This window comes from Ptychodera flava, chromosome 17 (assembly GCF_041260155.1).
Source record: "Ptychodera flava strain L36383 chromosome 17, AS_Pfla_20210202, whole genome shotgun sequence".
Classification (NCBI taxonomy): Eukaryota; Metazoa; Hemichordata; class Enteropneusta; family Ptychoderidae; genus Ptychodera; species Ptychodera flava.
The window spans coordinates 830,448-1,100,680 of NC_091944.1; the positions used below are offsets into that span (position 1 = coordinate 830,448).

Below are 270,233 nucleotides of genomic sequence, written 5' to 3' on the forward strand. Positions count from 1 at the left end.
ACCATTTAAGGTCGTCGCGTCTGTCTCAAATACCTATGTCACGTGCCTCGCAGTGTTCGGCGCCTTTGGGAAATAATTGATCTGAGCTGAGAGACTGACTATCGTCTGATGACAAGTCAGAATTTCTAAATACCATGAGTATGGTACGAACCAGTGAACAATGATAACGTCACAATGATAAATTATTCACATAGCAGACATTTCCATCCACAAAATAGCCTCAATAAAATAATAAACATCAAAGATATAGCATGCAACAGTTTCTTGTCTGTCTTATTCAGGGTTAACAACATCGACTTTGATCAAGTCTACTGTTCTGCCTTCGAATTGTTGGATTGTCGCCATGAAATTAAAATACAGAATTAAGAAATAAGCTTTTAATATATCTCTGAAATTTTACATTTCGCAGTTTACCTGTGCTGTACACTTTAGTACAATTCTTCGTTAATATTCCTGTGATCCCGAACTGTGGCAGTTTAAGGTCATCGTCCTTTTGTATTGGTTTATCTCGTTTCCATTCAAACTTCAAGTCTTTTGTTGTGTAACCGTCTGCACGGAAACGAAAGGAAAATTAGTTCAGTTAAATACAGGGAAGTATGTTTGTTTACTTTGAGATTGATTTATCGCGATGCAAATGACAGACGGAGCTACACATCACGATGATATGGTTGGCAAAATGGCTGAAATGATTACTGACATGATGGTCTACACCTGTGGTGGCGTCTGTCAGATGGATTTTTGTTTTTTACGCTCCACCAAAGTCGTCGAAGTTAAAATCAGCACGTGAAAATACTGACACCTGTCACAGCTATAGCCCCCACAGCTATAGCCCCCACATCTATGTGTATGATATCCAAACCACCAGCACAGCTATAGCCCCCACAGCTATGTGTATAATACCAAAACCACCAGCACAGCTATAGCCCCCACAGCTATAGCCCCCACAGCTGTGTGTATGATACCAAACCCCCAGCACAGCTATAGCCCCACAGCTGTGTATGCATTGTTACAAGTATAAGATTTCCATGTCAAGTTACGCAGTAAACCTATAGCATGATGATGATGATATCTTTCACTCTGATTAATCAGCCTTATCATGACCTGTAACGTATCGAAGTAAATTTATTCACTGGTTGTTTGCTGTAATACATTTCACAATTTCTTGACTGATGATCTGATATAATTTAACAACAGAGCTGATGAATATAATATGTTATGACGTAATAGATTTGTCTTTTACAAAAATCGAGAAACAATACATTGTGTAAGAGAGAAAGTCTCCATCTTTAAAGTTTAAAGCTCTCTTCCATCGAAACATAAATCAACCAAAGAATCCAAATTTAATTGCATTTCGGATCAACATAACACTACTGAATTACACTATTCATTCCTTTGGTAAGGTACAGTTTTTACAGAAATCAGACAATTTCTTCTTTTAAGTCACAGAAGGAAATGTTGTACTGGTCGGTTTTGTCTGAGCAGCCTGTAACTTTTATGTGCAGCAAAGTCTGAAGGTAGCAAATTTTGGATTGATAGTATATCATGATACGATAAATGAAATATTCATTTTACTCACAACTTTCCAATTTGATTCGGCATGTCTGACTGTCCATAGGGAAACTATGCAGTGACATATAACAGGATAGCTTTAAACTGTACCTGTTAACGGAGAAGGAACGGAAAAAAACAATGAAATGACGAGTTTGAGTGACAGTGTCTTGATAATAATAATGTATATTCGAAACAGTACCTAAATTCTTTTCGAGTTCGGATCAGATTAATAAATTATTAACTTCTTAACATCTTGCTGGCTTGTGTATAAGTTTTGGAATATAGTATACTATGAACAGATTCATTCACTATGTATTGACAATTTCAGACTTGAAAAATTGGCATACCACAATGACAGATACTTATGAAGTTGTGTCTTAATCTGTACAGTCTTTAACCCTGAAAATCATGGTATATTTAATATAAGGTCATATCAAATGACACTCATGTTTACGGTAACCAGACTACAGAAAAACCTGCCGACCCTACACATTGTTTTCGTGTTTTCAAAACATCTCGAGGAAATTCTCTAACTTTTACCTTCGTTTATGGGTCTGCAAATAGAAATGAAAATAAAAATATCCATCGACCTACCTACCCTAATTTTCGGACGCATGTTACGGGAAACGCGATTATTTTATTTCTTTGGCCTGAGCGTTTTGCAAATTCGGTTTCATCGTCAATATTTAGGTAGGTAGTCGCCTAAAATGTCATAAAGTCAACAAATATAGCATGAAAAATTGTGCTTTTGGACTAAATATTATTAAATTTATGAGCATATCAGACGCTTTTAATAAAATATGGATCTCATCATTTAAGGGAGAAATTTCTGTAAGCTACATAATTAGCATAATTGAATCTCCAATCAGTGTGTCATCAGTTTTAATGACGTCACACCTGCCAAGACTCAAGAGGAAAGGGTTTTGAGATGAAAATCACAGAGATACCTGGTACTGTAGAGTAGCTGTCCATCAGAATGGATTCTTGCCATTTGATTTTCGACTGTCACTGTGTGTAAATGACCGTCTTTTTCGTTTGGAAAAAATGCATCTGGCGTCCAAATTCGATGAATTTCATGCAAGAAGATCGGTTCTGTGTCGTTATGACGAAGTCTGTTATCGATCCAATGTTGGCGCATAAATATGGAAACACTGTAGTCCTGCAAAGCAATCAGTTAATCTTTATATTTTTATCGATGATAAATGGTGACATACGAATATAATTAGGTTGTGATTCAGCATATATGAGTGCAGCGTGTTTTCTCAATTCTACTTCATTGCAACTACGTGAGACAAGGTATATGTACATCAGCAAAATAGATTATTTTCTTAATTGAGTATTACGACGAAATCAAGCCGAGTGTCACATGATGGTGAACATGTCAAATGTTGATGTCGCCTTTCTTCGAGTAATGCTACAAACAATTTCATGTGCAATATTTCACAGAAAGCATTATTTCAATGACTAAAAAACTTGAAAACAAAACATCATTCTCATAATAGGAAATTTTAACACGGTTATCGATTTAAATGTCCTTTTAACAGATGGATTTTCTCAAAATATTATCCCCTTTCCAAACATTTACCATCCAGTGATTTCGAAATTGCCTGGAAAATCATTTCAACCGAATCTATCAGAGCAGATATTTTTTTCCACAGAGACGTGAAAGTAAACGAAGCGACGTAAAGGTAATTATTGTTTGGATATTGCTTAATTTTAGTTTCGTCAGGAGATACAGATAATTTGAAAGAATATAAACAAACAAGTAAAGACTAATTTTTCACGATAGCATCAATTTATTAATCCTCACGTATTATTACGTTATCGTAATTGGCTGAGAATACAAAGTGATCTACATTGACTGAAGTGCCTTGTCGTGTGCACTGATATTACGTGTTATAACACGCCTCATGCTCATCAAGTTCCGGGTCGCGATTCGCCAGAATACGTCACGTGACGAGATAAAAGATACGTCTAGTCCCCACTGAATCGACAAAAGTGACATCAGAGGGTATTTTTTTAAAACTATTTCCCTAGGGAAATAGTTTCGACCAAATTTGGAAAAGTGCCCGGTCACGTGACCGTAGTGTCGTCTGCAACTTTCATATATGGCGGGTGACTAGAATGTGATGTGCGCCCGGATTGAGCGACGAGCCTCTCTCTAAAACAGAAAGACATTCAATTCCAACAACGTAGGAACTTGAGCAGCTCATCGACGAAAAAGATTCGAGTGCAACCAAGGATGTTGATAGTAAACACCTATTGCCTGGTCGTGAGAGCTATAGCGCCCGTCTATTACCCCGAGAGGCTATGTGTTACCAGAAACTCACCGCTATTCCCCGAGGCCGTAGGCCGAGGGGTATTAGCGATGTGTTTCTGGTAACACACGGCCACGAGGGGTAATAGACGAGCGCTATAGCCCGAATAAAGACCAGGCTATAGGTGTTTTATAACACACCACATGCTCATGTTGTATTGTTATATAATTTTTAATGTGTTTTAATATTTTGCACCGCAACAATCCATTGTGACAAGTTTACTGGGCGATGTCTCCACAGCGGTTTCAGTTATACGTGGTACCACTTTCTTTTAAAAATATTCTAAGCATACCTAGCGACATCCTTAGTTGCACTTTAATCTTTTCCGTCGATGTGCTGTTCAAGTTCCTACGCTGTTGGAATGTTGGAAAATGTTGGAAAATCTGTTTTAGAGAATGTGTCGTTACCTATCCCGGACGCACATCACGTTCCACTCACCCGCCATTGTTGCAAAGCTGCAGACCACACTACGGTCACGTGACTGGGCACTTTTCCAAATTTGGGCAAAACTATTTCCCTAGGGAAATAGCTTTTCAAAAAATACCCTCTGACGTCACTTTTGTCGATCCGATGGGGACTAGACGTATCTATTTTCTCGTCACGTGACGTATTCTGGCGAATCGCGACACGGAATGAGCATGTGGCGTGTTATAGATACGCTTATAATATACTTTTGGAAGAAAGTGGTACTATTTACTACTGTACCACTGTGGATTGTTGCGGTGCAAAATATGAAAACACATCAAAAACTATAACATATTACAGCATGAGCGTGCGGTGTGTTATAAAACACCAATGACCTGGTCTTTATTTGGGCTATAGCGCCCGTTTATTACCCCTAGGCTCATGGCCGTATGCTACTAGGAAAAACATCGCTATACCCCTCGGCCTACGGCCTCGGGGAATAGCGATGTGTTTCTGGTAACACACGGCCCCTCGGAGTAATAGACGGGCGCTATAGCCCTCATGACCAGGTAATAGGTGTATACTATTCCACGCAAAAATTTGGAAACAAAGTGTTGGGTGTAAAAAATTTAATAACACATGATAACACGATTTGTTGCCCGCCCAAGGGATGGTGCTCGTGACGGTAATATTGGTGATGCCCGAGCCGAAGGCGATCTTGCCTGTGCTATCATGACTTATTTTTTAAATATTATACATTTAATATTCACTGAGTAATTAGCATATGTTTGTTTAGAGATTCGGGTATGTGACCTGAGAGTTAATGGCAAAGTTTCAGAGGTAAATTAATGACAGCGCCTGAGGGTCTGAAAAAACTAATTATATTTAGGAACTAATTGATTATCATGGAGAGTAATTGATGTTAATGACGTTTTAGAGCTACTTGCGCTCATTACAATCGTATGCTAAATTCGTCACGTTTCAAGCTAATGAAAGTTGAATGTCCTTGATTGAATTCTGTCTCAAAATCAATGTATTTCTTGCATCTCGAATAGTAACAAGTCATTGTCTCAATGGCATTCACGTAACTTTGTTGCTATAGCGACGACATCGCACGACCTACATCATCATTTATACTCGTTCGATATCAAAGCTTGAAGCGTTGAAAGTGTAATCATGTAAAGACACTGCAGGTGATATTTTCAGGGATCACTTCTGTGACAAGGATTAAGGTTTAATCCCGATTAAGGAAGATTCTGCTGAGTATACCACTGAGGATAATACCATCAGGAAATCCTCCGCTGTCATCAGAGTCAGGTCGAGAAGAGCCGGGTCGCCTCTATCATCCATCACACCATTTGCAACGCTCAGATAGTATTGCTGATAGGATAACACTCGTTAAATATCAACATACCATACGTAAAGGTCGTCATACGCAACGTCATCTATTTATACGTACCGATGTTCTCAAATCATTCGTCGTCGTCAAAGGATCATGCTATAGATACACGTCAAATCGTATATTAAAGTCATCGAACTGTATGCCGACGCCTTTTCAGTCAATTTCAGGCCGATGTGACAGAAAATATTAGCCATCTCATGAATTAAACGCCTTGATAATTTGCCAATGAATCTTCCATGCATCCTGGCAATTTAACCAACAAATAATTCTGTTCTGCTTTGGAACGGTATGCGATTGTAGAGGTCAAAGTGTGCATCAAGACCCAAAGTGGCTTGGTGGTACAAGATGTAGCATGGCCTGACTGAGCTGCTTAATTAGGCCACCATTTCCCACAATACCTTGATGACGAAGTCAACTTGACCTGAACATTTTGACATTTCATGATTCAATCCATGCGTTGATATCACACACACACACACACACACACAGAATAGCGAGTGTCAAATTTACAAGTCTTCTCTTATGTACACGGTGATGCGTCATTCCGAATGTCAGAACAATTTTGCCGAAGTAATCCTTTCCACAATTTAGAAGTATCAAGAAGTTGTGTTTTTTTTGTGATACCGTTGCTAAGTGTGTTTTACTCTTCTTGTAAATCGGATAATTTTCTAAAAACAGTAAGGGGACATATTGATCCAAAATGCATATATGCTTTTAAGTAACCTTATCTCTGGTATGATGTGTTATCAGTAAGTACAATCATCTGGTCATGATTGACGGTATCAATGACGGCGTTCTTCCTTCATAACAGCTGAGATAATGTAAGTGGCGAACAGATGATGACGTCAGCGCGGTTTCCATGGCGATTGACTCATATTGCTGCAACTACTGACAAACAACGATACTAGGACCGGACAGCGATTGATGGCGTAAAGGCAAAGTTTGGAGCAATTTTTGAAACGTATTTTTACATTGAATAATTTTCAACAATATGATCACATTGTTAATATCAAAATGATTCTGACCTCTACCAATAGGACACCACATTCTAAATCAAAATTAGAATATTGATCGGAAACATTTCTGAATATATTTTTAATTTCTTACCATTGTTGTTTCTGTAATCGAATCAAAACTATTGATGAAAATATCACAGGCGACCTCTACTGGCGGCCCTGGAAGGAAAACGCTGACATGGTGTTGGTTTTTGTTGCAAATAGTTGGTTATGTTCATTTAATGTAATAGTCAATACTTTGATACTACAATGTCTTGATCTACAAATAAAATTATACTACAAACTGAGCGAATCGTGCAAGTGAGATTTCCATGGAAACCAACAGGCGACATTTTCTATAGTTACCAATACGGATGACAATATATTCCTCACAGTCAAATCACTTTATATATGTAAATATCCGGTAAACAACATACGGCATATATTTTCGCAATAAGATTTAATTTCAGTCGTTTTCAAAATTTACAAAGTGTGATAGTTAAACGTAACTTACCCTTGGACATTGGCCGGAAACGCTTGTCATAGCGAGTTGGACTCAAAAGATAATTTAACATGTGTGAGGTCTGGTCTCTCTCTGTAAAGTTGCCTGTGGTATTGTCGAATTGCCTGTAAGCAGATCAAATGCAATAGAAATGGTTAATGGTTTCACGTCTACAGATAAAGCGTATTGATTTTCGTTCACTGTGAATGTCAACAGAAGAATCGTTTGTCTGTCACAGTGACATGTTCAGTAAATTCTACTTGCACATTCAACGATGTAATTTGAAATGTTCCTGCGTCGATGGGCAGGCTCCAACTTATATACTACCAATACGTCTGAAATTTTCACGAAGAGAAAGCAAACAAGGGAGGCGACAGAATGATTGATATATTCATCCAGTTCTTCATTTTTTACAACTTAGAATATAACTATGACAACGACATGTCCCATTTTCATCACAATGTTCTAAAAATAATTTTGCTCTAATCAGACTACCAATCATAATTTCAACAAACTTGAAGTAAACTTTATAACATGAACTCGACATGATTATTGACAAACTTTATAAAACATGTAAATTTGAAGACGAGCTCCATGAGGTTAATTAAGGTAGAATACACCTCGGGGACAGATATTTGGACTCTCGGTTTTTACAATTCTTTTTTCGATTACCACTTATGGGGCCTTACGTTTGAGCTCATGAAGTATCTAAAGTTTTCACTGATTTATTTTGGATAAATCGAAAATTTAATTTTTCATTATAGAGTGAGGACAGGGATAGCGCCCATTTAGAATTTAAAGTGTCGGTAAATATTAGATTACCTTTGTACTGTGACCCCTTTGATTTCGAAAGGGAATCATTTAAAGTTTCCATACCAATATTTGAGCAAAAAGTTCAAGTCTTTTGATGTTGAAGTGCGTACTACCTAAACTACATCTAGACTTGAAGAACACTTCATTGCATTTGCTGCACTAAATAATTGATCACGTGTTAGTGTGCTGACATAACCCTGGTAATGTGTGTTTGCCCTAAGCTGACAGCAAAACCATACGGTCATATAAAATGAGCACAAGACTTCAGACTCAATAGGTTTTTTTCTCTCACTAATTAACGCAACCAGTTTTAAAATTAATTTGCCTGTTACATCATTATAATTAAGGGACAAAGATGGTACGCTACGATCAATGCTTAAAAAGGAACCACCAAACTCCGATCAATTCTCCTAACAGAAACCACAGTGCTATGACTAATTCTCCTTACAGAAACTGAACAACCATGGTAAGATCAATTCTGCGAGAGGAAACCACAGTGCAATGACCAATTCTCCTCGCAAAAACTGCAATGTTATAACTAATTCTTCTGACAGAAGCCACCATGATATGATCAATTCTCCTAACAGAACCCAAAGTGCTGTGACCAATTCTCCTCACAGAAACCATCATGATATGACAAAGTCTCCCGGAGGAAACCATGATGTTTTGATCAATTCTTACCAAGCTTCCAGGCACCAAAACTGATTAAGCATGGAGGGGTCTGCATGGAGGCCTGCGCATATTGAACAACAAAAAAGCTGACATATGACACCTTTGAGAATCAGTATACACACGCAAAATGTGTTCTATTTGACCATTGTGCTTCTCACAAAATAACGGTAAATTTATTGATGGCGGGGAAAAGTTGCTTTGTCAGAATTTTTATCGGAAACAATTATCAGTGAAATTTCTCCCGAGATCGAGCACCATTACATCATAATTTATTAACTTGACTGAACAAAAACTCTATCACGATAGCTTTCAGTGGAAAGCGATAGAAATATATCGATTTGTTCTTGGCAATGGCGTTATCCATTTGAGAAGAACCACCAGCTGTTTCTTAATTTATAGTTTCCGTTGGGATTAGTATAGCATGCGCATTTTGAACAACAGTTGGGTATCAAATAACGGCAGCTTTAAGTGACGTCAGTCTGACTGTGAATGTCAAAACCAACGAATTTTAAAATTTAAAATGTCCAAAACTGAGAAGCTACTTGTTTTACAAAACGGTGAATTCAAAAGAAGAAATGTTAAGGTACGTTTTGCTGACATTTAATCCACTGATTTTGTTATATTTGTAGACACATAAATTCAGAACTAAAAGTGACATGCGAATTGATTAATCATCGAGGCCGTCTGCCTTGTTAAATCCGTCTAGCTTGATATTAACTGTGGATAAAAATGATGTACATAAATCAAAATGATGTGAAGCATTGTTTATAGGTGGAGTCAAGTTTGATAAAGCAAAATTGTGGGGGAAGAGATGGTCTAAAGGTTGTCATTACGATTGATTGGTTCAACAGCAAGGAGATACGATATTTGTCAAACGTTATCTTAACAATAAATACGGGGCGTTTACAACATCAACGAATGAAACGGGATGCTGACAATTTTCATAATGGAATTGTTAAAAGGTTGAGAATCAGTATTGCTATAGAATTGCTATATGTAAGTCATACATCAGTCAGAGACTGTTGCCATATTATCATCGTAAAGCAAAGAAATAAAACTTGTGGAGAAAACGTTATTGCGGTATCAATGACTACGTTCAACTCAATTGACAAGGTAATATCTTCTTGCGCCACAGTCACCGGTACACACGCAATTTGCATTTCTGCAGGGCCACTTGAGTACGGACACAGGCTAGGCGATTCTGCGGGTGAGGGGGTGCTACTCCGACGCGCGCATCACGCATTTCTGCAGGGTTAAATCACGCGATTCTTGAAGGTTATGAAGAAACGTCCTCACGCTACTTGTTTTACTAAATTCATGCTTATAACAAGCCACTTTCTCTCTCAAGTTCATAGCTATCCGGGATGCGAAGTGAGCCTCTAACTTTGTATGCAGTATGTGATTCGTCCCTGTTTCAGTTACCCTTCCTAAATAACGATGAATTTAAATCAATAATACGCCATGATGGGACGATAAAACACAATGAGAGTTTTAAGAATCGTCGAATGCTGTAAACTGTGTAACAGTATGATGACTATTAGCATCCGAGTAAGACATATCTATAAACAGTACTTTACCAAATTCCTCCATTGAAACAGCTTTTTGGGAGACGGGAACATTAAATTATCCATTCGATAGAAAGAAGCGTTTAATTTACAGTAAATATAGATACTAGCCACTATTCATTTATTGATCGGCGATATATGTAGATATGCAAATTGTCATTGGAATTGAATCGTTGCCTATTAAGCGTCACTATGAATAATTTTAACCTTTGGATGTGTGTTTGTGTATAGGAACCTAAGTATGTTGCACAAGGAACTGATTGGTTATTGCTGGGTGGATTATTCACATCGATTTAAATCAAAGACAATACAGTGACGTGGCGGAGACACCCTCTACTGTCTATGTTTAAACCAACTTTGTGATTACGTTATCTCTAACAAATTAACCGGAATGGGACTTGTAAAACCTTTTTAATTTTTCAAAATACTTCGATAATGTCATACGTTTATTTTATGCATTTTCAAAAACAATAAACAATCCCAATTCGGCTAAATTCGGCTAGTGTTATCTTACAGAAATGAAAATGTAATAATGGTTGAAAACAAAAGCAAATAAAAAATGAATGAACTCAGTTTCGGTTGGTCATACGAGTTTGACTGTAAGTAGCTATCTGAACCAGATATTGGGTAATGAGGTCGGGAGCAGGTGGCCGTTTGTCGATGTCAGAAGGATAAATTATCTCCTGCCGCCACGGTAAATAGTTCCATATTCATTCTTCGATGTATTTATTTCGTGCTTGACGCAAAAATTGCTAAATACCGGGAAATGATCAGTTTATCATTACCAGTTGACATCTGAATATTTAAGAGTTAATTCATGTGAAGAACATGCCGGGTATACAAAGCGAAGAAATTATACGATGACATAGCTTATCACGATTGTCACACGACTGAAATCTGTTTTTATGATTAGCAAAACATCATTTCGTAGATTTAGACGCTACTGTAGTGTTGTACGCCATACATTTATGACACAAAGTTACAGTAATTTGTCACAAAGTCGTTTTCCTTTCTTCAGGGAATTCTTTCCATGTGACCTACTTCTATTTCAGGGTTTACATTAATTTCAAATCATATTTAACACATCAAGCAGGAAAATGAAATATATAAAAAGACTTTAATAGTTGAACAACACTGCATGAGCTAATATTGACTCGATATGAAATAAAACGAATCAATAGTGAGGTATTATGACGTTAACAAATCGTAAAAGTAAATTTGACAATTTTTGACGAATAATTCAGGATAAAACGTTTAAACGCCTGTTTAAGGATTGTATAATTGTTTTACAACTTTGTTAATTCTGGTTGTTATAGATCTATGTCACGTGAACGAAAATACTGCAACGATCATTTACATTTATTACAACATAACATGAAAATTGATGACTGTTTTTGGAAGTCGTCGGTCATTTGACCAAACGTTACGGACTGAAGATAGCATGGACTTCATGAATACTCTGTTTCTGAAACATTAATGTCTGTGTGTGGAAATTTGAATGTTTCACATCACTCAGAAAATTCGACTTGTGGTTAACTATACGACCTTGAATACGAAAATGTCGAACAAACTTGTCTAATTTTCCCTTACTCGAAACTAACCAAAATCTCAACTGAGGTAGTATGTCGAATTAAACGATATGAAACAACTGTCGTAGGAATCACTGTTCCAATCGTCCAATCATTCTGATTCGTTTATACCAGACAATAATTGAAGTAATGCATCGCTATTATTTAACTTTCACTGGCTTCAAGGCTCGACAAATTACGATTAGTTAATTATTTTCGATGTTTTGTCATGTTTTACACGTCAACAAAAGGTTGAAACCAATCTTAGCATGACATTGTAAAATAAAAACGATGTTAAAATGATTTCATAATGTTTTGGATCAGGTCGTCTGTCCCTTATCAAGCAGTATAAAGTTCACTTACAAGGCCAGCTTTACTTTCGCCGTTTTTCTCTTACGTGAATGTGTATCTATTCTCTGCAGCTACTTGTCTGCCAGTATATACTTTATGTTCTCGCCATTTTGATTTCCCGATTTCTGTCGAATCAGCGATCACATCATTCAGAATGAATGCCATCTGTTTTATATTCATTTTTATTTTTCCTCTTATAAATTTATGCAATCAAAACGAAGGTGATAAAACACAGACGCCTCAGGACAGCGCCATCCCATGTGAGTCTTATTCATTTTTTATTGATATTATTTATTTTTAATTTTATCTCTCTCAAGAGGGTCGATTTCGAATCTCTCATTGCTATTCTATTATCGCAGGCAAAAGCCACACACATGAAAACCATTCCGCCGTCTAAATTATCGTTCAAACATGAAACTAGAAGAAAGACAGCATATGAAATATGTTCTCCTTCCAATATTTATTTGTCGCGCGTACAGAAATACAGCCGCGCCTTATGACAATTCAGATTTCAGTAAAAATGAAGATTAGCATGATTTGTCCAGACAAACCTTTAAAAACAAACAAAAAGGGATTTTCTAGGAGGCCTCGAGCTATGCACGCCATCCATAACCCTTACGACACCCTAGGTTACTAGTTAATAATAAATAACCCTGCCTGCATTTACTGCTTTCCTTCTTCATTTCCCATAATGACGATACTGGAACTCAGGGAAAACCCAGGCAAGCAAAGGTCATAGACATGCCGTCCAAGAAATCAGCTAGTGATATCACGTGACACTTTCAATGACCGATAACGGAAAGGTTAATTGACATTGTCTTTCCATGCAAGATGATTTCAATTGATATTGAAGTTACAGATTTGTCTACTTTGATAAGGACTGAAATGTATCCAGTTCATATATTCTTTACGAATATCTAGACTTCGTAAAGCTGTCACAACTAAATCCATGCTTTCCCGGCTTTCTTTGAACGTTTTTATGTTGCTCAGAGCAAAACGGTGTAAAGGGAGCGGTTCTGCTCAAACATACACTTTTCTTCATTATGTCACAAAATTCAGAGTTTAAAGCGCTGTCGAAAGAAGATCAAAAGTTTTCGAGAGTTTTTTGAAAGGTTTTTGTGTTGCCCACAGCGGTCACGACTTATAACTGAACCGTTCTGCTTAAAGATGCATTTTTCTTCATTACATCACGATATGCGAGGTTACATGATATGCAAGGTTTCATGTTGTTTAATTTGACTCCGTAACAAATTCCAAGAACTCTGAATTTTCAGCATTTATTTAACGCGTTAAAGAGGACAGCTGGTACAACATGAACCTGAAATATCTGATTTACCAGATTTAATTGGTATTCACTTATTTTGAAGTTCTTCATCTTGTGAGAATGTCACCCCTGTATGTGACCTCAAAAAAATTGCGAGAAGAGAAACGATGATGTTACAATGTACGGTAGAACGCGCATCGGGGACAGATATTCGGACTCCGAATTTCCACAATTCTTTTCTAAACTACACTTTTGGGGGCTAATTTTAAAGCTCTTGGAAAAAGAAGACATTTCACCATCTTAGTTTTTCGAAAATCCCAAATTTAATTTTCCAATAGAGTTATCATGGGGATGGCGGCCATTTTGAATTTCAAATATCTCAAAAATGTTGGGTAATTTGTTTCTCTAGTTCAAAACTTTGCACGGTGACCCCTGATATTTAGTCTTTAATTGGTTAAAGAAAGGCTGAGGGGTTTCACTGAGGAAAGTTTAAGCACAAGTTTAAGTCTTTCACTTTCGAGGCGCACACGACCTTAACTAAGCAAGTTTGTTAAAATATATTTACGTAGTTGTCTGTTCGCATCGCTGATACAAAAAAATACGACATGGTCGATCTCCTATGATGGAATACTGAAACCAGCTTGATGGTGATAACTTGTGATTGCGTTTAAAAAGAACCTTCAAAAGAATTTTCAATCCAAAAAAATATTCTTTTTTGAAAACGGATACTATCTCAAGTATGTTCAGTGATATCAAGAGTAAAATCAACTATAAATTTATGCTGAGAGTGACGTAGGCGAGGCCCAAGCAAATTCATCCATTACTGCTAATTAATGGTTCAAAGTGCTTGAAATATAATAATAAGGTGTATTTTGCTGTGTGGGAAATAACGAGCACAGTGGCTGATATCCTGATATGTGTGACTAGTTGCTGGAAAAAGTGAGAGTTGGTGAAAGATCCCATAAAAAAGTTTGGTTATCATACAGACCTTTGAGCTGCCAAACACTACTATTATATGCCTTTCAACAAACCGATAGTATGAGGTACGAGTATCAACTAATTACCTGTGAGTTGAATGCTTCCCTCGTTTAATTGTTTTAGCTGAATACAATGTCATCACAACAAATAGATACTGAGATAATATAAAATCCCATAGATATTTTCCGTCAAATATTTGGGCAATTACAGCTGAAATAGTCGGTTCTTGAGATGAGTTTACGGATTAAATGGGAATTTTCAGGAAAAAAAATCCAATATCGCAGCCATGGTTACGGTCCACTAACGATTTTATGTAAATTTTAAGAGCAACTCGGATGCAACATGAAAACACGTAAAATTCAAAGTTGATGATCCCTTTAATGCCCAGAAAAAGCTGTTTTCATACATTTTTAGAAATTCAAGATGGCCACCATGCAGGTCACGTGAATTTTAAAGGGACAGATGTAACGATACTCAGTCACCCCGCTAGCCCTGTAAGTTTGAGAAGTTTACATCAAGCGGTTTTAGAAGAAGAAGAAGAGGAGGAGGAGGAGGAAGAAAAAGAAGGATTCTAACAGTAATTAGCAACAGCATACTGCCGCACGAAATGTTCGTATTCAAGATAAAATACACTACGTTAAAAAGAAATGTCTTTTCACATACAATAGGTCGCACAGTTTTATCTCTGGCGATACTGGATATTACGAAGTGATGTGACGCAAGAATAAGATGCTGTGACGTGATGTGTTTTAATCTGATGTGATACAATCTCATGTGATGTGACGTTACAAATATTTTATTTTACAGTAACTACAATTGATCCGTACACACACTGAATCTGAAAACGATAAAAATAGGAGCTGTGAGATTATCTTCTGCGCTAAGATGTACAGAAAGTAGCTTGTGGGGAGCAGTGAGCCGTGAAATCCCCCAACTCTCGTTCTGATTAAAGTTACTGTGTAGATTGAAGCAGCACACGGGAAATCTCTAGGTTAATGACTATCAAATTGATGTTGCAGATAGCTAAGGTGCGTAACTCCACAGAGTAAATCATCGCAAAAAGTTCACCCAGAATGCATCAATTTTAGATTTGATTCTAAATTATTGATATCAATGTATCAAATCATTTTCCTCGTGCCAAAACAACATCATTTATTTCATTTGTATTCCTTACTAGATACTCATTCCCATAATTCATTCAAATATTTCTCCTAAAAGACAATTGGCTTTCCGATTCTTCACGGTTCTTGTGTCTACATGTATATACTTTGGGTATCTCGTCGAGTGTCATTTTCGCGTACTCCTGTCTTCTACGCGCATTTTTTGAATCTCTCTCCCGATACCTCGTCGCATCCTGGCGTTATGTGCCTACCTCCCATTGTGTCCACACCCGTATACCTTCTCGTGTCTCCCTTCCATTCTAATATATTGACAGAAACTTGAATTTTAAGACGGATGCGGAAAATGAAATGTCACAGACGCGCCAAAAGATCATTTGCACAGACTGTTTGGTATGATATTGCAAGTTTGCGATACATATATAATCTAAGAAATTAAACTTCTATGCATTAGCACATTCAGAATTGGCAACGTGACACTCCTCTCTAATGAATAACAAGATCTGTTGGTAAGTCTATATCGACGCATAATACTTGAAGGAATAGGTATGGACAGACACGAAACAGGAATATTAAATAATAATAATAATAAATATTTTGCGTTTTAGATTTTCACTTTCTCTAAAAGAATTCCAGAAGTTTTTTCACTGTCTTGTCTATTTATACTGAAGAGGTAAGCAGTCAATTGTTGGTATAATTTGTTATGCTTTGAATTGTGACTGTAAAACTAATCTTTTTTAATTGATTCAACTCTTCACGATACAATACGATCGTATACGCAGAGAAATGCCGACGTCGTGATTTCAGTGTTGCCGCCATTCTCCGCCGTAATATCAATCTCTATCCAACGTATACGTTGTTTTCCTGTGTAAATTTGCAAAGTTTTCAAATATCGAAATTCATCATGTCACTGTCATTTGCACGACTTGCAGACTTGCAACCCTTTCCCGTCGCAGTTCATCAAGAAATAGCTCGGATCATGGTGCTTTAATAATTATAAGTTGTACATCATCATCGTCAACATCATCATTGTGATATTTTGTCTTCGTTGTCTCCTGAATTTTTGAAGTATGTCTGGTTTGTACAGAGTCAATGCCATATTGTTAAGAAGATGGGGAAACAAGGCTTCGTGAAAGAGTAGAATAATCCTTAATATTGATTACAGGGGTTTCAGAAGGAATAGGGAATATTAATGAAGAAAGGAAAAATTGTTGACACTCGTAGTTCAAAAAGAGACAGTACAAAACAAAGCTAATTCAATATTTGATTTCCAAATCAAAAACAAATTTTTGCTGGCTGTAAAATATTGTTCTAAAACGTCACTAGATAATATCGACTTTGTGTGAATTTCCCATGGTACCCTTGTTTAATCATATAATCTCTCAGTTTTCATTCGTTGATTTGTCCTACCTATGTTATTCATCAAATAGATTGTATCTTTAGAATTAGAATTCTACTAATAGAACAAGAATAATGATATAAGATGAGAATCCCTATACGACTGCTATATCTGCACTGCAATCAAAATTAGATGGCAAGTTTTGCTGTTCTTCTCAGACAAAAGTTCAGGTTTCTAGTTTCTGTGACTGTTCAACGAATTGATTGACCTTTGCGAGAACATAAATATCTGCTCAACTGCTTTGATCGAATGCACAACTTGATTTCTCGCCACTCTCACTCCTATGTATTTATCACAGATGCGAGTCAGAATATTTGTTCAACTGTCAGCTGGCACGTACTGAGGAAACAGCAACGATGTACAATGAAAGTCACATTAGGGTCATTGCTAAGGTCTGAGTATAGGTCACATCAGGGTCACTGCTGCTTAAGTGAACATAGCCAACGTCTCACACTTAGTCAGGAGTCAGGAGTTATACTGTTCGATGACGTCATCGAACACTCAGAGAAATAATGCGCAATTCTTCACATCAATACCATGATATCCGATGAATATGGTTTAAAAATGTGGCGTTCATGCTGAAAATTTTCAAAGAACAAGAGCCGTCTTCGTGTGTCAGTGAAAACAAAAGTTGATCGCGCCCGACTCGTCAGGAACGTCCAATTTTCATATAAGCGGCACTGTGGAGGAATATGTAAAGAAGAGTATGAAGTCTTCAGCGATCACACATCAACACATGCAGGTAGCTGTATGTCTCGTTTTTATTACTATTATTATCTTCATGTATATATTTCAAAAGCATTAAAACACGAATTATGCGTGACTCTTCTAAAACGAGCCTAAAAGGATGACAAGTATAAAGATCAGATCTACGGATCTGAGAACTCTGACTTGCTCTCAATAAGACGAAGACTAAAGCTAAATAGTGCCTTAAGCAAAATTTAAAATATGCCTTTGTACACAGGTATTACTATTAATATAGGCACATTTCAGTTGCATAAAAATTTGCATTTTAGTGTTATAGCCCACCCTCAATGCAATCATTTGCTTTACACTAAACTTACGCCAAATGTTTAAACAATAAACACTTTACATGAAAGATCGAAAGAGATTATGTTTGATGTGAGAACAGTTGTTAAAATTACGAATAATAAAATTCTTCCTATTACATACACCTCAACTGTCGTTGTATATCTGCGTCATTCTCTCCAGAAGCTGACATCATATATGACAAAATACCTTATCGCAATTCTTAATTTAAGAGATTTTGCTGTATAAGTACCACTTTTTAAGATTTTTGAAATTTCCTCAAGTTCCGTAAGAAATACAAAGATTCAGTTTTATCAGTGTGGTATTGAATATCATGATCATTTTCGTAGAGTTCACATGAGTGAAGTGACTGATAGACAAATCAGTACTTTGTCATCGGTATATAAGACGTGGTTTATGAGTGCATCTGCTATCTGACGTGATAGCCACTTTTCGTTTTCGCTAGAATACAAGTAAGATCGTCAACATAAATTTGAAGAAATAATAGTTGGTTACCTTACCCCATGATAACATGAAACGACGATGAAATAGAGTGGCTAATCCCACATAGAATGTTTGACTGCGATACAAAAATAAAAAAAACGCACAACAGAGGGTGCTTTGCCCTAGGCTATTATTTTTAACATGGTTCAATAATTCACCTCATCGAACGCCTTTCTAGCTTCAAGGAAACACGTGAAAACTGAAGCATGTGTCTTTTATAAAAGTCAACAATCTCTTTCTGGATGTAAATGCACATGTCGGCAGAGTGCTTCCTCTTGAAACCAACTTGAGAATCATTTGTGCTGATTTGTGATCGATTCATGACAACACACAGAGTTCAAAGACTTTTGCTATATTGATAATACAGACGTATTTATATCGTTTAAACCTTGTTTAACTGTTGGTACGATCATATCTTGCATAAAGTTGTCAGGGAAGTACCCATGCATAAAATGAATTTCATACTTGTTGGCAGTCACCATGTCTCTGATATTTCGGTGTTTTTAGTCTTGGAGAGTGATTTAACCTCCGTGATAGATTCAGACGCTTGATGACGATGTTGGACCACGATACTACTGTTAGACCATACAGATCCAAGCTACCAATGCATTGTAACCAACGAAATGCGTCAATAATTTAATCTGGTTGTTGTACAGTCCGTTCTCCTGGTTCTGATAACTTTCAGAGTTTACACATCGGCTTGAACTGAAAGTTAACTGATTGCCAGATTTCGGACAGAATTCAACAAAAAACGTGAAAATTCATTAAATCAGTGTAAGGTAAGACTGGAAATGCTTTGAAAGATCGTTTGCGCCGTGAAAGGTCAGATTACAAATTTTATTGAACTGGAAGGGAACTGAAAACGAAGATGTCTGTATGAGACGGAAATACTATCAACGGTATTATCAACACATTTATGGAAACACTACCTATTTCTTGTAGTAGCCCCGTGTGTCACATTTCGATGGTAAGATACAGTGTAGGGTTTGCCAATTCTCTAGGGAGTATTTACGACTCAGCAATTACAGAATACATTAATGCTTATAGCATGGTATTAGCTCGGGAAAACTTTAATTATTGCTTACATTTGATAATCAGCATTTTGAAGCAATCCTTACATGCAATTTAGTCGATTTCACAGAGCTGTACAAGTGAAATGTGTGCAGCATGTGTGCCCGATGTTTTGACTTTCAATATCAGAAGAAAACATGAAATAAGCAATACTATGTTATCTCCATGCTCTGCGTTGAAACAAACATAACTATTCATCTAACATAACTTGGAACGAGATCCTTCGTTGAATAGAAACTTCGTCTCCGCTGTTCATGTACATGTAATCGTTTAATATGCCAATGTCATGCATGACTAGCCATTAAACGACCGAGGACAATTTCGGGTCGAAGTGTTTTTCAGCATTTTGGACTTATGTACGCCGTGCCATTTTTATTGTGAAATAATTATTATGAAATAAGTTTAGAAATTATAGCTATGTGTTTTCATCGCTTGACAAGTAAGTGAAGTAGTTTAAATTGGTAAATACATATGGTGAAGGGGAGCTTTTATATTCAATACGCAGTTAAAATTGTTGATATTGGGAACAGAATTTCACACTCACTGCCGCTCTGGTATTCCAAAGGGAAAACAAAACAAATATCGATGATATGTTTTCCTCCATATTGAAGTGCATATTAGGCTCCACACAAATTTCAAAAACATGTTTGCAGGTGAAAATCTTTACGGGTCATTTACTCGTTTAATGCCATGTTAATATAACATTTTGTGTTTAAAATAAAAGGGCAGACATCGCATATATGCATATCTACGACCTCTGCTGAGGCCCACCCCTACATTCGAAAGCATACATTTGGAAAACTGGACTTCAAATAAAAATATAATGACATATGTGCAATGATGGAATTTTGCATTTAATATTTTGCCCAGGCAGTTATTACAGTGCTGCATGATGACAGTGTATGGCAATATAAAATGTTGATACAGACTACAGTATTGAGCAGTAGTAATAACAGAGTCTAAAGACTGATAAAGATCATAATATCCAACATGATTTCTTTACATCAGCAATAATGTATACATCATTGTGATCAAACAAACACACGGCTTTTACAATTTAAAGCTTAAATAAGCAATCCTTAGAAATAAGTCAGCATTACAGAACTTCGATCGTCGATTAGATCAAATTATAAACATGAAATGCGCATTGATAACGTTTAATTCTCTTTTCAAATCATAATGTAACTGCATTATGGTATTTTAAATGTGCCAACGCAAGGGACTTTGCAAGCTTTATCTGAGACTGCAAACAGCATCGCATGTATTTTCTAAATTGCCAAACTCAATGTACACAATGCATACATATAGAGAAGATGGGATAAGAACGTAGTTCAAACATTTTCAATCATACATAATGCCATGTTACTGCAAGTAGGTTTATTTGTCTCTGCCAGTTTTTGAAATTCCAAATCCACCGCTGCATCAACCACGATATCCAATTATCCTACACGTTTTTGAATTACCAACTCTTTATCACCAAATCTTTATGCACATAACCAATGTTATTCCAAAAGTACCTTGCTAAAGTCTGACCGAATAACGTACATAATGAAATGCTACTTCCTAAATAAAGACAATCTGTCCTTGAAGAATGACATTTCGAAAGCCATCTCGACCTCGAAATATCGAATATAATAGCCGCTATATTCAACGACCATCTAAGTGAGTTTGATACCACTGAAATCGAGGTCAACATTCCCCCACTCAGTAGTGCCACAGTCTGATTAAGACTGTCAGTACAGTGACCTCAGATAGGTCACGCTAGGTGGAGAATTGTTGACACAGTTCTGTACGCCATGAGCTCCTGAAAGCGATAGTTAAATTTGTCTCACCAAAATTTGAAAGCATGAACGATTGTGAGTTGTCTTTTCAGCAGTGCGCTGTTGTTGACATAAGCCCTGCCACAAGGGGTCAAGCCTTGATGCACTAAATGACGTCATCTTTTCACCGGCAAGCTCGTTTGACGCTTTGGCAACGATTGTTAAAGCTGCATATATGCGAACAGACGTACATCAGGAATTCATAGTGCGTGAAAGCGTTGACGAGGCCAAACCACGCCAAGTAATTGAGTCGCCATACTCTAATGTACAGTCAATATCTTGTATTTCCGTACCACACAATGGCTTGTTCCATGTCAAACTTCGTCTGATTTTACATGTCTCGAAATGTTCACAACATACCGAGAATTCGAAATAATGAAACGCTAGTAATTGTCATACCAATGTATGTGGCAGATTTGACGTGGGAATATTAAGGGAAACAACCTTGGTTTTTGAGAGCATTGTTTCTTTTTAAGAGTAATGCCTGGATTAATGTTACAGTTTATGCAGAAAACTTACATCTACACAAGATCTTGTTGCGTAAATGTTTAGTTTTGTTCCTTTTTTGAATTCTACGGGAAATTCTTAAATTTATCTGCAGTATTATGTAAACCATTAAGGACCTGGCATGGTTTAAATATACTAGACATGATTGCAAGGCAAGGTATACAACTGAGGCATGCCCATGCTCAGCTATATGAAAGAAATGAAGCTTAGTCCACGACCTTACTTGAGTGAGCTGAGAGCGCTATCTGATTGACAAGTAGTTTTCTTTACTGACAGGGAAACTCAACATGTCTGTGCTGTAGTCGGAAATTCTACACATATTAAGTTTATACACAGTACACTCACAGTCACTCAAAAACTTGACATCACCGTGGTTTGATAGAAAATGATCGATTTGACGTTACTTACCCATTAGTTGACGCTAGTTGTAAGGGCAACACCAGACCGAATAGGCTGAAAATCATGGCAAACAGAATAACATACATTTGTGAACGCATCTGCATGGCGGTGCTGCCAAAGGACATATTCGCACAGCTCGTGATTATTTGCTCTGGAGAGAACCGTGGTCTTGATCAGACAGTGAACTTGTTGGATACACTATCGATGACTTACATATTCAGAAGACATCCTTCAAGTGAGCAGCGGAGTTGATGTCTAATACCGCAACGATCTGCATACACGTACGCATACGTTGTCAGGTAGCCACTGCAATGTGCACTGTTATATGCCGAAAGTAAACTCCCTAGCTTCGTGTAAATATTTCCTCTGACAATAATAGCCTTGTTTTAACTCTATAGTAGACTATAGATTCGACCGACAATGCCTTTCAGACTTGCTTTGGAAGTTTATGTAATTGAAAAATAAGAAGTGTTTTAGATCACGTGTTCCCCTACCGAATCTCAATGATAATAAATGATTATTAAAAATATATGACGTTAAGTCTGCAGTCGAAGAAATAAGAAAGAGTTTTATTGCCTGAAATGAAATGGTTTGCGATAGGTATAATGTAACCCTTTGACCATATAAAGCATCGTGGAATAAGCTACTATTCACCCAGAAATTGAATTACACAAATATGAATAATAATCACCATTATGATTGTATTAAAATCTACCTTTGATACTTCATGCCATGTGTTTGTGCATTAATTCATTTATTTTTCCAAAATTCAAAGGTTTCAATCCCTTCCTGGATGAAAAGCTACAAAAATACTTCCCGCTATTCCAGCTCCACAAATATCGATATAGTTTGTCAGTGTGTTGATAAGGCTCTTGTTTTTACACATATTAAATAATATAAGGACAAGGTCAAGAGTAATTTATTTGTTTAATTTATTTCAATTAAACTGATAAATATTGTGACATGATATGTAATTGCTTAAATTATTCAAGTCACTGGGGACAGACTTAATTAACTGTAAAATGCATTTCAACCACGGAAGGCAGGAGTTCAGATAAATTCATGGTTTAAAATTACTTCAGACAGCCACAGTGCAGCCACAGCCTGATAAACGAAATGTCGTACAACTAACAATATTCACCTTTTTCGGTTTGATACAAAAGTTTAATATATATCATCCTGTGAAAAATGATCATTCAAGTCTTTTTATTGCTGCCTACAAAAGATTTTATGATTCCAGTTGTATATGTAGGTTTTCTGTTCAAACAGCAGACATAAATACCTGTAAAATACCAAATCATCTATTTCCATGTCTCTAAATATAGCAAAGCTTCTGTTTGTCGGGTATTCTCCTGGCATTACTCGTTACATTTTGAAATGTTTATTTGCATAGATGATCACGTGTACAGGCAAAACGAGATAACGATCATCCATTGGTAGATTACCAGATATCCAGCTTTTCAGAGAAATATCTGATTTATCATCACTCATCATCAGTCACGTGTTTTCATTCAAAAGGAGAATTCAATATCTGATTTATGAATAACATCTAGCTTACATCCATGACGGCCATGGTCTTATCCGACACATTTTGTATTCGGCTACAGTGATGGTCTTATCCGACACATTTTGTATTCGGCTACATTGATGGTCTTATCCGACACATTTTGTATTCGGCTACAGTGATGGTCTTATCCGACACATTTTGTATTCGGCTACATTGATGGTCTTATCCGACACATTTTGTATTCGGCTACATTGATGGTCTTATCCGACACATTTTGTATTCGGCTACAGCGATTCTCACTGCTATAACATTCATAGCACGTCTTAGTTCATCATTTGTCGTGTTTCTCTTTAATTACCTTTGACAAACTCTTTGAAAATTACATCAAGTTAATTATGTTTGTCCTCAGCTAGTGTTGTCTAATGACGCTATCAATCATGGAAAAACGTCGAATTTCCCCTTCGACTCAAAGAAATGATTTCAAACGAATGGTAACAGATCTGTAAAGTGTGGAATTGCAGCTACGATTCGCTGTTCTTTGTCAAATTTGCTAGCTTTATTTAGATCTTTTCTTGAAGTACATGCAAAATACTGTTTCGTCAGCGCAGTATTACTAATCGTTAAGGGAATGCTAAAATAAAAACTTCGAAGTATTAAACGAAGTGACACAGTATTTGAGCAAACAAATCACCTGAATATATTATTACAGTACGATAACACACGTGATAAAGTCAATAATTTTTAACGGCTGGCATCGACAAGTATTTATGATCGAGTCGTGTTCGTTCATAAATAATTTTTCTTTTTACGGTCGAAAACGTCTACAATAACTTTCAATTTCTATTTTCGAATTCAGTTCGTGTTGTGTTGCTGAGTATTGTAGTTGCATTTGTGGCTACCCTTGATAAACGATTGTGATGTCCGCCCACGGCGGTTTGCATCAATATAACGGTAATTGTGTCGATAGATACGGCCATGTTAATCGACTTTGTTAGCATCGGCAGGGAATTTTCATGATTGAAAAAAATAGTCATGGGCATACAGAAAAACCGTGACGGGGACAAATACGGGTACGAAACATATTGACTACAGAATTGCCAAAAAAGGACTATAAAAATCGACAATACCTTAAAATACCAGACAAATATTGAAAAGAATTGAACTGAGAAAAAACAGTAAATAAATAAGTTTTGATCTGACTGTAGAAACCACTCGTATTTTATTTTCAAGGGAAATGCGGTCTAGAGACTACATCTCAGGCAAGATCAGTATGTGTTCGACCTCTTAGATAGGAACTGAGTTATTGTATAACGATTCCAGAAATGCCATAACCCAATTGCAGTCTTGCAGAAAAATGTCATGACATATTGTGAGACTTGAAGAGAGATCTATTTATACAATCGAAAAGAAATCTTTGTGTTTATCAAGAGATGACAACACATAATTCTAAACTCTAGGCAAAATATTTTCTGAACCGTAACCAGCTCTATATGTTAATGGAATTTCAGCACAGAGATCATGCAGATATGAGAATGCATAGAATGGACTAAAATGACATGTTAAATAAGCTTTGGACGAAAAAACCAATTCTGTCTGTAAAAATATGATTTCTGTGAAAAATCTGACTTACGGTAATCCCCATTCCAATCAGGTATGTTCCAATTGTTTTCTGGGCCTAAAGGAAGTATTTCTAAGTGGGCAAATGTGATAATGGTTGGTAAGTTTAGGATTTTAGGCCAGTTTTTTAGGGGGAAAACGTCACATGACGCTATAAATAAGAAAACAAATTGCCATGATTTGAAAAGTAGCAGAAACAACCTGTTTACAACGTTTTACATTACGTGTTTATGAATTTACAATATCGAGTACGCTAGGGCGATATTAAAAGACTTTCCACGTAAAACACTGATGTATTTTGAAACATAATCGATCGTGAACGGTGTGAGGCAGGGAAATGAATAACTTATGGGTTGGATGATCGACAGGTGTGCGATATGGTATTTTTCACGCTTGTTTTCGATTTGGACAGGAAATTTGGTCAAACAATTGATGAATTATTAAAGTATCGATATCCGGTAATGTTCGCCTTATGGCTTTTTCTATTTCCGATGATATTATCTATCGCGTTGAACCCTGTCCTGTTTTGAAAACATTGCTTCCATTAGGTAGTCACAGATGCAGTTATTCTCATACTTTTTATTGTGTTTGTTAAATGTCTACTTTTATGGTGACTGTATTGGCTACGAAATTTGTATGATTAGAAAAACAAGTCATCGTTGATGACACAGTCCCCACTTGTTAATGGGTATTTTGATTACAGGTCCTCAGAGAGGATAGAGTCCTCTTCATTAGGTCTGTGATAAAAATACTTTTGAATGAATTCGCTTGATACATGTCTGAGTTATGGTTCAGGACATGAAAAATATCGTAACTAAATGGTCGTACAGTGGCCATATTGGATCGCATCACAAAACAAATTGATGTGCATAGCTATGACATTGGTCGATGTCCTTGTACCAACTTTGAATAAAATTGGTCGAAACATGCGGATATGCCTGAGAAATGGCTCTGTACATGAAAAAATCGTAATAAAATGGCCGCCTGGCGGCCATATTGGATCGTATCACAAAACAGATTGACGTGCATATGTATGACATAGGTCAATGTCCTTGTACCAACTTTGAATAAAATCGGTTGAGATATGCCTGACTTATGGCTCTGTACATGAAAAAATCGTAATAAAATGGCCGCACAGCGGCCATATTGGATCGTATCACAAAACAAATTGCCGTGCACAGCTATGACATTTGTCAATAAGCTTGTACCAACTTTGAATAAAATCGGTTGAAACGTGCCTGAGTAATGGCTCTGTACATGAAAAAATCGTAATAAAATGGCCACCTGGCGGCCATATTGGATCGTATCACAAAACAAATTGATGTGCATATCTATGACATTGGTCAATGTCCTTGTACCAACTTTGAATAAAATCGTTTGGAACATGCCTGAGTTATGGCTCTGTACATGAAAAAATCGCAATAAAATGGCCGCCTGGCGGCCATGTTGGATCGTATCACAAAACAAATTGACGTGCATCTGTATGACATATGAAGTAATCCTTGTACCAAGTTTGAATGAAATCGCTCTAGGCATCTCAGAGATATCTGCGTGAACGGACGCACGCACGCACGCACGCACGCACGCACGGACGCACGCACGCACGCACGGACGCACGCACGGACATGACCAAACCTATAAGTCCCCCCGGACGGTGTCCGTGGGGACTAATAATTATGACCGTACTATCGCATTGGCTTTTAATTAATATTACTAAATAAATCATTTGACTTACTGTATGGTTAATCAGACTCTTCTCTGATCTAAGAAATCTATTTCATAACAGCGCGTAAATCAATTCTATTTTAGTTTAATACATCCAGATTTTGTTTGACAAGGGGCCAACTCTGTATCTGGAATTTCACGTATGGCAAAAATGAAAAATTCAATGATTTGAAGCAATTGCGATCTTGTAACTCTTGACGTCTTTCCCCTCTGTTTTATCCATGTTGGAGAGTAACACTGATATTTCCCAAATGGACGTCACTGCGGTCTAATCATGGATGTCATCATGGATGTCATCATGGATGTCATCATGGATGTCATCATGGATGTCATCATGGATGTCATCATTCCGTCGTAAAGGTTAATGGGAGTAGGAAAAGAAGGTTGTTAACCCTGAGTTCATCTGTGAATTCAAAAAAGGTATTTGGGAAAGAGTGTTCAATCCTGTCATAGAAACGTGTATAGTTAATGCACGACAAAGCCACACAGGCTTGTGTGGTGTTTTCCAGATAAATAATGGATAAATTCACCCAGATTACGACCCATCGACAAGTTCAGGACATCAAATGAGTTTTTATTTTCACAGTTGATGGAATCATTGTTCCTTAGTAAGTGTTTGAAATATACCAAACACCCACGTGAGCCACGTGATGCTGTCGTAGTGCTTAATTGCAATATGACATCAAAACAAACCCGATCATCCAAATGACAGAAACCAGTAATAAAATCACCTGGTCCTGTGGCTAAAAATATTTACAATGTCGGTAAGGGCCATCTTTAACCACAAATTAAATTAATGAGTGGTGGTACCAGGTGTCCGGAATGGGTAAGCATACCCTGCTAGCATGACACAACTGTCAATAATGGTCCAAGTTGCAAGCTGTGTGCAATTACGTTCACATATTCTGGTCGTTTGATACGCTACGGCTGATTGATAATGATTCAATTTAGAAAAATATACACACAGTCTCTTGAAGGAGACTAAGAGATCCATAAATTGTTTTCATTGTTGTGTCGCACATGTCTTTTCTCCCTGGACCATAGTGAATGCACCAGCTGCAAAGATCAATGCCATAGACGGACAGTCAATGTGAATTACGCTTGAAAGTGTCAACGGGACAGTGAGCAGCGACAGACCCTGGCAACATGGGAATTGCATCGACGACGAAAAATTTCTAAAATTTGAGTTTCTGGTCAAGCCCGTAAAGTTTACATCACTATAGAATTTAGAATATCTCGCCGATTGAATTCATGTTTGTCCATACCTGCACATAATGCACATTAAATACAATGTATTATATCTCACGTAGGATCGATATTTAGGTGTAAGGTAGAGCTAATTTCCATGGATGACTTTATCGATGAACGAATAAAAATGTGATTGTGTGAAAGTTGATCAATGAGACGAACTGAATATTAAACCAGAAAATCCACAGACAGGTAAATGCATGAGAATTATCGAGTTACATTTAATCCATCAAGTATAATTATTGTCTTTGTCGGCGAAGATTATGTGTGTAGCAGCTGCGACGTGTTGGAAACGCGAAGGTCGTGTACGGCATAACAATGAATTAATTTATCATCGGCTCGCGCTCTATAATTCACAAATACCGCTGATTGTAAATTAATGCTGGACAGATGGAAGAATGCACATTGGTCAGAAAACAACATGTTGTGTAATATGTATAAACCAGTTTAGGTTGAACTTGAAACAATACATAATGTCAAATTTTAATGTCACGATTTTGAATCATAAACACACGCACAATGTATGTATGTATGTATGTATGTATGTATGTATGTATGTATGTATGTATGTATGTATGTATGTATGTATGTATGTATGTATGTATGTATGTATGTTATGTACGAAACAAGTACATGCATGCATGCATCCATGCATGCATCCATGCATCCATCCATCCATGCATTCATACATACATAGGGCCTACATACATACATACATACATACATACATACATACATACATACATACATACATACATACATACATACATACATACATACATACATACGTGTATGGACATGTTTCGTTGAGACCTGTTTCATGCTGTAGCACGATCATCTCTGGTGTTTATTTCAGTTCCATAAATTCACACGGTATGTCGGTATGCCATCGAATACCACCTGAGCGACTTACCGTAAGTTGTGATGGCAGAAACACGCCAGTTGTTCGATGATCGTGTTACAGCGTGGAAAGCAGAGTCACTACCAAACAACTTTTAACATTCGTTACTTTAACGACAGCTTAGCTGAACTCTAAATCACCCAGAGCGTAAGAAATGTGAGTGAATGACAATGTATCTGAACCTTATGTGGACAGAAGCGTAAGTTTGTGACATGCATTGTTGAAATTGTAAGATGAAATTTCTAGAGTCAAGTGAGTTAACACGGGAATTTAAAACCTGCTCGTGTGATTCCCATACGGAAACATTCACACGAAACCAAAGATTAAATACTTTTCTGACAAATGCATGGTAAACATTGATCGGTCTTAAAATTCTTTAATGAAGTTCAGACATTGTGGTGTCACTTTATGCTTGAGGTGTCAGTGTCGGCATGACGTGACGGTAGCGTGATATGTCACTGTCAACATAATGTATTCTGTCACCTTGATGTGTAACCGTCACAGCGAGGTTACACTGCAAGATGATATGACAGGAACGTGATGTGATGATGTGTCACTGTCACCATGATATGTCACTGTCACCATGATATGTCACTGTCACCATGATGTGTCACTGTCACCATGATATGTCACTGTCACCATGATATGTCACTGTCACCATGATATGTCGCTGTCACCATGATGTGTCGCTGTCACCATGATATGTCACTGTCACCATGATGTGTCACTGTCACCATGATGTGTCACTGTCACCATGATATGTCACTGTCACCATGATATGTCACTGTCACCATGATATGTCACTGTCACCATGATATGTCGCTGTCACCATGATATGTCACTGTCACCATGATATGTCACTGTCACCATGATGTGTCGCTGTCACCATGATATGTCGCTGTCAGCATTGAAGTCGAGAAGCCATTAATTTACAGATATGTGAAAGACGATGGACACACAGTCCGCGGAACTTTTACAATAGCCATCGAACAAATCCATTCCATTGTAAGAGTATTATGTTTCTCGTATAAATCTCAATACACAAAGCAATTTTATCAGTATGAGAAATTATTGTCACAGCGATACATTAGTTGGAACATTCAAGCGGACGACATTTATAGAGAATAAGTACTGTAGGCACGATTTCATAGATGGTTTACTTCCATGTACTTGATGAGACAATGCTGGTTTCTCCGATAAATGACTGGAGTTAGTATGGTCCTTTGGTAAGATATCAAAATTCCACAATTGAATTGGTTCAAATTTTCTCACACAGTGTACAAATTTGATTATTGTTTTGGTCGAAGTCGGTGATTCTCGCCGTGTAGCGTTTTGATCTTAGCAAAGTCGGTTTTCAACTATACAACTTTGACTACTTCGATATAAATTCCATCAGCTGAGCTGAGGAGGCAAAATGCCACTTTTTGATCTTTTGTGGAGTTCACTATGTACTGCAAACCTATTTCACTCGTCAACCATTTGAAATTCAGGAAAGGATTTGGCAAGTTTTGGGGGACTTAGTTATCGAATTTTCAATTTTTTGTGAGTGTATTATTGTTAAGGGATCGTAAGAGAACGACCTCTTCATGCAATGTGCAGTAGTCACTCTCTAGAGCCGTGTGCAAACGAAGCCACATTGGAATTCGCATCATATTCTCATCAATGTGTTCCCAATTAATTGAACACCCAAGATGGTAGTTTTGTCGTTTTGTAAAGTCAAATGCGATACTTCACATAAAAAGAGAGATAAAGGTGGCATTTCGGAATTGATATATGGAAAGACAAGCTAACAGACTGAAAGTATCAGACAGACAGACGGACAGACAGGAAGACAGACAGGCAGACAGATAGACAGACACAGATTGATAAACAGAAGACAGGCAGACAGAGAGAGTTGCAGACAGGCGGGCAGACAGATAGACCGATTGATAAACAGAAGACAGGCAGACAGAGAGAGATGCAGACAGACGGGCAGACAGATAGACAGATTGATAAACAGAAGACAGGCAGACAGAGAGAGATGCAGACAGACGGGCAGACAGATAGACAGGCAGACTGATGATAGGCAAATAGACAGGCAAATAGACACGCAGGTAGAAAGGTTCCAGGCTGTTAAAAACTAACCCCCACCTCTTAGTCCAGCTGCTTTAAGATTTCTGAAGAGCTGTTAGAGCCTGTCATTTCTTGGACTAAGTGTTGTCATTTCCTCAGATAGCAGGCAAAAACAACACCAACAATAAAGTATATTTTAAAGAACTTGCAATTTTATGTTGGCTCTTTCAAAGTAATGCTTCACCGAGTTCGATATTGGCGCTGCTGCATTTATAATTACCGGACGTAGAGGGCGTACACGTTACGGCTCATATCATTCAGCTCACCTGACAGCGAGTCCAACGTAATACTTCAGGTAAAAGTAAACTGCTACAGAATTTGTTGATTATTTCGAAAACATGAAAACGATATAAAGCTGACTTTCAAAGCAATTTCGAGGACAAGACAATATAAAATACACAAGACAAAATTAATATTTAAAGACAATGTCAGTTGTAGAGGCGGTGTTGAAGTTCAGAATTTCCAAGCAGAAGTACAATCTACCGATTGCAACACGCATATCATTGATCGATATAGGTACTTACGATGCATTGGTCTTTTTTCTGCGTGGCTACGATTCCTATAACTTTAGTTGCCATATGGGAAATTTTGCCATCTAGCATGGTCACAAAATATGCTGTGGTGGAAGCCCACAGTTGTGTGTAGAATCATGTACCGAACTGACCTGAACGCCTCTCTTGTGGCGCAGAATAGTTGAACCATTTGTAACATGTCACTTTTACTGTCTTCTTGCAAACGGGGCTCAAGAATGTATGAAACCGATGGCAAGGACAGTGAAAATCCTTCATCTGGTGTCAAACTTCAACTTGAAAGTGAAGACTGACTTTAATTTGAAAGAGACACGCGGGTACGGGGCCGCAACAGTGTCAGCGCCCTAGGAATCATTTGTTCGCGTCCGCGTGCTGAGTGTGTCTTCATAAAATTTAGTGTGGAAACTATATACAGTTGCGAACGCAACACTGTATTGAGTTTACAACCACTGATTTTAAGTATGTCGGCCTAACGACGTTGAAGGGCAGCAATAGATATGTGCAAAAATCCGAAGATGTTTTTGCAACAAACTGTGTGCTTTTACAACCATGTCATCACAATAAAATGTCGGATAAATTGCTTATCCCGTAGAATTAGAAATAAGGTGCTGTCAGAATCGAAACACATTTACTTTCAAGTAAACAAAGGGTATCAATAAAATAATGGTGATATAAATAAGTCGACACGAGATTCCATGGTTCAGATTTTGTCTGAAAAATATTTAACTAATCAAATGGTTTGTTTTATTTTGTGGCAAGTCATTTTAAAAGATGCTGAAAGCAATCTTATTATAACAAAGGGCGAGCTTTTAAATAAAAACGCGAAATGCAATTGAGGATCGATTGAAAGAACATAATTTTCGACGTAGTTAATGAAGGTGTCTCCGTTTCGCCACTGGGGGCGCTTCTCGACGACAATTGAATCTGAAGGTGATAAAACAACAGGGAACCTAGAAATCTGGTTGTTGTTGTTGTTGTTGTTGTTGTTGTTGTTGTTGTTGTTGTTTGTTCTCTCTGAACGTACGTTGGGAGAGAGCTGCATGTGTCCTTGTGAGTGCACGTGCTTCTTATGACATATACAGTATGTTTGAAACAACAACAACAACAACACAATAGTTCTGTTAGTTGATATAAACATAAACAACAATGCAAAAATAAAAAAGAGATTTATAGGTTCCTTGTGGTATAACTTGCGTTATTATCCTGAGTGCAGAAATAACTTGAGGGCATACAATGCAAGAATAGATGCCAATTTACAGCGTTATGAAAGCTTTACATACAACAAAGCATTTAACTTTTGAAAATGGTCTTAGAAAACCGCAAAAAATTGAAATTAGTCAACTATACAATATATACATAACACCAACAATATACTTTGATATCGGGCATGGCAAACAGGCAAACTGTTAGATTTGTGTAGGGAACGATCCACGCTATAGTATTTTCTGCAAACCTGACACTTTACACCAACTCTTTTTCAAAATACAAACCAACTAACAAAAAACCTGGAAAATGGTCATCAGTCTGCAAAAAGTAATTATAAAACACCAAAATCTCTAATGTACTGTACATGTGTATTCAATCGTGTTTTGACTAGAATGCATAAGGTTACAACTTATCACAAGGAGACAATTGATAGGAAAGCAGAGTGATGTAGAACAGAAACGCGCGATAATTAAGTATAAGAAACTCTAATTTGGGAGGATTGGATCTTCATATTTTTCAAATTTCTCAAAAGTGTTAGGTTCCCTAAAGCTGAATGTTGCAATATTATAAATTACTAATAAAAACAAGTGTATGAGTTGAAAAGAAAAGCAGATGAGCTTACATTTGCAGATTTAACAGACATTACTTCACCATCAAATTATCCCAAACTAGTTCCTTGAAAGATTGAAATTTGGTCCTTTTTTAATGTCAATTATCACGTGAACTGACTAATTTGCCTACCCTTTGATTCAGGGTGAAAATTGATTGGCGGAATAATGTTACGATTCATACCGCGCCAATCCGTGATACATTGACGTCAGTCGATACAGTGCTGACAAAGCACATTCAATATTGAAATTTGGTCCAATTTTAATATAAACTCAGATACGAACAGATATTAATAATGAAATTTGCACATCGTACATCTCAACTGTCATTGTTTGATTTCAGAGTGAAAAATTGGTTGGTCGAATAATGTCACGAATTTAGCGTATTCATACGAATTGCACAGACTAAATTTACTTTAACATTCCATATCCCCCACTCCTCTCCAAACTCGGGCCACTCATCGATCGAGCCAGTGGAACACGAACCAAATACATTGCCGACAGAGGGCGCCCACACTTACCCCCACAAATGTCGCACATTGCCCAGCATTCTGGAGTTTACTTGCGGTTCTATACATGGCGAAGGCCCCTGTAATGCATCAGAAAGATTTGCTTACACGGGTTTCGCTGTGTATAGAACCACAAGCGACTGTGATCTCAATCCTAACTGAAGAACGATAATCTACTAAGGGGTAAGCCATTTGATATCGGGGAGGGGGGCTAGACAGAATTTTGAAAAAATAGATTCAAAGAGGCTGCCTCGGGATCGAAAAAATCTGGCCAAGGATGGCAGAGAAAATAAACAAATATTGCAAGCAGAAATGAATCAAAAATACACACAGATATGTACTTTCAGCCATTACCTTCATTTTTGGTGCGTCCGTCGGGTGCTTCATTTTGTAACATCTTTCATTTTCGGCGCTCACTTTTTATAACATCTTTCATTTCGGGGCGCTCCATATTCAGAATATCTTTCATTTTCGGCACATCCTTTGGTCACAACAATTTCATAACACTTGATTTCATTTCATTGATACCTAATTGTGATTATAACTTTAACTCACATCTGGCTGTTGTTTAGCATGTGTCCGTTTTTCAATTTGACACACCAAGTAACTTATACTTCTGCTACAGTTTCTCATCCTTGCTCCTGAAAACACCTGGAGTACTCAATTTAGCTTCTCCGTGATCCATGTAACCTACATTTGATATCCGATGTCTATTTTAATTCTTGTCAACAAAATTAAATTCGAGGTGGTTCCCGCACCCGTCGCCAAAATTAAATGTTTCTTGAACTTCTCTTTTTTCAATATCCAACAACTTTTGGCACAACTCCGGGAGGGGTACTCCTGATATTTTGTTACGGTGTTTGCCGCCCAAGTCGACGTCGAAAACATCTACCCATGTATAGTCAAAGAATATGACCCATTGTTAGGGATTTGCTGACAAATTTGGCGGAATTTTCACTTTTATTTTGTTGCTTTGCTTTGTTATTGACCTATGCTCAGGGTTTTTTTCGATGAGAAATCGACCCATGTTTAGGGATTTTTTCGTGAAAAGGTGACTCATTCGGGCAGCACATACCCGTACACCTTTTGTATGGGAGTACACCTCCCCCAGCACAACATTTGCAATGCAAGCTGAAGAGTGTTAGACAAAGTCGCGATGTCTTAAAATAAATGTCTTAATATGCATATTTTAATAATTTATTTTATCTTTCAAAGCATGTTACAGAATTCACCAGTTAATATCCAAATAGAAGTTGTAGTCCAATATTAATACCATTACCCTGAATTTGAACTTGTATATCACATAAACTTTTGCAACATTAGAAATTTTATGAACTTATGTTGGCCATACATTTGCAGGATCTCCATTTTGATTTCCTTGCATTAACAATGAATGCTGAAAAAGTTTCGATATTTAACTTACAGTGTCAAATAGTGGATTTTTCCTATTTGGATACACACTCATCTGCGTTGACAAGATAATAATGGGAGATCTTTCTGTTCATGAAAATTCTGAGAATAAAACTCCCCAAATTGCCACAAAATGACTCCGTTTCAACGTTTAATGTTCAAAGTTTACTGTATCATGATAAGAGGGGGACACCCACTCATACTATAGTAACCCCCTGAGTAACTGGAGTGATGCTGTCACTTCACATTAGATAATTCCACTCTCTATATACATTGTATATTCTTCCAAATGCTTAGTTGATTTGTACCACATGATTTAGCCTACTACACAGAACAAACTTAATCTGTAACAATGGTAGTGGTTATTTTACATATTGAGTCCACCATGGTTTTTTTCAATCTATAATATTGCAGTAGTGCGGTTAGTTTCTATTCTCTTCCCAGCAGCGTTCCAGCTTTCTAAAGCAGATGCTGTATGCCTTCAGTTCCATGTGAACTTGTGCTGCTGTACATTTCTCTCCCAATCCATTGTTTACATTTCATCTGAAGAAAAGATTCCTCTGAGGGAATTTGCACAGCTGTAAAAAACTGAGTGAGGTAGGGAAGAAAATAACAATGCTCCCAAATCAATCTTCAAAGACCCTGGAATTAAAATGGTTCAACCTAATTTGATTTTACGATGCTGCACCTTTAATACTAGATCACCGGGTACTTGCAACTGGGCTAGCCAATAACTGCTGAGTACGTAAGAGTACAGCTAAACGGAACCAAACAAAAATAAACAAACGAACAAAATCAAAATCAAATCAATGATATGTTGAAAAATACTTTGCAATCTAACCGTTGGGCACCAACATAGATGTCACGTTGTATCGTGTGATGTCATACATTTTACCACAGAGTAATATCAGACAGAGTGGCAACAGCTATTGTTTAAGGCGTGAAGCGGTTACGTAAGCAATCCATGTTTGCCTCGCCTCACGAAGCTCTTGGCTCTCTTTTCCGAAGAGTGCCGACCATGCACCCTTCGGTAATTTTCGGATTTTCACCAATTGTTAAGCGAAAGTATGTTCGACAAAGCTTGTGTTGTTGTTGTCGTGTGGTGCTGATCGGAATTGATGTGCTGACGAAAACGGGAGTGTTTTGAGCTTCAGGAAAGTGGGTGTTACCGTTTTAAAAATTCCTCTCATATTTTTATGAATATATAATGAGTGTGTTTGAACCAAATTTGAAAGTCTTTTATCGATACTGTCTGGTTTTACTCAATGGTTTACGGTCAGTCATACCGTCTTTTACACGTGCGCCAAGAAAGGACATGTTTATGAAACTGCTGGCGTGTTATGTTTTGATTGGCGTGAGGCAGTGTTTCTGGCCTGAGAGCTCACAAAGTAACTATGGTTGCTACGCGACTGGCAGTACGATGCCATCTCGTCGTATGTTTCGCATAATCTCGTGTAATTATAAACCACAAACCAAGCCTCCAAAAAGTTTAACACCTTTTAAGCTCATTTTAATATGAAAAGCCAATAGTCTACCGAGACGACCATGGAACAAAAGGCATGCAAGTGTTGCCACTCTGTCTATGATATTACTCTGTGATTTTACCTATAAGCTTTTCAAAACCCGCGAAATGCATATATATGTATTACTATGCCTTGCACTTTTTCTTTAGTTTTTTGTTTAATTTTGTTACTTTTGTATTTTTTGTTGATTTAATCATCCGTCTTTATCTTTAACTACAAATGAAATCTGTAAAGTGAAGCTTTGGTTGACTTTTCCATAGTTCATGGAATATGGAAGAACATTGCTGATCGATAGATTGCGATGACAGCACAAAGCTAGAATTTCAATTTGTTGTAGCGCTTTAGTGTGTCAGAAAATGCAAGACTAATTTGACTGATTGAGTTAAATGCAAAAAAGAAAAAGAAAAAACTGAAAGGGATTAGGTAAAGATACACAGGACATGGGGTCGCTGACAAGTGGAGAAAAGAATAATTTGCAATCAAACAAACCGGAAGAGAATTTGTTTTCATCATGTGAACAGTACACAATATTACACTGACATATCCTCATTAGCAGAGCCAGACGGATTCTCGATGTGGCGCAAAACTTCCGAGTCCAGATAGAATTTCATATAAACACTTTCCACTTGGCAGACCTTTTAAACATTTTGCTGAATCGATTCCGATGGGATATTTCAATATCAAGTGAGAGTGTAACTGTAAGGTATTTATGCTCGAGGATTAATAATATTATGTAAGTTAATACAAACTTAGCTGTGGGTCTATACATAGGGTCTATACATCGCGCCTTTTTCTAACACTCTTCAACTTGTCAGAGTATATTGTCATGTTTTCAGATTTTTGCATGTGTTGTGCTTTGATCAGAAAAATGGGTCACCATCCTGGTTTTTGTGTCAGAGGTCCTGAAGTACCCCTAGTACCTCACGCTTTTTCAATATGCTTACTGTTTCTTAATTTTCTTTCATAATTTCAGCAAAACACATGGCTCAAAGTTGCTAGCAAATATTATTAATTAAAAAAAAACTTTTTTATTGCACCATTGCTCATCATTTCTTTCTGCTTTCTTCACAGTCAGCTGTAGACCTGAAGTACAATGTACATCATATCTTAGAAATACAAAGAGTTTATTATCTTGCAACCAGAACCAGATTGGCAATATTTCAAATCTTATTCAAATTTCAGTTTGAACTACAATGGTACAGTAGCCTGTCACTTATTGTAATACTTTCACAGTTTTTGTGCTAGGTAACAAGTACATTGTTCTCATTCCTCTCCCTAAAGTATGTTTACAATACAAATCATACATCCTGCCATCATGATGGATTGTATACAGTACTGGTGTATGTCCTGTCATTGTTGACAAATAAATTCCAGTCTGGACTGGAGTTCAGTTGTCATTGTTGACAAATAAATTTCAGTCTGGACTGGAGTTCAGTTGTCATTGTTGACAAATAAATTCCAGTCTGGACTGGAGTTCAGTTGTCATTGTTGACAAATAAATTCCAGTCTGGACTGGAGTTGAGTTGTCATTGTTGACAAATAAATTCCAGTCTGGACTGGAGTTCAGTTGTCATTGTTGACAAATAAATTTCAGTCTGGACTGGAGTTCAGTTGTCATTGTTGACAAATAAATTCCAGTCTGGACTGGAGTTGAGTTGTCATTGTTGACAAATAAATTCCAGTCTGGACTGGAGTTCAGTTGTCATTGTTGACAAATCATTCCAGTCTGGACTGGAGTTCAGTTGTCATTGTTGACAAATAAATTCCAGTCTGGACTGGAGTTCAGTTGTCATTGTTGACAAATAAATTCCAGTCTGCTGGAGTTCAGTTGTCATTGTTGACAAATAAATTCCAGTCTGGACTAGAGTTCAGTTGTCATTGTTGACAAATAAATTCCAGTCTGGACTGGAGTTCAGTTGTCATTGTTGACAAATAAATTCCAGTCTGGACTGAGTTCAGTTGTCATTGTTGACAAATAAATTCCAGTCTGCATTGGAGTTCAGTTGTCATTGTGGACAAATAAACTCCAGTCTGGACTGGAGTTCAGTTGTCATTGTTGACAAATAAATTCCAGTCTGGACTGGAGCTCAGTTGTCATTGTTGACAAATAAATTCCAGTCTGGACTGGAATTCAGTTATCATTGTTGACAATTAAATTCCAGTCTGGACTGGAGTTCAGTTGTCATTGTTGACAAATAAATTCCAGTCTTGACTGGAGTTCAGTTTGTTATGTAGGTCATTTCCCCCCACACTCATCATGACCTGAGTTCAATTAGTCTAGAACATTCTCAAGGTCACTGCCCTTAATGACCTCACAACCTTGAATTCAATTAGTCATGTTTTGAATGTTCTAGAAATTTAGTTAGTTGTGTAAGAGAGATAATTTTAGAACAGTAATTAGCATGTCAATAAAAGTTCTAGATTGTTCTTATATGCTTATGTAAGCACATGAGTATAAATACTGGGACAGCAGGCTTGCAGTCAGACTTTTGGGATCGTGTCTCTTGTGTGTTACTAAACTCCAGCAGTAGTCATTCTCAAGACTTTTCAAGACCTTCACTGCCAACGCTGGATTTATACTGTGGACTTTGTGCAGCTTCAAGCCTGCAAGCCAAAGGACTGTTCATTCATCCGACTGACTGTTAAAACTCTGAGACTGGAGCTTTGCCGTCCCAGCTGAGATAAGTAGTCTGTACACTTTTAAGCTTGTATTCTATCCCTGACTTAGCAATTAGTTTTATTTTCGTAATAAGTTTTGTTTAAACGTTAACTGCTGAGTTCACCCTTTTGTTCACTTTCTCTGCACGAAACAAGTTGTCATTATTGTCATTGTTGACAAATAAATTCCAGTCTGGACTGGAGTTCAGTTGTCATTGTTGACAAATAAATTCCAGTCTGGACTGGAGTTCAGTTGTCATTGTTGACAAATAAATTCCAGTCTGGACTGGAGTTCAGTTGTCATTGTTGACAAATAAATTCCAGTTTGGACTGGAGTTCAGTTGTCATTGTTGACAAATAAATTCCAGTCTGGACTGGAGTTCAGTTTGTTATGTAGGTCATTTCCCCCCACACTCATCATGACCTGAGTTCAATTAGTCTAGAACATTCTCAAGGTCACTGCCCTTACTGACCTCACAACCTTGAATTCAATTAGTCATGTTTTAAATGTTCTTGAAATTTAGTTAGTTGTGTAAGAGAGATAATTTTAGAACAGTAATTAGCATGTCAATAAAAGTTCTAGATTGTTCTCATATGCTTATGTAAGCACATGAGTATAAATACTGGGACAGCAGGCTTGCAGTCAGACTTTTGGGATCGTGTCTCTTGTGTGTTACTAAACTCCACCAGTAGTCATTCTCCAGACTTTCCAAGACCTTCACTGCCAACGACGGATTTATACTGTGGACTTTGTGCAGTTTCAAGCCTGCAAGCCAAAGGAGTGTTCATTCATCCGACTGACTGTTACAACTCTGAGACTGGAGCTTTGCCGTCCCAGCTGAGATAAGTAGTCTGTACACTTTTAAAGCTTGTATTCTATCCCTGACTTAGCAATTAGTTTTATTTTCGTAATAATTTGTTTAAACGTTAACTGCTGAGTTCACCCTTTTGTTCATTTTCTCTGCACGTAACAAGTTGTCATTATTGTCATTGTTGACAAATAAATTCCAGTCTGGACTGGAGTTCAGTTGTCATTGTTGACAAATAAATTCCAGTCTGGACTGGAGTTCAGTTGTCATTGTTGACAAATAAATTCCAGTCTGGACTGGAGTTCAGTTTGTTATGTAGGTCATTTCCCCCCATACTCATCATGACCTGAGTTCAATTAGTCTAGAACATTCTCAAGGTCACTGCCCTTAATGACCTCACAACCTTGAATTCAATTAGTCATGTTTTGAATGTACTAGAAATATAGTTAGTTGTGTAAGAGAGATAATTTTAGAACAGTAATTAGCATGTCAATAAAAGTTCTAGATTTTTCTTATATGCTTATATAAGCACATGAGTATAAATACTGGGACAGCAGGCTTGCAGTCAGACTTTTGGGATCGTGTCTCTTGTGTGTTACTAAACTCCAGCAGTAGTCATTCTCAAGACTTTTCAAGACCTTCACTGCCAACGCTGGATTTATACTGTGGACTTTGTGCAGTTTCAAGCCTGCAAGCCAAAGGACTGTTCATTCATCCGACTGACTGTTACAACTCTGAGACTGGAGCTTTGCCGTCCCAGCTGAGATAAGTAGTCTGTACACTTTTAAAGTTTGTATTCTATCCCTGACTTAGCAATTAGTTTTATTTTCATAATAAATTTTGTTTAAACGTTAACTGCTGAGTTCACCCTTTTGTTCGTTTTCTCTGCACGTAACAAAATTGGGGGCTCGTCCGGGATACGAATATTTTGAGCCGTTTGACAACATTTTGACAGCCTTTTCAAAACTACTGTACACTGTGAACTCAGCGAAATTCAATCATGGCGGAATTCAAGCCAGACGAATTTATGGATGACCTTGATCAGGACACATTTAATTCCCTCAGAAAAGACAACCTCATAGCACTGGCAAATTTCCTTAAAGTAGATGTCAAAAGATCTATGCGCAAGCGAGAAATACAGTTCAAGATTGCAAAACATTTAGTTAATTCTGGCCATTTTGAGGAGTGTGCCTTAAACGATTATGAGCCTGAGTCTTCCTTCGAACTCAAAAAATTAGAATTAGAAATACAGGCAGATTTGGAGCTTAAGAAATTGGAATTAGAAAAGGAAAAATTACAAATGGAAGAAAGGGAAAGGCAGGAAAGATTACAAATGAAAGAAAAAGAATTGCAAATGGAAGAAAGACAGAAAAAAAAGGCAGGAAAGATTAGAAATGGAAGAAAGAGAGAGAAAAAGAATTGCGATTAGAAGAACAGCGATTACAGGTAGAAATAAAACGTTTAGAGCTTGGACAGTCAGGAAAATTCTTCCCTTCAGACAAGTTTGACATCACTAAGCATTTCAGGTTAGTTCCCCCTTTCCAAGAAAAGGATGTTGATAAATATTTCCTTCATTTTGAGAAAATTGCTCAGAGTCTGAATTGGCCTAGGGAGTCCTGGTCTATGCTTTTGTAGAGTGCTTTGGTGGGTAAAGCCAGAGAAATTTACATTCAGTTGTCAGTAGAGCAGGCTTCAGATAATGATTCTGTGAAGGAATTAATTCTCAAGGGCTATGAGTTGGTGCCTGAAGCTTACCGTCAGAAATTTAGGGATTGTGAGAAGGTGAAGGATCAAACTTATGTTGAATTTGCTCGAACAAAAGAACAACTGTTTGATCGTTGGTGTTCTTCGGAAAAGGTCAGTCAGAATTATGACAAATTACGACAGCTTGTTTTGATTGAGGAATTTAAAAGGTGCATTCGGAGTGACATCAAGACGTTTATCAATGAACAAAAGGCAGATACATTGGACGTTGCTGCACGTTTGGCCGATGATTATTCATTGACCCTCAAATCTTCATTTCTAAGCAAACGATCCAGTCCTTTTCATACAGAAACAATGCAGGTTAATTTAACTCCTCCTTTTCATCCAAGAATTTTTCAAAGGACAGTAGAAAATCAAATGACAACAGTTCATAGAGTTCAAGTAACACTCCCACATCATCAGATCCCAAGTCTCAATCTCCTTCTGACAAACAGTTCGTACACTTTCTTGTAATTATTGTAAGAAAGATGGCCATTTGATGTCAGAGTGTTTCAAATTGAAAAGAAAACGTGAAGGTCAAAGTGGTCAAAGTGGATCTAAGCCCACCGGCTTTATTTCTTCATCAACTCTATTAGAGTCTAATAATGTGTGTAACACATTTTCTGAGGTTAAACCCCTCTCATCCCCAATTAATGAGGTCAAGGTCAATTCTTCTCAGATAGCATTATGGGTATTTTCGAAGCATTTTTTCATGGTGGTTTTATATCACTTTCTAGTGATTTCTCTTCCGCTACCCCTGTCAAAATTTTAAGAGATACCGGGGCTTCCCAGTCTCTTTTGTTGGCAGATACCCTGCCGTTTTCTGAAAGTCATTTTCAGGTTCTAAAGTTCTTATTAAGGGGGTAGATTGTAATGACTACATTTCTGTTCCTCTCCATAATGTCTATTTGTCTTCGGACTTTGTTTCTGGACCTGTGACTTTAGGTACTAGGCCTTTTTTGCCTTTTGAAGGGATTCATCTTCTTCTTGGAAACGACCTTGCCGGGGACAAGGTCATCACTAATCCACTTGTGACTGATAATCCTAGTTTAGATCAGAATCCAGAGCCGATAGAAGAGGAAATTCCCGGTCTTTTCCGTTCATGTGCTATTACTCGAGCCATGTCAAAGAAAACTTCCGAGAATCAAAATACTCTCAAAAATACTGTCACAGAAGTTGACTTAAATGACACCTTTCTCAGTCAGGTGTTTGACGGATCATTTCTTTATCCCTCGTGGATTTGAAACTTCCAGTAAAACTTCTGCTGACCAAAGTCAGACATTTTCTAGATCAAATCTCATTGCAGAACAACACAAAGACCCAGATATTTTGACTTTGTTTGACAGGGTAGATGATGAAGGTAAAACTTCAGATAGCTCTGTTTCCTATTATACAAAATCTGGTATTCTCATGCGTAAATGGAGACCTCCAGACGTTTTGGTTGATGACGATTGGGCTATAAAACATCAAATTGTGGTTCCAAAGTCCTATCGTGCTGAAATATTGCGCCTGGCCCATGAAACCCCCTGGGCTGGTCACTTAGGTGTAAGGAAAACTTATCATAAAATTCTCAGTCACTTTTATTGGCCTAATCTCAGGCAGGATGTAGCACATTTCTGTAAAACTTGTCACACATGTCAAATGGTAGGAAAGCCAAATCAGACCATTCCAAAGGCCCCTTTAACCATTTAGTAGGATACTAATAGACTGTGTTGGGCCCCTACCAAAAACAAGATCAGGAAATGAGTACATGTTGACAATAATGTGTACATCTACTCGGTTCCCTGAAGCCATACCACTGAGAAACATAAAGACAAAGACTATAGTGAGGGCTTTAGTCAAATTTTTCACTTTATTCGGTCTCCCTAAATGTGTCAAGTCCGATCAAGGCTCAAACTTTATATCTGGTATTTTTCAACAAGTAATGGATCAGCTAGGCATTAAACAGTATAGGTCATCCGCCTATCATCCAGAAAGTCTGGGTGCTCTTGAGCGATTTCATCAAACTTTGAAAAACATGGTTAGGACCTACTGTTTTGACACAGAGAAGCAGTGGGATGAAGGAATTCATTTTCTGCTCTTTGCTGTTAGAGAGTCAATTCAGGAGTCTCTTGGTTTTAGCCCATTTGAGCTTGTATTTGGACATACAGTCCGTGGCCCACTTAATCTTGTTAAAGAGAAATTCTTATCGGACGATGATGATTGTCTGAGTATTTTGCAATATGTGTCAGATTTTCGTACAAAACTCTCTAAAGCATGTGAATTAGCCAGAGAAAATCTTGAGTCATCTCAGCAGTCAATGAAAATCAAATGTGATAAAAGCACCTCAAAACGGAAGTTTGAACCAGGTCAAAAGGTTCTTGTTCTACTTCCAATTCCTGGCAAACCACTCCATGCTCGTTACTTTGGGCCATATCTAATTGATAAGAAATGGAGTGATTTAAATTACATCATAATAACACCTGACAGGCGAAAACAAAAACAGCTGTGTCACATAAATATGCTTAAGCCATATTTGGATAGGGATAATCCTACTATAACTCAGCCTGTCAGTACAGTCAGTTCTGGCCATTATGAAGATAGTGATACTGAAACTGACTTGAGTGAAAATACTCTAAACTCAAAGCTGGGCTCGGTCAAGCTTCAGAACTCAGAAATCTGGAGAAGCTGGAGTCTACAAAGTTGGCACACCTCCAGCCAGAACAACAACAACAGGTGAAAGAACTGCTCCATGAATATAAACACCTGTTTCAAGATGTTTCAACGAGGACAAACATCATCTATCACGACGTTGATGTTTGGGACAGTAAGCCTGTAAAACAACATCCATACAGACTGAATCCAACAAAAGCGAAATATCTCCAGGAATAAGTCAAATACCTGCTGGACAACGACTTTATTGAACCCAGTAAAAGTAACTGGAGTTCGCCGTGCATACTTGTTCCAAATCAGATCACAGTTATCGTATGTGCACGGACTTTAGGAAGGTCAACACTTTAACAAAGACAGACACTTTCCCAATCCCGAGGATTGATGACTGCATCGACCGAGTGGGAAAAGCCAAGTATGTGACGAAATTCGACCTACTGAAGGGATTTTGGCAAGTCCCTCTGACAGATCGTGTTCATGAAATATCCGCCTTTGTTACACCAGACAGATTGTTCCAGTACAAGGTGATGCCATTCGGAATGAAGAACTCTCCGGCAACGTTCCAACGGATGATCAACGATGTCATATCCGGGCTAGACGGATGTGCAGCTTACGTTGACGACGTCGTCCTGTATAGTGACACCTGGGAGGAACACATCAAGCTCATGCGGAAGTTCTTTGAGAGACTGAGCAAAGCAATGTTGACTATTAACCTTGCCAAATCTGAGTTTGGTTGGGCGAGGGTGACTTACCTCGGACATACTGTAGGACAGGGTGAGGTAAAACCTGTTGGTGCCAAAATCAGTGCCATTTCAATTTTTCCTATACCAAATTGCAAACGACAACTGATGCGCTTTCTCGGTATGGCTGGTTTCTACAAGAAATTCTGTCCAAATTTCTCCACAATTACTGAGCCTTTGACTAACTTACTTAAAAGAAAGTAAAGTTTGTTTGGTCAGAGCAATGCCAACAGGCATTTGATACACTGAAAGCCATACTGCTAAGTGCCCCAGTGTTGTCTGCACCAGATTTCACTTTGCCATTCAAATTAGCTGTAGATGCTAGTGATACGGCTGCTGGTGCTGTTTTATTGCAAGAGGATAGTCATGGTATAGATCATCCTGTTTGCTATTTTTCACGCAAATTTAACAAATCCCAGAGAAACTACTCTACAATGAAAAAGAGTGTTTATCTTTGATATTAGCTTTACAGCATTTTGAAGTTTATGTTACTTCTTCAAATCAGCCAATAGTGGTTTATATTGATCACAACCCTCTTGTTTTTCTGCAGAAATTTAAAGGCAAAAATCAGAGATTGCTAAGATGGAGTTTAATGTTACAGGAGTTTAATCTTGACATTAGACATATCAAAGGCAGAGACAATTTAATTGCAGACTGTCTCTCTCGTATTTAGAGCTTATTGTTGTTCACACTTTTAAGATTACATTTGTAAAAGAAAGATTTTTCTTTGAAAAATTTTCTTTTTTTTGAAGAGGGGGTGTGTTATGTAGGTCATTTCCCCCCACTCATCATGACCTGAGTTCAATTAGTCTAGAACATTCTCAAGGTCACTGCCCTTAATGACCTCACAACCTTGAATTCAATTAGTCATGTTTTGAATGTTCTAGAAATTTAGTTAGTTGTGTAAGAGAGATAATTTTAGAACAGTAATTAGCATGTCAATAAAAGTTCTAGATTGTTCTTATATGCTTATGTAAGCACATGAGTATAAATACTGGGACAGCAGGCTTGCAGTCAGACTTTTGGGATCGTGTCTCTTGTGTGTTACTAAACTCCAGCAGTAGTCATTCTCAAGACTTTTCAAGACCTTCACTGCCAACTCTGGATTTATACTGTGGACTTTGTGCAGCTTCAAGCCTGCAAGCCAAAGGACTGGTATTCATCCGACTGACTGTTACAACTCTGAGACTGGAGCTTTGCCGTCCCAGCTGAGATAAGTAGTCTGTACACTTTTAAAGCTTGTATTCTATCCCTGACTTAGCAATTAGTTTTATTTTCGTAATAAATTTTGTTTGTTTAAACGTTAACTGCTGAGTTCACCCTTTTGTTTATTTTCTCTGCACGTAACAAGTTGTCATTCTTGTCATTGTTGACAAATAAATTCCAGTCTGGACTGGAGTTCAGTTGTCATTGTTGACAAATAAATTCAAGTCTGGACTGGAGTTCAGTTTGTCATTGTTGATAAATAAATTTCAGTCTGGACTGGAGTTTAGTTGTCATTGTTGACAAATAAATTCCAGTCTGGACTGGAATTCAGTTGTCATTGTTGACAAATAAATTCCAGTCTGGACTGGAGTTTAGTTGTCATTGTTGACAAATAAATTCTAGCCTCGACTGGAGTTCAGTTGTCATTGTTGACAAATAAATTCAAGTCTGGACTGGAGTTCAGTTGTCATTGTTGACAAATAAATTCCAGTCGCTGGACTGGAGTTCAGTTGTCATTGTTGACAAATAAATTCCAGTCTGGACTGGAGTTCAGTTGTCATTGTTGACAAATAAATTCCAGTCTGGACTGGAGTTCAGTTGTCATTGTTGACAAATAAATTCCAGTCTGGACTGGAGTTCAGTTGTCATTGTTGACAAATAAATTCCAGTCTGGACTGGAGTTCAGTTGTCATTGTTGACAAATAAATTCCAGTCTGGACTGGAGTTCAGTTGTCATTGTTGACAAATAAATTCCAGTCTGGACTGGAGTTCAGTTGTCATTGTTGACAAATAAATTCCAGTCTGGACTGGAGTTCAGTTGTCATTGTTGACAAATAAATTCCAGTCTGGACTGGAGTTCAGTTGTCATTGTTGACAAATAAATTCCAGTCTGGACTGGAGTTCAGTTGTCAACAATAACACTGTACATGACACACAGACAGGATGTATTTACAGGTTGAACACAAGGCATTGCAACATCATTTGTAGTAGATGTAGTAAAGATATTTTACAAGCAGCAAAGAAAATACAGAATGTACATCTAAAGTTGCAGATGACAGGGCAGTTATGGTACTTTCAAGTATCTTTTGAACTTGTCACACTGGAAATAATCATACTATTGATTTGTATATTGCAAAGACTTTTGTTGAAATATATTTAGAGAGAAATGGGATTTAAATTCACTGAAGATGCTATGAGGTTTGCTAATGCATAAGAACAGAGGTGATTGTGTGATTTCATTCACAGGGAATATTATTATTATTGCTATGGGGAACTCAGTAAGGATCAATGACACTTCTTAAAATGATTTAAACAGGAAATGTACCCGTCACAAAATCAAAAATACCTGAGTTCATTCACCCTCAACAATTCCATCATCATTGATCAATGTCTGCACTCTGTGCTGCCAACTCCCAGTGCATCATGGGAGAGGTGCCTCTTTCCAGCAATTTTCAACTGCTCCATGGACAGTCATTGCATATAACATACATTTAAGTGATGTTAATAGACAAAACATGCTATAAATGATTACGGAATTAATGCACAACATTATGACTCCATAATATTCGATTATGTTCAACATACAATAACTTTCCATAGAAAAAATATTGAAATACATCTCTGATATACAGAATTTTTAACATATAAAAATATACATTGTACATCCAATACTTTATATACAGAAAAATGATTGCATTGCAAGTTATAAAAATGTAAATTAATGACAACAATAATAATAGAAGTAATGATAAGATAATTACGAATATATATTCTATACCAGACATTCTGCATTCTATACAAATGGAAACTTTCTACTGTTCTATATTTACATAGCATTAGAAGAATGCTCAGAGGTGTAGCGTATGAGATGATAGTGATACTCTGAATAAACTGATGGATAAACTTGATGATACCAATTGTCTGGTTTTTCCTGCTTTGATACTATTGACTGTAATTCAGTACATGCAGAGTGAGTGAGTGCCCTTAGTGTGATTGAATCCAGAGTAACCTGATTTGTTTCTATTTCTTTGCTGACAGGTATTAGTAGATTGTTCATAGCACTCCATGCATCGTCATCATACAGGGTTTCAATGTTCAAGTGTTTCAGAACCTTGTTTTCCCTCAGAGCTGCTGCTATGCTCTGACACATCTCATCAGTAAAACCATAGATGTAGTAGTCATAAATTGTCATTGACTTGGCATACTTGTTCTGTTTTATAACACTGCAAACTGATTCAGCTGTTCCACTGCTGATCTCCATACCTATATCATTCAATGTCATGTTAGCTGACAAAGCGTTGTACAATTCAGAATAAGGATGCAATAAGTGCAGTGATTTCAAGCTGGGGCTTATTTCCATCACTGCTGTTTTAATTTTTGGAGTTAAATCTGATCTCATCAAATTAAGGTACAATTTAAATGACTCTGTAGTATCACAATTTTCAAGGAAGGAGCATAAAGCATTGACTGATGCATCTGTCAAAGAAGAGTCACCACAATGCAAACAATTTCTTGTGTACCATTGTGTGTCATTGTCTGCAGTATGTCATCACATTGATCTGCTTTAAATTTGAAACATTTCACTGATGTGTTTTCTTTAATTCTTTCAATTACATTTTTTAACCCAGAGTTATTTCCTCCATTTCCTGCATCAACATTTAATGATAAGGTGATACTTTCTCCCCTGAAATTCTCTATTATAGCAGCCAAATTATCAGTATCTGTCAGTGTCCAACAAGTTTGTGAATAAATAGTGAGAGATTTCACATGAATTGGATTTTCTTTTAGTATTTCTAAACATCTATTGATCTTTTTGTCTTTAAATCCTAGCACGCATAGTGTGTCAAGAGTCATTCTGTTTTTCCCAATGAGTTGCAACAAGTGTAGGAAATTTTGAAAGCTGAACTGTTTTTTATCTAAATTGATTAAAGTTGAATATTTACAATGCTGTAAGTAAAGGTCACTATTTTTAAGTTCTCTATTCTGTCCATGTGTGTAAACTATGGATCCCTGGTGTACTACATCAAAGCAGGTAATTAAGGCTTCAGAATACTTTGATTCAAACAAAAATTTTATAAAATCACCATAACGGTTTTGAAGAGATGTTAACGCTTTTCTCATGTTCTCACAATTAGTGTTCAATGACTGCAGCTTTCCATGCATTTTCTGCAGTTTCTTGTTTAATTCCGTGAAAAACAAACTTCCTGTCTCTTTGGTGACATTACCAGCAATAAATTTTAGTATTTGGAAGCTTTTGTGGGGTGTCTTGATAAATTCCTGAAGAATTTTGCTGTTTTTTGATTTCAGTTGAGATGACACATGCAATGCTGTGAAGTATTCAAGCCATGTCATGTGATAGAAAAAATAAATTTCCTTGAATTTTCGTAAAGCATGTCCTAGATCTTTCACTAATAATCCAAAGTTGAGAGATGCTTCAGAGGAGATATCTGACTTATCAAACGTTGTTTTTTTATTTCTGTAAGCGGTATAGGAATCTAAGGCTAGGGCATCTATTTCACTAATAATATCCCTAGGTACATCACTATCTATTAAATCAATGTTATTCTTAGCACAGTATCTCTTTAGGATACATTCAAGTATCTCAGAGTACAGTTCGGTTAGTGTCTCTGGGAAAGAGTAACCCTGTAACTTATGATATTCCCAAAGAATGCATAGAAATGAGACATGTAATGGATTCTCCAGAAGATCTGTTATAAAATCTGTCCCAACCTTCTGTTTTTCAATTTGTTGGATCAATAAATCACCTTTATTGGTATCATCCTTGAAATACTTTAAAATGTATTCATTTGTGCGGTCTGATGTGAAACCCTTCACTAGTAAAAACAAATCATATGTTTTCAAGTATTCGTCACAAAGATGAGGTCTTGTGGTGGTAACTACTGTACACTGGTAATAGAGGTCACCTGAAAGGAGTCGTGGAATTTCAGTATCTGGCAAATGACCGTCATCTACTTCATCTAGCCCATCACACAAGAAGATCACAGATGTTTCGTACTTTAAAATTAACTCTGAGAGCTCTTGCTTTGAAAGGTCAAAGTCATCTGGTATCAGCTGATTGCATATTTCGGCAATCATATCGTGCTCTACTACATGTCTCATTTCCAGAAAGAAAAGCAGGGTGTACTGCTGTAACTCACCACAAGACCAATCGTAAGCTAACTTTCTACAGAGAGTTGACTTTCCCATAGCTGGTGCGCCCTCTATCCTTATACGCCAGGTATCAGATGATTCAGACGATTTAAACATATCATGAAGATTTTCTAGAGCTTTACCCATTTTAAGAGTCACTCCCTTTACTTTTTTCACTTCCAGTGTTGTGTACACTTCATGAAGATTGAGATGAATGTCATCATTCCAAGGAATTGGTAGGAGTTTAGAGTAGTGATGTTTGTACTTGTTCTTTAGTAGTCCAACTAATGCCGATAGTTTAACAGACAGCGCACCTAGTAAAAATCAAATATTTTCGACAGTTAATCTGCAACAAGAATTATCATTTGTCACACTCAAATACATGAATAATAAATGAATTGCATACTCAATAATCTGAGTGCTACAACAGTAAATTGTGTCAAAATATACAAAACCGATAGGATCTTAACTTCTATAAACGATCGTTGTATTGTGTATTGTCTCTGGTATGACATGGCTATGGGATAACTCGTGTCAAAACACGGAAGAATTTGTCATACGTGCGATCCATGTCTTTTTATAGTCTGCAATGTGACAAAGTACACAATAATCGAGCAGAACACCAAGATCTTTAAATGTGATGGACGAGGTAACATCGAACATGCCGATCTTGAGACTGTCAAGTTTAGTCACATCTCTTTTAAAACGCGATGAAAAGTGAACTACCTCAGTTTTTTCATCGTTTAGGATCAGCATGTTTGACCTCATCCATTGACGCACATTATCAATGCATAATTCAAGATCCAACTTAACATCGCCTGGACTATTACAAACAACATAAATCTGAGAATCATCAGTGTAAAGCATGTAATCAAGGTCATTGCAAGAAATAATATCATCAAGAGGAGATGTGTGAAGAGTAAAAAGTAAAGGTCCTAGGACAGAACATTGTTGGACACCAAATGGTAGAACAGCATCTTGTGATGTTGTGGAATTAATACAAACACGTTAAAACACGGCCTAATAAGTAGGAACGAAACCACTGTGAGGCTGAACCTGTTATTCCAAAACGACACTGCAATCTATTGAGAAGAATTTCATGGTCCAGAGTATCAAAAGCAGCTGATAAATCCAGCATAACCAAAATGACATCCTTTCGTGAATCTAATGCTGTCATGATATCATTATGAACCCTAAGCAATGCAGTTTCAGTACTGTGATTTGCACGAAACACGATTGGAACTAATTTGGGATAATTGGATTTTCATATTTTGCAAATTTCTCAAAAATGTTAGGTGCCATATAGCTGAATGTTGCAATATCGAAAATTACTCATAAAAAACAAGTGTGTAATATAAAAAGAAAAGCAGATGAGATAACATTTGTAGATTCAATCGACATTACTTCACCATCCAATCATCCCAAATTAATTCCAATCGTGTTACGATAAGCTGACTGGCATAGTGCATACAATTAATATTTTCTGATAAATAGATTTTCAATCGATCCGCGACAATACGCTCTAAACATTTGGACAGAAAACTTAAATTTGAAACTGGCCTGTAATTTTAAGAATATTGTTATCAAGACTAGGTTTCTTTATCAAAGCAGTTTAAAAACGTTCGGAACAGTACCTGATAAAAGCGAGCTGTTAAAAAGGTGAGTTAAAAATGGAGCGATTTCATAAATACAATCTTTAAAAACTTAAGTGAGTAAAATATCTAAAATATACGATCTAGAAGTTGATTTTAAAAATGATTTTAAAACATTATGTTCACTGACAGGACTAAAAGATGGCAACGAACAGTTGAGAAACGGATAAAACGCATTGTCAATAACTGGAACTAGGCCTTTTCTGTATTTCTCTACTTTCTGCCAGAAGAATTTCAAATTATGTCATTAAGTTCATTAGGAGGGACATTTGTCGGCTGAATCTTTGCACTGGTCTTCTTCGATCCAGTCAGCTCATCAACGATCGCGAAAAGTCCTTTAGAGTCTGCAGTGTTTATTCGATCCCGGTAGTAATCAGACTTCACTTCATCAGCTCGTCGATTATACTGTAACCGCGAGGAAACGAATATTTCACGATGAACGATGAGACGAGAACACAACCACTTTCGCTCATGTTGACGGACCTTCCTCCTCATAGTCATCAATTCTTCATTATACCATGGTGCCCTTGGCTTGTCAGTGAATGTTTAAGACCAGATCATCGAGAATTGCAGAAACAGCCACATTATATCCCGCACAAAGATCGTCCACATCCATAGTTTGATTGTTACAGTAGGTTGACAATGCCATAGATATCTTCGACTTCAACTGTTCGCGATTAATAGATCGAAAATTTCGTCTTGACCAAGTCACTTTTACATTTGGTTATCGAGAAACAGTCATCTTGAAATGAACCAGACTGTGGTCCGACGTAAGTATGTCCGAAACACCAACTTCGTCCAATAATCGATCAGATGAGGGTGTTATCAGCAGATCAAGAATGTGTCCAGACACATGGGTTGGTTGATTTACATGCTGCTGAAGATTCTTTGAATTCAGTAGATCAATGAGTTTACTTGTGTCTGATGACTCTGGGTCATTCATATGAAAATTGAAATCTCCAGCAATCAAATGGAACGACGATTTCCAGTAGAGTTGAAAATTCTGATAGGAAATCGTTCTTTCTAAGGCGAAGGTTGTTAAACAGTTATGATTATCAGGTAAGATCGTTTCTTATTCATCGAAAATGACTGAGTGAAAACGAACGACGAGCCGATAAAGTCTGTCACAGGTTGTTTGCGTTTACAATACGTCTTGCTGATGTGTTGATACGATTGCTGATGTGTTGTCTATGTCGTCCCGACGAGATCGATGCTTTCGATGCGTAGAAATGTCAATCAATATATCAAGGACAGCAGAGATATTTGATGGCTCATTTGCTGAAATTCTCATTCAGCAGTTGGTCTATTATTCGGAGGTATGTAAAAAAATCCTAATTAATAGATGATTCGGTATTATTCGGTATTTATTAATAGATTGATTGATTGCTTACTTATCGATCGGTTGATTGATTGGTTTTTTGTAGTGTGTAATATGTATCGTTCCTGTTCGGAGAGTTTTGTAAACTACATGTACAAACAAGCTGCGATCGATGAGCACAAAGAGTAGAGGTTAAAGGTTTCCCTCGGCGACGATACGCAGTGTGTACTACACGAGGAAACTCCTCCAAGCGATAGGCGTCTAGCCGCCTGGCCTCCGGTGGCCAACTCTGTCAGTTACAGAATGTCTGCGTATATGAATTTTTATGCACATTATCTTACCATCTGTTACTTGTTGTGACGAATAACTTGTGCTTTCAAAATTGGACGGAGTCGTGTTTGGACGATAATATTGCCCAGTTTCAGTTGCCCTTGTATGAGGCGAGACTTCTGTAACAGTAAAAATGATCAAAACAAAACTATATTTACTGCAAAGTTTTATTTTTATGCAAGATGAAAGAATATAAAAAGGGATTGCGTGAAGTGCTTCCCACGTACGCAAAGAAATGATCCAGATCCTGTAACAAACACTTTTCTCCAACAACTATTTAGAGCAACATGGAACATTTCATAAAAGGATGTATCAATAGATATCTGATCGATATTCCAGCTAAATCAGAATATGCATTGTTAATGCCTTAAATTTTTTTTGTTGCAAAGTTTTCTTATTAGCATAATTACATAGTCTTTTATCGTCCTACAAGGAAAGGCAGCATAAATTGTATTTACGAAACTGAAGGAGTGTTTAAAGAAAAGTTTTATAGTATAGACTAAAATCTTAAAGGACAAATATAGAGAATTACCATAACCATCCCTACTGTTTATGCATTAAAATATATATTATTGCTGCACTACAGGTTTCCCGGTCACCGGTGAGGGCGCACTGTACTACATGTAGTTATACAAAGAAGTGGGAAGTTCGCGTTTGGGTAAGAGGTCAATGTTAAAATGTAAAAAGAAAATTGTGAGTTACGGGAAAAATGAGATGTAAAGTGAAAGAAATTATACACAAATATATTTGTCAACACCGTCATGAACACTTTAAACGTCAAATTACCTTGAGTCGCTGACGGTTTCAAATATTCTTCCACCATAGCATTCAGGCCAATTCTACAAAACAGAGTCTCCAGCATTGTTGTGTTTGATTCACGAATAAAACCTTTCTGACGTAAAGCATCGAATAAATCACAGGGATCTTTCATTGACTCAAGTTCTCGTTTGGGCAGCATCTCCTTACAGAGATGTTTTAAGTTCTTGAACTTATCTGTCGGAAAGAGGAGATGAAAATAACACCTTTTTTACTAAGAAAAGCCATTTGCCGTCACCTCAGCTCAAGAGTTAAATTACAATAAACTGTCAGAAAATTCTTGAAGGTTTGGTGCATCAGAGGGCAGTATTATGCTTATATATAGCAGAAACAATATTAGTGTTGTGCTGACAGACACGACCTCTAATCTGTGATAATATTTTCATTTTCATAGATCGAGTTTTGTTTTATTGGTCTGCAAACCACGTGTCGATAAATGAAATACTAACCCTGCAAACATAAGACAAAGATGCAGTATTATTATTGATTGAATAAGTTTTCGTCTTCGGGAAAGACTCTGACATTACAGATGTATCCAGCTCTGTAAACAGATTGAACACTAAGCATTTCGATATTATTTACATGACAAGAAACTTTATGAACACAACAAAAATACTTTAAAGTTTAAAAGTTTAAAAAATTACAGTATGTAGACCTTGAACGGCAACAGTGACGTTAATTATAAATTTAAAACTTACAAAGTAATTGAACAGATTTGCCTAAAGAGAATTTAATAGTGAAAAGGAGCAATTTTACATATTTGAAGAACTTCCAGTTATTTTCAGAGACATTAAGATGGTTGTTTTGGTATTTTTAACTCACTCGCGCTTGGACGCCACGATGCAACAGTAAAACTAAAATCAGAACCTAACTCGCAATTTCCTCAGAGAATATTTACAATATCGAACAACACGTATTACAGATATTTATTTGTGTTCGCCTCTTAGCGTTTTTTCTAATACTTCTAATATACCATTGATTAAAAGCTTAACTTGTTTTCTCTCATTGAAATCCAGTACATGAAAGTTATGGCGGAACGTGGAAGAGACTTGACAATGATTTTCGGATAATTTATTTTCGATGTCGAATAAATTGACCAGCCGGTGACTAGAACTCCCCTGATAACACTACTGTCTACATTTGTCTTACCGTCTGTAATTTCCTGCGATAAATTAAAAAGGGTTATACTGAATAAATCATCCCGGCCTTCACTGCGTTCTGGAAGTTGTATTTGTTCAGGATTATGCCGCATGTCATCTTGTGCACCTTCATTACCACTTGTCATGGGGTTTGATAAAATTCCTGTAAAAAGTAAAGTTACCTTAAAGCCTTAGTCGAATTTGGAAATAATGAAAATGAGGCCTGGGTATTTTCATACCCATACCTGACCACGTGCACTTATATTACATTTATCATAAACAGGCAGATAAGGTCGCGGACACGTGAGCGGAGAGTATCTTTGTTATGGACTTAATATGGTAGAGTAGAGAGTGGAAGATGTCTGTGCAAGATTGGAAAGAGGTCATGACCTTACACCAGCTGTCTATTGTCATATTTCCTAACTATTGTTTGTTGATGGACAAGGAAGAAGTGAGTAACTTCAGAATTTCGTTGACGTAATCACGGAGATCTTTTATCGGTGTTATTTCCTCAATCACTTGTGCAACCAATACAAGGATATCATCAGGTCCGGCGTAACCCTCACTACCTTTCACCGCATGACGACGAATAAGAAATTGATAGGCACATGTAACACACGGAGCTGAAGTAAGTAATATCTGGTGTGAACTATGGAAGAATAGAAGAAACGATCTAATGATGGTGAGCAAACCACCCTAGCCTCGCTGTGAATATCTTACCATACGTAGCTTGTGGCAGCACATTAGTTTGTTGTGTATCACGTACAATCTGACTTTCACAGACTGAAGTACTCGTTTTGGTTAAAGATGAAGGTCGTCTGTTATACTCGTGCCTATCTTGAATTCCTCTTTGATGGGAAGGAGAAACTCCTGTAGGAAATTTAGAGTAACATTTCAAGGGAATGTAAGTTAGTGTATCGCGACATTCAAGTCAACATTGGTCATCTTTATTGATGTTTGAGAACAAGTGACTATCAAAAGGAACATTGGAGTTACATTTTAAACAAAAAAAGTTAGGCCAGAAACAGCCTTTTTAAGAATACGCGTTCTTTTCCAATAATTTATGGAAAAGTTGAGCGGGTGTTGTTTAATTCAATCGAATTGCACACGGTATAGATGATGTATGAATTTTATTTCCCGGAGCGATCAAGCATTTCACTGTTGCTTTGCTCTTAGGTTGACTGAACATTTTCAACAAAGCGATGGTTTGTAATGTTGTAATGTTGCACAAATTTCCTCTCCGAACTCTTCTTTCCCTTTTTAATTAAACCTTTCTGATGTCTCTTGATTGATTAAAAGAAGGATATTTCAGCACACTTATATAGACTGGTCATGAAAGAAGTTATAAAGGCATACGTTAGTTTCCTCTCAGACCGGACAGTGGCCGAAAACTTTAGCTGTTTCAGGAGGCGGTAGGCCAAAGGAAATGGGAGTGAGCACAAGATAAAGAATAAATTATGTTCTGACAATGCCATTAACATAATTATATTGGTATTATTAAAACTTTATCAAGGGCCGGTCTCAACTGTTTAGGCATAGGCTGAGGTCCCGAATTTTAAATATATGGTATTCAATATAAAAAGAGAGGCGGCGGCTTATAGGGGTGGAACACCCGGAGTCGTAAACTGCATCACATATCTGTATTTCATTTTCTAATATCATAGTAACTCACTACATTGTATATATACATCTCTGTACTATTCGCCATAATGAGGAGAATAAGTGTAAACCGGTTGTTAGTATTAAGTGCATCACTCACTCAACTGTCATTCACTCATTCATTCATTCATTCACATGTCATTTGAAAGCTAATGCAGTGACAGTATAACTAAAGATAATGTAAGTATTACTTCAATTTTCTTACCCGCTGTAGTATGTTCCGGCAGGTTAGGCTGTTCTGTATCGATCGCATCACTCCGACATTCATAACTTCCACGTGGATCTGTCTGGATTGTAGGATAGTGCTGTTTTTGATAACTTTGTCCAGTTGTAATTACTCTCATCGTCGGACCCGATGAGATTCCTATCAAGATTTACAAGAGAGTTAGCATCTCGGGTTTGTTTGCAATTGGCGTACGAACACGATAGAAACTAATTTGGGATAATTGGATTTTCATAGTTTTCAAATTTCTTAAAAGTGTTAGGTGGCCTATAGCTGAATGTTGCAATATTGCAAACTATTCATAAACACAAGTGTGTAATGTTAAAAAAGAAAAACAGGTTAATTTGTAGGTTAACATACTCGACAAGTTGTTTACCCATGGAGATCCCCATTTTGAATCTCGCTGCAGAGACCCCAGTTATCTCCACAGACCGTTGCAGGGCTGTGGTGGAGGCCGTATACGCCAGGAACACACAGACCTGTACTCAGGACTACGTACTTTTGTTGCTGCTCTAGAGAGGTTAACGCCAGTCTCGGACTTGTTGGCCCTGCTAGAGAAATAAATTTGGCTGAGCTTCGGTCGGTTATTATTCTGCCGTCTCGAAACATCGGTTACACAAGCAACATTTCGGTGAAATTCCAAAGTCAATTTTGTTCTCCATAACTCAATACAAACCTTTGTAAAATTTAACCCCCCCTTCAATCATTGATTGTAAAATTTGACCCCCCTAAAAAGCGGTTTTGTAAAAGTCAACCCCCCTGATTTCCACCAACCCCCCCCTCCCCGTAAATAACGAATGGCTCCCTTAAAACAATACATTCACTAAAGACGGATGAACGGTTACATCAAAGGTCACGAAAATAAACAAGGGAATCGTTCTCACGATGCACCACGTGCAGAAGGGGTTACTATAGGTCACTGTCGGTCATTCATTTGTCAGTCATACCAACTAAATTCAAGTCATAAAATATCATATAGTATTAACTATCGAGTGGCTACATCACACCTCCCAACCAAGATCGAAAGGCGTCCTCGCTCGATCTACAAATAAAAAAAAACTAATCAAATCATATCAGATACCATACTGAAAATTCTATGAAAAAGAAAATCACGAAAAGTTCTAAATTCACTAGTCTAGAGTTCATTCATGTCCGAGATTCGTATTCAGTAATCAGTCCTTTGTCCAGTATATTATCAGGTGGTTCCCACGTGTCATCTTTAGGGCGGTAACCTTTCCATCTGACACGATAGCGGGTTTCATGACGACCGTCCGAATTAGTTACAGTTCGGTGATCGACAATTCTCAAGGCCTGATACACATCATCAGTTTCGTTGTCATCGCCATTACTTCCGGTAGTATCAAGTATGGGATTCTCATTAACATTATCGCGGTCAATAATGTCATTAGTGTCTATTACAGTGTCATTATTTTCCGTAGGGTCAATTACAGAGTCAGTATCGGTGTTTCCATTGTCAGTGTCTGGCAATTCATGTGATCTATTGTTAGGGTCCGTGTATGGTTTCATTCGATTCACATGCACAACTTGTTGCTTGCGTCGCGGATCACACGTGGCGAGGCGATAGTTCACAGGTGTTACTTTTTCCACAACACGATAGGGACCATGCCATGGGTGAAGTAACTTCGGTGATAATCCTCGTTTCCTAACAGGTGTATACAACCATATTTTATCTCCAATGTCATAGTAAATGTCCTTAGCGCGCTTGTCATACTGCATCTTCTGCTTTTGCTGCGCTAACTGAATATTATCGTGGACAAGTGGCTGAATTTCACACAATCGTTGAACCACTGTCTCACCATAGTCCTTAGGGTCAGTGAAGGTCGTTGTCGGCTTTGTGAGGGTAACATCAATTGGTAATCTCGGTTCTCTTCCGTACAATGTATAGAAAGGCGACTCCTTAGTCGATTCCTGCTTACATGTCCGGTACGAAAACAATGCCATTGGCAAATATAGATCCCAGTCAGTCTGATTATGATTGACGTACATACTTAATATTGTTAATAATAGTCCATTAAATTTTTCCCCTAATCCGTCACATTCCGGGTGATAAGCCGATGTGTTAACCTTTCTCGTACTCATTAATTCACAAGTCTTTTGCACCAATGTCGACAGGAAGTTTCTACCACGATCAGACAACAATGTCCGAGGCGCAGAATGTCGGGCAATAATCTCATCGACTAACAGTCGGGCAACAACATCCGCAGTTGTCTTTTTAACGGCAAAGGCTTCAGGCCAACGTGTAAGATAATCGGAAAACACAATAATAAGCAATTACCTTGTTCAGTAGTTGGAAGTGGTCCTAATACGTCAACAGCTACACGATCAAAGGGGCCATCAACAAGTATAGGCTGTAACGGTGCAACTGGTAAATTCTTTGGAGTCTTTTTCGTAGAGCAGTCAACACACGATTTACACCAGTGTTCAATATCTTTAAACATTCCCAACCAATAGAATCGTTCTTGTATCTTACTGTACGTCTTGTGGAACCCTAGATGACCTGAGGTGACCTCGTCATGGCATGACGTCATCACTTCGTCCTGCAGGGCGCGAGGAATGACAAGCTGTTTACGCACGTCTCTTCGCCGTCTCCCTGGGGCGGGCATCCACAGATGATACAGTACACCATCGTCGATAACATACTGGTCAGCATATAAATAACTTTCCTAGCTGTCTTTGTATCGGTGGGAAGTTCATCATCGATCAAGTACGATATAAGCGGTTGCAAAGTCAAATCACGTCGTTGCAATTCTCTAACTCGGTCTAATTGAAGTCCAGGGCTGTCTGTCGCTGCGATGATGAAGTCACATGCACTTTTGTCTTCATCATCGTCTTGCGGTCGTCTGGAAAGTCCATCTGCATTTCCATGTTTTGTCCCTGGGCAGTGTTGAATTTCAAAGTCATATTCTTGCAAGGTCAATGACCAGCGGGCGAGTCGTCCTGTAGGCTCCTTAATAGTCATTAACCATTTCAGTGGGTTGTGGTCAGTAATAACAGTGAAGCGTCTACCATATAAGTATGGTCGGAAATGCTTAATCGACCAAATTATGGCTAGAGCTTCTTTCTCAATCGTCGAATAGTGTTTCTCATGTTTTGTCAAAGTTCGGCTAGCATAAGAAATAACAACTTCTTTCTTATCACGTACCTGTACTAAGCAAGATCCAATGCCAGAGTCATACGCATCTGTATGCAGAACAAAGGGTTCATCAAAATCAGGGTATCCGAGTATTGGTGTTGAAATAAGCGCTAACTTCAAAGTGCAGAAAGCGTCTTCACATTCGGTACTCCAATTAAACACATTGTCCTTCATCAACAGTTTGTTTAGCGGTGACGTCACTTTGGCAAAGTTCTGCACAAATCGTCGATAATATGATGCTAATCCAAGGAAACTTCGTAGTTCGACACTGCGAACATCCTTTGGGCGCGGATAGTTCTTTACTGCATCAATCTTCTTAGGATTCGGTTTAATTCCATCTCGGGTCACAACATGTCCCAAGTACTCGATTTCAGTCTTACAGAAGTGACATTTCCTACGTTTCAATTTCAGTCCGGCTTTTCGAAATCGATCAAAGACCTCACGCAAATGGCGGAGATGCTCATCGAATGTTTTCGAAAACACAATGACGTCATCAAGGTAAATCAGGCATATTTCCCATTGAGTCCAGCAAGTATTAATTCCATTAAGCGTTGAAAGGTGCTTGGCGCGTTACACAATCCAAAGGGCATAACATTAAATTCATAGAGTCCGTTGTATGAATTTGCCAATATCCTGATGCTAAATCCATAGTCGAAAAATAACGTGCTTGCCCGAGGGCATCCAGACTATCGTCGATGCGCGGCAGCGGGTAAACATCCTTCTTCGTAACATTGTTAATTTTCCTAAAATCAACGCAGAAACATTGCGATTGGTCCACCTTGGAAACAAGAAGAATCGGGGCCAACCATGGGCTTGTCGAAGGTCGAATAATGTCATTGTCCAACATAGACTGTATATGTTCTCGTACAACAGGTCGTTGACTGGCGGGAACGCGATATGGGCGTTGCTTAATCGGAGGATGCTCACCAGTGTCAATACGATGTTGTACAATATTTGTCTTTCCCAAATCGTTGTCATTCTTCGCAAATACATCGTCATATTCCAATAACAGCTCGTCCAGCTGTCTTGTCTGTTCGGCAGACAAATCCGTCGTCTCGCACAGATTCACGCGGCTCCTCAAATTACCACCTTCGGGCAACACCTCATCCGGGCCGGTTGCCGGTAATTCGCCTGGGTCGCAATTTCCTCGGTCCTCGTCAAGGCACGTCTGCCTAGAACCGGCATTCACTGGGTGATCATCATTATTACACACGTCGTCATTTTCAGCACCCATATTTGCTATACACGCAATAACATTATCGTCGTCAGCAGTTTCAAACACACCAAGGTTCGTACATCTGTATATCTTCACAGGCTTATCTCTTGAGTTTACAACTAGAACAGGGGCACGCCCATTGTTTACAGTCACGAAGGCCCTTGCCAAGCCAACGCCCAACTTAACATGATCACGTGGGCGCGCTTCCACAAGGCCACAATGTCCATCGTCTACATCTATGGCTGCCATGAACCTCTTTTGTGAACGGGCAGGAACTACTAAAGTTTCTAAGGCGACTACCGAACAGTCTTTCACACAACTTTTACTACGGCCACCATTAACTTCCAGCGGGGTATCACATCCCTCTACGGTGGCTTGTTGTTTAGTGAACATGATGTCAAGTCCGATATCATTCATTAAATCAGCTCCGATCAAACAGTCATACATGGAATTGGCAATAACATAAGCAGGATAGGGAAATTTCTTATCGGCAATCTCGAAGTCGACTTCTATTCTTCCCACGATGTATAGTTTGTTTCCTTCCAATGTTTTCACAAAAATTCCAGATGTCTGCAACAGCGGTTTATTCCTTAAACTAGGCAAAGTTTGACGTAACTTTTCACTTACTATCGTCATTCCGGATCCAGTGTCCGTTAACATCTTGACATCATCATCACCATCTTTCCGTCAATACTACAGCTATGATTAATTGTTCCAATAACATAAGGGACTGGTCAGTTTCTTCAGCCTGGGGGGCGGTGGATTCATGGGGGGGTCACCCTGTTTTTGACTTTGGTGATAGGGGGGGTCACCATGTTTTTGAAATGCCCAAGGGGGGGGGGGGTCAGTGTGTTTTTGAATTTTGAAACAGGCTCATCATTGCCTAAAATGCTAGTGTCAGCCACAAATTTCATCATTGAGTTGTATTTTTCGGCGCGCCCTTCGGGCGCGTACCTTTAATAATCAGTCATATTTTTCAGCACGCCCAACTTTAACATATCAAGCATACATACATCAGAGATCGATATATGTATGTTCAATATTTTTCAGCGTGCTCTTCAAGCTCATTACTTTAATATATCAGACATTTTTCAGCATGCCCTTCAGGTGCATGACTTTAATATCAAGGCATATATATCAGAGATATCAGGATGTTTCATATTTTTTCGGCGCGCCCTTCCGGCGCAATACTTTAATAAATCAGAGATATCTTGATGTTTGCTTAGTGAAAGTGTACCATTATGAAATCTGCATTTCATATGAAAAGGATGACAAATTCCTGATACTTTTCTGTTCTCTCTATGAGAATTCAGTATGAGAAAGCAACATGCACAATATTTCACAATATATATTTGATACAGTGACTTATTTTAGGGATAGAAAAATGACAAGATATATTTCCTTCTCATTGATGCAATTATTTTCCTTTGTGACACAGGTTTTCTGTAGAAAGATGCTTTTTTATGAACAAAATAACAGTTAAAAAAGGCAGTTTTTGTCATTATTAGCTGTGCTTTTATGGTTTCAATGTTACAAGAGAAGGTCCTCTCAGACACTGTACACATCAGATTTGGCTAAAAGAGCTCTATGGCTCGTCAGGAGATTTAATTGGATAGTTGGCAAGTCTTAACACCCATCAAAGTTTTTGATTCATTGCTTTTTCCTCTTTGATATTAATGATTGTCATCCATTTCTGTACAACAATTCAGGACATCTGGTTAAGCATAGAAAGTGAGAAATACATTCACAGCTCATTCAAAATACAACTCATTCAAAATGAACTGTATTCAAACTTTAAGACTGACACTTTGAAATTCCTATCTTACAACTGACATGTCAACAATTTCATTAAAACATAGAATGACTATTTAAAATATGAATATATGTAAAATGTAAAATATAGTTTATATATACGTATATATATATGATATATATATATATAATATATATATATATATATATATATATATATATATATATATATATATATATAATTTATGTCCACCTTTTGTTTTACCTATGTCGGCGCCGGGGGGTCACCCTTTTTTTGAAATTTGGAATAGGGGGGATCACCCTGTTTTCAAAATTTGGAATAGGGGGGATCAGCCACTTTTTGACGTCGGCAAAAAATAAACCACCCCCCAGGCCGAAGAAACTGACCAGTCCCTAAGTCCGTATTTAGTTCTCATTATCGTCATCGGTGTCTACTTCCTTTGTATCTATTAATCCGGGGACATCATCAAATTTAACGTCTGCCATCCGGGTATCCCCTCGTCCGACGGCAGTTTCTAGTTTGACGAATTCTGCTGTTGTCGTGGTTGAAATTGACTTGCTTGCTGCTGCTGTTGTGGCGGGAACCAAGTCGGTGGATTGAATTGTGCAGGCTGCTGTGGCTGAATAAATGGATATCCAGCGGTCGGCTGCATTTGCTGGGACATTTGCGGCTGTTGTCGCTGATTTTGGCGATCAGGACAATGACGCTGCACGTGCCCAACACGGTGACAAATATTACAGATCGGCAACCCATCGGTGGTTCGCTGGTTTCTGCCGGGCGCACCTCTATTACGTTGAAAACGTCTATCTCGATTGGCTGTGCGGTTGGCTGGGGCAGCTTTATCAGCAGAGTCAGAATTCTTTTCTAACGGGGCATTAATTTTCTCCATCTTTTCGTCTATCATTGTCTCCATTCTCTTCATCAAAGTCTCTAACATCGATTGCATTATATTATCGGAAGTGGGCGGTTGTACAGCAGCCACAGTCTTGTCTTCTTGGCTGGCTGATTTAGCACTGAAGGGGTCTAATGTGGAGAATAATGAAACATCACTCTTACCGTTGACAAGCTCTTCATTGCACTCTTCGGCTTTTGCAACACGTACGGCCTCTTCAACATAACAGGGTCTTTTGACATCACCATTCGCTTCAGAGACGAGCGCAATCCACGGATGAAATGTTCTCTCATGAGCTCAGACTGAAACTCACGGGGCATATCCATGTGAGCACGCAGAGTCAGTCGCTGTATAATTCTAGCGAATTCCTCCACTGGCTCACCTGGCTTCTGATTGCGATTATACAGTTCGTTGTAGAAAAGTCTCTGAGTTTCTTTTGGTAGGAATTTTCTCTCAGGCCGCAGTAACTTGGTCATAGTCGTACTTGGTATGATCGTTCAAGTCATTCCAAAAGTCGGCTGCAAATTCTCGTAGATAGGCGGGCAAAATCTCGGCTTTTCTCTCGTCTGTCCACCTATTAGCTCTGGCAGCTCGATCAAACTCTTTAAGAAAAGTTTCAACGTCGTCACCAAGTCTTCCATAAAATCTTGATGGAGTTACAACAGTTCGGGCTTCGGTATATCCGGCCATATCAGGATATCTTGCAGCAGGGGTGTCGATTGATCGTTGTCTACGGCCTGGCATAATAATACAAGCAATGTTCGAGCAACACAAATGTACGTACCAATCCTTTGAACGATGAGCGGCACCAAAATATCACGTCGAGCAGAAGGCGCTGGCTTGAGTCGATCCAAACCGCTGCACACCAAATATGTCACGTAGCGTGGTTGTGATGTAGCTATTATCGGGTGCGTACACTGTGAACGTCGGGGCAGTAGACACGGCAACGGGTACACAAAATACACTTTAAGTCGTAGCACTTTATTCAGCTGAGTAACGTAAGGTTACACGGTAAAACTTCTATGTCTCACACTAGTCTAGTACTTAGGCGTCTGTCTCGGTCAACGTCGTCTCGAGCGTCGCAACAGGTTCTGAACGGCTTCTACTTTAACACACTAAAATGCAGAGTTTATATTGGGTGAATATCTGGCTTTGTCATGACTTTGGTATGCGTCTATCATTATCTAAAGAATTAACTAAAGACAGTCGGCATACGTGCAAACACAGTCCCTCTATCCACGTGGATAGAGGGACTGTGGTGCAAAGGACAGGAAGGTCGCTCCCATCAGTAATCTGTCAACATAACGCAGGAGGTCCTGCTTAAGCGTCCGGTCGGTGTTTAATGACTTAAGCTGTTGTTAAACAATACATTCACTAAAGACGGATGAACGGTTACATCAAAGGTCACGAAAATAAACAAGGGAATCGTTCTCACGATGCACCACGTGCAGAAGGGGTTACTATAGGTCACTGTCGGTCATTCATTTGTCAGTCATGCCAACTAAATTCAAGTCATAAAATATCATATAATATTAACTATCGAGTGGCTACATCACAATATTGTTAACACTAGTGTTCATATTATTAACAGTGGTGTTCTAAACCTGAACACGAAGTGTTAACAACCATCTCCTTCAAGTGTTCAAAAACTCAGCATCACTGAAATTTTACAGTACTACAAAACAATTGACAATCTTTAGTGTTTTTCACTTTACTTTGGCAATATTAAATTTACTACTGCATTGTTGTCCGGCAAACGTACTCCCACTAAACAATTGTACAGGTCGAATTAATAAAGGACAATTTCGAAAATTCCCAAAGACATGATTGTCGTGTTGAGATGGCTGCACGGGCATGTTTGATGGTTAACATTGGGCCTGGACAGAAATAACAGGGGGAGGGGGGGGGGGATCATCGGCGCGATTCAAAAAACTGGGCGCCTGAAAAATGGAGACTCTCCCGCAAACTTTTGCATAAGATATGGTTACCTTCCCCAGATCCATGTAAGAAAAATCATGACCCTCTCCGTCTCTATTTTAATGCCAGTACATAAATAAAAGTATAATTATTATTTTCCAACAATTATTAACAAGTCAATATATACGCAATAATGTACCCCGTCCCAGGCTATATACTGGACGAAAGAAAAATTTGCAAAACATTATGTACGATGCGAAGCGGAGAACATTGTGTGGTACAAAGTTTGCCTAGTCCATTATGAGCCTTTGGGGCACATTCCTGCTATTACTGCATAGTTTTGGCAATGTCTGATGTAGAAAACATCTAGGGCCACGATGCTGGATAATCGAATACGTTATCAGTAATAATCTGGGGATGCACTGTACAGTGTAACAGCAATAAGCTTAAAGAGAATGTAAAATTACAATATCAACTTTTCTGCAATACTGAAAAAAGGATAACCTGGAGTGGTCATGTTTAGGGTGGTCATGCCTTCTGTAGAAACTTGAAAATTGGCTGTTGAAACAGTGTCATTGTGGGTGAAAATTAGACACGTGCCAGCCATAAATATGACATTGCAAGATGAACTGTTCTGCAACGCAAAAAAAGGATGGATATTTTGTGGCAGATAGTGGTGCAATGAAACCATGCAGTGTTAATGTTGGAGAGTTCAAAGGGGTTATCTTCCTCTTGTTGAATAAAGTTTTGAAATTAAGCTATTGAAGCGGTGTGTCATTTGGTGACATTACGGGTAAACATTTAGAATTGTCATGTCTACTCTACTGTCAACTTAAGTGCGTTAAAATCCAACACTTGCAAAATCATTGCAAAATCAATCGTTTTGCAAAATCATCGCCCGAATTGTCTGTCTTGATGTACAATACATAGGCCTGGCATGTCTGTCTGTGTGTGTTGGCCGAACACGTCACAAGAGGTGTGACAGTGATCGGGAAAATTAGGATAGGAATTAGGAATGAAATAATTTTGATTAAATATCGAACACAATTAGAAAGACAATACATTTTATATTTCTTCAATGTAAAGGGCAAAAAATACTTATATCACGATCACGTTGCAAGGCTCGAGCATTAAATTATCAGTAAGTGAATTCACACCAGAAATTAATGCATATTTCTAAGGTGAAGGTTGTTAAACAGTTATGAATTTTAGGTAAGGTCGTCCCCTGTTCATCGAAAATCACTTTGTGAAAACGAACTACGAGCGGATAAGTCTATCACAGATGTTTGCGTTTACACTATGACTTTCGTCGGGCTGATATGTTGTCTATGTCGTCCCGACGTGATCGATGCTTTCGATGCATAGAAATATCAGTCCATATATCGAAAAAACAATATATTTTGATGGCTCATTTGCTGAAATTCTCATTCAGCAGTTGGTCTATTATTCAGAGGTATGTAAAAAAGTCCTAATTTTCCGAAGAAGTAGAATTTCTAGAGGATTCGATATTATTCGGTATTTATTGATAGATTGATTGATTTGCTTACTTATCGGTTGATTGATTGGTTTTTTGTAGTGTGTAATATGTATCGTTCCTGTTCGGAGAGTTTTGTAAACTACATGTACAAACAAGCTGCGATCGATGAGCACAAAGAGTAGAGGTTAAAGGTTTCCCTCGGCGACGATACGCAGTGTGTACTACACGAGGAAACTCCTCCAAGCGATAGGCGACTAGCCGCCTGGCCTCCGGTGGCCAACTCTGTCAGTTACAGAATGTCTGCGTATATGAATTTTTATGCACATTATCTTACCATCAGTTACTTGTTGTGACGAATAACTTTGGCTTTCAAAATTGGACGGAGTCGTGTTTGGAGGATGATATTGCCCAGTTTCAGTTGCCCTTGTATGAGGCGAGACTTCTGTAACAGTAAAGAGATCAAAACAAAACTATTTTTACTGCAAAGTTATATTTTTATGTAAGGTGATAGGATATAAAAATGGATTGCGTGAAGTGCTTCCCACGTACGCAAAGAAATGATCCAGATCCTGTAACAAACACTTTTCTCCAACAACTATTTAGAGCAACATGGAACATTTCATAAAAGGATGTATCAACAGATATCTGATCGATATTCCAGCTAAATCAGAATATGCATTTAATGCCTTCAACTTGGTTTTGTTGCAAAGTTTTCTTGTTAGCATAATTACAGAGTCTTTTATCGTCCTACAAGGAAAGGCAGCATAAATTGTATTTACGAAACTGAAGGAGTGTTTAAAGAAAAGTTTTATAGTATAGACTAAAATCTTAAAGGACAAATATAGAGAATTACCATAACCATCCCTACTGTTTATGCATTAAAATATATATTATTGCTGCACTACAATTGCCTGGGTTTCCAGGTCACCGGCGAGGGCGCACTGTACTACATGTAGTTATACAAAGGAGTGGGAAGTTCGCGTTTGGGTAAGAGGTCAATGTTAAAATGTAAAAAGAAAATTGTGAGTTACGGGAAAAATGAGCAGTAAAGTGAAAGAAATAATATACAAATATATTTGTCAACACCGTCATGAACACTTTAAACGTCAAATTACCTTGAGTCGCTGACGGTTTCAAATATTTTTCCACCATAGCATTCAGGCCAATTCTACACAACAGAGTCTCCAGCATTGCTGTGTTTGATTCACGAATTAAACCTTTCTGACGTAAAGCATCGAATAAATCACAGGGATCTTTCATTGACTCAAGTTCTCGTCTGGGCAGCTTCTCCTTACAGAGATGTTTTAAGTTCTTGAACTTATCTGTCGGAAAGAGGAGATGAAAAATAACACCTTTATTTACTAAGAAAAGCCATTTGCCGTCACCTCAGCTCAAGAGTTAAATTACAATAAACTGTCAGAAAATTCTTGAAGGTTTGGTGCATCAGAGGGTAGTATTATGCTTATATATAGCAGAAACAATATTAGTGTTGTGCTGACAGACACGACCTCTAATCTGTGATAATATATTAATTTTCCTTTATCGAGTTTTTGTTTCATTGGTCTGCAAACCACGTGTCGATAAATGAAATGCTAACCCTGCAAACATAAGACAAAGATGCAGTATTATTATTGATTCAATAAGTTTTCGTCTCCGGGAAAGATTCGGACATTACACATATACCAGCTCTGTAAACAGATTCAACACTAAGCATTTCGATATTGTTTACTCGTGACGAAAAACTTTATGAACACAACAAAAATACTTGGAAGTTTAAAAATTACAGTATATAGACCTTGAACGGCAACAGTGACGTAATTATAAATTTAAAACTTACAAAGTAATTGAACAGATTTGCCTAAAGAGACTTTAATAGTGAAAAGGAGCAATTTTACATATTTGAAGAACTTCCAGTTATTTTCAGAGACATTAAGATGGTTGTTTTGGTATTTTTAACTCACTCGCGCTTGGACGCCACGGTGCAACAGTAAAACTAAAATCAGTATTCGTTACCATCCATGAACCTAACTCGCAATTTCCTCAGAGAATATTTACAATATCGAACAACACGTATTACAGATATTTATTTGTGTTCGCCTCTTAGCGTTTTTTCTAATACTTCTAACAGGCCATTGATTTAAAGTTACAAATGACCTCAAAAGAGGGATAAAACTGCAGCAAGTGACTGCGCTACTGGAACATCATCATGTGGCCGTCGAGTGTGTAACACCTGCCCGCATACTTTTACAACCAATTTCATTCAGGGCCCGCGTGGTAGAGTCAATGTTTCCGGCGTGTTCATATGCACGTCGGCTAATATCATCTATGCATCAAATGCAGACGCTGCAGCATGCTACATATTGGCGAAACAAAGCGTCGCCTAGGCGATCGCTTTGCTGAACATCTTCGCACTGTGACCGACAACAAGCTCGCATACCCGGTGGCGAAGCATTTTTGTACACCACCCCACCGCGGCCGGTCTGACATGGCAGTGTCTGCTATAATTTCTAAAGACTTACGTCCCATAGCTTTGACACCTGTATTGTGTATAAAGTACTTGAGTCATTTATTGGTAGATGGCTTCTTGAAGTGGTTGAAGACAAAATTGACCCAAAGCAATTTGGTGCAGTTAAGGGCACTTCAACAACACATTGCTTGATAGATATGTTCCATCAGTGGTACCTAGCTGCTGAACAAGGCAAAACAACACATGTTGTTCTCTTAGACTACTCAAAAGCTTTCGATCTTATTGATCACAATATCTTGATCAAAAAAATAGAAGATATGCATGTCCCTGCAATTTTGGTTCAGTGGATCGCTGCTTTCCTTTGTGATAGGCAACAACGTGTTATACTTGGAAGGGAGGTCTCTGACTGGATCAAAATTCATGGAGCTGTACCACAGGGGTCGTGGCTGGGTCCCTTATTATTTATCATAATGATAAGCGATTTGAAACCACAAGCCCTGACTTACAAATTTATGGATGATACTAGTATGTCAGAGTCATTTCTTTATCAAAGCTCCATGCAGGAGGCTGTAAATTATACAACTAAATGGTCTAAGGAAAACAATATGAAACTGAACCCTGATAAAACAAAAGATTTGTTAATCTGCTTTAAGAAGAACAAACCAGACATTCCCCAAATTTTAATAAATGGTACAATCATAGAAAGAGTAAGGGTCCAAAACCTTCTTGGGGTTATGATAAATAATACACTTTCATGGTCTGACCACATTGATTACATCTACAGCAAAGCGTCCAAACGCTTGTACTTTCTCACCCTTCTTAAAAGATCTGGTTGAGCACCAAACACCTGTTAACATACATACCTCAATTATACGTCCTGTAGTTGAATATGCATGTCCATTATGGCACAATGGTCTTACATTAGACCAGTCAAATGTTCTTGAATCAATACAAAAGAGAGCACTTAGAATTATATTTCCACAGAAGTCTTATCAAGAATCTGTTCAAACTAGTGTCAACACTCTTCAGCACAGAAGAGACATGTTATGTAAATCTTTCTTTCAGAAAATTTGTACTGATGGTGATAGATTGAACTACTTGATGAACCCTGGTACTACCAGAAGGACTCGCCACTCAAAACAATATGCTACTTTTAGATGCCGCACACAAAGATTTCAAAATAGTTTTATTCCATATGCTCTCTGTAACTATCAGAAATATTTTTTTTGTCAGCTCGTAGTTTTGGTGTTACCACTTTCTTCCTCATCACACATATTTGCAAAGTGTTGCAATTTTTAATTAACCATGAGTAAATGACCAACAAGTGATTTTTTATGCTTATGGTTCGCTAGTTTTACAATTTTTATAATGCTCACATATTTTAACTTTCTTAATCGAGTTTTATAGTGTAGTTTTTTTGTGATTTTATGATTTATTTTATATCATGTAACAATTCAACCTGTCTGTACTTGTTATGGTATTTTGGTAGCAAAGTCTAATAAATAATAATAATCATAATAATATATAAACCAAATTTAATTTCCACCACAGACTCTACCCGCCATAAACTCGAACAGGCCACTATTTTTAAACTCAGTACTCTGGCACCAGCCGGTATGAATGCATATTTTAACGCGTTTGATCGTTCCCTTGTTTGATTGGCTGTTTTTCTTTCTTGTGTTTTCACGTTTCTCTAGCGATTTTAGTACTGACGAAGGGTTGCACCCGAAACGTCTGCGCAGTTAAGTCTCTGCTTTGCAAGTGTTTTATTCCCGCTGGTTCGGTTAGTATTTTACTGTATTTGTTTTAACTTTGCTCTTTATTTTAACGAGTACTGTATTTCCCGCTAGTCGGCCAATTTTTTACTGCATTGATTTAAAAGCTTAAATTATTTTCTCTCATTGAAATCAGTACTGGAAAGTTATGGCGGAACGTGGAAGAGACTTGATAATGATTTTCGGATACATTTATTTTCGATGTCGAATAAATTGACCAGCCGTTGACTAGAACGCCCCTGATAACACTACTGTCTACATTTGTCTTACCATCTGTAATCTCTTGCGATAAATTAAACAGGGTTTTACTGAATGAATCATTCCGGCCTTCACTGCGTACTGGAAGTTGTATTTGTTCAGGATTATGCCGCATGACATCTTGTGCACCTTCATTGCCACTTCTCATGGGATTTGAGAAAATTCCTGTAAAACATGAAAGTTACCGTAAAGCCTTAGTCGAATTTGGAAATAATGAAAATCAGACCCGTGTATATTCGTACCTATACCTGACCACGTGCACTTACATTTATCATAAACAGGCAGATTCAGGCCACGGACAGGTGAGTGCAACGTATCTTTGTTATGGACTTAATACGGTAGAGTAGAGTGGAAGATGTCTGTGCAAAGTGGGAAAGAGGTCATGACCTTTCACCTGCTGTCTATTGTCATATTTCCTAATTATTCTTAGTTGATGGGCGAGGAAGGAGTGAATATAATCTCGGACTTTCGTTTACGTAAGCACGGACATCTTTCATTAGTGTTATTTCCCCAACCACTTGTGCAACCAATACAAGGATATCATTCTCAGGTCCGGCGTAACCCCCACTACCTTTCAATAAAAAATTGATTGGCATATGTAACACACGGAGCTGAAGTAAGTAATATCTGGTGTGAACTATGGAAGAATAGAAGAAACGATCTGAAGATGGTGAGCAAACCACCCTAGCCACCCTAGCCTCGCTGTGAATATCTTACCATGTGTAGCTTGTGGCAGCAAATTAGTTTGTTGTGTATCAGGTCCACTCCGAGTTTCACAGACTGAAGTACTCGTTTGGGTTAAAGATGAAGGTTGTTCGTTATACTCTTGCCTAGCTTGAATACCTCTTTGATGGGAAGACGAAACCTCTGTAAGAAATTTAGTGTCAAAGTTCAAAGGAATGTACATAAGTGTATCGTGACATTCACGTCAATATCGGTCATCTTTACTTTATGTTTGACAACAAATAACTATCAAACGGAACATTGGAGTTACATTTTAAACAAAAAAGTTAGGCCAGAACAGCTTTTTAAGAATACGCTTTCTTTTTCAATAGTTTGCGGAAAAGGTGAGCGGGTGCTGTTTAAGTCAATCGAATTGCACACGGTATTGATGATGTATGAATTTTATTTCCCGGAGCGATCAAGCATTTCACTGTTGCTTTGCTCTTAGATTGACTGAACATTTTCAACAAAGCGATGGGTTGTAATGTTGTAATGTTGCTCAAATTTCCTCTCCGAACTCTTCTTTCCCTTTTTAATTAAACCTTTCTGATGTCTCTTGATTGATTAAAAGAAGGATATTTCAGCACACTTATATAGACTGGTCATGAAAGAAGTTATAAAGGCATACGTTAGTTTCCTCTCAGACCGGACAGTGGCCGAAAACTTTAGCTGTTTCAGGAGGCGGTAGGCCAAAGGAAATGGGAGTGAGCACAAGATAAAGAATAAATTATGTTCTGACAATGCCATTAACATAATTATATTGGTATTATTAAAACTTTATCAAGGGCCGGTCTCAACTGTTTAGGCATAGGCTGAGGTCCCGAATTTTAAATATATGGTATTCAATATAAAAGGGAGCTCGCGGCCAAAAGGGGTGAACACCCGGAGTCGTAAACCGCATCACATATCTGTATTTCATTTTTCTAATATCATAGTAACTCACTATATATACATCTCTGCACTATTAGCCATAATGGGCAGTATCAATGTAAACTGTTTTTAGTATTAAGCGCATCACTCATTCAACTGTCATTCACTCATTCATTCATTTAAATATCATTTAAAAGCTAACGCTGTGATAGTATAACTATAAAGACACTCTAAGTCTTATTTCCATTTTCATACCGGCTGTAGTTTGTTCCAGCAAGTTAGGCTGCTCTTTATTGAACGCATCATTCCGACTTTCATAACTTCCACGTGGATCTGTCTGGATTGTAGGATAGTGTCGTCTTTGATAACTTTGTCCAGTTTTGATTACTTTCATCGTCGGACCGATGAGACTCCTATCAAGATTTACAAGAGAGTAAGCATCTTGGGTTTGTTTGCAATTGGCGTACGAACACGATTGAAACTAATTTGGGATAATTGGATTTTCATAGTTTTCAAATTTCTTAAAAGTGTTAGGTGGCCTATAGCTGAATGTTGCAATATTGCAAACTATTCGTAAAAACAAGTATGTAATGTAAAAAGAAAAACAGGTGAGATTACATTTGCAGGTTAAATCGACATTACTTTGCCATACAAATTATCCCAAATTAGTTCCAATCTTGTTTACGGCAATTCATGACTTTCTGCTTGTACGTTACATGGAACAATGAAGACTAAGCCTCTAGTCACTGGCCATTTCTCGGACAAACGCATTACTTTCGCGTTTCCATCTACGCGACAGTCTGCCAAAGTATATTGCTTCAATTTCGCAATCTAAAGTTTATTTGTTTCAAGTAATCCATAATTATAATGATATTCGTAAGCCCGCACATTTGAAGCAAGTCACGAGTCACTGCTGAATATGATTAATCTTGTCTACAACATTGTTAAATACACAATCCACATGTTTTATAAGAATTGAGCAGAGAATTATTCAGTTGAGGAACTTATTGTCGAGTTTACATAATTCTTCTCTGGGTACATCGTGACCACCTATCAATATTGAATTTCTCAAACAATGACCTGACTGTATTATGTAAGACCGGCAGTTATACTGTTACTAGTTCGGCAACTACGTCATATCTGAGCATCATGGTTTTTATTATGTACACCATCTTACCTTGTGTAATTTGTGGCAAGCTGAGCTGTTGTGTGTTGGATGGATCACTTTGAACTTCAGAACTGGATGGAAGCCTTTGACTCTCAGGATTGTGCTGTCTTGGATAATCTTGTCCAGCTTGAATTCCTCTTCCCAATCGATCAGATGAAACTTCTGTAAAAAGTAAATAAATAAATTAAGTTCTATAGTTTCTACGCCATTGGCGGTGGACCAGACGATTTACAATTTTATCTTTGTACATACGACACTGCTCCCAAAAGAATGTAATATATATATCAACGTACAGTCCAAAATGCCAATTCAATTATTTCAAATGCTCCTGAAATACCGTTCAATCATATAGTCTCAACATTTATGATTCTAAGTTTAAACAAGGCAATCGAGAATCCCAAAAATCAAAAACAGACTGAAAATATACTATTTTCCAAAGAAAATGAAAATTCTACAAAAAATTTAATCTATTTGTATTTTTCGTTCAAAGATTAAGATCTTAAACCATTACTCTCTCCATTTTAAGTCAGTTAATAAAACTATCACTTAGATACATTTTGTTCATCAATGATATGCAAACTGAAATGACAGAACATGCGATAATTATGATTTACACTATCTACAGTATCCTACCTTGAGTAATTTGTGGTGACAAGTTAGACTGTCTTGTATTAGGTGAATCAATGTTACTTTCAGAAATCGATGAATTTGTCTGGAGTACAGAAAGTTGTTGTCCTTGATGACCATGCACTGCTTGAATTTCTCTTCCAGTTGGATGTGATGAGATTCCTAATATACAATGATTGTATATACATTTATAGGACTGTACTATCTGAGCATTGAATTTGCTGTTTCATCTTCCTTCAAGGACAGTGCCCAAAATGATGAAATTCGCCATTGATACATGTTCATCTTACAACATTGACATCTTTAGCTACTACAATACTGTTTCTAGTCCAGTCTCGATTTGTAAGATTTTTACCAGGTAATTTAAAGTTTCAAATGAAGAAGGTTATGGGTCCAACCCTTTTGGGAATTCGCAAAGTCGAGAAATGATCATGATGTTTGAATACAATGTTTTACGTCACGTGTAACAGATAATTCTCAACAATAGGGGGACTGAGGTTTTGAACCATCACCAATAAAACCTACATACTTAAAGTATTCCGTCATTTATACAAGTTCATTGACAAACTTGTGCTGTGACTAGAGATTCAACGACGGAATACCTGAATTATATCGTGTACAGTATCGTACCGTATGTAATTTGTGGTGGAAAATTAGTCCTCTGTGCAGCGTACGGAGGATTCTGACTTTCATGATAGGATGGAAACCCTTGTGTTGTAGGGTATCGTAGTCTCTGATCTTGCAAAGCGTGAATACCTCCTTTCGTCGGATTAGATGAGACCCCTGTATGTGTATATCAAAAACAGGCATTAGAACAAGTATGCTTATTTCTCGATGTAAATTTGTAGAATTCTGCTTGACAAACAGACAATAACGCTAATATTTTATTATGATCAGTACGAACAACCATACTCTTTGTACGCCTGTAAATTTACCGTGTCAAATTTCCTTCACCATCAATTACTGTGACTACAATTGCAAATTGCAAATTGTTTTTCATATTACTCAATTCACATTTTAACGCTCTTTGGATGGCAGTGCATCGTCTAGTATCAACTTTCAAGGTGTATATGAAAGTAATGTCATCGTAACAACTAGCATTTCCATAAAAAAATTAATTCAGGGCTGGTCTAATCCTGTGGTGAATTCAAAATTGCGAAGACTGTTTGCTAAGTTTACATTCGAGGTGTCATTCACTGTTTTGGTTTTTCAAAATAAAGCTGATTAAATATCATTTTTTGTGTGAAAAAAGCTTTACTGGTTTTTTTACCAAACAGAAATTAATACCCTGAACACCAGAAACTTTGCACTAATATTTATTCAAAAAAATTCAAAATCGAGTATTGTGACTGATATTGCTAATTGCAATATTGGTATACTAATGATTAGGCACATCACCTCACCTTGTGCAATTTGTGGCTGCTGGTTATACCTTATTGCAATCTCATGTTCATAACTAAATGTTTGACTTGGGGTTGCTGGATAGCGTTGTCTTTGATAATATTGCTCAGCGGAATGCCTCTTCCTGTTGGATCAGATGAGAATCCTTTCATCAATGCATAATAAAGGAGTTTTCAAATCAATCGGCGGACGGCACAATATGACTAATGTAAAGCAGTCATCAACGTCGTTCAAATTACACAAATTACATTTAACAAGTCTTAATTTTTATTGTTCTAAAGCTATGTGATGCTGTTATACTTGACTCTCAATACGAAAGAGAACTTGGGTCCAAGCATGTGGAGAACCCTTATAATTGAAAAACCAATTGTCGAGTTTACACATAAGTTTTCCATATTACTTGCAAGTCATTCATCAACTATCTAATACGACCTCTTTTTGAAGAGTCTGCAGAAACAACATTAGCCATGAAGCTCCTTAATGCAACAATCGTCTATACAATTTTAATGAGTAAACCAGCACTGTGACAAGTGTGGCAAATCGCGATGACGTCATATCTGAATATCATAGGCCTTATGACATCGTTGTGCATTATCTTACCATGTGTCATTTGTTGAGTCAAGTAAGGCTGTCGTACACGTGCATTGAAGGGACAACTCTGACTTTCATAGTTAAATGGAGGTCGGAGGGTTGCAGGATAGTGCTGTCTTTGATAATCTTGCCAAGCTGGGATTTCTGTTCTCCAGGGTTCAGCTGAATCTACTGGCAAAATATATGATAACAGAATGCATTCTAAGTTTTATGCAACTGCATGGCGAACTAGAGGGACGAGCAATTCCTACGAAAAGGCTGACATTTGATTATTTTGCAAAGAAGAAGATAAATATTTCGTAACGATCAACAGTTCAACCTTGGACGCTAACAAGCTAACCCAGATTGAGTTCCTAAGTATACATCGTCAATTACCTTTAAACCTTATTCACCAGGCAGTTTCATGACATTTAATGAAATATTAAATGATAGGACAGCTTAAGTATCATGACTTATGTACTATGTACATTATCTTACCATGAGGCTCTTGTCCCGACTGTTGTGTATTGAAGGAATTACCCAGTAGGCTTTCATAATGCAATGGAGTCATTTGGGTTTCAACTTGTCTGGAGTGATCTGGCCAAGATTGAAGTCCACTTCTGATTGGATTGTGTAAATACTCTTTTAATGTATAAACAACGATTTCAAGTATATCACTGATTTGTTATGATCCTTAATTGCATCTCAAAATGAAACATTGAAGTCGCCCTCCCATTGGAAGAAGACGTAATCAGTCACACAAAACCCACTTATATTGACAGTTGTTGAGGAAAATTCGACATACATAAGAGATGGGTCATTCCATTTTGAAAGAGGAGGTCTGCATATATTTTTTTTTTATTTCCCTTGAAAGCCATTTGCTTTTACTATGGTGAGTACTTCTTGTCACTTTGAGGTCAAATGAATATTTTACAGCTTTTTAATTTATTCACTCCTTACATTGTAATTCAACTGTAATTTATGCAAATTATATTCACCACTGAATGTTGTAACTAGTAACAGCACATCGTAGTATCACTATTTGTATTGACATGCGTACATTATTTTTACCTTGTGTTATTTGTGATGGCAAGTTAGACTGTAGTACATTGAAGGAATCACTCTGATTTTCGTAATTGGATGGAACACTTTGGTATGCTGGATAGTGTAGTCTTTGATAATCTTGCCTTGCAGCAGCTTGACTTCCTGTTTCCATTAGATCAGGTGAAACCGCTGTTGAAAACGTAAAATGGAGGATGTATATTCCTAGCTTGTATCAACTTGTGAATTTAAAAATATGACCAGTGGATTTGTACTTTTATTTTCATGTATAAGACACTGCCGAACGTGATGAAATCAAAAGTCGGCTTTGAAAATGGTAATCCCCAATTCATTGGTGTTCGCGTAAGTATTTGTTAATATTGATTATGAAAGTGATTTTACTTCTTCTTTTCCTTTTAAAGGTGTGTTAATCATTTTTTTGTATAGCGAACTGAGAAATACTATCTTATTAACATATTGTTCTAATGATCTTGTCGACATTTATGACGGCTTTTCAACGTCCGCGCTTATCCCTAAATGATTTGAATTCCAATCATGGTATTAAAATCTATGATTTTCAATACTTAAGAGGATTTAACTTTCGCCAGAGTGTTTCAGACATTTTAAAAAGTAAACAAACGATCAAAAAAGCAAAACGATTCCCTACTGCTTTCTAAACATTGGCTGATTAGTTTCAAGTAGCAATAAAATTATTTTTTGAATAACAAGCCGTATAGGAACGTCAACGCTAACTCCAGTCCCTATATAATACTATCTTTTCTACAGGTGATATCAGCCGATCAGTTCGATGAGTTTCATTAATTGCACTTTGAAGTGACAACATGTCATAACTTACCATGAGTATGTTGTTGTGGAAAGTATGTCTGTCTTGTAGGCATATTGAACGTATCACTCCAACTGTCATAATTTGATGAAATCGTATGGGTTGGAGAATATTGTTGTCTTTGGTAACCTCGCCCAGCTAGAATTTCGCTTCCTGTCAGATCAGGTGAAACCCCTGTCAAATATATACAATAAACACGATTGGAACTAATTTGGGATAATTGGATCTTTATATTTTTCAAATTTCTCAAAAGTTTTAGGTGCCCTATAGCTAAATGTTGCGATATTACAAATTACTCATAGAAACAAGTGTTTAACTTAAAACGAAATGCAGATGAGGTTACATTAAATCGGCACTACTTCACCATCCAATTATCCCAAATTAGTTCCAATCTTCTTAATAAATGACAGGTGCTAAGTCTTCATAAAATTGGCGGATTGCTAGTGATCCAAGAAATCGAAAAAACCAACAAAACATTCTCTTATAGGGTCTATGAACTGCACTTCCTTTTGACGTTCTTGCCGCTTTATTTCTTTCAAAATTTTTGTGGCCAGTTGGTGCTCGAAAGAAATTCGGTCTTTGCGAAAAGGGGGCGCTGTTTCAGTGTGCGACAAGTTTCGAAGAGTTACTCAGGGCTTCACAATTCATACTCACAAACAGAGTTAAAACGACATGGTGATACACAGATCACACAATTTAGTTCTTGAAGTGATCGGACATTGTCGTGGTAATTCGTACGGCAGTGTTGACGTCATATTTTCAGTAACATAACAACAAATAGCCGCCTCTGAAGTCGGTATCGTATAATTCGTTTTTGTCAACAAATTGCAAGGTAGCCAGTGCAAGTATTTGATATTTTCCTGTGCTATATGAGAAAATTTACCTACTGCCATTATGCTACATTTGTAAAAGTCGTCATTTGAATGAGATGTTTTCTTGTGGCAAACAACTTCAGCCAACTAAACTAAGCTTGACTAGATAAATCTACATTTTAATATTTCAGTGGCTTTGAGACATACAATAACCTGACCAATATGGCGGACACAGTTTGCTGAACGACAGATTTAGGTCGAACGACAACACATAAAAACGGCTTTCCAACTTAAAAATTGGCCTTCTATAGAGTGTCCATGAAATAGATATTTCGATTAAGAAGCATTTTAATGTTGAATCATGGAACAGAAAATATTGAATTTTGTCAGATTTTGTTTCATAATGACCGTGACGAGTCAATCAGCAAACGTCCATTTTGAATCAGTTCAAATTTTACGGCTTTTGCATAGGTCTGACAAAGTTACATTCTCATATACATCACGATTACTTGGACAGGAATAGCCTCCCCATTACGTACCGGCATTGGTTTCTCCTGATAATGTGTGATAGTCTCTGTCACGTGTGTCAACTCTCCGTTTCTTGCGCTCAGCTTCTCCTGCATGGCCCTCCGACGACTGACCAGACGCCATGACTGCTCGACTGGAGCAAAAACGGCTGATCAAATATTAACTATTGTCACTCATTCTTCATGTCATAAACTCTTAACCCCGTGACAGAGCACAAAGCTGGCGAAGCACAACAAGCACGGCTATCAATTGGTAACATGTAACAGAATTACAGTTACCGTTTCTATCAAAGTAGCCTTCGATAGCGAAAGAGGCACAGTTAATCTTACGTTAAAGATATCGCAACTGCAACGTTGAATGAGTCAAAACCACTGTATCGGTATCGTGCGTGTGAATATTTCAGAAACTTTCAGAAATTCACTTCAGTATGCGGTTCAGTAGCTGTTGCAAATATCTAAATTGAAGCATCGAACAAATTGTTTTTGGCGATTAAAATGTTTAATCCGCTCATCCATACTTACAGATTCCATAACACATATTCCGTAACCATATTTTACTCATTAAATTTCGCTATGAATGCAAATAAAATTGTACTATTTGCCTTACGAATTTACCCACTGTAAATCTTCATAGAGTATATTTTGAGTTACTTAAACAGTTAAATATCGGTGTGTTGGATAGTAACGAAAGACAGAAATTAAACCAAAAGAAATATGCCTGTGACAGATAGAGTGCAGCGACTTTTCATACGAATCAAGAGGTATAGCTTATTAGAAATGACAATTCATAACTTAAAGAATGTCATGTTGCTGGGATCAAATAGTGTCTTGACCCCTTGACTTGATACGGAATGGCGATTCCATCGCAGAGGCTATATGGTCTCAGTATTTTACAACTCCTTTGACGGTAGAGGCGTTGTGATGGATGCCATCGCAACTCTGAGATAGTTCTGAAGCTTGCATGTGTACAGCAAAAAGTTGATTTATAACTTTGCTCCAAAATATTGTTTGTAATTCTTTTTCTGTGTCAAGAACATCAACTTAAGCAATACACAGTTTTTTCACAGCAACATTTCTTATCAAAGATGACATGGAAAAATTCTAACATATTTTCCAAAATTCCCAGAGAATGCTAAGTTTAGTATGATGGCAATAGTGTACTCGAAGGATGAAAGGCTTACATATTTAGGGTAAAACACCTAAATTTTGTTTTTAATGATAAAAATGAATTTCGCTCATGATCTGTAAACTACTTTCCGAAATTAATATCTAATTTTAAACTTGAGTATTTGTAAAACAACAACAAGGTTTTTATGCATTATCTATCCATCCTCATCCTTAAATGGCAGGGGTTGAAAGATTGACATTCAAAATGTGTTTAAAATCGTGATAAGCACTGTTTTTGAAATGTTGATAACGGGAATGAAAAGAAGCCAGGATATTCGATACTTTGCATAATCTCCACACAGAAATTGAAACGCAGTGGGTCAGCAGTGCGGCTTGGATAATTCGAACCAAGCTAGAGCCTCTCCGAGTCGTTGACAGCACGCCCCCACCATTTAGTGTGGCTACTGCTGAGACTCACAAGTTAGGTTATGATTACCCACACCACTACAATCTCTGTACGGAGTGAAACACCATTTTTATTGTCGACAAGTGGAATTTAATATGCACTAATATGCCCTGGTCAACAATACCTTAACAGTTGCGATTTGTTTACGATTGCAAGGCTAGTATGATGTCGTAAATATGAGAGTGGGTGTATCAAGCAAATGTTCATGTTTTATAGAAGAAAGATAGAGCAAATGTTATCAAGAATTACATTTATTGTTATTTCAATATTTTATAGGATCATAGCAAGTATATCATCAGTCGCCCACATATGTGACACAACTGAAGTTATATAAGTATCACCAATACAATTTAAGTATATATGAATAGCTAGATAAACCCTCACCTTCAACTTTAGCGCCACTGGAGCTGACAAATTCCAAACTCATAACCGCAAATGATACATCTGAGATTTGTTCTCCGTCTCCCCAGGAATTCTCGGGAAACTATTTCATCAGTGACAATATAATTATCATTTCAATGGCGGTAAAGCGTTACATATAGAAGAGAAGTCTGCAGTTATTTACCGCAAAAAATGGATGTATTTGCCATCTGACAGGTTAATAATAAGTTACCCTATTTGATATATACAGTTATTTTCATCGTCTACAAATTAATAACCATATGGCCTCCATTATGTTTATTCACATTACGGGAAAGCTCCATTAACTTAGGAATACCCTACTTCCCTATGAGGATCATTTTCACAGACCTGCCTTTTCTACAATGGCACTACAATGGCACCAGCTGGATAAGATAAATCTAACAATGGAACATTCACACCTTGGGGGATTAAAAGTCTTCTGTTTGTCACCCGAGTTGGTCAGCAAGGACCCGGGTTTCAGGTACCATGCAAGTTAATGCAGTCTTTCCCTAATGATAATTTTGAATTTGATGAAATTTTGAAAGTAATTTCATTCTCGTATCTGAATTTTGCAAAGGTAGATTATGATTTCTTTTCGTTCATGAAAGAGAAAAGTTTAAGGTATTATCCGCCTCGAAAGTTAAATACTTAAATTTTTGCTCAAACTTTCCTCACTAAAACCTTCTACCATTCTCTTATCAAATGAAGAATGAAGAAACAGGGGACTCTGTGCAAAGATTGGTGCAAAAAATTACCTTACATTCATCGATATTAGAAAGTCAAAATGGTCGTCATCCCTATGTTAACTCAACGGGAACAACTGTTTGATTTTAACATCCCAAGATGGTGAAAATTAGTCCGAATATCAGTCCTCGGGACGCTGTATACCTTAAACGACTCCCTGATGAAAGTATAGGCAAACATGATTATAGAAAGTAATTTTCGAGTAACCATATATTTAAGCTTTTAAAATGATTACTGATACCAAATCTGTTAGTGGTAGATGCATGGAGAATAGTTGGCTACATACAGGTCACACTGTACTCTGGTCGTTTGATACACTATACGGATGATTTATAATGATTCAATTTAGAAAAATATACACACACTAGACACTATTGGATTCAAGAGGAATTGAGTAATCATATTTATGAATACTGAGTTATTGTGAGTGTGTTACTGTTAAAAGATCGTGAGAGAACGATCGCTTCATTCAAAGTTCAGTAGTCACTCTTTAGGGTCGTGTGCAAACGAAGCCACATTGGAATTCGCATTGTATTTTCATCAATATGTTCCTAATTAATAAGAACACCAAAGATGGTAGTTTTGTCGTTTTGTAAAGTCAAATGCGATGAGAGATAAAAGTGGCATTTCGAAATTGATATATGGAAAGACAAGCTGGCAGACTGAAAGTATAAATTAAACAGAGTGAGACAGAAGACAGACAGACAGACCGACCGATAATAGGCAAATAGACATACAGGTAGAACGGTATGCAGGTATTTTTATTCTGTAGTCATGTTTTAAAATTGAAAGACTGACATTTATTGATTTGAAGAGATCAGAAGAGAAGGGCAGACAGACTAGAACCTATAACTATGAATGTTATTTTACAAGACCTAAGGATCTATGTCATTTAAAACCAATGTCGATGTCGACTCTACGAATCATTGCCGATATTGACTGAAATGTCTAAAATTATCTAGCTTGACTTGATCAGATACAGACATTCAGAAAAGAGTCCAACCAAGCAAATGACGTCATTATGCCTTGGTACATCTACGCTATCACACCGTACGATGAACTTTACACAGGTAGATCATCGACGCGGGGGAGATCATCGAAGCGAAGCTTAAACGTAAAGGAATTCGTATTTGATGCAATTTTGCTAATTGCTCCATAAAACAAAATATCGGCCCAATATCCAGTAGTTAAAAAAATAAAACTCGGAAGGGTGGCAGTTACCAAGACATAAATAGATTTGTAAATTGATAAGAACGCGACATGTACAGTCTATATTACAAATGTACTTGTTACTTGCAATGTCATAAGCTCATGCAGCAACATTTTACGAAGGCAATACTTTTAAAACGTATTCTAGATCTTTCACAACTTTCAAGCAAGTGATTCTCCATTGGACATTATTCCGGTCATGGAAATGGGAACCATTGTATGCTGATTTGATTTTCGGGCCGGAATGTAGAAAGCGCCACCAGGGTTGTTGGAACTTGTGGCTGTGTTCAAAACTCGGCCATCAACCGACACGGCTGGAATCATGTAGATCTGTAACAGAGACAGATAACGAAGATATATAAAAACAGGAGAATAATATAAAACTGATCGCATAGTGGCATCCTTTCTATAAACTGTTACGTTGCAGCCCATCGTGAAATATCAAATGCCATTTTCAAGGAATCTGCACACTGACACGTTAGATGGTAAAGCAGCGTGCCCCCGACAGCGTGCCATAGTATTTACAGAATGTATTTAAATTATTATTGTCAAATGATTACGATCAATCCTTGATGACTTTGCATAAATATAAAAGCAACGCTCAAAACGTCTTCTTCTTACCGGAGCCCTCTGTGGGTGTTTCGGTATCAGCGGCTGTTGAAGTGCCTTGGCACAGCTGGTAGTCGATGCGATTGCAATAATGAACTCCATCACTGCTAAGGCAGTTACAACGCCATCAACGGCTTTACGTGATTGGATACTGGATGGTATATAGCCATAGTCATCCTGCGTGAAAAAAACATCATCAATTTATTGTTGGAGTATCAAACACATACCCTTTTCTTCATCTTCGCTACTTGATTGGTTGATTTCAGATCACATGACAGATAGTACAGCACAATCTCACTTTGCGAGAAACACTCGACGAAAGATGATTAAACTCTGTGTTTACGACTTCATCAATTTCAAAAATTCACGGCTAGGGCTTAGCAATGCAGTAGATATTCAGTTGCTGTCGGAACTATATATCAACTATTGACTATTCTGCCCCAAAACTTGTAAAACTAGTATTTTTTTCTGACCTCATCTCCGTAAGCTGGCAGATTTTCTTCCTTCATGAAAGCATAGGCTCCATGTACGAACACGATCAATGCCCCAGCAATTGATAGGGCTGACGTCACTAGGTATCCGATCACCTTGATCATGGGAAATAAAGAATAGAATTGGTCAATGTATTCACTGCTTCTCAACAATACAGCAAAACACTGGCGAAAAGAACACAGTTTGACTAGTTTGAATTGCAAAGTTGACGAATCAGATGGCGTAAAAGCCGATCTTTTACATAAGCCTTAGGTCTTTCGTTTCAAGTTGTTCAAAACTAATGCCCACCTGTTAGTCCAGCTACTTTAATTTCAAAATAGCTGTGAGCCTGTACCACGTGGAGCCTGTCATTTCTTTGAATAAGTGTTGTCATTTCCTCAGATAGCAGGCAAAAACAACAACAACAACAACAACAACAACAACAACAACAACAAATTATATTTTAAAGAACTTTTAAATATTTCTATGGAAGCCTACAGAACCAATATCGCGGTCATTTGCAATTTTATGCTGGTTCTTTCTTTGTGTTAAATTCTTCACAGAGTTCGATATTGGCGAGTCTGCATTTATAATTGCTTGACGTAGAGGGCGTAAACATGATGGCTCATTCAGCTCGCCTGACAGCGATAATGCTACAGAATTTGTTGACTATTTCGAAAACATGAAAACGATATAAACCTGACCTTCAAAAGCAATTTCGAGGACAAGAAAATGTAAAATAATCAAGACAAAATTAATATTTAACGACAATGTCAGTTGTAGAGGCTTTGTTGAAGTTCAGAATTGCCAAGCAGATGTACATTCTACCGATTGCAACAAGCATATCATTGATCGATATAGGTACTTACGATGCATTGGTCCTTTTTCTGCGTGGCTACGATTCCTATAACTCCGGTTGCCATAAACTAAAAAAATAATAATACGAAAATAAAATTGTAAGAAAACGATTCCATCGTACCACCTTGTTCCGAAAAAAGCAAGATAAAAATCTTAAGTGGATTTTATCTTACTGTCGGTGTTTCATAAGATGATTTCAGCACAAAATATTGGATGGCATATAGCTATGACTCACATAGACCGTGAAATTGTTGCTTCTTGGTTTCATTTCAATCTTATCAACATTGTGACAAATTATCATCAGAACAACTTCCCATGTAAACAATTTTTAATCGAAGATTAAGGTATTCGGGTAAATTTAAAGTACCGCTGCTCCTTTGAATTGTGTATTTTAATGTTTCTTTGTAAGTGTTGTCAATATTCGAAGTAAATATAAGAGTTGCAATCCTGATCAACATAACAAAGGGCGGGAAAATTCGAAATAAATATCACTGGTTTAACATTTCTAATTGTCTTTACTTTTCTTTTGAGCAAAAATGTGTACTGAATTTATCTCAGTGTTTGGTGTGGTAACATAGACAGTCTCTAATGTCTTCGAGTTTCATGAAAATTGCCATATCAAGTGCTATTGCAATTATTCGTATGGGATAAATCATGGAAAGGTGAAAATGCAAAAGTCATGTACAGCCATGATAAAGTAGTAAGTTGACAAGTTCGGGCACTCTGAGCTCATTAAAGTGATTTACATTAACTTTGTTGGCACTACTCGCAAATTTTCAAATTATACTGAATAAATCAGAGTAACAACGATAGTGTCACTTCGTCTGATGAATGCTTTTCTCGCTTATTATGGCTGAGTAGAGCATTGTTTGTTCGAAAAATTACAGTTTTTTAGTTTGTTTTTATCACTCTAGTCGTTTGCAGAATCGTCCGTAGAGAGTTTCTGTACGATTACTAGATTAGTTCAGATCAAAAAGTATGAAATATTCTGTGATCTCGGTTTTTATCTACCAGAGCAGTAAACAAAGGATCCAGACACACTAGCTAACCAGAGTTGTTGACGCACTTTGGTAAAAATGACGTCATCAAATATGCCAACGTGAGTGACTAATGATATGAGGCTACACAATAACACTATTAGTATTTGTCTGTGTAACGATCTGTGCAGGACTTATGCCTTCTAATCGTTGGATAACTTAAAGTGTGAGACATTGATGTTCAGTTCATCATAGTGTGCGTTTTTTAACTGTAATACTTTCAGTTATGATGGTTTGTCTTATCCTTTTTTCGGTCAAATACACTTGCTACCCTGAATCTGTGTCTATTCATAGACGATTGCATTCAAGTACCTTGGCGTTTAATATATTTTACCGTTTTCTGGTATTTTTCTCATATCTTTGGAGTGCAACATTCTAATAACTGATCATTTCTTAATATTGTCTTGCTGAAGAGTTGTTGTTTAAAATGGAACAAAATGTAAGGAAAGCACAGTCGTGAGTTGCTGTCTGTGTCAGCCTTCAACGGTTTAACTGTCTGATCTAATTGGCTGTATTTGACTGACCTCCATATCACAACACAAAATACACGACCCATACGATTTGTTTGATAATTATAACATTGATGTTAAAATTCGAACACAACAATAAAGAGATATCGAGACTGTGCAGACATTAATGTGTACTTATTTAGATATGTAGGTGTACTTACGAAGGCCCCACACCAGGCTGGAGTGCCGTAGTAAAACAGCTGACAACCGAGGAATATTGAAACAATGCCGAGTCCGAACAAAGACGCACCCAGTAAAATATGTCCAATACCATATCCCAATGACGAGGACTCTTTCATGTTAACCTTGAGAGGTTTCGGCCGCTTTTTAGTTTTTGGCATTTCGAATTCTGGTTCGATTTGAATTTCACATCGTTGCTCCTCAGGTGCCTCGTCCACAGGTGTTATCAAAGGTGCGTCATCTGTATGCTGTGCTGCCATTTTGAATTCTACCGACGAGCAACAAGTGTAACCTTGATATCAGTGTCCCTTGAAAATCTTCCACCAAATGCCTCGCAGATAAGGATGCAGTGTGTTCAGATCTACACGCGTCTTGAAATTGCTCAATCGTCGCTTTGGAAGTCTGATTTTGTTTCTGCGAGCAACTGAAATTGGAGGCCAAAGCTGAGCAAGAGAGCTACGTAATCACGGTACTTAATTCCATATAAGGACGTGATAGGTACGGTCATCCAATAAAAACAGACAGGTTAGCTTGTTTGGTTAATGATCAACCAATAATTTATCAATAAATAACGTCAGTAGCCTTGACATAAGGACGTTCGATCACTTTGTGTTTGTCAATACAGCATTTCATGTACGATTGAAACGGGTTTAATGTTACAACGGTTTTGTTTGTTTTCTGTTGTAAATTGCAAAAACTTCTCAACCCATTGCTCATTCATAACCCACCAATAGTTTGATTGATTGATTCTGAACTCTGTGACTTTGTCAATCCTTGATGCACAGGTAGGCCAATATCCCAGTCATATCGCTGCGAACAGCGTCCTCAACGGCCATATTCCTATCCCTCGGGTTCGTCTGAGGTCGTTGTACTCTTATCGACGATGTCACTCTCGTAAACGGTTCAGATTGTAATAACACGCAGAACAAACTATAACATAGAGCCTTCGCGAACCCTTTCTTTCAAAAAGCGTAAAATTGTCTTCTATATTATGTGGACAGTGTTGGGATGAGTTTATCACAAGCGCGATTTGAACTGGGTAGTTTTACATGTACTGATCTAGTTGTAGCCATTCTCATCCTAGAATCCCGGCGGTGGCAGTCCCCGGGTTGGTGGGTACCCATGCTTGTTACCCAAGTTTGAAAAGTACCCCCTTTCCTAGAATATTTCTGAGAAAAACACCCCCTATTTGTGGCAAATCTGGGAGAAATTAGCTGTAAAAAACATACCCTTATTTTCGAAATCTAGGAGGTTAGTATGTTGACTTCCAGGGTTGACCCTGGAGGTTGACTTTGTATACATGTACATACATCACAAATGTTTGTCCTCACCTGATTTTAGTCACATTCATACACAATCATCTTCCTTATCCTATAGGGGGGATGGACCCTAAGTGATGGGCATGTATACGTCATATGTACATACAAACGTACGGTACTGTTTTTCATTTTCTTTGTGAGTGAGACTAGACCAGATTTAGTGTCCTAGGGAGATTATGAAAGGACTACCCCTAATCTCGGAGGTTACTCTGAAAAAGTACCCCTTTTTCTCGATTTCACGGACCTAGAATCTCCGAGATGACTGAAGAAAAACACCCCCTTTTCCGTGAATTTGGTAACGCGCATGGGTACCCACCAACCCGGGGACTGCCACCACCGGGCCTAGAATACTCTACAACAATGGACAAAAGAGGGGAAGACCCAACACCCTTCCACGATACGTTATTCTTCCGTAGGAACAGAGTAGAGTTTCCACAGTGTAGACTATAAACAATTTCCTTCGGCATACATAGATCACAACATATCCAATCGATAACATTTAAGATTCTACGTGACCTGCAAACTTCCTGATTTGAAAGTTCACAACTCTTCTGACTCTACTTCGATCAAACAGATTATAAAATAGTTCCGAGCGTTTTATTTCGTTAAGTGACACAGGACCTCCACATACATGTGAAGATGAACTGAAAACAATTTTCAGAAATGAAATCATTTCCAAAATTTTGGTGGCATTCAGACATTGATCTTGTGCCTTACCTAATCTATCTCATATTTTCTAAATTCTATCCCAGAATGTAAATATGAATAAATAATTTATAAGTAAGTATGGAAATGAATACATGGAAATCTAGGTATCATCAGTGAAACAATTCACGTCGGGAATCATCATGACGTGACTTCTGTGGTAAACACTTGAAGGAACTGAAACCATTTAATTCGTCATGAATTCATTGAACAGTGCGAGGCTGTTGTTACCTCTTGAACACACTTAGTATTTTACAAAATCATTGTATTAAACCAAACAAACCCGCTGAAATGCTTTGATTGGTGTTGTGACAGACTTACTACCCGGGCTAGCATTTTATTTTCAGAAAAATGTGCGCAATGCAATTGAAGGTACAATGATTGGGGTAGTTGTGATAGTTCCAAATATGTATGGTAAATCATTAAAATGCATGTACGATTAATATATTCCATACTTAATCATTACCTGCAAGTCGATAAACCACCAAGGATGAGACTATAATGTACATAAGCGTACAGGCTGGAATGATAACCTATTTTAAGAACCTACAGAGAGAGAAAAAAAATCACTTTTTATCGCTAATCCTTCCCTTTCGCTCGAGGGGACTCTCTGTGCGCCCCGGGGTGGGGTGAGAGCGCCCTCAAACGACGGATCTTTCATTCTACCAAGAAACCAGTCACCTGTTACATCCGCCATAAATTAAATCACACAACTGCATGATTTCGGTCAATCATAACACTTGTAGAAATCTCAGCAGTAGGCCTAAGCCTAAACATAAGATACAGACTTCAAGGGGGAACGTCTTTTAACTAATTATTTTATTGACACATTTAAATCTATTTATTATTTTCTTTATTCTTTTATCAATTTATTTACAATGGCTGCATAGCGTTTTCCATATTGTTGTTGTGGACTGGAATTATTGACAATAACTTTTCCGTAATATGTGTAAGTAAATACAGACTCATAAACTCCAGACAGTATCATTATTGGAGTAGAGAACTACAAATTAACGAACAGCAAGATGGCTGCTGCCGTCAGCGAGAGCTCGTTTGATGTCTGGCTTTCGGCAAAACTGTCAAAACTTAACATCGACCAGGAAGTCTTCGGGTCGTATATCACTGGAATCTTAGAGACAGATGATTCAAGTCACGAGGATAAAACCGAAGATTTGGTCAGCTTTTTCTCTGAAATAACGGTATACAATTTAATGTTTATCATATCAGTTGTCACATGTTTCACGAATGTTCACAGTTAACATGGTCGCTGTCAGTCAGAGCATGGTCAGGGACGTTGATAAAGATCATCATACTAGTTTTTGGAGTGACTGTGATTTAATTTAGCTTTCCTTGGGCAGATTGATTTTCATGTTTGTCAGTGTTCAGATGAAATGCAGCAGTATGAACATTTGTAATGCCAACCTTTATAATAGCCATTGGATTGGCGGTGTACGTGCGAGAACAACTTACAGAAAACCCCCTTAATACCTACTTGCACATTGATGCAAAACCAAGAATGTATTTTGGCCTTATTGTATTCCATAATGTCATGTTATTACATTGCATATCATAGTAAAAATACAAATAGCAGTGTCTGCAACTTAATCATCATCAGAAAATTGCTTTTCAAAGGTTTCTGTCAGTGTAAGAGACACATGTATCATATAGTGATTATCATCTTCTTGTGAGTATAATTTTATCTCACACCATAAAAGTTTGAGATGGAGCCCCATGGCATTACTTTTTGTGCTGATGAAATGTTCACTACACATTGGTCTCTCTGATAATGTACAAGGTGTCATGGTGAATTCTTTTTTAAATTTCATTGTATGTCATTTGGGTTTTAAATTTAAATGTATGCCTTTGGTTTATAGGAAGATGGAGTGGAGGATACTTGTAGGGAAATTATTTCAAAATGGAATGAAACACAAAAAGAAAAAGAAGTTGAAGCTGAAAAATTAAAAGCTGAAGGTAATGTATTGTATCATAGAATTACAAAGTATGATGGTCAGCATCTTGTCTCTTACTACCACAGATGGAAACCCTTTCATGTTGAAATTTCTGTTGTATTGAACGGAAACATTTTGATGATGTAGTGAGTCAAATCATCTGATAAAACCCAACGTGATCCATAATGGCGGCATTGGCCCTGGATGAATGTAGCTTCATATTTCAAGTTCACAATCTGATAGATCTGTTGTTTGAAATGAAGAATAAGCTACAACTTGACAACTGCATTACTTGGCCTTGTCGTAAAATATTATTATGAGGTAAACTTGTCAAAAAATATTGTAACAAGGTGAAATTGTCAAAAGATATTCTGAGGTGATCTTGTCAAAAAATATGATCACGAGACAATAGTGATTTTTGCTCAAGTTCAAGTCATGTAACTGTTTAAGCCATAAAATGTATCACTGATTGATTGTAGGGTTTGATTCATGTACATAGAGAATCATCCTTTATATCCAAACATTGGCCTACAACTTGCTTTTAGAATTCTGCATGAATTTCAGGTTGTAGCTCATCCACAAAAGACAGCTTACAGCTTTTGGAAATTCTAGTCAGTGGTAAAAGTATGGCTTCTTGTCAAAAACCTCTACAGTAATTCATCTGCCAATCCACAACATCTAATTGTAATTCACACAGTTTTATAACATGTTTGAAAGTACATGTACTAGTTCTATATAGTCAGTGTTTCATCCAAGATGGCATCAGCAGGGGGGATTTTCCCCCTTTACCAGAAAATTCAGGGGGGATTTCACCAGTTCACGTGTTCTACTTGTATCTCTAAGGTGTGACTGGCAACATTTCATAGGGGGCTGGTCCCCCTTGACAAATAGGGGGTGCCAACATGTCAACAGAGGGGGAATCCCCCCATCTCCCTCTCTAGATGAAACACTGTATAGTGTATCTAAGTCAAGATGCGGTGACTGATATGGGTGCCCTCTCAATTTGAAATACTATGATGTGTAATGAAAGTTAAACCAGGCCATAAAAATGTCAAAGCATCATGCAGTCCAAGAGATTTTGCTTGAAAAAATATCTCCAATCACAGTTGGAGACCATTTTTCCATCATAATTTTCATAGATTCTCAGAGAGTTCAATGTCCTTGCTATAGTGTATCAAACTACCATGTCTATCAAACATGAATCCTTGGTGAGCTTTGTACAAGCAAGGTGTGTGTAACCTTCCAGGAAATTAAGCTATGACCTACAGAATTCATTTCAAGAAAAACATTATTGGTTACAGAGAAAGCAGCCAATGACCAGGCTGTAGCAAATCTGATGGAGAAACATGCAACAAGCATTGTGAAGAAAGAGTTGAGTAATGAAGAAAGGCAGAGAAAAGCTGCGCTACTTAAACAATATGGAGATGTGTCTGAAGAAGAAGAGAGATATCCTTTCTGTTGTTCAACAATAGAGGGCAGTGTAATCCACTGCAAAGTAAATTAAACGGACAATCGCTTTAACTTTTGATAATTTTTTAACTGTTTTCTGCATGTCAATTGCAAGTTCTTGTTCTATTCCCCAAAACATGCTGAAACCCCCACTATTCAGCTTGTCAATACAATGTCTGTATATGTCAACTACACTATTATGAATGCTAGTTATATATTGTCAGACCACTGCCAGTTGTGGCATGTTTGTATTATTATTCAGAAACATTAACCAAACTACATATAATTAGGGAATGTGTTGTCTCAAATACATATAGTGTATCTGTCTGGTCCGATAGACTTATTAAATTGTGTCTTGTTCTCACTGTCTGTTTCATCTATGGTTTGTATATTATCTGCTGTGTGTGTTGCTGAATAACTATTCTTGATAAGTTCACTCATTAATTCCTTAACAGCTGATTACTGATGATAATGGTGATGGCAATGATGTTGGAGCTTTCCCAAACCAGGATAGTTGTATCCTTTGCAATAAAGCGTACAAATGTGTGCCGTGTTTTCTTAACGTGAAAGAAAAACTTTAGTGAACTTTGACACAAACTTAAAATGGTGTTCTGCAATCACATAGAATTACGGTCCCTGTCTGACATATCTTAAAAGTAGACTTACTCTTTTAGTTGAATATTGACATTTGGTGACATTTTTGTTTTGTTCGGATATTTCCAAATTTACAACACAATAATGTAAGAAGGTCCAAGTTGATATTTGAAGAAATGATTATGGAAGGATTTGGTTTTGTTCATCAATGAAACATGTATCTCAGGATAATTTTTACAAGCAGCTGTATCACATGTCACATCATAATTGAGGTGTCATGTCACATGCTAGTTACAGTAACTGTACAAATAAAATGCAATAACCAAACCTGCAGCTAGTTGTTTGCAAAATACATTCTGTATCTACTTTGAGATACAGTATTCCTGTTCTCAACAGTCAGGCCTAGCCATGAGAACCCCTGCATGTGCAACTAAACTAAAACACCAGGACTCAGACTTTTGCCTGTTGGATGTCTTTTGCTAGATTCTAGAGTTCTCATGATTTTCTGAAATGTTCATGACAGACTCAAACTTCAATAGCAAAAATGTTCCAAAGAAAGACAAGTAGAAATCCAGTATTTTTCATTGGAAAAGGAAAACTTCGCTTTTATATGTGGTAATGGCAATTGACAGCTGATAGATTATGGACCTAAGTGTTCTTGAACACACATGCTAAACTGAAATTAAAGAGAGGGGTTGTCTTGTCTGTGGCTAAGCATGTAGTGCCCATACAGTGGGTCTGTTGCCGCTATGCACAATACATCCAATTATTCCTGGTGCAAATGGCAGCTATATCGAAACTTGTAATCACAGCAGAAACAGCTTCAAACACACAAAGGGATGCTACCAAAGTTTATTTGGTAAAATCTTGCAATGATTTGGAAAGCTATCAAACTGGTGAAGTAACATAAATCAAAACACTGAATTTACTTCACATTTGTTTTATTCTAATCACCAATTTCTGGGAAGACGCAATGCTTATCAACAAGAAAGTTGCACCGCCACAAACAGGATGACCCCTCCCTTTATTTATGACATATTGTAAGTGTTTACACATGGACAGTAGGAAGACCCCAGTCTACTGTCTATGGTTTACAGAAGCAGCAGCAATGTCACTTTTCCTTGACGCAAGATTTCAGCGTTATTTAAAAACACCAACAAAACTGATGTGACAAGCAAAGAGAGAGCTAAACGGGACAAAGCAAAACAAGACCATGAGAAGAAGAAAGAGAGAGACAAATTACAACGAGAAAAAGACAAACAAAAAGCTTTAGACAGGAAAGAAAAGGAAAAGAAAAGAACACAGAAACAAGAAAGACGAAGATAGCGTGCTGCTTCAGAGTTTTATAACAAATGAACTTTAAATGGACAAACTGTCAATGAACTTCAGTCACCTTCAGGGGAAGAATTCAAATGGTTGGTTACCTCATCAACTACATACATGTAACTGCCAATGGACTTGTACTGCTGTCATATAACATATCCATGGGGCTTTGATATACTTAGCAGGCACAACCCCAGACACAATGTATTTATTTTGCAATGTCACGTTGATCTCACAAGACCAAAAAAAAGTATGTTTTCTGAAATTAAATCTACCCTCTCACAAGCTACCTCCCTAAAGATGTATGTTTGTACATTTCCTGCAAAATGGGGCAAAAATTTCTTTCCTTGTGTCTTAGAACCTCAAAAATGCAATAAAAGACTTCCTAGTTTACAAAGCCATCTTTTAATGAAATACCCTAGATATGTGTGACATTTACTGCATTGAACGTGGAATGATAATAATACTCTGAAACAGTTGTTTGGTTGTCGCATTGACAGCTCTGTAGAATAGAAATGTGAGTACACTTGTCATAAACAACATATCAACTCATCGGCAAGGCATTGATTTGAATGAACTCCAAACAATAACAAAACAACATTGAATCAAACAACTATTTTATTTATTATCAGCCATGATACAACGTTTTTGTTGATATAAAAAATGAGTTGAAAAGTTTGAAACATTTCTGTGATACGACATTATAACAACCTATTGTTACATGCATATATGAGAAGAAGCACAAACACATGACAAAAATATCATTTGTGTGCAGTTTTGATAATGTTTCACTCAAAATATTTTTAGTAAAACAAGTTTGTAAAGGAATAATATAATATTTAATGACAGCAATTAGAGATGATGCTAAGACGTCTGCCGTCACTCACCAGAATTCTTTCCGGAACTTCTTAGGGGCATTTTGCAATTACTGAGGATAAACTTGTGTCCATGTGACATCTTCTGAAGTATAATGTATACCATATGTAGACAACTATTTATGTCAAATCCATCCACAAGCGTACAGCCAAAATGTGACTTTGTATTTTATAATAAATACAGATACGCATGTGAAATATTACAATCCCAATGTGAAAATTTAGTCAAAAGTGTTAGTGCTACCGAGCAGATGAAATTTACAAAGTTGTTTCACATCTTGTTGAAATGAAAATGCTGCAAAGTCAGCTTTGATAAAACTTCCCGTTCACAGATATAGAGTAACTATTTGTGACCAGAAAAAGAGATTTCAGGAGCATGTTGTTATTATTTTCTATCATGATATGAACATGAAACTACAATTAGTGTAATAATAGACAGTAGAAGACATATCTTACTGCTGCCCTCTATGGTATCATAGACAGTAGAAGTCATATCTTAGTGCTACCCTCTATGGTATCATAGACAGTAGAAGTCATATTTTACTGCTGCCCTCTATGGTACCATAGACAGTAGAAGTCATATCTTAGTGCTGCCCTCTATGGTATCATAGACAGTAGAAGTCATATCTTAGTGCTACCCTCTATGGTATCATAGACAGTAGAAGTCATATCTTAGTGCTACCCTCTATGGTATCATAGACAGTAGAAGTCATATCTTACTGCTACCCTCTATGGTATCATAGACAGTAGAAGTCATATCTTACTGCTGCCCTCTATGGTATCATACTCATAGACAGTAGAAGTCATATCTTACTGCTGCCCTCTATGGTATCATAGACAGTAGAAGTCATATCTTAGTGCTACCCTCTATGGTATCATAGACAGTAGAAGTCATATCTTACTGCTACCCTCTATGGTATCATAGACAGTAGAAGTCATATCTTACTGCTACCCTCTATGGTATCATAGACAGTAGAAGTCATATCTTACTGCTACCCTCTATGGTATCATAGACAGTAGAAGTCATATCTTACTGCTACCCTCTATGGTATCATAGACAGTAGAAGTCATATATTACTAGTACTGCTGCCCTCTATGGTATCATAGACAGTAGAAGTCATATCTTAGTGCTGCCCTCTATGGTATCATAGACAGTGGTATCATGAATGATTCTAAGAGACTCATGAACTATTTCGCCTTAAGTTTCCCAAATGATGTTGATACAAATACTTAAAAGAGACAGTGGTTCCTATAATAGAGTCAAGTCCAGTTTTTAATAATTTGATCTCTCTTCTTAAACACTATTATTTTCATGAAGTAAGTCTTCTTTTATTTTATAAACAAATCTTACTCTAATTTATGCATGGTTAGATTTAGCTTTGCATGCCATTTGTTCTGTATGTCGGTTTCAGTGAATTAAGCATTTTAATCAAGTCTAGTCTACCTCCATGATAGGAAGACTTGATACAGGGAAATGAAGATATAAAATTTTCATATAACTGCATTTATTTGGATCAAAAAACAAAATATGTATTCATGATGAAGTTGATTGTAGAGTTAGATACATGAAAACTGAACTCAATGGAGTGATGTTTTGAGTAATGTTAAACTTCATTTTGATCATCTCTGTAATTGGAATAGAATTTCATTAATGATCGACATTTGACAGTGAATTCAACACCAGATACAAACACTCACCAAAATCATTCAGATAATGTACACAATGAGTGCATCTATTATCTATCAATAAAAACAACTGGTTTGCTGTGCTTATAAGAATGATTTGCCAATTCAACAATTCCTAATGTGTGATGTAATCGTCAACTTACTACAATTTAAATTAAACATGATTAACTTTTATCTTATTTGAGTAAGTATATATTGCAGTTCTAGAAGATCTATGTTAGTGTTCAAACGAGGAATATTTCAAAACATTCTTCGTTATCAACATCATTGAAACAGCTGAGGGATGTAAGACATTTTCACAACCATGGATCTTAACACACTTTGATGAAATGCTACATTCTATGGACTTCCTACAAATACTGAGTTTACTTATTTTATTATTGACCCAGCAATGTATGATAATCAGGATCATAATTAAAAAGCAATTATATCTCTTTTTGTGTTTGTTTTCCAGTGTTTCCAGTGATAAACAAAAATCAGCAAATGCTCAAAAGCTGATAATCGTCTTCTATACAGTTGTGAATTGAGTGGAATTTTATTATTTGGTCTTTCACCCAATTTGATGAAATGTTTACAAATAAAAAAATCACAAATTATGGTCACTCAGTACTTTTACACTGATACGCATTTCAAGTTGTCTGCATAATAAATTTTTTGCTGTCATGATGTGTGCAGTGCTAGTGTGATACATACAGTTTTTGTCACGATTTTATTCCATCAACATTGCTCCATGAGACCAGATGAAAGCGAACCTTTAAAATCACACACAGACAGACCAACAATCAAATTTTCCATCACAATGTAATGGAAGCATCAATTAGTTACTTCTATGTGCAATAGCTGGCAAATCTTTTGTTTCCTGCACAAGATGTACTAGTACAATTCTTTCCTCATTGCCCAGGTTGTCAAGACGATATGCAAATCGCCTCTTCTACATGCTGCCTGCCTAGCTGCCTACAGCATGTACAGATGTGAAACATCAGTAATCGAACTTTTTGATGTAAAAATTATGAATAAATTATTACTACAAGGAACTTTTGAAAGTTGCGAGGGCATAAGTCACACAAAGAGTGAATGTCAATTGTTAATAGATTAAGTTCTAACTTACCGGTATTGACAAAATACACGAGTAAAATAACTCTTGGTTGACCTTTCGGATTTAATCAGTTATGTGAAAACACAGAAGTGATTGTTCTCAATCAAGATATACAAAGAAAATCTAGCAAATGTAATCAGTGCATAATCATAAGAGCGTTTGTAGAGAATGTCAACTGTTGGTAAAATCATGGATGTAATCTATTTTTTACATCCATGGTAAAATCTGTGCGAAGTCCCTCTATTGAGGGCGCTGTTGTTGACAGAACAACATTATGGCGACCCCCATAAGTGAACACATCGGAGCTTAAAATTCCGTACATATTTTAGCGGTATCTTGCCATATTTCAAATATTCTAACTGTAGAATATGTGGAACCTGACTCAGAGATGTTTATGAGTTGAAATCAACAAGATGTTCTCCGAGTTGAACGCAGTTTTAGATCATAGTCCTGATCGGCCACCACAGGTACAGTATCAGATATATCACGTGTGAGGATATTTCTCTATGAATGAAGTAGTGAGTGATCGCAGTCCTCGGACAACTACATGACCCATAGACCCGTTTTTAGGGTCTCTACATGACCCGGTGTCATGATTACTGTGCAGGGAGAAGCTCTGTTTATTTCAGCTTTTTGTCATATACGAGAAGCTGGAGTGATACTAACACGGATCCATTCCAGAGTACTGGCTGCATTCCAGACTTCACAAATATCCATCATGATTTTAATATCATATGTTGTAATAGTGGATTTCCCATGATCATGTACGCATTATGACTGATTGAGCGTAAGAGAAGTTGAGGTTGTGTCTCAGTGCTTGAACTCCAGTGTTGAATCAATTACCTTACACCAATGTGTAGCTTTACCCACAGGCGCACGGTGAATTTTAAAATCACTTGTCTGTAATTTTAATGTTGAGTCAGAAACACGCATTTTTACTGTGCAAACGCAAATCATACGGGCAGCTTTTGAGACATGCAGTGAGCAGCGCCCAGAGCACGGCTGTGGCTGCTCGGCTGACCTGTAGATGTGTATAAGGCAGTCGAGTGACCCCAGCCGTGCTCTGGGCGCTGCTCACTGCATGTCTCAAAAGGAAGCTACCCGTATGATTTCCGTTTGCATAGTAAAATGTGTATTTCAATATTAAAATTTAATACAGACAAGTGATTTTAAAATTCACCATGCACCTGTGGGAATAGCTTCCCCCACCTCCTTGCCCATACCGGTATCATGTCATGTATTATAAGACAGCAACAGATACCAACTCCTGAATAAATTGACTCAGACAGTATTAATAAGTTAGAAAGTCATGTCATAATAGCCACATGAAATAAAAGCTGTGACAGTAAGGATAGGAATAGGATTCACACATGTATTGTCATGTCACTGCATTAAAGGTTTCATGTTTGCTTTAAGGTAGCTGCATACCAAATAGACTTTTCCATATTTTTATTTTTTTGTCAGTTATAGAAGTCCCAAACCCCAATAAAGTATATATTTTCTGAAAGCCCTGATATTGAGGAATCCTACCGTGCACAGTACACATGTCATTATTTGCATAATAGTCACATGACAAGCGTTTTACTTAACCTTCCAAAAATCTGTTTTTCCTCCCTGTAGCAAACACACTGCAAGATTTCTGGTTGAAATTTGTGCAATTTGACAAGCCTTACCAATACCCTACAAATCTGTGTCTGCGATGTTTTCTCTGAGTCTCCATTCAAATTATATGGCGCGACAATTAAAATTCTTTGAAAAGCACCTTAGTCTAACGCCTTCAAAAGTGCATAACAAAAAAACAAAGGCATATAGAGGAAAGATTTTGTTGTTCAAGATCTGATCATGGGAAAACTTCTGGAAGACAACGTTTGACTAGTAGAAAGAATTTCTATAGACATCGTTATTTCATCCACAGTTTGTGAATTTCTGTTTCTCTTCTCAAATTCACAGGGAAATTTTATTTTGCTATCAGATAGTCTTGCGGACGGCAGTTTTTTAATTCATCACTTCCTGTCATTATTTCTTAAAGGTAAGTTGATAAAATGTGACTAAATTCACACCAGTCCTCTTGTTTTAATTCAGAAAGTGACCAGACAGTCAAAATATGAATGTTTTTACAATTCTAACTGACCTGACATCTTTGAATATTCATCCAGTCAGCAGCAGTATCTGACTCTCAATGTGATAACACATTGAAGTAACATATACTTCCTTGAATTGCTTTGGACCATCATTACGTGTTGTATTTTTCACCCAGTGTGTGTAAACTGTGTGCATTGATTTCAGTCCAATGAAGTGATTGGCTATGATGTGTTGTATTTTTCACCCAGTGTGTGTAAACTGTGTGCATTGATTTCAGTCCAATGAAGTGATTGGCTATGATGTGTTGTATTTTTCACCCAGTGTGTGTAAACTGTGTGCATTGATTTCAGTCCAATGAAGTGATTGGCTATGATGTGTTGTATTTTTCACCCAGTGTGTGTAAACTGTGTGCATTGATTTCAGTCCAATGAAGTGATTGGCTATGATGTGTTGTATTTGGCCATCCTCTATGCTGTTCTTACACTCTTCAGTTTGGCATGAGTATCTTACTGCACTGTCTCCCTATGAAGATAAGAACATTGACAACTGTCTTAATCTTTTTCATAAATTGTTGTTTGAATTTCTGCTTAAATAAAGCATTATTACTTTTGACCATTTTGCCGTAGAAGTTTGACAACCAAAGCAACTGAAGAGCACCATCTGGTGTTGACCCTGTCCCATGACCCCATTGTACTTTTATAATGATTCTATGCGCCACCTTCAAATCAAAGACAAATACAAAGGCATGTCTTTGCATTTCAAAACAAATTCTTTTTTCTGTCAAATATTTTAAACAAAGCAAAACCTTCAGTTCTTGTGTGAATCTCTTGCATGAACAGATCATTATGGAACTTTATGGCTCAAAATTCTCTCATCAACAGTTTTTGTTTTTGTCTGTTTTTATTTTAGGAGGACACAGAGTATGTTTTGTCTCATTATCTCAAACATTTAGTCATTACAATGCTGTTGGACTTAAACTAGTAAGTGTTGTTGTTTTGAATTCTGACATCACGTACTGCACTGTCGGTAAGATCACATATTGTATCTTTGCTGACAAATTTTGACTGTGATTGTACATTAGATAAAATATCACTAAAAATAATTCAAATAATCTTTGAATTGCGTGAATGATAAATGTAAGTTAGTGACAATATGTAAACATGGATTTTTATAATTGCAAGAACTCTCAATCTTGTCAACACAATGTAATTCATAAACTATAATTTGAACTGCTTATCCCATTGCATGCAGTGAATTTTCTGAGATCTTGATGATTTTCTCTTCATTTCTTGACAGGGAGTGAACTTGACCTCTGCTGTGGAAAGAAACCAACTTGTGTTTGTAGATGGACTGAAGTATTCACTTCAATTGTTTGAATCCAGAGAAACAGTGGAAGATAATCCTTTCCGATGTCTACGGTAAAATGTTATAATTATGTCAAAGGAGAACAATTAGATGAATTCATGTTTATTTATTTAAGTCATATAAACAACATATGCTATATATGTTTATATTTAATCTATATAAAGCACACTCTGCAATGGTATACCATGAGATTTTGACCAGTGCCTTCACGACATGTATGCATGAGCAATAACCAATGTATATATTGAGTGAACTGGCCAAACTGAGTGGTATACCAGAGGTGGTTTATTGCTGTAATATTGTCACGTCTTTTCAAAATTCTAGTGTGAAACGTCAAAATCTGCATTTTTCCTGCTAGAAGCTCACCCATGTTCCAAGTGTGCTATGTCGCGGATATAGCATGGTTACTTTCACATCTCAGCCAATCAGATCACTGTATGTGCACCATTAATATGCCGGTAGGATGTAATTCAATATATAGTGAAACTGTCTAAACCGAAACTCTTTTCCCAGTGCCATTCCAATAGAACTCTATGTTTAAAGTACCTTGATAAACCAAACACTTCTTCAAACCCAACAATTTTCTCAGTCCCTGAAGGGCTCTGTTTAGACAGGATTTACTGTATCATCACCAGCAGTTTGTTTTATTAAAAGAAATATTGATAGCAATTTAAATTTGCCTCAGCAACTCTTGATATCATTTGGTTTCAGAGATGAAGAGAAAACACTACAGCCGTTGTATCAAATGATCAGGGATTCATTGTTGAAATCAAGTGATGAAATTGACAAGCCTGTCTTGGTTCTTATCGATGATCTGAGTATGTTCCTGTCCATAGGATTTTCTGTGGTCAATGTCTATGATATCATGCATTATCTGGTTACAATGATTTGTGGACAACTGAAGGTAAGGCAGTGTCTATTCAGGTAGATATATTCTGATGAAGTGTACTTACATAGACATGATCAAGTTCATTGGAAGGCAGCACAATTTACTAAAGTGTTGTAAAGCACTCACAGTTAAACATCACATGCAATATCAGTAATGAGTTGTGCTTGGAAAGACATTACATCATACACACAATGTGAATCAATGAAAGTAGCAGTCTATAGATACATGTATGGTTTGTATTCATCATTACTGTGTCATTGACTGGAACTTCTTCTGTACTGTTTTATTTGAATCAGGTGACTATTCGGGTCAGTCACAATCAGGGTGCGCTAGGGTGTGTCACTTAGGTCAAAATTTCAAGTTCATGATAACTGTCCAGTTAAATAATATGTTGAAAGGTTATGGTATGGGGCATATCTTCCTAAAATTTGGTGAAGCAAACGTCATTAGTATTACCACAGTGCACATTGTTTTATATGGTCGACGCAGTGTCACGGACGCTACAGAAATGTTGTACATGAAACACAAATGTCATAATAAAATTTTAAACAATGATTTGTTAATGCTTTCTTATGTTATTACAATATAAAAGATGCATATTGGCATTAAAATAAACTATACTTGGTGTGATTTACTTAATTTTTCCATGAATAAACACAACCTCAAGTGAGAAATACAACAATATTGATCATATTTTTTAATAGGACTTTCAACTTCTCTATGTCCTTCCGCTGGTATGCTGTACTTAAAAGTTTTATTGTCGTGAATTAACCATGCCATAGCAACAATATTAATACCATTCAGTGTAATAAAAATGAACTTCTTTCTGAAATATTTTCTGTTTAGCATGACAAGTAATTTTGTCACGGACGCTACCAAATCAAACTTGAAAGTTAGGTCAATTTGAAATATAAAAAGCAATTAACAATCTGGTTTTTTCTTTCTCTTTTCTCCAAAACCTTTCTCTATCAAACATTTAAATTGTGAAAATTGTGTCAAAACATTGACAATTTCTTTAAATTGAACAAGAAAGCTATAGCAACTACTGCAAAAATCAGTTGGAGTATGTGAAAAATGTCTATACCAGTAATAAACTTTCAATACGTCAAAAAACACAGAAGATAACATTGTTTTGTGCCTTAAAGTGTAAAACCAAGATAAAACAAGACACTAAAGGCTTAAATTTCAACAGAAGTGTTCAGAGTATTCAATTATGTGAGTGCTGTCACTGACGCTACACAGCTACATGTCCTTTCCACTCTCAAGAAAATCTCCAAGTGAGTAATATTGTATATATAAGAAATTGAGAGCAACTTTACACATCTTTTCTACCTTAGATAGTGATGCGGTATATTGAATCGATCGATGTGGTTTAATGATATGGAAAAACATGGCGAGACACCAGTGAATCGATAGTGCTTTGACCCTGGTCATGTGATCTGGATCCCTGGGAAAGAACCGGTTATGTGTTGGAGTGATTCATCTTAACGGTGTTTCGGAACCAGAGTGCGGTTCCTTCATCAGTCGCTCAAATTGTTTTGTTATCCCACATGTTAATTTGATAGTAGCGATTGTTCATCAAATAGAGATGCTAGTATGGTTATGTTGTGGTCTGAACTTTGAGTGGTTTGTTGGTCGGACCGTTCGTGTTTATTTTTATCCTCGTGCTTGATTTGTGCCTGAACGAGGATGTCTTTTATGTTTTTATTCCTTTTGTATGCTATGATAGGTTTTTCTGGAAAAACTTTAGCCAGTGTTTGATCGGCTTCTATTATTTTCCAATTTTTTGTTAGACATTGTTTGATTTGACTGGTTTTGATGAATGGACTGAAGGTCGTTGTGTAAACCAGTTTTGTTCTTATGTCATATTCCTCTTATCTTTATCGGTGAGGTATCGTCGATGGTTGGTGAGATTAACATCTTTCTTTATACGAGATATATCTTTTTTTCTATAATCTCGTTGTTGAAGTTTGCGTGTGAAAAAGTTGACCTTTTCAATGAAGTCCATGTCGTTGTTGCATGTGCGAGCATATCGGAGAAGTTCACCTTTAATGAAGCCTTTAAAAGTGCCGCTCGGGTGACACGAATTTCTCATAATATTGGAACGTGTTGGTTGGTTTTGTGTTGGTTTTGAAGTCGAGCCTTCTTTCTCGATTGTATCTCTGACCTTTAAAGACCGTTATGTCAAGGTATGAGACTTTGTCGATAGAATATTCAAATGTGAATTTGAATGTAGGATGCAGCATGTTGCACTCCCCTAAATATGTGAAAGTGATGGAGACGAGTTAACACACATGTCATTTCTTACCCCCTTGATTTTTTAAAATTCAAAATGTGATAACAAAACAATAAATGTGGTGGTGTTATTTCACATTTAGATTGGCTTATAATCTGAAAAACAAAGTTTGCATTTTATTGTAGCATCCGTGACATAATGAATTGAAATGGAATACACAATAATAAATGCATATACAGCACAGAATTCATTGTCTTTTCACTAGAATTCTAATAACATATTCAATATAATTACTGCATTCTTAAAAAACACCAATCTAAGTGTTACAGTTGAGGATTAACATAACTTTTTGAGTGTTTTATTACTTTTAAAAAATCAATTTTGTGCAAATTTACAATTTTATGCCTTGAAGACATTTTGTAACCCAACTCCATGTATGTACACACAATACACACTAGTATTTATATGTTTCAGTGGATTAACTGCTTTAAAATGTTTTAAATAGTTATTAATTATGAGTATGTAGTAAACACCGTCACGGACGCTACACCGTCACGGATGCTACATTTCCATATTTTAGGAATATTAATAGTGAACGCAAGGGACAGTAATTATATAATTTGTTTATTTAAGGTAGGCACCTATTGACACTTAGGCCTGTGACATCAGATCTTTTATAACTCCTGTTGTCCTTAAGATATGAGTGTGTCGCGGACGCTACAAGAAATTCCGACCACAACGATCTCCATTTTCATTTATTCACAAAACAATACAATATGCAATTTTATTTAAATTTTGGTGTATAAAATGCTTGCCATGGATGTTGAGGTTAGAATTAAATTCAATATTACAATATTTTATCCATTTTTCTACATATAAACTAAAGGTATATGTACTTATGGTCATAAAACACAAAAAACATAATGATGTTACAGTTTTGGTAAAAATACCACAGTTTCTGTTCCGATGCACATAATCACATGAAATAACTTGTGAAAGAAAGGTTAGGTATTCTGCAATAACATATGTAAGCTAAAAATTCCACAATTTTAACACTGTGTTCCAAAAAACATTTTGAAATTAAGTACATTTTGAAGTGAAACAGCATAACGCTACTTTTTACAGTTTTTAAAGGCATTTTTTGTGGATGTACAACCAAACCTGCACAATATATGCAATATTTCTTTATGCGACCAAGTTAGTTACAACTATTACTATTTATTAGAAACAAATAAGCAATATAATATCAGTCTGAATAGCAGATATATGTCCATAACAAATGAAAATCATCTAGCGCACCCTGATTGTGACTGACCCGTATTATAATTACTGTTGGGTAAACACACTTTTTAAGAAATATAACTGGTAATATTCTTGCTTGCTATATGCACTGAATATTTCAGCTGCTTGTACCACTTCAATCCAAGGACCACTACTACCAACAAAAAATTTTTTGCCAATAGTGACAACATCTGTCCTTCATGTATAGATGCTATTCACATTGACAAAGTTCTCCATTACATACACATCTGGATTGGTTTGTACATTTGTTGCGAGGAAAGATTTAAAGTATTTCTTCCTAATGTCTGCATTATCAAAATTTACAACAGATTTAATGGATATTTGCGTTGTTGTCATAGTTAGAAAAAAAGACACACCCAATGAACTGTCAGCATTTTTCATCAGTCACCAGGTTGCCTAGTAACCTTCATCCACACTGATAAAGATGTAGAAGATGAAGAGAATGACCTCATCTTTAAACAATTAAGTTACCATAGCAATCTTCATCTCCACGCTGAAGGATTGTCCAGTGGTTACTGTAAAGATGTCCATGGACAGGTGAGATGAAGTTTTCAAAGTCACTCTAGAACAAAGTGATGTGTTAGCTCAGTATTCATTAATATGATTACTCAATTCCTCATTGAATCCAATATCTTACCAACATCAACACAAACCTATCTGTGATATGGTTGTCTTCAAAACCATTGGACTCAAACTGGACCTGAACTTGTTACTATGGTATTATACATTTGAATTAATGAGAAAATTTTTAAATGAACGTACTGCTAGCTAGCATATACTCATTGCGTTTCTGAACTCTTTGAGTCTGTTAGGGAAAGCCTTACACCAGAACTGCAATATGTAACATTATCATGAGTTAGCTAGAAGTTCTGTAGACAATATCAAGTTTGTCATTGAGGGCGCACCACTATCTATTCATCATTTGTTGCATAGTACTTACTGAGAGAACCAATGCACTGAAAATTCATATCAAATACTCAAAAGTAAATCTGAATCCATTTTGGTAAAAAGAATCCAACATTTTATTCATGTTTGCTTTCTCTTTACATTTTATCACCTCAAAAATGTTATATGGGATTCTTACTTGTAATGAAAATATTATGGTTGGAAATTGTTTATTATTTTCCATACACAACAGTCTACTGGCATCCAAAATAATTAAAAGTCTCAGTTGCATCCAAAATAATTAAAAGTCTCAGTTGCATTATGATTTGAGTTCAGAAATAAATCCACATCCTTCACACACATGTTTATAACATGTACATTTGTAGTGTCATTCAGCTGTAGAGAGAAACATTAAAGGGAGGCTGTTGTCGGAGCTCTGCTCAAAGGTCGCTAGGTACCCCTACGATGGAAGTAAACACTGTATCTAGGATATGTTGGTAATTGATGAAAGTTGAAACATGTTTGTTAACAATGAATATCGTGAACTTTAAATGTTGCAGCCATGACTTGATGCATATAGATATCATGCATTACATTGTTTGTAAACAAGAAAGTCGCACACGCACAGTTCCAACGACTGCCTCCCTTTAACAATTGTGAATAGATTTCTCTTCTTCTGTCTTCTTCCCATCTCTTTCTTTCTCTGAAAATGTCAGATAAATGTCTCTACATCTATTCCCATTCTACATCTTTCTCATTCTTCTTTTCATCACTCTCTCTTTCTTTCTGTCTGTCTGTCTTTCTTCATGTCAGTCTGTCTCACAGACACACCTACACAGACACCCACACAAAACACACACTTCAGGCACGCAAATTCTACTATACCCAATACAGAAATCTTTTTCTTTACAGTTATCGATATCATGGAATGACCCACGTCAGATTTCTGCAAGTCGAGCTCAGCACAAAATACTTCAGTACAAGATTCAGGATAAAAATGTGACATTTTTTGCACCTGGCACTTCATCTGCTGTTCTTTAAATTGATAATAAAGAGACAGTTTTATCATTTTAAAGAGATTTGAAATGTTTTCAGGTGAAGATACAGCATAATATTTCAATTCGCTGATGTTGAAATTATTTATGCAAAGCCCTTAATGTGAAATTTCAATAATTCCAATGAAGACCAAAATATTTTTCATTTCTCTGGTTGTTGGTAGTTTGCAATGGGATACATGTAGATGACCTAACAGCCAGGTATGAATGTGTCCTTAAGTGACCTTTGTCACTTTCACAAGTGTATTGAAGTTGTATGACTAAACAGATGGTACTTCACACATTTGGAAGTTTCTCAAATGTACTATCTGCTCATAGGTGACTGACTTTGTTCGTGAACGCAGACAAAATAACAACAAAAGTGGCATTCTAAAACACAAACTACACAGCTTACAGCTTAGCTGAAGAGTAGCAATATAACTACAAGTGTTATGATATGAATTCTTAAATTCCAGTATTCCTGCACTACAACATGAACAACAATAGTAAATTTTAACTATTTCTTGATGCCTTGAAGGGTTTTTGTAGACATGAAATGATAGTTGACAATTGAATGCTAGTTGATATCAGAGATGTACATGAGGAAGCTGTTATGACCCTGATTTTGAACTGTTCAAGTTTTCAGTCATTTAGAAAGTTGAAAGCACATCAGATGGTCCTGTAAGGGAATCATTTGAAGATTTCATATTTACATGTCATCAATATTATTTTGAAATTATAATTGTGTGAACAGTATCTCCTTCAAATATCTGATGTTGTTTCACACAGTGAAGTGAGTAGTGTGTATGAAATGATCTCATCAACACAATCATGTGTGCATCTGTATCTGTGGTGTCAGCTTCACTACTCTGACAGTCTCTGAGTGATAGGTTGGGAAAAGTTAAACCTGTTTGACAATCATACCCTGGGAAATGCCAAAGTTTCCTGATTAGACAGATCTACTAAATAGAAAGATCAAATTCTATTCAGTATTTATATGTGATGATGTCATTTGGACGATACTCTGTTCAACACATTCACTGTTCCATTGTGTTGAATAATGTCAATGAGTTGCAACTATCTACCACACTGTGATGATTGTAGTAAATATAGGAATGCTATCAGACAATGTAGTTTATCAGACAATGTCTTCCATCAACAATGATATGATTTCACTTCACTGATAGCTGTCAGGTCACAGCACTGCTAGGATCTTATAATGTATGAGTCTATGTTCTGTGATGTTTAGCAGTGAAATAACCATCATTACTTTCTCAAAGTTACCAGTTGATGAATAATGACAGACATTGACTCTACATTAACAATGGTTCTTCCTCTCTTCTTCTTCTTGTGTTCATTTGTACTCATGAATCATTTAGTTTTCACATAATATTGTGTCTGAGGCCAAGAATATTTTTGTCGTGTTTTTATGAGAAAAAGTTTTATTTATACATTGATTAAAGTATTTAAAGTATCAATCTGTATCATTGTTATTTTTCTGTAGACAAAGGTTGTAGAAACTAATGATCAAAGATCTTGGAGGGACAATATAATGTCAGTTTTTCCAAACCTCTCTGTTGTATACACTTATGTTTTTATATGCAATAATTTTGAAAGAATCATGTGTACACAACGATGGCTTCCATCTAAGTGCATTGTCAATCATAGTGACACTGGTTGACACCCCCCCCCCCTCCCCGAAATTGTGTTTACCATGCGTGTGCTTTAATTATCAATGGCCACTTATTTATGAATGAGAAAAATGATATCTAACTTTGAAGACAACATGTGACAATGCAGCAACCACGGTCCCTCCACAAATGCAGCAACATGTCATATACAACCAAGCAAGATATAACACTTATAGAATAAATTGCATATTTTTATTTTAAAAGTAAATATATCCAATGCCACAGGATTAGTTTTCATGGGAATAATGAACCAATGATAATAGCTATGATTAATTTATTCAATACATTCATTGTTGTCCATTTCAAATTATCGGTGTGCATAGACTATCAACAGTACTTTATGCCCTCTTTGTCTTAAATACTCACGAGCCACTGTGGCAAGTGCTGTAGAATAGCTACAAATGCAGCCACTGTGGCAAGTGCTGTAGAATAGCTGCAAATTATATGCTTTTTACCCACAATGCAGAGACAAAGGCACAATTGCTCAGCAAAACATTGGAGCTGTTCAGACTTTTCACAGTTACACAAACAAAGGCCACAGTTGCACAAACGGCTGTTGATTGTCTGGATGTGCACGGTTAGAAAACTGTTTGTAAAAATGATCTGTAAAAACTAGAAATATTAACTTCATTGGTATTGTGTAAAATTGTTTGTTTCCATAAATTAACCAAATAGAAAATACATTAAAACTGCCATCTCATTAAATTGTCAATTAATGCCGTAAACTTTGGATTCGATTGTAAAATTTAAGAAGGACGGTTTTAGGTTTTAATAGTCAAGACACACTCCTCCACCAAGAGTCCAGAAAGTCTTTCATCCATCATGTAACAGTAAAAAACCAGAAAAAATGTTGTATAGGATTTGTTGATACACACCAATAGTACATTAAAGCTTAAAAAACAAACAAACAAACAATTTCAGCTGATATAATGAACCCCTATGTAATCCTACAACACATATCATAAAACACACATTCTCACTGTCTGTAGATATGCAAAACATCTTTGAACTTTGACCTTTGTTGTATCAAAGTCCATTCTGAAAATATCAACAAACCGTCTGTATATATACAAATGTAATCACAGTACATATATGAGTTTCTGATCATGTATCAACAGGACTAATCAATTGAAATTGTGACATGAAAAGTGAGAATTCCTGCTGTTTTATTGCTAAGAATATCATATGACAATTAGAAAGGAAAAAATTTAAAATTTAAAAGGAAAATACTAAAAAATTATCTTGTTTATATCTTCAAAAGATAGCAAGCATAGAAATTGACTGATAACTAATTTACATTATTTTGCAGTGCGTAAATCCGTGACATGACAAAAAGGATATGGATGAAGTCATGTGACTTGTCATGCAAATCACATGACAATCACATGACAAACCTAATTTATCAATTTAAGGTTGTGATTCCCCTACCCTATTTAGCATTTACTCTTGAAGAAATGATAATATTAATAAAAAAAATTTATGACACAGAACACTTGCTCAGTAGAAATTTGAGAAGTATGATATTTTTTCTACAAAATTGATTAATTTTAAAAATGTTGAAACACAAATGATCACCTGCTGAATATAATTTGATTTATCAAGTTTTAGATGAATTGCATCTTTTATAAAGATGTTGACAATAATTATACTGAATGACAAATTATTAAGAAATGCCCCTTTGACATGGCATTCATTATAAATATAGATTTATAATTGTCAAAACACATTGATTTCTTACCTTGCAATTAATACTCTCCTTGCTATTTGCATAAGCTTCAACTTTTTGAACAAAAACTAAACCTGTAATCTCGTTGTCTTTTTCATGACAAACTTATAGATGGCAATTTAATGAGTCAAAGGCTAAAGTTTGCTCCGTAAATTGAAGAAGAATGCAGTTCATAGTTCAAGGGGGCTGTAATTCTTAATGTATTCAGGATTTGTCAGAATCTGTTGTTGTGTTTGCCATAAACACTGTATGCTCTTATCAAGAAAATTTCTTAGATCCTAATATTCAACATGTCAAAGTCTGTCAGTCATGAAAACTGAAGACAGCTATGGCCACACTGGACGGTTATACAAATTAGAATAATCCTAGGGGATCTAGTTGCTGCACACAGCTGTAAGACACCCCCTGGATATTTAGCATCCAGAAGTTGGAACAAAGGTTATTGATAGGCTTGGGAAAATATCCTGTTGCTAAGTGTGCAGGGGGTAGAAAAATAAATATCATATGAAAACATCTCCAATCTCATTACTCAATGTCATCTTTTTGCAGTCAGAAATGATCTCATGTCTTTCACTTTAAATGTTGTCAACTTCTGTTTTTCATATCAATAATAATATTATTAGCAGTATCTCTGCGTTTCATCGCTATCAAAGCTTCAACGATTAAATCCAGCGTAGCTATTTTCCCTAACTTATTTCGCCATGACAACAGCATCTGCAGCACTTGTTCTCTTGGTTTGTTTGTTTCTTCTTTCACATCCTCCACATCAATCTGTGACAGCCCAAGTTTCTTGCCAAGTTCAATGATGTCTTTGTAGGCCACATGATCTTTGATGATATCCAAATCTTTCACTGTTACAGTTCTCAAAACACCTGAAACAATAAATCAAAACTTTGTGAGGAATAAACACTATTCAGTGTGTCTTATAGCATTATGAAATAAAATAAAGTTTCAATATAAAATTCCACCATTGACTTGAGATCTGTGTAGTTGATCTCACCATATATTCTTCAGTGCCAGCTTCCCACACATTAGCAAAATCATGTTTACCAATGGCATAAAACTGAATTTGCCAACCTGACCATTTACTGACTGAAGTGACAACCTGAAAGCTGATTTAATAACTGGCCCATGTACACACAGGAGTCATCATCCACAGCTTTCAATTCCATTTTACCAACTGACCCATCGTCCACGGCTTTTAATTCCATTTTACCAACTGGCCCACCGTCCACGGCTTTCAATTCCATTTTACCAACCGACCCATCGTCCACGGCTTTCAATTCCATTTTACCAACTGACCCATGAACCTACAAGGCATGACTCTTCTCAACTCTCAGCTTGTAGTTTGACAATTACTCTTCTGATAGTTTGACCAAGTTCAAGGCCACCAATGATTTTGCTACCTACCTCCCAAGTAGTAATTATGTAGCAGTTGTCTTGTCTTGATGTCTTCAATTTCATCTTCCATCTTTTGTAGTCTTTCTTCCAGCGCACTGATGATGTTAGTGTCTTCTTTCTGTCGTAGGTTTACTTTTCTCACTTTAGATTTCATGGAATCCATTTGAGGCAGTAATCTCTCTGAAGTGATAATCAAAAATACACCAATGTTATTTTACTAGATGACATTGTTGTGCTTTAATGTTGAAAATAACTTACTTTGCATTTTGTATACTTTTGCAAGAATACTATTGTAGCTAGAACATGTTCGTGCCATTATAACTTTATTATTGTGATTGGCTTAGATTTAGTCATGTGACATGTTGAAAAAGTGATAAAATATGGGTTGATAGTCTCCCGCCTGCCAGATGCATTGATGTTTGCCACTGTGTATACATATCAATTGTGTATGCCTCTCTGTCCCAACAATAAATGTCACATATGGTGGTTGGGTAGCAAGACACACGTTGTGTGCCCCTCTCCCCAATGTACGTTGCCCCAGTTGAATTAGACAACATTTTTGTACAATCAAACAGTGAGTATGCGGGATTGACAACAAACAATGTTGTGTTGGTTCACAGACATTTTATATTTGAGTACAATGTTAGATATGCATGGCAATCATATATTTGAACTTTTCACACAGCAGCTCTATGTTCAATGCTGTGATTCGTATTTCTACACTGAGGTTTGAAAACAGGGGTTTGAGTTCTGTCTAATAAAAATTAATAATACAAAGCAAGGGCAAGATCTCAATTTGTTACTTGCCCAAGGGATGGTGCTTATAATGGTAAACATTGATGATGCCTGAATCTAACATATTATTATTTAAATATTGCCATGGTAACATGCTATTGCTATGACAGCATGCCATTGAAATTACCATTCATTGATATTTGACCTTTCATCTGTCAAAGATTTTAAAGATGATATGCAGTGGCAATGATATAAATCAAAGTGGAAATTGCCTTCAGAGAAAGTAATTTAGTATATTTTGGCAACTTTTTATCTTAATGTATAGAGTAATGTATAACACTAGTAATAGACACACACACACAAATTGTCTGTTATTTGAGGTAGAAACCATCTGTTAATTATTTTCCTGTGTGAAAGGTAAATCTGAAATTCTAGTTCACACAAGTAATGTTAGTCCTAACATAGTTGTCATTGCTATGGTTACCTTCTATTCGTTTTATTGCTTTCGTCGTGTAATCCATCTCTGACGTCACTTCCTGCCCAGGGTAGTTGAAAATAGTACTTCCGTGATAAACTACACTGACAGGGACTGCATCTATTGAGTCTCTTGATGACGTCGATATTCGCTGCTGTCGTGTACCGTGAACGTGTTGCATCCTGGGATACGGCATTTGCACGGGATCAAAACTTGAATGTAACGGTGAATGCGTCATTTTGCCACCTCGGGAACGCGGCAAACTTTGCGATACCAGAGTCGGGCTGGAGAGTTTCGTATGTCGAGGTGAAACATTGTCGTTGCCATGGAGTTTGCGTAAGTATGGAAGCTGAGATCTGACGGCAGATATCTGAACATTTTCTTTATTCCTCTGACCTATCTGATGTGGTGCAAATCTGTCCACTGTTGGAAATCTTGTTTCTTCTTTCTTCAGTCGTTGATATGGAGTTGTTGCCCGTGGTGATATCTGTTTTGATGATGGAACGGTTAGCCCTTGCATAGATGTATATTTAGATTGTCTCTGTCTTTGTTGTGAGTTTAACTGTACTTGTAGTTTCCCTGGCAATTTACTTTGAAGGCGTACTATTGGTCGCTTTCCGAATTCGCTGATTGTCGGTTGCTTGGTGACCAATCTGGGCGACAGATGGTTAATTCGTCGAGGTGTCTTTGTGGTTTGTCTTTTTGAATACACAATACGCTCTCGTCTCGGTGAACTTGTCTTCATTTGGTTCGTACTTTTGATTTCTGTTTTAGACTTTGTAAGTCTGCTGTTCTCGGCATCTTTTTCTAAAACAGTTCTTTTTGTCACGAAAACATCGTTGTCCAATTCCTCGTGGATAACATTAGAATCTTTTGATCTTAATTGTGGACGGTATGGAGTGTTCTTTCGGGCGCCAAAGTATTCTCCTAAAATCTGAAAGACTGTATATGCAGTGTCAAAAACACTTGGAAGCAAACTAACCAAACCAGAGAAGCCTAACCTGTCGTCAGATTCCAATGTGTATTTCTCCTTATCAAGATGTGAGAAGTCATAGTTATTAGAAAGCATCCTTTCCCATTCGACCATTTCATTGTAACAATGTTGTCTGATATGGTCTGGTAAATTCACGTCAAGATTTTCTCGAAGTTCTCGTAATTGGTATGTTAAGTCCAGAAACATCTCCAGAGCTCCCTGTGTGGTGGCGCTGCCGCTGAATTCGGATTCGGAAGACCAGATAGGAGACAATAGTGCCCGTACTTCACTTAGCGTCTTCACTCCAAGTAACTTGACTCGGTTTTTGCTAAGATCATCAACATTTGAAGTCGAATCGATTCTGTGTTTAATGGCATTAATGAAGTAGTTTCGCTGCCTCGCAAAAATGACATGCTCTTGTTCCACATCTTGTAAAGTTTTGTAAAGCACATTCACCACTTTGTGAACGATGGCTTCAGTACTACGAGAACTTTCCCTGTCTTCGCCCATCTTTGAAATTCGTTAAAATAAACCAGTACGTCCTGAAAGATAAAAATATTGTTTAATACCGTAAAAAATGAATGATAATGGCCTTTGAAATGATTTGATTATAGATATAAACACCTCGACTCTCAGTGTCAGATATATGGAACTCGGTATAGTTCGTATTATTTATTAGTGAGCAGTTGAATGTGAATACTAAGCACATACTTTCTGCAAACTGGTTTTTGGAAAATAAACAATCTCAATGAGAGAATTGTTCGGAAATAACTTAAATATTCTTTTCTTAATATGCAAAAATAAATATTTACTGTTTTGGAATTACGTGTGCAATATTACAATGAACACGCTGCAACAGCAAGTATGAAGGCATCACTTATAAAATATGTCCGCATTTCAAACAGAAGAGTCCGGCGTCGCGCGAACCCCTACATTTTGTCATAAAACCTGCAACTGTGAACCGTCCATGTACATCAGTGAAATTATTAGAGGAAGAATCATAACAACGCTTTTTTAGAATCATCCAAATCCGTATTAGAGAGAATATCGATATCCGTTGCTCTATAGTGTAGCAGGGCATCGGTATGTGATCACTCAAAGCTAAGAAATTCACAGTCCAACTCTTTGTACCTATTGGTTATAATTACCTACAGTAAGGTGAGGTTTGCCTTTCTCAAACTGTCATTGCGCGCATAAAATTTCAGGCTTCCGTGGTAAAGTACCGTTTAGCAAAGGATGGGATCACTATAATCGATCTCCATGACCGTGAATTACTGCACTGAAGAAGAACTGTGTTTGAACATCAGTCGATGAAAGGTCAAGTGTAACCATTCTACCATATCATGACTTTATTTGTTGAAGACCAGCGTTGAGCCTGAGTCAACAACTCGAAGCATACACTTTCTCAAATATGGCCCCATTATTTGTTAACGAGAGTGGTGTGACGGACTTCCTTACAATCAACAATCTGAAATGAAGTTCAGTTTACACCTGATATGGTGTTATGGTTCAAATAAAGCACAGGCTTTTCTGCTATGAGAAGTGACGTCAAGAGCTTTGAAAAGTGAATGAGCGTGCTGGCTCGTACGGTATTAATCAAGAAGCTAAGCAGGGAAATACTCGATTAGTGAGCACAGAAGAAGACTAATTTCATTGAAACATTTTACATTTGTAATAATCACCTTAAAAAACCTCCAAAAATATCGTTGTACAAAACCTCAGTCTCAACAGAAAACGCATAGCTCGCTTAGAGGGCACGATGTATTATCACGACACCCTGCATGGCTGATGTCTGTGATAAAAGTTAAATTGAATCAAAATTTCAGCAAAACCAAAGAGCAGTTTTTAATATTACTTTCTAAATTTTTATGGGTTTAAAATAACCAAGAAGCTCGATGAATCTAAATAGTCAACAAACTTGAGGTCTAGGTGGAGAGGAAATCGCGATACGGGTTCAATGAACAAAGAAGTGGCATACATAATCAACTTTTGTTTTATGTGAACTAGTTTAGACGTAGGGTGTTCCTCGAGCATCGATAGTTTCGATGCTCATACAAACCAGAAACTTCATTGCTACCTGGTGTCATTTCAACGTCGTTATATTTAATATTGATATCATTCCAAACTCATCGGAGGAATTAAGAAAGGATAAAAAAGAATATGCAATATAAGATTAGGAATCAGCGATCAGGTTTTGCTAAACAACTTAGATTTACCGTGGCCCTGACAAAAAATAAATTAGTGCTTTTGTTTTTCAGGCTCTGGCAACTTTTGCTGTCCTTTTGTCACCGTGATAACTGGGCAATGTTGATTAGACTTGCCCGAAGTCTGTTGGCAAATAAATATCACATTGAAGGACTGAATTTTCAGCAGACGTTGATGGTTGATGGTGAGACGATCGCAAAATTGAAGCATCATACTTGGCAGCCTGTTGTTTGGATTGTAGAGTGAATGCGAGGGGACCCGGGCCAGCCTAGCTATTGGTGTAGAATGCGGATGAACATTTTTGTTCACATATATACTAACAACTATTAGATAGCCTACTACATGTTCATTGAATTACCCTGAATACAGTTACCATAGCAACACATGATGCCAATACAACATGGCTGTATGTCAATGGCAACCCACACTTTCCAAATTCACAGTCCTGTGTAGTTATGTACAAACTCAATATAAAAGCACATGTGTACAATTTTTTTTCAGAATAAATGATTGTTGACATTGGCGTCGCCTTGTAGGATATGACAATGAGTCAGTAGTTTGGTGACTTCGGAACTCAGACACTCTATCATTACATCTGCGGATTGTCGTGGATGACTTCAAAGACATTACAAACCTGGACATGACAACGAAGAAATAATAAAGACACGAATTTATAGATGCGAAGACGTATTCATATTGAAATATTGTTTCACTTTAGGCAGCGCGTCATAAGCTCCGGTGGTTCTTTTTTGTTATGAGATATACACATTTGGGGAAAAAATATTGTCAACATGGTATATCAGGAAAACGTTTCTTCCAGCTGACAAGGCTGATAAAAATGTCGACTAATGTTAGATCACAGTCCCTGCACACACGGTCTGTGGTTAGATTCACTGGGTTCAGATTGGTTTTCTGACGTGTAGACATCGATATCATTATCTTGTTGGTCACGAAAACGGAAACTTCCGTACTTACTTGGATAACATAATATTTCCGTTGAACACAGTGACTGGAAAAGGAACCCAGCGGGAATTAGGAATGACCAAGTCTTTCTGCACGACAGATGAAACAGGTCAAAATTATCATTATAGCCGCTGTTCTAAACTTGATAGGGAGATTTTGCTTCTTGTCAAGTCCTGGACATCATCGCTTTGTGTTTGAAGGAGCTAAGACTGATTAGTTTATTTTATTAACATTAAAGTTGCAAAACGTAAATTTGATGACGGAAATTTTTGAAAATGCTTACAGCGGAATCTTTGATTTAAAACACGGTCCCTCTTTCATTACCGGGTGATAGATGGACCGTGTTTAGAAGTGCTGTCTAAACACGATCCCTCTATCACCGGCTGATAGATGGACCGTGTTTAGAAATACTGTATGTATTGATTGACTGTACTGATTATGCCAATTACATGCAAATCCCTGACCTGGCACTATTCAAGGTTAAATAGAAATTCCAATAAAACTGTAATCTCTGCAAGCATTTCAATAACTTTTGATGGTTTGTACTTTACTTAATAAAACAACTTCTTTTGTTTGAAGAGTAACAACCTAACAATGCGTACTAGATTCCTCAGAAACCAGCCACCACATCTACAAACTTTACATTGAAACTATTTCATTCTTCCGAGCTTTCCAATGGTCACTAAAGACGTATAAACACCGCGATTTCCTGTCTCTTTCATCCTAGAGTTACCAACTGACAGTAGAATTTTGCTTTTGATTTCTGCAGTGCTCATCTTTATTATCTTTATCGCGGCTACGTTTCATATCCTGGCTTGAAATCCAGGAAAATCGGTTACGTCTGTGAACACTAACTTTTAAATCACCGCAGGCATACATATAGACAGTGGGTCTCGTGTCTGTGCGATCCGGGTATTCTGTCCTTTCTATTACACATATAGAGTCACACTGGTCTCCATGGTTACAGCCCTCTCCCCTTTCTCGTAAGACACTGCCATAAATGACGAGTTTCCGTTGAATGAGTAAAGTTAGAAACTCAGATAGGTGGCGAGTTACTACCGAATAAAGGACCTTATAGACTGTAAAGCCATCATTGACCTCATTCATTGTTCCCGACTAGCTAGTCTTGAAAGGATTGTTAAATTTCTTGCAGTGGAAATCCTTGAATAGGAATAGACAATGTGTGACGTCACAACCAGCAGCTTGCGTGCTCTAGGTTAAACACCATTTGTGCAGTCATTTCCAATGTGTAACGTGCTGGACCGAAGCCAGAACGGTCACTTTGTCGCCGAGTCGCGGCTGAAACATGGACGGCAAAACGCTGATTCATGGATGACATGTACTACGGTTTCTGTACCACACCAAAGAACATTGTGAACATAACAAAGTATGATATAAACATCTGTCTGTACTGGTTTACAGGCAAGGATCAAATCAAGTGTTCGTGAACTCCCTCATGTATTGTGCGTGTATAACTCACACAAAGAAAACCAGACCACGATGGAACGTGTTTTGTTGTCTGGGATCACATACAACAATGCCCGCCGTCAACTTTACCTAATGATTTAAAACTTCTCGTGATTACGTTCGCGTGGACAGCTAAATCGTGAGTTTTCGGCCGTCGGAAACTTTTTCTTTTTTGATGATCTTAACTGTCAGATATCCCATGACAATACAAAGAAATGAAACAATAGACTGAATATCGGTGAATTCAATCTACCTGTGTATTGTTGTGTAAATATTTGTTAGTTCCATTCCTTTGTTAATCAAATGAAATTAAAGAAAAGGTTAAATCGATGCAATCCTGTCTTCTGAATGTCCCGTGAATTTTAAGTGCAGAGATTTTGTAAAAATATCGTTCGACGCTGAATTTTATGTTTATTTTAAGACATTGCCGGAAATAACAGGCAGGTGAATCTCACGCCTGTCTTGGAGAATGATTGTAAAAATACGTATTTTATGGCCTGACACAAAGCGTCTTCATAAATTTTTCCTCGGCTCACAGCTGGTTCAAATGAATGGCAACATATCTTATTTTCAGATATCAATCGTTCAAAACAGATTTCTTTCGGCCTATTCCAAACTGTCTAATGCAATTTTTTTAAGTTAGTAAGCATGCATATAGGCCTAACAAATTTACTTAATAAATCACCCATTGTATTTCAAAGGCTCAAAAACTTCATTGGTCTCGGTTGATGACGGTTCTTTCCTGTGTTGTCTTCAGTTTTGCGATTGTTAAAACAAGTTTTCAAATAAATCTGAAGCGTTACTGTTAACAATAAATGTCCACTTACTTTACGCTAGTTCTTCGGCGATATGTTCACCAGAATTACAGGTAGCCATTGTTAGATCGCCTTGCAGCGTCCATAACAACCACACTTGGACTTATATGTCGGTTTATCACATCTTCTAAACATGAACACCCTCAGATAATGAAACAGTAGCGTTCTCAATTATCGATGTCATTTCGATGACTGAATTCCGTAGAATACTGGTGATAGTCCGTTGTACAAATCTACGATAGCTTCCTAAGTTGGGTCAAAAGGCAGCCATGTTTGGAGTATCAGGCCAGACACAATTGTGATTATGGCTTGCGTGAGAGGTGAACCGTGGAAGCGTCCCCAGGTTGACGCGAAAACTTCAAAAGAGGCCTTAGGTTGTTAATGATTTACCAACCACCTGTTCTGTGTGTGAAGATCGGCGTACAATAATATCGATGAAATGCTGATTAGCATTAATTCTTGCGAAATGTTTTGTTCAGTTGACGGCCTTGAAGTTAAATTACCGGTAGGACTGAAAATATGAGAATCGCTAACGTTGTATTTGGTCTGCATACTTCAGTAAGAAAGTGTATATCGATATGTGAACGCAACAGTCTCTGTAGTTGGACAACATTTTTGAAAACCATATACGGGCAGCAAAGACCAAAATTATTCGAACTTAGGCCTAATATATAAACATGTAAACAAAGACGGTCGCGTTTATTGTTATCATATGCTTAGTTATTGCCGAGAATGTTTTTTTTGAGATCACTGTTAGTTCTTTCAAGGTAATTTCAAACACATATAAGATAATACTGTGTGCATATAGCATAAAACCATGTAAACTGTAAGGCGATATCGCCATGGGGTCAAACTCCTCTAAGATTATAAAGGACGCCCTCTGTACAGGTGCACACCTGTGTCATGCGTCACTTTTAGTCCCTCACATATAACGGTAACATTCGACAATGAAGTTTCGTTTCAGTTTGTTTTTGCATAATCAAACAGCAATGTCAAATTTGTGAAAACTCTTAAACAGTTGCTCACAAATATCACAGAATTAAAATGGGTAACAAAATTGATATTTAAACTTGCCATTATCATGTACCACAACACCATACCGTTATCAGTTAATCACGGTCCATGGAGGGCCTAGATTTCATTAAGTGTTTTTAAAAGTACGAGAGGGGAAATAAATACTCAGACGATGGGGTAAAAATTTGTCGTCCAAAGTTTTACAGAGACGTTCGTTCATATAAACAACTCATTTCAGTCGTTTCAGATGACAATTCCAGGTAGATAATTATCCTGTCTTTTAATTTTTACGTATAAAAAACCTTTCCTGAAAAGACTGATGTTTAAATGAATTTCCAAATTTTTCCTCAGTGATAAGGTTGAAAGATCATATTAACTTGATCAGTTCTTTTCTTCTTATTTTCCCAAAGTTTGTACGCCATTCAACTTTTCTAAAGTTCTTCATTTCTTACAATTCAACGACAATTTCAACAACAGTGCTTTCAGGGAATGTCCCTTGGCAGCTTGCTTTTTCGTAAGTCGCCACAAAAGCGATGAAAAACAATTTGTTTTTTTAAACGTATCTCATTTCCACAGAGTGTCAGGGAAGTAGTTTATGACATTTTCACACAAAAAAGATGACGTAAATAATGTTTAAATAAAAGTAGTTTTATTTTGCGTTTCAATGACCGGGGTCTATTTGCAAAGGAGTAACGCGTCAAATATTCACAAATAAAAAAGATACACAGATTCAAACTGTGTAGTGAGAATCTGATACAAACAAAATCGTAAACCTTTGAGTGAGATAATCAGTCTAACATTCGACAATGTGAACAACCAACAAAATATCTGAAGATTCGGTTATTCCAATTAAATGCAAGTTAATGAGAATGAAAAACCGGTGAAGTCGGGAAGATACTGTGAAAGGGTAGACAACAATTCAAACGAAAACAGACATTGCCTGGTGTTCGAAATCTTATTTTGTTAAGTTATGTTGAAGTGAGATTTCATCTGTAGCCTTTGTCTGTAAAGAGACGGTCAAGATCAAGGTCAAAAGACGATACCTGTTATTCAAATGTAAATTTGCACCTTTCCTCTACAGATATGTATTTTATTCATCTATTCATTTCTTGATCCGTTTAATTAACTACTATGTTCAGTGTCTTTGTCGCCTTGCGGAAAGCGATCTTTTAAAGCTGTTACCATGTCAGTCAAATCTAGTTTTATCAATGCAGTTTGCAGTCTTCCCCAGGTAGCGTGTTTGGATTCTTTCATTTTCCATAGTTTCAACATTTCAATGGTTTTTCTATAATTATCATCCCTAGATTTTGCTGAACAGCGACTGAGCATTTCTGTACTGAGTCCCAATTCAAGACCAATTCTGTAATATTCTGAAGCAATTATTGAACATATATGGGCCAGATCGCGATCACCAACAACCTGACTCCAGACGGCGCTGTTCCCACTGTTAACTCTTATTTTGCATGTCCAACCAGGCGACAGCCCACTAGTCATATTCGTACCTAGAAAAATAAAACGAGACTTGGTTTTATTTTTCGGCCTTACAGTCGCAAACATCTGTTACTGATGCTTTAAGTAAATCACTTAATGTAACTTTACTCATGTGTTTTACCGAGTCACGATCAAACTTCCTCGACTCAGAACACTTCCAACAAAATCATTCCTTTTCAAGTTAAGCATGAGTGCCATTCATTTTCGTCCGTATTTTAATGGAATGTGATCACAAAATATTATTTGAAATCATGATTTAGTTTACACATATCGCAGTTGATGAGGCAAGACATAAACTCCTCGCAATTTATTGTAAGTATAGATTGTATAGGGAAGTTTTTTGTTTCTCACAGTTTACGTGTGTCTTAGTTTTCCTTCGAAACTATGTTCAGCTTGTTCTACTCTCTTTGAAACGAGGTAATTTTGGTAGCTGTAACATAACTAATAACTTGATGCAATCGTGTTTACTAAGTTTTGACTAATCATCACTTACTACATGAATTGTTCTCTTGTAATTTCTTCAATCCAGCTCTGATATCAGCCTTGAGTTGTTTCAGCTCATTGTTGACTAATTGTAGTTTGTTCTCAGTAAATTTGCGTTGATTCTCCAACGAACTTCTTAACATTGGAAGACCAATCAAACTCTCTTCCATTCTCTCAACATCTGCTCTTAACGACCAGTCCACTGTTGCTATCCTCAGATCAAGCTTTTGTATTCTGTTGCTGAATTGCTTGGTAATGGAATCTTCCAGTTTAGTAATCTTTGCATTGGTTTCTGCAATGTTGTCGTTGATTCGTTTGATCACTTGTTTTTCCAAATTTCGAACCTTTTCGTCTAGCTTGTTCACGTGGTCAATCTTTTTGGCCAGATCTTGAATCTGCTGAGTCATTCTTTTGAAACTGTCTTCGAAATGCTGAAATTTGCACTCCACAATCTCCTTAAATTCAATTACTTCAGCCAAGTCGGAGTCACATTTTTCCAGTTTACGAAGGATTTTTTCTTCAAGAGTTGTCCTGGCGATGGTCCCTGTGATATGACGTGGGTTTTTTCGTGGTCGAGACATTGGTGTTCAGCTGCAATAAAACGCCTCAGTTCGATAATAATGATCACCAGAGTGAGTACGTTAGGTGTCTTGATGCAGTGTCCAAAACACGTACTCAAAATCCTCATTGCTTAGAAATAAGAACATAAAGTTGCCAAGGCTATCTCCATATTAGCCACACAGCCAGCGACACACATCTATACTAAAAACTACCTTCGATTGAACGAGGTCATACCATGAAGTCATTCTTTACTTAAAAACTCAATGTAAATGGTAATTGTTTTCCTTGCCATTCGAGCTACTCTATTTAGTCAGGGATTGTCTTTCAAAAGCCAGGGTGTCAGTGTCACTGGTAGGGGGATTCCTTGACTCGGAGATTTCTGTGTGACAAAAAGTGCCATGTTGACTCTTAACTGCCCATTCATAACTTGTATGCATGGTTTTGCAAGTTTGAGGAAATATTATTTCTGCATTTAAATGAAACATTTGATTTAAAGTCTCGAGCTGCCCTGGAAATTCATCTATATCACTTTCTTCAAGTTGATTTTTCTTCTTGTTGTAACGAAAGACGTGAGATTCGATTTCCGAGGGCGCTAATGTGAGGGTTGACTTGACACCGGACAATTGTGTTGTTTCCTAGGCTTAAATTACAACAACCTCAGTGTTTTTACTTAGCAACGCTATGTCATTAAAAAGAACACATCATACATTTGCAACGAGTGCCATGCTTCTTAGTTGTATTGGCAACCGTTCTGATTTCCCGACTAGATTGTTTTTACGGTGAAACACTGAGGTGCACATATACCATGTTGTGTAGATGGCTTACTAAAGAGCAATTCAAATTGAAGTATTAATCATGTCGTGTCAACATGCCTCAGTCCTGGAGAAAGGTAAGTTCTAACTCGCAGTGTTTGCTACAACAGGATGGGCATATATGCAGTTTGACCTAGTTCGACCAAGATCAGAATCGTAAACACACACAATGTTTTTTATGACAAAATGATCAATACCATACAGTACAGACAGACAAACCGACAAACAAGACGTTTTTAGCGACAATAATTTTCTCAGCACCAGTAAATATGGTGAATGCATACTTAGAGTAAGCAAACAACGATTGTCACTTATTTGAAAATTTTGTCTGATTTGCTGTATGTCTGCTTGTACTGGTATATTAAAGTTGATTCATAAAATGATAACTTTATGAAGGCAAATTTTAAAATACACAGCATGTGTTTTGTACATTACGACTTCAAAGATTTTTTTCTCAATACTATAGATAAAGATTAAGAAAAAAATATACTAGATTTTACAGCAATAAAAAGTATACATATCACAAGAGTTTGGACTACATCGCCCTCCATTATACTGGTAATGTCTCTGTAGCATTTTATCGATGTCGTGTTTAGTTGACGTGTACTTTTCAATAAAAAATGTGTAATGAGAGGAAACTGATTCTTTATACCGTTAATGTATTAAAATTGACACTAGGCAAGATGCTTGATATACGACAATATACACATGTATACTGATTCTGTACATTTGTCAAATACGTTAAGTATACATGTAAGTACATGTATATATAAAATGCACGTCACAATTACAGTGTACTCTTGATGTGCAAAGATCTGCATTACGTAAACTACAAGTATTGTTCCGCATAGAAATAGCCTACATTACATATATCAACATATTTATATGTTCCATATACAAAGATATATGTCACGTATACCACTAATGTGGTGTTTCATATACGTCCATACACCATATAAATATAAATATAAATGAACTCACATCATAACATAGCATTTTACCCAGTGTTACATCAAACGAAGAGACAACGATTGTCTGCTGTATCGTTTGTTTGCGCTATCAACAGTGGCAAAGGAAATTCACAGTTTGTGAAGCAGTAACAGTAGAACAAGGATCGAAACACATATTACTAACTATTAGGCGGAAAACAAATAAGACAAATTTCAGTTTCAAGTTGTCAACACCCTGTCTGTGTCATGTTCAATGTTATCACTGATAAGTAAATTTAAGTCCAGAAAAGAATCAATTTGTAAACTTATAACGTGCACGATGCACTGTGCTGGGAAAATCAATGCTCACGTTTCACCATACTTTACGAATAAGAATATGTATTTAAGAAATTATACTTGTTTTGCAGAACAGAACTGACAGTATCGTCAAGATTTACCAATATTGCCCCTCCAACAAAAGAAATGCAGACAAAAGACAGAACGTGCTAGATGTGTACAGTATGTCACACATTTATTCGGAAAAGTCGGAAAATAATGTGACAATTTTAAAGGTATACTGTCACCTGTTCCAATTTTGCCACAGTTACCATGGAACGAGAAAATTTAACCAATCACAGATCTTAAGCGGGTGGCCGCTTTTAAAAACCAGCGCCCTCACATGGGCATTTTGAATACCAAGGAACGCCCCTTTGACCATATATGGGCATATTTAGATTACAGGTGACTGTATACCTTTAAGGTGAAAACACTCAGCTCTTCGGAAAGTTCCAGTTGATGGTACTACAAAACAATGTCCAGAAATTGTTTCACAAGAAGCAAAAGTTAAATATTTAATCCATGTGTATAAATATGATATTACATAAATATTCAACTATTGAAAAATTACTTTGACAGGTGAAATGCAACGCCAAATAATTCAACAAAACTACGCAGACCTAATTGAACAAATCAACACCGATTACGTCCTTCCACTTCTTGTGCAGGAGGGCGCCCTTACTTTGGATATGGCTTCAGATATCAAAAACGCGGGAAACACAACTAAGAGAGACAGAAATCAAAGGCTTTTAGAATTAATTATCTGCGGGGGTGATCCTGCATTCAAAGCATTGGTGAAAAGTTTAAAGACGGGATCAAAACAGAACCACCTTGCAGATGTTTTATCTGGATCTACCAAGCTTGAAAAATCAGACGAAAACAAAATAACAAATGATGTCAATCACAGCATGTTGAATGGTAAGTATTAACAGCATTGAGTGACACAGTGGAAGAATTCGAATATTACATACACTAGTCACAAATGTACATTAACCTTAAATTCATGTAGTACTTACAGAAATCTTCAAACAAAGAAAGGCATGCATGGATCAATCTTACCTGTGAAAATCATAGACGCTTCCACTGTCTATGTTATAATCTAAAGACTCTTCGTTACCTATACACACAGTTACCCAAGACGCGGTCCCAATCTAACAAACGCTTCCACAAATGTACAATATAGGATTGATGAATTAAGTAATGCTAGCATCTGAGAAGAAAACATTACCTCCTAAAAGGCTATATACCATTTCTGTTGGAGTACCAAATGTACATGGAGTTATTTGTTGATCTGCCAACACAACTGTCGGTCAGTCGGTAAAATATCTGCGCTGAGCCACATCGCCAATTCCGTAAATGCTCGTCCGATTAAGTTTACATTTTTAATAGCAGAATACCTGGTATTTTTATATAACCTGGTATATAACTTACAAAAGAATATCAAACTATGTTTTAAAGGATATTTTTGTGGTTTTCAAAAAACCGCTTGCCGCACTATCTTTAAAGTTTTAGATTTATAGAAACATTCTGGCCATGATTTCTGCACTAAAATTTGTCCAAATTTGTCGCAATTTCGGTAGAAAACAATGTTGACAGTGATCTTTCCTTGTGATTTTTTATCTGTCGGGACATTGTTGAATTTCAGAAATGATACCCGAAGTCAAGTTGGTATTCGTTGCCAAGATAATTTCAACGAATTTCTATCAAGTCGGACTAGTTTTGGGAGTCCCTCTCAGTGAAATTGATGTGGTGGACATTGATCACCATGGTAACAGTGAAAGACAAGCCATAGCCATGCTAAAAGTATGGAGGATGCTGAAGGGCCGCAATGCAACATGGGAAAAGCTGATTAAATGTTTGAAGTCTCTTGAGTTGAATTTGAAAGCAGACGAAGTTTTTCACCTAATGACGTCAAATCTCTGAAGTTCGGAAGTTGTCATTGTACTTCAGCTGGTCTGGGAGAATCGATCTTGGACTTGAGATTGCAAGGGACAAAACCAATCTTCGTCAAGTGTGGCTTGGAGCGTAGAGAAGGATCCGATGGGTAAAGAAAGTACACATCTCAGCTCTACCACGTCTCGTGAACTTGTCTGTCAGTCGCAAAATAAATCTAAGTTGACTTTGGATATTGTGACCTCGAGTGTGAAAATTAACGCCTTTCACATTAACCATTGAAATGACCACAGACTTCCATCAGCGTATCAGTTTTATCATGACATATCTATCACTTTCCCGGTTACAATGGTTTAGTGAGATCGAGACTGGTCATGTGTTTTGCATATGCAAATATCTGAGTAGCTTGAGTTTTGAATAATGTCAGTGTCTGGTTTTACATATCGAGTGACTGTTTTGTACTGTAGTTTCTTAAATTTCCGGAAGAATGACTGTATAATTCAAGTCGCCCAACTCCAGCTACCACTAACAGTTTTAAAATATAGACTTTGTAACAACAAGAACGAGACAACCCCAGGAATGTACACATATAATCTACAAGCATTCAGACTATGTGTTTATGATTCGGATATAAATAAAACAAGTTTTCAATGGTACCTTATTGATAGTCGAATAAACCGTCAAAATATTTCAGACGAAAATTTTAAACTGTAGTGTAATTTTTTACACAGTGACAGTGTAGTCACAGAAGCGTTTGAAAATTCTAAATTTGAATAACGACGCTTGAAAGGGAGGGACATGTGATGTTCAAGTATGATCCCTCCACAAATCTGTTTAATATTTAGAGGGCCCATGGCTGACAGCAACATGCTTTATCCAGCCAAAGGAGGTAACTGTGGGCTTGAACAAACCATTGGCAGTAGACGTCTTCCCTACAGACTACTGTTGATGAACAAAGATATTGATGTGTGTAAGCTTGACTTGTGAATAATGTTTGTCATATCAAGAAAAATCTACCTACAAGCCAAATTGTAAGCTTATGTGACTAGTACAGCCCGAGTGCATATCAATACACAATCCACACATCTCTATTTTATTTATTGTAGTTTTATTTTCTTGATAACTACTGGTCATTTAGTCAAATTGTTTTTTCTCTTGGACACATTTGCCTTTGGATAGGTAGGCCTAAATGTATTCTCGTATTTTCATTTCGTGTTGATTAGGCATTAATGATGGGAAATGTCTATGTCAAACAAGAGTTATATCTCTTAAATATGCCTGAGTAGCTAGTTGTCTTGGATAGGATAGACAGTGATCTGTGATACGTTGAATGGCTTGATTTTGGATTTGAGATTTCCCCGGAAATTTCAAATGCATTTGGAATGATAGTACAAATCATTAGTACAATCCTTCAGCAACAAATCTGCTGGCAGTAGCACATATCTATCTATCTATCTATCTATCTATCTCTATCTATCTATCTATCTATCTATCTATCTATCTATCTATCTATCTATCTATCTATCTATCTATCTATCTATCTGTCTGTCTGTCTGTCTATCTATCTGTCGGGGGAGGGAGAGAGAAAACCACCTATGTTTAGGCATTAAACTCACAGTCATCAAAAGTTTTTCTAACAATGGGTTGAGAGTGATCTTTTATTTTTCAAGAGAGGGGTCAGAAAGTGAATTAAATTTGCCGTCCAAATTAACATAATAACGCCGACGTTTTAAGGGTGGTGTGGTTAAAGTACCTTCCCATACACTGCTATGCTAGAATGTCAGAAAAATTACCGTACTGCCAGCCCGAGCTATTGCGCGGCACCGCAGCTGGTGGCGCTATGAAGTCCTGAGGTGATTGGAGGTGATTCCATTTTCAGTGAAGAGGTATTGTTCGCTGATCACTGCGTCTCACGTGACTAGCTAGACGCAGCACTTGTCACTGAGGCGGGGACCAGCCAAGAGGTATTGATAATACAAAGCTAGCTTTAGTGTCATACTTGTTTCGGATTTTGAGAACAAATCTTTTCCACAATCTGTGCTCTATGTGACGCTATTCGTTCAATTTCACATAAATTAAAAGAATCTTGACTTGAAAGAAAGCTGTATCTTTACATATTACCATGGAAGATGGGGAAGAAACCCACACAATCTAGAAACCGAGGAGAACCTTGATCTCAGAAAGCCACGCCATATCTCGCGAGTACACAACCAATGACGTCACACTCATAACAAATCAATATGGCGGAGATTTGGTCCGGAGGGCTGCATCAATGTTCCTGAAATTTGGCATCTTGTGTTCTTCCCCGGGAGGACGCATTGTGGTATACTTTGGCTCAGAAAACAAACTTTAGACTACGAATTTCAAGTTGCATAACTCAGCAAGCTCAGGCCGTCCGAACTCAACAGAGGAGAAATTTACACGAATCAATGGCGGTGTTGTGATTTCTGTGACTGTCGTCGGAATAAACCCATGCCCATAGTCTTCAGACCCATATCGGTGCAACTGTCAGCTTCAGTCAAAGAACATCTACAAGGCGTACAATGGCTACCAAGCATAAACCAAAGAAAGGAGTATTGAGTGGCCTTACCGACCCTCAAAAGTGAGTACTTAAAAACTGAGTGCAACCGTTTGAATGAGGGGTACGTTCCGTACTGACACTGTAATATGTACGAGCTCTGTATGGCCATTCACACACGCTTCCGTGTTTTGATTGTCATATTTGTTATTTACCCAAGTTCTCGTTTTCTGTCACCATTCCACGTGAGTGACGTGGGCGTACAGTCTTCATCCAGCCTCTTTACTCACGGCTAGACGTAGACTAGAAGGCCAAGACTTCTTGTAGCGCCCCCACCCCCAATTATTACGTGTATGCACACATGACATAAGAAGTCTCTTTTTACCTCAATGGTAATAGGGAGATCCCTCCCATGAATCACATGACCTCTGAGTAATGAAATGCACATACCCTGATATTGTACTCAAGAAACCCAATGTTAAAGGGAAGCCTTACAGTATCACAACTTTACACAAGCCATTATTTATTATGCAGGCTTATGCAAAAAGCTACACTATAAATGTGTCTCCTTAACGCAAGAAAGACATTTGTGGTGAAATCTATCAGTTGGGTGATATGCAAGAGAAGTGGTTGCCATGTAAATGTTGAATTTTTGGTGAAATAATGTGACAAATATGCAAATGAGCTTTCAGAGAGGCTACACAAAACAATTTACCTCCAATGACATTTTGATGATGTGCTACAACGTTGAAATGAATGAATTGAACATGACACTTGATTCATGTAAAAATTTGGGATTGCTTTTATCTTGCACTGGATACTCACATTGTGCTCAACTGACAGTAAGACAATGGGGTCTACATTGGATACTCACATTGTGCTCAACTGACAGTAAGACAATGGGGTCTACATTGGATACTCACATTGTGCTCAACTGACAGTAAGACAATGGAGTCTACATTGGATACTCACATTGTGCTCAACTGACAGTAAGACAATGGGGTCTACAGTGCATCAATCAAGCTAGACTTTAACTTAATGAGATGCAAATGAAAAGACTAGTGAACAAGTAACACTTTTGCTGGGAAATTATCCTTTGTTTGTAAAAATGAAAAGATGCTGATGCATGTACGATGTGCATGTACAATGTCTTTGCTGCTACAGGGTGACTTCCGGTATGACAACAGCACGTTTGGTACAAGAAATACGCTCTGCGCTGTTTGTTCAAAGCTACTGACACGTCAATCACAGTTATGCTATAGTCAGTAGTTGTTACATTCATGCAATCAACTGGGTATCGTTTGCGTGCAATGCGCTTAAAGGGGGCTTCAAACATTTAGTGCCTGTTTCTCATTTTATCATCATTCCTGTGAGCAAATTCAGTTCTGTGGATAAAAACTGAAAAAGCTTCCAGCATTGATGTACCACTTCTGCTAACAAAACCTGGAGGGTCAATTAGAGTAGCTGGGTGAACTCACTTTAACAAAACACAGTAATAGTGGCTCTCTCCTGGCTCTCCAAACACTGAATAGTTTGCTATGTTTTCCTATGGTAAATTAATTATCACCCAAAAGTTACATCAAAATGTTTTCTATGTTCTGCAGATTTTGTTTAGACCACTTACCATGAAATTTCTGTGAGAGGAAATCTTCAAATTAACATTTGTTGGGTGACCCAGAAAAAAGTTACAATAGGAGTTTTGAGGAAGTAGGAAAATCATTAGTAAAGTACATTTTTGTGCACAGTGAAGAATTTGATTTTTAAATCAGTTTTAGTCATAAAAATGGGTTAATTTAACGTCAGGTGTATTCAATAGAAGTGAAACATATGCAATGATGCCGTCACATTATATGATGGAAACCTATGGTTGATGATTTATACTGTACACGTATCAGCCATATCTGATAAAATTTTGTGTACTTCTGTTTGACCCACTGTAATTTCTCTATCCATGTAATGTCGATGGCAACATGAAATGTTTCATGATTACATGTACATGCTTTCCAATTGCTGTCATTTATTTGTTTCTTGTTTAGTGTCTATGTGAGAATTTTTTTGTGTACACATATATGACACTATATAAGTGCTTGCATCATCATTATTATTTCTCATTGATACCGTACGGTAATATATCAATTTTTTTCATTGTAAATAATGAATTATGAGCAGATTAATACTTCATGAATATAATTCCATTCTTGACAAGAATGGCCAAAAATTCCAGCACAGCTTTAAAGTCCGCACATTTGATATTTTTCAGTAATACAATGTTCTTGAGGATTTTTAATCTCATCAATACAACTGCAAGTATGAATCTAGTATTTTGCAAGTATGAATACCTTTCATGAATACCTTTCATATGGAGACAGCGTGTTGCCAACAGTTTAACCAGCAGTCTATATGTTTCAGCTCTGTAAACCCCAAAGTAGTTTCCCAGTTTGAAACACATGTTTAAATGTTAAACTATTTGATATTGAATGTCAGAAGTTACATTGTAGTAAGAGATGACTTGATAATTACACATAACTGTGTTGAGCAAAATTTGATGATATATCAGAAAATCAATTCTATATCATGAACCATTCTGTGAAAATTTTATTGTTAGGTGTATATGCAATGATCAACTTTTAAGAGTAACTGTAACTGTTCAATATAATACAGCAATTACCCGATGGGCCCTTGACATCATATTCTAGTTTGCTAAATCAGTTGCTGGACAGATCATCTCTTTTGATACAGCTACTTTGATATGTAACTTGTGTGATAAACTTATGTAATTAATATTGCTTGAGGGTTATTTGTGTAATACTTGCGGTAATCTTTAGTAGCAGTATTTGTCTTTGAAAACCATATTCTCACTAAAGTATGTATTTTTTATCAAGAATCCATATGTTCATTTGCTATTGCCTGGTACAGTGTGCAACCTGAGAGAGTTCATTCCAAATGTTGTTCATTCAGATGATTTGTAGGTCAGAGTATGACTGCTAGACTGCTGATGTCATCTAGTGTGTACTTGTACCATGGATCCAGTTCTTGTATAGCCTGAACCAAAGTTGTATAAACAGGAAGAAATACATGTGACTTGTCTCAGCTGGATGTCATGTGCCTCAGCTGAAATCATCCTCAATATACATGTCAGTCTAGTAACCAACAGTCACATAATTGTAACTTACAATTGTAAGTATAATGAGAATGCTTTAGACCAATAAATATGGTTATTTGGGACAGGCTAGTACATGATTAAATAATACATGTTGGTAGTTGAGAACTATGTGCACTGAAGTAATTCTTTGACATTCATTAGTAGTGTAAAATTTAAATGATTTCATCTCAGCTATCAGCAACATGCAGCTTCTCAGACAGACAGACTGTCTAATGGGGTGTGTCAGCATTAGACTTCTCTTAAACCACTGTTCACAGGAAACCTTCCTGTTTGGTTTACAAGTTCCTTGGGAAGTCCTGCCCTGTTCAATTTGCTTTGGTCAAAATATCAGTTTCTCTGATACCACTGATTTCATATTTAATACGTAGATCCAAAGGGATACCTTATTCACAAATATTCATACTAGCATAAAACTTGCATGTATAATTTTTAGAATGTTTTTGTATATATTTTGCTCAAATTTCAAAAAAAATTCTTGCCTGAAACCTCTCCTACCCAACATGATGATGAAGTTGGCAAATTTGGTGACTCCATTCAGATTTGTTCAAATGATTATGAAATTTTGATATACAAAGTTTGATATGTTCAAATCATTATGAAATTTGGATATACAAAGTTTAGGCCAGTCTGGTCTACTTGCCAAAGATGTATAATATGGCTTCCCTGATCCGCTGACTATAGAATTCAGAAATGTTTTTACATTTTCCTTCCACATCATTTTCTGTCTCGCCAGGGTCTATAGTCTCATCGAGTGACTTTGATATGTGGTTTGTAGCTTTCTAAGAGAAATTACAATGTACTTGTTATTGGAACCATAACATGAACACAAACACATTTGCATATGTTTTCTTTGTCTTTGTTCATGCTTGTTGCAGACAAGACACATTTGCATGTTTTCTTTGTCTTTGTTCATGCTTGTTGCAGACAAAACAAATGTATCTTTGACATTTTGATGTTTGTCAGCAGGCATACATCTAGCTTTGATGAATTGCTATATGCAAATATTTATAATGCAGATACAGTTGTAAAAACTAGGGTAAATGGACACGTTGATATTGCTGTGTAAAGGTCAGCTTATATAGGAATCCCAAGCACTTCTCAATTCTTCCAGTGCTTTCTCTCTGCTCTCACAATTCATATATAAATTATGTGATAACTGTTTTTGAAGTATATTCCACTGTCCTGTGCTTGGATCTCACTCAGGTCAACCCCACTTATAAAATTTCTCAATATTATAATTAATTACTGAAAGAATCAACAATGAACAAGCATACCATGTATTTTTGTGTGTAGTTCATGCGTATCTGCCCTGGATCAAATGAAAGACGTATAATAGGAAGTTGATAATTAGTTCTCATAACTTGAATATCAACTCAATGTTATAGTGAGAGTGTACAGCCTGTGTTTCACTAACAATTATATTGGTACAAAGAATATAAATAATGAACAAGTACCAATGCTATGGTCTGTGGTACCTGTGAATGCCACTGTCTCTTTATGAAAAATCGACAAATTTTACACCACTTTACTGAATGGTATCATTTCCATGTTTGTGAAATTTTAAATCTGCCTGTTCATTTATATGCATGTATAAAATCAATTCCAATGCATATTTCATCATAAGTAGTGGTATAAATGTCAACGCAATCCATACCACACCATCTTCATATCTGGGTTAAAGGTTACACCCAACTTCCTATTTTTTGCAAAATTCTGTTTGTACAAAAAAGTGAACCAGAGATGAATATTATATCATTTTTGAACCAATATATCAAATTGTCATTTTATGTCAGATAATAACCAAACCAAATGTTACAATAATATCTGTTATATTTTGTTGTATCCAAGAAAGAAAGCATAAAGTCTTCACCTTTCTTCAAGCAATAAAACAGCCTCCTTACAGTTTTCTTTTAATTGCTTTTCTCGCTTGACTTTGATCTTTAGCGCTACATGTATGTTTGTAACTTTCAAAAATCACCAACATTTTTATATTTGGCTGTAAAGTCAGTTACCCTTTCTCATGAAGACAATCATAAAAATATTTCTTCAATTACCAATTTTGATAAGTTTTTGTGTTTGATGTAATGTCATTGAAGTAAATTACAGTAATCAAATAAAATGTCACATCAAGGGTCCAATAATTCTTATATACGTTGAAGTCATGGTAGTGTCAGTGAAGACCCTGGTTTGATTTGGACACATTCCATACACTGTACAGTAAACATTGGAAAATTTTTCAAATTATTTATTTACAATCTCTGTCAAACTTGGCTAAGTTTATGTCATTCCCAATGTCAGGATATAAAATAAAACTACATCCAGAAGATTATGAAGAATGTAGCTGTGTTTGGAATAATATTAATAAACACAGCTCAACATGGAAATCACCAATCATGAAGTCTTTTACAAGAAACCTTTGGTAAAGAGAACAGACATCAAATCAACAAGGCGGTCACAAGATAATAGTTGACCTTTGAAAACGGCAACCAATCAGTGATGCCCTTACTATACCAATCATTATGGTTCTCAGATTGCTAAGCCAACAGAAAAACTTATGAAGACAATCATGTAGTGTTGGTTAATATTTTCATCTTCAAGGCCATCACATCCTTTTGGGTCACTGAACGGACATTGACAGTAGTTATATGTATCGTAGCTCCGTACAGTTTGAATTATTGGTCAAGACACTTGGACAAAGCCCAAATGTTTGGCCATGACCCATCTTTATTTAGAACAACATGTTTTTTTTTGTGGTTTTCTTCAGATAACAGATTCCCAAATTAGTACATGTAACTGTCACAACTTCACACCCAGCTAAATTTAGGTTTGGTCTGGAGAAACGCCAGCATTGAAAACTGCAATTTTCACAGTAGATATGCTGTGTTTTACACCAAGAAGAAAACCTGTCATGGTCAAATATCTTGCAGGGATGGAGCAACAAGACTTCTGATCAGCAAAACTACCAAATTCATGATATATTGTATACATTGTAGATATGAAATAATATGCAAGTATTAACAATATTGATATGTACATGCGTTCAGATTTACATTGTGTACCGGTAGTACCTAGTATCTAGTAAAGTTGTAGGAGTGTGGTTCACCGTTCATGCAAGCCATACTGTAGCAATCCAGTAAGGTTAGTCCAGGTGAATGAACCATGCTTAGTTCAAACCCTAGTACCAGTCTCTGATTTGCCCAGTGGTAGAGATGTGAGTGTTACTGTGTGCTATGGGTATGTGAGTGCCAAATTTGAATGGATTGAAATGACAGGATTTGAGAAACTGGATTATTGCTATCAGAATTTTCATTTATCATTGTCTACCATGTCTAAACATTGACATCTGGCTTTGCCTATGTCATTGTAATATGGAGTGACAGTTATAACAGTATAACAGTTAACAGGTATCAATTGCAGCCATCGTTCTGTAAACAACATTGTATTTCAGTGATTCATAGAAAATAAATGAATGTCATCGACATGGAGTCATAACAAATCATTTCTAAGATGACTCTGAAAACATAGTCTGCAAATGTATTACAGAACCTGTAAGTGAATAAAAACTCACAAAGAATTCACATGTATTGTCTTCGTCTGTTAACACTGCACCAAAATCAAAATGTAAAGGGTTTTTGCATGGAAGGTATTGAAAAGAGATCAACCATAGGATAAAGGCAGGCAAGTTAGATTCTAGTTTTATCATGAAGTCTCCTGGTTTTGTTGTGACAAAATCAGATACATTTCTCCCCTCCCCGTTGTTTATTTTCATGGATTATTTTTCGTTTGAAATAGTTTGATAAAGACATCTGTATCTGTGACTACAGTACTGTATTGTGGCTATCATGTACATCCAGTTGCTACCTTGATCACACAGTTATTTATGGCTGGTACAGTTATTGCTTTGAATAGATTTTGTCTTTGATCCTGATAATAATACAGTCTAATATAAACAATTGAGGAAATTTAACACTGTATCACATGCGCTGCTGTAATTTTGGAATGAGTGAGTCATACTCACAGTTACCTCTTGTGATCATGTTCCAGTCTAGATTATATATTCTTAATAATTTACGTACATATGTCTATCGTGTACCATGTCATGTCGCCTTGTTTGATTGATGAGAAATTACATGTTCTGACATCTGACATACAGCAAGTTTACAAAGGTGAAGGCAGGTCTAAGATAGATGTGATGTGGTTCTGTGTAAACTTCAAAATGGCAGTTGTTTGAGTTACTGCAGATATGTTAATGGAAGTTGTCACTGAGGGTACTAAGTTAGGTGTGTTCAGTGGAAAAATAAGTACTAACAAAATGTTTATAAATGATAAATAAAAGCATCATATTTGTATCTTATTTCATCTTCAGTTGATCAAGTTTGGTTTAGAATATCCCTATCAGCAGTGAGTTTCCTTCATAGAATGTAAATGAACATAAGGGGTTAATACACCCTAAGTCTTTACTGTAGTACCTGACTGTGTTTTCTGTATTCATGTCTGTACAGTGATATCCTAGATTGCTTTACCGTCCGCTTGCCTCCGTACCTCCGTCCCCACTCCCGTCTAGTCTCGTGAGCAGTATTTCGAGCTGGAGTTGTAAAAACTGCTCATTTGAATGTCAATGGTCACCACTGAGACCATGACGTCACTAGCGTCCCTTTCAAAGTCAATCACTGAAAATGACCCTCTCATGATTGGCCTATGACTTGGTTGGGCAGAGCTAATTAATATGACGTCAAATATGTTAATTGTGTAGACACTGCACTGCTTCCAACATTAGACATAAGGCAGGGAAACGTTTGTTATTAACTGGTAGTCTCCAACAGGTTCACAATACTACTGTGTAAATTGTATACAAATACATTGAGATAAGTATCAGGTATTATGTAAGAGGTTGATAGATTCACTCAAGTGTGTCTCATTAAAGTGAAGTATATCCATTTTAATTGGGAATTAATGATTTATTTCTGTTGGGTTTGATAACTGAGTTGATTGTCACACATCAAAGAGTTTTTGACAATCCGGTACAAAGTTTTCATCAATGATATTTAAACAATCTCTTTGCATTTCTACATATTGCCTCTCGGAGGTTTGTCAATGTTTTTTCAACTTAGGCAATTTCAATGACCCCTAGGTACCAATATTCATCAACAACTTAGTCTACAAAATATTTGTAAAAACACGCAAATACTAGATTGGTATGTGTAACTGGTTTGTTATTTCACACGCTGTTGATCATTTTTGACATTCCATTGATAATTGCCATTACAAGTCACTGCATAATGTGGTTCAAATTTTCAATATCATGATTACCAATGCTACTAGTTTAATCTTTTCTGAAGTAAAACAATGTTTAATTTCAAATACTGGTACATGCCTGGAAAGTGAAAGACTTTAACTTTAATAGCTCAAACTGGTCTCCAGGAAATTTTGGACTATTCTCTTTCAAAACAAAAATTAAAAATCAAGGGTCACTGAGCAAATTTTGGTATTAGAGAAATATTACCTAAGATTTACTGACATTTGAAATTGAAAATGACCGGTATCCGTGTGTTAACTATGTAGGGAGAAGTTAAAGTCTTGATTTTCACAAAAATCAGCTGACAAAAACTTTATTTACTCCATTAGCTTGAAAATAAGCCCTCCTTCAAGTGTTAGACCAAAAAGGTAATTGTAAAAGTTTGAGAAGCCCAGGCATCTGTCCCTATGGCACACCTAATACCTTAAATGAAACACATTATCATGAAACACATCAGTGAAACTAGGCTTGAATTTATCAACTAAAGCTTGTTATCAGAACAAATGGCCAGCATTACAGAACATTACAGCACATTACAAACAGATGCACTACAGTCAGAATACCATGTTATACCGGTATCTACCATATTAAATGTTAATAAGAATTCAAACAGTCTTTGTTGGATTCTGTTTAGTCTTCAATGAATAAAATCTTCAATTAAACGAAAGTTGTTAGATCACTGACATCTATAATTTTAATAACTTCAATGTGGTGTGATGTGACATTATGTGATGAGATTAATTCAAAGAGAAGTCTAGAAAACTTTTTAATCCAGTTGTTGTTTATTAAAAGGACAGATTTTTTTTCAGCTTTATCTCTGAACAAATTGATTAACAGAACAAATTTTTTACAAATAAACATGAACAAGGGATTAAAATCAAATGAACTTTCATATCAAAACCATGGCTTTAGGAATTAATGACAACAGCTTTCAGTAAAGTCCCTGAAATTACTGAGTGAAGGACTTTTGTAAGGTATGTCTGTGTGACAGATGTAAGCATCATGTGATCTGTGTAAGGTCATAGGTTAAAGGTCATATTTTGTTATCATTATTTATAACCTTCAATATTATGCACTGTACATAGTCCAATTTACATGTTGTGTTTTTGTGCCCGGACACCACTAACGTGTTGGTCTGGCAAACACAAAGAGAGGTATGTACTGTATATTTTCACAGGTTTTGGTAATTGTATACTCAATATTGACAATGCTCATTGCATGGTTTGTGGTAATGCTATATGTGGTTGCTAAGTCTACTTAATATTCTAAGAAAACTTGTTAACTGTCTTTGACTAGGAAAGTTGATGAAATCATATGGAAACAACATTACTATTTAAGCAGCATTTCTTCAGATTATGGGACAGGGTGATCAAGTTAGGTTTCTACAAATTAGTGATGTACATTTCTGGCTGTATTAGCTGCTCAATTATTGAACAGAAATTCTGGATTCTATCCCTTGAGCAGTAACCTTTTGCAGAAATGCAAGTTTCAATCAAGACACAATTACATTTTTTTAGTCTTAATACGTGAGCAGCATTGTGTCGTTTGGTGTCAACAGCTTGGAAAAGCTATTGTCTCCTTTCTTTCATTGTTCTATTAAATTGACACAGTGTGTTGGTACTTGACAACCTGTATGATCATGTCATTGATTCAACAGTTGTTGAAATAAATTTATTGTTTATTGTTTTGTTGTCCTTCTGCTTCTTGTCTTTGAAAATAAACTTTAGTCCTGTGTAGCATTAGGTACATGTACTGTATATAGCATGGCTGTGTGACAGTACAAGTAATTGTGTGTTTGTTGTTTACTGAATATGAAAAAATGGCCAGCGTGAAGCCGTCAAGTTATGCAAATTGTATTCTCTCAATCAATCATGCTACAGTGTGCCTTCTTAATGATTAATGGCCATATTTATTATAAGGTTTTTTACACAGGAGTAGTTCTGTATAGATTTGTTCAATGTCTAAGCATGGAATACTTGCGTACAGTTACTCAGCATACAAAATAATGATGGTGCACACAGTAACTGCAGCGATGTCAGAAATGATCCTATTCTTTAATGCAAACAAATGCTTTCATTTGTGACCTCAAAATGAAATGATAGAAAATGGTAACATTGTGCAGAGAACTTGAATTTTCGGTACAGACTAAATTGTAACCCATAATGTTTAATCTTGTTTGGCTGCAAGAAGAATTGAGAGTGTGTACAGCTGACCAGTATTTGTGTTTGTTTCAAGAAGTCAAACCATGTCAAATCACTTTTCATATCAAAACAAAACTCATGAAAAAAGCTCAAAAAAGTGTGACTTTGGTACCTTTAAAAATGATGTTTTGCCTTGATTTTATACAATATGATTGCAGGTAATTAAATCTTACAGTACAGATTTCATGATATCATGGTCCACGGATGACCAAATATTTATAAACTTTTGATATAATGTAATTTTGATGGAAGGATTTAATGCAGATAAGATATAGAAATGGAGAAACGGATAACAGTAGTAATAAAAACAGATCTGGTTTTAATGGCAATCAAACCTAACTGCATTTCAAATACATGCATATACATGTACAATGTACAGTTACATGATACAATTAGGAATTTTACAACAATGACATAATGGCTAGACTTTGTGTCTTCTGTGTGTGTTCCATGTAATACCTGAATTTTACCATGCATGGAGTAATTTTTACATGGAAAATAATTCAGTAGGTGCAAAGGTATGCCAGCAATTAAGACTGCACTGCTGACTATTGCATTTATATGCAATAATGTATCAAATTCAAATGTCAAAATCAATTACTGCTGGTGGGTCATGGTTGGTGTTGAGGTATAAATAAATCCAGGGTACATGTGTGTTGATTACATGTATTTTAATGCATGCAAATTCTCTGTTATGGTATAATCAGTTTAATTTTTGACATTATACTTGCACATTCAAATGTGTGGGTTGGTTTGTGGAGTCTTTCAAATCTGTCTATCAGAGAGTAAAGTAACATTTCTGTCAATTCTACTAATAAAGCATGTGATTTTTGTATTTTCACTTCCCTGTGTCCAAGTGGAATACTTGTACAATGGTGAAAACAGTTGGTTTTGTGAAGGAAAGAGCAGGTGACATTGAACATTGACTTCACATGACAGTTCAATACAGTATAGTTAGCTTCAGTATCAGATGGTAATATACAACAAAACATTTTACCTTGTACAGGGAGGGAAGAATGTCATGAATGCATAGACAGGTATTCACAATCAGTATTTGTAAATTGATTAATAGACTGTGTAATGCAATTTGACATGCAATTTGACATGCTCTTTACATGGAAAAGATTACAAGGTCATCTATATACACAGTGACCTGACAGTTTTTCATTTCTTTGTCACAATATGTTTAGTCAGATTAACAGAGTGGTGTTTACTATGCTGTACACAGCTGTGCTAGAGGTCATCTTGTCTGACATCATTGTGTTCTATGATTGCTAGTGTCATAGAATTGACAGAATTGAAATCCACTGACACTATCAGATTCATTGACCACAACATTGCTTGTGGCGTTTACCTCATTATAGCCCAATCAGTAATAACACAGTAACAATACAGAAACAAGAATCAATGTTATTTTAGTAACATCATGTGAAAATATTTTAGTAATATCAAGTAAAAATATGTAACAATGCAATAAAAATTGACATATGTGAAAAACATACATAAATTTAATCTGTCAGCATGACAGTTTGTTTGATAGGCTGTGTAGATGTTACCAGAAGTTGAGAACCAGTGTCTTAGTTTTGTTGCCCTTGAAGTTGACCTTCATTTCAAATATCAGACTGGCATTTTGTGAGGAAGTTGGATAATGTCATGTCATGTTTCCCATGACAGGATGTTCAGTCAGGGAAATGGTGGATGTTTTTATATGATAAATGTACTTCATGAAATGTAATCAGAGTCAGTTTTCCTGTTTTACTATCTGAGTACCAATATGTTGAATATTGTGCTGCTAAATTTTTGATCACTCCTACAGTTGCAGGTACATCTAACTCTTGAATGTAAATTTATGGATTTATGTTATTGTTTGTTGATTTATAACCTGGACAGATATCACAGCCTGTCAGCTGATGCTGCATATTTAAATTAGACCTGATAGTTGTCACCAACAGCAGTTGTGAGGTCAAAATTACCTTGTAACAATGCAGTAACTTTAATCCGTAATGTCCTCACTTTTAATGTCATGTATACATGCATTTAAAAAATTCATCGACAAAAGATAATCAATATTAAATTTGTCTCACCAAAAAAATCTCCTCATAGTCATAGTGTATCTGTTTTATAACAGTATTTGGAGTTGTGCAACATTTTTGTTAATTTCATAAATGCAACATTTTAAAATCAAGGTTGGATTTTTTGAAACTAAACCTAATATAATTGACATCCCAGATGGCTTGTATTTAATGCTATATTTAGAAACATAATTCACTTTTTATCGTGGTTAGGAATAAATTTAAATTTCATGTTTATTGAAGGTTGCAGTAGTGTACCTCCTTAAAGGACAGCTCTTTTTACGTAATGTTTTGAATCTTTTTATCCAATTTGATTAATATCTTTTCATTTGTACGGTAATCAATGAAATTATGATAGCAGTAAAGCTGTCCAAAATCTACCACTGAGGGCAGCATTTTCAAAGTTAGAACACATACTGAGAAGACTTGATTGCTCATCACCATTGAACTGATAAACATGAATATTACTAATTGGTGTGATTACATTCATTGTGCAGTATGGTCTCTGATTACTTTCATTGTTTTGTGTAATCTTAGTAACTATGACTTGAAGAATTGACAACAGACACTGCAATGACATTGGAAAATGGGATAATATAGTTATTACAATAATGATTATCACAGTAGTCATGAAATACTTATTGCACATCCAGACATCATCAGTATTGAAGTCAGTATTGGGTACCCTTCTATCTATGCTGTGCTGTACACACCATGGCCCACATCTGCCATGCTGTGCTGTACACACCATGGCCCACATCTGCTCTGACTTTGAACAAAGTGTACCCTGACTCGGTTGGTGTAGCCAGTGAGGTTTTACTTGGTGTCTGTCTTTTCTAGCTGATATTGTCAGAATATCTAGGCACATCATCAATGTTTGCATAAGATTTGAAGCTGCTGAGTTAAGCAGTGACTCTGAGAAATGTCCAACCCTTCCTAGAGTCTTCATTTATCTAAATTCACAATACATAGGTGCTGCTGTGATGTATATCTAGAGTGTGATGCAAAGTGCAGGTGTTCTTTTCAGCTTATCATCATCCAAAATTTATTCCATAATTTGACCAGTTAGTGGTATATACTTAAATATCCATTTTATCAGCTTGTCTCTTTAGAAATTGTAAATATTTTTATTGTTCAAAATGTTGGAATGATTACGGTAGACATATTTTTATGATATTTACGTGTACTTTCATTTTATGTTTTGTTGTATAGCATACGAAGTAGATCTCTTGACATTGGACATGGTTACTTCAACCCATTGGCTGATGATGTCAGAGAATTCACCATGGAAACAGATGATGATATAGACCATACTTTGATATCAAGGAAAGGCTCCCTAGGTAGGTCAAAGTTATGTGTCACAAAATGATAGCTCATGTATATACCAGTAGTTCATAAAATATATGATGTACGTAAATACTATACCGTGGTATAGTGATATATATATCTACTATACCATGAATTAGCAGTGTTTTTGCTAAGGTTAGGGAAAATTGATAAATGATGCAGGAACCCCGGTAACATTGCTGCTATCCCCTGATCTGATTGCATTCATATACCAAGGGGAACCCCGGTAAAATGACTTGGGAACCTCGGTAACATTTACCGTGGTACTAGCCTTAACAAAAACACTGTATAGTGTTATATGCTGTATACCCTGTTGTATCCTGTTACTTTATTTTCATGGTATTTCAAACCAAGCTTACACGTTGTAGATGTCAAGTTGTACTCACCAAGACTGGCTGTCTATTTGTTAAATGAAATATGGAGATAAATATGAATTTCTGTCATATGTAAAATTAGATTTTGAAATGCACTTACAGGCCTTGAAGTTTACAGCGGCCCAGGGCCGGTAAAAATTGCGCTGGGCAGCTGTATTTCATTGTCATTGGCTCGCTGGGCCGGTGAATTTTTTAGACTAATACTGCTTTTTTCATGAAATTCATGTTTTCGCTGACAGAAATGTCCACATTCAGGAAATAAAAGAATAAGAATGCCCTTGCCTTAAGTTCAAAGCATGGACCGTTTCAAAGTAAAATGATGTTTGACGCGATCACGTTGTCATCAAGCGACATCCGCATTGAGGGCAGTACATATTTGGTATTGCGACCTGACCTCTCCCACGTACACAGTGTAAATATAGCTACCATAAATTTGCATACATCGTCACTGCTGCACATGTGACTTATTCATTTCTCCATACATGCCTCGCTTCATCTCATAGAATAAACATGAGTCTTTTGAACTTTGGCTTTACAAAAAGTTCGGAGAGATTTTTTACTGCACTAGAAAATCAAAGTGAGAAAAGAAAAGGCGATGACAAAGGAGACAGTACAGCAATGGCCGACAGAGACAACGACAGTGATACAACAAACGTGGAGCCATGTGGTTAATCGACGCCTGTAGCGAGCACGTCAAGAGAAAGTGAAAAGTCCGTGAAGAGTGATGATAGTGCACAATCGACTTCGTATTGGAAAGAGTATGAGTGAAATCGGAAGCGAGATTAGAAAGATGAGCAGGCAGTCATGTATTCCAAATACTGTAGGAGTTTCCTGGCACTGGCGAACAAGTCATCAGCTGTCTTTATATGTACGACACTATACAGAAGACAGACTTTGACATTGTAGCACACGTAAAAGACGACCTGAACTTAAAAAAAGACTTGTGAAATTGGCTTGGGCAGGTAAAAAATTTGTTGGGCTGGTAAATTTCCATAGTACCTGCCCAGTGGGTAGGTAAGCAAAAAAATAAACTTCGAGGCCTGACTTAAAGGGGCAATACCCAATCAGGTCACTTGGTTCAAGTTATGAGTAACTGAGTATTGGGAAATAACATCTTCAGGATGCCTATAAGATCATTGTTAGTCCCCACGGACACCGTCCGGGGGGACTTATAGGTTTGGTCATGTCCGTGTGTGCGTGCGTGCGTCAGTGCGTGCGTGCGTGCGTCCGTCCGTTCACGCAGATATCTCAGAGATGCCTGGAGCGATTTCATTCAAACTTGGTACAAGGATTACTTCATATGTCATACAGATGCACGTCGATTTGTTTTGTGATACGATCCAATATGGCTGCCAGGCGGCCATTTTATTACGATTTTTTCATGTACAGAGCCATAATTCAGGCATGTTTCAACTGATTTTATTCAAAGTTGGTACAAGGACATTGACCAATGTCATAGATATGCATGTCAATTTTTTTGCTGATACGATCCAATATGGCCGCTGTGCGGCCATTTGTTACGATTTTTTCATGTACAGAGCCATAACTCAGACATATCTCAACCGATTTTATTCAAAATTGGTACAAGGACATTGACCTATGTCATACATATGCACGTCAATTTGTTTTGTGATACAATCCAATATGGCCACCAGGCGGCCATTTTATTACGATTTTTCATGTACAGAGTCATTACTCAGGCATGTTTCAACAGATTTTATTCAAAGTTGGTACAAGGACATTGACCAATGTCATAGCTATGCACATCAATTTGTTTTGTGATACGATCCAATATGGCCACCGTGTGGCCATTTTATCACGTTTTTTCATGTCCAGAACCATAACTCATACGGTATCAAGCGAATTTATTCAAAGTTGTTACAAGGAGATTGACCAATGTCATACATATGCACCTTAATTTGTTTTGTGATACGATCCAATATGGCTGCTGTGCGGCCATTTTGTTATGATTTTTTCATGTACAAAGCCATAACTCAGGCATATCTCAACCGATTTTAATCAAAGTTGGTACAAGACATTGACCTACGTCATACATATGCACATTGATTTGTTTTGTGATACGATCCAATATGGCCGCCGGGTGTGCCATTTTATTACGATTTTTTCATGTCTTGAACTACAACTCAGACATGTATCAAGCGAATTTATTCAAAGTATTTTTATCACAGACCTAATGAAGAGGACTCTATCCTCTCTGAGGACCTGTAATCAAAGTACCCATTAACAAGTGGGGACTGTGTCATCAACGATGACTTTGTTTATCAAATTTCCCATACATTTGTATCTCACAGGATTCAATGGTAACTTGTTGATACTGTAGCTGGCCGCATAGTCATCACTTGACTGAAAGTGACCCAGAACTATTTTCATCATAACAATTTCAGGATTTAAAAATGACCAAATTACACGTTTTACATTGGAAATCAGGTTTTAGAAAATTATGCATAAAAAATCAATAAACTATAGAACAGTATTTCGACATAATAATATGCCATTTGATGATGAAAATCGTTCTGTTTGATGGATTTTTATAAAACATTGAAATACAGTTATATAGAATATGATTGTCATTTGCAATTGAACTTAAAATTTTGAGCGAAGCATTATATAAGAGAGGCATATAATAAAAACATAATAGCACAGACAATTGAATACTGGTATGTACCCTTGATCAGGGGTACCTAAGAAAGTGTAGCTTTTGAATGAAAACAATAGCTTTGACACCGTGCAGCATAGCTTGGGTAGGGAAACGATAGTTGCTGGAATGGAATCCGTGGGTTTGGTCATCTAAAACGATAGCTTGGAACATATTTTTATGTTTATGGCATAAACAAGATGGCTGACAGCAAAAGCAGTTGAAGCGGCCGGCAGTAAATATTTACCCGTTTTCGACAAAAAATCTTCAAGTTGTGTTGTGTAAGATGCTGCGTTCCAGTGACGTTCAGATTCGATTACATTTCTGTACAGTTTCTGCCCCCATTTTACAAAACTTGAAGAGAAATATCCGTTCCCGTTTTCGAACTGACAAGGCTATCAGACGTCCTAATCTAATACACGTATTGTGTATGTGATAGTGTATAAAAAGTGCTCATGCATACATGAAAGGTAGAGAAGATAACTCTTCATCTTATCTGAAGCTAACTTTGAAATCTTGGTAATGTCTTAACTCTGGAAAAAAGACATTGCCAACACTAATGACTACGTCTTTACGCTATCATATACATTCTAATCCATGTACATGTATTAAAATAGGACGTCCTGATAGCCTGGTCAGTTCGAAAACGGGAACGATGATTTCTCTGCAAGTTTTGTAAAATGGGCGCAGAAACTTTACAGAAGTGTAATCGAATCTAACATCACTGAACGCACATCTTACACAACAGAATTTGGTGATTTTGTTGACAAAAACGGGTAAAATACTTACCGCCGCTTCCACTGCTTTTGCTGTCAGCCATTTTGTTTTACCATTAACATCAAAATATGATCAAAGCTATCGTTTTAGATGACCAACCTTACAGATTCCATTCCAGCAACTATCGTTTCCCTACCCAAGCTATGCTGCATGGTGTCAAAGCTGTCGTTTTCATTCAAAAGCTACACTTTCTTAGGTACCCCTGCTTGATGCAGAAGACCATTTGCCCTCCTGACTTCAGACAAATGGTCACCTGCCCAAGGGCACATACATGTAGTCCCTTGTTGTGCTATAACAGATATTAATACAATACAAGCTGTTACCAGATATCTTTGAGATCAGATAACGCCAGATGTCTGTATGATGTGTGTATATGTATAGACTTTCAAGAAGTCTAAAATATCATCAACATTAATCATATATTGCTTTACTTTCTGCAATTGATTTGATATAATTTGTACACTCTGTTGAACATAAATCCAGTCCATCATCGTCTTGTCAATCCTCTCATCTTTCCTTTGTCGTTATATTCATACAGTCTTGTCCAAGTCTCTGTACTAAAATTTATCTGGGTAGTAATCTAAACAGACATATCTGAGATCCTGATAATATTCAATTGCCAGGTATCGAAAAAAGAAAGCCCTGCTCAGGATAGTTGAAAGACCAGATTTTGTAGATGGGTTTAAAGCAATTGACATCTCTGTTATTTAAAATAAATATCTGAATGCTGGACACCAAAATGTGGACACCAAAAGATATTTTTAAACTTCTAAAATAGAAGATTGCATGTTTTTGTGTTTGAATCAAACAGACTTGGTTAAAAAATTTTAAATACATTAGAATAACAAATGGCTTTATTTTCCAAATTGTTTGTCAATATATTGTATCTATGGTCTGATATCACTTTGTCAGCAAATTTAGCAACTGGATAAAATACACTGCAGTGTCTCCAGGCAAAATCAGCCAGCTGTTTGGATTAAGAATATTCATACGTAGAGAAGATTGATGATGGCTGGATATTGCGACACCATTGCACACTATTTTCATGTTTTTCCATCGTCAGATACTGACAAGGCTAAGAAGAAAGGGTCCAGGGGCTTTTGCCAGCCATCAGGCACTCTTCCATACATAGTAAGTACCATTCTATGCTTTACATACAAAGTACATATACAGTACTCACACAGTTGGTTAGTCCATATATATATTGAGGTACATATACTCCTTTTACTTTTCAATCATATCTGATATAATGCAGAGAAGTAATGCATACCTGTCTTTAATCTCATTTTCTTGTAAAATTTTCAATTTTGATGAAGTGTCAAATGGTTTTCAAGACTGCTTTTGTCCATTGCACTGTTACATGGTAACAATACAATGTCTGATTGTATTTTCTGCCCATGTGGACCTCTAGACTTGACTATAGGGGTGAAAGGATGAATGGTATATGTGTAAAAGATGCTGAAATGTCATATTTGAATCACTCACAATATCCAGACAGCCATTTTGTATTATCCACACATTCTATTGAATTAGTGTGTCTGGCAAATATGTATGAGCTCCAGATATTGTATATTCCTATCTGCCCATATCCAAACCTGAAAATATTTTCACTATGCTATCAATATCTCTTCAAAAAGACTGATAGATTTCATTTTTTTTGTATACAAACTGTAATTAACCCTTATCCTGTCAAGTTCAAATATCATTAGAGGGTAAAGTTAGTGACAACGGTTGGCATACTGTTGCATTTTAACAAAAGCTGGAATATTTGAATACCCCTGAATACCTAGATACTAGACGTATAATTTTTTTTTTACTTACTTAATCTTTTATAACATAGAATGCTAAGTAGATTAAAATATGTACTGGTTTTGGGTCAGTACCACTTTTCTTCTCCCGGAAAATGTGTATGATATCCCACCGATTTTTAACTGTTTGAAAATCATCCCGCACGTAGACACTTCAATACATACGAACGTTGGGAATATTGCGCACAACGAAGGAAGTGACACTACTAAAATTGAGAAATCACCAGGCACTACTCTCAGTAGTGTTCATATTTCTGGTTGTTTTTCTTGATTTGACATTCAACATTAATGAAACCGTGTCTCTTGATCATTCTCTTATTCAATTTTTCTGTTACTTTTTATAAAACTTTATCGAAATATCATTTTATATACCCATTTTTGATTCTATAACATGTTATCGTATATAACTTCAAAAGTCTGTTGAATGGATTATTTGCAATCTTAGAAATAAATTATCCATGTGTTCAGCAATGCAAAAAAGTAAAACGATAGGTCTTCAAGACTGTACTATAGTATAGTATACACACTGTGAAATGATTGGTCCAGAAATGTGTACAATACAAACTGTGAAATGATTGGTCCAGAAATGTGTACAATACAAACTGTGAAATGATTGGTCCAGAAATGTGTACAATACAAACTGTGAAATGATTGGTCCTGAAATGTGTGTAATATAAACTGTGAAATGATTGGTCCAGAAATGTGTACAATACAAACCGTGAAATGATTTTTCCTGAAATGTGTACAACACAACAGTACAAACCGTGAAATGATTTTTCCTGAAATGTGTACAACACAACAGTACAAAGTGTGAAATAATAGGTCCTGAAGTGTGCATTATACAAACATGGTGAGGAATCTTGCAGCTGAAATAGTACAATAAAGAAATATACTGTGAAATCAAGACTGTCTATCACTGTACTCTCTTATTGGAAGTTAAGACTGTCTATCACTGTACTCTCTTATTGGAAGTTGATATGCACTGTGGTGTGTATAAGACACTTGGTGTTATGACCCAGTGTCTTATACAGTGTCCTGATTTGAACTCTTCATATCTGTTGTAATCTGAAATCTACTGATGTGTTTGTCTTGACAGGCTTCAAATCGTGATTCTTTAGACAGAATAGCCGCACACCATAACACAACTCCTTCAGAATTGATGAGACTAAACAAACTAGCAACTCGTATGATATTTCCTGGACAGGTAAGAGACGTACCGGTATACTGAATTCTGTAGCAGCAATTACTTTGATATAATTGAGATGATATACAGCATGTGTTCTCATTAATAAATATACTATTGATTAGTTTTACTGTGAAGACATGACATATCAAAATACTCAAATGCATCACCAGTGAAATAAAATGTCTGCAGATGCAAAGATATAATCATAAATATCAAAGTTATTGTTGAATTAATGTTAGTGTTTAAATTCATAGTCACCTTGTCTTGTGAGTCTCTGAAATTTCAAACAAAGATATTGGTTTGTAATTTGAGGACCTTGTGATCCTCAACTTCCGTTTTTGTTGTACAGTTTATTTTTATCCTTTCCGCATTAACTTTGTTTCATTGTTAGGTGAATTAGTAAATAGATGGATTTCTACTGAAACATCTTGTAAATACAGTATACAGGAGATGAAATGGTGTAAATAGCTATAAACAGTGTCTGTACGCTACTGGGAAGTCTTTTAAAAGTTCTTGAAAATGAAATCAAGCCCAAGAAAGTCCCAGAAAACTAATAGTCCAGACACAATTTTCAAATATGAGAAGCTGATCAGTCGTGATATCTTTAAAAATTACATGTGAAATGATATATTGTAAAATTGATATTTGGAAAATGATGTTTTGGACTTCAAAAAGTCCTTGAAAGTTGCTGCACAAGTACTTCAAGTCCTTTTATCTTAAGAGTGACTTTGAGTGTATGGACACCGTACAAGAATGAAAACTTCAACTCATGTATACGTCATTATTTTTCCGGTCATAAATCAGTGAGATAGGATTATCTGATCTGTCAAATGTATACATTTCTATAGTGACTGTTACAAAATTTTTCAAATGTATACATTTCTATTGTGACTGTTACAAAATTCTAATTCTACTTTGGCAAGTTTGAAAGATATATGGTAACAAGGAAATAAATTACCAAATATTTATAGGATCTTTAAGACCATTATATCACCTGTATTGGATAAAGTTAAATTTTGGACTTTAACAACCCTAAGATGCTGAAAACTTTATTTGCACCCAGAGTGGAGAGTATACAACTTTTGTAATTTGTAGGATTGCATACATACTGTAGGATATTTGCTGCAAACTATACTTTAACTTAGAAGATCAATATATTATGAATTTTACCAAATATTATCCTATATATTTTCATATAAGTCATAGATTTCTTCCCCACACTTTTAATCAAGTGTATCAGTACACATGCCATTGGTACAAGTCATATCTTACTTTGGTTTGTGTTTTTCAAAACAGGAGTTGTATGTACCAGACCCGAATGCTCCCAAAGCAGTGTCACTGAGCCCCAACTCTCCATCAATCCAAGAACAAAAAGAAAATGACCAAGTAATTACTGTAAGTACCATTGTTTTACTATACATGTACCTGCTCTACAATGCCATATTTTAAGTTGTAATGCACATTTTTTATGTTTACCAGATGAAAATCTATGAAAAGAAATTGTTCTGTTTAGTTATATCATAAATGATGTGCAGGGATTTTGTTTGCACTGAGGTGAATTATGTATTCATAACTTATAGCAATAACTGAATTGAGTCATAACACTTTGCAATACTTAGACAGGATTGACAGAGATGTAATGTGTTCATATTATGTGTTTGTACCTTGTCAATTACTTCTGAGAAATTCTCCAGCATGCTAAACCCCCATTAGCTGTATCTTTTACATGAAGTCAAGTGCAACGTGTAAAAATGCCTACTGCAGTGTGACCACACAATGATTTGCAAACATTGGCATTGAATTCATAACTTTGTTTTAACAACTTAGTAATATTTTAGTTGCAACTCAAATATTGCGGCAGCAAATATGTGCGCCAGTACCTGACTTTAATCCATCAAATTGGTCACCAAAGATTGAAATAGTGACATTTTCAAAGATAATATTTCTTATAAGAGAAATCCAAAACATTTTTCAGAAGATTTGATGGTATTATGTTGTTAATTAAAGGCACAATAGCTCTATCTTTTAGCATTATTTTTGTGATTTTACTTCCAAACTAAAACAAGCTCGTGGGAATGTACTCATTGAGCTGGGGGTGTTTATACAAGTGTAATAAACTATCCACTGGGACTGCAAGTGGAATTTTGAACAAGAAAAAAAATAAATGTTTGCAAATAAAGCAAAAACATTGTGCATATATGCATTTGAATCTTCACAGAAGCAACAGAGTAGTCCAATATAATGCATAGTGCTGAATGTTTTCTACTGGGACATCATATGCTATGTTTTCTTTGTAATATTACCAGTTTTTAAAAATGGCGGGAAATCAAAATAATGGTTAAAATTTAAATTTACTTGTCTAATTTTTCAGTTGTAAAAACTATATCCTTTAAATTTGTGGAATTTAAAGAAACCCAGAGAAAATATGAAGCCTTTTTCAGGTCAACAAATTTCAAGAGTTACAGCTACAGCTCAGGGGCTTTAAGTATAAAAGACACAGCTATCAGGTTCTTTACATTTCTTGATGGGTGTGTTTATTGTTATGGTTTGATTGTTTACTCAGTGCAGCAGCCTTAAAAATCACTACTTAAATGCAGATTGTTAACCTCCACTTTAATCCACCACAGAATTCATCGGCTTTATCTGGAACAGAGAGACCAAAGGACATCCCTGTCATAATGATGAAGGAAAAATCAAATGACAAAACCATTTCAACTGACACTGAAATGAAAGGCCAAAAAGCTGCCAAACGAGATCCATTGGTCAGAAGTAAAAGTGCTCCTAAACCGGGCAGAGTCATTCGACAGAAACAAATATCAATTGACAGTCCTGTGGAAACAGAGTATTTTGAAAAGTTCTTGAAAATTAACGTCAAATATATTACAGATGGTCAGGTAAGAAGCTTTTGTTTGCTTAATGATATTGCTGCAGCAGCCACTTTTTCAGATTTTATGTTAAATTTTACAGACAGAGTTGTTTACATTTCACTTTGTGCTTTCATTGACATCATTCTTAGATTTATCTTATGAGGACATGGTCTTTTCAATTTTGTTTGCACCTGGGTTTGCCAGGTCTGGCATTTTGTTTGCACCTGGGTTTGCCTGGTCATGTGTCATTTACTGTTATGTTTGTCAGTGTTGATGGCTCATGCTGGTCTCTAAGTTGGTCGGGTTTGATTGGGTTGCTTTGATTGGTTTATGATTAGATTAAGTGTGATTGGATAGTTGACTGATTGGTTGGTGGATTGGACGAATTTGATTGGTTGATTGAGTGATTGCATTTGACAATCTAGTTTGATTTGGTGATCTGCAGGGTTTAATATGTATATGAGTTAGTAGAGTTTGAATGTTAAACATCATTTCTGTTTATACACTGTGTACACCATAGATGCTGTTGTAAATGATGGATACTGTTGTGTAATGTTGAATTCACCAAGATACAGTTATGAAATTTTATTTTTCTCAACAACAAAATCAGTGCCGTCATTTTACAAGAGTTTCTGTGACAGACACTATCTACTGCTGTGTACCTGCAATACTTATACTCTGCTTATTTTCAACAGGGAGTGGTCAGTGGTGTACTTTTGGTTACACCAAATGCAATTATGTTTGATCCAAATGTTTCTGATTCACTGGTGATTGAGAATGGAGCAGATATGTATGGGATTATCACACCCATGGATATGGTAGTCAGTGCTGCTATGTATCATGATATCGCACCAATGAAAGAGAAAAATAGCAATGCGTAAGTATATCAAGAACTTACAAGATCTCTCTCTCAGTCTCAGGATGTATATGAGAAATTACCCCTCTCAGCTGCATGTAGCACAGAAATTACCCCTCTCAGCTACATGTAGCACAGAAATTACCCCTCCCAGCTACATGCAGCACAGAAATTACCCCTCCCAGCTACATGTAGCACAGAAATTACCCCTCTCAGCTACATGTAGCACAGAAATTACCCCTCCCAGCTACATGTAGCACAGAAATTACCCCTCTCAGCTGCATGTAGCACAGAAATTACCCCTCCCAGCTGCATGTAGCACAGAAATGACCCCTCCCAGCTACATGCAGCACAGAAATTACCCCTCCCAGCTACATGTAGCACAGAAATTACCCCTCTCAGCTGCATGTAGCACAGAAATTACCCCTCCCAGCTACATGTAGCACAGAAATTACCCCTCTCAGCTGCATGTAGCACAGAAATTACCCCTCCCAGCTACATGTAGCACAGAAATTACCCCTCTCAGCTACATGTAGCACAGAAATTACCCCTCTCAGCTACATGTAGCACAGAAATTACCCCTCTCAGCTACATGTAGCACAGATATTACCCCTCCCAGCTACATGTAGCACAGAAATTACCCCTCCCAGCTACATGTAGCACAGAAATTACCCCTCCCAGCTACATGTAGCACAGAAATTACCCCTCTCAGCTACATGTAGCACAGAAATTACCCCTCTCAGCTACATGTAGCACAGATATTACCCCTCCCAGCTACATGTAGCACAGAAATTACCCCTCCCAGCTACATGTAGCACAGATATTACCCCTCCCAGCTACATGTAGCACAGAAATTACCCCTCTCAGCTACATGTAGCACAGAAATGACCCTCCCAGCTACATGTAGCACAGAGATTACCCCTCCCAGCTACATGTAGCACAGAGATTACCCCTCTCAGCTACATGTAGCACAGAGATTACCCCTCCAAGCTACATGTAGCATAGAGATTACCCCTCTCAGCTACATGTAGCACAGAAATGACCCTCCCAGCTACATGTAGCACAGAGATTACCCCTCTCAGCTACATGTAGCACAGAAATTACCCCTCTCAGCTGCATGTAGCACAGAAATTACCCCTCCCAGCTACATGTAGCACAGAAATTACCCCTCTCAGCTGCATGTAGCACAGAAATTACCCCTCTCAGCTGCATGCTGTAGCACAGAAATGACCCCTCCCAGCTACATGTACCACAGAGATTACCCCTCCCAGCTACATGTAGCACAGAGATTACCCCTCCAAGCTACATGTAGCACAGAAATTACCCCTCCCAGCTACATGTAGCAATGTTGAACGTTTTATAATTGTTTCATTCTACCTCATTTTGATTATTGTTCGAACATATAGGGTCATTGTTCAACCACTCTTTTATCTCCTATAGAAAGACAACAGAAATCTGTTGCTAGAGTGATTTTAGATCAAGATTTTAATACTCCAAGTTATGTTTTATTTAAATCCTTGAGGTGGTTGCCAATTCGTGAAAGAGTTTCATACAATGAATCAGTTTAATGTACAAAGTTCTCAATAACCTTGCTTCTGATTATCTTAACGTTTTTAGAGGTGTAAAGCAGATCCACGGACGTAACACAAGGTCTGCAAACAGAGAAGATCTATATATTCAAGGGCATAGAACCCAATTTTTCAAAAGAAGTTTTATGTACAACGGGGTTACAATATGGAATACTTTGCCTAGAGAGATCAAATCTAGCTCTTCACTTCTATCATTCAAAAGAAATTGCAAGTGCCATTTTTTTAATAGATGGGTTAATCTTACTGTTATGTAAATTTTAAATTTTTTTTAGATTTTTTTACTTGTAGCGTTTTTTACATTTTTTTCAGTATAAAGTTTTCTTCCTGACTTATTTTTTTAATGTAAATATTGTAAATGTTGTTATAACTCGACTCTGTGTGAGAAGAGCCTCTGGCTCAACAGTTTTATCGAGTTTAAATAACTAGTCTAATAATAATAATAATATAATATAATAATATGTAGCACATAGATTACCCCTCTCAGCTGCATGTAGCACAGAGATGACCCTCTCAGCTACATGTAGCACAGAGATTACCCCTCCCAACTACATGTAGCACAGAAATGACCCCTCCCAGCTACATGTAGCACAGAAATGACCCCTCCCAGCTACATGTAGCACAGAGATTACCCCTCCCAGCTACATGTAGCACAGAAATGACCCCTCCCAGCTACATGTAGAACAGAGATTACCCCTCTCAGCTACATGTAGCACAGAAATGACCCCTCCCAGCTACATGTAGCACAGAAATTACCCCTCCCAGCTACATGTAGCACAGAAATGACCCCTCTCAGCTACATGTAGCACAGAAATGACCCCTCTCAGCTACATGTAGCACAGAAATGACCCCTCCCAGCTACATGTAGCACAGAAATGACCCCTCCCAGCTACATGTAGCACAGAAATGACCCCTCCCAGCTACATGTAGCACAGAAATGACCCCTCCCAGCTACATGTAGCACAGAGATTACCCCTCTCAGCTACATGTAGCACAGAATTACCCTTCCCAGCTACATGTAGCACAGAAATGACCCCTCCCAGCTACATGTAGCACAGAAATGACCCCTCCCAGCTACATGTAGCACAGAAATGACCCCTCCAGCTACATGTAGCACAGAGATTACCCCTCTCAGCTACATGTAGCACAGAAATTACCCTCCCAGCTACATGTAGCACAGAAATGACCCCTCCCAGCTACATGTAGCACAGAGATTACCCCTCCCAGCTACATGTAGCACAGAGATTACCCCTCCCAGCTACATGTAGCACAGAAATGACCCCTCCCAGCTACATGTAGCACAGAGATTACCCCTCTCAGCTACATGTAGCACAGAAATTACCCTTCCCAGCTACATGTAGAACAGAATGACCCTCCCAGCTACATGTAGCACAGAGATTACCCCTCCCAGCTACATGTAGCACAGAAATTACCCCTCCCAGCTACATGTAGCACAGATATTACCCCTCCCAGCTACATGTAGCACAGAAATTACCCCTCCCAGCTACATGTAGCACAGAAATTACCCCTCCCAGCTACATGTAGCACAGAAATTACCCCTCCCAGCTACATGTAGCACAGAAATTACCCCTCCCAGCTACATGTAGCACAGATATTACCCCTCCCAGCTACATGTAGCACAGAGATTACCCCTCCAAGCTACATGTAGCACAGAAATTACCCCTCCAGCTACATGTAGCACAGAGATTACCCCTCCAGCTACATGTAGCACAGAAATTACCCCTCCCAGCTACATGTAGCACAGAAATTACCCCTCCCAGCTACATGTAGCACAGAAATTACCCCTCCAGCTACATGTAGCACAGAATTACCCCTCCCAGCTACATGTAGCACAGAGATTACCCCTCCAAGCTACATGTAGCACAGAGATTACCCCTCCCAGCTACATGTAGCACAGAATGACCCCTCCCAGCTACATGTACACAGAGATTACCCCTCCCAGCTACATGTAGCACAGAATTACCCCTCCAAGCTACATGTAGCACAGAAATTACCCCTCCCAGCTACATGTACCACAGAGATTACCCCTCCCAGCTACATGTAGCACAGAGATTACCCCTCCCAGCTACATGTAGCACAGAAATGACCCCTCCCAGCTACATGTAGCACAGAAATTACCCCTCCCAGCTACATGTAGCACAGAAATTACCCCTCCAACTACATGTAGCACAGAAATGACCCCTCCCAGCTACATGTAGCACAGAATTACCCCTCCCAGCTGCATATTTTCTATGCCACACAACTCAGGGAGAATACCCTGCTTAACCAGGGCAACAGTCTGTAACTTTTCCAGTGTTTGTAATATTGTATAAAATGTTATTTACTAGCGATCCTTACAATATATTGCTAACGTTTGTACTTCATGGCCGGAGGCCAATAGTACTGAAATAAAGAATCTATCACTATCTATCACTATGTAGCACAGAAACTAACCTTTTGTAATCTATTCAGGTAATTGCTAAAACTCTGACTGAAGTGACTGTGTGTTGTATGGAAAAGACTTTGCAAGAGCTCTTCTCAAAGTTGGCTGACTTTGTATTCATGACGTTGTCACTGTAGTCTTGTTTTGATTTCATTACAAAATCAAAATTTATGTAAAATTGACTTTTCAAATTTTCAGAGAGGTGTACCATGCACAGAATTGTCCGTTAGCAAGAAAGAAGAAAAAGATGGATGAAGTAGATGGTGCTGTGCCGGCAGAGAAATCATCGGAAAACGTAATAGAGGATGAAACTTCCATGGACAATGATGATGTCGTTGTAAACACAAATGATGAAAATGATCAGGATGTATTTTGATCACTGCTCATGTGGTATAGACACTAAACAAGGTGATAATGCCGACTCTGAGAATGGGAACACAAAACAAGGAGATGACACAGATACAGGGAATGGAGACATGAGACAAGGAGACAAAACGGATACGGGGAATGCAGACACAAAACAAGGAGATATCACAGCCATGGAGAATGTAGACACAAAACAAGCGGATGTTCTTGTCGCTGAGAATGACGAAGTAGTAAATGAAAGACACAAACAAACAGAGGATGAATTATTGGAGGAAATTGACAAGGAGTTGAAAAGTGATGACAAGAAAATTGAAGAAAGTGTGCAAGAGAAAGCAGCTTGTATTGACTTTCACAAATCTGATGAAAACCCTTCTGAGCAAGAACACCATGTCATTGAATTGAATTCTAAGTGTACTGACACAGACAACCAAAGCCAGGTCATCATGGACAAACAGACATCAGAAATGGATGTTGAAAATGTTGATGGAAACAAAGAAGCTCAAAAAGATGTTGCAAGTTTAGATACAGGGGACACTAGTTCTCTTGATAAAGGTAGTGTTGAGAGTGGCATTGCAGAGATGAATGACACAGTCATGACGGATGAACACATCGATGTTGTTACGGAGACAGGTCATGTGATCACAGAGTCCAGTGACTTCACACCGGATATCAGCGATACTCATCAAAGTGGAGATGTCAGTGAACAAAACAATAGCAAAGCTCTCAGTGAAGAGAGAGCAGAGACATGTGATAGAGAAATGGATGTCAGTGAAATTGATGAAAAAGTTGACAATGAAGGTGCAAGTGACTTAAATGGAGAAAGTAAGAAAGGAATCACGCATGTTGAATCTATAGAAAACAATGTCCAACAGAAAGATGAACCACGCACACCAGAAGATGAAACTCATGACAGTAACAGTTCCAAATCAGAGCAGGATACGCATAGCAGTGATCCGTTTGTAGAAACTGATACAAAAACAAAAGGAAAACTCTGTGATGAAGTTGACCCCAAGACAGAAACTGCAGACAATGTAGATTTGAATACTGCACAGAGTGATGAAGTGACGGTAGATGGACAGGATGATGGGGAGCAGAGAGAACGCACACGCAGTTTTGTTGATTTCTCATCAGGATTATTTTCTAAAGAACAGGAAGATCCAAAGTCTCCAATCCCGGATATCACTGAAGTTATCCGAGATACTAGTGCCACTCTTCAGGAAATCGAGAGGATAAAAGCCAGCGCCCGACGGATAAGGATTACTCCAAGACATCGACAGAAGAGCGATAGTGAATTTGAAATTGACAGGAAAGACCGAGCCAGAAAGCAGTTGGAAAGACTGGCTTCGTGGGACACAAACTACCATGGTAGGTTTCCTCTGTTGAATTTGTAATCAGTCAGTTCATAAATGTATCATACCGTCAATACATTTACAAAGCGTTACCAATACAGTGGTACTTGGTTTAGATGTTGCAGTCACACCACCGATACTTGGCAGTACTGGGTTTGTCATTGAAGTCACATGTCTGGTCGTTCTCTGGGACAATGACATAATAATTTGTCATTCTGTTAATTTGTTGTCATGAGATAATCAACAAGAAATCATAAATATTCAAACATTCCCTCATTTAGCCCTTTCAGACCTGACTTTCTGGTAACTTACCAGAGCTACCCCTACGTATTGGGTTTAGGCCTGAGAGGGTTAACCCATGGATATGGCATCTTTCCTCTCATTGGCCATTTCATAATGAAGAGATTCACCTCTGTTGTGATTTTATTAGTCCCCACGGACACCGTCCGGGGGGACTTATAGGTTTGGTCATGTCCGTGCGTGTGTGCGTGCGTGTGTCCGTGCGTGCGTGCGTCTGTGCGTCCGTCCGTCCGTCCGTTCACGCAGATATCTCTGAGATGCCTGGAGCGATTTCATTCAAACTTGATACAAGGATTACTTCATATGTCATACAGATGCACGTCAATTTGTTTTGTGATACGATCCAATATGGCCGCCAGGCGGCCATTTTATTACGATTTTTTCATGTACAGAGCCATAACTCAGGCATGTTCCAACCGATTTTATTCAAAGTTGGTACAAGGACATTGACCAATGTCATAGATATGCACGTCAATTTGTTTTGTGATACGATCCAATATGGCTGCCAGGCGGCCATTTATTACGATTTTTTCACGTACAGAGCCATTACTCAGGCATGTTTCGACCGATTTTATTCAGAGTTGGTACAAGGACATTGACCAATGTCATAGATATGCATGTCAATTTGTTTTGTGATACGATCCAATATGGCTGCCAGGCGGCCATTTTATTACGATTTTTCATGTACAGAGCCATTACTCAGGCATGTTTCAACCGATTTTATTCAAAGTTGGTACAAGCTTATTGACAAATGTCATAGCTGTGCACGGCAATTTGTTTTGTGATACGATCCAAAATGGCCGCTGTGCGGCCATTTTATTACGATTTTTTTCATGTACAGAGCCATTACTCAGGCATATCTCAACCGATTTTATTCAAAGTTGGTACAAGGACATTGACCTATGTCATACATATGCACATCAATCTGTTTTGTGATATGATCCAATATGGCCGCCAGGCGGCCATTTTACTACGATTTTTTCATGTACAGAGCCATTTCTCAGGCATATCTGCATGTTTCGACCAATTTTATTCAAAGTTGGTACAAGGACATCGACCAATGTCATAGCTATGCACATCAATTTGTTTTGTGATGCGATCCTTTATGGCCACTGTGCGACCATTTTGTTACGATTTTTTCATGTCCTGAACCATAACTCACACGTACATGTATCAAGTGAATTTATTCAAAAGTATTTTTATCACAGACCTAATGAAGAGTACTCTATCCTCTCTGAGGACCTGTAATCAAAATACCCATTAACAAGTGGGGACTGTGTCATCAACGATGACTTGTTGCTGTTATCTTGACATCTGGAGAGCTAACACTTAAGATGTTGTTCAAACCTCATGACTGGCAACAGCCAATCATACTGTATATTGTATAGACTGACTGGAGAAACTTGTTAGACTCTATCTTATTGGTTGGTAGTCGTGACTAAGGTACAAGATGTGAACACAATCTTCTACAGTAATTGTAATTGTTCATATGCAGAAAACCGGTTCAGATGTAACTAGTCTTGACAATTGAGATTCAGGTTGATTGTAATATGCAGTCAGGGGCTGTGTGAATAGATCAAATTTTGATAGGAAATCTTTTTAATTTGAATTGATATAAAGAATGATAACAGGCTTAACAACTGCTGCACATAAGTCATGTAAACAGCCAATGGCATGTAACACTGTATCAATGTAAAACAGCCAAAATAGAAATCTGTGTGTAGCAGAAATTGTTTAGGTCATGGACAACGTGACATCAAGGCTTTGTTGGATTAAACACAATCTTAGTCATTTTCTGAAACTTGTATTTTTTGCATATTTTGAAAGCTTTTTAGAGGATTCTCAAACAACGTAACTAGCTTTTCGTTACTTTGCAATTTTATATCCCAATCAAATGTTACCAATAATATCACCAATGCTAGAAATAAAAGAACATACCGTTATGATCTTTGATTCCAATTATGATGTACTGACAAATCCACATCTGTACCCAGTGGCATCACTTCAAATACATTGTATGTATCATATATGTGTACTGCTGGTGTTCATTCAACATTCTTTTCACAGTGTCTGTCAGTAGTTTAGTCAATAGTCTTAGAATCTATGGTACCATTGCACAGAACACACTGGTTTTTAGGACTAAGTTTTTCTTTGAATGACAAATGCCTTTCTATAAGAAATATGCCTTTGTGATCTCAAAGAAAACTTACTCTTAATAATCAACATGCATATCTCTTATGGAAAGGTTAGCTGCAATTAACGGTATTGTTTTCACTATTGCTATCAGCAATGTCTGCTCAACTTGCCAGATACTGACAAATTGTCAACTAGTATCTGTCATACTGTACTGTACAAGGCATTTCAATATTCTTACTCTTAGATTACAACACACTGTATAGTCACATAAAGCAAAGTACAGGAGAACTGATAGAAAACCAACTTTTCATGTCACAGCAACTTTCAACACGCTGCTACTCACATACATATCTTTTCTTATTAGAGTTGTAATGTTCACAGTATAGTAATATTTGATCAAATTCACAGACTTTGCCCACAAATTCACAGGCTTTGTTCACAAATTCACAGACTTTGCCCACAATTCACAGGCTTTGTTCACAAATTCACAGAGTTCACAGACTAGAGCCACGCTAATTCTAACACTTTGATTTGGTTTTATTTCTTTCACAATGGTTTGCAGCAAAATCTTTATATCGAGGTAACTGTCTTGATGTTTTATGTTGAATTTGTCTTTCAGTTTGTCTTGAGTTTGACTGTCATTATTCTATCACGTAATTGCATGTTCATTGTAGCTTGTTCTCATTATGTCACCATTGAACTGATAGAATTCAATTTTCATCCAAAGTAAAGTGATTAATTCATCTCTAGTATACAATCATCTGCTGAGCAATTGATAAATCAAGTCAAGGTTCTTAATAATCAATCTAAACTGAAGCAGGTAATCAGATAAAATTGATGACCAAACACTTTTCCTTGTTCAGCGGTCAAACACTTATCCATGTAAATTTCTACCTGCTCTGTCCAAAACCTGCAACTCACTGCCTTGATACTGCTGTGTATTTGTGTGCATGTCCCATGTGTCATTTAATATCTAAATATTGTTACCTTGTCATTTTGTCACCCTGTCTTGAACCAGTTTCCTGAAGTACCATCTTTTCCTAACTGATGCATTGTGTACTCTCTAATTTCTAAATCCACAACTTCATATTGTTATGCTGCTTTCACTTTTCTGCATCCACCCCCATCCCTCTCACCACCCCCACCACCCTCTCACCATCCCTACCCCCTCTCACCACCCCACCCCCTCTCACCACCACCACCCCCTCTCACCACCATCCCCGGTATTTTAATGTCCGGTGCTATCACTATCAATACTCCTTCATTGTCATTCCCTGCTATGCCAGATAACACCAATTTTATCCTGTTTTGTTCAATAAGTTTTTTGTTATGAGTACTTCTGTTAGATACATATACAAAATATTTGAATGTTTTCACCAAACAAGTTTGGCATTTTTTGTCTGTGAACATCAAAAGCAGAATCTAGCTGAATTCAATTTTTCAATGGTGCAAATCATTGCCAAAAGACCGATTACAAATGCATGTACATGTACAAACTCCCTAAAATAGTTCAATGTTTTTCCCTTGTGCAAGGTGAGCTGTAGTTCTTCATTCTGTGAATCTTGTGTTTTCCATGATGTAAAGTTACGTACATCCAACGTTCATAGATTAAGAAAATTAAAGTCTATAAAATTTATGGTCCTGTGCTGTAACATCTTTTTGATTTCTACTCTGTTACTTCATTTGTGTCATGTACTGTATAAGTTTGCATACTTTGTGTTCATTGTGTCATGTACCTGTCCGGTATTATCATGTCAGCTTTCATAAAAATAGAATTCAAGTTCTTATCTTTGGTTTGTGGTAATCATTGGAAAATATAGACTCCATTGGAAGTAATTGTCAAATGTCATAAGTTCATAAGCTTGGTTTCCAGATAGCTTCAGAGTCAGCATCATGGTTGTACTCTCAGTGCTGAAATAGACCCTCTAAGTTACTGACAATTGACAACTACTACTTTCTGGGGCGACTCATCTCAATGTGCACGTTTTCTTTTGTATTATGTCTGAGTTTTCCTGACAGCATCGTTAAGTTTCATAATATTCATGTTTTCTGGTGTACAATTTTGAACAATGAGAGTGCAAACAGTTTCTCTATGTAAATGTGATTATGAGGTTGACAGAGTAGAGATGGACTATCATTGTGTATGGAGTGTAGGGACAATTATTTTGTTGGTATCTTATTGTGATTTAGCAGCTGTGCCTCTACTCTGAACAAGAATGCTTACCTGAACTAATCTCAACTTGTTCACCAATTTCTTGAAAGTCAGTACTAATGTTGTCTTTCTAATTGTCAATGCATCTAAAATTGTTTTGATCAAATTTTTAACTTCTATCTTAAAAGTTCCTCAATTGCTTTCAATTTACCCTAAGTATTAGATGTGGAGTGAGGTAATATAAGAATATTAGTTATCTAGGAATCTTTTGAAGAATATGGCTTTTGAAACCTGTTGAGAACTCGAATACACAAACCTGGTCTTTTAGAATTTTTGACAGGCAGCAATTACTTTCATGTCATCAGTGAATGAAAATCTATCATACTGCGTATTACTTTGATAAATGATTGACATTTAGGACATATTAATAGAATACATTAAGGTCATGGTGTTCATCATTAAAAGGGAAAGAGTGAATCCTTTATTGATATGTCAAGTACGGCCATGTGCCATGTTTTATAGCCAGATCAGTTGATTTGCTTTGTGTAGCCATGTGTTGCAGTAAAGAAATGTAATAAACGTCAAAAAGACCACAACACGTGCACAGTACCATAGAAACGGGACCACACCACATATGTGTACACAGTACTAGCCAGTCTGTGAAATAAACAACCAGACAGATAACAAACACAGATGTACAAAAATTAACTGTCTGAATCATTCAAACCAAGATCATTATTTTCACCAGGATAAGCAGTCCTACATACAGAGACATTATTTCACAAAGATAGGCAGTCCAACATACATAGAAATACATAGGATGGAAAAAGTCTGTTGGACATTGAAGGCATACATCAATTTGTTACGGTCGTAGATACTGTGTGACCATCTATACTGCATAGATAGCCATGGTGTCCAAAATTGTGCCACTAGGATTTAACAAAGACAGCCATCTTGCTGTCTTTACAAAATACACATAGCACTCTGGTTTACGTTGTTGTATTTAGAACCATGTTTGTACCAATTTAGATGAAAAATACATGCTTAATATAAACCTCTGAGCAAACATCACTGGATAGTTGCTAATTTAATAGGCCAGAATCATACTCTCACCAAGATTTGTACAAATTATTATGAAATTTACTCTTTTACCCATAGAGGATATCTCTAGCTAATTTACCTAATTTTTTGTGATTAAATGCATTGTTTTCGTTAAGGTTGTGTACTATCATGTTTTATGCAAAATTTTAAAATATGGCTTGAGTGATAATGAGTGATTATGTGATCAATTGCCTTCTATCTCGATAGTTTGTATTTCTTTGAGATTTGTTAAAATTTGGAGAAATCAGCAATTTATATTTCTTAATACTGGTATGTCATTTTCACATCCAGTGAAAAAAATCATCAAACATCTCATCTCATAACATGCTTTTGACATCTCCTTAAGAATACACAAGGCTTACTTGAGGCCTATGCAAGAAATTTAATCAAATATCATCAGAATAAATGATTGAAGTGATTTTAAATCAACTTTCAGGTTGAAGAGGATGACCATATTCAGTTTATTATAGCATTATTTTCTTTACGTGAATATTCATACCACTATTTACTACTATCCCGAGTAGCAGCAACTGCAGGTTCTTGTCAATGTCGATTCCATTTCTCATAAACTACTCATTCACAAACTTTCTTCTTTCGGTTATACCGGAAATTGCATTAAGTGGCTTGAGTCGTATCTGTCCGATCGCTCCCAGAGAACTGTCATTGAGGGAAGTTTTCCAAATGGTGCCCAGTTGTATCTGGTGTACCCCAGGGTTCTATTATTGGTCCCCTGCTTTTTATTTTATACGTAAATGATTTGTCAACATGTGCTCGGTCATCAAATGTTATTTTATATGCAGATGATTCGAAGCTTTATAAAACTATCCAGTCAATTTCTGATTGCGCATTGTTGCAAGATGATCTTGACAGGGTTGTCCGTTGGTGTTCAACATGGAAGCTTAAGTTAATATTGACAAATGTGGCTTCATTAGTTTCACTAATAAGACTAAGATGATTCTTTTTAATTACTCAATTAATACAACTCCAATCACACGTTTTACGTCAATCAAGGACCTTGGTGTCATACTTTGTGGCTCCATGGATTTTTCCGAGCACATTGATACTGTCGTCAAGAAAGCAATGCGCAATCTAGGTTTCTTAAAACGCAATTGTCAAGATTTCCATAATGTAAAGTCGGTGAAGGCCTTGTACATTTCTTTGGTACGGAGCTGCCTCGATTTCTGTTCTGTTATATGGAATCCATGGCAAAGAACCTAGTTGATAAAGTTGAACGTGTTCAAAAGAAATTTATCAGATACTTATGCTTTAAACAAAACATACCTTACTGTTCTTCAGAGTATAGAAAATTATGCACATTTTTCAAACTACCTCCCCTTTTTAATCGTAGAAAAGTTTCTGATCTCTGTTTTTTATACAAATGTATTCATTCTGTGGTTAACAGTTCTTATTTAACACAAATCCCACTGAATGTTCAACGAACTTTAAGGTTTAACTGTCCGTTTCGGGTACCAGCAACCAGAATTAATGTTCGCAAGTACTCTTTCATTCCACGTGCTCTGTCCACTTTTAACGAAATTGCAAAATATAATCCAAATATTGATATTTTTGACAGATTTAGTCTTTTTAAAAATAGTGTAAAGAATTATTTTTATACATGATCTGTTTGTGAATCGCAATTGTCTGTTTTTTTGTATATATTATTTTATTGTTTATTTTGTGTGATTGTGCTTGTATTTCTTTTTATGTCGAGCGGAGCCTGTAATTGGGATTTTATTCCTGTTGGTCTTCCGAATAAATAAATAAATAAATAAATAAATAAATAAATAAATAAATAAATAAAATGTCGTACATTTTCCTTGAATTGTGTATCAACCACACATTAATTACAAAATTCATTTTATATCTGGGTCAAAATTAACAGCTGAACACACAACAACAAAGCTATATCCTCCGGGTAATCTCTTGTTCTTGAGTAAGTCGTTTGAAATAAGATTAACATTTTTTAAATCAATCTATTTCAGTGTAGATTCAGACATCAAACCAATCTGACAGTGGGCACAGTCACAGTCCCTGTGATGCTGTTATGTGACCAAACATATCTTGCAAAATGAACAGATCACATGACATATTAATTTTGAGTGCAAATGAATATTGCCAGCTTTACTTTATTGTAGACTAGGAATAGTAATAGCTGTTGTATTGTCTTTCAGAGTTAATACTACGCCCTCCGTTTTTAGGGTCTACGCCCTAAACCCATGGATGAACCACCCCTCTATCTGTGCCTGAAATTTGGCAAACTTTGACTAGGAATAGTAATAGCTGTTGTATTGTCTTTCAGAGTTAATACTACGCCCAAAACCCATGGATGAACCACCCCTCTATCTGTGCCTGAAAGTTGGCAAACCCATGAAGAAGACATTTAGTTCATCTAGTGCCATAGAATCCTATAGCAATAAAACCAAGAAACCAGAATACTGGTTTGCTGTTCCCAGAGACAGGTAAATAAACTAATAAATGTGTACAAAATTTTGTATCGCAATTCCTAGACTCTCTCACAGCCCCTCATTCGCTACGCTGCTCTATCCTCAACCATATGGTGATGCGCCCTCAACGGTCTGAGCCGAGCTGTGCTCGGCTCAACTGCTGAGGGCGCTTGTATGGTCTCAGGCATAGCCATTGAGGGATTGTGAGAGAGTCTAGGCAATTCCACATAATTCATTATTACTTCATATCTTGCACCCCACAGGATTCCATAGTAACTTGTTTATGATGTAATGCACCACATAGTCATCAATTGACTGAAAGTTACCTGGAACTATTTTCAACTTGATAATTTCATATTTGAAAATTACATTTGTACAAAATTAATACATGTGTACAAAATTTTGTATCGCAATTCCTAGACTCTCTCACAGCTCCTCATTCGCTACGCTGCTCTATCCTCAACCATATGGTGATGCGCCCTCAATGGTACCAGTAATAATGTGTAATTTGCATTACACATTTTTTACAAAATTATGAATAAAAAATCAATAAACTGCATAAGAGTGATGTGCATTTATCAATGTGGCACCAGGTGATGAAAGTTGTTCTATTTTTGAATGAATTTTTGTCTAACATTGAAATAAAGCACATCATTTACCAATGACCCCAGAATATTGAGTGAAAGGTATGTTAGAGAGGCATGTAATAAAAACATTATAGCACATAATAGTCATTTACCAATGACCCCAGAATATTGAGTGAAAGGTATGTTAGAGAGGCATGTAATAAAAACATTATAGCACATAATAGTCATTTACCAATGACCCCAGAATATTGAGTGAAAGGTATGTTAGAGAGGCATGTAATAAAAACATTATAGCACATAATCCTTTGTTTTGGCTATAAGATCACTTGTTAGTAACTTTCTTCTACTTTGTTTATGATTACTGAACCAGAGCGGATCATTTGTACGCTTTCTTTGTACAATGGTCTCCAAACATCTACGGAAAAGAAGATCCAGATGCAAAGGAAATGGGATTTGTAGTCCTGGAAGAAGAAGATGCTCCCATTGAAATTGTGGAAGATTTCTTTAATGATCCTGTCTCAAAGGATTGGGAGGTTGGAATTCTTTCTTTACTGTTCAAACTAAAAGTGCAAGTACACACACACACACACACACACACACACACACATACATGAAAAATACTACACTGATTTTAATGATACAAATGCATTGTTTTAATAATGTTCAAATCAATGCTGTTGATTTTCAACAAGTGTACATACATTCTTTGAACTATTCGACAGAGAATAACAAGTTAATAGTTTATCAAATAATGACAGTTAAAGTGAAAAATCGGCCATTTTTTCATGAATTTTGTTTGATAAAAGATACTACTTATATTGTTTGACATGTTGAAAGATAATGAATGGGTGACTATGCATATATTCGACCCATATTTAGACAGGGTAAATGAAACCATCGTGAAAATGAATTAATGGTCATGACCATTAATTAATTTTCGCAATGGTTTCATGTATCGTGTCTAAAACCAGGGTCGAATATATGCATGGTCACCCATTCATTCAGTATCTTTCAACATGTCAAACAATATAAGTAGTATCTTTTATCAAACAAAATTCATGAAAAATGGCCGACTTTGTCCCTTTAAGTGCTGTGAAGTTCCTATGTGACTTCCAAAATGTCATACTTGTAAATGAAACATACAACTGAATGAACTCAAAACATGTTCACGCAGTCTATGAGATATTACAGTCTGATTTCACCGTTTCAAGTTTAGTAATTTCATTAAAATTTGTTGCTTTCAGATTGTCACATATGAAGAAGCCAAGAGAAGGTTATCTTTACTAGAGGGAGAGGATTTACCATTGCCAGAACTGTTGAACAAATCAAACGTACTTGACAATGAACAAGTCAGCAAGGTATGTATACCCATTGCCAGAACTGTTGAACAAATCAAACGTACTTGACAATGAACAAGTCAGCAAGGTATGTATACCCATTGCCAGAACTGTTGAACAAATCAAATGTACTTGACAATGAACAAGTCAGCAAGGTATGTATACCCATTGCCAGAACTGTTGAACAAATCAAATGTACTTGACAATGAACAAGTCAGCAAGGTATGTATACCCATTGCCAGAACTGTTGAACAAATCAAACGTACTTGACAATGAACAAGTCAGCAAGATATGTATACCCATTGCCAGAACTGTTGAACAAATCAAACGTAATTGACAATGAACAAGTAAGCAAGGTATGTATACCCATTGCCAGAACTGTTGAACAAATCAAACGTACTTGACAATGAACAAGTCAGCAAGGTATGTATACCCATTGCCAGAACTGTTGAACAAATCAAACGTACTTGACAATGAACAAGTCAGCAAGGTATGTATACCCATTGCCAGAACTGTTGAACAAATCAAACGTAATTGACAATGAACAAGTCAGCAAGGTATGTATACCCATTGCCAGAACTGTTGAACAAATCAAACGTACTTGACAATGAACAAGTCAGCAAGGTATGTATACCCATTGCCAGAACTGTTGAACAAATCAAACGTACTTGACAATGAACAAGTCAGCAAGGTATGTATACCCATTGCCAGAACTGTTGAACAAATCAAACGTACTTGACAATGAACAAGTCAGCAAGGTATGTATACCCATTGCCAGAACTGTTGAACAAATCAAATGTACTTGACAATGAACAAGTCAGCAAGGTATGTATACCCGCAATGCAAGCCTTCTCAGTGTATTTCCAACAGACTTGTTGTGTCCTAGTGTATGCCCATCAACCTTCTGCTTCCAAGTAGATGTCCACCAACTCAGTGTTTCTGGATATATTTAAATACACTCAGTGCTGCTGTGTGAATGCCTACAAACTGGAAACTATAGGGTTACACAGATTACCCAGGCTCAATGAGTGACATATCTGACTTGCCTCAGACAAGTCCAATACAGCCCGGTGTAAACCCAGGCTTAATGAGTGACGTATCGTACTTGCCTCAGACAAGTCCAATACAGCCTGGTGTAAACCCAGGCTCAATGAGTGACGTATTGGACTCCTCAGACAAGTCCAATATGTCATTCACAGAGCCATAGTCCATACAGGGTTGTATTTGGTGTATAACCCTATTACTATGTACCTTCTTCCATTGAAATGCATCTAGTACATCCATGCCACTTTGCTTCTGTACATAGAATGAATGTTTTCAGTACTGCTCTTTGTCATTACTAATTTTGTACCATTCAAAATTCTAACCATTTCGTTTGCTCGATCTTGTTCATGTTTTCTAAAACTGCATTCTGTGACTCAGTGTTGACATGTTGATTATTTTTGTTCCACAGTTGATGGGTGAGTTGCCACCCAGAGTGGAAGGCTATTCATGGTCTCTTATCTACAGTACTTATGAACATGGCTTTAGTTTGAAGACGTTATATCGTAGCATGGACGGCTACGATTCACCTGTATTGCTTATTGTCAAGGACTCAGATAACTTTGTAAGTTTCTACAAGATAAAACTCAGACATTTTTCAGTCTGTGTCTCTGTATTGAAGCTTTTGAACAAGATTCACACAATTTCAGTTCTTATAACTTGAAAATGGGCATAGTAGGATGTGTTCAGGGTGGTTGTTAGTTTCTGTGTACATGCAGTAAATGGTAGCCTTATCGTCTTGTGTTGGTTTTATTCTCTTCAACTCTTGAATGTGATTTAATATCTGTGTTAATGTAGAAAAGGCCTGGTGAGATTGATATTAGGATCATCAAATTGTTTTTATACTCTGCTTGCATGCTGTTTGTGTTTGCTCATTATGAAGCCTGTTTGTGAATATAGTTTTCACAATCTTCTTTTTGGGAATATCAAAATCTTTAGTTTTTTTCCATAGAGTTTACATACAGGTGGCAGCCATTTTGAATTTCAAATATTAATAAAATTAATAAATTGTAGGAAATTTGTTTCTTTGTGCAAAAATTTGCACTGTAATCCCTGATTTTATCCTCTGTTTTTGGGAAAGGATGTTTTGTTTGTTTTAACCCTTTCACCACCATGGTTTGTCCCAAATCCATTGTTTTCTATGGTAAAGTTGGACCTGTACACAGGGAACTGGGGGTGAAAGGGTAAGGAAAGTTTGAACAAACATTTGCATCCCAATAAGTTTGGATGTGTGCACTGCCTGATACAACTGATACAAATAACTAGCATGCCAGAAATAAATATATACAGTATGGCGGATGTGTTTTAGACATTCAGAGACACCTTTTTATTTTTGTGTCAAGCATTCCATGATCATATTTGTTGTATTTCATCGTAGATATTTGGAGCCTTACTATCGACACCAATCAAAGTCAGTGATCATTTCTATGGTACTGGAGAGACATTCCTGTACACACTGCTGCCAGAATTCAAAAAGTATCCATGGACTGGCAACAACAATTTCTTTGTCAAAGGAGATTTTGACAGTCTTGCCATCGGAGGGGGAGAGTAAGTATTCACATTCACAGTTGTAAAGGAAGACATTTATTGCTAGTGGAGGGAATTTGCAAGAGAAACAATAATTGGTAGCATGGAAAATTTTAAGTGAGATAATGATTATTAGATTGAATGTTATCATGAAGTGTTAATGTGTGTGTTCTGTTAGAAAGTTGTTCAAGTATCGTATCTATATGAGCTGCATTAACTTTTGCATCAATAGAGAAAGAATGGTTAAAGGTGATGATACATCATATTGCATGAAAAGCAGCTGAAATATGATTTTGTCAAAATGAAAAGAACTATGCATGTTAATGTTTCAATTGTTTTCTGTTTGTTTCAGTGGTAACTTTGGATTATGGCTGGATGGAGGTATATACCATGGCAGTAGCCATCACTGCCAGACATTTGAAAATCAGTCTTTGTCTGCTAAAGAAGACTTTGTCATACAAGGTCTTGAAGCTTGGGGATTTGTATAAGTCATTGATTTGACATATAGCATCTTTGTATGAGTCATTGATTTGACATGTGGCATCTTTGTATGAGTCATTGATTTGACATGTGGCATCTTTGTATGAGTCATTGATTTGACATCTTTGTATGAGTCATTGATTTGACATATAGCATCTTTGTATGAGTCATTGATTTGACATATAGCATCTTTGTATGAGTCATTGATTTGACATATAGCATCTTTGTATGAGTCATTGATTTGACATGTGGCATCTTTGTATGAGTCATTGATTTGACATGTGGCATCTTTGTATGAGTCATTGATTTGACATGTGGCATCTTTGTATGAGTCATTGATTTAACATGTGGCATCTTTGTATGAGTCATTGATTTGACATGTAGCATCTTTGTATGAGTCATTGATTTGACATGTGGCATCTTTGTATGAGTCATTGATTTGGACCTATGGCATCTTTGTATGAGTCATTGATTTGACATGTTACATCTTTGTATGAGTCATTGATTTGACATGTGTCATCTTTGTATGAGTCATTGATTCGACCTGTAGCATCTTTGTATGAGTCATTGATTTGGACCTATGGCATCTTTGTATAAGTCATTGATTTGACATACAGCATCTTTGCATGAGTCATTGATTTGACATATGGCATCTTCCATATTTGCATAGATCCAAATACGCCATTACAGTGTTTATCAAATTTTATGAGCTGTTAATATCATATCATATAATATCACCTAGTAGACGTACATGAGGGCTGTAGTGCCTGTTTGTTACCCCTACAGACTTTGCATTATGAGAAATAATCACATGGCCGTTAAGTTTTAATAAAAAATGAACTGTAGCCAAGGTAAAGACCAAATAATTGGTGCTTTCTAACACTTTACATGATCATGCTGTCTTACTTAAATGTACTGTAATGTACTACCGGTATTTGAAACATGACATTGTGATAACAAAGCAAGTTTGCCTCAGCAGTCATGGTGATGTTATATACTTCAAAACAAAGCCAACATATCCTTAGCACACCAAATGACATCCTTGGTTTGCACTTGAATCACTGTCGTCGTTAAAGAATACCTGCCATCACCATTTTTCTATCCAGTGGGCACTACCCTTATCTGTTTTCTTGTCAGGTGTCTTGTTTTGGCATCACAGCCACAGACAAGGTGAAACTCCTTGTCTGTTTCACAACACAGCATGAACATGTGTTATTTTATAATACTGTTCAATTCAATTTCAAAATTTAATGTACAGTTTGAAAATTAATCTTTTTGACCAACAATAACCAAACACTTGATAGAGGCAGGTTGCACAAGTTCATCATAACACATCCTGTATAGATCCCTCCAAAAATATTTGTTAAAGAAAGAACCAAGGAAAACTTTGTTTTCAGTGGTTAACACAATAACTGTCAATTGTAGTACTTTGTAGTTTTGAGTTGTAACATTGTAGTTTTGAATTGTAACATTGTAGTTTTCAGTTGTAACATTGTATTTTTCTGACATTCTGTGAACCAGCACTTCTTCTGAGAAGAGTTTCATTTTCAGAATCTGTTACTCAAAGGGAGGGGGTTATTGGAACTGTAAACACTGTATTCAATGTACGTTGTAATTGATGAAAGATAAAACATGTTTGTCATAATGTACATCATAAAATGTAAATATTGCAGCTATGTTCAAGTGATACATCTTGATATCGTACATGATATACATTGTTTGTAAACAAGAAAGTTAGGCTCAGTTCTGATGACCTTTCCCTTTGAGCAATTAAACACACCCAGTGATTGGTACATCATAAGATTTTGACCAGTTCACAACGTAAATGCAAAAGTGATAGCGAGTGTATATATGGATTATTCTGGTGAAAACCAAGTGGTATACCATTGCTTAGGCAGTTTATTGCTGTTTTATCATAAGTGTATTTTGAAGTTCTGGCGTGAAACATTTAAAAACGGGATTTTTCTCTGAGTGAGAAATCATACATGTTCCAACTGTGCTATATCGTTGATGTGACATTATTTTCTTTATGTCATAAGCAATCACATCACGGTATTTGCACCATCAATATACTGATTTTGGTGTAGTAAACCATATCTGTATGTGTTTACACTATGCCTACCCATTACTACACCATCTTAACCCTTTTCCTGCCAGACAGTATTAAGACTATTACTTCCCCATCAGCCAAGTCAGTAAAAAGCAGTATTGAGCCCAAACATAACGTATTTTCACCCGCTTGGCTTTGTATGTTATAGCATCTTTAGTCCAAAAAAATCATGTTTACAATATTTATGTTTTCAACAGCCTTCAAATGTACAGTATTATGTTAAAATACACCATATGGAATACATTGTGTTTCATTAATTTTAACCATCTTGACCTGATGGTGAAATATGGACTTGGCAGGAAAAGGGTTAATACATCACAGCCCATTATTTTCAGATATAGCATTGGTTACTGTGAGGCAAATGTTGTATCAGTTTGTCCACTATTTTTAATTTATATCAGTATCAAGCTTCAGTACAGTTACAGATTTGTTTATGTAAGTATGAATGTAACAGCAAAATTTGCTCGTAACTAAAGATGCCACAGTAATTATTTCAACTCAATGTCACTAATTTTTCTTACTTGGTTTTTGTACCAAGAGCTCTGCCAGTAGGCTCCATAAAAACATTGATGTTTATAGCCAATCATCTGAATTCATCTTTCATTGCTTTTATGATCTGATAAACACTGTAACTTTATGGCAGTAGTGGTAAAAATTGTCATGATGTGTGACTGAACTTGGACAAACAAACAAATCTTAGTCAATATGAAAAATCAATGTCATCTATTTGAGGTCTACTTTGAAAACCTCTACTGACATGTAATGTACTATGGTGTTAGGCCAAGAATCTTTGCATATTCAAACCGTGTACAACCTAGGTCCGTAGTCCTTCATCTTAAGCCAAAATGTCCAAGGCATGGGTCAGTAATTGTATGTGTTAGTTCACTACATTCTGGGTTTTTTTTAAGCTCTCATATGTGTTATGGAATTCACTGATGAATAAAGTCATCCACTTGTAAATGACTGTACTTGGAAAACAATTCTTTGTTAAATCTACACATGTTGTTTTGTAGGATCAGCATTTAATGTTCCTTTTTGTGACTGTAATTCATTCATTATAGCCCTGTTGTCAAAATAATAATATTGTTTTTTGAAAGAGTCTGAAACTCCTAGATTAGAGTTCGTCAAGCAAAAGATGTGTAATATTTAATTTAATCAGGGCTTGTTACAGTGGTATAGGATTATGATCAAAATGACAGTTTAATGCTGTTATTAGTGCCTATGTCAACAGTTCAACTTATCCCTACTTATATTAACCATAAATGCTGTTATCATTTTTCAAGCTTTTTGGTCACACTTGTATCATATACAGTGACAACATTTTATAGATGAACCTTAATCTTTCAACATACTTAAAAACCAATTACTTTGCAATACAGGTTAGAATACTTTTTTCAGAGAGTTTGTATCTCTCTACTGAATTCAAGATTTTTTTGAAATTTTATGTTTCTATTGAGGAAATATTTCTGTATCATATGGGTTGAACATTAGTCTTTTGTTTACCCTGAATGTTAGGAAAACTTTGTCTGCTCACTTTACATTGTAAGAGTGATTTCAAATGATACCATATCATAGAAGTACAATTCAATGTTATGCTAATTTGAAAACTTTATAGTGCTTAAAAAGTATAGAGTAACCTGATTGGTTGCTTTGTGTCACATGATCTGACTTAGAATGTCAAGATATCAAGGACATGTATGCTATTCCAAGGTCAAGAATTCATAGTACCAAGTATGGCATTGAAAATTAGCCCTTTATTATAATACAAAAGTACTGTTCCGTTTTATGAAAAACATGCTTTCTAGCTATATGACATGTGATTGTAAACAACTATTACCTGGTCATGAGGGCTATAGCACCAGTTTATTACCGGGAGGGGCCAAGCATTACCAGAAACGCACAACCACGAGGGGTAATGAACAGGTGCATAACCTGTATAAAGACCAGGTTATAGGTTTTTTATAACACGTTACATGCTCATGTTGTTTTATGTTATAGATTTTTAGGCGTTTTGATATTATGCACTGCAACAATCCATTATGACAACTTGGAAATTTCTCCACAGCAGTAACAATAACCGATTTCTTGACAAAAATATTCTAAGCATATCAGCAACATCCTTGGTTGCACTTGCATCTTTGTTGTGCATGAGCTGATCAAACCCCTACGCTGTTGAAATGAAAATCTTGCTGTTTTAGAGAGAGGCTCGTTGCTATTCTGGGCGCTCATCATGTTCTAGTCACCTGCCATGGTTTCAAAGCTGCAGACAACACTAGGCTAATGGTCATGTGACTGGGCATTTTTCCAAATTGAGCCAAGAACTATTTCCCTAGGGAAATAGTCTTTCAAAAATACCTTCTGACGTAATTTTTGTTTATTCTATGGTGACTAGACGCATCTATTTTCTCGTCACATGACATTTCTTACGAATGTCAACATGGAATGAGCATGTGGCGTGTTATTATGCTTATTATCAAATGCTAGCAGATAGCCATGTGGCGTGTTATTATGCTTATTATCAAATGCTAGCAGATAGCCATATGCTTTAGCAGTATGCAATAACTCTTGGCAGTAATGACCCACCTTTTGTACGGACAACTTTCCGTTTCATGTGTAGAATTCCCAGCATTATTACTGTGCCCTTTTTGTGAAATTGAATCATTAGTGTGTTTATTTCAAGGATGTCAATCATTCCACATAGGTCATAGGTCATACATTGAACATTGTCATTGGACTGTTTAGACACTCCATTATTGCCCACAACTCACATAGAGATATGCTGTTTGCCCAAGGCTGTTGTCAATTCTCAATCCTCTCTCATAGTATGTTGATAAATATTTGTGATGAAATTTCAAATATGTCCATGATTAATTCGAGATTAAAGATGACAGGGCCAACCTTTACCAACACTCTAAGAGAATTACTAACTCAGTTAGAACATGTCTTTGTTTTAAAAACAATGTCAACAAATTTACAATGTAAACAGATTGTCTTATTGTATATTTCATTCATGTTTGTTGTGTGCTAAGTTGAGGCAGTAGATAAGTAACATTTTGAAATGTTCAAAATGTTTTTCCTTTGTAAAATTACTTTTCAGAGTTTCAGTGGAATGATATTAGCACCGATGTTTGGTGCTAGAAATATAGCGAGAACTATATGGAAAGTGGCTGTAGCGTTTAAGACTTGACGTAAGCAACAGTTGACATGTTAATCAACGTATACAGAATTAAATTTTTGGGAGGTGTAAATTTGAAATCCAGTTAAAACATGAAGTTCCTGAACAGTGTTGAGTATAAACTAGACTGTATGTAGTTACAAGGTTTTATGTAGAAACTGCTAAGGTTGAGATAGGCAGTCTGTACACTTGGTTGATGCAATGATAGTAGTATTCATAGAAATAACAAACCTACCAGTTTATCTAGTTGATCAATTAAGAAATTTTTTGACAGTAAATTGAAAATAATTGTGTTACCTGTTATAAGCTACCATAAAAAGAATGTCAATGAATAGATAAGATACTAGACAGTGGGGTTACTTGAAATTAAACAAATGTTGAAGCATGTTTGTATTCTGTGAATATGAATAGTTTTGGCTTTGGCTATTTCATATAATCTTTGGTGTTGAATTGCACAGTAACTGTAATGATCCAATCCGAATCCAAATCAGGTAATGTTTTCAGACTAATGTGAGTTTCAACCACTGTTAGTTTGTTTCAGCAGTGTGTATGATCAAGGTATTAGTACATATTTTGAACGTTATCATTCATGTAGGATAACTTTTGGTGACATAGTTGCCTCAGTGATTGTATGACAGGTGTGTCACAGGTGCTAGGCTTTGCATTAAATATTCCAACACTTTGTCAGTGATTCTGTAGTGTACAAGACAAGCGTCAGAATATTTGACATGTTGTAACATGGAAGTGCAGGTCTTGATAGATTAACCAATGCGTTGTCAAAGTTATGAATAAATACTCTGCAAAAAAGTGATTCTGTAATCTGGAAAGTATAATATGTAAATAAACTCAATTTCAGTGAAACATCGTCCCTTTTTGTATGAATATCATTTTGTAACACACCTCGTCCAAACTTTCTGTTTGGATTAGGTCAAGTGGTATGTGTTCATTTGAGTCTGATTCATGCAAAGAGCAAGTTACATGTTAACAGTTCAGAACAACTGTTGACTGGAGAAATTTGAAGTGCCCTCTACCCATGCGCACATTCTAGAACTAGTAAAGACAATGGAAGTGTTGTCTATGACTGAGATGAATGGTGATAGCTGAAGAACTGCCTGATTTTTTTGGCAAGAATATTGGATAAGATGTGTTACAAAACACATATTGACTGGTCACATTGGATGAGGTGTGTTATAAAACACATATTGACTGGTCACATTGGATGAAGTGTGTTATAAAACACATATTGACTGGTCATATTGGATGAGGTTTGTTACAAAACACATATTGACTGGTCATATTGGATAAGGTGTGTTATAAAACACATATTGACTGGTCATATTGGATGAGGTGTGTTATACAAAACATATTGACTGGTCATATTGGATGAGGTGTGTTACAAAACATATTGACTGGTCATATTGGATGAAGTGTGTTATAAAACACATATTGACTGGTCATATCGGATAAGGTGTGTTACAAAACATATTGACTGGTCATATTGGATAAGATGTGTTACAAAACACATATTGACTGGTCATATTGGATAAGATGTGTTACAAAACACATATTGACTGGTCATATTGGATAAGGTGTGTTACAAAACATATTGACTGGTCATATTGGATGAAGTGTGTTATAAAACACATATTGACAGGTCATACTGGAGTAACAGCAAACATTTGTTTTCCTTCATGCCTGAGAGTCACCCAAAACAGCTTACGGCCTAGAGGTGACTTTCAGGCCCTTTGGTAACAAAGGTATGCTGTTTCCCTAGTGGCCTGTTAATATGTGTATATTGAAACATACATGTATCACCTGAAAATGAGCACCCATATCATGTTTGAATCGATCAAATAGACACTTGCTGGTACTGTTAATTTAAAGGGCCAGTAAGCTGTAATCTTTGGTGATTTTCGTCTCTATTTCTGTTTTGTATGTCAAATGCAAGTTCTAGTTCTGTTCCCTAAAGCATGTCAAAACACCTACGAAATCACCTACTATTTAGCGTGTCAACACAGCATCTACATGTGCAAAATGCACAATTTAATAGTGTTTACATTTGAATTCTAGTCCTGACCAGAATTCACTTTTCAACAATAACAATGCAGTCTACACATGTACAGGCTGAGTTGACAAGCTGAATACTTTTATCACTTTATTGCATAACAACACACTTCAGAAAGTGCGGTATAGCAAGAACAAAACTAAATATTGCATAAAACATTGTTGTGTATGTCTTTACCTGCAGCTGCTGGGGGAAACATAGTGTTTGTAATATATTTCATGAGAGACGGCGTATCATCTGAAGTCAAAATGTACAAAAACATCTCTTTCTATCAAATATAGGATAATACAACTTCATTGCAGAAAAGAGAACTTCTCTATCACTTATATTTTTGACACTTCATTAAATAGTGAAATTCATCCTCGACGGAAGACTTACAAAACTTACAAAATCTGGATTCAGGCGGAATTCTTGGTTTTGACCTTCTGCCCAACTCGATTTGTAAACAGTGATCAGAAATACGAAGTTTTGTGACCAATTTTCTACAGTGTAAGTTCTTGATATCCAGTAAATAATTTCTAAACCAAACTTACCGTGGTAGTTTTAAATTCTCTGTACATTCTGAGCTTATTATTCCCCTTCCCAAGAGACTTATTATCATTGTGTAAATCACTATACCAAGAAACTTGATAATGCTTACGTAAGTTATTCTGGCCATTTTAATAGTAGCATTAATGTTACAAACAGCTGACCAAATATTACTCTCGCTATAAGTATTTAGTATGTTTTGAATTAACTCAAATCACTTTGAATGACATCTTTCAGAAAGATATGCTGAACATAACAGAATGTCATCATTGAAAACTAAACTATGCCAATATTTAACATGTGTTGACTATGACAATTTTGATAGGATATCTACCAAGTTCACCTATAATACCTGCCTGGGGAGCATGTTTTGAAACTCCCAGTAAATATCTGTAAAGAAAAGCTAACATAGTTTAAGAAATTACTCTTATCATTAACTTCATTCCCCCAAATTTCGCAACCATAGCTCAGAATGGGAACAATCAAATGATCAAAAAGATCTAAAGCATCTTTCACAGAAAAATCCCATTATAGGAAATACCTTACGAAGACTAACAAGAGCTTAGTAGTTTTCATCTTAAGATTTGAAAATTTGCTTTAAATTTGCCATTGGGAGTTATAACAAAACTGAGATAACAATACTCTTTCACAACATCAAGGGCAAGTCCATTATAGGTAAGTAATGTACCTAATTCAGTAAGTGGTTGTACTTTTGTTAAAAACCATGACTTTTGACTTCTTTGTACTAATAGAAAGCTTCCACTTCAAACAATAAGAGTGTAATTATCAAGACAACTTTGCAAACCTACTTGAGTTTCTGAAATCAACAGCAGATCATCAGCATATGAAAGACAGTTGATGCGCAATGAATCTAATATAATGGGGCTGTCCTCACTGGAGCAAAAAGTACCTGGAAGGTCATTTATGTAAATGTTAAATAACGTAGGGCTCAGATTACAGCCCTGTTTAACTCCTATTTAGATTCAAACATGTCAGTGAGTCTATTGTTAGATTTAACGCAATAGTTAACATTTTCATACATAGACTTAATCACAGAAAAGAAATTACCATTGATACCATAATTCCTAAGTTTCCAAAGCAAACCTGGTCTCCAAACTTTATCAAATGCTCTGTGACGCTCAATAATACTGGGTATCTCAACATGCTGTGAGCTCAGGAGTAAGAAACCGTATGAAAAACAAAAATGGTGGAAAAATCAAAAGTTACAGCTACTGTCATTTAAGTGTGCTAGTATGCACTCAATTTAAATATAGACAGTAGAGGAGAAAAGACTCTACGGTCTATGGTTAAGGTCCATACACTCTTGGAAAGCCTTGACATTCCATGAATTTTAAAACCACCTGGAAATTCACGAGAAAATCCTTGAAAATGAAACCAAGTCCTTGAAAGTCTTGGAAAATTGAAAATTGTCAACAATGATAGGACAGTTATGATGTTAAAATAATGTATTGTAAAAACAGTGTCTTGAAAAAAAAGTATTTTGGACCTCAAAAAATTCATGAAAATTGCTTGTTCCTTTTGCAACAGTACAGGGTCTTTTATTCGAAAACCGAGAAAGAATGTTAATATCATGTGTCGGTCTTTCGATATGATTGGTTAGTTATTTGCACTCAAAGTGAAGCTATTTTACAGAATTGTTGTGGGGTCTGAACTCTTCAATAAAATTTGCAAAAATTATGAAAATAGATTAAGTAATAGTATGATTAAACAGTTTATCATGAACTTTTGCAAAATGATGCGTTCTATTAACGCTGTAGCATTATGAAAACAATTCCTTGGGATGGAATTCTCATATTGCTTATGCCAAATTACGCGTGCCGTGACGAACAAATTGTGGTTGAAATACGCCTTAGGCCAATGTTGAAACTATACACCCCATGTACACAGCAACACGATGTGGTGAAGGCTGCGAAGGTTTCATTGTGAGGAAAAAAGAGCGCCCTCTTGTGGTAAGCGATTTATTAAGAAGAATGTATTTATTTGTAAAATCTAGTAAAAACTGAAACAAGCGATGAACTGTTAGGAACAGCCATATCAAATTGTCGGTTTTTACTCCATGAAAATGTTATAGCACAAAATTTCTCACGGATTCGCATATAGTGAGTCGAGCCCAAAACTGAATCCGAAACTGAATCTGAAACTGAATTTGAAACTGAGTCTAATTTCAGCTTTTATAGACACTTCCGTACACTTCCGAATAGGTTTACAGATCATCGAGCGCAGTGTATATACTGTAGTGGTAATATGTAAGCTTGTTTGCGCGATTCAGTCGTAGATGCAAAGAGTGATGTACTCGTATTGATGGTCCGGATGTGCCTCGAAATAATTTCACACAACACATCCCAAGATCTTCTGACGACCTGTGTTTTGTGGGTGCATTTAGTACTCAGAGTGAAGTGACCCGAGGCATCAAGGTTGGGCCGAAGCCATTATCACTCATCAGGTGTTGAGTTGATACAAACAAGAAGAGGGAGGGCTATACGCACGCTATATCTTCCGAAGAAGAAATTTTCAGCTATTGCGTGTGAGACAGTTGAAGTAAGTATCAAAACTTTCATTGGCTGCAGAGATCTGTACAAGGCCATCGCCAACACTACTCTGAATATTCATAACATGTTTTGTATTTGCTCTGCGAACAGGTGGGTGACTGGTCTGCATGTCTGCAGGTCCAGCCTGTGTGTGGCTGGAGGCGTTGAAGTCGACAACTCACCGATCTACATGCAGAGTTACTGTTCTATGCTCTTTTTCCACACTCTAAAAATGGGACATTAACGTGCCTATAGAAATTTAGTGCTGCTACTAACTAAATACACACTCACCAGTGAATAATAACAACAATAACAACAACAATAACAATAACAACACTTACAACAACAACAACTCCAGCTATTGTTACTATTGAACTTAAAATATACACATCACCATCCCTCCATTGTCCACAGATGTCTTTGTGTGAGTTATTCCCAACATTCAATTATATTTTCCAGAAAGCAGACACATGGCACCAAAACCAGGTTGTCCTGCGCAACCACATCACAAAACCATCTCATACCAAAACTACCAAGAACTCATACCTTGTCGAACCAATTCTCCCAAAGTACCACCTCATTCTAAAACCACTTTGCCCCAAGTACCTGCGCATCCACAAACAGTCATCATGGATCACAATATGTTTTTACTCATAACCTGGACATCAGCGTGTAGTGTAATGAAAGTGTCCGGCTATGACAATGCTGTCTCCATCACCTATGTTCATAGGTCTATACACAGTCCCTCTAGAGGGACTGTGGTCTATAGAAGTATGAGGTTCTTGTAAGTTACAGCTTTTGCCTTGCGCAATGCCAGTTTCTCAAACTGTGTTCACTTTCAAGACTTTGGTCATGAGAATAGAGAGGTGATGGAAATCTTTGTGAGCATTGGTGGGTTATTTTCAGCTTTACTGGTTGATAACGTGTGAGGCAAAGTGGAATTGTTTTGGAGGCCAAATAGTTTTGGGGCAAAGTGATTCTTGTTTGTGGAGGGACTGTGTTGGAGGGAAGAGGTTTTGTACAAGTTTGTTTTGGTTTTAAGTGGCTGGAAAACAGCAGAATCAGAAAGATTATAGAAATTATGTTAACTACTCGGGTTTGAATGTCTATGTGTTGATACTGAGACAATGACAATAAGCCAAGATAGACTGTCATCAAAGATGGACTAAAAATCTACAGTTGAAAAACAATAATTGTACATGTGAGTTTCTATAGTATGTATTTCATGTGATTATCTGTTAGCTAAAGTTTTTACAAGGCCATATTGACTACAAGTAACTCAACTCTTGATGTACCAGTAGATATACATTGTCCCATTAACATCCTGTTTAATATTTGATGCATTGGGTATTGGTAATAAAAATCATCCAATGCATGAATCATGCTCCAGAAGTGATGTTTTTGTCTGATCTCAAAGTACATTGTACCACGACGATAAGAGGTATGTATCATTGATGGCAAATCTTTTGGATTTGAAGTTGAACAGACTATACAATGAAATATCAAATCAGTTGACTTGATGTTTCCGTAGACGTCACAAATCCCCAAGCTGCAGTACAAGGCTGACACATAGGCATCTTCGTTTCATCATTCAAATTCACTGTAGTTTTATTTCAGTGTAAAACCAATGGCAACACTGCAAATGCAGACACTGACGAAATTTGTTCGTTTAAAATGATTTTAGAAAACAGCAATGACTGATTGACAAGCTCATATTTTAGACTGTACCCAAACACAAAGCAAACAGACAGTTTAGCAACACATCAGATAAAAAGCTACCAATGTTCATTTTAATTATATCCAAATCAACATGAATACATGTTGCCATTTCATTTACACATAGACTTTCATCTTTTAAAAATTATTTTCAAAGAGAGAGCTATCTTTCTTTTTCCAAGATTTCCTTCACGCCAAAATCAAACAAAGATAGCTGGCTCCTACTGCGCAATCAATTGCTCAATGCCATTGAAGGTGAGCTCTACCTAATCAAACCATTCTCAATGACGCCATCAAACACTTACATGTAATCTGATTGGTTAAACATAGTGATGCTTTTTGTGTACGAGGATCTCATTGGCTGGTAAATATCTGACCTACGTATCATAACACAAATCAATACATGATGACGTTCTTGCAGGCTGAGTGTACGTAATCCAGCGTTAGTGTAATGCGTTACCGCAGACTATCACCTTTTCCGTCTGCCATCTTCTTGTGTCATATACAAATCTTACATTTCTGTAAACGATATTGGTGGACCAACAGTCAGAGTTAGTGTTTTTTTTATTTCATAGATTATTTGTTTGCAACTTTGAGATTTTACAGCTGGAGAAATATTGACCTCACCAGCCATGCAGTTTTTATTGTTTCCGGCTTCTAATGAAAAGCCTGTAAACAGATGTAGACTTGGTAGAATGACTGTTCCCTGTTCTCTCTGTTTCTCTTCACATCTTGATGTAAAGCAATTAGACATCACCAAGACTGTTATTCTACATGACATGGCAATGGGATGAAAGCCAGCGGACGCTGTGCAGAAATCATAAAATCCATATTGTACTCATTATTGTCACGATATTGAGGTTACGAATCTTCAAATGCCCTAGCAGACCTCTATTACCCTAAATAATGAATTTTGCTTTTCAAAGTTCCTTTACAATCTAAACCAAGTCCGCATAGTCATGATTGATAGTTGCTAATTGATAGTTGACTGATTGTTGATAGATGCTGAATGATGATAAGGCCAAAGGAATAATAACTTTGTTTGTTTGTCAGCCTTAATATTTTACAAAAATCATGGTTATGCAATTTTTAATGAAAAATCGACTGATTGGTCAATTTATCTGAAAACAACAAGACTGAAACAATTACATAGTGTGAGAATTCTGAGGCACAGGAAAGTACTGTACTTCATGTATCACAATGTCTAGAGACTTAGTCACAATAATCAATGTTCTGTACAGCTGTTAACCTGGATAACAGCATTCCAACTTCCTGAGCACTTCGAAGCATACAGCTCAGAGTACCTAGGTGCACTTCCCATATCTAATACCTTAGTGCAGTTAAATTGCCAGCATTCTGTAACTATGGCCTTTCCCAAATGCCCCGCCCCCCCCTCCCACACTGATAAAAACACATGCCTCCTTCAGGTGCCCCTCATACAAGGGCCTTTACCAGATATTCTCAGCACAACCGTGCCTCTTCCAGAAGCTCTAAGAAAGTGCTTGTTCTAGTACTTCTACGTTCACTTTTCATGGTGTCCATTTTACAATTGTTAAGCCTTGTCTAATCACTCTGTGCGCAGTTCTAGCGGCAGTCCATTACACATCTTCAGTCATGCTCTATATTGACACTTCCTGCTGGTCTGAAATCGGAAGGAAGGAGTGAAATTGTATTGAAATAGCCATGACACACATGAAAAACCTGTCCCATAGACAGGTGTAGATTAATCATTTGGTAGAGCTAACTTCTACACTTTCACTTTTCATGGTGTCCATTGTACAATGGTTAGGCTTTGTTGGATCACTCTTTATGCAGTTCTAGCAGCAGTCGCATACATATCTTCAATCATGCTCTATACTGACACTACATGCTGGTCTGAAATCGGAGAATGAAGTGAAATTGTATGGAAATAGCCATGACACAGCAAATGTAACCCATGGGTATGAATTTGTTAGGTGTATAATGATGACGTTGTTATGGAAATGGTCCAAAGAAGAAAGTCACATTCATTTTCTGATGTGTTAGCAGCTTTGTCAACGTCACATGCAAGGTTACGGAATTCTGAATATCATGGCATAAAGTGAGTCTATTAGGTCATAGGTCATGCCATTTTGTTTTTTATATGAACTTTAATACATGTATGTTTGATTTGTAATGATGTCAGTACCTTTACAATTATGATTTGTCCTTCCAGCTGTAGATATGTGCAATCTAGTGGTTTTGTTGTAACCCATTTGATGTGGCTGCATCACCAAGGATCTAGCAGATAGCATTGTCCATGAAGACATAAAAGTGGATTCTGAACTATATATGTCACATTTTGATGCTACACAGCTGTCTCATCTCTAGTCAAACCATTATCTCCTCTGCTAAAGGCAAAAAATACAATCCTGCGTCATCTATGATATCGTTTCATGCATATAAGATTACTTTTATCTAATATTGTTGCAGACTGTTGTTCCGTAGGATGGTTGAAGAGAACTAGGGTCTACATCAAACATCGACACTCCAGCATTCAGACCCATTGCTTAGAATTCTTGGTAAGTCATATATCCCTTGTCTCACATTTTGTTTTTATTTTGGTAACCACTTTTTGTCATTTTCTCTAAGAAAGCTATGTAATTACAAATTCCAAGCTGTTTCAACACAGTATGGTATGTTTGCGTGTGGATACTTATCTGTATTCACAATGTGCATTTTCATATTTTCATCAGATTTGTGGTGACAGGTTCACTACTTTACACAATTCAATACTTCTGTGAGATAAGTAGAAATATCCATTTCATTGGAAGAATTTGTTCTTGGTAATTCTGGCGATTCAAAGGCTGTTTTGATGGCTAAATTACGAAAAATGAAATATCAATTATCTGTATGAGTTCTAGCAAATTGTTGAAATGTGAGAAAAAATTATGACACTGTGTGCATTGTGAATTTGTTTGCACAGCCTAAGTAATATTATGACAAGATAATGTTATTTTTAATTTTCTTTATTATAAAGGTGTGACAACATACTGTACAAAATGATAGCATTTCCAGTAGGAGTGTAGATTCTGCTATTTTTGACTTTGTATTGTTTATCATAGCGGTACAAGGGTCAACATCTTTGTGATTTGAACACATTTTAAAGACAGCATTTCATGAAAGTATTGGTCAAGGATAACATCACTTGTAGCCATTTGAAGATTAAAGAGTAGTCCGTGGGAAAAATGGTGGCAATCATTCTATCTACAATTCTAATGCCACAGAGAACTGTCTTCTGCTTGTGTCCACAATTCCAGTTGATAACAATGGATTTGGGCCAAACCATGGTGGTCAAAGGGTTAATATTTCCATAAAAGTTTAGAGACATGAGCACAAGGGATATCACCGATGGTTTTGTTTTTGTCTGTGTGTCCTTGCCTTCCTTTATGAGAATTGTAAAACACCATTGACCACAGATGTTATATACAACTATTAATAATTGCCAACTTTGACGTCATCTATATCATCTTTATTTTGTGGTGGGGATGCTACTTTGTATCATTCTTGAACATCTTATTTTGCTTCCAATTATCAGGATTTTTGACCCTGCAATTTTGCTCTGAAATTGCAAAAATCAAGAAAAAATAAATGGTTTCTGGGTAGGGCCCACAGCATCTGACATTTCACAATCATTTCCAATTATCAGTAGATGCACCTTGAAATTTGTCATCATTATGCTAGATACTACCACCAGCAGCAAGGCAAATGTCATTATGCTAGATGCCATTACCAGCAGCAAGGCAAATGTCATTACACTGGACCTTGCTGTATGCGTTCTCTTTTCAGTCAGAAGGTCCACACATCTAACGACATGGCTTTTCATTTGCTGTATACTGTATGACATTAGCTGTAGACAGAGATATCTCAGTAACTATGTTGTAACTTTTTCTTTCACTTTGTGGTTGTGCAAATATCTCCAGACAGTTTTTCATTTTTTTCATTGAATTATTTAAGGATTTTAGTGAAAATTTATTTTCAACTTTGCCTCAAAATCACTCATTTGATTTCTTTGATGTTTGATATGTGTGTTCCTTTGGATGAAGTAGAGTCAGAATTTGCTCATTTTGTGGAATTCATCTCTTTTACACTTTTTCAATCAGAATTTTTAGTCAATTTTCAGTTCGTTTGTTAATGCGGTATGTGTGTGCACGCATGTACTGGCTTTGTTAGTCTAAATGTTGTGTTCAAGAATCGTAACGGACCACTTATGTTTTCTGAGTCATGTACCACATATGCTATTACCTTTTAGCAGTTATCATAATTCATTTTTGTCCGAGCAATATATGACTTTTATTATTATAGAGTAATTTGTATTTTTTTCAGATTATTAACACAGGTGGTCCAAAGGACGTTGTTGCCCCTGGGCCCCATGTTGAAATATTTCTTATTCTTAACTTCTAGCCTTAATTACAAGAGTGTCAGTGACAAGCCTTCTATCTGTAGAATTTGGCTGGACCACTGAGAAGTAAAGAAACAAAGATTGCAAGGCAAAAATTGGAATATGTCAATGATAGAACTTTGACCAAATTTTAACTGTCTTTAATGTCGAACGAAGCAGAACTAGATTTTACCTACAAAGTGAGTGGCATCATTTTACAAGTGGTATAGCCACAAACTGATGATGTCAAATTGCCATACACAATACACAGTGCCGTAATTACAAGGAGTCTGTGATTTGTTTATGGCGATTTGATGTCATCAGGTTTTGGCTATACCACTTGTAAAATGATGACAAGGGAGCTTGTCAAATAAATCATCCTTTATGTTAACTTGTTGAAATCTTCATATAGCATTATAGTTTACAGCAGGATTCAAACTGTATATCATCAAGTGTCTTGGACAGTCTTTTTCATAATCAAATACATGTATACGAACAGAATGACAATATCATATACGAAATGACTAATTTGAATGACCATATAGTGATCAGATAGACAATATTGCAACATGTCAATATTACTATTTGCTAAACCATGTCTCCATAGAAACCATTCGTTAAATTGTCTTGATGTATGGTTAATGTATTCCTATTATCCTAAGGATGTTTTAATGTGGATTTAGTGAAATTGGCATAAATATGAATATGTAAAGATGAGAAATGTTATTTAAAGCTCCGGAAACAATGGTCAAGTGGCTTTCAACTGTAGGTTTTTACATTTACAGGGATGTATTCTGACTTGATCAAATGATGATAAAATTTATGTATAAATTTGTCAATATTTTTTAATCTTTGGTCAGTCTACTGTATCATTGGTCCAAGAGCTTTCAGATTTCCTTTTTAGATTCCCAGGGAGGACATGACAGTTTTCCGATCAGAAAAAAAATGAGTAAATTTTTTAGCCATTTTTACAATTTTGGCCAAAAAAATCTTGTCTAATGGCTTTAATGTTTGGATTGTAGGTTCAAGCACTGGCTCTGTTTTCATTTGTCTTCTGACTAAAATTTGTAAATATTAATTTTTGAGTCCAGTTTTCTTGGATTGTATTGTAACATCTTCTTTGACTTGACAAATTCATTTTAACTCATTTAAATTTTGATGGATAAGCTCCTGGGTATGACCTTGTTCAAGTTTGTTCAAACAATGATGAACTTTGTAAATGTTTCTACCAGTATATTTTTGGCCAGTGTATTATTTTTAAAATATCAGTTAAGTGATTCACTTGTTTGATTTGTACTTTGGTTTGCAGGTACCTAGGGTTAATACCAATTACAAATTATTCAAATACAGTAACAAAGAACTTTGCATGCTGGCCTTTATGTCTTTTCATTCTAGTTTAAGTTTTATTTTCACATTTAGTATATGGTAGAAAACTTTTCTGAAACTCATCTTATGATAGCATTCAAGTTTGTTGGTTCCTTCTCATGATATTTCTGTCCATTCACATTTTTCATGTGAATTGCTGGAGATTTGAAGGGATCAGGCTTTTGATCAACGTTTTCTGTGAAGAAAAAAATCTCAGTTAAACAGGAAATTACATGACTGTGAGCGCATGATAGGGGATTTTTGAATTCTCATAGCATCGCTTTGACCGTATGATAAATTTGAATAATCATGATGGGCACTTTCGTGACACATGCAAAGAGGGGTCAAATGGTCGTACAGGGAACACATTTTGAAACATATGCATTCTCTGACAAAAAACGGAAAAATTTTTCAGTTTATTTTAGCCTCAAGTTTAGTCGCTATATATTCACAGACATCATATGCAAGACTCAATGATAATGAACACCTGGAACATGGCAAAATTATGGGATTATTGGATAAGACACGGCACGTCCGATCAGTAGCGTGGCTTTTTTATATTTGCATAGATTTACGATAATCCGGCTTTTATAGGGGAAGTTCCTGTTTAAGTGAGATTGGTCTCTCAGTTTAGTTTCCTCCAATTTATTTCCATGGAAAAGCATGATCCAATGGAAAAGTATTGAATTACTTTTGTAAAATCTTTAACAGAGCTATGCACCTCGTCAATAAAACAGTCAGGGTTTATCAAGTCGTCTGTTATTGAATGTATGGTAGAAATTAGGAATCACCCTCTGACAGTAGTATCAATAGCAATCAATGTTAAATGTACAATGTATCAATCTTGAATGCATGATGTATCAATGTTACATGTACAATGTATCAATCTTGAGTGCTTCAAATCCAATGTCAGAATCATACCATTATTAAGGTCACACTATTATCTACCAAAGCTATGCATTGCCATTGTTGTCACACTTTTCTCTAAGTTACTGTCTGACCTAATTTAGAACAGACTGCCGGCTAACTATTAAAATAATTTGATATTTAATGAGCCATGTATGGAAGGGTATTAACATTAATCATTAGCTAATTGCAATATTGAACCACTATTATGATTAGCTGCTCCATTAGGGTGACATATTTCTGTTCAGCGTCAGTAACGATTCCCGGCAACACATCGTCAGTGAACAAACAGTCAGTTAGCATTGTAAAGTACCGGTACAAACACTTCACAGACATTACATGGCTATTTGTAGCATTAAAATATACATGCTGTCAAATAGTTACCTCTGAATACCAAGAATTTTAGACACAGTTCCGTAGTTACTATGACACAAACACGTATATGTCAGATTATTGAATCTAAGAACAGTTACTTCAAATAATTCACATTCCTCTCAGTATTATAAATGCTCTCTTTAACTTTCCTATTTTCACTTAGTGGTTAGTACGACACGGTAATAGTGATTGTCCATAAAGCAATCTGCACGGCTGATCACTGTGAATACTGTGTAGAAAAGAAACTGACTGTAGATGACACTGTTTGAAAGGCAGACGTGAAAGACATTGATGTAAATGAGTTCCGCTTTTATTCATCATTCAATAACAATCCAGAATTGAAGTCTTATGAAGGCTATTAAAATTGAGATCATTGAGTGTTTCAGCATCATTGCGTCTGATGATTGGACTGTACCTTGTAACATTCAACACAAAATTCATGTCATCCATCCATCACAACGGCTGTCTGTATTTAATGAGTTACCAACAATATACAGTATGGTTACTGCCTTATTCTGTGGTGGGGTAGGAAGATGCAGTTACTTCACAGTGAATCACTATCTTTTAGCAATAGCGCTGACCATAAATGACGTCATTTTTTCTCTCATTAATATGCATAAATAAATATTTGTCCACATTTTCCGCAAGAACGATGAAAATAAAACCTGCTAGTGTGCAAAGGGTCATGCTAATTCGTAAGAATTTATGGCTAAGACTACAAGCTGCAACAACAGCCGCGCATGCAGCAACATTTGTCCGAATTGTAGGCAGTGTTGTCCGAAGTCGCGCGTGTGCAACTATATTTAGTAACAAACCTGAAATCGCAATCAACGCTATTTTGTGTTAAAATGACAGCTGGAAGGAAGTACAAATAAAACCAACTCTGAGGAGAAAATGTGAACTTTGGATGATAAAATTGAACATTAAGATTTTCCGAGCACGTGCTGTTTGTTGATATTGACAATTTTTTTATGGTACATGAATTATTATAGAGCTAATTGCTACAATTCTGTTCAGAGAATTTTCATTTTGAACTAACAAGTTTGACATCGAAGAAATAAAACTAAATGTTAAAACACTTTCAAGAAAAGTTTTATTAAATAGAGATAAAACCTGTCTTTCACCTTTGAATGAATCCAGTTTTATTAGAAAATACAAACGTTGTTGGCTCTTTCCACAGTGCCTTCAGTGTTGGAATCTCATTTCAATTTGTTTGCAAAGGTGGAACCAAGGTAAGAATAAGTTGAAATGGTTCCCACTTCTTGTTTTCTGGGCAGTGTTTATGTCTCCTAAAACACAAAGGAAAAAAGGGCGTCAGTCCTTTTTTGAACTTTGCAAGGTCGTAGTGATAAAATTTTGTCCTGTTCATGTATTGCATGAAAATAACATACCAGTACTCACCTGATAATTCATACAGAATATTTCTTGAAAACGCATGAAATGTTTTTCTGTGTGTAAAGGTTTAGGTTAATTTGTTAGTATATACACATGCTAGATGTCACAAGTTTTAAGGTGTGATTCACAAATAAACAAATGTTACAAACAAAATGGCTGTTTCTCTCTCTTTATGATACTTGTATAGGTATGATGTTGCAGACATCAAAATTTTGAGGGTTAAAGGAATAATGACGTATTTTGGGTCACTACATACATGTACAATTATATTGTGTTTCCTTTTGTAACATTACCCCTGTCATTTTTAATCCCCCTGAAGAAGTCCAGGGGGTTAATGGTTTATTCTTCATCTAACCATCCATTGGTGTGTCCTACTCTAGTCATTATTCAGACATGCCTGGCCCATTTGCATACAAAGTTGGTACAAAGCCAATTTACTGAGATGTACCCCGGTACACATATACCTTGCTTTGATTTTGGTAGACTGGCCATTAGGCAACCATTTGGCCACCATTTAAGGTCACTACGCAGACATTATGTTATTACTACCATATTGCATATAAATGTGGGTTACAGTACGATATTATATCTGGGCACCAAGTGGCCATTTTGTTACAATTTTCCCATTTTTAGAATAAATACTCAGAAATGCATGTACAAGATTCAGTTAAAACTTTATACCAAGATGATGTACTGTGATGTATATATGTATGTCAACTTGTGACGTGATACGATCCAATATGGCCACTAGGCGACCATTTTGTTACAATTCTACTTAGACATGCATGTACATGATTCAGTTCAAACTTTATGCAGGCAATGTACTGAGATGTGTATACCTGTATGATTTCAATAAAAGATCATTCTGAAATGATGTAAGGCCAGAAGGTACTTGATGATAACCTCTAAGGATTATATCAAGGCAATTCTTTGTACAAAGTTACTGGAGAATATTTAAGATCAGGAATTGTTGCGTCGTCCTTGACAATACCTCTGCACTATACCTGTATACAGGTTTGGTATAAAGTGCTCCATCAAAGTCATACAGTGTGCTACAAAATTGCTGTTCTCAAATCACATTTTCAAGTGCGTATCAGCTGAATTAATTTGAAGTATCCGTGTTAAAATATTTTCCTCATAAATACTCAAAATTAACATTGTCTAAATTCTACCTGATTATCATCATAACCTCTGAGTAGATACATAACTGGCTCCATAAATCCAGCCATAAAAATATTCTCTGCTGCATGGATGCATGCTGTGCAAATACCCTGGTACGTGTAGTGAACACTCATAGATATTCAGCACTACAATTTTGTTAAGTTGTGAGTAGGGTTTTGCTTTCTCTTCAAGCTACCAACTGTTGTACCACAAATATTGCATTAGTATTTTCAGTCACAAAATTCACCTGTTTCAGGTTGTGCTATAATATACCGGTAGGCTTGGTGAATTTAACAAATTGATCATTATGATAATCCGGGGTGAAAGGTCATAGGTTAATATTGCCCCACTATCAACTGAGAGACAATAATATTACAGTAGTCTGAGTACAGACATTCATGCCATCATTGTCAATATTTGCAAAGACACTCTGGCACACCATTCTATTGATTTTTTTCTCAAAGTTACTGATACATGTAAGAAATCCATATTAATTTTACAATGCCATGCGTGTATACACTCTGTGTATGCATACAATTTCTATTTTAGGTAATTAGGTCACTTGATATGTTGACAATAATCTCATAAGAGTTGTCGGATGGAATTTTACAACTTATTAATTTCCATTTAATTAAAAGGATGGTCCACATGTGAAATATTTTGAAATATTAATATTTACAATGACATATATATTTTTCATTTCAGTTGAGTTATATTTTGGGTAACATGGAATCAGTATGAATTCAGGTCAGTTTATTCTGAAATCCAGAATATGATGAAATGTTTCAGATTGTCAATTTCTGACCAGCCAGTGACATGAAATGGAGATGAGGTTTATGATGAACTGTTCAACCAGTGGGACATCTACCACACAGTATCATCTGACTACTTTTAATATATTTTATTGTCTGTGGTATTTTAAGACCTGGGAATGTAAAATTAGATCAGGAAAGTCAGCCAGCACACACTGTGTTTAACATATCAGACAAAATTTGTATTCAGAGTTAACTTGATACAAGTCAAACTGATGCAGAGGCTGAGTTGAATTGCAACGTGCAGTATTGTGACTGGAGTGACAGGGAATAGACTTGTCCTGACTTAAGTGACAATTAGGAATAGAATCGTCCTGACTGGAGTGACAGGGAGTACGGTAGAATTGTCCTGGCTGGAGTGACAGGGAATAGACTTGTCCTGACTGAAGTGACAATTAGGAATAGAATCGTCCTGACTGGAGTGACAGGGAATACGGTAGAATTGTCCTGACTGGAGTGAATTGTCCTGATTGTGATATCACAGTGAACAGCACAGGTCAGTTTGATGTCTGGTTCACAATGCAGGTTTAAAAGTTGTCCACAAAATCTACCAGTGCTGTGATTGTATGCTTTATGTTCAATTGCTACATCACATGCACACCTGTGTTGTTTTTGTGATCAGTCATGGAATTTATAATACTTTAAACTTGAACTGGCTTGTAGTCTTTCTGACGCAAAGTCAAGGCAAGGTCATTTACCGAGGTTTTTCTAAAACAATAATGATATCTGTTGAATTTTGCAAATCACAACTTGTTATTACAAAATCAAAACATGAAATTTCTTTTGACCGATTATGAACAGAAAGAAAATCCCCGTGGCAGTATAGTTAAGTTAGAATAATTATTCTACAGATGAAAGATTGGCAGAATTTTCAAAGGTTTGGATGAACTGTATTGGTAATAATGTAACTGTATATTAGTGATCAGTTGCAATATTAATTAAATATGACAGACAACACATGTGACATGAATATAGAAACAGCATTTACAAGTTCATTTATAGAACATTACATTATAAAGTGCAACTGTTAATCCTGCTATGCATGGAATGTATACGCCAAATGAAAACTAATCGTACTGTTGAAAACTAATCGTACTGTTGAAAGCTAATCGTACTGTAACTGTTACAGGCAGCTAGCTTTAACCCTTTGAGTGCTATAATTTTTTACCACCAAAATTTTAGTGCAACATTTTATCAGTTTTTATGAATTTTTCTGCAATATTTTGGATAATTTTGGACCCAATGGGCATTAAATGTTTTTGGCTACAGTTTGTTTATCAAAATTTTTGGTAAAATCAGAAAAAATTGACCAGGGTACATTTTACACAGATGACAAAAATTGACTTTGGCACTCAAAGGGTATTCATTTAAAATACATTGAGTCTACAAATACAACAAGTACAGGTTTTTATGTTGCATACACTGAAAATATTGGGTGGTTTGGATTTTTAAATAGAAGCTGACTATTTACCTACGCAGGTCATAGCAACGTAAAACATACAACAGTTACAGGCTATTTTTATCATGCATATTGCAAAGTTGAAAATTGAAGAGTCTTTGCTAGGGTAGGTAGGTTTCATCTATTCAGCTGAAATGATATACATCAACTGTCTGAACTTTAGTTGTATTTGAAAATTCACGACAAGATACTGGTGGACCATTTTGGTCAAAACTAATTTTCAAATACCAATGTTATTGCTTGAAAAAATGGTATGTGACATTTTTAAGAAAAGACATCACCAATAGACCAGCCTCATTTGCTGCATACAGTATAGCAACTGTCACTGTTCTTATCATGTAATATAAAAAGATGAACCACAGAAATTGAGATTTTTCATCTTTATGTCAGTCAAGAGAAATTCTCTGGAGCAATTTTACTGTAGCTGTATACATCAGTATCATTTGTCCTACAGTCACCAAATCCAATTGTATTACTATATGGCAACAGGAGTGAGTACTATGGCAGAATATCATAGTGAGAGAATGCTAATGTGCCGTACTCAGGGTATTTGCATGCAGTCTAATGGTGTATTCTGATATACCCATACATGCTTTTGTAGACAAGGCAGAGCACATTGAGAGCAAATATCCCAACCATGATGCACTTGAACTCTCTTTGCCAAGGGGTTCTGTAATGTTACATAGAACACATAAAAATCATGCTCAATATTATTTTGTGGAATGATATTTAACAATTCTTATTTTTACAGTTTTCCTCGATGCTACACCCCAGGCTTTGATTTTCTCATTTTTTTACATGTGCATTGTCACAGGCTAAAGTTTTTGTGGAACAGATTTTGCCATTTTCTATACTGGGGAAAAGAACAATGCAAAGCTATTTATTTATTTATTTATTTATTTATTTATTAGGTTTGTTTGCCAACAAAAGTATTTCTGATCTCAAAGAACTCTTTAACTTTGGGTTATTGCATGTTTTCTGCATTTGCATTGTCTTGCAGTGCAAACACCAATGGTATGTACATGCTCCAGTGCAAGTAAACTCTGATACAGATGCAATAAAGTAATATGATCCTATGCTGGGGTGGGAGTATGTCTAGACCTATCTACATCCAAACTTACTGAAAACCATAGCACCATGCAATAGTCAAGGATTTCATAATTAAATATATCGTAGATTAAAGCCAAGAGTAAATATGTAGTTGTTCCACAAACGGCCAAGAAAGATAAAAAGGTGATAAAAGGAAAATAATCAAATGTTTTAAATTTATGAATAGAATGGCTGCTTTCATGAATATTTGGTGAATGCCAACCTTTAAAACTTTTATGTCATTATATATGTGAATGCTTCTTTAGCTTTTATCTTTTGATGAAATTTTATTCCTAGCGTTTATCCACTAGGAATTCATGATGTACTTGCACTCTTTTCGTATATGTGTATACAGGATATTTCCCCGGTAGAGGGAACTATAGGGTTTGGTCATGTCTGTCTGTCCATCCATTTGTCTACAAGCTTTTCTCCAAGATGCCAACACCAATTTCTTGCAGTGTTGATACAAGGACATACTGTAATCCCATGTTAATATACATAGGCACATCACTTTGTCCTGTGATACAGTCCAATATGGCCACTAGGCAACCACTTTGTTGTAATGTTTTCATGTCCAGATCAGCAACTAAGCTATGCCTGGACCAAATTATTTTCAACCTTGGAAATATGCACATTGATTTGTTATGCAACATGATCCAGTATGGTCACAGGCAGCCATTTTGTTTCAGTGTGTTTGGTGTCTGTATAGAGCCTTAACTAAGACACACCAGGACCTAGTAGTTTCAAAGTTAGTGTCAGCGCATATTTCTCTGTCGTACATATGCATGTCAATTTTTATCACAAAACAATGCAATATGGTCACCTGATGGCCATTTTGTTCCATTTTTTCCTGTAATAGTAGTTCAATACATGTATGCCTGGACCAATTTCTTTTGAAGTTTGTGCACTGAACATAACCCTTTGTCATACATATACTGTTTGATTGTAGTCATGATATGACCTTATTTGGTCATAAAGCAGCCATTTTGTTGTCATATTAGATGTTGAAATATGATGTTGTTGTAATTTCTTTTCACAGATTGTGTAATTCATGTCTGAAGATTGTAGCGTCAAGAAATCAGATCACAGCATGGGGCCAATTCCTAGAGATCCTAGGGCAGATAATGATCCTCATGAAGATGAAGTAGATGGGGAAGTTGAAATGCAGATGGGGTTGCTAGGAGACGGAGAACACAGCAGTGATGATGATAGCTGGTCCGATGAGGATATTGAAGAAGATCCTGAACTGGATTGGCTAGATACTGGATATCAACTGCTTCCTCAGGATCCAGAGAATCAACATGAGGTAAACTCTGCCAAACTTTATACAGTGTTTACTTACTTCAAATAACCATAGTATTTATCACAAAGACTTTATTCATTTTTGCATGGTTAATATTTTTAAATATGTCACTTTTTGTCAGAAGTCTCCTCTTCAGGAATCAATTTTCCAATAGGACTCAGATTTAAGTTTCAGGTTCTTTTGGATTTACTTATTATCGTATGTTTTTGAAAATATTCACCTCTGAAATCTGAAATCTTGTGAATGTACAGACACTGTACCATATCCTGTAAAATTACCACTGATTTACCACTGTCAATATACTCTAGTGTTTCCTGCCTGTGTTCCCGACACTAGAAGTCAAAATTTACAACATATACATCCTTCTACTGTCAGGCCTGCTGAAATCTGTCCAACTTTTCAGACCCAATAACAGGTTTGTTATAAACTCTGTTACAGGCATGTCCTAAATCTGTCTGTAGTTTTTCTAGCTGTGAAATCATTAGTAACTATCATCTTTGTATTGTACAAAAGTGAATCACTGATTTTTGTTATTCTCCATGTAGGTTGAGGATGCTTCATCTAATCATGGTGCTAGTGGAGTAACATTCCAAGGAGCTACAAACAAACAGACATCAGAGAATCATCAACCAAATCTACCAGCTCATCTTGCTAGAGTTTTACCATCACAAAAACCAGCACCATTTCATGATGAAGCTTTCACACAATACACTCACTCTACTGAATCGGTGGAAAGACGCAAATCACCCATGGCAACGGATGACCAAATCAAGGCAGCTATGTCCAACATAGTGTTGCCTTCAGCTTCGGTTCCTCAGTGGGCACAATTTGTCAGTGAAGAAGACTGGAAAACACAACTCGTCTCAAATCTCAACACAGACAACAAAATCATGGAACTAAAAAGTAAAATTTGCGCAATCCTAATCCTAATCCTTTACATTCTCAAAGACTTTTTGAAACCAACAACACACCATGCAACGTTAAAAAAAGATTTATCACTTAAGGTAGAATGCGCCTCTGAGACAGATATTCTGACGCTCCATCGTTTGCGCCTCTGAGACAGATATTCTGACGCTCCATCGAATGCGCCTCTGAGACAGATATTCTGACGCTCCATCGTTTATAGCACATTTTTTGTCTACCATTTGTGTGGGCTTATTTTGAAGTTTATGGTATAAAGTTTTCACCAGCTTACTTCAATTAAAACCAGAATTTTTAATTTTTCTCCACAGAGTTAACACAGGAATGACAGCCATTTTGAATTTCAAGAATCACTAAATATTTGGTAATTTGCTTCTCTGGTAGTAAATTTTGCATGGTAACCCTTGAGTATTTATTCTTGATTTTCAAAAGGAATGATTTAATGTTTCCGTACCAAAAGTTTGACCTAAGGTTCAAGTCTTTTAACTTTGAGGCCCAGACTACCACAAGACATGTCTAATTTCAGATCAATTTTTAAAGGTCAACGTAGATTAATAAAATATTGGTAGTTAAACGTAAAGTGTACTAAGTATGAAAGGTTTACTTAAAGTTTATAAGTAGTATTTAGATTCATGGTAAAACTTTACCATTTAAATTCTAAAACTTACTAATTAATTGTAAAGATTACTACATACATTCTGTAATTTTCATATTGAAGATGAAATCAGAATTTTTCGTGAATTATCAGCAATTTCATGTGTTTCATGTTAAGTTTCTTGACTGAATTTATATTCTGTTTGATCAATAAACCCGACATCGCACAGATTTTACTCCATGGTTTTGTTTTCTTGACAAGATTTTTTTCTGTACGTTTACCTGTGTGTGTGGCTTTCTGTTTACAATAGTCCAACACCAAAATTACTAATTTTACAGGCAGAAGGGCTCACCTGCTGATGTCAACACATTTAGTAAATAAATAGAACATGCATGAAAGATGATTTTCGCAATTTAAGGCGATTACTCATGAAATGTACAGTATTGCCCCAAAATTTAAAGCCCCAAAATTTTATACACCAAGGTGTCAATTTAAAATTCAAGAACAGTCATTATCTCTTATGTTTTTCAGGTACTCTTTCTATCATATCAATAAAATAATCTTACCTTTGACTAAACCATGTCATGAAAACTGTTATTTGTGACAAAACATACAAGAAATCAAATGATTTTCAATTTATTTAAATTTCCCTCTGTTTTCAAAACTTGAAACATAACAAAGAAAACAAAGAAATGTCACACTTTATGGACATTCAGTTTCATTTGTTGGAGTGAAATGTCATCATGTTGTGTCTGTGAACATTCTGATGATTTATATACAATATCTGCTGTCATTTGCATATTCACATGGAGGCAGCCATGTATCATTAGTCACATCATTTGCATATTAAAGGGCCAGTAATGCTAACTTTTAATGATTTTTTTCCTCCATTTTTGTTTTGAATGTCAACCATAATTTTTTTTTCTACTCCCCAAGGCACATTGATATAGGGTACACAGTGTTCAGCTTGTCAACTCAGCCTGTACGTGTGTAAACTACATTGTTATTGTTCAAAAGTGACTTCTTGTTCAGACTAGAATTCAAATGTAAACAATAACAATGCATTTGACAAATATAGGTGCTAAGTTGACAAGCTAAATAGTGGGTGTTTCAACATTCTTTGGGGAGTAGAATAAGAAGTTGCAATTGATATACAAAACATTTTAAGTTAGCATTACTGGCCTTTAACAACAAACAGCCATGTATCATCAGTCATGTCATTTACATATTCATATCGAGGAATCATTTATCATCAATCATATCATTTTGCATAATCAAATTGAGTTAGCCATGTGTCATCAATGACATGATCATTTGCATATTAACATACAGCTATGTATCACCAACAATGTCATTTGCATATTCACATGAAGGCAGCAATGTATCACCACCCATGTCATAAATGATTATGTACATGGCTATTTACAGATTTTTAACATTGACTGATACAATGGTTATTTTAACCGATTCGTATTTCTTCCCCCCCCCCAACAAAAAACAAAAAAACAAAACAATCAAATCAAAACAGAAAAACCGTACAGTCTTTTTAGATTTAAAGATTACATTATAATCGTTTCCATAATTTTCACAGATATTTTTACCAGTTGTAATCCTCAATTAGAATGACTCCTAGATTTGTTTCATCCACATACCCCACAGACCCATACAGAGAAACAAAATTTGAAATGATTTTGAAGTTGGAGATATAATGGCCATGGAGATTCAAACAAGATGGAGAAATTAAAGTCAGTTTCAAAAACGATGGCAGGTTCCAAAATAAGACACAAACTCAAACTAAGCAGGAACAAGAAATGCAAGAAGTATTTTAAAGATTACATGGTAAAAGATTCCAAGACTAAATGTACTTTATTTGATAACTGACAGAAGTTATTTATTTATTTATTTATTTATTTACTAGTAACTTTATTTACTGTCGATAACATGTTCGGCCAATAAGGCCGATCTTCCACAAGGTCGACATTAAAGATTTACAGATTGGCTAGGCATGTTGTCAACCCAGTACATTTTATAAAGTCACAGGGTACCAGAAAATACAGTTTTCAAGTTATTTGTTGAACATTTGGTGTTTGAGAACCAATAACCATTGTTACTTGAGCACAAAAAGGCCTAAAGTAAATTGTCATGCAGGTTTTCATTAGTCAGCGTGAAGAGTGTTGTTTCCTAATAAACTGGTAACCAGTATTAAAGCTTAGCGATCATGTTAGTTGCCTGTTAAGAGGTTCTCCTAAACCCAAGACGGTGTACGTAATACAATATTATCCTTGGGAGGGTTCCATGATCTGATGTGACTTGGTTTGATACCCTTCATGACTTACATCCCCGTATTCAAACTTTGCAGAACTTGTGTCGTAAATTAATGTTGTAGTTGTCATCAACATTATTAATTTCCCGGTACAAATGTTTCTAAAGATACGGAAATGGTAACACCCGTTCATATACCTGGAGTTTCGTTCATTTAGTTTTTGCTGAGTCATCAAACTTTGACTATTAGAGGAAAAGAATACAAGTATATACTGGCTCGACATAACAAGACAGCTCTACCATTTTGCTCAAGACTCGTTGCAATGTGAAGGTGTTCAATGTGACAAGGGATAGGTCTGGGGTTGTTTTTTTCTGTCGGTCATCGTTAATCAACTTTGATATATGCATGGAGCTTTAGCTCTATGATATATGCAACATTTTGCGGGTTGCTTTTTAATTTCCAGATACTAGTAACTTATTACTCTTAGTACTGTAATAATCATTCTGAGTGCAGAATAAATCAGCCATATTTCATTCGTGTCTTCATAAACTAAACGACAGGGTAGATGGCGTGGTTTGACATCTGTAGTTTAATATGTTTTATGCGCAAGAACCTTTAAGACTGACGTGACGTTCGCTTCGTTAAGGGTCAAAGTGATATTGTAGTCTATGTTTTTCCATGAAAAAATCTTCATCAAAATAAGACATTGATAGCATTAATTTTACGGATTCAAGCTTCATTATTTGAAGTTTCTACCGTACCATGGTAACATGCCTGGGCACGGCTGTAAGGTTTCCCAGGTATACTTTTGAAAACGCCATCGTATAGAGATAGCTATGTGCTACCATGTCCTCCATCATTGCAAGATAGTCGGCGCCATGCTACCTCCATGGTGTGATGTTATTCTGTTTTAAGTTGTAATAAGCTTACATCAGAAAACGTTTGTACATGACATCGACTTCTATTGTCTGAATTCACCAGTCCATGTTTTAGGACATTGAAAAAGGATTGACTTCACATCGACCGGTCATGTTTGCCTTGTCATGTCAAAGAAACGAGACAGCACACCTGAGAGTAAAATAGGTACGTCACGTGGTGTTATTATAATATTTACAATGTGACTGTCACTTGGGGCTCACATAGATCTCTTGTGAATAACTTTGTGTTGTCTTGTTTTAAAGGTTCAAGGAATAGCTGCTTTCACCGCCTGTTTCTGCTTCTTTTATCACCTTCATGCCTTTTGTTACCCTGTTCATTATCAAACAAAGGGGTTTATCCAATCAACGAGCTGAAAGCATGGTCTATTGTTCGAGCATTCTATCCTCCAGTAAAGGTAGGGAAAGTATTTGACACATATCACGGGGCACTTTCATTGTTGTTGGCCGCGGTGTGTTCGACGCTCCGTTCATACTTGTTTGACCTCTCCCGAACACAAAGTTGAAACCAAACACGTTGGCCGTTTTAAAGACGTGGACAGGAGCAACCAGAGGCTTTCCATTCCACACTGTGTTCCCAGTACACACCCAGTGTACCGTCACAATTAACAGGTACGTACCAGGCCGAATATAGTGTTATATTTTTAGTTTAATAATGGTGTAAATTTCATCGTACACTCAAGCCGATGCCTTTACAGCTGTGTGCTATCTGAACGCTAGCAAAGCTGACCTAACCACTGCCGATGGCAATTACACATACACAGCATTTTTTAGTGTTCCACCCATCGCCACATCCTCTGTCTCAGCGGATCTCAGAGGGGACGATTTCAGGAACAGAAGTCGTCCGCTGAACGTAATATATCATCACGATGTTGACACAAGCTGTGGCTCTAGAGAGGAGAGCAAACCTTCAGTTGACAGGTTACGATCAAAACGACTGTCAAAACTGACTCGTTGCGCCTTTCAGACTTGACATTTTCAAACACTATCGACTTTTCACAGGTGTGATATAGGCCTACCACACTAGAAATTCTACCGTAGTTTTCCATAACCTTTACAAATTACATGGACCGAAGTAACTTAGCGACTTTCTATTTCACGTAACCTCCATTTATTGGGAAACGTTTTAGTGTGAGACGCAATATTGTTCTACAGCAAGCAACAGTTGGTCAGCCTAATCTTTGTCCCGAAGTGTACGCCAAGGATTGTGTAATACGAGTGTTATAACATCTGGTCCTTTGTTGTACATGTCTGGGTTTTGCAGAGACAGTGCGGACCCATGACGAATGACGTTGAATTCTAGTCTTTTCTAGTTTAAAACGCACAACTCGGCGGCGATTTTGTCAGCCATTTCCAAACTAATCGATTAAAAACTGTGTAAACGACTCCACCATGAATATTTAAGTAGTTTGGTGAAGTTTAAAGCAAACAAAAAGGGATATTTCTCTTCCAATTTTCAACAGACCCTTATAAAATTCTGTTGGCCTTTATCTTATCCCAAAGCGTTCAGTGATTCAAAATGTCATTGTCATGTATTTCTTGCTGAAAAACCCAAACACCATGGTTTCTCAAGACCGCGCCTCATTAAAACTCAGCGCAACAATGGACGTTTTGTTTGCAGTTCGCATTGGATCGATATTTTAGGTGTCGGTATCGTATCATAGCATGGCATGGTGGGCTTTCATTGAGGTTACTGCATTCTGGTATATAATGTTCAGTGTCGTCGCTGATTCCTTTATTTATTGCAGTGAATTGTGTCTATGTAACTTTATCGTGGGTGTGTACATCCTGATAACTATGTTGTCCATACGGGAACGTATTGCACTCATTTGCGCTTTCAAGATCATTTGTTAGGATTGGTTACAAAGTTTTGGGCTTTTTTCTGACGACTTTTCAAATTTATAGCAATTTTAAATCATTTTAAAGGAAGTACCGCTTTAGGCCCGATGACGAGTATTGTATCCTTAGCCTTTTTATGCTATGATCATCAGAGAAGTCAAATTTGCACTCTTTCACAGGGTTCATGAGATTTGTGCAGCTGTGTGAAATCATGGCGCTAATGGTGAAATAACTGTTACTTTCTACGTCTTTATGGAACCTTAAATCATAAAATCAATAGTTAATGGTCTTTCTTTGGGTTGTGTCTACCGTATACCGTTCAAATCAAAAGCAAAGTTCTTCCTACTCGCAGTATGTCGCAGTAGGGGTTGACGGTAAGGGAGAGAGCTGTGATTTAATCGACCCCAAGAAGCCAAAAAAAGGCTTGTTTCTCACCCTTGTGTATGCCAAACTCTACTGTCTACGGGAACATTCTGCGTTCGCTTGAAAATATTTGAAAATAGGGTTTTAGCTTCGACAGAAAGCGTAACGTAACGTCTGTAGGATCACATGTTTGGCTTTTGGTCAAATTGTTGCATTTCACAAGTGTACCTAAGCATCACTACTTTGTCATTTTCGTGTGTGCAGTTGGATCTTGTTAGCTTAAAAAATATAAAAAAATATGTTGACGCATCAATAAGAGACCAAGGATGACAAAATAATATTTAATTTTGTTCAAAATGTCAATGAGAGTAGTTCAGGTGAAGTTAACAATCTCGTGATAAACAAACCAACCATTAGTTCAATTTGCATGATGATGTAATCTGTGTCGCAGTATTAAGTCTTCACATAATCCCTATTTCTGTCACTGGTTTTTATGACCTCTGTAAAAAATGAGAGTTTCTGTAGTTACACTGTGTATTCACACATTGACTTTAAGTAACAGAATGGAATGTTGAAAAGATTAACACGCATGCCAACATACACACTAAAAGTGAACCTTACTCTTTGTGGTGTGACCTTACAGCAACCTACTGCCACTTTAACTCGACATAAAAACAATTCTATGTTCCCTAACCCCCATGCCCGAGGCATAGAGGACATTCCACCGTTTCCTAAATAACTTGGCTGCCCATTTCTAGCTAGCAGTGACTTGCTAATATTTCGGAGTATACGACGTATATAGAAGGGCCTGGTGATCTTATCGATACTGAGCAAGTACACTCATCCCGTTGTCAATTTCTGATAAATCACTTTCTCAATTATCATCGACAATTTGCGACGCTACAATATGAACACTGTATTCAAATCTCTGTTTACAGCCTTACAAGACTTGACCAAAATGATATGGGTTCTGAACAGTAAAACGAAGTTTCGTGAAAGTTTTGGTAGAAATCTGCCATGGTTTTCTGAGTCAATGAAGATTTGAGACATGGCACTGACACACCCATTTACAAAGAATGAGTCTTTTATGTAGAGTATGGTCAACCTTGAAGCTATGCTTTCAATCTTTAGTAACCCTACTCATTTGTAATGTCCATACCAGACAAACAAAGGAGACGTGAAGCCCTGAACCATTGAGCAAACAATCCAACTAAGCCGATATCACCCATTGCCCTTCGGCAATTGTTCAGAATGACTGGAAGTGAAACTTATAACCTGCTGCCCCATTTATTTACTTCTTACATTTCGGAACGATAGTGACAACGAATAGGGTTCAAAATATCAAACAGTTTGACATTTTGATGATTTGCCACGGAGGTATAATCTTAGCGGTGAAGCAACCGTGATACAGCCACCATGATTTGGAAGTGATTCACAGTTCAACAATTTGAAATAAGTTGCAACTTCGACTATACTGTCAACTCGATCATAAACAGCGTAACTGTGACCATGTAAGTCTTACCTCCATACTTCGACCCAGGACATAAATACCAATGGCAGCCTTGATCCGGGTCATTTGATGAGGTCACCGCACTGGCTTTGTTTAACAAAATAAATTTGGTCTTTATGGCAAGGTTTTAGGATAAAATACTGACATTTTAAGGTTTGAAAAAGCATGCCTTTTTGCAGGGCCAGGTATTCTATTTTTAGCCACTCAACAATGTCCGATACTGAAGTAAAAACTAGAATATTCAATAGCAGCGACAACACCATTGCCAGTCTCGCTTCCACTGTCAATTTACAAAACGAGCCGTTTTGACATTGCATCCAATTTATTTACTTGTACACCCGTTATAACACAGAAACATTTCACATGCATAAACGCGACATATTTGACCGAGACAGTGGTGTGTAATTATTTGAGTGGCAACGTTAAAATGAAAGCGTTGGTATTTTAACAGGCTCATTTCTAAACCCCCCAATGCACTCGACGTAAGCAGAAAATCGAAGTGTTTAACTGAGTGACAATGCAAACCGTAGTCTGTGTGTTGAGTTGTGTATTGATTTAAAACAATGAACATAGCGGAACAGACTTACACTAAATCAAGTTGAAACATGTTGGCATCCGTGGTCTGGACGAGTTGGTCGATTCAACGTCATAAAAAATCTATATCTCCAACAAAAAAAAACATTCCGATCGTCAAAAAGTTAGTATGCTGAGTTTTCGTTTTCGTCATCGATTTAACAGGACACTTGCATTTTAAATATATAAGTAAATAGCAAGTCCACATCAAGATTCCCATGGAAATTATTAAGCCAAGATTCCCTTCTAAATCCCGATATGGACGAGAACAAAGTTTAAGTTACGACTACAGGGCGCGTCTCTTAACAGGTTGATTGAATCAAACACCCACGCATGACAAAGTGTACAGATGGGACCACATCGTCCAGTCCGCAAGGTTTTATAAGATCGGCGTCAGTATTTTAAGGAGGGTTCCTGGCCGAATAAACACTGGGGGGGGGGGGGGTTATACAAATAATTCTTGTAGGTTTGCTATTTTTGAATGGCTGTGTTGTGCTAGAGAAACCAAGAAATACCCACAACATGATGTAAATTACTATTCATTTGTAATAATATCATCATCATCATCATCATCATTATCATCATCAAAGGTTACTAGCAGTTAGTAGTTGTATAAAGTATGTATAGCAACCCCGTCACTTGGTCCAATTATTGAAATATTTTCCGATACCTCCACCGCCAAGCTGTGCGTTCCTTCATCAGACATTTATGAATAGAAGTAGATCTCCGTGAATGGAGGCATGTACAGGTAATAAAACGATTTTACGGCAAAAGGTTATCCAGTAATTGTTCCTTTGCTTCAAGCATCTGGTAAAATGTGAACTATTCTTTGTAGACACCTAATGGCCAGCATATTTATTGATTTCCATTGTTTTGTCTAATCCGTCTGTCAAAGAGATTCTGTGCAATCATGCCAATGACCTGTCGAGATGACTGCATCGAATAACGATGACTGTAACCTTCTTTATAAAGCTGACAGCATAATCCCCGAACCACAAAGACTAGCATTAAGACATCACGATAAACTTTAATAATGAACACATTGAACATAGAACTTGATTGAATACTTCTCTGTAAGTGGGGCTTTCGGAAACGTGACCGCCCATCACGACATAACGCTATCACGTTTATGGCTACGACCGTACCGCCGGCCGCCCACTGTGTCATTCAACTAGCCTTCTGTAGACTGTGTTATGAAGGGATTGGTGCCAAAACCACAGACCCTCCTTGTCTAGGCAATATGCTAAGATAAGGAAACCAAAATCAAAAGATTCACTCAGTTAACTCATTGACAACTAACATAACTTTCAGTGACGTCGGTGATGCACATTGACAATATCTTGTCACGTCATTTGTGAATTTTCGGCATCTTAGGAAATCAGAAACCTTCTTTCTACGGATTTCACGTATGATAGCTTCATTGTGTCCCTTTCCTTAGATTTCAAAGTGGTCTGTCCCCCGGGACACTGATTTACAGCGATAACTGTGTTTTCAATTTCAATGTTGTAGGTATGTTGAGGTGATGCATCTAGATATCGTACATGAAATACATTGTTTAACAAGGAAGGCACACAGTTGCAGTTCCTTTAAATCCCTTGGGTGGATCACTAAATGCAGTGTTATTGCAACCGAATTGTCGCGAATGCAATTAATTTTGATTACTTATGCGACCACAGATTCACAATTCATGAAACGGGAATGCAAATTTATGCAATTGAAATTATAATTTTTACGAATTCCATGGCTGTTCAAATCATCAGGAGAAATTTACGTAAGTTTTGAGATCATGATATGAAAGATTGTAGAGGTTGAAAAAAAGAAAACAGCACAAAAATTGAACAACACAGAATTACGAAGTGACCCCATGCAATCCTATATATTTGAACTTTGCAGATATCAACTGGATGTTGAAACGCGTCATCTTGTAACATAATTTGAGGCCGTGCAAAATGTCCAAGTACCACCGGCGGAAGAAAGTCACTGGTGGTAAACACAGTACTGATAGTGGCATTGTGGCCGGAGACGATGGCTTGTCTACAGCCTGGCTGAAAAGATTTACACCAAAGGGAAGTGTACGACTCTATACGGTACAGGTAAGTTTAATGTTTGTTTTATCGCTGAAGTTTTAAACCTTTTGCTAAACAACCTCGTCAGTGATATAATCTTACTTACAATAATTATTCACATTATCGTCATTTCTATTTATTTGACATTTCTTTCAGCATCTTTCATGTGATATATTTAATTTCATTCACAGACCGATGCCAACGGCGATGGCGACAGCGCCCCCAAGTATCGAACAGTTTCTCCCGACGAACTGTTCAGATCTGAAAAAGATAAGAATGATGACAAAGTCAATGGCAATGCCGTGAACGGAGAGTCAAAGGATACAAACGAAGCCGATTCCAAACAATCAAGATATCGAAAGAACAGAGAAATGGAAGAGGAAAAGAAAGAAAGAAAGAGAAAACAACAGGAAGAGGCAGAGAAACTAAAAGAAAAAGAAAAGGCGGACAGGGAAGCAGCGAAGGAAAAGGAACGAGCCGAAAAAGAAGCGGCAAGAGAGAAGGAAAGAGAGGAGAGAGAAAGAATCAAAGAAGAAAAAGAGAAAAGAAGATTACAGAGGAAAAAAGAAAAATACTCCCACGCTGGAAGCTCAGCACAAATAGTGAGTAAGAAAAAAAGAAAAGAAGAAAGAGCAAGGGAAAAAGAAAATAAAAAATCTTCAAAAGTAAATGACAAGAGTAGTGATAATGGTATCGCTGTAACAGCAGTCACATCAGATGAAAATATCACTGAGAAGAATTATCAAGACGAAATGTCTTCTGATGACAAAAATGAAGATTTGAATGGTCAAAACGAAATTAATGTATCAAATGAAGAGAAACAAGGTTCTGGGGATGACGTCAAGGAAATTTCACCGGATTTGAAAACAGATGATAGTCGAGAAGAAATACAAAAAGATGATACTGATGGGGAAGATGAATCCACTTTGGTACAAGCGACGTTAACGATGGAAGATCATCAGATAGATCACGAAACACAAGGCATCGTTGTTACTGAAATTACCAACCAACAGGAAAACTCAATCATTGTTGAAGATGAGGGAAAGAAAGAAATTGATGAAGGAAAGCCAATCATAGTAATATTACTAATGAACCTGCCAACCACACAGAAGATATCACAACAGAAGAAATGGATGTCACCCTTACTGACACCGAGACAGTGATCGAAAAAGAAGCGATTATAGCGGCAGAGAACTTTGATGTGTCTGATAGTCCACGCGAGATTGAGGACACGGCGAGAAACGGCGAGATCAGTACCAAAGATGAAATTGATGCTGTTCCTGTTTCACATCAGCCTATCAGACCAGCAGATATGAAAATTGAGTTACCAACGGTTTCTGATGACGCCAAAGAAAACCAACAACACATTGAGGTGCATGTTGAAATCAAGACGGGCGATGATGATGATGATAAGATAGCGGAGCAAGTCAAAGAACAAGCCAGTGACGACGTCCAGTCGAAGCGCCCTCAGTCACAGGTGATGTTCGATGAACAGGTAGTGCGACAAATTGAACAAAAGGGAACAGAAGGTAGTGTGTCTAGTCGGGCGTCGAGTGCTGTAGCCGTACCCCGCACTATGATACAGGGTCGTTCGTGGGGCTCATCAAGTAGAGCATCAGCTAAACAAGTACTCCAGAATGTAGCTTCAAACGGCGAAGTTGGGCAACAGAGAAGACATGCTAAAAGGAAAGCTGAGCTTGTTTTTGAGTTTGGTCAGAGGGGAACATCGGCTGGCAGACTGCGGCGACCCCATGGCGTAGCTGTGTCCGCCAATAGCGACATCATCGTTTGTGATTCGGGTAATCATCGAGTGCAGATCTTTGGATGGGACTGTAAATACAAAACTAAATGGAGCCCCGATACTCTCAGACGGAGGTTATTTTCACGAGATCGATTTGATCCAGGCGATGTGGCAGTGACACCGGACAATAAACATTTCATAGTGACTGATTTCTCGACAGAACGCCTCTATAAGGTATCGTTGGAAACGCATCATTCTAAAGAGTTTGGGAAAAGCGGTTACAAAGGCCCATGGGGCGTGGCTATTAATTCTCATGGATATATTTACATCTCATACTGCATTTCCAACTGTGTCGTCTGCTACACGTCAGATGGAAAATTTGTGCACACAATTGGTCGGAAAGGCGTGGGTCCGGCAGAATTCAGCTACCCCTGTTACCTTGCCATCAACAAACGCGATGCTATCATCGTTGCAGAGTACCACAACAGACGAGTACAGATTCTCAATCCAGATGGAGAGTTCATGTTCCAGATTGGCAGCTCCGAACATTTCCGAGAAATCAGCGGCGTAGCTGTCGACAACTTCAACAATGTCTTCGTGGCTGACTACAAGTGCCATCGCGTCGTAATGTACGGCAATGACGGCGCTTTCAAACTGTGTATCGGCGACCAAGAAGATAAACTAGATCGGCCAGAAGGAGTGGCTATCTCCCACGACGGCTACATCGTGGTCTCTGACAGCGGTAGTCATGGAGTGAAGATTTTCCGACACTGGGATGTTAAGAAGCTATTTGACTCCATGTAAGTGCCGAGAACAACACGAGTCGTCTTTTCTTGACGTACAATGTCGAGTAAATTCAGTGGATTCATGTCTGAACTGTGTAACAACTGCAACATTTTGTCGCTCATCGTAACAAAAACAATGGCGAACAATACTTGACAGTTTTACCCAGTTTGATGTAAACATACAATAAGAACATAATCAGCATTTACCTCAATTACTATATGAATTAATTTTATAACACAAGAATACACATGTATGTTGCTATTTATACGTTTGTTATTACGCATTCTGTATATGGTTTCTACATAAGGTCTCTAATAATATTTCAGTATACTTTGTTTTATATGGGAATGATATCAGTAACAGTCGACCTCGTTGGAATTAGTGCTAATTTAGCTCAGGATTCAAAGTTAATTGCTGTGCTGAACATGGTAGTTAGCGAAAAATAGACCTAAATTCATCTTCTTTTTATATAAAATTGAGAGGTGACAGGCTATTTTTTGCCACGCAGTCTGGTACACCGGTCTATTGTAATAACGCTTGTATTAAATGCAGTGCAAGGTGACCCTTCGTTGAACTGATTTCAATAAGCTGCAACCTGGTGACGTGTCAGTATTTCAATATCATTAATTGTCGGCGGTCAAACGGCAGTTGTTCATAACAAGTGCCAATGTCTTGGAAAACTTCGCAAGAACTTTTAAGTATGTAAGCGATGGAATTTCACGCTGTCAAATCAATAAACACGACAACATTTTGATTTAGCTGATATATTGATACGCGGGACATCAATAAGATTGTACACATACTGTCTTGCGCATTCCTCCTAACCCATAGCTCCCGGGCCTGAACGATATTGTCAGCGAAACAGTCGGGCAGAATGGCAATAACCAAAATATATTTGGAATCGATTAAAATGAAAGGAATGACACGACTTGAGCTATGTTTAACAGTATCACATTGTTCACAGTGACCAGCATCAGCGTCTGGTCCGCAATGCGGCAAATGTCGATATTAAAATAACAAATTTTTAACTCTACATTGACACTGCAAAAATTGACACTTCACAAATTCGATTTCAAACACTTAACCGTGAGATGAACGGTCTCACTCTTTGTTCTTCAAATTGTTGAATGCCATAAACAAACTGATCAATATGGTTATCCTTGTCTGGCTGATTCAAACGCTGTTATAGTATACCCGACTATGTTTGCCGTCATCCTCTGCTTTTGTTGATGACGTCACCACCTGGTTCCATTTTTAACATGCATAGAGCGATAAAGTGTTGCAAGGTCGACTAACGGTGGAAATGTACTCGATGCGAATCAATTTGACATCAGGTTATACAAGTTAGGAGGTATACGGGTGAAATCTAGGGATAGACATTTTACAAAGGCACATCAAATTTGAATAGAGGCCACAGTTGTCGATGATATTTGTCAAAACAGCAGTTACCTTGCAAACAATTTTGAAAAAACTGTTTGGTATTGATGTGATTTGGCTACAATTCCGATAATCTGTATTTACTCTCCGTCAGCAAACATCTCTATCCACACCTTGTTTTAAGTGAATTGTTCAGTTGATTTCACCGTATGACACCATGACCGTAATTTCAACCACAGTCTTCAACGGTGATAACTAGCACTTGGCAGTTTATTATGTTTTTTTTTGTAAATATATTATATCTGGTGTGATTTTGTTTTGCATTTTAGAAATTTAGTCGGTTTCCCACTAAATCAATATTTCAAATCTTTAAGCCGCTTTCTCTCGAAATTTTTCATATGTCTGTCGGCAGATTTACCGCAATCCAAGAATAGTACTTGTCCAAAATATAAGAAAGTACTTGTGCCAAAAAAAAAATGCAAAATCGTTACTCATATCGTGTATCAGTACTACACGCAACATAATTTTGCATATAAGCGAATGTGAAAGGCCGGCCACGTCGCCATGATCATTTCCTATATCCGTGTTATACAGATACAGTTACTGTTACGTTTGTCTCAGATTGACTTTATTCACAATTTATTGACAGTATTATTACATGTATTATTTACTCGCCATTTCCTGACACTTTATTTCGAAAACTTTCATGTAGTACTTTAAAGCAGTTTTCCTCTTCAGCGCGTACATTAGCATAAGTACTACATTCATTTGTACTATTTGTCAAATTGAATTTCACAGACCTCCGAATATTCGCCATTTCTTTGAGCGTCAATTCTATCCGACAAGCAGAATCTCGATTGCTTTAGCTCGGTGGTAGCTGATACAAGTACTTCGTTGGTGCCAAATTGGTTCCGACTATTTTCGTGTGAAAAGAGTTTGTCATGTACTGTGTTGACACTTATGCGAAATATCGCCATTGCAATCGTGTCTACTTTTGGAATGGAAACACAGTTTGAGTACCATGCCAATCGGAGTTAACTTTTCACACGGACTGCCGTGTTTTGAAGTTCTTCTCAAGCTCTTATGAGAAATGTGAAAATTCTTCCACTAGATGACATGGTTAATAATGATAGCTTCCAAGATTACATGTATCTCAATATATAATAAAGAATATTTAATAAATTTATACCGAGTGTGCGTTTTTTTCCGTGAGAAATAAAAACATGTATTACCACTCAAAGTCTCCCTTTCGGGAATAGCTAGCGATAGAACGTTGGGATACAGAAACAGAGTGGCCGATATCAAAGTCTTCAAAGATTACACTGTTTATTTCTTTAACGTGGATGTTATATATTGCCAGTTGCTGAACCTTCTTTTAAGGTGGTTGGAAAGGCTAGAGCGTCAGTTATAAATTTCAACAAAACTATTAAAATATAAAAGTAGTCAACATTCTCTGTGGAATAAAAAAACTAGACATTTGGGCACAAAGGCATTGCAGAGTTATAGCCTGTTAAAACTTCTGAAAAACTGACCAAATAAGAAGAAGTTGGGGAGTCCTTAGTGTATTAACTATGGTAGAGGTCCCCTAGCTTATAATAAAATGTTTGAAAAGGGAAAGTCATTATTTGCTGTTTTTCAGGAAAGTTTGACAAGGCGGTGCTGGCATTCAGAGTGAGTGACTGCTATTGTAAATGCATTTTTAGATTCTTTGAGTGTCAAAGATGTGTCAAAAGTGAGATTAACCAAAAAACTGCTCTATGACTTCAAAAGAGGGGTGCAAATATGGCTTGTTTTCAACATTTTTGACAGAATAACAGTTTTCCTACATAATTGTATACCAATTTAATCCAACTTTGAAATGAGATATGGACATGGAATTTTTACAGCCTATTAACAAGGTTACAGATAAGATTTGTACGGCACAATTTTCCTGTATTTGAAGTACTTTTTGAAAAATCACATTTTGAAATTTGAAAGAATTTTTAATAATTTTTTGATATATAAACCCATGTAAAATCATAAAAACAAATTTTATTTACAAATCCTGCCGTACAAATCTTACAATAAATAGTGTCAACATATTTATAACTAATTTGGTAATATTAATACTATCCAATTATTATTAAATTCAATATTTAAAAAAAACATGAAAAATTAAATTTTAATATTTACTGGTGTCATATTTCAAAATCATGGCTGCAAATATACAATTTTTATATTCTTTGGAGAAAATATTAACTAAGGGAGTTATCCTGAAAATTTGAACTAAATATCTTGATTCTAACACTTGAAATTTGACATTAACTCCGAGAAAAGAATTGATGCAAAAATAGCCTTTCCAACCTTCTTTTAAGGTGTTCGTAAACATACCTCCAATATACAGTAGTTATTTAGGCTGTATTCACAAACTTCTCTTTAAAAGGGGGCGGGGAAGAATCCATAAAAAGTACCAAAGCCTGCTTTGAAATGCCCTCGTAACAAACTCAAAATGGGTTCCAATGCCCACCTTCTGACTCGCTATAATTTTGAAATTACCCTCAAAATGAAACTGGCCTGAATTTGAAATTGACATTGTTTTCTATGTGTGTGCGTGTGTGTGTGTGCTTCTCTCCCAGGGAAGGGGGCGCTGTTTTGATGCATTTTCTCTTGCAGTAAAACATCTTGCAAAACAAAACCGCTATCACATAAAAGAGATTTTAAAACAAGATGGCTTCCCTACCTTCTAGAGATACTGAACATAATTAACATAATGTATAAAAGGGACAGTAGCTTTATCTTTAGGCCAATTTTAGTACGTTTTTCTGTACATCACCGGTAGTTTCTTGTTCTACTCTTCACAGCATACTAGAATAACAAATATTCTGTTTTGCAAAATATTCTGTGTATATGTGTAAAGATCGTAATCGTTGTTATTGATGACAAATTAGTTCTAGTCCAGACTTGAATTCAATTTTAAACAATAACGATGCTGACTGTACACGTATGGCTGTGCTGGGCTTTTTATCACGCTTCAGTGAGTTGAACAACTTCGGAAACTGAAGGAGATACACAACCACCAGGATCTGACCAAAAGGTAGAGCCATAAATGGACAAATCAACACATATTTCATTTCAACCAGAGATAGTTTCGTTTTCAGTCTCCTTATAATTCCCCTAATCCCAATATCGAATGCTCCAACATACCACTGATATTTGTAAATCCCCCGTCTATTCTCCCCGTCTATTCTCCCTGTCTATTCCCCCTTCCACAGGTTTTGCTGAATGCAGTCTTACATGCAAGTAAAATATAAACTCATCATATCATCCTCTGTACAGCTGGATAGCATGCGTGCATGGTCAGACCCCCTCACTCTGCTACGTAAATATCATTATCATTTTATGGTTTTGTTTATGATTTCTTGTCTTATTGATCACCAGGTAAAGAGGGTCGATCATGGCCATGTTATAAAAGTGAACTGTATTGTAGGTATTATGTTTTTGAAAATGTGGTGACCCCCCTTTCCTACCAGTGAAAAAGTGATGACCCCCCTTCGCGGATTCCAAAATTATGATGACCCCCCCTGGATTTTGCCGCGCCCCCTCCCCCGGCCGTAAAAACTGAACGGTCCTTTATTTGTAAAATAATACACAATCCAGTCGTAACATATTCAAGTAATCGATACCGCACTGCATCCTGATCGGTCACCCTTACAAACCCATAGGACAATGGTTATAACCCTTCATTATTAAAAGTAGGTCTTTCTTTTGCTTGAGATGATCTCTTTTGCTGCTTATTCAACACTTAAACTCGAGCATTACAGAACCATTACAGAACCGTAATCATTACTTGTTTTCTGAAGCTTACATTTCTACAATACTGTAACACAAAATTATGGGAGGCAGAGTTGGTTTTATCGTGGATTTCTTAATTCATGGTTTCAGACAATGACGGCGTAAACTATTCCCGACCTTTTCATCTCGTGTAGCCGGCAAATGGGGGCGTTCTGTTTTACCCCCCTCCCTCTCTCTCTCTCTCTCTCTCTCTCTCTCTCTCTCTCCTCTCTCTCTCTCTCTCTCTCTCTCTCTCGTGGAAGAGCTACTTACTGAACGCAGAACAAAAAAACAGTACAAAATCATTTATCGGGATCAGATATTCAACAAATCATCGAATAACACTACTCGTAAGACGCATCGTTTTATGAATAAACAGGACTCTAATCAAGTTGATGTCTGAGCTACTGACATCGATACTTCAACAACGTTCTTCAAAAAAACTAACACGTATAAAATCTTCTCCGACACGAAGTTTCTCCATAACTTCGTACACATAGTGTAAGTTTTACCCATCGTGATCCCATAGAATTCCCTTTCAATCTCTTAAAACTCATCTTTTAAAAAAATAAAGCGACACCGTGACATTATTCTCTATTGCAAAGTATGTTTACACAGACAATACATAAACCACTGGAATACTTTTCGCAGCTGAAATAATTCCATAAAATGTTATCGTTACATCAACGATAAAGGTACTTAGCAGATTATATTTAAAGAAATACAAAATCCAAATGAATTCAAGTGGTAGGATTACACCATAGACACATTCATACTGGCCCGACCTTATTTCATTCATACATGTGAATCCTTCTACCTGGTGACTTAATAGAAACATTTCTCATTTGTTTTGAAAGTTAAAAACGGTTGTAAATTCGCTTTACGATAGATTACAAAAATAATTCCTCATTTGATTCTTATCATTCTGTCACAGTCGACAATGCGCTAAACGCCCGAAATGATTACTCTTAACTTACATATCGTTACTCGCTATTCAAATCGACCAGGCAAACAAAGTAGATTTCCAAACAATATACCGTATAACCGTAAAATATTAATGAAATCATCAAGATATCGTCGTATGGATCGGTTTAACAGTGTTCGTTGATAGACCATGATTAGAGTTCATCGAGAGTTCGTAAGTCATTACCGTGCACTGAATCCCTGATGCTTGGAACTTCGATACGATACTCACGGATATCTTCACTGAAGAAGCCGATGATTTGACTACATTTCGAATTGGAAACTCCTGTTGATTGTTGTTATAACTTTCAAATTTGTCCTGGACCCGCTTCTGTCTTCAAAGTAGGCATGATTTCTTTCTCCCAGTAATTCAATGCCTTTTCGATCTTGACCGGGGAAATTTGTGGACACAATTTCAAAATCCACCCCTTCATTTCTGCGACAGATTTTAACAGTGTCTCGTGAAGACATTTGTCATCTCCTTCTGTTAGAAGTGAGTTATCTTTCAAAGAAATGCATTTGCCATTTGGAAAGGTGATAACTCTAAGACTCACAAGAAAACGACTGCATGAAGGTATTGTGTATATGTTATTCATGGCAGCACCGTAGCAGCTGAAGTCAACGGGCGTTAGCTTAAAATTATAAGAATGTCTCCACACACCAGTGGAATTTTCAGGTACCAGCTTGTCAGTCTCCCACATATCCTTCTTCACGGTTCGTAAGTGTTGTCTTTCAATCACGTCTTCTTTTCTCACAAACTTATATTTACAACAGGAATGGCAGTAGATGGGAGATTCCTGTTTGAAATCCAGGGGAATTGCTTGGAAAGAAGGATAACCAAACCCGACATCGACGAGGAACTGATCACCATCGCTGACCACATTATTGGCAATGGATAGGCAATGATCGTTTGGATTGATTACTCTAGCTGAAATGAAATTGACATCAAACCCAATTGACTCCAAGATGAAATGAAAAGCTGCATTGTTCTCTAAACACAGTCCTCCAATCGTCGTTAAGGCATTTTGCTCTATTTCCTCTTTGGATGGAGCTCGTCTTTGCTCTTTGTCGAGACACAGCAGAGTGATGTTATGGAAAGGAACGTTGTACTGATAGGCTTCGATGAGAGAATTCAGAAACGCTAGACGATTTTCATGAAACTTCTCAGATGGATTTTCAATTTTAAGATGACTTTCCACAAAGTCAAGAGCTTCCTGGCGAGTGATCATCTTTCAATTAACGCTGATGATAAGAGTCTGCAAAACAAGACAAAGAAAAAAAAACAAGGACACATCATCACTAGTTCAATTTACAATAAAAATACAAGAGACTCCAAGAAAAATGCTGTAAAAATGTCAAATTCCGAATATCTGTCCCTGAGGCGCATTCTACTTTTAAGTTACAGGGATAAAGTCGTCGGCGGCGCTCAAAGGTTGCATGGGACCCATACGACCAATGTAAACACTGTATCCAAGGTACGATGGTGATTGATGAAAGTTAAAACATGTCTGTCACTAACAACATCGAATAATTTAAATGTCGCAGCTATGATGATGAGGTGCATCTAGATATCGTGCACGAAATACATTGTTTATAATCAAGAAACTCGCACAGGCGCAGTTCTGACGACTATTTCCCTTTAATGCATGTAGAGTCTGAAATAAACTAAGGTATGTGATGATGAGGTGGCCATTTTATTTTTGGCCAAGTGCAAAACATGTTCAGGCATGATCATCAACAGTGACTTAACACATTACTTCATAGGATTAAAATATGGCAATCTCGTCAGATCGTCATGTGAATGACGTTTGGCAGTAATTCATGAAGTGCGTGTAATGCCAAACTACTCGGCTGTATAAACCTTGTATACCAGTTCTGTTTACAGTTGTGTCTTAACTATATCATCATCATTTATTGTGTATTATATGTGTTGAAATGACAAATGAAGAAGGGAGTTCAAAGTTGAATTTGATCATCGCAATCCGATTCATTTGATGTTTGAATCTATCAGCACAACAGGAAAAATACAACCCGTCTTTACCTCGTCAACTATCTAGTGGATTAGTTGAGGGTGATAATCCCGTATGTTAGCAGTCTGTTTCCTTGAAATACAGTAAAAATAGCTGAAGAGCTAAATATACACTCAGTTCAAACTCACACGTGTAAAATTGAATTCAATATTAATCATACACACAATATCTATATTGCAGTCTCCCGTTCTGTATGAATTATTGACATGAATCACTATTTTAACGATATAAAATATAATTTACTGTAGTTGTTTTCAGCATAGAGATGGAATATATATTCAAATGAAAGGGCTGAGTCGATTGAACAGGCAGACATTTGAAACTTTTCCAATATGACATGATTTTGTTATAGTTATTTTAGGTTACATCATTTAGTTGAAAATATGATTGAGCAGAAATAATACATGAATTATTTAAAAAATTACAAGCCTACGACAATATGCGGAATACTGCATTAATGATGATAAGACAGATGATATTCATATTTCATCATAACATCGGTGATGACGTCACTCTTTCCATCCCTCGGTGGAATCTCGCTGTTCAGCCTATCACAGATGGTTTCATATCAGATCAAATCAACCGACAATAAGTGATTAATTATTTCTCGGTATACCCTAGACTTGGTTCAAGTCGGTGAATTTTAAAAAAAATAAAATCATTTATAATAGTTTCTCTTGTGTCTCTCCTATTTCGTACAAACCTATCCGGAATTTGGCAGCTCACGCCAGGTTTTCCCAGCGATTGAATGCGTCACGTTTGAGTCTGCGCAGTAGTGAGTTAGTTTCTGCCGGATTCCGGGTGAAACTCCGCTGTATAGCGTTCACTCCACTCATCGCGTTCACCCTACTCATCGCGTCCACTCACGCGCGCGTTTCACATGAAAGCAGAATACAAATCATTGCGTTCACTCCACTCAAACATTCACAAATCACAGACTTGAACCAAGTCTAGGTATACCCATAACTTTACTACACAACTATGAAATCAATGGTTATAGTATGGTAAAATAACAATAAGGTCACTCAGTCATCTGGTATTTAATTATTATGATGAAAATATACAAAATATTCCAGTTCAGCGAGTGACTTCGTGACATCAAACAAAGTTGGATTATTGCAAAAGTATCTGGCACAGAGTGGCAGAAGGACTAGCCTACTCGGTTACAGTCAGAACAAAACGCTTCAGATCCCAATCAGTTTAGTTTACTTGTCTCGTGACAACTTATACTGCAGACTGTGTGAATAAGGAATAAATGGCGGAATATTTCAAAGAAGTTAGACTCGGCTAGACCAAGATAGAGACCTCCATGAGCGTCAACGACAGATTCCTTCCTTTCTTTAGAGAGAAATAACAGGAAAAATTCAAAACCTGAAAGCCACGACTTCACCGCCGGTCGTGGAGAAAAACTACAAAGAAAAGTTAAAATCCTGAAAGCCAAGACCAGGCGAGCGGTCGATGAGACAAATTACAGAAAAAAAAGTAAAACTGACATCAACGACGATCCAACCGATCGGGAGAGAAGATAAGCTTATTGCAAATTTTAAAAAAGTTATAGGGCCTGGTCACTAACAACATCCATCATAACAGAGAAGAAATAGATCTGAACGGAATGAATGAAGAGAGAAAAGTTTAAAATTTTCAATCATATATATTTAGTTTCTGAATCATTTTTTTCTCCCGGCGCTTAGCTTCCAGGCTTTAGCTCAATGACATTAAGTGTTGCTACCATTGAGTTGCGTGTTGGAAGCACGATAATGGTGGTACAACTGCATAACAATACGACATCCGGGTATTGCAGTCACTTGATTCATTGTTCACGTTTGTAAAAATACTATGCACTAGTTATATGGAATGTAAACCAACAGTTCGTAATAAAGTGAGTTTCGCGACTGGGAAGCGGTCAATTATAGCATGCACATATTAAACGTTGCTTCTTTTTCGAGCCAGGCGTTAGGTTGCCAACATAGTAATGTAAAGTACGATCGTACAGCTCATTATGGATAACTATACAGCAGTCGACCTCGTTCAGTTATCGAATCTCCTTGGGCAATCGTTGACATTTTCCAAACACTCACCTTCAGAATCGTACACAGATCATACAAGACAAGACACTTTCTTGACTTTGAAAACGGTGGCTAGTGGTGAAGCTAACAGCCAGATTACGCCAATGCGTGAGTTCAGTGTGTGACACCCACATCCACTGGTGTATTTAATATGAACACATTGTCTTTGATTTGAACTATACCAACAGTGTCAGCAAAGGCCATAGGGTGAAAGGTAATTTGCTGAGTCATGATGGTATGAGAATGTAAAAAAGGAAAGGAATACATATGCATGCGTTGAACAATTGACCCACATAGTCAGCCTTTAAAAGTGCAGGTTAACCGTTTCAACATGATGGCTGAATGATTTCTTGATTCCAGAAGAGGGCGCAAGTTCTCGAATTCATGGCAACACTAACACTACCTAACTCTAACAATACAGCATAAGTTTGCTATGACATCTTATCATCTATTAATCGACCGACAAAAGTATGAAACAGCCTTTAGAGCTGAAGTGATCAGTACGACTTCCAAGACCCTCAGTACCACTGCCCTGCAGAAAATAGCGTCGAGCACTTCACAATTGACGACATCGCTTGAACTAACAACTAACACGTATCATATACATGCAATATGTATATATAATCCTGCAACCATCAGAGAGAACATCAGACATGTTTTATCTGATGGTTGCAGGATGCATGAAATATTATTACTTTTTACTTCAAGTAATTTGTTTTGTTATTTGCAACGCTCTGCTTTTATCAAGGTCAAAACTTTCTTGACCGACGCCTTTGGCTGGAAACTGGCGCGCAGATGCTCAGGCGAGTCCAAAACTTCACAAGTGGGGGCGCTATTTGGGGGAATATTGAGGTCAACTGGGGACACGCCAATCGTTGGCTCTTTATTGACTCGCCAAGACATCTGTGCGCAAGTTCCCGGCCCTGGACGTCGGTCCAGGAAGTTTTGACCTTTATACCTGTAGCCGCTAGGTTAGTCTCTTTCCTGCCAATTTTTGTACGTCTACAGACTCTATCAGATATTTGTAATTCTGTTTTACACATTTTCTGAAACAGTCCAACCATTGTAATTTTTCTGTTCATTCTTTTCATTGTATAAAACACCTGAAGAAGCTCTAATTTTAAAGCTAAACGTTGTGTTTGAGGTATAACAAAATACATTTGGAATCTAAGAATCAGGTGTGGCAGTGTGCAGTGTGCTTCATATATATATATATATATATATATATATATATATATATATATATATATATATATATATATATATATATATATATATATATGTATATATATATAGAGAGAGAGAGAGAGAGAGAGAGAGAGAGAGAGAGAGAGAGGGGGGAGAGTCTCTTGACGAGTGAGTTCACCAGCTCGATGGAACAACGTTGTAGACATGACATTGTAAAATAATATCTCCCGCAACCCTTGTATGTATGTATAAGCTTATATGTCTGTCTGTCTGTCTGTCTGTCTGTCTGTCTATCTGTCTGTCTGTCTGTCTGTCTGTATGGATGGATGGATATACATACATACGTACACAGTGTTTTCTCAGCATGTTATTGAAAGGGGTAATTTATGTCCCATTCATCAAAATTAGAGGGCAGACTTGACATTTAGGGGCAGTCATTGTTGATGTTGATTTTGCCTTACTAAGGCCCGATATCATTACCATCGTCACCCAGTTCAGTTCTGTCGCCTATGTCGCACGCAGTATCCGTACTATACTCGACATCATGATGTTTGTCAGCTTGTGATATGCTCGACTGCTCTCTATATTCTGTCGATTTGTCACTCACAAGTTTCCCCGAATTTGGGGGTTTAAATCCATGAAAATATGCATCGATCGAGGATGTTTGTAAAAATATATAAGCTTAATTCTTGGACGACATATGTCAATCCAATCATATAAGTGGGTGGCTATATATATATATATATATATATATATATATATATATATATATATATATATATATATATATATATATAATATATATATATCTCATTGGATTGACATCTGTCGGTCAAGAGTTAAAAGTTAACAAGTTGTCGTACATACATTTGAAAACTTACTCCCCTGCGTGTATCTTACAGGTACTTACAGGTTCTCTTCTAACTACAGGCCTTAATTAGGCCTCTAATGTCAGCTCTGTTCGGTTTTGTCGAGTAGGTAAATCCTCATTTATGTTAAATTTAAAGGGTTGATATTTCCACAATTTATCCAGTCTGTTTTCAAAAACTTGTACTGATTTTGCTGTCACAACTGCTTCTGGTAAACTATTCCATAAGTCCACACTTCTATGAATAAATGAATATTTCCTGATGTTGAGCCTGTATCGTCAGCATTTCCAGTCAACTTCCACTTTGTGTGGGTTTCATCAGAATACTAGCCATACCATGGTAACAACTACAGCTATATAAGTACAGCTGTAGTCAGGGTTCTGGCTGCCTGTCATGTGTACCGATGTATTAAAGTATTAATGACAGTACTGAGAAGCTATAATATAGCGCACTTCCTGTGCGGTTCGTTCGTCGTGGTATATTGTAAATAAGAAAGGTCTCTTTCACGTCAAAACAATATTTAAGTATGATATTATGGGTAAATTGGACACAATAATAAATATTTTTATAATTTTCAAAACGGCGTGAGTCCAAACAGACATGTGATCAGGTTATGCTGCCGCCATAGACCAACCCAAGCGTTCTTTGTTTGGGCCCCATAATGTCGGTCGCTAAGGCAACACCGGTTCATTGTTCGCTTGTTTGGTTGAGATATACGGTATTGTATGTACCTGTCAAAGGTGTGCGGTGGTCCATCGACCCCTTCAATGTACTGCATACGTTTGTTTTAGTTACAGTGCGGTCGTTTTTCTTCCGTGACGTGTCTTCCTCGGTTAACTGAAGACCCCGTCTGGAGAGCGGCAGATGGCTTAATTTCAGGTGTCACTCTGTTTCGCTGCAGTATCGAGTTGAGGTCACCGCGACTGGTTCAAAACACTCTACGCACAGAATTGTGACTAGAAGTTTGAAGACATTATTACCGACTGTGTTCGATACAAAATGGCCGTCCAACTTCCCGAACAACCGCAGCCGTTCTCTGTCATCTCTGAAAAGTGGCAGAATAAACTAAACATACCGAGCCTGGATGAAGGAGACAAGTATAGCTTTGGACAAGTATACGAAGACCAACTTTTCAACTTGGTCCACAAGCATTTGGAACTGAACACGAATGACAGACTGGCCTACATTGGCCCGGGTCGTGGTAGCCTGGCTTCGAAGATTAAAGATAAATTCTGTTTACTTGAACCCATGGTAAATATTTTCCCCGGCAAGACGCACTATGAAGAGACACCCAATCAACGAATGCTGCCGTTTAAAATCGCCCATGTTGGTGCAGAGGAGTACTTTCGTGAGTTAGCTTCCGATGCGGAGGGCTACGACAAAAAAGCGGCGCCGTTCGACAAGATTCTGCTTCGAGACGCCGTCGAACATTTTACAAACATCCACGATACTTTCCTATTCATCATGAAGTCTTTGTCAGAATGTGGCAAGCTGTTGATAATTCATCGCCCGGGTCCAATGAGCACTCTGCCATTTTTCAAATCGGCAAATGTCCGCTTTAATGACAGCGACGTCACTGGATCGGAACCGTACATCAACATCATCAAAAACCTACAGGCAATAAACGTTGATGTGCAATGGGAAATAGAAATTGTCCCCATTGTATTGCCGAAGGTGAAGTGGTTATCAATGATCAAAGAGAAATTTCCACCACAAATGGAGATTATCAGCAATTATCAGATAGCAAGCGGTGTCCGTGAGTTGACGGAGGGTATGTTCAAATATCAGGGGGATCATGTTGAGTTCTTTGACCGTTTGTTGTTCATAACGGCTACCCACCCACTTGTTGATTGCGGCTACCCGAGCATTCAGCGCGCTGGTCAAGGAGCACATACACCTTATCCAGGACTTATGGATCTCAAGTTCAACTTGAAGGTCACACCTGATATTGTTAAGCACGTGAATCAAAGATTGGAGAAGGAGAAGCGAGACAAAAACCCGTTATTGTAGATGAGATTTAGATTTGCTACAAGGACACTTCTTGCGGATTTGACAAACTGCAACAAATTACAGCTCTGGCCATAATACCTTTCATGGGGGGAGCACTGCCCTACGGATTATGGAGCTTATGCAATGTAGTCATGGGAACTGTGCAACTTTGTATGATGTGGAATGTAGAACTATTTCACTCGCATATGATTTCATATCAAAGTTCAAACCCTTTCTATACTTTGTTTATCCTCAATGTTTGCGTTGTTACTTTATTTTCCAGGCACGTCTACAGAACAGCGTCGATCAATAGTCTTGTAAATGTTTTACATAATTCGTCCAGTAATTCATTGTTTTCTGGTCCGTATGCGACCATTGTTATTGTGACTGTGACAGAAAATAGGCTAAAGCCCAGAGGCGATATCAGTTTTGTGATAGTATAGGAGATTATAGTGATGGAACAGTATCCATGCAGCCTGATCAGTGGGTTGAAGCCAAGCCATAAAGTTCACGTTACGCCGATATTTGACAGCATGTAAGATCAACGGTGTTACTCGTAATAAAATTTGGTCCACGTAAAATGGTAACAAACTCGCAATTGTTCAAGCGATAAGTCTTGCTCGGAGAGTGAACCGTAGGTCAAAGGTCGTTTATCGATAATCAACATAGGTCTCAAAGCTTGTCATGGTTTACACAAACAAACAACTATCTCATGAATAAAACTAAATTACAACTCAAAGTTTGCGCATAGTGAATCGAACCAAAGACAATACCATAGAGTTCCGTGCTGCCATGGCCACCTATATCAAACTGACGTTATAAAGGGCAGTACATAGCGTGTGTTTTTATTTTTACAGTACATTTGTCAAATTGAAACACATGATTGAAATAGCTTTGTGAAAATAGCTAAAAATTAAGAGAGGATACCTTTTTTTTGAAAAATTGCAAAGTAGTCAGTTTTTGGTACAGCATGGAGATAGAAAGAAAGATTCTTTCTTTCTACCTCCATGGGTACAGCTAGATAAAAACACACAGTTGTTCAAAACAGATTTAAGGAACAAACCTTCTAACTTTCCAGTGTTTTGTAAAATTCCACATCGTGATGTTCACATTTAAGTTTTTGCAGTAGAGGATATTTTGTCATATAGTAGAAATAATGGTGTGTTATACTTTTCAATATAGACAAATTGCTTGCTGCCGGCGTTGACGCCTTTTTGTACCGTCCAGAATGTAATTGCTTCTAATAAAGTGTTTTACAGACAATAATGGTATATTACGTCTCTGCCTGCAATGTGTCACCAAGTTCTTTGCTATGCCTAAGGCTTTCTTCTATTATTAAAAGGGCGGAAAGGGAGGGTGGGGGATTTTTCATTTTACACGCCTATGGAATTACCTGCCTCTTTTTCCCAGCAGGTGTCAGCTAGTGAGTTGGTAACTGTGTCATCTTGGGTGCTTTTAACTTCTTCAGCACGAGTCCGATTGTGTCGTTTATGATTTCATAATAAATAAAGAGATTTTGGATTTTTTTTCGTGTGTCTGACGCAAAACTACTGTGTATGCCCTGATCATGTGAATGACGGAGTTCGAGTTAGGTGCGGATTGTGTCTTTTCCTGAAAGCCATTTCTAAACTACCTGTATTCCCTATGGGGGCTAAACTAGCTAAAAACGATAAACACGGCAAAAAAACGATAATTATCACTTTCTAAATAGCGTTCTAAGTTTAGAAATTAGCTGTAGTTTAGAAAGTTTAGAAAGTCGGGACTTAGGTTGAAAATTTTTTTCCAAGGATATATCGGATAAAAACGATAATTATCACTTTCTAAATAGCGTTCTAAGTTTAGAAATTAGCTGTAGTTTAGAAAGTCGGGCCTTAGGTTGAATTTTTTTCCCCAGGATATATCGGATAAAAACGATAATTATCACTTTCTAAATAGCGTTCTAAGTTTAGAAATTAGCTGTAGTTTAGAAAGTTTAGAAAGTCGGGACTTAGGTTGAAAATTTTTTTCCAAGGATATATCGGATAAAAACGATAATTATCACTTTCTAAATAGCGTTCTAAGTTTAGAAATTAGCTGTAGTTTAGAAAGTTTAGAAAGTCGGGACTTAGGTTGAAAATTTTTTTCCAAGGATATATCGGATAAAAACGATAATTATCACTTTCTAAATAGCGTTCTAAGTTTAGAAATTAGCTGTAGTTTAGAAAGTCGGGCCTGAGGTTGAAATTTTTTCCCAAGGATATATCGGATAAAAACGATAATTATCACTTTCTAAATAGCGTTCTAAGTTTAAAAATTAGCTGTAGTTTAGAAAGTCGGGCTTGGAGTGAAAAAAGTTTCCCAAGGATATATCGGATAAAAACGATAATTATCACTTTCTAAATATCGTTCTAAGTTTAGAAAATAGCTGAAGTTTAGAAAGTCGGGACTTAGGTTGAAAATTTTTTTCCAAGGATATATCGGATAAAAACGATAATTATCACTTTCTAAATAGCGTTCTAAGTTTAGAAATTAGCTGTAGTTTAGAAAGTTTAGAAAGTCGGGACTTAGGTTGAAAATTTTTTTCCAAGGATATATCGGATAAAAACGATAATTATCACTTTCTAAATAGCGTTCTAAGTTTAGAAATTAGCTGTAGTTTAGAAAGTCGGGCCTTAGGTTGAAATTTTTTCCAAGGATATATCGGATAAAAACGATAATTATCACTTTCTAAATAGCGTTCTAAGTTTAGAAATTAGCTGTAGTTTAGAAAGTCGGGCCTTAGGTTGAATTTTTTTCCCAGGATATATCGGATAAAAACGATAATTATCACTTTCTAAATAGCGTTCTAAGTTTAGAAATTAGCTGAAGTTTAGCTGAAGTTTAGAAAGTCGGACCTCAGGTTGAAAATTTTTTTCCAAGGATATATCGGATAAAAACGATAATTATCACTTTCTAAATAGCGTTCTAAGTTTAGAAATTAGCTGTAGTTTAGAAAGTCGGGCCTGAGGTTGAAATTTTTTCCCAAGGATATATCGGATAAAAACGATAATTATCACTTTCTAAATAGCGTTCTAAGTTTAAAAATTAGCTGTAGTTTAGAAAGTCGGGCTTGGAGTGAAAAAAGTTTCCCAAGGATATATCGGATAAAAACGATAATTATCACTTTCTAAATAGCGTTCTAAGTTTAGAAATTAGCTGTAGTTTAGAAAGTCGGGCTTGGAGTGAAAAAAGTTTCCCAAGGATATATCGGATAAAAACGATAATTATCACTTTCTAAATATCGTTCTAAGTTTAGAAAATAGCTGAAGTTTAGAAAGTCGGGCCTTAGGTTGAAATTTTTTTTCCAAGGATATATCGGATAAAAACGATAATTATCACTTTCTAAATAGCGTTCTAAGTTTAGAAATTAGCTGTAGTTTAGAAAGTTTAGAAAGTCGGGACTTAGGTTGAAAATTTTTTTCCAAGGATATATCGGATAAAAACGATAATTATCACTTTCTAAATAGCGTTCTAAGTTTAAAAATTAGCTGTAGTTTAGAAAGTCGGGCCTTAGGGTTGAAAATTTTTTCCAAGGATATATCGGATAAAAACGATAATTATCACTTTCTAAATAGCGTTCTAAGTTTAGAAATTAGCTGTAGTTTAGAAAGTCGGGCTTGGAGTGAAAAAGTTTCCCAAGGATATATCGGATAAAAACGATAATTATCACTTTCTAAATAGCGTTCTAAGTTTAGAAATTAGCTGTAGTTTAGAAAGTCGGACCTCAGGTTGAAAATTTTTTTCCAAGGATATATCGGATAAAAACGATAATTATCACTTTCTAAATAGCGTTCTAAGTTTAGAAATTAGCTGTAGTTTAGAAAGTCGGACCCTCAGGTTGAAAATTTTTTTCCAAGGATATATCGGATAAAAATGATAATTATCACTTTCTAAATAGCGTTCTAAGTTTAGAAATTAGCTGTAGTTTAGAAAGTCGGGCCTTACGGTTGAAATTTTTTCGCAAGGATATATCGGATAAAAACGATAATTATCACTTTCTAAATAGCGTTCTAAGTTTAGAAATTAGCTGTAGTTTAGAAAGTCGGGCTTGGAGTGAAAAAAGTTTCCCAAGGATATATCGGATAAAAACGATAATTATCACTTTCTAAATAGCGTTCTAAGTTTAGAAATTAGCTGTAGTTTAGAAAGTCGGGCTTGGAGTGAAAAAAGTTTCCCAAGGATATATCGGATAAAAACGATAATTATCACTTTCTAAATAGCGTTCTAAGTTTAGAAATTAGCTGTAGTTTAGAAAGTCGGGCCTCAGGTTGAAAATTTTTTTCCAAGGATATATCGGATAAAAACGATAATTATCACTTTCTAAATAGCGTTCTAAGTTTAGAAATTAGCTGTAGTTTAGAAAGTCGGACCCTCAGGTTGAAAATTTTTTTCCAAGGATATATCGGATAAAAACGATAATTATCACTTTCTAAATAGCGTTCTAAGTTTAGAAATTAGCTGTAGTTTAGAAAGTCGGGCCTTACGGTTGAAATTTTTTTCCAAGGATATATCGGATAAAAACGATAATTATCACTTTCTAAATAGCGTTCTAAGTTTAGAAATTAGCTGTAGTTTAGAAAGTCGGACCTCAGGTTGAAAATTTTTTTCCAAGGATATATCGGATAAAAACGATAATTATCACTTTCTAAATAGCGTTCTAAGTTTAGAAATTAGCTGTAGTTTAGAAAGTCGGACCTCAGGTTGAAAATTTTTTTCCAAGGATATATCGGATAAAAACGATAATTATCACTTTCTAAATAGCGTTCTAAGTTTAGAAATTAGCTGTAGTTTAGAAAGTCAGGCCTTAGTCTTAGGTTGAAATTTTTTCCCAAGGATATATCGGATAAAAACGATAATTATCACTTTCTAAATAGCGTTCTAAGTTTAGAAATTAACTGAAGTTTAGCTGAAGTTTAGAAAGTCGAGCCTTAGGTTGAAAATTTTTTTCCAAGGATATATCGGATAAAAATGATAATTATCATTTTCTAAATCATTTTCTAAATAGCGTTCTAAGTTTAGAAATTAGCTGTAGTTTAGAAAGTTTAGAAAGTTGGGCCTTAGGTTGAAATTTTTTTCCCAAGGATATATCGGATAAAAACGATAATTATCACTTGCTAAATAGCGTTCTAAGTTTAGAAATTAGCTGTAGTTTAGAAAGTCGGGAATTAGGTTGAAATTTTTTCCCAAGGATATATCGTATAAAACGATAATTATCACTTTCTAAATAGTGTAACCGTTTGGGCTTCAGCTTTATCCCCGTCAACGGTCACAAGAAATTGTCAACAATGGCGGCACAGTGGTAGCGCCTAGTCCCGCCGACTCTGACTTACAGACTTACGGATCTTGGTCTCACGAAAGGCTTCCAATCTGCCCAGCCGTCAATTTGTCAGTCTTGAGGCGTCCAGCTGACCTACCTGTGATGGTACTAGGCACCAAGGATGCAGTTTAGGGAGATAAAACGACAGCCAGATAGCTGGGTCAAACACAACGTCTTTATTCGACTAGAACACAACGTGGTCTACTCAAGCACATCAAGGCGCGTACCTTTTCATGTTGCTAAGCAACTACAGATTTCGAACAAAAGGTATCAAAGTTTCTAAAGGCAATGTTCAAGTACAGCCATGGGGGCGCTATTCAATGTCCGTAAACAGCTCTGTCACATTCCCCCCTTCCAAGGCCTCCAACTCTCCTGATGGAGAGCTTGATATAGTCCTATGATCAAAAGTCTTTAACACATGTCATTACTTGAAGAAAACCTGTAAGAGAAGGTAAATTGTATAGAAATGCACAATAACAATAACACATAAACTTAAATAAAATCCATCAAATGTCAATAACACAATGTCCTGTATCATCTCAACAGTTAATGAATGGCCGATATCCATCCATATCGCTGTAAAGGGCGCCGTTTTCTTCTTGGATACTCCTTCCTACCATCCGTAGTTTCTGGCTTAACAGCCACATCTGGTGAAATGTCTATTGGTCCAGTGTCCAAGATGGTGTCCTCTGACACTTCCGATGGTACTGGTGAGGTTCTTAAGGTCTCATTTGGGCATAACTTCTCCTCGGTTGGATTAATTTCAGGAGGATTCACCACATCCAGGTCCTCAGACATAGTTAACCTGGGCGTCACAGAAGTTTCGCTTTCACCTTTATCAGGAACACTTACCTCTTCGGCAGCCTCGTCCTGTTTACTTGGCTCTCGTCGTAATCCCTCAACATCTGTCAGTGGTTGCAGAGCATCGCCTGGCTTGTTCAGAAAGTTCTTTTCACCATCGGGCAACCGGATTCTGTGTAGCCATCCATCTAGCAGTTGACCTGTGTAGCGTTTCAACTTTTCAAAGTGGACTACCTTGAACTTCGACTTAGGACTTCGTTGGAGGCGGTAGACAAGATCAGTCACCCTAGACACTACCATATATGGTCCCTCGTAGGTTTGTTGTAGTTTTGGACTAACCCCTTTCTTGCGCCTCTCTTCACGGAGCCACACAAAATCTCCTGGTTGATAGCTCTTTCTCATGGCATTCCGGTCGTAGTACCGTTTCTGCTTTCTACTACTTAGTTTCAATCTTTCTCTGGCTCTTGAATGAGCATTCTGCATTCTCCGATGTTGTTGTATTGCATAGTCGGTAGACAGCCCTTCCATTTCTATCGGGGATGTCATTTCAAACATTAGATCTACAGGCATAGTGGTCTCTCGTCCAAGCATAAGGATATTTGGCGTCTCTCCGGTTGAAGCATGTACTGATGAACGGTACGCCATGGTAGCCACTGCTAAATGCTCATCCCAGTCTTTCTGGTGTAGCATCGGGTCCATCAGGGTCTTGATGGTTGCCACCAGAGTTTTATTATACCTCTCTATCATGCCGTCACTTTGCGGGTGTCTAGGTGTTGTAAACGTCCGATCAATCTCCATCAACTTACAAACCTCAGAAAAAACAGCAGAGATAAAATTTCTCCTCTATCACTATGGACCTCATATGGTAAGCCAAATCTACAGAAAAACTCGTTAACAGTACTCTAGCGACTGTAGTGGCTTCCTCATTTGGAATGGCAAACGCCTCAATCCACTTCGTAAAATAGTCGCCAATTACGAGGATCTTACGATTTCCATTCTGTGACTCTGGAAATGGCCCTACAACATCCAGGGCAATTCTCTCCATTGGCCCGCCTACCACATAGGTCTGCATAGGTCCTTTTACCTTTTGACCAGGTGCTCTGTTTCGAGCACATGCATTACACATCCGCAACCATGCTCTCACATCCATTGTCAAACCCCACCAGTGATATCTCAACCGTATTTTACTTATAGTCTTATCTATTCCGAGGTGACCGCCTGTCCGAGAAGAATGAAGACTGTTTATGACTGCCCCGCGATAGGCCCTAGGCAGTATCAGTTGCCAACGATTAGAACCTCATCAGGTGACTGCCACATACGATAAAGTAATCCCTGATTGATTGCTAATTGATCAAACATTGACCAATAACTTTTAGTGGCAGGAGAATGAGGTGAAATGTCATTCCAATCAGGGCGAACATCAGAATTTTCCTTGGCTGACAATATAACTGCGATTTCAGGGTCACTAAGTTGTGATTTTCTGACCTCCTCCTTAGTCCATACAGGATCAAAGGAGAGATGTTCTACACTTCTTACAGTAGCTTCACTTATCTGAGACTGTTCAGGTTGGTCATCTTTCATGCGGTCATGGGTAGTGGGTCCCTAGTTTGATTTGGCTCTACAGTTATTTCCCCAGAATCCTCACAGGTGTTCATAGACAATGCTTTGCTTAGGGTTTGTGGCAGGAATTCCCTTGCCTCAGCATTGAGAAACGTGTCAGCAGAGCATGGAACAGAGTTATCAACAACCTTCGAAAAATGTTTCATTCCACACTGTTTACAGTTATTTGCTGGGTACCTTGACAATGCATCAGCATTTAAGTGCTTTACACCAGGTCTATGTACAACATGGTAGTTAAACTGACCTAACATTTCTAGCCACCGTGCAATTTGCCCTTCGGGTGACTTAAAATTTAGCAGCCATGTCAATGATGCATGGTCAGTTCTCAAGGTGAAGTATCGTCCCAACAAATAATGTCTAAAATATTTCATGTAATAAACGACAGCCAACATCTCCTTTCGTGTCACACAGTAGCTCTTTTCAGGTTTCGTCAATACTCGTCCTGCATAGCTTAATGGTCTTTCTGTTCCATCCTGTATTTGACTGAGTACAGCACCTATGCCTTGCCCACTAGCATCAGTGTCAAGGATGAAATCACCATGCTCAGAAGGAAATGCCAATACTGGCGCAGTGACTAACTTTTCCTTCAAGGAAACAAATGCTTTCTGGCAAGCATCTGACCAAAGAAGACTGAATTCTTCTTGGTCAAGTTGTGTAATGGTTTTGCGACATCAGCGTAGTTTTTAATAAAACGCCTGTAGTAGGATGTCAATCCTACAAACCTCCGTACGTCAGTAACACTTTCAGGTACTGGCCAGCATTTGATTACATTGACCTTTGCAGGATCAGTAGATACACCTTCTTTGTTTACCCTGTGGCCAAGAAATTCAACATCCATGGCAAACAAAACACACTTCCTCGGTTTTAATTTAAGATTGGCCTCCCTAACACGATCAAACACCTTACACAGCCTTTGCAGTTCCTCCTCAAACGATTTGCCAAATACAATTATGTCATCCAAATATAAAAGTAGGATTTCCCATTGCATGCCTGCGAATATCTTCTCCATCAGTCTCTCAAACACACTAGGTCCATTACAAAGACCAAATGGGAGAACATTCCAATGATACAGACCATTCCTTGTAACAAAAGCAGTTTTCTCCTTTGAGCTTTCCTCAAGCTCTACTTGCCAATACCGACTGTGTAAGTCTAGGGTTGAAAACCATACAGCACCATGTAGGGCATCAAGAGAATCATTGCTTGGAATCGGGTACACACCTTTTATTGAGACAGAGTTTAGTTTGCGATAGTCAATGTATAGGCGTTGTGATCCATCCTTTTTACCCACAAGCACACAAGGGGCAGCCCATGGACTGACTGACTCCTCAATAAGACCCCTCTCCAACAGGCCCTTGACCTGCTTATCAATTTCATCTCTTTTCCAAATAGGTGTACGGTAAGGTGCTTGTCTAATAGGTGGCGCATTACCCGTAACAATCTTGTGTTGAATGATGTTTGTACGACCAATATCATGGTCACTACTACTGAATACGTCCTGATACTCTTTTAACATTGTTGCCACCTTTACACCTGTTGATAATGATTAAGGTGTTTGCAGCTTTGTTTATACAGTTCCGTCAAGTGCTCAGGAACATGTTGACTTTCATTATTGATCACCTTACAATCGTCCTTAACATGAAGGATATCAGAAAATGCTGGTTCAGATGGAGCAGGTTTTATCTCACTACCCTTTCCACTTTCTACTCTTAGCAATCCAATAACTTCCCCAGAATGCACTTTTACTGGTGCTTCACTAACATTGAACACTCTAACTGGTAGGCAAGATTCCCTAGGGTTGACTAGGGTCTTACAGGCAACCACTCCTTTCTCCAACAATGCAGTCCTTTTAACCGGCTCAACAACAGCAAGTACTTTTGATTCATTTACTGTACCTGAGGTATCCCGGACTTCAAAACAGGTAGAATGTATGACAGACATGCGGGTCTTGACTGCAGAGTCAGCCCCTTCAGTGTAACCAGCTTGACCCTTGCCAGGTTTACGGGACATACGGGTAGGAATAATCATTTCACATCCTGGTGGAATCTCAGTTGCCCTCTTGACAACTAACCGACAAATAAACGGTTTCGCCACCCTCAAATGACAGTCAAATGTATCCTCCCCGATTATGAGTTTCCCATTTTTAGTGTCATAAGACAATTGATTAAGGACAGGAAACTCATACCCAAGATTCCAGCATGTGATAGTGTTGCCACAAGGACAGGGGCAATTGCCTCATGCTCTCCAATACGTACACTCATATCTGCAATACCATGAACATTCAAGGGGGTACCATCTGCCTGTCTCACTACAGAATTTACAACATCCAATTTGGGTTTATTTTGTGAACTGATCTGATCATAGAACTGAGCTGAAATAATTGAATCTGTGGCTCCAGTGTCAACAAGGAAACTACCTTTTCTGCCCCCCACAACAGCATTTACATAGAGGGCATTAGCGGGACAGTCAGATAAGTTATCATCTGGTGTGTTTCCCCTACACTCTGATAAGAATTCGGAATTTGCATTTATCGTTTGTGTACAACTTGAGATCAGTTCTACGGGCCTGTCAGTTCCGGCTGGTCGCTGGCCCTCTCGACCAGGCGGTGATCGTTTCCCGAATTACCACCTTCCAACGGGCAATTTTTACGGACATGACCCTTTCGTCCACATCGCCAGCAGATAATACCACCAGACCTCCTACCAACAGCATCATAATCTCTTGCATTCTGACCTGTGTTAACACTTTTCAGTGTTGACTGCAACTCCGCCAATTTCTGAACAACCGAATCAGTCATTTCTTTCATGGTTTTGTTTAGGTTAGAAATTGAATCTAGAGTTAGTTTATCAGTGTTTGGGTAATTACCATCAACTGCAGAGACTGTCAACTCATGAGCATGTTTCTGGGATATTCTTTTTGTTTGCTCGCTGCAGAGATTACTGGCCGTTTCTGACTGCTGAAAACTTTCCTCACAGACACTGGCCCTAACAACATCATCAAAATTTGCCTCCTTACAACGACCAGTTTCATTGACTTTGCGACGCAAGTTAGTGTCACTTAGTGCATTGAAGAAAGATTCGATACACAGCCGATTAAACATGGGACCTTCAGCATATGGGTAACCCAAAGTGACCAACTCCCTAATATCTTGAGCTAAACTTTTCAAAGACTCACCAGGGTTACGAGTGCGTTGGCGCAACTTAAGACGGTGAATGTCATCTTGACCTTCAGTGCCAAACCTATGTTCAAGCATATCACAAAGGGACTTGTATGTCAAACTGTCATGTTTGACTGATGTTAAAAGTTTATGTGCTGCTCCCTTTAAAGAAATTTGTAAGTACTGAAGTTTTTCATGGTCATTCCATTTGTTAAGTTGGGCACAAATTTCAAAATGCATTTTATAATCTCCCCAGATATCAGAACCATCATAGCGGTCTGGTTTTGCCAGTGGTTTACTTGGTTTATCGATCATATGCACCGGGCTACCACTAGAGGGCATGCTACTCATGGGGGTATACCTATCAAATCTATGCAAATTAGCAGGGGTTTTAGTGATGTCTCTGGGTTTTGGAAGTGACCAATCACCATCAGCAAGCTTGGACTTGACATCCGTACTACCAACCAAGGATGTCACCTTACTATTTGACATATCCCCTCCAGTATAACTACTTCCAATGGCACCAACGCTTGATGGCGCCAGTGGCGTGCTGCTGGTGAACCCACCAAGGTTGACTTTACTAGGTGTTGGTAAAGTGTAAATCTCACTATCTACAGCATTTTGTATGGTAGTATTACTAACTCCTTTGTTATAGTCAGATGGGCGTCTTGCAGTTTCCTTCTGTTCAAACAAAGACTTAGAATGCTCTAACTTTTCCTGTATTCTCAGCGTTTTTGCCTTCTCCTTTTCCAAGAGAGATTTCAATTTAGTAATTTCACTCAATAGCTCGGCATTTGAAATGGCCTCGCCACCTGTAGCTTGATCAACCTGCATCGTATTACTCTCCACTGACATCTTTCCATCACAGTCACGTGACTTGCTAGCCTCACCACTGATATCAGCTTCGTTTCTGAATGTTACAATGCCACTATCAACTGAATTGTCCACCATGATTACCAGAGGGCAATTTAATACGAGTATTCACAACAAAGTTTCTCAAGTTAGTGAAACTGCATACCACGCCACGTCTATAGAACTAAGTAGATGGGTAAATTACTCAATGAGCCGCACAGAGTACTGCAATTTTGATTGCGGACACATCGACTGTCGCCCGACTGCCTTGACACACAAATTAAATTTTAAAAAAACGCTAAACAAAAACAACTATCGCATGCAAGACAGCCCTGTGAGGTGTACAGTGCCCAGAAGCGCCAGCCGATAGTCTCGCTACGAATTTTCGAAATTTGATGCCAAAATCGTGTTGTCAGGGGTGGGGAGTGACGTCAACACAGCAAGCCTTATATGTATGACTGCTACGTGAATGTGGGTCGCGATTGAGAGACACTCAATTTTCTGAAGTTTTCTCAGCCAGTGTAATCTTTCCCATCTCTTCCATTCACAACCCCGCTTAACAGTTTGATCAGAGTTATATGGCACGATAATCGATCCCGACGCTGCCTCCAATGTAGCCGTTTGGGCTTCAGCAAGTTTAGCTTTTATCCCCGTCAACGGTCACAAGAAATTGTCAACAATGGCGGCACAGTGGTACACACGCGATTGTGCACCACCTTTGGCAAAGGTCGATTCCCTCCAAGGTTGTGCTGGCGTTCATGCTGAAGCTTAGACAAAGCTTTGATTCAAAAAATCCAAGTCAAAGGTTGTATTGCAATCTTGTACAAAGGTTAATGCCTAAAGTTTGAATGAGTTTATTTTCGAAGGTTAAATACAACTTCAGCCTTAGAACCTTTGTCGAATGTTCACAATGAACCTTTCGACAACCTTAGTTTTCCGAAAGGTTAGACAAAGGTTACTTTCACAAGGTTAAATACAGCTTCAGCCTTAGAACGTTAGTCAAATGTTTACAATGAACCTTTCGACAACTATGGTTTTCTGAAAGGTTGGACCAAGGTTACCTTCAGAAGGTTAAATAAAGCTTCGCACCGGGAACATTTGTTGAAGATTTGATTTGAACCTTCAGATAGTTGTTTCTAATTAGGTATGTCGCGTGAAGGTTGTTTCCGAAGGTTATATGTTGGGTCAACTTCACTCCCTGATCGTAGGGGTTTTTTTTTGCGTTATACCTTATGTCGCCCCGAAAACAGACAAACCGCATAAAATCATGATCGTAACTTTTACACTGCACTGGTCTGATACAGTGATATGTGTGTCAGCGCTGGTCATATACCATGTGAAAAGAGGGGTGTCCGTATTACACCTTGAGGGATAAGCAAAAAAGAAGCGACCGAGAAATGCGGAAACTATACTGAAAAGAGTGTTTTATAGGCGATTTCGCTTTTTGAGTAGCAAAATTGCTTCACCATAAAGTTCAATATCATATCATACATTATAATTCTAACGCTATTTTCACTTGCACTTGACCGAGAATCTTTCTCAAAAGTGGTTTCGGCAACATTACCATCGTCCATCTTGAAATGAAAACGAGGTTATATACAAGGCGTCGGAATTTGAATGTTGTTTTTCGTGCCCGTCCTGGTACGGCTTTGACAAACGATCTGGCAAACATAGTGGACTTCATTATAAGCATGAAGGTAGGAAGAGACGGAGATCTGACTGCTGAACATTTTGCGAGGGCTCCGAAGAGGATTTTATCAAAAGACCAGAATGTTTTCCCGGATCTTATACGATCTTCAAGGTAAGTTGCCACGCGCGTAACGTAAGCAGACGACAAAATGTTTCAAAATTACCTTCTGACAATTGTGAATACTGTACATCGAAAAAATGAAAATGAACGTTGGCTAATCTTTAAACAAATGGAGTAATTTCGTGAAAAATATATGGAAAATATCATGACCAACAAACTAATAAAGTATCAGCAGTGGGCTTATCGATGATAGATGTAGTTTGACAACATCGCACCACGACGCGATGGCAGAAGGACGCCTTTATCAAAGTGGTTTTGTCTCCCTGAATGTTCTGACACGATCCGTAATACAGTCCCAGAATTTGTCACGGTCACTCCTGACCGCTGACCTAGCTGCAGTACAGTAGTGGCTTGAGGTTTTGCTTGGGTATTTGGATCGGATGGCAAAATTTAGTTTTACCGTCCGACCCAAATACCCAGGCAAAACCAGCAGCTGCTCCTGACCGTGATTTTGTGTATACGTGTTGTCCGAGTCTTCATCAGGTTGTAACGTCTCAATCTGACAGATGTTCCTATTTGCCAACATTGCATTTGCAGTGTCCCCAAGTGCTGCTGTCTCCGATGGTGCAAAAGAGTAATTGACAGATTTTCTTTTTCAATTTTTTTTCAGTGAAAGTTCTTGAGGGAGGCTGTTATGCCAAATGTTTCTGCTTTCTGTTATTGGTCAATGGAAAAGAATGACTCTCCTCATAAACTGTCTGTAGTATTGAATCCTCTCAGTATGTTAAGGTGGTTGGAAAGGCTAGAGCGTCAGTTATAAATTTCAACACAACTATTAAAATATATAAGTAGTCAACATTCTCTGTGGAATAAAAAAAACTAGACATTTGGGCACAAAGGCATTGCAGAGTTATAGCCTGTTAAAACTTCTGAAAAACTGACCAAATAAGAAGAAGTTGGGGAGTCCTTAGTGTATTAACTATGGTAGAGGTCCCCTAGCTTTTAATAAAATGTTTGAAAAGGGAAAGTAATTATTTGCTGTTTTTCAGTAAAGTTTGACAAGGCGGTGCTGGCATTCAGATTGAGTGACTGCTATTGTAAATGCATTTTTAGATTTTTGAGTGTCAAAGAGAGGTCAAAAGTGAGATTAACAAAAAAAAAATGCTCTATGACTTCAAAAGAGGGGTGCAAATATGGCTTGTTTTCAACATTTTTGACAGAATAACAGTTTTCCTACATAATTGTATACCAATTTAATCCAACTTTGAAATGAGATATGGACATGGAATTTTTACAGCCTATTAACAAGGTTACAGATAAGATTTGTACGGCACAATTTTCCTGTATTTGAAGTACTTTTTGAAAATCACATTTTGAAATTTGAAAGAAGTTTTAATAATTTTTTGATATATAAACCCATGTAAAATCATAAAACAAATTTTATTTACAATTCCTGCCGTACAAATCTTGCAATAAATAGTGTCAACATATTTATAACTAATTTGGTAATATTAATACTATCCAATTATTATTAAATTCAAATATGTAAAAAAAATATGAAAAATGAAATTTTAATATTTACTGGTGTCATATTTCAAAATCATGGCTGCAAATATACAATTTTTATATTCTTTGGAGAAAATATTAACTAAGGGAGTTATCCTGAAAATTTGAACTAAATATCTTGATTCTACACTTGAAACTTGACATTAACTCTGAGAAAAGAATTGGTGCAAAAATAGCCTTTCCAACCACCTTAATTGTATTCACAATCACAGTAGTATTTTTTTGTATTTAATACATTTTATTAGGTTTTCTCAAAAGTGTACAAGGTAATATTAATGTACCAAGGTGTACTTATAAATATGCTTTTTATCAAATTCTCAACTTGATCAAAGTATGCATTGATTTTCCACTTATGACCAGTGATCTAGTAAATATATAAATTTCCACTCATGAATCAGAAAGGTCTGCCTTCCATTAACATTAAAAGAAAATAAAATAAAATACAAGAACCAGTCAATTTATCTTGAACAGATCTTGAGAAATGTATGGCTAGAGGGTGACGTTAACATTTTTAAAAGTTTTTGTTATTTTTTTTGCTCTCCTCATCAATGCAGTCAATATGTCAGGATTCCAAATCACGTTGTTCACGTAGTGTGTGGCATGTCAGTAAATGAATTCATGTTCAGGTGTAAATTCAATTGTCAACAATAACAATCACTGAAACACAAACTCCAAAATCTGTATTGACAAAGTGCAGACATGGTTTTCCATGACAATGTATGTGATGCAATGTAAAAATACTGGCAAATTGTCATTAATAGAATTACTTTGTTTGTCTTTTGTAGATCACTTATCTGAATAACAAGCCAGTGAAGGAAAATCACTGCCATGTACAGCCTGGAAAGGGTTTTGCAACCATATGTCTGGCATGCTGTATCAACTTACACACTACAAACCATGGGATCAGAACTGTTCCAGAGATTTAGAGCAACACATCTGTACCACAGTGATGGCATATACCACCCCGGATCCACAGCTTTAAAGCCTGAGACGACTCCTGCAAAAAGTTTGTGAAACCAAAGTGTAGCTGTCGTGAAGCATGCGTGAAAAGTACACTTTTAACAATCCCATGAACACTGAGTTTCCTGATTTTCACTTTATGACACATTTGCAGGAGAGTTTATTGCAACATCACAAGTTTGTACAATTACTCCTAGTGCTTCCAGACAACCTTGATAACCTAGCTGCCTCTCTTTGAAACAGCTCTTGGTAATTTTGTAGTTGGTAGTTGTCTCTAACCCTAGAAATTCAATGTGCCCAAAACAGAAAATGCTCCTATCTTAAATTTAAGCGGGGAATATACAGACTGAGAAAATCTCATTGCAATGTCAGGAAAATTTAGTGATTTCAGCTAAACAGTAGACTTGCTGGCACTTATTGCCAATATTTATCAAATGACATGTAATTCTGTACCTATACTACAGACAATGAAAGTATAATTAACATTGCATTGTAATTAGAGATATAGGTAATTAATTATCAAAACAGTGTAGTATGTTATGTCATTGAATATGCTGCCTTTTGTTGTTCAAGCTGATTTAAAGGAATTTATTAAAATATGTTTTCACTAAAAATATGTTGTGTACATGATGATATACAAGTGCTTACAATCACTTGAAAAGACAATGATTAATTGGTGTGACAAAAAGGCAATTTGATGTAACGGGCTGGTATGGCTCTGTAATTTTCAATGATTTTTCACTATTTTTGTCCATAATGTCAACTGCAGTTTCTTTTTCTACTCCCTAAGCCATGCTGAGTTACACAGTGTCAAATTTGTAAATTCAGCCTGTACATTGACAGACTGCGATATTAGTGTTGACAAATTAAGTGAACACTGGTCTGGATAAGGGTTAAAATGCAAACAATAACTGTGTAGTTTACAAATTCATGTATTGACCCTGTGTTGACGAGCTAAGTAATTGTTTCAATATGCTTCCAGGAGTTACACAAGAACTTATAACTGACATTCAAAACAAAAAAAATTAAAAAATCATCAAACTGGTCCTTGTGATTCTTGAACAAAGCAAAATGTAAAACACACATTGGCAAACACAGTTAACAGAAGACCAGAGTGAAGAAGACTTATTGAGTATTTCAGAAGGAAAGAAAAGAGAAATAAAAATAAAACTTTGGGAAAATATACTTAAAAGCAATAAGTTACATTTCATAATACTTACCTGAGATAAATTACAGCAGATGTAACCTGTACTTTTGATGATTTTTACAGTGATTTTGTTCTGCCTTACAATTAGATTTTCTAGTTCTACCACATACAGCATGAATTGCCAAAATGACTGATATTAAATTTCTGAACAGAACTTGTATTAAATGTATTGTGCTTTGCTATTGTTGAGGATTGAATTTCACTCTAGTTGTCAACGATATTGTAAGCTATATACACTGTACTTGTAGGTTATGTTGAAAAGCCAAGCACTGGGCATTTCATCATGATGTATCATCTACAGAACAAGAAAGTGCAACTGTAATAAGTTAGTACAAAATTACTGTAAAAATCATCAAAAGTTACCACTACTGTACCTCAAAAGGAATAAACCTTCAGATAATATTGGCAGCACAAAGCTTTGAGAAGGGTTACATATGACAACATTGGTCAAAGGTCAGAAGGTCAATGGTTCATTGAAGGTTGGAAGGTCGAAGCTTCAACAATGGTTGATACGATGAAGCTTCGAACAAGATCAGGAAATCAAAGCTGCAGTAAAGGTAGGTAGTTTGAAGATTTAACAAAGGTCAGAAAGATGAAGCTTCGAAAGAGGTTGGTATGTTGAAGCTTCGACAAAGGTCAGGAGGTCAAAGATTCAACAAAGCTCGGCAGTAAAGCTTTCCCTAAGGTTGGTTCATCAAAGCTTCAACAATTAGGCAACCTTGGCTGAAGGTTAAAATTCACGAATCTTCAAATAATCTTGGTACGCAAATTGGTATTCGAAGCTTGGGCGTGAAGCTTCGTCTGAGCTTTGAACAAGCTTTGCCAAAGGTGTTGCACAATCGCGTGTGTAGCGCCTAGTCCCGCCGACTCTGACTTACAGACTTACGGATCTTGGTCTCACGAAAGGCTTCCAATCTGCCCAGCCGTCAATTTGTCAGTCTTGAGGCGTCCAGCTGACCTACCTGTGATGGTACTAGGCACCAAGGATGCAGTTTAGGGAGATAAAACGACAGCCAGATAGCTGGGTCAAACACAACGTCTTTATTCGACTAGAACACAACGTGGTCTACTCAAGCACATCAAGGCGCGTACCTTTTCATGTTGCTAAGTAACTACAGATTTCGAACAAAAGGTATCAAAGTTTCTAAAGGCAATGTTCAAGTACAGCCACGGGGGCGCTATTCAATGTCCGTGAACAGCTCTGTCACAATAGCGTTCTAAGTTTAGAAATTAGCTATAGTTTAGAAAGTCGGGAATTAGGTTGAAATTTTTTCCAAGGATATATCGGATAAAAACGATAATTATCACTTTCTAAATAGCGTTCTAAGTTAGAAATTAGCTGAAGTTTAGAAAGTTTAGAAAGTCGGGCCTTAGGTTGAAAATTTTTTTCCAAGGATATATCGGATAAAAACGATAATTATCACTTTCTAAATAGCGTTCTAAGTTTAGAAATTAGCTGTAGTTTAGAAAGTCAGGCCTTAGTCTTAGGTTGAAATTTTTTTCCAAGGATATATCGGATAAAAACGATAATTATCACTTTCTAAATAGCGTTCTAAGTTTAGAAATTAACTGAAGTTTAGCTGAAGTTTAGAAAGTCGAGCCTTAGGTTGAAAATTTTTTTCCAAGGATATATCGGATAAAAACGATAATTATCACTTTCTAAATAGCGTTCTAAGTTTAGAAATTAGCTGTAGTTTAGAAAGTCGGGAATTAGGTTGAAATTTTTTCCCAAGGATATATCGGATAAAAACGATAATTATCACTTTCTAAATAGCGTTCTAAGTTTAGAAATTAGCTGTAGTTTAGAAAGTCGGGAATTAGGTTGAAATTTTTCCAAGGATATATCGGATAAAAACGATAATTATCACTTTCTAAATAGCGTTCTAAGTTTAGAAATTAGCTGAAGTTTAGAAAGTTTAGAAAGTCGGGCCTTAGGTTGAAAATTTTTTTCCAAGGATATATCGGATAAAAACGATAATTATCACTTTCTAAATAGCGTTCTAAGTTTAGAAATTAGCTGAAGTTTAGAAAGTCAGGCCTTAGTCTTAGGTTGAAATTTTTTCCCAAGGATATATCGGATAAAAACGATAATTATCACTTTCTAAATAGCGTTCCAAGTTTAGAAATTAGCTGAAGTTTAGAAAGTTTAGAAAGTCGGGCCTTAGGTTGAAAGTCGGCTTGGAGTGGAAAAAGTTTTCCAAGGATATATCGGATAAAAACGATAATTATCACTTTCTAAATAGCGTTCTAAGTTTAGAAATTAGCTGTAGTTTAGAAAGTTGAGCTTTACGTTGAGAAACAACTCACCGGATATGTCGGATAAAAACGTTGGTACAGCATTTCTATTGTAATGTTTTCCCAGTGTTTCAAGGGAAAATGTGTGAGTTTGTAGGAGTAGTCTTGTAGAACCAGGAAAATACTATTAGTTTCCCCAAGAAGTAAGTTTTAAAATCCAAAGCTCAAATATGACTTGTCCAATAGACCCCGAGAGAGCATACTTCCTATAAAATTGACCATTGCGTTTGGCAAGAAGTTGAATATTACGAAGTAGAGAAATGTGACAGTGAGTCAGCATAAACAGAAATTGTAAATATTTGTTTTGTCCGTCAAAAACAAAGTCTGTCAAATAACCACCCGGCTAGACTACGTGTTATGAAAAATAAACCAGATATTTGACGTGGAGACGAATGTACATAAAAGTAACCATACTGCCACAGTTCAAATGACCGAGGTGTGTTGAGATTATCTTGATCGCGTCCATTTGTGCAGATTAAGTAATGGTGCAAATTAATGCTAATGGCCTTCCAGGACCGTGGGCGCACAATAGAGCGATTATTCATGACGCTCATAATTTACATACACTGGGCGGGATTTTTCGAAGTTACGTGTGGACGACGGTTAATGGAGGGGTAAACACTATTTGTTACCGATTAAGAGGGATTTAGAGCATTCAATTATCACCCTCTGTCTAAATGTAATGGAAACCTGAACAAGGACTTTGTCTCCACGGGTAAAATATACTGAACGCGATCATTTTATGGCCGCAGTAAACCCAACTTGAGGTCCCGGGCTTGAGGTCTGCCTAACTGCAGTCAGAGTGAACGTCGACTAAAACTTCGTTGTATACTACAGCATGATGACATCTTATGTATAACTAATTCAGTTGTTATAAGGAATGAATCAAAGGCAACATTTTCGCCTTCTATTTGAAAACATAAACAGCGCTGGCAGCGTCCGACAACTGCCGCAAATTCACAAACAATGGGACACAACACCGACCATATCGAAGTGAAGCGTGACTGTCACAGGATTTTTACCCCGAGGTGACGTAATTGAGGTGAAATATACGTTGAGGTAACGTAAACTTTGACTGCATACGATACGATATGCCTACAGTAATTCGCACGATGCATAAATTTTGTGACAAACCATATCAGAACTTAAAGTTTTCCATTGACATTGAAACTTAGACTTGGAATACTGTAAATCCGAGCGTTGATATTTCAATTTTCATGACGCTGTGCAGTTCGCCGCGATCGCGCGAGTAAGCTTCACCGTCAAGAGTTGTCTATACTCGCGAATGACGCTTGTCTGTCCATGCAGTTTTTGCATTTTTCGTTTATCTGGTGACTTAAGTTCCGAAGCCTGATAACGTTTCGACACTGTCGAAAATGAAAAGACAGATGCGTCTTTGCCCGCTTTTCGTCAATCACTAGTAACATTTGTCGACACGGATCGACAGGCATTGGTATCAAGTTTGATAAACGGTACAAAGAAGCACGGTCCCTCCAAGTTGGCAATCTATAGACGCAAGCTGAATGTGTGAATCGTTTCTGGAACATGTCCTGTGTCACGAGTAGGGTATCCACAGCTCACATTTTTACATCTGTGTCTTGATTAGGGTACACAGGTGTAATTTGTTGTCTTAGACTAATAGACCGTAAGAAAATTGGACGTGAACGGAAAAGCCGAATGCCAAATAGCATTAGCTGGCGATGTCCTTCATAATTTCAAGTTATGGTACGAGAATACAGTGTATATACTTGCTTTTTTATTTTAATTTTCTAGACCTTACGTTTTTGTCATGCTTAGGCCTATACCTCTATAACTTTTATCTAGTAACGACATGGTAAGACTTGCTGTCACATCTTGCAATAAAACGTGAGCAATCTAAACGCTGATGAACAGCGAGCATGGAGCAACAAAGACTGATGTGGAGCCATGATTTCTAATTTTCCGCTAGCCGGACAATTTTTCCTGAATGTTTATTCTGATGAATGAACGACAACTGGAGTAAACTGAGGCGACTCCAACCCAATTTGAAAAGATGGTCCACATTTTACTGCCACTGGCGTCTTGTCACAGGAAGAAGCATAGAAAAGTTGCGCAGTACATTATCTCCCTTTGCTGTCCGTTAGTGTGAAAAAAACGGACGACATTCTGGTGGGGTCCTGGGGCCGTCGTCCAAAGGCGAAAATTTTACGCATTGTTCGCATGAAAAACTCATGGATGTGTTTAGGGACTGTGATTTTAGTGTCGGGTAATCTATAATACGCCGACACCTCATTTTGTTCACAGATATCAGCGAAATAAGAAATGAAAAAAAGCGATTGGGCAGGTCGACAGAGCAGAAAGTGCTTCCTATTTGTCTGTAGACATGACCAAGCCGCAGCTGTTAGCACCTTTAGTGTGATTTATTGTGCGTCATCTTTGTCATGAATATTGATGACTAGCTAGCCGTTGGGAAGTAGTTTCAGCGTCATTACTTGTTGGTCGTTTGCAACGGTAACTACGGCTATGCCTATCATACACACAGCTTTCCTATCCGAACATCAAAAGGAAGCAACCCGCGCTTTCTTTGCTCGATCAGGATGGGAGCTTTGAATTGTCTTATTGATCAACGGTCACGTAAAGTACAGAGACAGGCAGATGGAAACGTACTGCAGACAGAGATTTTGCCTCCTCCTGAAGTGTCAACGCCAAAAGTACAGAGAGATGAAGGGCTGCCCGAATGTCAACATCGTTTTCGCTAGCCCTGCGTACAGGTCTGTGTCTTCCCGGCGTTATACGGCCTCCACCACAGCCCTGCAATGGTCGATGGAGATAGCTGGCGATCTGCGGTCCGGATCCGGACCGCAACGAAAAATGGTCTTTTTGGCCGAAATTCTACTCTATTGGGGTAAAATCCTTTCCCTGCCTACCTTTACCTCCTAACCGACCCCAGAAAAGATGCGATTAACTTCTCCTAACGTCCAAAACCGCTCGTTTTCTGAAACATAACGTACTCGACAAGTTGTTTACCCATGGAGATCGCCATTTTGAATCTCGCCAGTTATCTCTACGGACCATTGCAGGGCTGTGGTGGAGGCCGTATCACGCCGGGAACACACAGACCTGTACGCAGGGCTACGTTTTCGCCAGCTATGCGTCACAGCATCAACAAGGGAGCAGAAATGGCTCCTTCGCATCACAACCCCGGCCTGAGAAGAAGCATGTAAAGAGACTTTTGGCGGTTGATAGACAAATAGCAAGGCTTGAAAGACCCAAGATATCTGAAGAAGAAATGCCCATGCCTTGACTAAGTTCGAGGTTTATACCCAAATCCCCAGGGCGTTCCTTATTTGGGACACAGGTGGTATTATAACCACAAAAACGGCCCTTCTCAGGACCAAATGCCAAACGGTCCTTTTCAGGACCACTCCATGCTCCAAAAAGAGAAAACCGTGTATCGTTGACTCCTTCCCTGGATGTATGTATGCGTGTTAGTATTTGTTGTTTGTAATCTTTATCTAATTGCATTGCTCTGATAAGTCGGTGCGTTATATTTGTCTCGGCCAGTGGGGTAAACATCGCTCTGACCACGTGATAAATTTGAATACTCATGATTGACAGTGTCGTGACATTTGCAAATGGGGGTCAAATGCTCGTTCCGGAACACGCTGTTGAAAATATATGCCGGCTCTGACAAAAATTACGACATTTTCAAAGTTTATTTTCGACCCGACTGCATTTGCTGTATATTCATAGACAATATATGCGACATTTGGTGACATCAAACAGTTTAAACACGGTAAAATGACACGATTCTTGGACCAAACACGGCACGTCCGATCAGTAGCGTGGCTTTTTGACATTTGCATAGAATTACTGTAATCCGGCATTTATAGGGGAAGTTCCTGTTTAAACAGGTTGCCCCTGTGGTTGCCAAGGTGTGTTGAGATTTGTCCACAACGATCGCGTCCATTTGTGCTGATTAACGCAAATTTATGCTAATGGTCTTATCAAATGTGTTGCCGGCCAGGCCGCCATCTTCCAGCTGCGTGCTCACAGTAAAAGATTGAATCATTCAGAAAATGGGGCCTGAAGTGAAAACAATTTTTCCTTGATATATCGGATAAAAACGATAATTATCGCTTTCTAAATAGCGTTCTAAGTTTAGAAAATAGCTGTAATTTAGAGAGTCGGGTTGGAGTGGAAAAAGTTTTCCAAGGATATATCGATAAAAACGATAATTATCGCTTTCTAAATAGCGCTCTAAGTTTAGAAATTAGCTGTAGTTTAGAAAGTCGGAGTCAGTGGAAAAAATTTTCCAAGGATATATCGGATAAAAAGGTTGATTCAACGTTTCTGTTGTCATCTGTATATTCCCAAGTGTTTTTATTAAAGTAAAAAGTGTGAGTATGTAGGAGTTTTCTTGTAGAACCCGGAAAATACTATCAGTTCCCCCAGAAGTAAGTTTAAAATCCAAAGCTCAATGAGCTTGTCCAATAAACCAAAAATGGAACAATACTACCACAGTTCTGATGACAAGTTGTGTTCAATTACGATCGCGCGCGTAAATTTGTGCTTCAAGTTAATGCTAATGAGGCATTGATAAGGCTATTAGCATTAATTTGCACCACAATGGACACGATTGTCGTGGAACTATCTGACCCTCTTCTTGTCTGTGTCTGAACACACCTTGGTCATGCGAATTGTGGCAGTATGGTTATTTACATTCGTCTTCATGTCACACATCTGGTTTATTTGTCATTAACACTAGCGGTGGCTATTTGACAGTCTTTGTTTTTGACGGTCAAAGAATAAACATTCACAATTTTTCGTCATCGCTCACTCAGAGCCACATTTTTCTACTTCATTACATTCAATTCTTGCCCGTTGCAATGGTCAATTCAATAAGGGGTGCTTTTCTCGCGGGTTTATGGAAAAAATCACATTTGAGCTTTGGATTTGCCGCTTGGCAAAACTGATACAGTATTTTCCTGATTCTATCCGACATATCCTCGAACAATTTTTTTTTCACCCAAGGCCCAATTTTCTAAACTTCAGCTAATTTCTAAACTTAGAACGCTATTTAGAAAGTGATAATTATCGTTTTTATCCGATATATCCTAGAACAAATTTTTTCACCAATGCCCGACTTTCTAAACTTCAGCTAATTTCTAAACTTAGAACGCTATTTAGAAAGTGATAATTATCGTTTTTTATCCGATATATCCTTGGAAGACATTTTTCACCCAAGGCCCGACTTTCTAAACTTCAGCTAATTTCTAAACTTAGAACGCTATTTAGAAAGTGATAATTATCGTTTTTATCCGATATATCCTCGAACAAATTTTTTCACCCAAGGCCCGATTTTCTAAACTTCAGCTAATTTCTAAACTTAGAACGCTATTTAGAAAGTGATAATTATCGTTTATCCTTGGAAAAAAATTTTCAACCTGAGGTCAGACTTTCTAAACTACAGCTAATTTCTAAACTTAGAACGCTATTTAGAAAGTGATATTTATCGTTTTTATCCGATATATCCTTGGAAAAAAATTTTCAACCTGAGGTCCGACTTTCTAAACTTCAGCTAATTTCTAAACTTAGAACGCTATTTAGAAAGTGATAATTATCGTTTTATCCGATATATCCTCGAACAATTTTTTTCACCCAAGGCCCGACTTTCTAAACTTCAGCTAATTTCTAAACTTAGAACGCTATTTAGAAAGTGATAATTATCGTTTTTATCCGATATATCCTCGAACAAATTTTTCACCCAAGGCCCGACTTTCTAAACTTCAGCTAATTTCTAAACTTAGAACGCTATTTAGAAAGTGATAATTATCGTTTTTATCCGATATATCCTTGGAAAAATGTTTTCACCCAAGGCCCTACTTTCTAAACTTCAGCTAATTTCTAAACTTAGAACGCTATTTAGAAAGCGATAATTATCGTTTCTGGCTAAACTTTCTAAGTTTAGATTTAGATTTAGACAATTCTAATTTAGCTTTCTAAACTTCCAGCTAAACTTTCTAAAAACGATAAAAACACAATTCCGCACCTTAATGCGGAGTTCAATATCGATCACCAATGGTGAAGCAAAGTAATGTCGGTGAGGAGATAGAAGTTGAGAACATTTGTGATTTTGAGTACTAGTGGGCGGGAGCTAGGGGACCTGATGGACGGGAGAAGACAATTTTCAAATTATAGTGAGGGGGGGGGGCAGTTGCGAAAGCTTTCCAAAACCTTTGAATACAGGCTGCAAACTTCTAATGAAGGCCATATTTGCAATGAATTATGGGAAATAAGATTAGGTCACGGAGTCATTCTTGCCAAAGGACTTGTTCCAGCGGCGTCCCTACTTACTGTGCAGTGGCGGCAAATTCAAAGTTGGGGTAAAGCAAGGTAAGCGAATTTTCGTTATTTAAACACAAAACATGAAAATGTACCAACATTATCGAAGCATTAACAACGTGTGCACCATTCTGTTTCAGTATTGTGAAATAATCACAATCATACCCATCCATAATCCAATAACACTAGGTCAAATTCGTAATAGATACAAACAGCACAGAATAGACAGCAAAGTATCGGTATATACAACAAAGTCAAATTCCCTAACAGAAAAAAATGAATTCTAAATGCCTGTGCTTCGCTGTGTGCGTAAACACCATTTGGACTGCCGTCTGCTTCAAGTTCAACCACCAACATATATACACTTACACTAGAGTGTGATCATGATGGTTCCGACGACCTGAAATTTCGTATCAGAAAGAGGAACTATATAGAACTTCAGAATATATTTTTCATAGTCCTGGATTTACTATGAGTCGATTGGCTGTGTTCTTGGCTTAGTTCAGGGTCTGGGTCCTGTGTGTAGGCCTCGTCCACACAAATTTTAACTGTTTACATATATGCATACTCGCGGTCTCGATCCCTCTGCAATTTGATAAATTAAATATATTTAGAGATGGAATAAATCTCTGAACGCATCATTCAATATATTTTTTCAGATGTCAAACAGAAACTGTGCCGTTTATTGGTGTACCAACAGCGTCTATCACACAGGCGTGCTGTTTTCTGGGTAGTTTCTATGTGTAGTTTATTCTACGTTTCGACGTCGAAACGTAGAAAAAACTACACTTATAGAAACTACCCAGAAAACAGCACGCCTGTGGTCTATCACCTCTATAAATGGAAGGAAGGACGGCGTTTGTGACCACAGGGGGCTCTTCCACATTGTTTTTATGTGTGTGTGTGTGTGCGTGCGCGTTTGTTTGTGTGTGTTTATGTTTGTTTGTTTGTTATTTTTAATAAAATAACAGTGAAAAGCTCTTTTGTTTATATTTGTCAATAAAGAGTGGTTTGTTTATTTGTTTGTTTTGAATATTTCCGATGGTTAGGGTTAGGGTTAGGCTTGAGTTAGGGTTAGGGTTAGGGTTAGGGTTTTGTGCTGAGGGTTAGTCACTCCCTCTAGTCTGGTAATATAGAGTCTCCCTTGCATAGCTTTTAATGGTTTTTATTTGCTTCCCGGTCTGTAGGTTATCAGGGGACAAAAATATACTCCTGAACTTGAAATTTCCCAACTTCAACCCCCAGAAAATTTGACCGTGTGACTTCTTTCCGTGAAACTGGTGGCTTGTCGGTGGCCGGCCGATATCAACATATGAGAGATTTTCAAATAGAAGCAAGAGAAGGTTCTGAACAATGATTTACAACACCCACTACCTATTTACTCTCAGAAATTAAATGGTATACGAAAGCTCACCTTTGTAAGCGGTTTTTTCGCCTGCTGTTTAGTCAGTTACTGACAAATCACTGACCTAATTACATAATTTGTCAACAGATCGTGTTTTTACCTAACATGTGATCTTTGCCTAGGCATCCTAACAGACTCTTTAAAGGTTGTAAGGAAAGTCATGAAACGTTCGACAGACACTCTTGTGCCAAGTGTTTGATGCATTGACAAAATAGCAATAAAGCAGAAGACGCCTGGGCTACAATGGCTTTACGTTCCACTTATCTCACTGGCTCGTTTTTGAATCTCAAATAATGGCTCCGATTTCGATATCGAAACCCAATTACCAAATTCGAAAATTAAAGAAAGCCTGAATGATGTTGCTTTTTTGTTTCTTTATTCCTTCTTTAAAAGAAGAGTCACAATAACCAACTTTTTTCATGTTCCTTAGGCCTAAATGTGTCTTAGATTAGCGAAAAAGGGTCCTGAAGTGGAAAAAACTTGTAATTTTTACAAACAATTCACTCTCTGGTGGCTTAAAATCGTTCAAGGTTTGCATGTTACCAAACATAGCGGTAAAAATTGTCATCCAGATTGTAGATAAACTGCACACAGACGCCGTGGACCAAATGTTATTTCTCTTGGTTTCTGTACCCTAGTCAGGTTAGCGTCTGCTAACGTAAACTAGCAAATAATTAGCAACCTCATCACATTTCGACATAATGTTGGCTCCAGATTCGAGACATTTCCAGTTCTTCAGTCTCAGGAAGAGACTATACAAAATGGAATACGAAAAGTGGCATGGTTCAATGTGGAAAAAATTCTCGTTTTCTTCTTAGCCCCTCGATACATTTTCTGATGGAAAGGATTCAACTAAAACCATAACATATCATATCAGAAAAAATAAGTATCGCGTCTGGAGTAAGATGTCTTCACAAGGAAGGCTTACTGAGGCGATACAGAGTACAAATTGGATTTATATCAATCTAAATGTGCGTTCATTATGTACGAGCAAAGCGTACTCGAAGCATTGTTTGATGGAGTTATTGTCGGTGAAACTTGAATAACTTTGCAGCATATCATTGGCATCTTGCCAACATAAAAGTTCCTGTTTCACAAGCTGCATGCATCAAAATCTCCAGGAATAAATATTTTTTCCTGGCCAGTACACTAATGATAGGATTAATTATAAGTTCATTTTTACCTACATCAGAGCAATTCGCGGAATTCAAATATGAATCTTACTCTTTCATGAAGCTATACAATCCACAGACGACATTGAAGTGTTAAGGTAGAATGCGCCTCAAAAGTGAAAGACTTAAACTTTTCTCAATCAAACTTTCGAATTTCGATCATTCTCTTACCAAAGCAAGAATAAAAATCAGGGGTCACCATGCAAACTTTGGTACTAGAGAGGCAAATTATCTAAGATTTACCGATATTGGAAATTCAAAATGACCGCCATCCCTGTGTTAACTCTATGGAGAAAAATAAAATTTTCGATTTTCGAAAAACTGGTATAGTGAAAACTCTTCTTTCATCAAGAACTTTAAATGAGCCCCACTAATGGTAGGTCAGAAAAGAATTGATAAAATTTGATAGCTTGAATTTCTGTCCCCGAGGCGCGCTCTACCTTCAATTACATGCAATCTGCGGTAATGGGAGGGTTTCTTGTTTTACGCCATTTTTGAATAGTACAAACAATGCAAAGGTATTTATGTGATGATTTCTTTCCTCTAAAGACGATAAGATGGCTCTTACATACGGATACTTTCAAGCTCTGAAAAAGGAACAGCAATAACTAACAATGTTTAGTCGCTTTTGACAACTATAACGAGTGGGTATTGGAATAGATGTAGCCAGCAGGTTTACCTACAAAGGATGGGTCAATTGAGCAGTCGACTTTACCAGATTAAGTTCAACAATTAAATCATGAATACAAATAAAAATGGAGAGAGTATAAAAGACATACCACAAATCACCGTAGGGACGGTGCACAAATGTAACTTTGTTGGTTGTATTCTGTCAAGGATTTCAGGAAGCACAAAGGCGCTGTGGGCACGTAAAGAATGACAAACAGTGTGCCTGAAACACTTTACTTGTCCTGGCGCTGATTAACTATAGGAAATCGGTTTAATATTTGAAATGTTTGATCCAGGCTGGATGATGTGTGGTGCCTAGGAGGTCAAATTGACTTGGATGTTTTCGTTGTTCGCCAGACTGATTTATCGAGTATGTGCTCAGCTTTCTAGATCGTCGAAATCTACTTGCGCCGTTAACGTTCTAGCAGTTTTACTACAGTGACTTTGGTAGCGATGCGACTTTTGGTACATCCTCGGGCACGCCGTCATGTGATAATCTATGGCGTGCAGCTCTTTCTTCAAATTTGAATAAAATTGAAATTATTGACCTGTTTCGATTTTAAAAGCTGTAAAATAAGAAACTGTTGTGTACAGTGATGAAGCATAGATAGATAACCTAGAATTGTCTTCAAAAAGTCTTGATTCAATCATTTTAACAAATCTAGTACATTAACGCTAGAAGTTTCACATTTTCTTATATAAAATTTCAAGTTGCAAGTACATTATCCTAAACGAGACATATTTTAGTTGTGAATTTGATAAACGTTCGCAAATTGACGTTTTGTTCAGGAGAGCACAACGACTGGTAATTATTTCGTCCAATTTGCAGTGATGTAACTGGACCATGTCTTCCTTCACGTCTGTAGCAATTTGTAATTTCTATCAGTTCATATGCCATCATTCGACGCAGGAATCGTGCACTGAACAAATTAGGAGCTTCGTGTCATCTCTTACTGAACTGATGATGAACGCTAGACGTAAACACCTTTCATCATTTTATTTGTGGATTTAAAAATGTCCTTTGCAATCTTTTTGCAATGTTTGTCAAGTTCTTTGAAGAGATATTTCGCGTAGTCCGACTTAAAAGAGAATATCGTTCTGTTCAGCGTGGCTCGTTGACTGGCACTCAGTCCCGTAACTTCCACTGTGACAACGCCCTCTTTCAGGGCATATCGTATAATGTTTTCCAATGGCACATGGTATTCGTCCTTCTTATCGGTGTAACACAGGGAGTTTGGCGTCAGTTTGACTCGACCTGTAAAAATACGTGTTTCTTTTTAGCAATATGGTTAAAGATCCATTAGCTGTAACTTTGGTCATTTTTTTTATTTTGTTTGTTCTCTGTATCATCTGCAGTTTCTGGTTTGAATCCCTGAACCATGGAGAAATTCCTAATATTTAGCTCACAAATATACCCTATATGAGTATAATCTGCATTGTTATTGTTTAAATTTTGTATTCAGGTCCGGACTAGAATACATTTATCAACAATAACAATGGTCATTTCACATATACAGGCTGTGTTGGCAAGCAGGACACCGGGCATTGGTCATGATGATCGGATTATAGTAAAATTCTTTAGTTGATACATTGAAACAGAGTGGTGAAAAATTAATCAAAAGTTACAGCTAATGTCCCTTTGCGGTCACAAACGATTTGAGCTTGTCACATCTTGATGTAATATGTCGACAGTGTAATGATTAATGTACAGTAGCTGATTCGCAAAATAATGACTTCATCGATAATTATACTGCTTAATTTAACCAATAAGCCGTCAAAACTACTATTTACGGCCTACTACTCTTTGACCGGGGCAAGTACGGTATTTATGGTATGACTGTTCCAAACAAATTTCTCTATGACGATAAAATTCAGTTATCGACAAGGACATGAAAATTGTCCACAGTTTTCATAAGAGAGTCCTCCTACCAACGACTTGAGTGGTGTCAGGGTTATTTGGGTCCAGGATCTGTACTTTGTACCAACCGGACAATGTCTTGCCTTTCTGTGCGCTACTACCGGTTCCCATGATTTCAAAATGCTGTAGTAATCAATAAGTAAATAAATAAATAAATAAATAAATAAATATGTCTAATTATTCGAAAAAGTACATTTTGAGCAACAAAAGGAAGTAGAAACAAACTTCTATGAGTAACGATGCAAGTAAAGACAAAACTTTTACACCATTTTAAAGGATCTATTTCTATATTTGACAGACAGACGACATTCCCATAACAACTGATAACAACCATGCAATCGGAAACTTGTTCGTTTATTCTATATTTTGTATAACAGTCTTTTCTATCCTACACACAGAGCCTTCGTCATGTACCTAGCTACGAGTGACTGTGCATAGGATCGTCAAACACGGCGCATGTATAGACTTACGGGGTAACTGAACGTCTGGATAAAAACAGCTTCCAGTTTACACCATGATGCTAAGCATCTCTCCTGAAAATTGCTTTGAATGTAAAATTGTCTCCACTATTTTTTAATTCGCGAGAATCTGTTTTACTCCTCTACTAGTTTTTTTTAACTCGTGGGATTCGGTTTTTCTCCTAACCTCCATTTTGTTATTGGGCAGATGTGCAAGACCTTACTCCAGTTTTCTTTTAAAATCAAATGTTCCCGCATTGGAAATCAAAGCTCGTCTCGCAAGCACGGTAAAACTGATGTAATACACGGTTGTTAAACTTTAACCAATAAACGCTGTTAAGCTTTGGTGAAACGTAATGATATAACATCGTCAATGTAAGTACCGTCCAATGCCCATGACGGCAGACCACATTCAGTGCTATTCCGATAAAACTTGAATACGATAAAATGGAGTTTATCAAAAAGTCACCCCATCTTCCGTCTCTCACGTGATATTGTAAAGAGAAGTGTTACCGGTAGTTGGTACCACCATGTACGCTCGTTCTGTTGACTTGGTTTACACATCCAACCTTTGGATTAGCCTAAAATAAGTGTGTTCATAGCCCTCTACTTGTTAATTTTCCCACATGATTTTTTATCTTGTTTAATTAAATACAGAAACCATGAAAAAATTGGAACTGTTTGGTCATTTCATGCCATTAATTTAATAAAATCACTTTACCTACCTGTCGTCTTTTAATGATCCATTTTAAAATGGTAGTGCCGATTGAACAACAAACAACGTGAACTTTGATCAACCTTCGGCCTTATCAACCTGTGAAACTCGTATATCGATGAACCGGCGTTTGTTGCTTCTGTTCTCCAGTAGTTAAGAAACCCACTACGCAGGCGCGTTTCAAAACCCGGAAGAGGTCACAGTGCAGTACTACAGCGTGTGAGAACGAAGCACTTTGCAGCACAGTGGTGTGTCGTGTCCGAAAGCCAACACTAAATACCGTTTTGCCGTGAACTTTCCAAATTTTAAAGGGATAACTATCAAAAATGCAGGTAGGTGATTTGATTTTAAGAATACCACTGTAAATCAAGCCGGTGATCGCTTCTATTCAAAGTCTTAAATATTGGCTGTGTGATCTCCGTTCAATGACCATATAAGGAGATATACAACCGTAGCGAAAATATTTGATCAAGATTCAAAAAACCACTTTTAAGAAAGAAATGAAGGATTTGGACGACAGAAATGTTATATCTAAGGATCTACACAAGCAATAGTGTCACACTTTATGTGTTATAATACCATATATAACACTGAGCGCGCAAAATACAACTCAATCCCACGTTGTTGCATGGAGGTAGGAACTACAACTTGTTGTATGTGAGTTCACGCATGGATGTCTGTTGTGAGTCATTTCCCAATATATCTCACAGGGTGTTGAACACTTCATGCTCACATCAAGCGATTACTATCTGAAATATCAAGGTAACAAAATGTTAGGGTTTTGGCTTTCGTTGAATCTGCTGGAGGTCTAAATGACGCAAAAAATTAATTTTTTTTACAGTATTTAATGTACATTGCAAACTAGTGAGAACAGAATATCATGAATCATTTGAGTTGGCATAATCATCAAAGTGAAAGTTTCTCTGCAAAGTTGACTCTTACGCATTTTACAATTTAATTTGTTTTATGAAAGCTTTGACCCACTTTCCAAGATCAATGTAACAACACAGTTTAATAGCACACATGTTACTCTGAACTGTCAGCTATTCAACGCCGTCCCCAATAAGCAATATAGAAATTAAACCTAGATGGTATGGTGTTGTGGTATATGGCCATTATCAGGCCATGAAGAGTAAGAATTTGCTCAAAGTAATAACATCGTTAATGCGTTAACACATCATCGATGTATACCAGTATATGACACATGGCATGGGTGTAATGGAATCACTTCTCACGTGAAAGGAAAATATTGGCACACATTGCATGTTTGCCGCTCTGATGCCCAGGTGCATCTTTTTGAGGAAATCAATTTGTTTTAATCTATTGTCAGGAAGTAAATACAGGGTTTTATTCCATCCACTTGTCACATGTCCACTTAGTGTCAGTATAAAGTGCAGATGTCAGGCATTTGAACAAAATTGTATCTTTCTCATTCAAAATAAGATGTCTGGTAATTCACCTATTGGTCAAAGGGGTATGTTTCAAGTTATTCATACCTTGAAATACATGCTTACACTTCTTCAACTGGAAATAATGCGAAATTGGTGCACTCCAAACCTCACTGAAAAGTGTTTTGACACATTCAGTTCAATACAGTATATACTCTACTATAATTAAAAGTCAGTCTGCGTGAACAGAAAAATTGTTTATAATTTCATATTAGATAGATGGCAAAATTGCCATACAATGCAGAGACAAGCTCCAATAAGTTCTGTTCTGTACATTTCAGCATCACATCTCACTTTGTGTAATATTGAAAGACGTAAATGGTAACTGTTTGTTTTTGTTGTTTTAATTCTGTAATACAAATACATTTTCATCTTTGATAGTTGAAATACAAAGTGTAACCTAAGCAGAATGTATATTTTAGAAGCAGAGAAAATACTGCAAAATACACCAAACAATGCAGCTAATTCAGCCAAAATTAATGTTTGATGTCATTAGTATTTTCTACTCTGATGTACCGGTATACCCATAATTACAACCATAAACCTGCGTGATGGCTGTCATTTCAGGATCCCAATGAAGATACACAATGGAATGATATTTTACGGCAGAAAGGAATTCTGCCGCCTAAACAAGAAACAGAAGTCACAGAAGATGACGTGATAAATCTTATAGAAGATACAGTTCAAAAGAAGGCAGTTGGAAATGGTAAACACAGAGACATCATTGCTTTTCCAATCAATGAATCTTAAATGCATCATTTGTCACTTGAAGAAAGTACAAGCCACATTGTGAAATTATCACATTTAGCAGAAAAGACATCGTAATGAATTGCCAGATGAGAATTTATTGTAGGAGATTGAGCATGTGATTCAATCAAATATTCAAGTATTTGTTAAAATGTGATATATGCTAACCTGATGGTGATTTATGAACTTTGCAAGATAATTCTGCTTTAAAATGAATTACAAGTAAAATTTCAATGCAAGTTTCTTGAGATTTTCAATTACAAAACGTTGTAAACTAAGAGATGTACCTTCAGTAGAGAAACTGACAACCTAGGCATTGTTTCAGGTAGACCATTTTATGCTATTACCCTTGTGTTCAGTTTTATGTTGTTTGATCATCAGATGCAAAATCCTATGAAGAAATGACAATTGATGAACTTGCAGAATTTGAAGATGAAGAAGATGAGAGAGTTCTTGAACAGTATCGGTAAGTCAGAAGCAATGAGTCATGAAGATTTCTTTGTGGTAGTGATTTCATAAGTCCCTGTAAATGAAGTCGGGGGGGGGGGGGGGGGGGGGGAGGGGAAGGGGAGACTATATGGGTTGGATTCCATCTATCAGGTAGTCCCTCAGTATTCACGTACAGAGCCTTTTCTGTGACATGCAAACAAAAGTCTATCAAACCTGGTTCAAAGAATCTTCAATTTCGATATTCAACCAGAATCTTTCATTCATATCACTAGTGAGTTAGTATGTTCCCAGAGACTTACAGATCAGTCTTTCTCTCTATGCATGCATATTTCTGAATTAAAGCTAACAATTGCTGCAATATTTCTTAAATGTTAGAAGGCACAGGTCAACATGTTATATTTGTTACCTGTTGTAAGGCACAGGTATGCAAAACATCCACAGATCAAAATCTTCAATTATTCAATGAATTTTCAAAACTTTGCCATTTTTTGGTACCCTGGCAGCCATATTACTTGTGGTTACAATGATTAAATTATTAAATTGTGATATTTGTAGACCATAGTGCTCACACAGTGTGCTCTTTCAACTTGTATGTTGCATCTTCCAAAGAACAAACTTCTGTTTTTACTCATTTTAGTATTGACCTTTGACACTACAGATGAAAGTCGTACCAAGCTGAGGGGTTGTCTACTCAATATAGTCATGTTTCAGTGCCTGATGGGAACGCATCCAATAGAAATTCTCCTTGTGCAGTTTTTGTAGCCTAGGGTACTGCAGAGTTTGATAATTGAATGAAATTGATTCTGAAGTTTTTGTTTTCCGTCACAAGGGATTTGCTCCTGTACTTCGGCATGAAATGTGAACAACAGGATTTGATTCTCATTTGAAGACCCACAAACTATCAGTGGCTGTTTCTTTACAGAGGCCATCCTGGAAGTAATCTTTATATTTTTACTCATTTTTTCAGACAACAAAGGTTGGCAGAAATCAAAGCATTTCAAATGAAAGCTCGGTATGGAGATGTTAGAGAAATAAATGCCCAGGATTATGTACAAGAAGTGAACAAAGCAGGGGAAGGTGTCTGGGTAGTTTTACATCTTTATAAATCAGGGTAAGATTTCAAGAAACCTTCATTATTTAGTCTGAAGCTCCAACCGACTACTGACCTGACTTTCCGTATTCTCTATGGCAAGTTGTAGATGGAATATATTTTAGAAACCATACCAATAACGTTTTCTTAGACTTGGTGGGATGGTCACTTGAGCAAATATCTCAAGACAGCTTTTTCATTTTTTGTCATCATGTTAATGTCACTGCTTCAGGATTCAGGTAACAGTTTTCAAATTTGCCTTAAAACCATGAATTAAACCAAGAATTTGAAACCTGACACCAACATAACACTCATATACTACACAGTTCAGTGGTGAGAAAACCTCACTTATGGATCGCACCTCCATGTTATGTGGACTAGGGTTAGGGTACTATAAATAGTTGCTGTACTAAAAGCTTCCTTTTTGTCATAAAGTATATACCATTAGGGTTTATCTGAAAGGTGGAAAATTCACCATTTAAGTTGTAAAAGTTAACAGTTTGACTTAAGTTTTTTTCAATATGTCAAAATTTAGAAACATGAGGTCACATCTAGACTTTAGGAAAGCCATTATTTTATAAGAATTTATTAAAAATACTTCAAAATAGAAGTAAAATATGTAGGTTTCAGAATATGATTATAGATAATTATGAAAGTACAAGCATTTGTAGTAAAATGAAATCATTACTGAGTGAATATCAATAAAATAAAATCACAAACTTCAACCATGGATTTGGAAATTTATTTATAATTAGGATACTGATATTCAGCATAGTAAATCTACATGACTAATGAAATTTTGTGTTTTCTTTTTCTGATAGGATTCCTCTCTGCAGTTTGATAAATAATTACCTTATTGAACTTGCAAGAAAGTTTCCTGCTACAAAGTTTCTGAAAAGCATTTCAACGACTTGCATACCAAACTATCCAAATAAAAATTTACCAACAATATTTGTGTACACGGATGGTGATATGAAACGACAGTTTGTTGGACCGCTTGAGTTTGGTGGAATAGATCTCACTATAGAAGGTAAACTTTATAAGTAACATTTTGTTATACAGAGATCTTTCAGAAATAGGCAGGATGCTATGATTTCATAATTGCAATGATTTTGATGTGTGCATCCTGAAACTGAAATATTAACCCTTTGAACCTGGCTCGGACATCATAGAGTACCAGGGGGTCAGGGTGCAAAGGGTTAAACTTTTGCTCAACTTTCCCTCAAGGAAACCTTCAAAATTCTCTTTCCAAGTCAAGAATAAAAAATCAGGGGTCACTGCACAAAGTTTGGAACCAGAGAAACAGTAACCAATATTTACCAATATTTGGCATTTAAAATGGCTGCTATGCTTGCGTTAAGTCTGTGGGGAAATATTAAAATTTTCAATGTTTACAAATTAAGCCAATGACAATTTTACTTACTCCAAAAGCTTCAACATGGCCCCAAACAAGCTGCAGATCAGAAAGATTTTGGAAAAATTTTAGAGTTTGCCGTAGAGCATTCCCCTCCATGCTGTATACTTAGAGAATCTTATGACATGCTCAACTTTTTCTTTATTTGAGTTTTGTTACAATTGATTTGTCAAGATCTTGGAGTACTTATCCTTTGTACCGATAATAATCCATCACATAGTAGAGTACTTTCTTAGACTGTGTATGCTATTTTCAATAGGTTGTATTTCAACTAGTTTTCGGCATGAATTGCAACAAATCATGATATGGTTTCACGTATCACCTCTGAAAAAATCCACAAACAGGTTTTGCTGGCAAAGTTTAATACTCATGTACTTACAGAGCAAAGTTGTAATTCATTTTGTCACTTTTATTTCTTAGAGCTGGAATGGAAATTGTCAGAAGTTGTGCAGTGAAAACAGACCTTCATGAAAAACCCAAACCTAAAACGCGCTCAGTGTTGTCTATGTCAGGAAAGAAGAAACAGGACGACTCTGACGAAGATGATGATGATGACTGGTAGTAGTCAGGACGCCCTCTATAGTCCTCATTATGGTGACTGGTGGTGCCAAGGACGCCCTCTGTAGTCATTATTTTCATATCTCAAGATCAATTCACAACTCATAATAAATCATGCTTAGTCTGCTGGGAAATAGTCAGACCAGAAACTGCCTCCTTCAAGGGAATTAATCATTGAATTCCCTCCAGAATTGACATTATTTTTAACATTCATTTCAAGGTATCCATTTGAAACGTCCTGCAGTAACATTATTTTCAAGATCAATTGATGAGACCAGGATTTGGAGCGTAGCACACAGAAAACCATGTTTGTAAATAAGTATAGGAATATGTGTGATGCCATAAATGTATTTGTCTGTGTTTTTATTAGTACTGCCATCATGCAATTTCATTGTGTCTTCAGCACTTCAAAAGTTGATGTATGGGATAGAGTTCGTGTAATTTAATTCCAAAGTGTATCCCTTGAGATTCTCCACTCTTTGGATGTTCAACAACAGACATTGTTATTTTTAAGGCTAAATGAAAAAATAAATATGTGAGTTTCAAGTAATCTGCCCTATTTATAGCCCTCCTACTCTCAACTTATTTTTACATTTTCAAAAGTTACACATGATATTGCCAGATTTTGCTACTTTTCATGCCATTTTTGATGGGTCACATCCAAATAAAATTGAAAATTAAAAAAAACCAAGTTTTTGACTTACCTACCTTCTTTCCCAAGGGCATGTTACCTGAAACAATCTTTTTTATGCCTAATTAATGTCCTAATGAACACAAGGGCTAAATGATTTTAATTAAAAATGTCAACAGTTATTTCTTGCACTCTCGGTGTGATTGTCTGAATTTTATTGTCGTAATAGTAATGATTATATGTGTACATAAATGTTTGGACAACTGATTTCCTCAGAAACACAACAATAGAGAGAATACCTGGAAAGAGGCTGTGATCTGCAGTGCTGCACAATGTAGAAGTTGTTTTAAAAAGTTTGTCACTGCAGTATCAGCGTTTGAGGAACTGTGCATTAATCTATCCACAGGTAGTGGCCAAATTCCACATTGCTGTCAATTTTACATTGTGAAACGAAAAATGGAATTTGAAACAGAATCTTTACGATTTAGTGTTTTAATTTAATGTTTCTTTTGTATTCTGATAACCACACAAAAACCTCTCTACAATTTGAACACGCTTGATCAGCATGTATGTATATATTAAGCAATGTGTTGGCAATAACATTCAAAAATCCCAAACAAACTCTAATTAAGTAGACTAATTCAAGAATTCTGAAGAGCATAATTGATACATGCAGCTGTAGAATATACTTACAAAAAATTTTCTTTGTGGCAAATTTGACACAAACAATTTTCAGCAAATTTCTTGCAAATGTACGGTGAATTTGCTGAAAGAGTTTGTATCAGGACTCCTGTGCCACTCCCATCCATGTCATAAAATCTGTAAAGCTTGACTATTGTAATGCTCTATAGGATGACTTGCTTGATGGTCAGTTACAGCGCTTACAATATGAAAAGACCGCAGCAAGAATTTTCACTAGAACTAGGAAATCAGAGCACTTTGAAGAGGGAATATTTTTCTGAACTGAAAAGACAAATGTAAACACTATTATAGTAAACAATGCAGGAAATATGCATACACACTGTGTTGACAATTTGAATAGTGGATGTTTCAGCATGCGTTTAAAGACTGAATAGACCAAGAACTGGCAGTTGATATACAAAACACAAATAAAAGATCATTGAAAGTTTCAGCCACTGTTCATTTACTAGTAATGCACAAAATTGTATGATCTAATGTTACCAAACTTTAATAGCAGTGCAGCACTTTTAGCATATCCCTTCAAAGATTTGTGTTACAGAAACTTCAACACGAAATATCTCGAAACAGAATTTTCCAAGTTTATCCTGCATTTTATTGCATATAGATTCATCAAAGGAGACTTGTCTATATGCATGTTTTGTTATTCCGG

General features: G+C 37.0%; 14 protein-coding genes and 1 long non-coding RNA gene across 19 annotated transcripts in view; 8 read left to right on the forward strand and 7 right to left on the reverse strand.

Annotated features, from left to right (window-relative positions):
- Positions 1–22,567, reverse strand: part of LOC139115093 (glycine receptor subunit alpha-2-like) — a 28,487-nt gene extending 5,920 nt beyond the window's left edge. Inside the window, exons 1-6 of one of the 2 annotated variants that reach the window (XM_070676985.1) lie at positions 22,241–22,567; positions 7,186–7,298; positions 6,784–6,851; positions 2,499–2,710; positions 1,577–1,659; positions 415–549 (exon numbers count right to left, since the gene is read on the reverse strand). In XM_070676985.1, coding sequence (XP_070533086.1) covers positions 415–549; positions 1,577–1,659; positions 2,499–2,710; positions 6,784–6,851; positions 7,186–7,298; positions 22,241–22,356 — 727 coding nt within the window. In that variant the 5' untranslated portion in view covers positions 22,357–22,567. Of the gene's footprint in view, positions 1–414; positions 550–1,576; positions 1,660–2,498; positions 2,711–6,783; positions 6,852–7,185; positions 7,299–13,478; positions 13,499–22,240 lie in introns of those variants that run through there. The other variant, XM_070676986.1, reaches the window with a different exon arrangement.
- Positions 22,568–47,924: 25,357 nt separating this feature from the next.
- LOC139115095 (NACHT, LRR and PYD domains-containing protein 12-like) lies at positions 47,925–73,308 on the reverse strand. Its single transcript, XM_070676987.1, has 4 exons — positions 73,161–73,308; positions 69,764–69,970; positions 68,983–69,090; positions 47,925–51,395 (listed from the first exon to the last, which is right to left on the reverse strand). Exons 1-4 carry the CDS (start codon positions 73,294–73,296, stop codon positions 49,411–49,413), a joined length of 2,436 nt encoding a protein of 811 aa, XP_070533088.1. The 5' UTR covers positions 73,297–73,308; the 3' UTR covers positions 47,925–49,410.
- Positions 73,309–78,973: 5,665 nt separating this feature from the next.
- Positions 78,974–81,855, reverse strand: LOC139116572 (uncharacterized). Its single transcript, XM_070679168.1, has 4 exons — positions 81,744–81,855; positions 80,405–80,566; positions 79,579–79,740; positions 78,974–79,149 (listed from the first exon to the last, which is right to left on the reverse strand). Exons 1-4 carry the CDS (start codon positions 81,853–81,855, stop codon positions 78,974–78,976), a joined length of 612 nt encoding a protein of 203 aa, XP_070535269.1.
- A 3,335-nt stretch (positions 81,856–85,190) lies between these two features.
- LOC139115096 (uncharacterized) lies at positions 85,191–89,816 on the reverse strand. Its single transcript, XM_070676988.1, has 5 exons — positions 89,305–89,816; positions 87,609–87,665; positions 86,742–86,855; positions 86,281–86,445; positions 85,191–85,989 (listed from the first exon to the last, which is right to left on the reverse strand). The coding sequence occupies exons 1-5, from the start codon at positions 89,581–89,583 to the stop codon at positions 85,822–85,824; spliced, it is 783 nt and encodes a 260-aa protein (XP_070533089.1). The 5' UTR covers positions 89,584–89,816; the 3' UTR covers positions 85,191–85,821.
- A 2,526-nt stretch (positions 89,817–92,342) lies between these two features.
- Positions 92,343–99,657, forward strand: LOC139115097 (coiled-coil domain-containing protein 43-like). Its single transcript, XM_070676990.1, has 5 exons — positions 92,343–92,546; positions 93,222–93,318; positions 94,598–94,742; positions 95,209–95,261; positions 96,478–99,657. The coding sequence occupies exons 1-5, from the start codon at positions 92,373–92,375 to the stop codon at positions 96,663–96,665; spliced, it is 657 nt and encodes a 218-aa protein (XP_070533091.1). The 5' UTR covers positions 92,343–92,372; the 3' UTR covers positions 96,666–99,657.
- A 909-nt stretch (positions 99,658–100,566) lies between these two features.
- LOC139115109 (elongator complex protein 6-like) lies at positions 100,567–111,590 on the forward strand. Of its 2 annotated transcripts, none has more exons than XM_070677012.1 (7): positions 100,567–100,786; positions 102,270–102,348; positions 103,311–103,381; positions 103,698–103,819; positions 104,478–104,670; positions 108,578–108,730; positions 109,991–111,590. In XM_070677012.1, the coding sequence occupies exons 1-7, from the start codon at positions 100,733–100,735 to the stop codon at positions 110,117–110,119; spliced, it is 801 nt and encodes a 266-aa protein (XP_070533113.1). In that variant the 5' UTR covers positions 100,567–100,732; the 3' UTR covers positions 110,120–111,590. The 2 variants fall into 2 exon arrangements, with proteins under 2 accessions (XP_070533113.1, XP_070533112.1); XM_070677011.1 differs by having other exon boundaries at positions 100,582–100,786; positions 109,892–111,590.
- A 377-nt stretch (positions 111,591–111,967) lies between these two features.
- On the reverse strand, positions 111,968–122,885 carry LOC139115106 (uncharacterized). The gene is made up of 4 exons (XM_070677008.1): positions 122,576–122,885; positions 116,150–117,655; positions 114,940–115,110; positions 111,968–114,401 (listed from the first exon to the last, which is right to left on the reverse strand). Exons 2-4 carry the CDS (start codon positions 117,621–117,623, stop codon positions 114,115–114,117), a joined length of 1,932 nt encoding a protein of 643 aa, XP_070533109.1. The 5' UTR covers positions 117,624–117,655; positions 122,576–122,885; the 3' UTR covers positions 111,968–114,114.
- Positions 122,886–126,770: 3,885 nt separating this feature from the next.
- On the forward strand, positions 126,771–130,759 carry LOC139116429 (uncharacterized). The gene is made up of 3 exons (XM_070679069.1): positions 126,771–127,001; positions 128,769–129,107; positions 129,835–130,759. The coding sequence occupies exons 1-3, from the start codon at positions 126,968–126,970 to the stop codon at positions 130,110–130,112; spliced, it is 651 nt and encodes a 216-aa protein (XP_070535170.1). The 5' UTR covers positions 126,771–126,967; the 3' UTR covers positions 130,113–130,759.
- Positions 130,760–132,293: 1,534 nt separating this feature from the next.
- Positions 132,294–182,198, forward strand: LOC139115098 (oxidation resistance protein 1-like). Its single transcript, XM_070676991.1, is given in 16 exon segments — positions 132,294–132,684; positions 146,545–146,672; positions 151,550–151,617; positions 153,391–153,498; positions 154,777–154,875; positions 156,108–156,374; positions 157,043–157,224; positions 161,431–161,594; positions 161,596–162,963; positions 165,946–165,963; positions 170,936–171,095; positions 172,038–172,200; positions 172,912–173,025; positions 174,458–174,610; positions 175,424–175,593; positions 175,925–182,198. Coding segments are annotated over 16 exon segments (3,357 nt in total). The 5' UTR covers positions 132,294–132,625; the 3' UTR covers positions 176,061–182,198.
- A 3,912-nt stretch (positions 182,199–186,110) lies between these two features.
- LOC139115099 (uncharacterized) lies at positions 186,111–204,215 on the forward strand. 3 transcript variants are annotated; one of them, XM_070676994.1, is made up of 5 exons: positions 186,111–186,489; positions 190,647–190,735; positions 202,196–202,462; positions 203,005–203,474; positions 203,549–204,215. In XM_070676994.1, exons 3-5 carry the CDS (start codon positions 202,208–202,210, stop codon positions 203,583–203,585), a joined length of 762 nt encoding a protein of 253 aa, XP_070533095.1. In that variant the 5' UTR covers positions 186,111–186,489; positions 190,647–190,735; positions 202,196–202,207; the 3' UTR covers positions 203,586–204,215. The 3 variants fall into 3 exon arrangements, with proteins under 3 accessions (XP_070533095.1, XP_070533093.1, XP_070533094.1); XM_070676992.1 differs by having other exon boundaries at positions 203,005–204,215; XM_070676993.1 differs by lacking the exon at positions 190,647–190,735 and having other exon boundaries at positions 203,005–204,215.
- A 3,123-nt stretch (positions 204,216–207,338) lies between these two features.
- On the forward strand, positions 207,339–218,614 carry LOC139115100 (myb-like protein X). The gene is made up of 3 exons (XM_070676995.1): positions 207,339–207,785; positions 213,352–213,551; positions 213,716–218,614. The coding sequence occupies exons 2-3, from the start codon at positions 213,408–213,410 to the stop codon at positions 214,685–214,687; spliced, it is 1,116 nt and encodes a 371-aa protein (XP_070533096.1). The 5' UTR covers positions 207,339–207,785; positions 213,352–213,407; the 3' UTR covers positions 214,688–218,614.
- Positions 214,837–216,069, forward strand: LOC139116573 (tripartite motif-containing protein 2-like). Its single transcript, XM_070679169.1, has one exon. It carries the CDS (start codon positions 214,837–214,839, stop codon positions 216,067–216,069), a length of 1,233 nt encoding a protein of 410 aa, XP_070535270.1.
- A 2,874-nt stretch (positions 218,615–221,488) lies between the features above and the next one.
- LOC139115101 (arylamine N-acetyltransferase, pineal gland isozyme NAT-3-like) lies at positions 221,489–226,473 on the reverse strand. The gene is made up of 2 exons (XM_070676996.1): positions 226,310–226,473; positions 221,489–223,457 (listed from the first exon to the last, which is right to left on the reverse strand). The coding sequence occupies exon 2, from the start codon at positions 223,428–223,430 to the stop codon at positions 222,510–222,512; it is 921 nt and encodes a 306-aa protein (XP_070533097.1). The 5' UTR covers positions 223,431–223,457; positions 226,310–226,473; the 3' UTR covers positions 221,489–222,509.
- A 31,493-nt stretch (positions 226,474–257,966) lies between these two features.
- Positions 257,967–262,662, reverse strand: LOC139115103 (uncharacterized). Its single transcript, XR_011548043.1, has 3 exons — positions 262,555–262,662; positions 261,383–261,494; positions 257,967–260,708 (listed from the first exon to the last, which is right to left on the reverse strand). It is a non-coding gene; the product is annotated as an uncharacterized lncRNA (long non-coding RNA).
- A 68-nt stretch (positions 262,663–262,730) lies between these two features.
- Positions 262,731–268,438, forward strand: LOC139115102 (phosducin-like protein 3). Its single transcript, XM_070676998.1, is given in 7 exon segments — positions 262,731–262,876; positions 264,560–264,698; positions 265,121–265,205; positions 266,157–266,300; positions 267,101–267,309; positions 268,114–268,137; positions 268,140–268,438. Coding segments are annotated over 7 exon segments (723 nt in total). The 5' UTR covers positions 262,731–262,870; the 3' UTR covers positions 268,256–268,438.
- The last annotated feature ends 1,795 nt before the right edge of the window (positions 268,439–270,233 follow it).

Excerpts from the sequence above, each read along its gene's own strand:
- LOC139115095 (XM_070676987.1), bottom strand. The coding sequence starts at position 73,296 with ATGAGAAGTGGCAATGAAGGTGCACAAGATGTCATGCGGCATAATCCT. Across the intron at positions 69,091-69,763 it reads GAAACCGTCAGCGACTCAAG|AAGTCTCGCCTCATACAAGG; the intron begins GTAATTTGACGT and ends TTACTGTTACAG. Across the intron at positions 51,396-68,982 it reads GTCACAACAAGTAACTGATG|GTGCGCTGTCTGTTAAACTA; the intron begins GTAAGATAATGT and ends GATTTTTACTAG.
- LOC139116572 (XM_070679168.1), bottom strand. The coding sequence starts at position 81,855 with ATGGCGTCTGGTCAGTCGTCGGAGGGCCATGCAGGAGAAGCTGAGCGC. Across the intron at positions 79,741-80,404 it reads TCCACAACAACATACTCATG|CGGTTTCACCTGATCTAATG; the intron begins GTAAGTTATGAC and ends CGTTTTCAACAG. Across the intron at positions 79,150-79,578 it reads GCCATCACAAATAACACAAG|AGTATTTACACAATCCAATC; the intron begins GTAAAAATAATG and ends ATACATTAAAAG.
- LOC139115096 (XM_070676988.1), bottom strand. The coding sequence starts at position 89,583 with ATGGCAGCACAGCATACAGATGACGCACCTTTGATAACACCTGTGGAC. Across the intron at positions 87,666-89,304 it reads CAGCCTGGTGTGGGGCCTTC|TTTATGGCAACCGGAGTTAT; the intron begins GTAAGTACACCT and ends TTATTTTTTTAG. Across the intron at positions 86,856-87,608 it reads AGAAAAAGGACCAATGCATC|GTGATCGGATACCTAGTGAC; the intron begins GTAAGTACCTAT and ends CCCATGATCAAG.
- LOC139115097 (XM_070676990.1), top strand. The coding sequence starts at position 92,373 with ATGGCTGCTGCCGTCAGCGAGAGCTCGTTTGATGTCTGGCTTTCGGCA. Across the intron at positions 94,743-95,208 it reads GTGTCTGAAGAAGAAGAGAG|TGATGATAATGGTGATGGCA; the intron begins ATATCCTTTCTG and ends ACAGCTGATTAC. Across the intron at positions 95,262-96,477 it reads TTTCCCAAACCAGGATAGTT|CGTTATTTAAAAACACCAAC; the intron begins GTATCCTTTGCA and ends GCAAGATTTCAG.
- LOC139115109 (XM_070677011.1), top strand. The coding sequence starts at position 100,733 with ATGTTCTCCGAGTTGAACGCAGTTTTAGATCATAGTCCTGATCGGCCA. Across the intron at positions 102,349-103,310 it reads CCTGTCATTATTTCTTAAAG|GAGGACACAGAGTATGTTTT; the intron begins GTAAGTTGATAA and ends TTTTTATTTTAG. Across the intron at positions 103,382-103,697 it reads ATGCTGTTGGACTTAAACTA|GGAGTGAACTTGACCTCTGC; the intron begins GTAAGTGTTGTT and ends ATTTCTTGACAG.
- LOC139115106 (XM_070677008.1), bottom strand. The coding sequence starts at position 117,623 with ATGGGCGAAGACAGGGAAAGTTCTCGTAGTACTGAAGCCATCGTTCAC. Across the intron at positions 115,111-116,149 it reads AGCAATAAAACGAATAGAAG|AGAGATTACTGCCTCAAATG; the intron begins GTAACCATAGCA and ends TTATCACTTCAG. Across the intron at positions 114,402-114,939 it reads ACATAATTACTACTTGGGAG|GTGTTTTGAGAACTGTAACA; the intron begins GTAGGTAGCAAA and ends TTATTGTTTCAG.
- LOC139116429 (XM_070679069.1), top strand. The coding sequence starts at position 126,968 with ATGTCGTGTCAACATGCCTCAGTCCTGGAGAAAG. Across the intron at positions 127,002-128,768 it reads TGCCTCAGTCCTGGAGAAAG|GTGAAATGCAACGCCAAATA; the intron begins GTAAGTTCTAAC and ends TTACTTTGACAG. Across the intron at positions 129,108-129,834 it reads CAATCACAGCATGTTGAATG|AAATGATACCCGAAGTCAAG; the intron begins GTAAGTATTAAC and ends GTTGAATTTCAG.
- LOC139115099 (XM_070676992.1), top strand. The coding sequence starts at position 202,208 with ATGTCTGAAGATTGTAGCGTCAAGAAATCAGATCACAGCATGGGGCCA. Across the intron at positions 202,463-203,004 it reads ATCCAGAGAATCAACATGAG|GTTGAGGATGCTTCATCTAA; the intron begins GTAAACTCTGCC and ends TTCTCCATGTAG.
- LOC139115100 (XM_070676995.1), top strand. The coding sequence starts at position 213,408 with ATGTCCAAGTACCACCGGCGGAAGAAAGTCACTGGTGGTAAACACAGT. Across the intron at positions 213,552-213,715 it reads TACGACTCTATACGGTACAG|ACCGATGCCAACGGCGATGG; the intron begins GTAAGTTTAATG and ends TTTCATTCACAG.
- LOC139116573 (XM_070679169.1), top strand. The coding sequence starts at position 214,837 with ATGAAAATTGAGTTACCAACGGTTTCTGATGACGCCAAAGAAAACCAA.
- LOC139115101 (XM_070676996.1), bottom strand. The coding sequence starts at position 223,430 with ATGATCACTCGCCAGGAAGCTCTTGACTTTGTGGAAAGTCATCTTAAA.